The sequence below is a fragment of the Heterodontus francisci genome, chromosome 18 (assembly GCF_036365525.1).
Source record: "Heterodontus francisci isolate sHetFra1 chromosome 18, sHetFra1.hap1, whole genome shotgun sequence".
NCBI classification, from domain to species: Eukaryota; Metazoa; Chordata; class Chondrichthyes; order Heterodontiformes; family Heterodontidae; genus Heterodontus; species Heterodontus francisci.
In genome coordinates this window covers 48,161,638-48,449,995 of record NC_090388.1, presented here as the reverse complement: position 1 = coordinate 48,449,995, position 288,358 = coordinate 48,161,638, and the positions used below count along the sequence as shown (strand labels likewise).

Genomic DNA, 288,358 nt, shown 5'->3' with positions numbered 1-288,358 from the left:
AGATTATATGGAGTATTGGGCTCCACAATATAGGAAGGATGTTGATGCTTAAGAGAGGATACAACATAAATTGACTAGGATGCTGCCTCGAACGTCAAAAAGTGGTTGAGGCAGAAAACGCTTCACCATTTTGCCTGGGTAAATGGTTGAAGGGACATGGAAACAGATGGGTAAAAGCGTTTAGAACTATTTATTCACATGAAGGATAACTGGTTGGGCTCAATAGCCTGTTTATTTGTTTTAATCTCTGTGTTTTCCATTGTTTCGCCTAGGCCGAATTTGCATGTTTTTGGGAATGAGCCTGCATAAACTCTCAGTACTACAGGTACATCTTGGTCATATTATGAGGTGCATAAGGTGCTGAGCTGGCCCAGGCCTCAGTGTCCCATCCACAGGTAACTGGTGCCTGATGCACAGCTTGACACAGATGCCAAACATCTCAAAATTGATCTCGTTATTATAAAGATAATAGAAACAATGTGTTGATTAATTATCTAATTACAATGAAAGACAAAGATGATAGAATTTCAGTGAAAGAGCAAGAGAGTGAACCAGTATAAGTAGAGACACAGCAATGAGTTGCGCAGAATCACAGAATCACAAAATTGTTACAGCGCAGGAGGCCGTTTGGCCAATCGCGTCTACACCAGCTCTCCAGATCAGCATTTCACTTAGTGCCACTCCCCCACCTTCTACCCGTAATCCTGCACGTTCTTCCTTTTTTTTATAATAACAGTCTAATTCCCTTTAGAATGTTTCAATTGAACCTGCCTCCACCACACTCTCAGGCAGTGCATTCCCGACCTTAACCACTCACTGCGTTAAAAAGTTTTTCCTCATGTCGTTTTGCTTCTTTTACTAATTACTTTAAATCTGTGCCCTCTCCTTCTCTATCCTTTCATGAGTGGGAACAGTTTCTATCTACTCTGTTCAGACCCCTCATGATTTTGAAAACCTTTATCAAATCACCTCTTAGCTTTCTCTTCTCCAAGGAAAACAGTCCCAACTTCTCCAATCTATCTTCATAACTGCAGTTCCTAATCCCTGGAATCATTCTTGTGAAGCATTTCTGCACCCTAACGCCTTCACATCCTTCCTAAAGTGCGGCGCCCTGAATTGGACGCAATATTCCAGCTGAGGCTGAACTTTTTTCAGCTTTAGCTGTATAGAATCTGAAACAGCAGTTGTCTGTAATCCTTTACTCAGATCCTGAGACACTAGGACTGATTTTAACTTAACCTATCCAGCAGGAAACATAGGGAATGGAATTGGCTGTCTGGTTCACCCCTGTCCGATATTACATTTCATTGACGTTGGAAAAATCGGATGGATGTGAAAAATGGTGGTCAACCTAATCCCGTCAGTTTCCTACCAGGTGAGTTAGATGAAAATTACCCCAGAGTTTCACTTTCAAAATTAGTGTTTGGATTGGAATCTAACTCCTCTTTATTTGCGACTTCATGTATTGTTGCTTTCCAACTGTATGTTGGAATTATAAATTGATCTTTCTGTGTGTGGCCACCTTCCATGTAATTCAGTGAGGGAGATGGTAAAGAGACTGCAGCCTGCCACTGCATGACGCCTGTTACTAACAGCATGTTCTCACCTTATTTTTACAGTAATGAAACCATCTCTCCTGGAGGCAAATCCATTAACTCTGAGGCAGATGGTCCTGAGACGATCCCAGGAGAATATGAAATCAACATTTCTGGTGGAATCAGTTCTGATGGATCTAGCATGGACACCGCTTCTCACCTAGTGAAATGCTCATCGGCTGACACCAAGGAGGGAAAGCCATGCCGCATGATTCCTGTCTCCAGCACGATGGTGCAGAAAGCAAGTCTGCACCACACTGCCTCCCCAATGAGAATGCAGCGGAGCAAAGGGACAGCGACATGTTCACACTTACCAGCCTCTGATTACGAGTTGTCAATGGATCTCAAAAATAAGCAGGTATTGCAAACATCTGGCAGAGTATACCTGTAATGCAAAAACGTGAAGATGCATGGTGCCAGGATAAAAAGGTTTAAGCTGGGTGCAAAGCAAAAAAAAAAATGATTACAAAGTACCCTGTGACTACCTTGGGACTTTTCCCAGAAAAAACTTTATTAGGAAACTAAAAAAAGACAAGAAGCATTTAAAAGGGACACTGTTTTATAACAGTGCCTGGCAAAAGTATTTTCTTTTATTGCTAAACACTGTGGCATGTCAAAGTACCATAAAGTTTAGTAAAGACATCACTTTTCCACTTGCACATTATTATGACAAAAATGATGACAGCTGATGATGTCTTTTTAATTGATGCCCTTTATATTTTTTTGCTGAATCAGAGGACACCATTTAATTCTAATTCAACTAATAAGTTTCAAATAGAAATATTACCAATTAGTTTCCTTTTGTTTGCCAAATAAAACCACGTAGAGTGAACCTCCAAATCACACAGTCAGATCTTTCTAGTGCACTATACACTTCTCTGTAGTTTGTAAGGTTTCTGAGCAAAATGAAACAATTTGAATTGTCTCCTCCCATTTCCTGACAGGGGTGAGACAGTGAACAAAACAATGCAGAATTCAGCATAAATGAACATTAAACTGACAATCCTGTTCTGAAAACTGGATAGACCACCTGACATCAACACTAGACCACCTGACATTGATCTGGGCATTGGAAACGACAAAGGCTCACCCTGCCCAGTCGACCCTGTGTCCTCCTCACTAACATCTGGGGACTTGTGCCAAAACTGGGAGAGCTGTCACACAACTAGTCAAGCCACAGCTCCATCAGACTCCTCCATCACCATTCCTGAGTATGTCCTGTCCCACCAGCAGGACAGATCCACCAGAGGTGGCAGCACAGTAGTATACAGCCATGAGGGAGTGGCCCTAAGCGTCTTCAACATTGACTCCGGACCCCGTGAAGTCTCCTGGTATCGGGTCAAACATGGGCAAGGAAACCTCCTGCTAATTACCATCTATGGCCCTCCCTCAGTTGATGAATCAGTACTTTTCCATGTTGAACACCACTTGGAAGAAGCACTGACAGTAGAAAGGGCACAGAATGTACTCTGGCTGGAGGACTTCAAAGTCCATCACCAACAGTGGCTGAGTAGCACTACTACTGACTAGGCTGGACAAGTCCTGAAGGACACATCTGTAAAACTGGGCCTCTGGCAGGTGGTCACAAAACCAACAAGAGGGAAAAACCTATTTGACCTTGTCCTCACCAATGTACCTGTCGCAGATAGATCTGTCCATGACGGTATTGGTAGAAGTCATCTACCACACAAGTCCTTGTGGAGATGGGGTCCCAACTTTACACTGAGGATACTGTCCATCGTGTTGAGTGGCACTACCACCATGCTAAAGGGATGGATTCAGAACAGATTGCAACTCAGAACTGGGCATCCATGAGGCGCTGTGGACCATCAGAATTGTATTCAACCACAATTTGTAACCTCATGGCCCAGCATATCCCTCATTTTATCATAAACATCAAGCCAGGGGCCCAATGCTGGTTCAATGAGTAATGTAGGAGAGCATGCCAGGGGCAACACCAAGCATACATGAAAATGAGGTGCCAACCTGTGAAGTTACAACACAGGGCTACATGCATGCTAAACGGTGGAATCAACATGTTATAGATAGAACTAAGCAATCCCACAACCAATGCTCTGGGAACATGGGTTCAAATCCCACCACAGCAGATGGTGAAATTTGAATTCAACTAATAAATCTGGAATTAAAAGCTAGTCTAATGGCGATCATGAAACCATTGTCAATTGTTGTAAAAACACATCTGGTTCACTAATGTCTTTTAGGGAAGGAAATCTGCTGTCCTTACCTGGTCTGGCCTCCTGTGACTCCAGACCCACAGCAATGTGGTTGGCTCTTAAACACCCTCTGAAATGGCCTAGCAAGCCACTCAGTTCAAGGGCAATTAGGGATGGGCAATAAATACTGGCCTAGCCAGCGATGCTCGCATCCCACAAAATGGATTTTAAAAACTGATCAGATTAAAGCTCTGCTGTCCTGCCACATCCAGTCGTGAATGGTGGTGGACAATTAAACAACTAAACGGAAGAGGAGGCTGCACAAACATTCCCATCCTCAATGATGGGGTGCCCAGCATGTCAGTGCAAAAGAGAAGACTGAAGCATTTGCAATCATCTTCAGCCCGAAGTGCTGAGCTGGTGATCCATCTCAGCCTCCTCCTGAAGTTCCCAGCATCACAGATGCCAGTCTTCAGCCAATTCAATTCACTCCACATCACATCAAGAAGTGGCTGAAGACACTGGATACAGCAAAGGCTATGGACCCTGACAACATCCCAGCTTTAGCACTGAAGACTTTTGTTCCAGAATGAGCCACATCCATAACCAAACTGTTCCAGTACAGCTACAACACTGCCATCTACTCAGAAATGTGGAAAATTGCCCAGGTATGTCCTGTCCACAGAAAGCAGGACAAACCCAATCCAGCCAATTACTGCCCATCAGGTTACTCTCAATCAGCAGCAAAGTGGTGGAAAGTGTCATTGACAGTGCTATCAAGCAACACTTGCTCAACAACAACCTGCTCACTGATGCTCAGTTCAGGTTCAGTCAAGGGCCTCTCAGCTCCTGATCGCATTACAGCCTTGGTCCAAACATGGACAAAAGAGCTGAATTTCAGGGGTGAGGTGAGAGTGACTGTCTTCGACATCAAGGCAGCATTTGATCAAGTGTGTCATCAAGGACTTCTAGGAAAATTTAAATCAGGGATTTAAAATTGATAAAGAGGAAGTATAGATAGGCTGTCTGTACTTAAAGTGGATAAGACACCAGGACCAGATGAGATGCATTCAAGGATACTGAGAGAAGTGAGGGTGGAAATCACAGAGGCACTGGCCATAATTTTTCAGTCTTCCTTAGACTCGGGGGTGGTGCCAGAGGACTGGAGAATTGCAAATGTTACATCCTTGTTCAAAAAGGGTGTAAAGATAAATGCTAGTTAGGTCACAGCTGGAGTACTGTGTACAGTTCTGGTCACCACACTATAGGAAGGATGTGATTGCACTGGGGAGGGTGTAGGGAAAATTCACCAGGATGTTGCCTGTGCTGGAGCATTTCAGCTATGAAGAGAGACTGGATAGCCTAGGGTTGTTTTCATTAGAGCAGAGAAGGCTGAGGGGGGACCTGATTGAGGTATACAAAATTATGAGGGGCATTGCTAAGATAATAGGAAGAAACATTTTCCTTTAGCAGAGGGATCAATAACCAGGGGGCATAAATTTAAGGTAAAGGGCAGGAGGTTGAGAGGGGATTTGAGGAAAAAAAATTTCACCCAGAGGGTGGTTGGAATCTGGAACACACTACCTGAAGGGGTGAGGGGTGGTAGAGGCAGGAACCCTCACAATATTTTAGATGTGCACTTGAAACGCCATAGCAAACAAGGCTACGGGCCAAGTGCTAGAAAATGGGATTAGAATAGATAGGTGCTTGATGGCCGGCACTAACACGATGGGTCAAGGGGCCTGTTTCTGTGCTGTATAACTCTATGACTCTATAAACCCAGCAACTATAGGCCAGTTAGTTTCACTTCGGTAGTGGGAAAACTTCTAGAAAAAATAAATCGGGGCAAAAGCAATAGTCATATGGACAAATGCGAGTTAATTAAGGAAAGCCAGCATGGATTTCTTAAGAGAAAATCATGGTTAACTAACTTGCTGGAATTCTTTGAGGAGGTAACAGAGAGGGCTGATGAGGACAATGCTGTTGATGTGGTGTACATGGACTTTCAAAAAGCATTTGATATGGTGCCACACAACAGACCTGAGAACAAACTTGTAGCTCATGGAATAAAAGGGACGATAGCAACATGGATACGAAATTGGCTGAGTGGCAGGAAACAAAGAGTAGTGGTTAATGGATGTTTTTTGGGCTGGAGGAAGGTTTGTAGTGGAATTCCCCAGGGCTCAGTGTTGGGACCCTTGCTTTTCCTAATATATATTAATGACCTGGACCTTGGTGTACAGGGCACAATTTCAAAGTTTGAAGATGATACGAAACTTGGAAGCATTGTGAACTGTAGGGAGGATCGTGTAGAACTTTAAAAGGGCATAGACAAGTTGGTGGAATCGGCAGACAGGTGACAGATGAAGTTCAATGCAGAGAAATGTGAAGTCATTCATTTTGGTAGAAAGAACATGGAGAGACAATATAGAATAAAGGGTACAATTCTAAAGGGGGTGCAGGAGCAGAGGGACTTAGGTGTATATGTGCATAAGTCATTGAAGGTGGCAGGACAGGTTGAGAGAGTGGTTAATAAAGTTATTATTAGGGGCATAGAGTAGAAGAGCAAGGAAGTTATGTTGAACTTTGTAAGACACTAGCTCGGCCTCAGCTGCAGTATTGCGCCCAGTTCTGGGCGCTGCAATTGAGGAAAGATATGAGGGCATTGGAGAGAGTACAGAAAAGATTCACAAGAATGGTTCCAGGGTTGAGGAATTTCAGTTATGAAGATAGATTGGAGACGTTAGGACTGAGAGGTGATATGATAGAGGTATTCAAAATCATGAGGGGTCTGGACAGAGTAGATAAATAGAAACTGTTCCCACTCATGAAAGGATCGAAAACAAGAGGGCACAGATTTAAAGAAATTGGTAAGAGAAGCAAAAGTGACATGAGGAAAAACTTTTTCATGCAGCGAGTGGTTAAGGTCTAGAATGCACTACCTGCGAACGTGGTGGAGGCAGGTTCAATTGAAGCATTCAAAAGGGAATTAGACAGTTATATGAAAAGGAAGAATGTGCAAGGTTATGGGGAGAAGGCAGGGGAATGGAACTGAGGGAGTTGCTCTTTCAGAGAGCCAGTGCAGACACAATGGGCCGAATGACCTCCTTCTGCACTGTAATGATTCTGTGATTCTGTGACTTGCCTGGTGAGTGCAGCTCCAACAGCACTCAAGAAGCTCAACAACATCCAGGACAAGGCAGCCTGCTTGATCGGAACCCCATCCACCACATTAAACATTCACTCCCTCCACCACTGACGCACAGTGGCAGCAGTGTAAGTCATCTACAAGATGCACTGCAGCAACTCCCCAAGGTTCCTTCAGCAGCACCTTCCAAACCCACAACCTCTACCATGTAGAAGAACATGGTCAGCAGACACATAGGAATACCATCACCTGCAAGTTCCCCTCCAAGCTACATACTACTTGATTTGGGATTATACTGCCATTCCTTCATCGTGGCTGGGTCAAAATCCTGGAGCACCCTTCCTAACAGCATGTGGACTGCAGTGGTTCAAGAAGGTGACTCACCATCACCTTCACAAGGGCAATTAGGGATGGGTAATAAACGCTGGTCTTGCCAGTGATGCTTACATCCCATGAATGAATAAAAAAAAGAAAGGTCAGGATGGGGCACGTGGGATATAAAATATGTTACATTGGTGCCATTGGGTGCCCTTCTGAGGCTGGAGTTGAGTGACACCATTGGGGCAGAGCAGAGGGAGCTTTAATCTGCAATGAACCCATGCTACACCTGATCCTGTTGTTTGGTACTGACAGAATGGAAAAATGTGAAAAAAACATTGATCTTTCGATCATTGATGGCTCTTACCTTGAAAGGCACAAACTGCTCTGAAAAAAGTCATCAGTTCCTGGATATTCGCTTGGATAAGCACAAAAATATCTTTAAAAAATTGATTAAAGGTTGAATTCTTGATTTATCAATGTTCAAAATGGTGAACTCCTGGTAAATATCGTCTGAAAATTGCTCACTAGTAATCTTAGGAGATGATATCATTGGTAAACTGTGAAAATAACTATTTGCATTCAACCACTGATGTTTAATTCATAATTCAGATAAACTCAGGCTATACAACAGTGACATCTATTCAGTTGTTGAAAATGATTGAAAGTTATTCAGATCCTGTATATATTTTCTTTTTATAATGCATGGATGTAGAAATGTTCAATAATTAATGATTCTGTTTTTAAAACATAACTTTCATGTTTTTTTTGTGTTGTATGACACACAGCTTGAAAAATTTCAGGCCTGCCAGCTGTAATCATCTAATGTGAAATGATGGCATCACATTATTATCAGTCATTGACAGGGATTGTACTGTGACTGCACTTACATTGTCCATCTAGTACAAAAACAGCTATAAATTAAATGTCCCACTCAGTAAATTTTAGCCATATTTATATATTAGAAAAAAGAACCTCTAAATTTCTTGTCTGTACAAAAGCTGTACTTGATATATCCACAAGCTGTAGAAGATTTGACATACACAGGAAACTATGGGTACTGCGCTACAGTAAAGTTATACAATTACCTGAGTACCACGTTGTAGCAAGTCACACCCAGGCACTGTGATGCATAGTGATGTTAGGCTGCTATAGTGTCAGCGGTGTTATATGTTAGAGCTACACAGTTACTGTGCAGAGGAGTTTTTTCATGTTGCACTGCTGTATTGTTGTTACAAAGCTGTGCTATCAATGTTGTATGGTTGCAGCATTGTGGTGCTGAAAGGTACTGTGCTGCCGTGGGCTGCTGTTGAGTTACTGAGCGATGGTACTGAGGTGCTGATGTACAATTGGAAATCTTCTCCATATATCTATTAGTCTGTGGTTGGTGCGGTGGGGGGGGGGTATGAATTCCCAGCTTATAAATTTTGTACTTATGCCCTTTAAATTAGGACTGTAATAGCCTCCAGAGAACAGGTGATATGGGTTAAATTTCTATCTTCACTATCTAGACAGTAATCTCGTGGAGCGGATTGACCGCCCTTTATTGAACCTGCCCCAAGTTCCCAGACCATTCCCCATCAATCCGTCAGTCTATCCCATTCATGGATGTGACTCCATTTAGGACAAGGTCCATGGCCTTATTCATGGGTGAATGGGGTTCCACTTCACCACACTTGTGCTGGAAGGGTAGAACCCTTGAATTTTAGGCCCCCAAGTTTACAACATAGCATCTTAATAATCCTCAGAATGAAGCATCACAGTAATAGGTTTATACAGATAATTCTGAAGATTGAAAATGATTATCTTCCAACAAATATTTAGAAATAACAAATAGAACAAGATAAAAATGTTCACTGTTTTTGCAATACACCCTGGACGAGACGTTATTCTTCTTTATAATATAGAATCTACTCCGCCGATGCTACTAACAAGTCAGAGGATACTCTATTTTTATAATGCACAATGGCCCAAATATTCTGTGCGGGTCTCCCAATCTTCACCCAGAGAAACATAATAAAAAGCAATTTCCAGGCTTATGTATCAGAATATAATTGATGTACCATTTTTTACAAACAGGTAATCTTTGTTTTCTCTGAACCAATTTCCCTGTTTTTCAAACTACCTGTCCATAAATAGATTAGTGATTGAATTTATTCCCCTCCCTTAAACCATAGTAATAAATGACCGCAACAACAACACAATTATTAAAGTTAAAAACAAAGAGGTAGGGTTTATTTACACACTCTTAAACTCGGGAAGGGGTTTAACTTCGCTATTCATGCTTAGAAACATTCAGGGAACGGTTAAAGACATAAAAAGGCAAGGACATATACTAAGTAGAAAGTTAACTTAACTATTAGCTAACATGGTGTTTCAGTTAAAACTAGAGTCCTTTTTAAAATGTCAAAAAATAAGTTCAAAAATGGAGATCACTGACTGGAAATGCTGGGTAGGGGAAGGGGTCGCTAAGAATACCTCTTCTCTTACAAATTCTTCTTCTTCTGGTCCTCTCTGATATAAATGGAGGCAGCTAAATTGCTGCAGTCACCTTCTTTTGGATGGAAAAGAAATTGGTAGAAATCACACTTTCGTGCTGTTTTTGCAGCTTGTCTTGTTTTTTTTCTTGCTGGATTTCTCAAAGTATGGCTTCTTTTTAATTTTTCTTGGTGAAAAGGCCTTAGAGAGAAGTCAATGCCGCTTGAAGGCAGTTTTGCTTCTTGCAGGGAGGTCACAGGGATAAGTGTGCAGCCGCAGGCAGCTGAGCCAGATCTGCTCGGCAGCTGTATCTTCCGAACTGGATGTTCCCTCAACTTGTTGCAGTTTCAGTTCCAGGCAGGTTGGATAGGAGTTTCCTGGACAAACTGTACCACAGGATGTCTCTCTCTCCCCTCCATTTTAGCAAGTGGAACCCAGTTAAAACTTAAACATGATGTATAAAATGGCGGATGACATTAATACTCAAATGCACAAAACACAATTTACAAGGGGGTTCTTATCTATTCGTAGCTCATTGCAGTGTACACAGACAAAACATTATGGCCCCAAAAGCCTGATGATTTGTTGGGGCATTACCCCAGCAGATCTATGTGGATGGATCAGATCTATGATTCTATTTAGAGAGGGTGTGTTTTACATTCTGCAAGAATTGAGGGTGGGTGTAAGGTGTGCTTTCCCTAGGTATGTGCAGCCATGCATATGATGGGCTTAGGCCTGGATGACATTGTGAGTCCTAAATTCTGCCATTTCGACCCTATTATCTGTCATAGAGTCAAAGAGTTATGCAGCGCAGAAACAGGCCTTTCGGCCCATCATGTCTGTGCCGGCCATCAAGCACCTATCTATTCTAATCCCATTTTCCAGCACTTGGCCCGTAGCCTTGTATGCTATGGCATTTTAAGTGCACATCTAACTACTTCTTAAATGTTGTGAGGATTCCTGCCTCTACGACCCCTTCAGGCTGTGTGTTCCAGATTCCAAACACCCTCTGGGGGAATTTTCTTTTCCTCAAACCTTCTCTCAACCTCCTGCCCCTTACTTTAAATCTATGCCCCCTGGTTATTGATCCCTCTGCTAAGGGAAAAAGTTTATTCCCATCTATCTTATCAATGCCCCTCATAATTTTGTATACCTCAATCAGGTCCCCCCCTCAGCCTTCACTGCTCTGAGAAAAACAACCCTAGCCTATCCAGTCTCTCTTCATAGCTGAAATGCTCCAGCCCAGGCAACATCCTGCTGAATCTCCTCTGCACCCTCTACAGTGCAGTCACATCCTTCCTATAGTATGGTGACTAGAACTGTACACAGTATTCCAGCTGTGGCCAACTAGCGTTTTATACAGCTCCATCATAACCTCCCTGCTCTTATATTCTATGCCTCAGCTAATAAAGACAAGTTTCCCACATACCTTTTCTACCTGTGCTGCTGCCTTCAGTGATCTATGGACAAATACACCAAGGTCCCTCTGACCCTCTGTACTTCCTAGAATCCTACCTCCATTGTATATTCCCTCACCTTGTTAGTCCTCCCAAAATGCATCACCTCACACTTCTCAGGATTAAATTCCATTTGCCACTGTTCTGCCCATCTTTCCAGCCCATCTATATCGTCTTGTAATCTAAGGCTTTCCTCCTCACTATTTACGACACCACCAATTTATGTGTCATCTTCAAACTCACTGATCATACCTCCTGTATTCACGTCTAAATCATTAATGTACATTACAAACAGCAAGGGTCCCAGCACCGATCCCTGCGGCACACCACTGGTCACAGGCTTCCACTCGCAAAAACAACCCTCGACCATCACACTCTGCCTCCTGCCATTAAGCCAATCTTGGATCCAATTTGCTAAATTGCCCTGGATCCCATGGGCTCTACCTTCTTAACCGATCTCCCATTTGGGACCTTATCAAAAGCCTTACTGAAGTCCATGTAGACGACATCAACTGCCTTACCCTCATCTACAAATCTAGTCACCGCCTCAAAAAATTCAATCAGGTTTGTTAGACACGATCTCCCCCTGTCCATCTAACTATAAAACAGTAGCAACTTAAAGCAGCAGCTGAGAAAGATTCATGCTGGGATCTTAAAGGTCACTTTCGTGTTTCATTGTGCGGTTACATGGATACTTACAGCTTTATTTCAGAATGGTCTTTTGTGGAATTGTTTTTGCTGTTTGTTTTGGAGGCTTCTAGTTTCATTTGGAAGTCTGCCTTGACACTCCTTTTGTGTGGGAAATTACTTTATAATATGCTTTTTGGCTGCTGTATGCATTTTTCAACAGGGATCCCCTGTTTATGGTATTATATGTTGGGGAAGAAAGAGGAGGAGATAGTTCAGAAGGTCAAGCAGCACTGCAGGAGATCCAGATTCTCCCCTAGAAGCCCAACCACTGGGGGTGTATAGACGCAGAAGATCTTATTTGAATGTCTCACTGTATATATTCAGAAGGAAGCTTGTTTACCCCAGAAGCCTTGGAAGAGCTTTGCAGGTGTCCCTATTTAAAGCACTAAGGACTAATACAAAAAGATCTGCAAAACTCCTCAAGAAACAGGTCAATACTTACTGTGATCAGTAGATCACCATTGTACTGAGCCAGAATACACTTATCAGAATCATTAAAATCCAGTGTGTCATGAGAGCTCCAGGTCTACGAACATCTTTCTCAGTTGCAGTGCAACTTTATGGCCTGGATTTTGCAGTTGTAATGATGGGGAAACTGCCATCAACTTCTGAGGCAGGATTTTCCCTCCAGGGGCACGAAACAGAAGTCAGGACTGTTTCGGGGTCCTGAACCTGCCCCCTGGGGGAAAACAGTTACATATTGCGATTTTCATAGGGGCCGCCCTTTAATTGGCCTGGAGAAGGGCCTGTCATAAAATTCAGGACGGTGGGTGGCTTGCGAAGCTGGAGCGTCAATCAGAGACCTTATAGCTTGAAAGGAGCAGCAGACTGCAATGGAAGGTAAGTTAGTGGTCTTCATGGCCTTCATGATGGAAGCACCCTCGCTCCAACTTTTTTTAAGTAAACTAAAAAATGAATCCTGCAGCCAAGCCACGACTGTTGTGGGGAAGTGGGGGAGCCCCTCTACAGGACGGCCTGTGGCTGCTGCTGCACCCAGGCAGGTAGGGATGGTCTGTACGTCTGCCTGGAGTGCTGACCCGCATCTCCGGCCTGCTGTCAGGAGGCTGCCGTCAGGCACCTAAACTGGCCCCCTTCTGCCTTGGTTGAACCTGGAGGCAAACTGGAAAATCCCAGTCAGCCTCTTTTAATTGGCCTCAACAGGCTCTAATCGCCCATGTCGGCTATCCACTGCGTGCAGGCAGGTTGCCTTGCCTCCCCCCTTCTCCCCCCTCCCCATCCTGCCTCCGCAAAACTGGCCTACAGGTTGGATGGATACAGGGAAACAGCACGCTGGCTGGCGGGCTATTTCTAGCTCCCTTTTGTCTCTGATCCCACCCCCGGCAGGCCCTGCTGTCTGCAAGTGTACAGTTAACTGCAGGAAAATCTAAAGGTTTGCCGTCAGCCATTCCCTGCTCTTCCACAAGGTGCACTGTTGAAGTCCCCGCAGAAAGAAATCTTTCGAAATCACTGAAGTGACAAAAACATCCCCTCATACGCTCTAATATCGATGTAAAAAAAAATGTATGCTTTGTTAATGAGCTGTAACTGGGTTTTTGATGCTGTGATATCACATAATACTGTGGAACAACCTCTCCGGCCTTGCAAAACTAATTTTATATTTGTGCAATGTCAGACCTTTTCATTCTGATAAAAATTCCATAGTTTTTTAATAAAAATTGAAAGTTTGATTATGATAGTTCAGCTTCTAATGGGTATGTTCCAATTTTTTGCTCTGTAAATATTTATAAAAAGTGAAGGATAATCAGTGCATTTTACTTCCTGTTTTGCTGTCTGTAGGAATACTTCATGTGCACAACTGCTCTATATTTCTTTGCGCCTCTTGGGAACACATGTAGCCTTTCTCTGAGGGCCACTGAGTCCTGGGATATGCCCAGGACAGACAGTTTCTCTGGACTTGGAATCTCCATACCTTTGCCTGCTGACTTCCTTCTACCTGTGTAGGTATCAGAGGGGACTGAGCAGAGAATTCAGACAACTCTTTGGGCTGGATTTTACCGTAGGTGGACGGGACTTCGCCACTGACGTAAAAGTCGGTGGCGAGCCCGATTCCGCCTAGCCTACGGATCCGACCTGCATTTTACGGGCCCCCGGGCTTTAATTGTCCCGAGGTGGTACTTCCACCCGCTTGAGGGAGGAGGACCTGCCTCAGTGAACTGCCGACCAATCAGTGGGTCGGCAGCTCTTAGTCCCAGCAGCGCCACGAGGAGCGGTGGCCACTGCTGGGACTGCAGCCCAGCTAACGACATGGAGCCAGGACTTCAGGTAAGTTGAGCTTGCCTCGCCGGGGGATGGGGGGGTGGTGTTGGTGGGGGGGAAATGAACCGTTGTGGCGGTGAGGCAAGGGTAGTCGTTTGGGGGGGGGAGGAAGGGGGCGTCTTGGGTCCTGAGGGTGGGTTGGGAGGTGGGGCAACCCTCAATCAGGAACCCTGTGCCTGACTGCCATGGCACCACCCACACTCACCCCCCCACCTACCCCCGGCGCGTGGAAAGGCCGTCAGCTATCGCTGGGTGGCCTATCACGCCCCCAGCACGTCTTCTTGCCATGGGTAAAATACACGTGGAGGCGGGCGAATGCCCCCTGGTGCAGGCGGGCCGCCCCCCCCGCCCCCAACCCCGTCAACCGCTGTAAAGTTGGCCGGAGGCAGGAGCGAGGTGGGAAGACCTCCCAGAGCCTCCCACTCAATTTTATCATGCTCCCATCCGCCCCAATGACACCATCTGACCTGTTAGGGTGGTGTAAAATTCAGCCCTGTTGTCCTGAGTGAAACTCAATTTTCAATGCCTCTCCTGCTTTCCCACTAGAAATGGCATCAGGAGACTGATGGCCACTGATATGTGGGAAAAGCAACCTTACTGAATTACTAATATCCCATAACTACTGGGAGAGAGAGAGTTCCCAAATATCCGACAGACCTTCCAAAATGGTGTTAAGGAAATTTTGGAATCTGATAGATATTGCTCTTTTAATTCTCTCCATTCCCTTGCCCAAAGCTTGAATGTCCCCAACTAAAGCCTGCAATTAAGAAGTGATGACTTGCGTGGATTGTAAGCAGAGGTTTCCACAGCTGTTACTCACTCCAGGATGCTGTGTATTATTGAGAAACCTTCTCTGATGTTGTCATAAATAATGACATTGGCGTCTTCTGCCAGCCCTGCCATCTGCTGCACATTTGTGGAGACTCTTCGCTATGCCGTCATATGATTCTGATGCTTTGCTAATATCCTTCTTTCCATAGTAGGACCTCTGAGATTATCATCCGAGTGATCTTCAGCCAAAGGCTTACATTACTTCAGATTTTTGGCGCAGGAACATCCTTTTCCACTTTTGCAATCCCGCCACCTGTTTCATCTCTGATGTGCAGCACCTCGTTTTGACTCCTTGTCTGAATTATTTATCTCACCTGAGTTACGTTAGCTGGACCGGTAGTGATAGTGGGTTCGTGCATGCGTGGAGTAAGAGTGAGAGTGTGGATAATTTTCTGTTGCATGTCCATTCTATTAAGGGTGCTGCTTTTGGGTCAGTTTCTCTCTCTGCTTCTTCACTCTGTGTCCATCTCCTGTGGAGAGAAAAAGACAAGAGGACTGCGCTGAGTTTTGTGTTAGCCATCAATTCCTTGCTGTCCTTTCTGTTCATAGTATGAACATCAGAAAAAAAATTCTGCTTGGATCTTTGAGCAGCAGCAGTTGTTCTGCTTGAACTTGCTGTGAAGGCAGGTCCTATCACTTCAGCTGTGTAAGATCCTAGTATCTCAATTTCCCCTTCCTCCTAGTGAGTTAATGGACAAACATCGACTGCTTCTCCTCCAGTTGCTGCTTCTTCCCTTCAATTATGTGTAATTCTTTTGCTGTATAAACAGAATGGTTGTTAATTTCACTCACATACTGGTTTACTTGACAGCTGTAGGACATTTGTATCTTGTGCAGTTCCCATAGAGAAAATCAACCTTTGACAATGACACAAAACAGGTGATAATAAATCAGTCTGTTTACACCCTGCCCGATTTTTCTTTTCCACTGACTCCATGGGCTGAATTTCCGCCACAGAGGTGGGGAACAGGAGCTGGGTTTGTTTTCAGGTCAGAAACCAGCCTCCAGTGGGAAACTGATTAAAGTTAAGATTTTCGCAAGGAGAAGCCCTTAATTGAGATGGAGATGGGTTTCCTGTCCACTTAGAGCCAATGGGTGGCGGGAACGGAGGTGGTTCAAATGAAGCGTGGGATTCATTTAGACACCCTCAGCAGCCATCATTGAGGCTACTGGTTATCCTAAGGGAAAGATCTGCGGTTTGTGCCAAAGCTTTCCACATCACCAGAGGGAAGTGAGATGTCACAGGGGTGCCGGATACCTGGCACCTGGGCAGGGCTGCCCCTCGCTTCATCAATGCCAACCTGGATCTAATGTTGGAGGCCATGTGGAAGAGGAGGGAGGTCCTCTGCCCAGAGGGTGGTAGGAGGAGGCCACCTCGTCGTGCTGTCGGGGCATCTCTCTTTTCAGTGTCCTTTCCGTCTGCCTCCTGTTCCTCCTCCTCCTCTCTCACCAGTCCTGCTCTCTCCCCCCACCCTGATGATTATTGCCGGCACCGAAATCGACACCTTGAAATTGACACACCACTGGTATTTTCGGGCCCCCGCCTCCGTTCCCAACATCGTGTCTCTGAAAATTCAGCCCTACATGTTACACATATTTTTAATGCAGGAAATATTCTGACAAGCACATTTAATCATTTTCATTTAAATTTAATGAATTTTGTGTGTTATTATTATGGTATAATTTGATGGATTTAATCCATGTGGGGGAGGAGGCACAGGGGTTGAAAGCAAAGTAGTTAATTGGGAAATTAGGAGGGCATCAAACCTGGATTATTCATTAGAGTACTGCATACGGTTCTGGCCACCACATTACAGGAAGGACGTGATCGTACTAGAGAGGGTACAGAGGAGATTTAAAAGGACGTTGCCTGGACTGGAGAATTTTAGCCATGAGGGAAGATTGGATAGGCTGGGGCTGTTTTCTTTGGAACAGAGGTTGAGAGGAGATTTAATTGAGATATATAAAATTATGAGGGACCTGGATAGAATGGATAGGAAGGACCTTAGCAACGAGGTCAATAACCAGGGGGAATAGACTTAAAGTAATTGGTAGAAGGATTAATGGGGAGTTGAGAAATGTTTTTGACCCAGAAGGTGATGGGGATCTGGAACTCACTGTCTGAAAGGATGGCAGAGGCAGAAACACTCATCACATTTAAAAAAAAATACTTGGGTATGCACTTGAAATGCCGTAACCTACAGGGCTATGGACCAATAGCTGGGAAGTGGGATTAGGTTGGAGAGCTCTTTTTCGGTCAGCACAGACATGATGGGCTGAGTGGCCTCCTTCTGTGCTGTACAATTTCTACATTTCTATATTTCTATGTATCAGGCCTTATTTGTAGTTCTGAGTTTCTTAGTTGCTAAAGAATCCAAGGGGCCAACTGAAAATATTTTCAAAAAATATTTTGGACATTTTGGTTTGCTTTTTTTGTCCTTTTACTGACGGCTTTTGCTGACTCCTCATTTTAGATTTAGAGGGCTGAATTTTAACTTCCAGAAATGGGTGGGTTGTGATTATGTCAGAGGTTAAAATTCAAAAACATCTGAGACAAGAATCCAACCTGCCTTGAACTCGCCCACTTCCAGTTTTAATGGAGGTGAGACAAATGGCGGGTGACCATCCTGCCCATTTAAATATTATAGTGAGGCTTTCTGTCTTCATTTAACAATCATTCTGTTTTTAACTCATTTATTTTTAATTTGTTGGCTGGGTTTCCCAGGCCGCAGGAAACAAGGCAGGAGGTGAGAAGGACCAAAGCCATGAGGTAAATGCCTTTACAGCACTGCTTGTGGGGCAGGAGGAGCAGGAACGTTTCCTCCAGGCCCAACAGGCTAACCAGTAAATCATCCCCACTCCCATGATCTGTCTGGTCCCCCCTGAACACCATCTGCTCTTCTCCCCCAATAACATTTTAAGGAAATTCATTTTAGAAATCTTTCCAAGTGAACAGAATTTTCTTACAATGAAACATTTATTTTTGAAGCACACCCAAGAAGAGCACACATCTGGATGCTAAACGACCAGACAGATTCCCTGAGCAGGAAGAGGTACAAATACGAGAGAGAACAAGCAAGTAGTATTGGTGTCAAATGAATTCTTCTCATCAGTCTTCACAAATAAAGAATATATGGCTGATTGTACACCTGCCCGCCTGATGGAAACTGGGCAGGAGGACAGCTAAAATTGCCCATGGGTCTTGCCCACTCCAACCATCCCTTCAGGCCAAGGGCCATCCTGTCCCTACCCACTGGCTGGCTGCCACTTCCTGTCCTTTTTGGGTGCAAAACTGATGATGCCTATTCTTATAAGGCCAGGGAGTTAAAACCTGATGGGCTTCATGCTGCGAGGATGGATGGATTCCCATCCAGCTCGGTCCCTGCCCTTATATCCCATGCTCCAAGTTAAAATCGGACCTTATGGTCAAACTCCTGACCAAATCCATTTATAACATATGCCGACTGCAGCAAAGCATGTGCTAAGACAAAACGCAAAGAATTACATATCTACAGGATAGCTGCAGTAGATGACTTGCTTCATAGAACCTTTAAATAAATGAGAGAAAAAAGATGAGAATCTAGTTAATATTTTTCAGAGTTCCATCAGCTCGAAATTGAAGGATAGCAATTTCTATCTTTTATGGACAGGTGGAAAATGATAAGGATGGTTTTCCTATTTCACCTCTCAAATGACCAATGACGGTGTTTTTATTAGAATTGTGTTTTAATCCTTGGGCATTTTAATGTTTAATAAACAGAAAAATGATATGTTTTCTTGCAGGTTGAAAGGAAGATAAATGTTTATTAAACAATATCTGAAATTATTCACAACTTCACCCACTCTCTCTCTTTCTCACACACACATACATACACACACACACAAGAAAAGATCTTCTACTTCTTCTTCTTTGGCCTCCTTGTCTCGAGAGACAATGGGTTAGCGCCTGGAGGTGGTCAGTGGTTTGTGAAGCAGTGCCTGGAGTGGCTATAAAGGCCAATATTAGAGTGACAGACTCTTCCACAGGTGCTGCAGAAAAAATTGTTTGTAGGGGCTGTTACACAGTTGGCTCTCCCCTTGTGCTTCTGTCTTTTTTCCTGCCAACTGCTCAGTCTCTTCGACTCGCCACACTTTAGCCCTGCCTTTATGGCTGCCCGCCAGCTCTGGCGATCGCTGGCAACTGATTCCCATGACTTATGATCAATGTCACAGGACTACATGTCGCATTTGCAGATGTCTTTAAAACGGAGACATGGACGGCCGGTGGGTCTAATATCAGTGGCGAGCTCGCTGTACAATGTGCCTTTGGGGATCCTGCCATCTTCCATGTGGCTCACATGGCCAAGCCATCTCAAGCGCCGCTGACTCAGTAGTGTGTGTAAGCTGGGGATGTTGGCCGCCTCGAGGACTTCAGTGTTGGAGATACGGTCCTGCCACCTGATGCCAAGGATTCTCTGGAGGCAGCGAAGATGGAATGAATTGAGACGATGCTCTTGGCTGACGTATGTTGTCCAGGCCTCGCTGCCGTAGAGCAAGGTACTGAGGACACAGGCTTGATACACTTGGACTTTTGTGTTCCGTGTCAGTGCGCCATTTTCCCACACTCTCTTGGCCAGTCTGGACATAGCAGTGGAAGTCTTTCCCATGCGCTTGTTGATTTCTGCATCGAGAGACAGGTTACTGGTGATAGTTGAGCCTAGGTAGGTGAACTCTTGAACCACTTCCAGAGCGTGGTCGCCGATATTGATGGATGGAGCATTTCTGATGTCCTGTCCCATGATGTTCGTTTTCTTGAGGCTGATTGTTAGGCCAAATTCGTTGCAGGTAGCCGCAAACCTGTCGATGAGTCTCTGCAGACACTGTTCAGTGTGAGATGTTAAAGCAGCATCGTCAGCAAGGAGGAGTTCCCTGATGAGGACTTTCCGTACTTTGGTCTTCGCTCTTAGACGGGCAAGGTTGAACAACCTGCCCCCTGATCTTGTGTGGAGGAAAATTCCTTCTTCTGAAGACTTGAACGCATGTGAGAGCAGCAGGGAGAAGAAGATCCCAAACAGTGTGGGTGTGAGAACACAGCCCTGTTTCACGCCACTCATGATAGGAAAGGGGTCTGATGAGGTGCCGCTATGCTGAATTGTGCCTTTCATATTGTCATGGAATGAGGTGATGATACTTAGTAGCTTTGGTGGACATCGATCTTTTCTAGTAGTCTGAAGATACCACGTCTGCTGACGAGGTCAAAGGCTTTAGTGAGATCAATGAAAGCAATGTAGAGGGGCATCTGTTGTTCGCGGCATTTCTGCTGTATCTGACGAAGGGAGAACAGCATGTCAATAGTCGAGCTCTGTGCACGAAAGCCACACTGTGCCTCAGGGTAGACACACTCGGCCAGCTTCTGGAGCCTGTTTAAAGCGACTGGAGCAAAGACTTTCCCCACTATGCTGAGCAGGGAGATTCCACGGTAGTTGTTGCAGTCACCGCGGTCACCTTTGTTTTTATAGAGGGTGATGATATTGGCATCGCGCATGTCCTGAGGTACTGCTCCCTCGTCCCAGCACAGGCAAAACAGTTCATGGAGTGCTGAGAGTATAGCAGGCTTGGCACTCTTGATGATTTCAGGGGTAATACCGTCCTTCCCAGGGGCTTTTCCGCTGGCTAGAGAATCAATGGCATCACTGAGTTCCAATTTTGTTGGCTGTACGTCCAGCTCATCCATGACTGGTCGAGGCTGGGCTGCATTGAGGGCAGTAACATTCTCCCTGGAGTACAGTTCTAGGTAGTGCTCAACACAGCGGTCCATTTGCTTGCGTTGGTCAGTGATTGTGTCCCCTAATTTAGATTTGAGGGGGGCGATCTTCTTGATGGTTGGCCCAAAAGCTCTCTTAATGCCATCATACATTCCTCTGATGTTTCCGGTGTCTGAGGCCAGCTGAATACGACTGCATAGGTGTTGCCAGTAGTCATTTGCGCAGCGCCTGGCTGTTCTTTGTGCAGTGCTTCCGGCTGCTTTAAGTGCGACAGATGTGAACTCGCTGGGGGCTTTCTTGTAGTTCAACAGTGCAATGCGCTTAGTGGCTATAACTCTTCAAAATGAGATTGAAACAGTCTGCATTTCTCTTCACACGTTTGCCGTAGGTGGCCAAAGCTGACTCATAGATGGCATCTCTGATGTTGGCCCACTTGGTCTCAGCATCTCCTGTGGGAGTGTTTTGAAGGGCTTTTACAAGTGAATTTAGAAATTTTTGTAACAGCTGTGGCTAAGAAATTCTGCTCATGTTGATGCGCGGGTGGCTATTCTGCTTGAAGTGATGCTACTTCTTTGGTTTGAGTCTAACTTGCTGCACACCAGGGAGTGGTTGGTGTCGCAGTCCGCACTGTGGAAGCTGCGTGTGACTTGAACACTGTTTAAGGAGGCTCGCCTTGTGACGATGAGGTCCAGCTGGTGCCAACAACGTGATATTGGGTGCCTCCATGAAACCTGGTGACAGGGTTTAGTGTGAAAGAACGGGTTGGTGATGCAGAGGTTATGATAGGTACAAAACTCAAGCAGTCTCTGTCCATTCTCATTCATCCTTCCAACACCAGAGCGCCCAAGGCAGGAGGGCCATGAATCATGGTCGGCCCCAACCCTGGCATTAAAGTCCCCCAGCAGGAACAGGTGTTCGGTGTTGGGGATGCTACTAATGATATTATGGAGTTCCTCGGAGAACTGGTCTTTAGCTTCAGGTGGGGAGCAGAGTGTTGGAGCATTGAAGCTGAGTAGGTGTACTAGACCAGAGGCAGTGAGCAGTCGGATGGACAGTATGCATTCCGAGCCATTTGAGGGAGGCTCTATCATGCTGAGCAAGGAGTTTCTGATGGCGAAGCCCACTCCATGCTATCTTAGTTCTTCATTATCCCTACCTTGCCAGAAGAAGGTGTAGTTTTGCTCTGTTAGTGATCCACTTGCAGGGAGGCGTGTCTCCTGAAGTGCTGCAATGTCTACATTGAGTCTACTGAGCTCGTTGTTAATGATGGCGGTCTTCCGAGAATCGTTGATTTGTGTAAGGTCTTCCGACAGGCCAGGACACATAGTTCTAACGTTCCAGCTTGCAAAACGAAGGGCTGGTACCTTCTTTCCTTTTTTCGTGCTGTTTGGTGTGGTGTTGCAGTCCACTTTTCGGGCAATGACCCTGAGCTCCAAGCACCCATTGAAGCAGGTGGACTGTGGCAGGACAGAACCTTATTGACCAGGGGCTGCCTGGTCTGAGGCGGGCGGTAGCTGTCCAGTGAGGTGCAATGACATCTCCCACCAACAAAGGCAACCCGTGGCGCCCAATCTCTATGCCAATTGAGCTAGACTTATAACCCGTAACTGCTGCCTTCCGTGTTGTTTCGGTCGCTGTGAGGCGACTATGGAGTGACCTCTCCATGGTGCATGCCTGGGCGAATGTATGGAGGTTGAGAGTTGCCCAAGCGTCAAAACCCCCCTCTCGGCCTTTCTGGTGGGGTCCAAAGGAGTGCAGAGCACGACGTTTGGCACCGGTATGGCTGCAGGAACTGCCGGAAACTTGCCAAACATGACACATGACCGCCTACGGGGGTTCTGCTCTGGATTTTCTGTTAGGGTTTACTCCCTTAGCCTTGGCCTCTCCCGAGACGCCCACAAGGCAGTGGGGTTGTTAGGGCCCCTACACAGGGGTAGGAGGATGCCGGTGGGAGGAGGGGGTGCGAGGGGGAGGGGTGGAGGGAAGGGCGTGTGAGGGGAAGCTGGGAAGGGGGCTGTAAGGGGGAAGGGGGGGTGCAGGGGAAGAGGGTGCAAGGGGGGAGCTGGGAAGGGGTTGCGAAGGGGGGAGGGGTGGGGGAGGGGGCTGCGGGGGTGGGTGAGCTGGGAGAGTGGAGCTGGGAAGGGGATGGGGAAGGGGGGGAAAGGGGGTGCAGGTAATAAACCATTTCATCAGTTCCCACCATCGACGCCGGGAAAACTCATCCGCGTCCTTCGCGTCCTCCTCGCAAGAAAAGATAGAGATTAAAATATAGTATGCATTTAGATCTGATGGTTTTAAAAACAGTTTGCTGTGATTGTTTCACCGGGAGGAAAATTTAAAAACGACGCAGCCCTGTTTTCTTTTTTCTTGGTTCACTGACGTCAAACTTTGGAAACTTTCAAGGAGATGAATGCTTTGCTGCAGACTTCTTTGGTCAAATCTGTCACTGTTCAATTGCAAAAAATCCTGTTACAATTTCCCAGGTGGGGAGATTGAAGGGTACATTTTGGTCCCTGCCTCTTGGTACTCTAAAGATGGTATTCTGGCATGGTCCTTCTTGCTGGGATGGGTTTCTCTCTTCCTTCTGGCTTTCTGCTTTCTCATTGAAAAAATGTCTCTTATTAAACCCCCTTATCAAAGATTTGGTTTCTATCAGGTGATCAAAGTTTCTCTCCCATTGTGTTTCCATACATAATGTTTTACGGCATGGCCATTGTTAAACAATGGGTTTGGATGTTGTTCACCTCTCTGCCATTTTGATACAGTGGTGTTTTTTCACCATTTATCCTGAGTTTGAGTCTGGATTCTCCATGTCTGCCAAGTCATTGGTCGCCTAACTGGTTGAAGAGGGGTAGCCATGAGCAATGAATGGGCCATTTACATTTCTAATGCTTTCTTCAACACTTGACCCAACATGATGATTGGTTCAGGGTTCCAGCAGTTACCATGTGTATTCGCAGTATAGGAGAGGTCACCTGACCTCTTACACCATCTTGTGCATTGGTGAGACCACATCTGGAGTACTGTGTACAGTATTAGTCTCCTTATTTAAATAAAGATGTAAATGCATTGGAAGTAGTTCAGAGAAGGCTTACTGGACTAATACCTGGAATGGGCAGGTTGTCTTATGAGGAAAGGTTGGACAGGCTAGGTTTGTATCCACTGGAGTTTAGAAGAATAAGAGGCGACTTGATTGAAACATATAAGATATTGAGGGGTCTTAACAGGATGGATGTGGAAAGGACGTTTCTCCTTGTGGAAGAATATAGAACTAGGGGTTATTATTTTTAAAAAAGGAGTTATCCAGTTAAGACAGAGATGAGGAGAATTTTTTTTTCTCAGAGGGTTGTGAGTCTTTGGAACTCTATTCCACAAAAGGCAGTGCAGGCAGAGTCTTTAAATATTTTTAAGGCAGAGGTAGATAAATTCTTGATAAGCACAGGGGTGAAAGGTTATTGGGGGTAGGTGGGAATGTGGAGTTGAGGTTACAATCAGATCAGCCATGATTTTATTAAATGGCGGGAACAGGCTCGAGGGGCTGAGTGACCTACTCCTGCTCCTAATTCGTATGTTCGTATGTTAAAAGGTGTCCCTCTTCAGTTCAATTCTTCAGTTCATTTTATAGTTCATAATTTCTCCTTATGTGAGCGTAACACTTGGCTGAATTTTACGAGTCCCTTGACATCAGGGGTTGTGTCAGGGGGGCCATAAAATTCTGCCGAGAGAGGCCCACCTTGACCCCCGACGTCGAGAAGGTCCCACTGGATATTAGTAGTGGCGGTGAGGCCTTCATCTAAATATTGAAATGAGCATTAATGAAATGAAAATGAACTTACCTGCCGACGACAGCCGTCCCACGCCGATTTTATATCCAACCGGCTGTGACTCGCGTGCCTTTCGGAACTCCGCTGGAGTTCCGAGGTGAGACACAGATGGGGAGGGGGGAGGATTAAAATTATAAGGGCGAGAGGGGTGGGGGAAGCAGGGAAAACACTTATTACTGGTTGTGGAGATGGTGGAAAGAGGTTGAAGGGCATGAAGGGCAAATGTGAGAAGGTTGGGAAATGTTCAGGTCGGGAATAAAATAAGTTTTGTGAACGTAGGGCAATGAATAGACCATGTTGGGGGGGGGGAGCAGTGTTAGGAAATGGCCTCCAACTTCAAATTATTTATTAAAAACAAATAAAATCTAATATACCTTTAAAAATTTAAATTTTTGCTAAGTGCTTGAAGCCCTTTAAAAATGGTGCTGGTGCCTGCGCAGTGGCACGGGACACCTGCGGAGCGCGGCACGCTGATAAAATTCAGCCCACTATCTTCATAGTCAAAGTATAAATACAGAGGTTTGAGTGCAGCCTCAAACGGAGTGCATGTTGCAAGCTGAATGTGGAGATACGAGTTTGGTGAGTGGGAATTTTAAGTGTCGTTTCTTTCTAAATATCTGGTCTGCAGTTAGCATTTAACTGGGATTTGCCCTCTCGATAAAGTAGAGTTAAAAAAGTAAAGTAAGTTTCTTCCAGTCTTAATCAGGGATTAACAGATTCTCCTGCAGAGTAGCTGATTTGTGAAGTGGCTGACCAGTCCAATCTGGTTGCTGCAGTTTCAGCTTCAAAAAGTATAAATACAGAGGTCTATGTGCAGCCTGCAAACAGTGTGCAGATTGCAAGCTGAGTGTGGAGATACGAGTTTGCTGAGTGACGAGTTCGGTGAAGAGGGGAGGAGGTGCTACTTTTTTCTACTTTTTTAACCCTCCAGTATTTGGTTCTTGCTTTGGTGCATTGGGAGGAGCTGGTTGGTGAGTAACTGGTAAGTTATTCTACTTATAATAAATAGTCTGCAAAGGTAAGGTATGGCAGGACAGCTCAGCTGAGTGGAATGTACAGCCTGTGGCATGTGGAAAGTTATGGATGCACCATGTGTCCTAGACAAACACATCTATAGGAAGTGTCACCAGCTGCAGGAGCTTGAGCTCCGGGTTTCGGAACTTGAGTGGCAGCTGGAGTCACTGTGGTGCATCCGTGAGACAAAGAACTACATGGATAGTACATTTAGGGAGGTGGTCACACCACAGCTTAGGAGCATGCAGGCAGATAGGGAATGGTGGCCGCCAGGCAGTCTAAGAGAACCAGGAAGGTAGTGCAGGAGACGATCTTGCTTGCTAATTGGTTTTCCATTTTGGATACTGGTGAGGGTGATGGTTCCTCAGAGGAGTGCAGTCAGAGCCAAGTTTGTGGCAGCACAGGAGGGGAGGAAGAAGAGTGGAAGAGGAAAGTGATGGGGATTGGTTAGTTAGGGGAACGGACAGGCGTTGCTGCGGACGTAAACGTGACTCCAGGATGGTGTGTTGCCTCCCTTGTGCCAGGTACAAGGATATCATGGAACAGCTGCAGGACATTCTTCTGGGGGAGGGTGAACAGCCAGAGGTCATGGTCTACGTTGGCACCAACGACATAGGTATGAAGGGGGATAAGGTCTTGAAAGCAGATTTTAGGGAGCTAGGAAGGAGATTAAAAAACAGGACCTCAAAAGCAGTAATCTCAGGATTACTTCCAGTCCCACGTGCGAGTGAGTATAGGAATAGGAGAATTGAGTGATTGAACACGTGGCTGGAGAATTGGTGTAGGAGGGAGGGCATCAGATTTCTGAGGCATTGGGACCAGTTCTGGGGCAGGTGGTACTTGTACAAGATGGACAGGTTGCATTTTAGCAGGACTGGGACTAATATCCTTACAGGGAGATTTGCTAGTGCTGTTGGGGAGGGTTTAAACTAGATTGGCAGGGTGTGGGAACCTGAGAGGGAGCTCAGATCGGAGGGAAACAAAACTGGTAACTTGTCTGGGGTGTGGGAACCAAGAGCAAATATCAGAGTCGAATACCAAGGTGCACAGAATACTGGAGGAGATAGATAGCATAAGAGTAGGGAATGGCAAGTTATTAGGTGGGGTCTGAGTAAGGGTGAAAGTAATAAAGTCTAAATCAGGGTTAATGTGCATGTATGTGAATGCACGGAGTGTGATTATTAAGACTGGTGAGGTACAGGCGCAGATTACCATGTAGAAATATGATGATGTGGCTATAACAGAGACCTGGCTCAAAGAAGGGCAGGACTGGGTGTTAAATATTCCTGGATACAAGGTGTTCAGGAAAGACAGGAAAGGGAAAAAAGGGGGAGGGGGAGGCAGTATTGATTAAGGAGAACATTTCAGTGCTGGAGAAAAAGGATGTCCCAGACGGGTCAAGGACAGAATCAATTTGACTAGAGCAAAGGAACAAAAAAGGTGCTGTTACATTGCTTGGTGTTGTCTATAGGCCACCAGCTAGTGGGAAGGACATGGAGTAAAAAATTTGCAAAGAAATTAAGAGAGGTGCACAAATTATACGGTAGTTATAATGGGGGGCTTTAATTATCCAAACATAGACTGGGATGGTAGTAGTGTAAAGGGCAGTGAGGGGCAAGAGTTCCTAGAGCGTGTTCAGCAAAATTTTCCACAGCAGTATGTTTCTTGTCCAATGAGAAAGGAGGCACTGCTAGACCTGGTTCTTGGGAATGAAGTGGGAATTAACAGGGGTAAAGCCAACTTCAATGGGCTAAGAATGGAGCTGGGGTGAATAAATTGGAGTCAAAAGTTGGCAGGAAAATCGGTAGATGAACAATGGGCTACCTTCAAAGAAGAAATAGTTCGGGCACAGTCAAGGTATGTTCCCTTGAAAGGGAAAGGTAAGACAAACAAATCCAGAGCTCCCTGGATGACAAAAGAGGTAGACATTAAGATAAAGAAGAAAATGTGAGCTTATGACAGACGCCATTTAGAAAATACTATTGAGAACCAGGCTGAATATAGAAGGTCCAGAGGAGAAGTGAAAAAACAAATAAGAGAGGCAAAGAGAGAGCATGAAAGGAGACTGGTAGCTAGTATTAAAAGAAATCCCAAAGTTTTCTATAGATATATAAATAGTAAAAAGGTGGTAAAAGGAGGAGTGGGGTCTATTTGGGACCATAAAGGGGATTCATACATGGAGGCGGAGGGCATTGCTGAGGTATTAAATGAATACTTTGCACCTGCCTTTACCAAGGAAGGAGATGCAACCCAGGCAATGGTGAAAGAGGAGATAATTCAAATACTAGAGAGATTTAAAATTGATAAAGAGGATGTATTAAGATAGGCTGTCTGTACTTAAAGTGGGTAAAGCACCAGGACTGGATGAGATGCATCCAAGGATACTGAGAGAAGTGAGGGTGGAAATTGAGGAGGCACTGGCCATAATTTTTCAGTCTTCCTTAGACTCGGGGGTGGTGCCAGAGGGCTGGAGAATTGCAAATGTTACACCCTTATTCAAAAAAGGGTGTAAAGATAAGCCCAGCAACTACAGGCCAGTCAGTTTAACTTTGGTGGTGGGGAAACTTCTAGAAAAAATAATTCAGGACTAAATTAAAAGTCACATGGACAAATGTGGGTTAATTAAGGAAAGCCAGCATGGATTTCTTAAGGGAAAATCATGGAGCTTTTTGAGGAGGTAACAGAGAGGGCTGATGAGGGCAATGCTGTTGATGTGGTGTACATGGACTTGAAAAAAGCATTTGATATGGTGCCACACAACAGACTTGTGAACAAACTTGTAGCTCATGGAATAAAAGGGACGATAGCAACATGGATACAAAATTGGCTGAGTGGCAGGAAACAAAGAGTAGTGGTTAATGGATGTTTTTTGGGCTGGAGGAAGGTTTGTAGTGGAATTCCCCAGGGATCAGTGTTGGGACCCTTGCTTTTCCTGATATATGTTAATGACTTAGACCTTGGTGTACAGGACACAATGCCAAAGTTTACAGATGATACGAAACTTGGAAGCATTGTGAACTGTGAGTAGGATGGTGTAGAACTCCAAAAGGACATAGACAAGTTGGTGGAATGGGCAGACAGGTGGCAGGTGAGGTTCAATGCACAGAAATGTGAAGTGATTCATTTTGGTAAGAAAAACATGGAAAGACAATATAGAATAAAGGGCACAATTCTAAAGGGGATGAAGGAGCAGAGGGACCTAGGTGTATATGTCCATAAGTCATTGATAGTGGCAGGGCAGGTTGAGAGAGTGGTTAATAAACATACAGTATCCTGGGCTTTATTAATAGGGGCATAGAGTACAAGAGCAAGGAAGTTATGTTGAACTTGTACTACACTAGCTCGGTCTCAGCTGGAGTATAGCTTCCAGTTCATTGCATTGCACTTGAGGAAAGAGTGAGGGCTTTGGAGAGAGTACAGAAAAGATTCACAAGAATGGTTCCAGGGATGAGGAACTTCAGTTATGAAGATAGATTGGAGAAATTATGGCTGTTTTCCTTGAAGAAGAGAAGGCTGAGAGGTGATTTGATAGAGGTATTCAAAATCATGAGGGGTCTGGACAGAGTAGATAGAGAGAAACTGTTCCCACTTGTGAAAGGATTGAAAATGAGAAGGCACAGATTTAAAGTATTTGGTGAGAGATACAAAAGTGACATGAGGAAAAACTTTTTCACACAGCGAGTGGTTAAGGTCTGGAATGTGCTGCCTGAAAGCGTGGTGGAGCAGGTTCAACTGAAGCATTCAAAAGGGAATTAGATATGAAAAGGAAGAATGTGAAGGGTTATGGAGAGAAGGTGGGGGAATGGAACAGTGAATTGCTCTTTCAGAGACCCGGTGCGGACACGATGGGCCAAATGGTCTCCTTCTGCACTGTAATGACTCTGTGATTCTGTGAACAATAGAATGAGATCAGTCAACTATATGGCAAGGAGACAAATGTATTTTGGAAGGCACTTGAAGAAAGCATTTTATTTAGATTATATAAATATTTATCCAAAGGTTTCAAAAGCAAAAGATGGTGTTCACTAATCGACTGGAATTTTTAAGGAGTTGACTAAATTAGTAGAAGTTGTCAGACCAGCTTGGCTCTGGGGGAGATGGGATCTGTATTCCTTGCATTGAAACAGATACCCTTGAGCACTGCCAAACTCTTTTTTTATTTTCTAACTTTGTTTCCTCTGTCTTCCAGACTCATCCATTAACTAGAGGAAGTGAGGGACCTTGGAGTGAATGCTCACAGTTCCCTGAAGGTAGCAGGACAGGTCGATAAGGTGGTGAAGAATCCTTTCCTTTACTAGTTGAGGTATAGAAGACAAGAGTAGTGCGATTATGCTGGAACTATATAAATCACTGGTTAGGCCACAACTTGAGAACTATGTGCAGTTCTGGTCACCTCATTACAGAAAGGATGTAATTGCACTAGAGAGGGTACAGAGGAGATTTACGAAGATGTTGCCGGGACTGGAAAAATGCAGCTATGAGGAAAGATTGGATAGGCTGGGGTTGTTCACCTCGGAACAGAGAAGGCTGAGGAAAGATTTGATTGAAATGTACAAAATTGAGAGGGGCCTGGATAGAGTGGATGTGAAGGGTCTATTCGCCCTAGCAGAGAGGTCAGTGACTAGGGGGCATAGATTTAAAGTGATTGGTAGAAAGTTTAGAGGGGAGATGAGGAAAAGTCTTTTCACCCAGAGCATGGTGGGGGTCTGGAACTCACTGCTTGAAAGGGTAGAGGCAGAAACACTCAACTCATTTAAAAGGTGAAATAAAAACAAGAAATGCTGGAACCACTTAGCAGTACCAAGCATCCGCAGTATTTTGCTTTTATTTAAAAGGTGTCTGGATATGCACCTCAAGTGCCGTAACCTGCAGGGCTATGGACCAAAGGCTGGAAGGTGGGATTAGGCTGGGTGGCTCGTTTTTCGGCTGGCACAGACACGATAGGCCAAGTGGCCTCTTCCTGTGCCATAAACCTTCTATGATTCTAAGATTCTATGTAAATTATTTGGATTTTTCAAAGGTACTTGAACAAATTCCATACGTGAAGTTTATAAAGAACATTAATGTTCATGAAATGAATGCTCACGTAACCCATTGGTTTGAAAGCTGGCTTAAAATGATAATTAGCATGCATGATTAGGTGCCTGATGATTTCAGGAGGGTATACTGGGTGCCTAAAAATGTCCACAATTCAAAATAACAGAACAGGCATGTGAGATTAGGATCCGACTTTCAGTGTGTTGGCGACATTTTTATGAAGCTAAAACGGTGATTCCCAAGTTGAAAGTTTCCCCTACATTATATCATTACATTGCTGCTTGTTTTATTAAGTTGAATTTAGTATAGTGATCAGCTGAGGCCTGTGATTAAATAATTGCATCAAGTAGGAGGTCCTGATTCCTGAATGCTGCTTCTGTCTAAGGTGACCACACATGCATTAAGTATCTCTGGCTATTTGCCTTAGAAATTCTGAGTTTGAGGAGCAAGTGGATAACATTTCTTCATAATGGTTCCTGGAATGCATATTTCATGCCAGAACCTAGGCACAAGAGTGTCGGAAACCTCAGAAAAATGGCCTAACTGGCCATTTACACTGTTGCTCCAGGGTCTCCGTTGATCTTCCACTAAAATTAGGGTGATGATCCATGGAATCCATGCAGTAATTCCAGGGCCGGGATTTTACATGACCTGGTAGAGAGGGAAAGGTGGGAATGGAAGTGGGTGGCACTGGCGTTCCTGCTCCGATCCCCCTTCTTGGAGCAATCATGCACTGGCCAGCAGGCGGGGTGGCTGATCATTCACTGGCCAGAAGCAGGAAATGAGGTGATGGCCATGACGTAAAATGATGTGGTCGGATGTGCTGCCGCCCTGTTTAAAGGACCGCCAGCACTGGAAATCTGCCTCAGACTATCCTGCCCAGCAGACAGTGACCCACTGTGCGTCAGCATCAGACCATCCTGCCCAGCAGACAGTGACCCACTGTGCGTCAGCCTCAGACCATCCTGCCCAGCAGACAGTGACCCACTGTGCGTCAGCCTCAGACCATCCTGCCCAGCAGACAGTGACCCACTGTGCGTCAGCCTCAGACCATCCTGCCCAGCAGACAGTGACTACCTTTGTAGCAGCCTCAGACCATCCTGCCCAGCAGACAGTGAACCACTGTGCGTCAGCCTCAGGCCATCATGCCCAGCAGTGTGGACCTGCCATTGGGAGAGGGCGATGAGGTTACTGATGCAGTCTTGTGCCACTTCCCCATCCCGAGGTTGCCCCTGCAAATAGCCATGAGGTTGCTGCTGATCGGATTTGTGTGCCCGCACCTCCCTCCCGCTCAGATTCTTCTCCTTGCTGGGGGACCCACCTCCTGAATGGACAATGCCCATGACACTTGGCTATTGCTGGTCTGAAGGGCCACTGTGCCAGTTGCTTCCTCAACACAGCCCATCTCACCTCCCTCCCCACCCCCCCAGACCCATCGATTGACCCCACCCCCATGCCAGAAGCTTGCTGGTACGATGGAGGCATGGCCCCATATCCCTGGCTCCTCAACACTGCCCCCCCCCCACCCGCCATCCCCTCATGCTAAGCACTCTGGCTGCTCTGCACCAGCCTTCCCGTGAAGGCAAATATCCTAATTCCACCGCTGCCGAATGCAGCAATTACATCGGCTTCCGCCACAGTGCCACCCTTAAATATCTCCGGGTCTCCGACGCCCCCTGGCCCCTGCGCACTGCTCCTAACATTCGAACGGACAGGTACAATGCTGTTCAGTTAGGTGTTCAACGATCTTAGCAAGTTCTCAATTGCCAGTTTTGAGAGGGTGCGTGCCGTTCACACTCAGCTTGCCCTCCGCTGCTGGTAAAATGTGGACCCAGCGTGATGACGCTGGAGATCCGTTATGATGCCACCTCACACTATTTTACATTTCCTCCAACTCCCCACCTCCAATACCAATTGCTTCAGAGCTGTATAATCCCAGCCCAGGTGTTTGTTCCTTCACTGTGTTAAGAATATCACTATTTAGGGTAAACTTCTTTCACTACCTTTTTCTCCTAAAGTGTACTATTTCACATTTCTCTGCATAGGCCACCTATCTGCCCAATCGACTAGGCTGCCTATGCCTAATACAATTTCATGCATTTTTCTTCACAGTTTGCCATACACTATAATTGGATAACAACAGCAAACCTCAGTATTATTTCATTAGTGGTTATGTTCAAATCATTTATATCAATGAAAAACAGAAGAGGTCCCAGCATAGATCCCTGGGGAAGACCACTACCTACCTCCTACCATAAAACATCCATTTATCTTTAATCTTTATATCCTCCAGAGACCATGGAGGGGGTGGTGGGGTGCGGTGGGGGGGGGGGAATTTTATGCGGTGGGTTTGGAGGTGGGGACAGCTAAAATTGGGTGTGATGGTGGTGGCGTGGGGGACGTTGGTTTCACCTCCGCTAAAAGTTAGTCTGGGCAGGAAGGCCTGTGAATGGCCTTCCCATCCCTGCCAATTGTTTTTTATATTCATTCATGGGATGTGGGCGTCGCTGGCTAGGCCAGCATTTATTGTCCATCCCTAATTGCCCTTGAGAAGGTGGTGGTGAGCTGCCTTTTTGAACCGCTGCAGTTCATCAGGTAGGGACACCTACTGTGCTGTTAGGAAGGGAATTCCAGGATTTTGACAATTAACCACAATTTAGAGCCTCATCCAGCCGCTGTCGCAATTAGCTGTGCGGCGGGCGGCCCTGACATCGCACGGGAAGCACAGCATGAAAAACCATGCGGGCTGCTTCCTGGCTCCGGGGTGGGGTTCCTCGTTAAAAGGCACTTCGTGCCTGAACGAGGGACCCAGCATCAGGAAGGGGGAGGGGGGGGGATCCGCTGAGGGCCACCACCCCGCACTTGCTAGCGACCCCCCTATTCAACCCAAACCCCGTGGGAGCCCTCCTGCCATGACTCACCTGCGGCCTGAGTCCAGCGCCACTCCTGGGCCTCCAGTAGGTGCTCCTCCAGCAGCAGCCACCACATCTGCAGTGGCGCTGCTCAGTGAAAGAGTTACAGGCCTCTGATTGGCTGGCAGCTCTCCAAAGGCAGGACTTCCGGCAACGAGATCATTGATCTTGTGGAAGACCTGCCTCTGTCCACTTAAGTGCTTGATAAGCACTCGATTCAGAGGTTCTCGGCATCACTTTTTCCGGACGTTAAGACCCCTGTCGACTTCATGAAAGCCTGGCCCATCTGTCTATTCTGGTATCTATAATCTCTTTAAAACTATATGTGTTCATTTTTGTGACAAGTCTCTTATGAGGCACCTTATCATGATGCAAGTTTTTTTAAATATTGAGAAAAATGGATAATGTTGATGTAATCAGACTATTTAAGGTTGGACTGTGAATGTACAATCTGAGCCCCTGAGTATAAAATTAACAAATTTCAAGCAAAACTAATTCAAATTTATTTTAAGCTGTAAATTTTTACAGATACAAGAACAAATCAAAGAAAGAAAGATTTGCATTTATATAGCGCCTTTCACGATCACCGGGCATCTCAAAGCACTTTACAATCAATGAAGTGTAGTCACTATTGTAATGCAGGAAACACAGCATCCAATTAGACAAGAATATATTATGTAATTTTTACTGGTACATTAAACTGCTTTTGAGTTTGACATAATGAATCACTTTGAAAATCTCAGCCCTTTTCCAAAGTTCTTTACTTGAAGCTGTGGGCCACATTTAGACTCAAAGCAACATATGCCTTCAGGTCAGCACTGCAACATCAAACTAAATAGTTGACAATGGCAGTAGTGAAACATGGATATACTTATATCAAGCCTGAGCTGCCTCTGGATACAGAACTGTCAATCAAAGTCAGAACAATCACACAAGCGTAGGACATTATCACATGTCAGCTTGATTAGGTAGCCAGTTCACATCTTGTTCAGGTCTTACACAACCAATTAATGCTATGGTCTGCAAAATAAATCAATGTAAACGGAAAACTGTAGAGGGAATGCAGCCTCATGTGAAGCTCTGTGTCAAGCATACTAAAGACAAAGATTTACCTAATTGTTTTATGACCATTTAGAACTGGTTGGATGTTTGTCTTTCACCTTCAAATATAATGGGAAAAATTTTGAACCATTTGAATTTTGACCTGAGCTCACTCATATTTCTGGTTCAGGTTTTAACCATGCCTGGACGTCCCTCTAGAGCAAGGAATGCTCCTTAGAATAGGAATGCACCCAAAACTGGGGGAGACTTCAAACCTAAAACAACAGCCAAATGGTCTCCAGTCCAGGTGATGCTCTGTACTGGCCCTGAAATTGAAAAAAAATTCACCTGTTTGCAATTGAAAGGAGGTTGCTGATTTGGCCTTCTCAGATCCTCTACTTTGTGCTGAGTATAGTCATAAAGGTCCACCTTCACTTGGTCTTCTAACAATTTTGCCTTCACAGGCATCCCTCTTGGAAATGTATGTGAAGTGTAAAGTGGGAGCTGGAGGCCTACTTAATGGATCTTTATCCCCTTTTCCTCTCATCTGTGTAATATTACTTGTCCCTTTGATACGTGAACTATTGTGGTCCTGTGAATCTTCCAAGTAATATCCAAAGAATATGTGGGTTTTTATTATAGCTTAACTAGAACATATACATGCAGCAATTATTGCATGAGCACACCTACACACATTTTGCTCTTTTGGGCTATATCCATAACTAACTGGTCATCTGTGATGTGACATCACTTCCTCTGGTGATCTTCACTTTACAGCTCTTAAGGTGGTCCCTTCTTAAGGTTGTCACACAATAATCTGTGCCCAGGAAATAGACATTTTCAGGGGCAAAGCAGATGACAATTGGCACTAGCTAACTTAGAAGAAGATTTTGTGCTTATTTTAAGTCAAATTGCAGAGGACTTGGTAATATATTAAAGCGAATTAAGATTGGTGAGCTGGTGTATTATAAAAGAATTTGGGATAAGCAGTGTTTTGTTCCCCATTGTGGTGGAATGAAATGAGAGCCATATTCTTTATCCTAGGATTACATACAGACGTATTGCAGTGTTGTGAAGGCTGAATTGGTACAGGGACTGGGATCAATCAGAGGGTTTGGTTGGAAATATCAAGTGCAGTCACTGGCCTGTTGAAGCCCAATTTGCAGATAAATTGTTAAAAATTAGTTTTTGCTTTGCATAAGGTTTTTGTTGTAACAAAAGGAAAACAGTACCATATTGGGGGAAGGGGAGATGAGGTTTTTATATCTTGTTCTTTGGTGCATGGCTTGTTATCAAGTTAGTTGTTTCAACAGAATGTTGAAAAGCCTACGGCAAAACTTTGGGTGGTTACCATATGGCAACTCCAGTAGTGAAGGTAACTGCTCCTAATGTGTTTGGCCATGTGTATGTTTTGACCTAAATAAATTCATATCTGTTTAATTATGCCTTTTATTCCATCTGATCTTTGGAACCATTGAACACTAATGCTAAATGGTTAAATATCTATTGAACTCCCATTGCAGCTTCACAATATTTCCTAATCTGTCCTTCTTACTCAATATATCTAACCACAATCTTTTGAACTTTCACCATTTTCTTGACTTTGTTGACTAGATCACGTTATAAAATGAACATAGGAACAGGAGGAGGCTATTTAACCCTTCGAGCCTGTTCTGCCATTCAATGCGATCCTGGTTGATCTGCGACCTAACTCCACATATGAGCCTTTGCCCCATATCCCTGGATACCTTGGGTTAACAAAAATTTAACAATCTCAGATTTAAAATTAACAAGCATCAAATTCCATTTGTAGAAGAGTGTTGTAAACTTCTACCACCCTTTGTGTGTAGAAGTGTTTCCTAATTTCACTCCTGAAAGGTCTGTCTCTAAATTTTAGGCATGCCCCCTAGTCCTTGACTCCCAACCAGCAGAAAGAGTTGTTCCCTATCCTGTCTGTTCCCCGTAATATCTTGGAAACTTTGATCAAATCATGCTTTAACCTTCTAAATTCCACAAAATACATCCCTTGTTTGTGTAATCTCTCTTTGTACTTTAATCCTTGGAGAACAGGTAGCATTCTAGTATATCTACATTGCACTCCCTCCAAGGCCAATACATGCTGCCCAGGTCGTGATGCCAAGAACTGCTCACAGGTTCAAAAAACAGTATAGATTGCAAAAATTGAAGAAACCTACAATTAAACATTTTTCCAGGGTGCTTTTCCCACGCTCCAAACTAGCAGAGACCTCAAATCATTTTCCTGGATTGGGGAATCATTACAAACTCAGCGCGGTACACAATTGATGGAGGAAAAAGTAGCAGTTTGGTAGCCACTATAGCACCAGAAGAGGAGGGGCCCCAAGATTTTTTTTAAAATTTCAAATAGCTGTCCATGAACTGAGAGACCCCAGTGAAGCAGTAAGGGGCCTTAAGGAAGGGAGATGCGCCCACTATCGACCCTACCCTCTAAAAGGTGATTCACCCAGCTTAGTATAATGTCCCCAACCTCTCTCGGCAGTCCCTGGGATTGGTAGTGATAGGTCCAACTCCCGCCCTGCTCACCAGAGACCAATTTGTTCAACGGGTGCAACACATACCAATTTTTACCAGTGCCAGAGTTAACATTGAAATTGACATCAAATGTATGATGCCAGACATCAGCTGCTGTACATAAGAACATAAGATATAGGGCAGCAGTAGGCCACACAGCCTCTCAAGCATGCTCCACCGTTCAATAAGATCACAATGATTTTCTACTCCATTTTCCCACCCTATCCCCACATCGCTTGATAGCCTTGGTGCCAAAAAATCTATGGATTTCAATTTTGAATATACTCAATGACTGAGCATGCAAAGCTCTCTAGGGTAGAGAATACCCTCTGACTAAAGAAATTTCTCCTCATCTCAGTCTTAAATAATCGACCCCTTATCTTGAGACTATGGGCAGAATTTTTGCCCTCATATGTGGGCAAGTATGGAGGTAGGTGGGAACGAAAATGCATGCTGCCAGCTGGCGTGGCAGTTTGCTGGCAAATCCTGCCCTTGGGCCATTTTCCCAGAGGCAGGATCGGGGGCAGAAGGGCTACTTGGCCGCAAAAGTCAGGTAGCCAATTAAGGTAAGTAAATAGCCACTTAAGGCCAATTGTCAGAGGCTGTCTGCAGGGCCCCCATGGTGTCAGGAACAGGCCAGCTGCCTGGAGTCGGCCTCCTGGCAGCAGACTGAGGGGGAGGGGCAGAGATCAAGGCAGACTTTGAGGTCCCCCTGCTTTCTTGGTTTCAGCTGCAGCTGCAAGCAGCCCTGCGAAGGGTTTTCCCTCCATGATGGTGGCCCTGCAGTTGTGGTCATTATTTAATTTAAAAAACATTGCTGAGAGGGTGCCTGAAGATGGAGGCATCCACTCTCTCTCTCTCACCTGAAACGAAACTATCCCTGGGAAATGCTTCTAATAATTTGTCCACCGAGATAAGGCTGACTAGCCTGTAATTAGTCAATCTATCCCTTTCTCCCTTTTTAAACAACTGTACAACTTTAGCCATTCTCCAGTCCTGCAGCACCACAGCTGTACCCAGAGTGTCATTTAAAAAGAAAGTTGCCTGCAGTCCAGTTTCCAGGGATGGATTAGCTATTTGGCAGCCTCCCTTGTAAAATGAAGGTGCTAAAGACAAATCTCCTCCATAAAGAACCAATAAATACATATTTTTGGATGTGCATGGATATGTGTGAGGTGTTGTGCTGTTCTTGATCTCTCAAAAGCTGCTTTTCCTCCTCCAGATATAGGACTGCCATTGAAATCCCTGCAGGAATTCCCATCTTAACCAATTAGTGTGCTGGAAGTGAAATACTAGCTTGAAGCAAAAATTAATATAGTTAATGAAGCTGTAAATAAAGTTCTTGCAGTAGTAATTCCCTTAGGGGTTCTCCTGAACTCTCACCCTGACTTCAGGGGAAGATTAGCAGAAACACCAGAGAAGCAGCATTAATGGCCATTTATGCGGTTTCTCCGGAGTTTCCATTGATTTTCTGTTGAAGTTAAAGCAGGAGAGTGGGAAACTCCTGTGGAAATTCTATCCTTTGCAATGCAAAAACCTAGGACTAAACAGCAACAAGAAGTAATATACCAATCAAAATTCAGGTAAGTAACACTGAAAAAGTATACCTGATTTTAAGAAGCCAACTCCTACAGGCCAGGCCACCCAGCAGTACTGTGCCCATTTCATATGGGTGAGCAGAGCTAGACGGTGAGAAGCTGATACAGAAGTCAGTAAATACAATGTGAGTTGAATTTATATAGGATTTGGAGGTTTAATGAGGCTCATGTTGGGTAGCAATTCAGCCTCAAAAAAATTGAAATTTTGCTCCATGAAATGAGGTGTACTGAGAACCAGGTTTGATAATACGTGCGACAGTTATGCTACAATCTGCACTGCAGTTGGTGCTTTACAAAATGTACCCTGAAATCTGTGTACTTACGATGGTTCTCCACTGCACCACTGCTTTAGTTACTTCTCAATGTTTTAGGAAAATAGTCTGAGGAAAGCTTTGATGCAGAAAAGCACTTTTGCACAATTTGCAATGACTAGTCAAAATGGGATTAGCTATTGACTGCACTCCAGTTGAAAAGACATCATTAGATCAGCAAGCCCTGAGAGAAAGTGGATTTAGTGGTAAATCCTGTCTAAATGTCTATCCATCTCGCTATCTGAATACTTATCTATCTCTATGTTATTTTTCCATCTGACTATCCATCATTCACTGCATCTATCTGTCCAAATGTCTGTCAGTCTTACTGATTAAAAATATCTGTTTCTCTCTTCATAATTTCCCTTAACACAGAGCACACCTCAGAGGGAGGTCTGATTCTCTATTGAGTGCAGCTCCCCACTGGCAATATGGGGTCAGTGAATTTACCCTTATGCCTAAATGTCCCTTTCCAGTGATTGGCTATCCTTTTCTCTAGAGACCCACCTTCAGAATATCTACCAACCCCTTTGTGCCTCACAATTTATCCTTATCTCTCTGTTGAAATGTCTGTCCATTGTTCTTTGAATATCTGTCACTTCTCCATGAATGTCACTTCTTCTCAGTGCATACTAAACCGATGCAAATAAGCTGTCGCAGTAAAGGCTTAGATAAAATTTCCTTAAACTTTTCAAGCACATTCCCAGAAGATCAGTTGCATTCAGCGTGAGGCTGGATTTGGTCTGGTAAAGAACAAATGATAAGGGCACTGCCAATTAATTTTCATGAAAAATGCATTGTGAAATAAGTCAGAAATAGACTTGCAGTTCCCCAGTAAGGATTATCTGCAAGTTTCTTCAATTAAATGCTTCCATTCTGTTGAAGTTTCTGGTGCTTATCCAATTCCTTTTTGAAAGCCACGATTGAAATGCCTCCACCACACTCTCTCAGGCAGTGTATTCCAGATCCTAACCACTCGATGTGGAAAAATGTTTTTGCTCATGTCGATTCTTTTGCCAATCACCTTAAATTGGTATCTTCTGGTTCTCAACCCTTCTGTCAATGGGAACAGTTTCTCCTTATCTGTCCAGACACCTCATGATTTTGAACACCTCTATCAAATCTCCTCTCAACCTTCTCTAAGGAGAACTACCCACAGCTTCTCCAATCTATCCATATAACTGAAGTCCCTCATACCAAGAAACATTCTTGTAAATAATTTCTGCAACCTCTCTAAAGCCTTCACATCCTTCCCAAAGTGCGATGCCCAGAATTGGACTCAATACTCCAGTGGAGGCCGGACCAGAGTTTTCTAAAGATTCATCAAAGGAGGTGAAGGATGGAGGAAGAGGGAAGGGTGGAGGTGGGGGAGAGGGTTGAGGATGGGCACGGAGAAGAAAAGTCAGCAATGGTGTTGGGTGTATGGGTGCAGTATTATCTCAGTAAAGATTGGGAAGGGGGGTTAAAATGATTTCCTCTGTGCTTCCTGATTTTCTTCTCTGGCAAGGGAGGAGGACAGCTTTCCTCACCATTTGCGGGTCTGAAATTCGTTCATCTTGCCTGGGTTGGGGTAGGGGGAGGGGATTTGTGTTGATGTCCCCATGTCATCGGCAAGGCCAGATTTCCTTCTTAGTCCTGGGGAAGTATAAGCTTCTCATCTCACTTGCAAGGCCTGATTTCCATTTTGGCTGGAAAGAACAGGTTAGCTCCTCTTCCTGCTTGCAAGTCTGCTGTCAGGAGAATTGGTCAGAGCTTGCTGAGTGTTTTGGGCTAATATAGATGGAAGCCATTGATGAGTTTTGGGATGCTGGTCTCCCCAATGATGGGCAGAGGGAATCTACAGATTAATAAACTCTAAGATCAACATGGCAATTTAGAAACAGGGCACAGACCCTCAAGCTGGAAGGGGGAATTCAGAAGTTTCTAAGGTTGGAGGAAGGAAAGAAGTAAACTGGAAGTAGGCGCAGGTGAATAGTTTACAAAACCTTGATTCATGATCGCAATGTTTCATTTTGAGATAATGCTTGTGAGAATTGTTGGTATTAATGTGCTAGTGTGGAGCCATCTGGAGGCCAAAGTGCAGAAGCGCATGAAGACTTCCAACTACACAATGCAGTATCAACTTAAGCTATTCCATATAACATTATGTGACATATTTAACACGTGAATGACCTATCATAGCACCAACTATAGATATAACCATTACTGCTAATAGGTGCTGAATCTTTAAAAAAAAAATTCTCATTGACAGAGCCTGACAGTTGTTTCTCAATGCATTTTGAAATAGAATGTTGCAATCCACTCAAATAAATTAATTTTTTTCTATTTAATAAATTTCACATCTGTTTATTTTAACTTTGATTTCCTCTAATCATAAACCTCTACAATTTATAAAACTTATTTCTCAGTTAATTAATTCAATTCATTTGAATTGCTGAACAACTGTTAACCTTTTCTTCTCTCCCCCACCTTTTGCATTGTTTGTATGGTTATTGGAGGCCCAGGCAGATGTGTGCAAATGTCAGCAGCTGGTTTTGCGTGGGAACCCTCTGAGGAGTGGTTTTTACATGATGGTCCTGTGTCTCTCTATTTTCTGTCTCCCTCGGTCATTTTAAGTTCTGTCAAGACAGCCAATTGCAAGAACCAATTCCATCATGCTTTCCTGGATCCAATAGGTGAACTGCAAATGCAGTCAATTTTAAAACATTCTCCTGTTTCTGCCATCACAATACCCCTCCCTCAACCCTGCACCTCTACAACCCCTCATCCAAATCCACAATGCTAGTGACCACTTAACTTGCAGGTTGCTATCTGCTTGGGAATCAGATGCAGAGATTTAACTGGACAGATTGTCATTCAATTTTTCACTTGCAATCCCAGGCAATGACCTGCAACTTGGGTGACAATCCCCATCATGTACTTTACCAAAACTCTGAAGTCAACCCTACTGTAGTGCACAGGATCTGAGAGTGCTTAATACTAACACTGGGAGCCTGCAATTACAATGTATTCCTTTCCTAGCACTATCATCCCTCACATTGGATGATTGCTACAATTAACAAACAAGGAAAAAGCAAAAATGGACAGAACTCAGAGAAATAGACTTGGAAAACAGTAACAGAAACAGAAAATCAAGGCCTGGAGGCAAAATAAAGAAATTGTGCAAAGCAAAGCTGGAAAACCAGAATGATGGCACACGCAACTTAGAATTTTCAATATGTTATTGTTTTGGTGTGCTTTTAAAACATCAATAACTTTCTAAGGGTTGTTGATGGCTTTACAAAACGTGGGAGTGCACAAGAATAGTTTAATGAGTTACTTTGTCATCTTTATGCTGTGAAAGTGTTGCAGAAAATCTTTACATCTCCAGCATTGCTGCAATCTACCTGATTGTATACGCACTGTCTCAAGAGATAATAAATGAAACTGTAAGGATGAGGGCTTGCCCTGGTACCCATAAACGCCTCGGGAGTCAGATGTCTTGTACAAACGAGCGATCTTTTTTTTAACAAACATGCAAGGAGAAGTCCTACTCTCATAAATGTTTGTGGGGGTTCTGCTACTACATTGTTCCAGTAGTCGTTCTATACAGTTTATTTATTTATTTATTTAGAAATACAGCACTGAAACAGGCCCTTCGGCCCACCGAGTCTGTGCCGACCAACAACCACCCATTTATACTAACCCTACAGTAATCCCATATTCCTTATCACCTACCTATACTAGGGGCAATTTACAACGGCCAATTTACCTATCACCTGCAAGTCCTTTGGATGTGGGAGGAAACCGGAGCACCCGGGGAAAACCCATGCGGTCACAGGGAGAACTTGCAAACTCCACACAGGCAGTACCCAGAATCGAACCCGGGTCCCTGGAGCTGTGAGGCTGCGGTGCTAACCACTGCGAGTTTTACAGGAGGTTTACTTGATAAACTGTTTCCTAATTACATCATCTCCCATCTATTGCCTTCCCTGATCTCATCCTGCCTTGGTTATATTATTCACCTCGTGAGTACCATAGTCGTAGGATTCTTAGGCTATTCATATAATTCCGGTGTTCCCCCTCCTGAGCTCGTTACCTTCTACTTAGGTATTCATATAATTCGGGTATCTTGCAGGCAAACTTTCTCAAGTTACAGGGACCTAAGTTACAGCAAGTATCCCATAGTTCCCTATGCCAATCTTCCCTACAAAATTTAGAGGGAAAAATTGAATAGCCCCTGAAAATGGGCATGGGGATCACGATGTGCAATTAGCCCTGTGCCCGTTGCTTCCGTAGCAGGTAGCACACAAACTTCATGCTAACTGCTCATTTAACGATTGTAGTGTGCAGCCCAATGTTAAACACACTGTTGAGTGGCTGCATACCTCAACATGAGGCCCAGGTTCATGCAAGACTCGCACCACTTAAAGGGTGGGGTGGGAGGAGGGGCGGGGTGCATTCTGGTTGGAGCAGGTGCTGGAAGTGGCTGGGGAGGGGTGTCTGAGTTGCAGGAAGACTGATTTGGAGCAACAGGGGTGAGAGAGCATGCTTCAAAGGTTCTCAGACTCTACACTGGAGGCCATGGTGCAGAAGGTGGACAGGAAGAGAGAGCTTCCCTACCCACAGGGAGCCAGTAGGCTCTCTGTAGAGACAGGCCAGCAGTGTAGCCCTGAGGGTCTGGATGCAGTAACGCAAGAACAATGATCTCACACAAGTGGTCAAGGTCAGTGAATGCATCTTCAAATGCTATATCCCACCAACTGCACCACTAGGCTCAGACACTGCTCAATGCACCGCACCCCCATTACTTACCTACCAACAATCTCTATCAATGACGATTCATACTGAACATTCATAACTTGACCTCAACCTCACACACTTAGCACTGCTGCAAGCCTCATACCCACACCTCTCAGCTTGCACACACTACCAGCTATTCAACCATAAAAGCCACTTCACCCAAACACATTGCACCACACTAGCCGATGTACTTCCCACTTTCTTGCAGGGCAAGATGGTGCACAACCAAAGGCAACACCATCTAACTGGTGGGGGACAGGCACGGCTGCATGTGCTGCTACCCATGGAGGAGATGGTGCTCATCATTATAGGAGCAGCCATGATTGAGGCCGTGGCCAGTGGCTGGGCTGAAACCATCCAAGATGATGGTATACTCATCATGAATCCTTCTTTATACATCCCTTTTCCACCTTTATCCACAATCTTTTTTGATGTACAAGCTGCAGATGGTGTAAACATGCACCTCTTGTTTTCCCTCCCCCTTGCACTCATCACAATCCTACCCTTGTGCCTTTCTCCTTCAGATATCCATGAACTGCAACGTGGCCAGGCAGTGGTGGAACAGCAAGGGATGGAAGCACAGGAAGACAGTGATGAAGATGAAACACAGTCACTGGCTCTCACACTCGCAGCCAGCAACTCGCATACTGACACTGAGCGTACTTTAAAGGATAGCTTCAAGGCGGGATCTGCATGTGGTGACTCACCAGGCACATGTAGGCTGCAGTCAGGGCAAGGTGAAAGGGTCACACAGGTGCCAGCTTCCCGGAGGGTGATGTCACACATGTGTTCTGCTGCAGACAACTCAGGTGAGGACTTCATTGCGGTGGTCTACATAAGAAAGCCTGAAATGTTCTGTGCATTGGAAGGCCTGCCAGAAAGCCTGCGTACAATGTCTAGGAGTGTGGAGGAGTCCGGCACCAACTTGGCACCAGACTTTGTACAGAGCTTGTACCCCCTCCTCTTTCATGTGGAAATGGCGGTCAGTTCCATGAGAATACTTTGTCATGCAGACCCCACCTGCCAAAAATGAGGCATATTAATTTTGTCAGATGAACATGATTTTAAACTGTTGCTGGAGTGAAGAAATTACTTTGTCGAAGATCACCAGACACTGGGCTGGAGGGACATTTGCATACTAAGAGACGCTGCTTGTGGAGACAAAGGACTATTCCCTGCTCCAATTAACCCAAATGGATTTTGATCACCAGACATTGAAGATGTAAGGAAGCACATTCCAGGCCCTGCTAAGATGATACAATGCACAACGCCAGGACTGGTTAAACCAGCTGGTCACATGACCAACTGGCTGATCCAGGTTTTTTGAACTAGCCACAGGACAGTCTGAATTCAGAAGGCAGTGTGCAACTGAACGTGGAACAAGGAAGCCTCTCTCTCTCTCTCTCTCTCGCTTTCTCTCAAGACACCAGACTCATGGAAGACACGTAAACCTCAAGAGAGAAAAGACTCCTATATCGGAACAAGTTGAAGCGTGAACTGGGCCCCAACGAATTGCAAGACCTACTGGCAACCAAAGACTCCACATTGAACTTAAAAGGCTGTAACTATCAGATATTGCCTCAGACTTCTCCTCTTTATTCCTTCTACTTTCTCTGTCTCTATCTGTGTATGTGTTTATCGCATATGCATGCTAACGTGGTCGTGTCGCATATTCGTAGTCGTTAACCGGATTAGAGTTTAAGATTAATAAACTGCTACCTTTCTTGTTTAAATCTAAGGAAACCTGTTTGATTTCTTTGCCTTACAATTAGAGCAGTGAACAAGGATTCACTAAGGGGGAGCTAAAAACACGGTGTGTTAAAATTAAACCCTGTTATAGTTAAACCAGGCAAAGGCTGAGTGGAAACACCTAGACCCCCTTACCTAGTCGTAACAGAAATTTGGGGGCTGGTGTCCTGGATTTCACCCACAGACAAATGAGAGAAATTGGAACAAAAACAAGACATGCTGGAATCACTCAGCAGGTCTGGCAGCATCTGTGGAAAGAGAAGCAGAGTTAACGTTTCGGGTCAGTGACCCTTCTTCGGACCCAAAACGTTAACTCTGCTTCTCTTTCCACAGATGCTGCCAGACCTGCTGAGTGATTCCAGCATTTCTTGTTTTTGTTTCAGATTTCCAGCATCCGCAGTATTTTGCTTTTATTTGAGAGAAATTGGAAGTGGGAAGTCAAATTGATACCAAACAAAAACAGAAAAGATTTCAATACAGTTTTCTTGTGGTTGTGTGTGCTAGAATATTAACATGTCTGCGACGGAAGCTAGTAGCTCCCCAAGCAGGAAAAGTAACTTGGGATAAGTTAAAAGCACTGTCTATGGAGGAGTTGAGGAAAATGGCTGAGCAGTGTGGGATCACTGTACGTGGCAAGGCTAGGAAGTCTGAACTCCTGAGACTAGTGGCCAACCATTTTTCCCTTGAATCTGAAGAAGCAGAAGCAGTGTTAGAAGTAGACCCAGAGAGGATATTGCCAGCAAAGCTACAATTGGAACAGAGGAAACTTGAATTAGAAGACAAGGACAGAGAAAGAGAGAGAGAGAGAGATACAGGAGAAAGATGGAGAGAGACAAGAGAAAGAGAGACAGGAGAGAGAGAAAGAATGAGCCTTTCATAAGGAACATGAAGAAAAAGAGAGAGGAGAGATTAAAGCAAGAGAGGAGAGCAAAAGAGAAAGAACCTTCCAGAAAGAATGCAAAGAGAGAGAACTGAAGCAACTTGGGTTAACTAGGGGGTGACAGAGTAGCCCCAGTGAAAGGATAGCCAATATGGAGGAACGTAATTCAGGGTTGGGTACAGAATTAAATTCAGTGAGGGAGATGTGGAAGCGTTTTTTGTGTCTTTTGAAAAACTGGCAAGGCAATTAAAGTGGCCAGCTGAGGCTTGGACTCTGTTGTTACAGAGCAAATTATTAGGAAAAGCCCTTGAGGTTTATTCCATGTTGCCAGATGAGAGTTCATCAGATTATGAACTGATAAAAAATGCTATCCTTGGGGACTATGAATTAGTACCGGAAGCCTATTACCAAAAGTTTAGAACCCTCAAGAAGCAAGTTGATCAAATGTACTTGGAGTTTGAGAGAAATAAGCAGCTGATTTTGACCAGTGGCTGAGGGCTCTTAAAGTATAGCTCAGCTATGAGAATCTCAGTGAAGCAATTTTGTCAGAGGAATTTAAAAACTCTCTCCTGCTCTCCATAATGTGGCGAACATAAGGGTCTTAAAGCCCAGCAGGCAGAAGTCCTGGCCGATGAGTTTGCTCTCATTTATAAGTCAGTTTCCATGGGGAAAACCTTTCCTAATCACCCCCACAAATCTGAAAAGAACCGAGGGTGGGAAGGTGATAAAAGCTCAAGCAGTCCTGGGAGGGAAGGAAAAGCAGGAGACCCAGGGGGCCCTCCTCCAGCCAAAAAGGAAGGTGCTGTGAGTAGAAGTGAGATCCAGAGACCTGTGTGCTTTCATTGTAATAAAGCAGGGCATTTAAGAGCTGACTGCTGGAAACTAAAGGGAAAACCTGTAGGGTCAATCAGGGCACACCCGCTCAGTGAAAGAGAAGGGACCCTGATGGAAAGCACAGCAGAGAAAGCTGTGGCTTTAACTGCAGTAAGAGTGAGACCCCGGAAGCTTAATGCTGCAAGTACAGGAAAATTTAATAGGATTCCTGAAGGTTATCAGGGTTGTGCGTCTGAAGGGAGAGTAACCCCATGCCCCTCAAATGGGCAAGCAAGCCCATAGTAATTCTCAGGGACACAGGGGCCACTAGATCCCTTTTGCTGGGAAAAGGCATGACCTTTCCCCCAGAGAGTGCAGTGAACACCAAAATGGTGGTGAATGGTATTGGAGGACAGTGTATGCTGTACCTGTACACCAGGTGCACTTGCAGTGCGACCTAGTTTCGGGACCGCTGACCTTAGGGATTGTCCCTCATTTGCCTGTGGACGGGGTTGACCTGCTCTTAGGTAATGATCTGTCGGAATTAAGAAGCAGAACCTCAAAGGTAATAATCTCTGGATTATTACCTGAGCCACGTGCAAATTGGCATTGGGCAAATAAGACTAGAGAAATTAATGCGTGGCTCAAAGACTGGTGTAGTAGATGTGGGTTCCGGTTTGTGGGGCACTGGCACCAGTACTGGGAAAAGTAGTGGCTGTACCGTTGGGACGGTCTACACCTGAACCGTACTAAGGCCGGTGTTCTAGCAAGCTGCATATCTAGGGAAGTAGAGAGGGTTTTAAACAGATTAGTGGGGACAAGGGATCAAATTTGGGAAGATATGGTAAATCGAATAGAGACAAGGCAAGAGAGAAAGATATTAATATGGGAAATGATAAACAGACTGTGACAGGAAGGGACAGAGAGTACAAATCTAAGAGTAAGTCAACAGATAAGGCTAGAGGTTACAAAAATAATAAAAGGACAAAACTAAAGGCTCTGTATCTGAATGCAAGTAGCATTCGAAACAAAACAGGTGAACTGAGAGCGCAAATAGAAATAAATAAGTACGATCTGATAGCCATTACAGAGGGATGGCTGCAGGATGACATAGATTGGGACCTGAATATTGAAGGGTACATGGCATTTAGGAAGGATAGGAAGCTCGGAAAAGGTGGAGGGGTAGCTCTGTTAATTAATGATGGTATTCGCGCAATAGAGAGAGATGACCTAAGTTCAGGAACCAGGATGTAGAAGCAGTTTGGGTAGAGATGAGAAATCATAAAGGCAAGAAGTCACTTGTGGGAGTGGTGTACAGGCCACCTAACATTAACCACACTGCAGGACGGGGTCTTCTTCTTCTTTGGCCTCCTTGTCTCGAGAGACAATGGGTAAGCGCCTGGAGGTGGTCTGTGGTTTGTGAAGCAGCACCTAGAGTGGCTATAAAGGTCAATCTTGAGAGTGACAGACACTTCCACAGGTGCTGCAGATAAAATTGGTTGTCGGGGCTGTTACACAGTTGGCTCTTTCCTTGCGCTTCTGTCTTTTTTCCTGCCGACAGCTAAGTGTCTTCAACTCACCACTCTTTAGCCCCGCCTTTATGGCTGTCCGCCAGCTCTTGCAATCATTGGCAACTGACTCCCACGACTTGTGGTCAATGTCACAGGACTTCATGTCGCGTTTGCAGACGTCTTTAATGTGGAGACATAGACGGCCGGTGGGTCTGATACCAGTAACAAGCTCGCTGTACAATGTATCCTTGGGGATCCTGCCATCTTCCATGCAGCTCACATGGCCATAGGACGGGGTATAAAGGAAGAAATAATGGCAGCTTGTCAGAAAGGTACAGTGATAATTATGGGGGATTCTAACCTACATATAGACTGGAAAAATCAGATGGGCAGAGGTAGCCTAGATGAGGAGTACATAGAATGTTTTTGGGATAATTTCTTGGAACAATACGTTCTGGAGCCAACCAGAGAGCAGGTTATACTAGACCTTGTATTGTGCAATGAGATAGGATTAATTAATGACCTCATAGTTATGGCACCCCTAGGTAGCACCCATAATAATATGATTGAATTTTACATTCAGTTTGAGGAAGAGAAGAGTGGGTCCAAGATTAGTATTTTAAACTTAAATAATGGCAATTATGAGGGCATGAAAGCAGAGCTAGCTAAAGTGAACTGACAAATCAGGTTAAGGCATAGGTCAATAGAAATGCAGTGGCAGACATTTAAGGGGATATTTCAGAATAGATACATTTCAACGAGAAACAAAAATTCCAAGGGTGGGACCCGCCATCCGTGGTTAAAGATAGTATCAAACTTAAACAAAAAGCCATTAATTGTGCAAAGGAAGGAGGCAGGTCAGAAGATTGGACAGAATATAAAAAAACAGCAAAGAATGGCTAAAAGATTGATAAGGAAGGTAAAATTAGAGTACGAGAGAAAGCTACCTAGAAATATAAAGAGAGATACTAAGAGTTTCTATAGATATTTTAAAAAGAAAGGAGTTAACAAAGTGAGCATTGGTCCTATAGAAAGTGAATCTGGGGAATTAGTAATGGATAATAAGGAGATGGCAGATGAACTGAACCGATATTTTGCATCGGTCTTTTCTATTGAGGATACAAGTAACATCCCAATATTAGCTGTAAGTCAGGAAATGGAAAGGAGGGATGAACTTAAGAAAATTACAATGACCAGGGAAGTGGTACTGAACAAATTGTTGGAGCTGTGGGCTGACATGTCCTCGGGTCCTGATGGACTTCATACTGGGGTGTTAAAAGAAGTGGCTAGTGAGATAGTTGATGCATTAATTTGAATGTTCCAAAATTCCCTGGATTCGGGGAAAGTTCCGTTAGATTGGAAAATAGTGACTGTAACTCTTTCATTGAAAAAGGAAGGGAGACAGAAAGCAGGAAACTGCAGGCCAGTTGGCTTAACATCTGTCTTAGGGAAAATGTTAGAAGCTATTATTAAAGACGTTTAATAACAGGGCATTTAGAAAAATTCAAGATAATCAGACAGAGTCAACATGGTTTTGTGAAAGGAAAATCATGTTTAACCAATTTATGGGAGTTCTTTGAGGGAATTACATTTGCTGTGGATAAAGGGGAACTGGTGGATGTATTGTACTTAGATTTCCAGAAGGCATTTGATAAGGTGCCACATCAAAGGTTATTGTAGAAAATAAAAGCTCATGGTGTAGGGGGTAACAGATAGAAGATTGGCTGGCTAACAGGAAACAGAGAGTCGGCATAAATGGGTCATTTTCTGGTTGGCAACATGTAACGAGTCGTGTGCCACAAGGATCTGTGCTGGGGCCTCAACTTTTTACAATTAATATAAATGACTTAGATGAAGGGACCAAAGGTATGATTGCTAAATTTGCTGATGACACAAAGATAGGTAGGAAAGTAACTTGCGAAGAGGACATAAGGGGGCTACAAAGGGATATAGATAGGTTAAGTGAGTGGGCAAAGACCTGGCAAATGGAGTGTAATGTGGGAAAGTGGGAAATTGTCTACTTTGGCAGGAAGAATAAAGAAGAAGTATATTATCTAAATGGTGAGAGATTGCAGAGGTCTGAGATGCAGATGGATCTGGGTGTCCCAGTGGATGAATTGCAAAAGTACGCAAGTACAGCATGTAATTAGGAAAGCTAATAGAATGTTATCGTTTATCATGAGGGGAATTGAATACAAAAGTAGGGAGGTTATGCTTCAGCTACACAGGGCATTGGTGAGACCGCATCTGGAATACTGTGTACAGTACTGGTCTCCTTATTTAAGGAAGGATGCAAATGCTTTGGAGGTAGTACAGAGAAGGTTTACTAGACTAATACCTGGAATGGGCAGGCTGTCTTATGAGGAAATATTGGACAGGCTAGGCTTGTATCCACTGGAATTTAGAAGAGTAAGAGGAGACTTGATTGAAACATATAAGATCCTGAGGGGTCTTGACAGTGTGGATGTGGTAAGGATGTTTCCTCTTGTGGGAGAATCTAGAACTAGGGATCACTGTTTAAAAATAAGGGGTCGCCCATTTAAGACAGAGATGACGAGAAATTTCTCCTCTCAGAGGATCGTGAGTCTTTGGAATTTTCTTCCTCAAAAGGCAGTGGAAGCAGAGTCTTTGAATATTTTTAAGGCAGAGGTAGATATATTCTTGATAAGCAAGGGGATGAACGGTTATGAGTAGGTGGAAATGTGGCGTAATCAGTTCAACCATGAACTTATTGGATGGTGGAGTAGGCTCGAGGGGCCGAATGGCCTACTCCTGCTCCTAATTCGTATGTTCGTATACCTGGTGGCAAGGGCTGTGCCTTCATGATGGAAAGGTTATGCAGCGTCCAGCAGACCATGATGACTCTTGACATGCTTTGCTGAGTATCGCAGGGCTCCTCCAGAGTGGTCAGGCAGTAGAAGCATTGTTTAAGCACCTCAATGGACTTTCATTATATGCATGTTGCTCATATGTGCCTGAGTTGCACTCTGAAATCGTAAGCCAGGTGATCAGCAGATAGCCCTTGTTTCCCAGTAGCTACCGCCTGGTTTGTTGTGATGGCTCAAATGCAGTTGGCACAGTGCACAAAAGTTCATGGCCATGGTTACCATTACAGCCAGTGGCAATGCTGTCCCTAACATGCTCAGAGGCTGCAGCAAGTGGCAGCTGTCAGTGAGCAAATCCTTAGTGAAGCAGAGACATCTGAGACACTGTTCCTTGCTCTGGTTTAGGTAGGGAAATTACCTCTAGAAGACCTTAGGCAGATACGGCCTTCTTCTGATAGCCCTTCTCCCCCTCCTCTTCCTCCTCCCTCTTCCAGCAGCTTGACTTGTTTTTGACCCTCTGCTCAATCTCCCTGTTATGCTGTAGTTCAAAAGTGGTTGCACGCTACTGCACGCATGACTGGCAGCAAGTGGTTTGTGCAGTCCCTGAAGTCAGGATAAAGTCCTGCAGCACGTGCCATCCCACTCCCTGTAGACCTCAACAATTTTAAACAACTCTGGAAACCACCAAACACTTCTACAATTGCAACAAGAGCCAGTAGAAATCAATCAGCAACTAACCTTTCCAGCTCAGAAACATATTATTTGGCCCAACTGGTCTATTCTAGTGTTCATGCTCCACATGAGCCTCCTTCCACCCCTTTTCATCCAACCAAATCAGCCCCCTGTCTTTATCTAGCTTCCCCTTAAATGCATCTATTTAGTCATCTCAACTATTCCTGTGAGTATTAAAGTTATGAATGATTGTCTTATATTTATGACCCCTAGTCTTGGCATTTAAATCCCTCCATGGTTCATTCTGTGTCTGTATTTTGTTTTGAACCCATGATCTCTCCCATTGTTATAGATCACCCAATCTGAACTTGAATCCCACCTGTGGTTCAGTTACCAGTAACTGCTGCAGAGATTTAAGTAATTCTTCAAGTTATTTGGGAGCATTGGAAAAACTTCCATGCTAAATTTTGTTCATAATGTCAGGGGCAGAATTGAAATCCAGCCACCCCTTTGTTTCCTTCTTTGTTCCCATTCTCTCTCGTTGTCTCTAAAAGATGTCACACTGTCCAAAGCTTATAGTGGGCTAATTGTGTTAACATCAACCCGCCCGCTATAAACGATGGAAACTATATGGAAAAAATGGCAGTGCCTGAACATTGACCAATGAAGCAGAAAAAGAAAAGAAACAAAAAACAATCACCTGAAGGTGCTGCTTTATGTCTTACTGTTGAAATTTATTTTTGTAGCAGTCTTTGACACACATTTGATATATTACATTGCCAATTGAGGCCCTTAAGAGGCAATTAATACCCAATTAAGGGTCTCTTCCACCGCCGCTGGTATTAACCTACATGGTCCCTTAAGTGCCTTAATTCGACGGGCCTTTACGAAAGGAGGTGACATGGGGCACTCGCCAGCTCTCTTGCAGGTGGGCGTCTCCCCCGTCACCTACATTAAATACCGCCCTATATGTGCGAGGGAATGTTTGCAGTTGTGTGCATCTCTTATTTGTTGGTTTAACAGTTGATCACGGCCTTTCTCTAGCTTTGATTTTTTTCATCATTTGATTATATTCTGACCATCTACAGGTCTTAGAACGATCCAACAAAAATACATACATGAAAGTCACTGTTGTACAATCAGTGTTGCGAAAGTCACGATTACTATATATACCTGTACATATGGTTTCAATTTTACATTTGTCTTAACTTTGTTCGAAGTTAGAAAAAAATGAACATCAGTACCATTTTTTCTCAGTAAATTTTTATACTCAATAAAATGAGGAATATCAGTGATGGAGATTTCTGGGCCTGGATTTTTCTCCATTTTACAGGCTGTATCGTGGAAGAAAATACTGGAAAATCCTGCTCTGATCTAAATTTTCCTCCCCGTGACCCAGTAGGGAAGACCACTGGCCAACCCTTCACTGCTTGCCATATGTAAATAATAGCAAGAAGACGGAGACTAGAATCCCAGCTAATTTCCTTGTATTCTACTAATCATCCTGCTGACCCCCAGGAGAGGGTAGTCCCATGGGCAGTCCCTAGCGAAGGCCTGCTAGAACCCCTTTTGGAGGGAGGAGGGATAGTGGTGGGTACTCTTTCCTCTCCTTAGGTCACAACACCTAATTTTTTTTTTTGTCTTTAGCCCAGACTGAGAGCTTAAAACAAAAATCAACCTAAAAATCTTTCGGGCTTTCCTGCCTTGTTTAAACCAGTTCCCTCCAATCCGCTGGTGCCACAGCAGCATTCCCACTGCGGCATTGCCTGCATTCTCCACAGTGGCAGTGAGGGGTTCCCTTTTGGTGTGAGGACCCCACCTGGAACATTCCCTGCATAGGTAATGAGCCTGAACCAGGATGGTGGGTCAATATCATGGTGGGGTCAGGATGGCGAGCAGAAGTCCTACTCAGACCCTTCTCTTGCTTTAGGAAGGAAGTCCAGTCCATACACTTTAGTGTCATTATCAAGAACTCCCAGGCAGAGTATGTCCAGCGGCAGAGTAAAGCTCTGCTCCAACAATGAGGAAATAAATCTTTTGCCATGTGTAGTGATATTGTAAATATATTTGTGAATATTTCTTCTGTTCAGTATTTCTTTTAAGACATGTTTATGAGTTCACATTTAGAATTTACTTGGCAACTGGAAAATTATTACCCCATGTGCATTGACTCCAACCTTATCAAAGCATTGTGTACTGAGTCTGTGTGACATTTTCTGCATTTGCTGAGACCTAGGGTGAAACAGTACAAAACTAATTCCATATAGCCAGCAGGAAGAGAAAACATTCATCTCATCTGCTGGGCTGGGTTTGAATCAAAGTCACAGCGGCAAAAGGTCAGTGAACTATTGCATGACACCACCCTGCACCATTTAAAGGTTTGAGTTTCTTAACCTCGCCATATATAGTATAAATCAAGTCAACCACTCAGCAGTAGTTTTAGAAAAAAAATAAACTATTGGTCCCCTCTCAAGCTCAAGGATAATGCGGCAAAGTGGGCTAGAAATTCGGCTCTGTAGCACACTGAAGCTGGTGCTACGGAAGCGGGAGACCCTCGCAACAGCACTGACATGACCCGCAAAGTTTGTGGAAGTACTGTGGAGGGTTTTTGCAGGTGTTGTGGTGAGTTGCTGGATTTGGCAGGCAGTGTTGCTGCATCCTCACAGAGAGGGCAGAGGTTTGGGTGACCTGCCCACAGAAAGGCTACAATAGGTATGGGGACAGCAGTGACAGTGCTTCTGGGTCTGTAGCACTTCAGGGAGATGGAACAGTAGCTGCAGATAAGGGAAACTGTGTGGAGGGAGGAGGAGTAGGAGGCAGGGAGGAGGCATTTGGGACATCTTTGGGCTGCCCATGAGTGCTTACTCAGACTAAAGTTTCCACAGGATGGCATCCCTTCACCATCATTGCTCCACTATTCCCCACCTTCCTATTCATCTACAATGTTCCATCGTGGTATCCTCTTGGCCAAAATCCTGCAGTAAAAGACACCGACAAAAATTTCCGTAACAACTTTATCATCCAATTATACAAACAAAATGAACTATTCACCCTTGTGCATTCCCTTAGTGCCTGAATTACTGGTGCCTTTGACTGTCCTAGTGCTCCTATGCAGTGCTACCCTAGAGCCTGTAGCTGAGGCACCAGCCCAGGGGAGTGGGAATGTTTCTGACAAGCTCAAACCTACTGTCCTCTCTCAGGCTGACAGCATTCATCTTCCCACCATTGCCACTCCTCCAGTGCCCTGAGAAGGGACATAAGGCAGCAACGCAGGGTGTCGGCCATGGCTCAGTTGGTAAAACACTCACTTCTGAGTCAGAAGGTTCCGGGTTGAAGTCCAACTCCGGGACTTGAGCACAAAAATCAAGGTTGACACTCCATTGCAGTACTGATGGAGTGCTGCACTGTCGGAGGTGCCGTCTTTTGGATGACACATTAAACCAAGGCTCCATTTACCCTCTCAGGTGGATGTAAAAGATCCCATGACACTATTTCGTAGAAGAGCAGTGGAGTTATCCCCGGTGTCATGGCCAATATTTATCCCTCGATCAACATAATTAAAAATAGATTATCTGGTCATTATAACGTTGCTGCTTGTGGGAGCTTGCTGTGCACAAATTGACTGGTGTGTTTCCTACATTATAACAGTGACTACATTTAAAAAAATACTTCATTAGCTGTAAGATATTTTGGAACGTCCAGTGGTCGTGAAAAGCGCTATATAAAATTCTTTCATACCGTCATCCTGAATGCTCTTGGCGATGCCAGATGCTATAGGCTCTGTCGCAGCTGGCCCCATGATGTGCAGCACTACCTCATCCACGGGCCCAGGGAATGAAGACATGCCTGTCCCCACCAATTCAGCTTTGCTTCCTTCTCTTTCTTCAAGAGAGAAGGCAGAATGTCAGTGATTGTGTTGCACTGTGTTTGGCTGATATGCCTGCCACAGCTGAATAGCTGGAGGTTTGTGGAAGCAGTGTGAGGCATCATTGGAAGGTCTAACTCCAGTATGCGATATGAAGGCTTGAGTCCTGATTGCTAGGAATTGCTGAGAGGTGAGTGATGGGAATGTGATGCATTTAACAACATGAAAGGTTGGTGGTGCTGTGCCTAGATATCCAATGAAGATACGTTCACTGACCTTGGCCACTCACGTGAGCTCATTGAACATCTTGTGACTCTGCTGCCAGTTACACGGGGCCAGACTCTGGGCATTGACCGCCCTGGCCACTTACTCTCATTCCTTTCACAGGGGGATTTCCTCCTGTTGCCCTCCACCACTAAGACCTCCAGCACTGCATTTTGAACTTGGGAACCCTCTGTCTACCCTGGTGCTTGATTTGTGCAGTTCCTACTTGCAGCCAGTCAGTGCAGGTAGCCAGCAGCAGCTTCCTTCCAATAAGTGTAGCTACCCTTTAAGAGGGGCAGACTAGCTACACAATGTGCCATCAACACTTGCTGCTGAGTGCTCAGGCAGCTAGCAATGTGGGTCATAGTCAGTCCGATGCTACAATCATTTAAGTGAGGGGCCAACATGAAGTTTGCATTCTGTCTACCACAACAGGAATGGGTGCAGGCAGACCACAAATTGAAACCCCCATGCCCAAAAAAGGGCCTTAATGAATTTTTAGGTGATTGTCCCTCAAACTGCTGTCTGGATTTAATTTCTCCATGGGCACATTGTACAAAGTGAATGATTCTTTGTACATCTACAATAAAATGCTGCATTATGACACTAGAGTTGTGAGCTTATTGAGCTGCTCCGATAACATCGTCATATCTTATCAGTTGGGCTGTGAAGAAGAACAGGTACATTGTGTTTACATAGTGAATTGAATGGCAGTATGAATGAGGAGGGAGAGGAAACATAATTCAGGTCTTCAAAATGTTGAGAGGAATAGAATAATGCATACGCATGCATGACTTCTAACTTGAAATGTGAGCACAAAACCACAAGACAGAATTATAAGGTTAGTACGCCTCAAACAACATCAGTAATGTAATTAGAGGTTCATATGAAGCTGATAAACCATTCAAGCTTCAGTCTCCCAGCTGGAGGTCATCCAAATCTGTTAATGAAAATATTGCCTCAATAACAACAACTTGCAGTGTTACAGCCTCTCGAGCATAACAAAACTCCCAAAGGTGCTTCACAGTTTGTGACCAGACCAGAATAGGAGGGAGATGGCCAAAGATTTCATTGAAGAAGTGTTTTTTTAAGGAGGATGTTGAGAGTGGTGAGAGATGTAGATGGTGAAGATGTTTAAAAAGATGCTCTGTTGTTTCTTTCATGGTGCAATTTGCATCTTCTTTCTCCTCGGGATTTTATACAGTTTAGCAATCATTCTGATTGAGGAATGTCATGGGAAGTGCTGTCATTTTTAACCATCAGGGTTTGGATATGTTTTTCATGTTCTGGAATGATGATGAATGATTGGCAATGAATATTATTAAGCAGGAGTAGAAAGAATGTACAGAGCTTTTTTTTTGGCTAAAAACTTAAGTCACTTTTAAACGTCAAATTCTCAAATAACCCTGCTGTTAAATCCTTCAGCCATAATTCAGTTAGGCTGTGCTGCTTTTGATTCACCCACCATGTTCACTGTTGTGTATTCTAATTCATTCTATCACATATCTTTGTGTAATTTTACAATTGGAGGATTGGGGAATACGATATTCTAACTTATGGCGTTCATTGCCAATATCACTGTTGCAGAAAATTCCAGTCCACTGTTGCACTGTGAAGGACATGAAAATGTTCTTCTGGCACTTGTGCAAAATGCCCTACTTTAAATGACTGAAACCGAAAACAAAGTTTATTTTTGGTCATCTTCTCCCCTCCCCTGAAGACACTTCCTCTATCATCCAATTTCATGAGTGCCAGCTGCCTTCCTGGCATATAAATCATATGCAAACCTAGCACTTAAATAATAACTGGCTATTTTGACTATGGGTAGCATCACAGCTGAGCCTATTCTTCATCTGTTGTCCACACACAGATATCTTCCAGCAGGGATCACTGAGTAGTGGCTGGTTTTATTCTCCTGTACCTGGGCCACAAGATGCGCATGATAGGCTGCTCCTGCCATATCAACTGAAATCACTAATTCACCACAATCCATATGGCTCAGTTACATGGGTCCTAAAAATGTGTAGGCCTTTCAATTCACGACTGCTACAAGTTGCACAGAAGTGGAGTTGAAAGCTCACAAATCAGGCTGGAATCTGGATGTACCCAGTGCTAGTCTCCGCTGCTAATTTCTAATTCTTGTTTGTAGTTGAAACTCCTCCAGCTCTAAACATGATACCCTGCATCAGAGAGGGTGAGGTTAGGGAGGTGGCTTCCTAGCTGGGAGTTTCCATGGCTCTGGCCAGGGTTCTGACTGTTAACTATTATGGGGAAATGGTCCCCTGTAAAATTGTAGGTCTGCAGTACCTACACAAACGGTTGGCTAGCCCCACTCCTGTTGCCTTTCCCTGCTCAGGCAGGTGCCCGAGATGAACCAAGATTGGCAAAAGTGCTCAACAAGGATATTGAAGTGAGGAAGTCTCCCCTGCCCCTGACCCTGACTATTCTGGCAGCATCAGTGGCAGAGCACATGCCAGGATCAAGGACTGCAGATTTTCAGGCTTTAGTCCACCAAACGAGCCATTGGGAAATATTAGCTTCAGTAGATTTGTCACATATGTAAGTCCACTTGTTCTGAACTCTGTGATTTTGTGTAGGAATCCAGCCTGCAAATGCAGTTCTTCACCATTATTTGGGGATGGGAAGGAACGTGAGAGTGCCTTTGCTGTATCTTCCAGAAAAGATAACATCAGTGAGAGTTTATGCTCTGCCTCTGCATTGAAAATATTTTCAGGGACTTTCTGTAATTGGTACTGGTTTAATATAGAACTATACAGTAGAGAAAGAGGCCATTTGGTCCATCTGCCTGCACTGGCTCTCTGAAAGAGATACCAATTAATCCCACAGTGCTACATGTTTTTCCTTTTTAATTATTTATCCAATTCCATTTTGAAAGCAACTATTGATTCTGCTTCCACTAACCTTCCAGGCAATGTATACCAGACCATTTACTCACTGAGTAAAACAAATTCTCATATCCCTGCCATTTTGTTTTACTGAGTTTAGAGAACCAGTGCATCTTAGAGCTTTCACAGCAGCCAACAAAAATCCCAGATATGATTTGTGAATGGTACAATTAAGGGAAGAAGCAGGGTTAAAAGCAGAACTGTTGTGATTGCATGAGTTATTGATGATAGTCTGTAGCATTGGAAAGAAAGAACTTGCATTTATATTTTTTCTTTCATGTTCAGGCTGTCCCAAAATGTTTTAAAGGAAATGAATACATTTTGAAGTTCAGTCATTGTTGTTATGCAGGCAAATGTGGCAGCCAATTAATACACAACAAGGCCTCCAAAATAGCAGTGAGATGAATGATCAGTAAATGTAATCCTTGCTCTTTTTCAAATAGAGTCATAGAATCATTTATGGCAGAAAAGGAGGCCATTTGGCCCATTGAGTCCATGCCAGCTCTCTGCGGAGCAATCCAGTCAGTCCCACTCTCCTGATCAATCTCTGTAACCCTGCAAGTTTATTTCCTTCAAGTGCCCATCCAATTTCCTTTTGAAATCATTGTCTCTGCTTCCACCACCCTTGTGGGCAACAAGTTCAAGGCCATTACCACTCGTTGCGTAAAAAAGCTCTTTCTCACATTCCCCCTGCGTCTCTTACTCAAAACCTTCAATCTGTGTCCCCTAGTCCTTGTACCATCAGTTAATGGGAACAGTTTTTCCTTGTCTGACTTATCTAAGCAGGACCCTCACATCCTTCCTAAATTATGGTGACCAGAATTGGACACAATACTCTATCTGGGGCCTAACCAGAACTTTATAAAGGTTCAGCATAACCTACCTGCTTTTGTACTTTATGCCTCTATTTATGAAGCCCAAGATCACATATGTTTTGCTAGCCACTCTCTCAATATGTCCTGCCACCTTCAAAGATTGATGCACATGAACCCCCAAGTCCCTCTGTTCCTACACACTCTTCAGAGCTGTGCCATTAAGCCTATATTGCCTCATCCTATCCCTTCTGCCAAAATGCATCACTTCACACTTGTCTGTGTTAAATTCCATCTGCCACTTGTCTGCCCATTCTGCTAACCAATTCATATTCTGTTGCAGGTGGTTTGTATCACCCACACTGTTAGTCGGTCCTCCAAGTTTGTTATCATTGGAAAATTTTGAAATTCTACTCTGTATTCCAGAGATCCAAATCATTTATTTATAGCAAAAAAAGCAGTGATCCTAGCGCTGACCCTTGGGGAACACCGCTGTCTATCATTCTCCAGTCTGAAAAACAATCATTTGCCATGACTTTGTTTTCTGTCCTTAAGCCAATTTTTATCCAATTGAACACTGACCCTCCTATTCCATGAGCCTCACTTTTGTTAACCAGCCTTTTACATGGTACAATATCTAACACATTTTAAAAATCCATATAGACAACATCCACCACATTCCCTTCATCATCCTTCTCTGTTACTTCATCAAAAAATTCAATTTGATTAGTCAAGCATGATCTGCCTTTTACAAATCCATGCTGGCTCTCCTTAATTAACTCAAACCTCTCCAAGTGCCTGTTGATATTTTTCCCTGATTATTGTTTCTAAAACCTTACCCACCACTGGTGCCTTAAGATCTTTTACAACTAGCTGAACAGGGAGATGAAGCTTTAGTTTAACATCTCACCCAAAAGTCTGTAACTGCCAATGAGTAGCACTCCCTCATACTACACTGTAGTATTATTCCAGATTTGTACTGAGTTCCTGGAATGGGTCTGAGCCCAGGACCTTTCTGACAAAGGACATAATGCTACCATTAAGCCAAGCTGACATTCTGACTGTATTGTAATTTTTAACACATTATGTTCTTCTCTCCTTTTTCATCCTCTTTCCTGATTATAATTTTTCCCTTCAATTTTTCTTTTTCACTTCACTGGTCTCTCTCATTAGCTGTTGAAACAAAGCAAGAGAAATGCTGGGAAATACTGGCAGTCTGTCGCTGCGATTCCTGCGTGCAGGAAATTGCAATCCTAAATCAGGCTGGAGATCACAATGCCCCACGTAGGAGAGTTAATAGGCTTGACAGCTGTGAAGAGTCCTAGTATGGTATAGTGTGCTGTCGCGTTACATTACAAATATGAGAAGTAACAGGTCAGCTGTATAGTGTTCCAGCAATACAGTGGTATAACAGCATAGTTCAGTTATAGGGTTTTATAGGGAAGCCAGTTTTCTCTGTGAAGAGGTAACCTGGAGGGTTCTTCTCCCCCTTCCCAGGTAAGATGAAAGTGTGTCAAACTTTGAACTCTGAGGTGGGAATTCTGAGGCATTACCCATTCATACAGTATATTGATATTAATAAAATGAGCAGTATCCTCCTTATTTAACTTTTTCTATGTAGATAGCTACAGTCAGAATGGCATTTGATGTCCCATATCTCTCCTGTTTCAGATTGAAATGCTGGAACACAAATATGGAGGCCATTTGGTGTCTCGCCGGGCTGCTTGCACCATCCAGACAGCCTTCCGTCAGTACCAACTCAGCAAAAACTTTGAAAAGATTCGGAATTCCTTGCTGGAAAGCCGCATGCCCAGGCGCATTTCTCTGCGGAAGGTCAGGTTACAGAATGCCGAGAGCTTAATGGAAGGGTATAACTTTGCAGGAATCCCCCTGGTGCGGTCGCCATCCTTACCTGCTAGTATCAGTGGGGCTCTAACTGAGCTTGAGGACTCCTTCACAGAGCAGGTTAAGTCACTGGCTAAGTCAATTGATGATGCTCTCAGCTCCTGGAGCTTGAAGACAATGTGTTCACTGCAAGATGGCAGTAGTTATCAATTCACAGAGACTTTCAGCAGTGCATCAATGCAAGAGAGAGCAGGAGGCGAGATGGAGAAAACAGGACAAGAAAGCAGTGATGACAAACTGGAAGATGGCCTTGCAAGAAGTGGCAGTACACTTATGATGGCTTTCAGGGATGTCACCTTTCACATTGAAAACAAAAACATGTCAGTTTCTTCACTGCTGGAATCTGCATCAGTTGCCATGGCAAACTGTGAGAATGCTCCGTCAGAATCTGAACAGAGTGCTATTGCAAAAGACGATCAGTGTCCAATGGAAGAGGAAAACAAAGACTCCCAAAATGCTTCTTCAGAACAGGAACAGATGATCATTCAAAACAATCACCCTTTCACAGAACTGAATGTCAACATCAACTCAAATGGATTAGGAGGAGGGTTGGTGGGGCAGAGTCAGATCACCATGCAGAAGATTCAAATAGATCATAACAATGGGATCATGCAGGACAATCAGTTGGAATCCAATGCAGAACAACTCAGCAGCAGCAGTACAACTTCCATCTCCGCTAGGTCTCCATCAGAGGTCTCTTCAAAAGAGGCTCTGCATGCCATGATATTGAGCATGCCCAGATACCACTGCGACAACCCAAGCAGCTGCAAGTCACCAACACTCTCTACTGATACCATCCGCAAACGTCTCTACCGTATCGGCCTCAATCTTTTCAATGTGTAAGTAAACAGCAACAGCAGACTGTGAGGTTTTGTCTAGAGAAGTCATGAGTCATAACATTGTCCAGGCCTGGGGTACTCCTGCAGGGGGAAGATACCTACAACCTCTTTTTTACAAAACTGAAAAGCTATCTATAGAAGTGAGCTTTTTGGGTTATGATTTGTACTTAGTTACAAACTCTGATGCTGTTGCTTTTCTTTTAATTTATGGCCCTGAAATCTGCTTGGGCTTTCTGGCACACATCTTCTGTAAGTCAGACAGGAGTGCGATGGAAGGCCTGAGAATAAGGCTGAGACCTGGCGTAGCCCCGCAATAGGCCCCAATCAAAAGGCTGGAGGACCTGGGGCTTTGCTGACTGACTGTCGGACTCTGCTACTGTTTCCTTCCCTCTGCTATTACAGGTGCCTGAGATGCATCTGTAGAGGCATGAGCATTCAGCAAGATTGGGGTAGCTCCCATTGATCTTGTATATCCAGGTGGGGTTTAGGACAATGCTCCTAGTGATGTCACCCCGAGGATTGTCAGCCTCCTGGTCTTTCTCTGTTTTGTTTGTTTTTTTTCTTTTCAACCTTTTTCATATTTCCATTCTTTTTATGCAGTTGCTAAGCATTAAGCGAATTATTATCTTTAAAAGAGTTTATATTGAATACAAGTTCTGATCCCACTGGGCATTTTCTTATTTTCTTATGTGCTTTCTGCTAGTTTTATTGCTATAAAACTGTCTTGTCTTGTTTTTCCTCTTTTAATTTAGTGTAATTTTGTGACAACCCCCAAGAGCTACAGATTTAAAATGAAAGAATATTCCACTGAATTTCCCTTTAATTGAAAATGTTTAAACGGCAGCTAATTATATTAGATCTTTTCAGTTGTCTCTTTTTACTGTCGTTATAGTTTACAGCTGTTAAAAAATGCAAGTATACATTATTCAAGTACTCCCCTGATGTGATACCATGGTAACAAGGGCTGAAAGACACCAGTAACACCCTTTATAACATCGAAGCATTCTAGGCAATCTGGTAGACTGCATTCCTGCTTCAAATAAGTATTCTACAAGAGAACCCCAATTATATGAACCCCTATTAGATGAACTATATGCATCTCTCTGGTAGAGTAGTGGGACAGTGATTGCAGGTAAATTATTCTTGTAAGATTTGAAAATAAAACTAGATAGGCCAAAATTCTCACACTGTTCTGCTAGAAATTCCAAGCACAATATGGCAAAAAATGACTAGAAGCTTCAATATAAATTACTCAAATTTGACCAATCTTAAGTTGTGCGTTATCATAACATCATAGAAGTTTGCATGTTGTAACATGTAACCATTTCAAATTACCTGACCTGCTGAGTTTTTCCAGCAAGTTTTACATATGATTTTGGAGAAGTTATTGTAAACTAATGCCCAATTTAATAAAATGGCCATAAAATACAATAAGATTCTTTTTCTGCACAAAGAGTTGATTGAAGATGCTACTCTGTACACTAAAGCTCTGAATATAAGCTTTATTATGTCTGTATTAGGATGTCAACATATAAGCTGGCAAATCAGATTTTACCCTGTTCTAAGGAAGGCCACATGGAACTTTGTGGTAACTTCTTTCTGAGATAAAGCACGATAATTTTAAACAGACACACAAATTAGAAAATTGCAACCACATTTCTCACAATTTTCCATCCACTGAAGTCAATGAGAAATATGTGGGCATTGCACTGACAATTTTGGCAGCTGTAAGTCCCTGCTATTGGCACATACATGGAAGATGGCTCCAATCTGGTTTTATCTTGTGTCATACTAAGCCTCCATTATCCACTGATAATAGACTGTCACCATCTATTTGGATCTTGTTTCAATTCACCTTTTAAAACTCCCGTACCACATGCTCAACATGCAAATGGGTTACCAGCATACAGTGCAAGTAAAAAGATTCATTTGGCAAACAAGTGCATAGTGTTAATAATATAAGCAGAGTCCTGGCACAGAAGTACTGTTCAAATAGAAAGCAACTTAATAAAAGAAAATAAGCAACAAATAGACCTGTCTAATGCAATCAGTTTGACAAAGCATTACTTAGTACATGTATGGCACAATCATTATTGAGCTGCTCCAGTATTGATGGCTTATTTTGATAAATGGACTCTACAAATATAACTTTATTTCTAACGTCACGATATTTGATTGTTTTCTTTTTCTTCCTTTTTTATAAATGGAAATAGCAGAGAAACCTCCTCTACATATCAATGCTATTCTACTCAAAACTCAGTCTGCTGCAATCTCTGTGAATTGGTCCAAGAACCTATTCTTAATGTTGCTAGTTGCTTTGTAGCTGTTCTAAGTTTCACTCACCCAATAAAGCAACTTGAACTTTAATTGCAAGAAATTAATCCCGATGGACTATTTTCACAAAATTCAAAGCCACCTTCTTTTGGAATGTATTTACAATTTCGTTGAGAAAAACAGGCCAGAGAAATTCATTTATCACCTCATCACATATATCAGCCAATATGATTTTTCCCCTTTATTCCCCTCATTGTTTGGGCCAGATGTGGAATAGTCAGTGGAGCAACAGGCTGCAGTCAGATACAGTAAGGAAACAAAGATGACCGGTGTCAGTTTTTCTCTATAATAAGCCATCTGAATCTCTCATTCAGATTAAAATCTTGGACTCAACCTTAGGGAAACATTATTGCTTATAGAAACCATCTAGTCCCCTCAATTAGATTATCTGCTTGTTGTTACTCTCAGCAATTTGTTGTACTGTACATTACTTTATACAAGAAATAATTTTGCAATTTACTATAAAAAGTACCACAGTCATACAAATGTCTTGTGGTTAATGTACCACCAGGCTTTGCATCTGGAACCAAGTTTTGCAGTGGGTCAGAACGTTGTCTTTCACCTCTGGGAACTGGAATGCTTGAATGCATATTTGACTAATGACATGAATGACTTTCTTCTCTGTCAAAGGCAAGGTGAATTGGGTTTTTACTCAGAGTGCGCACAAGGATGTTTATTTTGGAAAATAGAAAATTTATAGTACCAACTCTATTCTGCATCTAATCCATGCTATTTCTGGCCTGGAAGTACTTGATAGAGCACTACAAAAGGGCTTTATTCTGTATCTAACTGGCACATATCGGCTGAATTTTATGGGCCTCTTTGGAGACAGATTCAGAGGCAGGGGACCCATAGAATTGTGACAGGAGGCGGGGGGAGGGCACTTGCCTTCCGGTTGCACCAGAATATATTTGGGGGCAGGATATGCCGACGATGGTCTTCCCACCCAGAGGCCAATTGAGACCCTGAAGTGGCCTATTACCTGCTACTTAAGGACCTATTCCTGCTGTCGATGGGATTTAACCAGCAATGGGAGGGGCCTCTGCCACACAGGGAGGTCGACCAGTAAAACAAGACGACCTCCCTGTGGGCTTGGTAGGAAGGGCCCTACTCTGTTAACAATCTGTGGCCCATAAAGGACCCCCATTGGGAAACACTCCACCTACATTTATCCCCCTTCCACTGCAGTAAATGCCCACCAGCACGCCCCGCCCCCCCACCGCCTCTCGCCAGGGCCTGCCCATCTGGCCTCAGGGACCCTGCCTCACTCAGCTTGGGTCTCAGCTCTGGTGCTGGGCCTGGGTCCAAGGCCTCTTGCAGAACCAGCAGTAGCCACCGCTCCTGGTGGCACTGCCAATACTACTGAGCTGCTGGCCCTCTGATTGGCTGGCAGCTCTTGGAGGCACAATCCCTGTCTTTAAAGGGATGGGGATCCCAGCACTGGGCACTTAAGTGCCTGAGCACTGTTAGAGCTCACCATTGGGGCTCTGAAAGGCCCAGGTGGGGTTCCCTTGCCTGTTCGGCTCTGCACCGAGAGCCCCTCCGGCACAACAAAATCCAGCTCAACTAAGTTGTGTAAAGAACCAGTTTGACAGGTGATTGGTCTTTTCTTGTTTTACATTTCATATATTCTTTCAGATTACACAATACAAATTAAACAAGCTAAGTTTCTATGGAAGGTAAACTATGCACTCAATGTTAAAGTCTTGTGAAATGATTTTCATTAACTACATACTAATAATGTAGGTAGCACAAACCTGCTTTTGGGTCATGTAACAAGGGGCCTAGGGTACAATGCACATAATCCTGTCTAGTTTTCCTATTATTCTCAGATGTGTGATTCTCACTCTCTCAGGTTAATTGTGGCTGATGGCCTGACCTAGCTCCTTTCTGAGTCCTGTAAGCCCCTTTCCCCACAGTCTTATCAGTATATGGTGGTTATTGTCAAATGGAAAGAAATAAAAAAAAAATCTGGGTTTGAAATTATATTTAGTCACGTTTGGATTTCTTCCAAAAGGCTGATTTGTAACTTGTCATTTAGATAACATCATGACAATTTCTTGGATAATCTTCAAGATTTCTTCTGCCAAAATCCAGAATTGCCTTGGCAAGAAGGTGCAATGAGAAACTCGTCTACAATTCTCAGCTATCACAAAGTTTCCAGCAAAAGATCTCCAACTATTTTTTAGTTCCTACTGTGTTTTGTCTGTGCATCCTGCTTAATGGTCTGTTTAATAATTCATTTCTTGCCATCTCTCCAGCAGTAAATGGACTTATTAACACCTTATTTCAGAGATTGAGTTTGAAGTGGATTTCTGCCAATTGAAATGTCCCGTTTCTTTGTCTTCACCCTTCACTAGCTTCTTAAAAGAAATTCTAGCGATATTTTTTATTTCTAACTCCAGCACTGTGACACTGAAACGGGTACTAATATTACAGAAACAAAGCTACTTAGGTGCCATCTGTAGCTTCTTAATATAATAGATTCTCTGTACAATTAAAATTATAACCAAAACATTATAAATAAAAATGAAAAATTCTACTATCCCATTTTTCCTTTGTTATCTTCCATCAATTATATTTCCTTTTACTTAACTCCTCACTAATGTAACCCACTCTAACTAATTTCCACCTTCCTTTTTATTTTAACATTTTTTCTTACCTTGTTTTCTCAACCCCTTGGAATCCCAGGCCTGGATCAGGTGTTATTGTAGCAGAAATAGCAAGCAAAATCAAGTTGTAGGAACTATAGAACCTCCGCACTCTAATCTTGCTTTTCCTACCCCTCCCCTGCTAGGAATGCTGCCCACTGTCTCTTCCACACTCATCCCAGAAAATGCTAGTGAGGAGGCAAGGCTTACTTTGCTCCTCTCTGCCTCCTCACCTCTGCTCCCTGGGACCACCAGGAGATGCCTAGCAGTATTTCCTAGAGTCAAGGTGGGAAGACACATAAAATCGAGCCATCTTGTTCTTCTCATCAGATGCTGCAGCAGCACCACCTAGGTTTTCTTGGGGGCCATTATCTGATGTCTGCTTGCTGGTGTTGGATCTGTTAGGTATCTGCCATGCATATATAATGACTTGTGATCCAGGGATGAGGTCATGGTGGGATTGGGCAGTAGGTAAAAATATGGCCCTGATCCAATAGGCCAGGAAAAGGAAAATGTAGCTCCTATTGTCCATTTTGGCCCATGCAGCAAGTATTAGGAGTATGGGCATGGGAGTTGATATTAGAGGCAGGTCGAGAAACAAGCATAGGACTAGTGAGCTGGGGAATAGAGCATGTTGGATAGGAGATTGGACAGCAGTATGATTGTATTGTGTGCTTATCTGGAATTATTCTCCCGATATGATGGGTCTCTACTAATCACATGACTGATAATGCCACATGATTGCCATGGACCAATCACCAATGCTGCAGGCGCTCTACAATCATACATTCTTTACAACCATGCTGACATAAAATGTTTAATAGTATAGATGCAAGTGACATCTAGTAGCAGAACTTCAATACTGCATCATTCTTTATATTTTTATTATATTGACAGGCTGATTAATTTGGACATTGATCCTTTCTCCTTGAGCACATGTGGATCTAAACATTGACCTAAAATTGCTTTGTAATTATTCTAGCATTGTATTCAAGGAATGTGGCCATTCAAATTTAGACCAAACCTGATGAGAACCTGGTCTTGAAGCAATATCTTGTTATATCAGGACTCTGCTGTTGAGTAAGGCCACTTTAAATGAGTAAAACTTTTAAGCAATAATAGTTGTGTGGGAGTTATAATTAAGGACAAGCCATTTAACAGAAGGATAACACCTTATGTCAAATTTTTCAATTAAAAGCTCTGCCTAATTATCACTTACTGTACGGACACAAAGCAGTATTAAGATTCAATTTATTTTCTCTTTTTTTAAAAGGAAAGAATATTCAATTTATAGCTTTTGGAAAAATTAGGTGTTGGAGAATGCTTGCATATATCTGAGACAGCTGAGTGGGCTGGAAGTAGTTTGGTGGGATTAGAGGAGGTTAATGGGTAGCAGGTAGCTTGGAGAGTTCCATGGGGTGGGAGGCAGGTCTGTGGGATGGGAGACATTTCAACAGGAAGCAAGTCATTGGGAAGGGAAATAGCTGAATAAAATGACAGCTAATCAGTGAAATCCATAGGCATTTGAATGGGCTAAAGAGGCAGGGTCATTCAATATGGTTGAAGCCAACTCAATATGATTGAGGACAAACCAACAAGTTGTGGGGCAGCTTGGTACTGCAGTTCATAGGGTGGGAAGCATCTGCATATAATTGGGACAGCTTTGGATGCTTCGGAACAGCAAATTGAGGCAAGGACTAGCTGAGCATATTTGTTGTCAGCATTGTGCAAGGGCCTCTGAATACCAGTTTGCAACAACTGGCACTAACAAAGCAGCATAAACATAGGAATTTATACCTAAATGAATCTACATTTGCCTTTACAATAGATTAGACACCACTATGTATGTAGTTGCATTTCCTGTTGTGGTATGAAAACACTACAGTCCAGGTTACAAAATTGGGCCATAAAGTAAATTAACTGATAATTTCAATTAATATGTGTGATGAGTTTCACTGCCACACAGCTGTGTATCTTGTAAAGGCAATCTGCAACAGAACTGGGTATTCCAGTGGCATAGATAACTGCTGAGTTACCTTGGAACTTGGATGTGTATGCAGCCCAGACTGAGAAGGTGAAAGTCATCTCTCTTCATTCAGTATTAATGAGTTTAACTTTGGGCAGCTTCAGTCCGGTTCCCAAAGAATGTTAGTCTACAGGATTGAATGTTCTACAAATTTAGCCCAAGTGTGTTATTAATTTGCATAAACTGTGTTTTGATGGGTTGTCTCTTATTTTCTTCCCTTCTCTTCATTTGAATGTACCCATGTCCCAAGAAAAGAGGATGTACTTACGATCTACTCCCAATACTTTTCCAGCAGCTGTCCACCAGAAGGATTATGAGATGGGATTCAAGATGATTCACTGTCTGGGTAGATAATGCAATGCTAGGTGCCCACTTTTGTATATTGAGTGGCAGCTCCACATGCTATTGGATGTGGAAGCCTGGTGCCTACACTGTGCCTAGTGCATCTGATGTGCCCCAATGCAACTGCCATGATTTTGGCACAGTGACAACCAAGGCGGGAGGAGTGCACTGTTTATTCTAGTTCCACTTCTCCATGGGTCACAACATATATTTAATTTTTTTCCCTGTTATTGATGTGGTCAATCATAGACTCTATTTTATCCCAGAATAAAACACACCAACCAGGTTTCTTTAATAAACAACAAAATTATCACTTTATTATAAAACAAGTCTTAACCAGTAATGAAGTAAAACATAAACACACAGATTGAAATATTAATGTTCCCTTTTTACCTTAGCCCCTCACACTCATACACACACACATATAGACCGGTTAACTGGGGATAAAAAAAAGGAATTTTTGTTTTTAGAGCTCTAATACAGACAAAAAAACACTTGGGCTGAATACATGAACATTCTTGAAGAAACAGCAGATGAGATATGTTGTGTTCCAAAACTGGCATACAATCTGTCCTCCGAGTACACGTAGATAGGTCACTGGGATCTTTTAGAACAGTTCTTTTCAGGCAACGTTGAGAATTAATTTAGCAGGCTTTTCTTCAAAGACAGGCGATGAGATGAGTTGACACAGTGGACTTCTCAGGGCCTTTTAGAGAGATGCTGGAAAGCTGAGCTGGTTTGCGGTCTTCTATCCTTCCTTGGGAATTCTTTTCTCTCCTTGAAAGTTCTCTCCCTTTTTATACAGTTTAACCCCTACTCAGAACAATTCAAAAGCAAAATTGACAACAGGAGGTCAAACTTTTGAGCTCCATCAATCTTGACCTGTTACCTCTTCATAAACCTCTTCACCAGGTGTCCAAATTTCTCTGTTGTTTATTGAGCTAGAAGTCAGGTGGTTTCCTGGAAAGGCTATTACTGTTGCATTACTGGTTAAGGAGAATATCACAGCTGTACTGCGGGAGGACACCTTAGAGGGGTCATGCAGCGAGGCAATATGGGTGGAGCTCAGGAATAGGAAGGGTGCAGTCACGATGTTGGGGGTTTACTACAGGCCTCCCAACAGCCAGTGGGAGGTGGAGGAGCAGATATGTAGACAGATTTTGGAAAGATGTAAAGGTAACAGGGTTGTAGTGGTGGGTGATTTTAACTTCCCCTATATTGACTGGGACTCACTTAGTGCTAGGGGCTTGGATGGGGCAGAATTTGTAAGGCGCATCCAGGAGGGCTCCTTGAAACAATATGTAGATAGTCCAACTAGGGATGGGGCCGTACTGGACAATAGCCCGGCCAGGTGGTCGAAGTTTCAGTAGGAGAGCATTTCGGGAACAGTGACCATAATTCCATAAGTTTTAAGGTACTTGTGGATAAGGATAAGAGTAGTCCTCGGGTGAAGGTGCTAAATTGGGGGAAAGCTAATTATAACAATATTAGGCAGGAACTGAAGAATTTAGATTGGGGGTGGCTGTTTGAGGGTAAATCAACATCTGACATGTGGGAGTCTTTCAAACGTCAGTTGATTAGAATCCAGGACCAGCATATTCCTGTGAGGAAGAAGGATAAGTTTGGCAAGTTTCGGGAACCTTGGATAACGAGGGATATTGTGAGCCTCGTCAAAAAGAAAAAGGAAGCATTCATAAGGGCTGGAAGGCCAGGAACAGACAAATCCCTTGAGGAATATAAAGACAGTCGGAAGGAATTTAAGCAAGGAGTCAGGAGGGCTAAAAGGGGTTATGAGAAGTCATTGGCAAACAGGATTAAGGAAAATCCCAAGGCTTTTTATACGTATAAAAGAGCAAGAGGGTAACCAGGGAAAGGGTTGGTCCACTCAAGGACAGAGAAGGGAATCTATGTGTGGAGCCAGAGGAAATGGGCGAGGTACTAAATGAGTGCTTTGCATCAGTATTCACCAAGGAGAAGGACTTGGTGGATGATGAGCCTAGGGAAGGGAGTGTAGATAGTCTCAGTCATCTCATTATCAAAAAGGAGGAGGTGTTGGGTGTCTTGCAAAGCATTAAGGGAGATAAGTCCCCAGGGCCTGATGGGATCTACCCCAGAATACTGAGGGAGGCAAGGGAAGAAATTGCTGGGGCCTTGACAGAAATCTTTGCATCCTCATTGGCTACAGGTGAGGTCCCAGAGGACTGGAGAATAGCCAATGTTGTTCCTTTGTTTAAGAAGGGTAGCAAGGATAATCCAGGAAATTATAGGCCGGTGAGCTTTACGTCAGTGGTAGGGAAATTATTAGAGAGGATTCTTCGGGACAGGATTTACTCCCATTTGGAAACAAATGGACTTATTAGCGAGAGGCAGCATGGTTTTGTGAAGGGGAGGTCGTGTCTCACTAATTTGATTGAGTTTTTTGAGGAAGTGACAAAGACGATTGATGAAGGAAAGGCAGTGGATGTTATCTATATGGACTTCAGTAAAGCCTTTGACAAGGTCCCTCATGGCAGACTGATACAAAAGGTGAAGTCACATGGGATCAGAGGGGAGCTGGCAAGATGGATACAGAACTGTCTCGGTCATAGAAGACAGAGGGTAGCAGTGGAAGGGTGCTTTTCTGAATGGAGGGATGTGACTAGTGGTGTTCCGCAGGGATCAGTGCTGGGACCTTTGCCCTTTGTAGTATATATAAATGATTTGGAGGAAAATGTAACTGGTCTGATTAGTAAGTTTGCGGACGACACAAAGGTTGGTGATGTTGCAGAAAGTGATGAGGACTGTCAGAGGATACAGCAGGATATAGATCAGTTGGAGACTTGGGCGGAGAAATGGCAGATGGAGTCTAATTCGGACAAATGTGAGATAATGCATTTTGGAAGGTCTAATGCAGGTGGGAAGTATACAGTAAATGACAGAACCCTTAGGAGTATTGACAGGCAGAGAGATCTGGGCGTACAGGTCCACAGGTCACTGAAAGTGGCAACGCAGGTGGATAAGGTAGTCAAGAAGGCATACGGCATGCTTGCCTTCATCGGTCAGGGCATAGAGTATAAAAATAGGCAAGTCATGCTGCAGCTGTACAGAACTTTAGTTAGGCCACACTTAGAATATTGCGTGCAATTCTGGTCGCCACACTACCAGAAGGACGTGGAGGCTTTGGAGAGGGTACAGAAGAAGTTTACCAGGATGTTGCCTGGTCTGGAGGGCATTAGCTATGGGGAGAGGTTGGATAAACTCGGATTGTTTTCACTGGAACGACGGAGGTGGAGGGGCGACATGATAGAGGTTTACGAAGTTATAAGCGGCATGGACAGAGTGGATAGTCAGAAGCTTTTTCCCAGGGTGTAAGAGTCAGTTACTAGGGGACATAGGATTAAGGTGAGAGGGGCAAAATTTAGAGGGGATGTACAAGGCAAGTTCTTTACACAGAGGGTGGTGAGTGCCTGGAACTTGTTGCCGGGGGAGGTGGTGGAAGCAGGTACCATAGAGATGTTTAAGAGGCATCTTGACAAATACATGAATAGGATGGGAATAGAGGGATACGGACCCCGGAAGTGCAGAAGGTTTTAGTTTAGGCAGGCATCAAGATCGGCGCAGGCTTGGAGGGCCAAATGGCCTGTTCCTGTGCTGTACTGTTCTTTGTTCTTTGCTTGTTGTTGTTGCTGGAGGTCAGGTGGTTTCCCGGAAAGGCTTGTTTCCCTCATAGACCTCTCAGTGCCCCTTTTTTTATTTATTCATGGGATGTGGGCATCGCTGGCTAGGCCAGCAGTTATTGCTCATCCTTAATTGCCCTTGAGTAGGTGGTGGTGAGCTGCCTTCTTGAACTGCTGCAGTCCATGTACGGTAGGTACAGACACAGTGCTGTGAGGAAGGGAGTTCCAGGATTTTGACCCAGCGACAGTGAAGGAACGGCGATATAGTTCCAAGACAGAATGGTGTGTGGCTTGGAGGGGAATTTGTAGGTGGTGATGTTTCCATGCATTTGCTGCCCTTGCCCTTCTAGGTGGTAGTGATGGTGGGTTTGGAAGGTGCAGTCAAAGGAGCCTTGATGCATTGCTGCAGTGCATCTTGTGGATGGTACACACTGCTGCCACTGTGTGTCGGTGATGGAGTGAGTGAATGTTTGTGGGTAGGTGCCAATCAAAGATGCTGCTTTGTCATGGATGGTGTCGAGCTTCTTGAGTGTTGTTGGAGCTGCACCCTTCCAGGCAAGTGGAGAGTATTCCATCACACTCCTGACTTGTGCCTTGTAGATGGTGGACAGAATGGGGAGTCAGGAAATGAGTTACTCACCACAGGATTCCTAGCCTCTGACCTGCTCTTATAGCCATGGTATTTATATGGCTACTCCAGTTCAGTTTCTGGTCAATGGTAACCCCCAGGATGTTAATAGTGGGGATTCAGTGATCGTAATGCCATTGAATGTCAAGGGGAGATGGTTAGATTCTCTCTTATTGGAGATGGTCATTGCCTGGCACTTGTGTGGTGAGAATGTTGCTTGCCTCTTATCAGCCCAAGCCTGGATATAGTCCAGATCTTGCAGCATTTCTACACAGACTGCTTCAGTGTCTGAGGGGTCGTGAATGGTGCTGAACATTGTGCAATCATCAACGAACATCCCCACTTCTGACTTTATGATTGAAGGAAGGTCATTGATGAAGCAGCTGAAGATGGTTGGGCCTAGGATACTACCTTGAGGAACTCCTGCAGTGATGTCCTGGAGCTGAGATGATTGACCTCCAACAACCAGAACCATCTTCCTTTGGGATAGGTATGGCTCCAACCAGTGGAGAGTTTTTCACCTGATTCCCATTGACTCCAGTTTTGCTAGTGCTCCTTGATGCCATACTCAGTCAAATGCTGCTTTGATGTCAAGGGCAGTCACTCTCACCTCACCTCTTGAGTTCAGCTCTTTTGTCCATGTTTGAACCAAGGCTGTAATGAGTTCAGGAGCTGAGTGGCCCTGGCGGAACCCAAACTGAGCGTCACTGAGCAGGTTATTGCTAATCAAGTGCTGCTTGATAGCACTGTTGACAACGCCTTCCATCATTTTACTGATGATGGAGAGTAGACTGATGGGGTGGTAATTGGCCGGGTTGGACTTGTCTTGCCTTTTGTGTACAGGACATAATTGGGAAAATTTCCACATTGCCGGGTAGATGCCAGTGTTGTAGCTGTACTGGAACAGTTTGGCTAGGGGCACGGCAGGTTCTGGAGCACAGGTCTTCTGTACTATTGCCGGAATACTGTCAGGGCCCATAGCCTTTGCAGTATCCAGTGCCTTCAGTCGTTTCTTGATATCACGCGGAGTGAATCGAATTGGCTGAAGTCTGGCATCTGTGATGCTTGGGACTTCAGGAGGAGGCCGAGATGGATCATCAACTCGGCACTTCTGGCTGAAGATTGTTGCAAATGCTTCAGCCTTATCTTTCACACTGATGTGCTGGGCTCCTCCATCATTGAGGATGGGGATATTTGTGGAGCCACGTCCTCCAGTTAGTTGTTTAATTGTTCACCACCATTCTCAACTGGATGTGGCAGGACTGCAGAGCTTAGATCTGATCCGTTGGTTATGGGATCACTTAGCTCTGTTTATCGCATGCTGCTTATGCAGTTTGGCACGCAAGTAGTCCTTGGTTGTAGTTTCACCTGGTTGACACCTCATTTTGAGGCATGCCTGTGCTGCTCCTGGCATGCCCTCCTGCAGTCTTCATTGACCCAGGGTTGGTCTCCCAGCTTGATGGTAATGGTGAAGTGGGGGAATATGCCAGGCCATGAGGTTACAGATTGTAGTTGAGTACAATTCTGTTGCTGCTGATGGCCCACAGTGCATCATGGATGCCCAGTTTTGCTTTGCTAGATCTGTTCAAAATCTATCCCATTTAGCACAGTGGTAGTGCCATACACACGATGGAGGGTATCCTCAATGTGAAGGCGGGACTTTGTCTCTACAAGGATTGTGCGGTGGTCACTCCTACCAATACTGTCATGGACAGATGCATCTGCGGCAGGCAGATTGGTGAGGACAAGTATGTTTTTCCCTCTTGTTGTGTCCCTCACCACCTGTCGCATACCCAGTCTAGCAGCTATGTCCTTTAGTACTCGGCCAGTTTGGTCAGTAGTGGTGCTCCCGAGCCACTCTTGAAGTCCCCCACCCAGAGTACATTCTGCGCCCTTGTCACCCTCAGTGCTTCCTCCATATTCTGTTCAACATGGAGGAGTACTGATTCATCAGCTGAGGGGGAGGTGGGGGCGGTAGGTGGTAATCAGCAGGAGGTTTCCTTGCCCATATTTGACCTGATGCGTTGAGACTTCATGAGGTTTGGAGTTGATGTTGTGGACTTAAAGGGCAACCCTCTCGACTGTATACCACTGTGCCGCCACCTCTGCTGGGTCTGTCCTGCCGGTGGGACAGGACATACCCAGGGATGGTGATGATGGTGTCTGGGACATTGTCTGTCAGGTATGATTCCGTGAGTATGACTATGTCAGGCTGTTGCTTGACTAGTCTGTGGGACAGCACTCCCAATTTTGGCACAAGCTTCCAGATGTTAGTAAGGAGCACTTTGCAGGGTAGACAGGGCTGGGTTTGCCTTTGTCGTTTCTGGTGCCGAGGTTGATGCTGGGTGGTCCATCCCGTTTCATTCCTTATTGACTTCGTAGCGGTTAGATACAACTGAGTGGCTTGCAGGGCCATTTCAGAGGGTGTGAAGAGTCAACCACTTTGCTGTGGGTCTGGTGTCACATGTAGGCCAGACCAGGTAAGGACTGCAGATTTCCGTCCCTAAAGGACATTAATGAACCAGATGGGTTTTTACAACAATCATTAATGGTTTCATGGCTGTCATTAGACTAGGTATTATTTCCAGATTTATTCATTGAATTCAAATTCCACCTTCTGTCATGGTGGGATTCGAACCCATGTCCCTAGAGCAATACCCTGCGTCTCTGGGTTATAAGTCCAGTGACAATACCACTACGACACTCCCCATAGAAACGCCAAATTTCCAGGGACTGTTTTTCAAAGTCAAATGGCCTTTACATGACTCCCTTTGAAAACTCCAAAGTTTAACATTTCTTCAATCTTTCAAAAATGAATCCTCAAAAAAATATGTTTAACTAAACACAGAAGCACTTTCATAACAGCACTCAACGGCTGCATACAATATTCATTAAGGGCCTGAACTTGTTTGAATGAGGTCCAAGCACTTTAAAGTATCCTGTGCAGTCCTTCAGCTGTTCTGCACCGATAATAAATGTAGAATATTGGATCTTAAGGACTGATTTTGGTTGGACAATGACTTCCTTTACTTCTCCTCCTGAAAGAATTCTTCCAAGATTTCAGAACCAGCAAATGTTGACATACTGATTGTACAGGAAATCTTATTTCCTGGCCTGTGTCACTTTGTAGAAGTGAGCTGCCCTTGCATATGGAATCAGGTCAGCCTATTTGGATTACCTAATAAGTCGCTCTGTATTTCCTTATGGAGAACCAATGTTTTCTGCTATCGGCTATGGATAATGATAGCCACAAATATGCAGATTGTGTAAAATCACTTCTAATTTGGCAACATTGCTCTTTGAGTTGGTAAACCATGATTAAGAAATTGGACTGAAATGGTAAATTGCAAGTGCAATAGGAAGTAAAAGAGAAATATTTCCAATTATATGCATTTCCTTAAATAGAAATTCTGGATGGGCCATTGCACCAATGGAAGTGCAGTGGTGTTGAACTTTCACCTGCTGCCTGTTGCCTGCTGTGACCTTGTCCCAAACCTTGGTGATAGAGTCATTAAAATATCAAAGGGAGGTGTATGTACGTTGGCTGCAGTGATAATGTAAATGTCAGGATTTTTTGGGAATCCCTGACTTGCTTCCAAATAGACATCTGGGTGAAAGAGGGTGGACAGAACAAACAGCTACCCATCCTTAGTTGGAATGTCATGTGCTTCTAATTAGAAATGGCTCCCCTAAATTCAGCCCTTAATGCCTGCCACAAGTCTGCAGAGCTGGCAGATCATGAGAACAATCAATGTGCGATGCTGATTTGATTTCAGTACTGCCACTTTGGAGCTCAAGGCTCTAGATGATGCCTTCTCTTAACCTTACACAGTCGAATACAACTTTCAGGGCCATGCAGATAACTGGAAAATATTTCTCTTTAACTTCCTATTGCACTTGCAATTTATCATTTCAGTCCAATTTCTTAATCATGGTTTACCAACTCAAAGAAGGGTCCTCCACCAGCTCTATTTAAAGGGAACATTAACGATTTACAGTTTAGTTTATTTCTTCTGACTGTGACTGCAACACTGCATGTTTTTGGTGATTTCCATAGTTGTTTCAAACATCTACAGGGAGTGATGTGGCAGGTCCTGAAGGACTTCTTGCTGACTTCAACCCAGTTGTGCCCAGATGTGGGCGCACTAGTAGGCCTTCCTCTTGGAATCAAGCATGACTGAGAAAATGAGCTGATGCCACACAATGAACTTTTATGCGTCTGGCTCCTTCAAGGCTGTTGCTGGAGATATTACCAACCTCTCACAGTTTGAAGCACACTATCGTGTAATGGAGGTCACTGAGACTCTTTTGCAAAGGGAGATAACATAATTACATTCCCTCTTGCTGGAGAGAAGCAGGTGGAGCAAGCACAAGGATTTGCAAGGATTGTACATTTCCTAAGGTGCAAGGTGCCATTAAATTCATGCTGTTATGATCAGGTGAGGAGGGGTCGCAAGGCTTGCCTCTTGTCTTTCTCCTTGTTTGACCACAACAGGGTTTATTCCTTTTTAAACAGAGGATGTGCTTGCCACTTCAGTGTGTGCTTAACCTTTTACCTTTGTTGTGATCATAAAAGAACTAATCGAATAGGTTTTCTTGAGTTTAGACAAGGAAGAGGTGAGTTAATTGTATTTAACCAAAACCTGATCTAGATAAAATAATAAACTACGCTACACTTTCACTCACACGTACGCAGACGAGAATCACACACACAAATAGATTACAGAGTAGAGAGGAATAGTTTGGGTTGGATTAGAATACAGAACAAATAAAAATGATATATAGTCTGTGGTGTCTGTTAATTCAGTTGTCTTTCGGCTGAATCTGGAGTCCTGACGTTCTTGGTTGGTAAATGTTCTTGGAGACAGTGGAGCAGGTGGTCTTCTTCCCGGGGGCTTTGTCTTGGATCTTTTCTAGCCAGCAGGCAAGCTTCAAATTCCCAAGGTCACCTGGAAAGAGAAAGAGGAAGAGAGAGACACCCCCTATGGGCTCTGCACACATCAAAGTCTCAGGAGCTTGTCCTTTTGCAAAAGACTGCTAGTTTTTCACAGATGGGGAGGCAGTCATATGATTGCCCAGTGTCCTTGTTTGCAATTTAATTAGATTCAAGTCTAGGAATTCTCAATCTCTCTCAAGTCTCATTGTTTCAAAGTTTATCCCATGGACGTACATCTCTACTCATGAATACTTCAAGAGGGCTTTGAATGTCCCGCTAACGGGGTTGATACTGGATGATCTACTTGGCTATTCAAGCCATTGTCCTGGATGGGAGCCTTATTAGACATGTGTCTCCAAATCGATGTCTTGGAATGTGAGGTATTTCAGTGCAAATTGTGGTGGCATTCTTGGCTGCCAGTTTTTTAAAAGTTAAATGTAGAATCCGAGTTCTCCTTTTTAAAAGTTTAATGTAGGTTTCCAACCAATGAATTAAAATGTTTTCTTGACAACGCACATTGCTTTGCGGTGCCTCTGTCACATGCCTGAACTGGAAGATATTCCACTCCCTCTGGTTGTAGCTGGTGTGTGATCATAAGCAGTACATCATGCAGATCAGTACCTTGGAGTAGTCATGGTGCCTTCATTCTGTGACTAGTCCACTGTGCCAGCTGTATGTCAGCCACCACAACAAACTATAGGATGGCTACTAGGTGAGAAAGGCTATCCGCTGATGACAAGGCTCATGACTCTTGTTTGCAACCCACCCCACACATGTGCAGCATGTATACAATGAGATCTATGCTGGCATTGCATGCCCATTGACACCCTGAAGCAATAGTTGCACTGCCTGGACCAATCTGGAGGAGCCCTGCAGTATTCGACTGAGTGCATCTCCAGATTTGTGGTGATATGCTGCATGCTGCAGAACCTTGCCATCATGAGGGAACAGCCCTTGCAACCACCTGTCAGGCAAGAAGCTGAGGAGGAGGAGGAAGAGGAAGAGGAAAGGAGGCTGCAACCTAGTTAGCTTTTTCTAACCAATAACCCCAATCACAATTGCCCATTCACCAACAGTCTCATGCTCCTTACCTTCCCTTCGTTACTGACCATCACCTTGTCCTCATGTCCACAATGCCTAAACAAAAGCCAACACAACATACACATTCCAATACAAATTTATAAATTAAATCATGCCATACAGCACACAAAATTAAACTAATCACCTTTGTGCATTCCCTTAGTGCCTGTCTTCCGTGTGCCTTTTCTTGTCCTAGTGCTCCTATGCAGTGCTACCCAAGTGGCTGCAGCATGGCTGATGGAAGGCTGCTGACTTTCATAGAGGTGACTACAGATGGACTGGGGGATGATCTCAAGCAGCTTTGGGCCAAGATGCCCAACTACAGACTGCAGCAACTTGGCATGGGTGGCAGCGGTCTGGCCTGACTGACCAGCAACAGCAAGGGCAATGGCAGAATGGCAGGCAGGGAAGACAAATGCTGTCATCCTGAAAGGGGACAGCAGGTTCATGCTCCACAATGCCACTGCCACTCTCACTGGTGGTGTCCGAGCAATCCTAGCAATGTGTTGGAAGACAGATAGCTGGACTGCTGTGACACCCCGGTATCCAAAGCCATGATGGCAGCAGTCTGAGCTTCCACTGCAGCACACAGACATTGGGTGGTTGCTGCTTTTGCTATAATAGAAGATGAGACATTGGTCATCAGATATTACATCATGATTGGGTCCATAATTCTTCTCATGGAGTTGGCCACCACTTCCATACTGGAGAGGATGAGCTTCAAGCTCTGTGCTACATTGGTGCCTGACTCATCCATGCTTCTTGTCATTGAACACATGGGGTGGAATTTTAGGCTGGCGCTGGGAGTCTCGACGTCATGGAAAAACAACACCGAGATTCCCGCTTCACCTCTTGTATAGAAGGCCGCCGAATTTAGTGCCAATCAGGCACTTAACTTGAAAGCCTTTCACAGGATTTAGGACCCCGTCGCCAGATGTCCCGACCTTGCAGAGTTGCTGGCCAATCAGAGGCCGACAGCTGCAACGCTACCGCGGAGGTGGTGGCTGCTGCTATAGCTGCAGCGAGCAGACACCGAGGAGCAGCGCTGGAACCCGGCTTAGGATAGGTCAGGGCAGGAGGAGTCTCGTGGGGTGGAACGCGAGGGAGGAGGTTCGACAGCAAGGGCTGGGGGAGGGTGGGTGGCCCTCAGCGGGCCCCCCACCTTCCTGATGTCGGGTCCCTCGTTCAGGCACTAAGTGCCTTTGAACGAGGGACCCGTCTCCCCCTCCCTCCCACCAAAGCCGGGATGTAGCCCACACGGTTTCTCATGCTGTGCCTCCTGTGTGGCTGACAGGGCTGCCCGCCGCATGGATAATTGTGGCTGCAGTGGGAAGAGGACCTTAATTGGGGATTAATTACCCAGTTAAGGGCCTCAATTGGTGGCGGGGCGGGAAGGCCATTCATAGGCCTTCCTGCCCCAGACTAAATTTCAGTGGAGGCAGGCTTGTAGCAGTGTTTCCCCCACTCCACCCCCGCCAACACCACCCACCCCCCCAATCCCACCATCATCCCACCCAATTTTCTGCTTTTCTTGCCTCCAAACCCACTGCGGGGAAGAGCATGAAATTCCACCCATAGTTTCTGACTGGCTTCCCAATGCACCAAGCATTTCGGTGTGTACACCCATCAGGCTTTTTCTGTAGGCTGTCCCATCGAAGTCCTTATCTGCGTTGCCTGCAGCAGAACTCATGTGTGAACTGGCATCTGCATTATTCTTGCTCCCTGCCCTGGCTACAGTGCTGTTGTGCCTTGTGTCTCACTATGTGCAGATCCTGCCTATACACTATCCTCTAAATTACATGCAATATCAGTATCTGAGCTGGTGACTGTGACTGTGAAATTGAGTGATGGTGTTTCTGCATCATCTGTGTCTTCTGGGTCTTTCTCTACTGTCTGTACAGGTTGTAGTTCTGGAGTATCTGAAAGGAAAAGGGACAAGTGTTGTCGTGAGGAAAATGGGGAAAGTAAGAGCTGCATGCTTATGCCATCTGCAGCTTCTCTGTCAGAAGAGATTGTAGAATGAGGGGGAAGTGGGATATGAGTAGGAGCATTATGTAGGAGGATACCATCATCTTCAATGGATTTGCCCCACCGATGGTCACAGCCTCAGCAAGGGCCCATCCCATAATGGCCAGCACTGTCTCTTCCATCGGGCTCAGGGTATGCAGGCCTGTCTGTCCCTCTCCAGTTAGCTCCTGTTGCCTCTGTTGTGCAAGAGAAAAGGAAGTGTGTCAGCGAGTGTGGCGAGTTTGGGTGATGTGGCTGTCATGGGTAAATAGCTGTGTGCAAGCTGAGAGATGTGGGTGTGTGGTTGTAGCAGTACTAAGTGTGTGAGGATGTGGTGAATCATATGAAATATTTGGTATGAGTCCCGCTTGATAGAGATTGTTGCTAGTTGATAGTTTTTTTTTATTTGTTGTGGTGAGCCACCTTCTTAAACAGCTGCAGCCCAAGTGGTGTAGATACACCCACAGTGCTGTTAAGAAGGAAGTTCCAGGATTTTGATCCAGTGACGATGAGGGAACAGCAAATCAGGATGGTGTGTGACTTGGAGGGGAACTTGCAGATGGTGGTGTTCCCATGTGCCTGCTGCCCTTATGCTTCTAGGTGGTAAAGGTCACAGATTTGGAATGTGCTGTCAAATTCAGCAGTGTCTGAGGCTAGTGGTACAGTTGGTAGGATATGGCATTTATGGCATCTGACAATGCACTCACTGACCCTGACCACTCGTGTGAGATCATTAAGCTTTTTCCAGGTCGGACTCCTGTCATTGACTTCTGTGGCTATCTGCTCCCAATGCCTTCTCATCATGTGGCTGGAGGACGTCCTGCCCACCCCCCCCCCCCCACCTTAGGATGTAGGGCATCTCTGTTTCTTTCCATCTCCTCCAGCAAGACCTCCAGTGCAGTGTCTGTAAACCTGGGTGCCTGTTCCCTCCCGTGGTCAGCCATTCTTTATGCTTTTCCAGGTCAGATTCAAAGAACAAAGAACAAAGAACAAAGAAAATTACAGCACAGGAACAGGCCCTTCGGCCCTCCAAGCCTACGCCGATCCAAATCCTCTATCTAAACCTGTCGCCTATTTTCTAAGGGTCTGTATCTCTTTACTTCCTGCCCATTCATGTATCTGTCTAGATACATCTTAAAAGACGCTATCGTGCCCGCGTCTACCACCTCCGCTGGTAATGCATTCCATGCACCCACCACCCTCTGCGTAAAGAACTTTCCACGCATATCCCCCCTAAACTTTTCCCCTTTCACTTTGAACTCGTGTCCCCTTGTAATTGAATCCCCCACTCTGGGAAAAAGCTTCTTGCTATCCAGCCTGTCTATACCTCTCATGATTTTGTACACCTCAATCAGGTCCCCCCTCAACCTCCGTCTTTCTAATGAAAATAATCCTAATCTACTCAACCTCTCTTCATAGCTAGCGCCCTCCATACCAGGCAACATCCTGGTGAACCTCTTCTGCACCCTCTCCAAAGCATCCACATCCTTTTGGTAATGTGGCGACCAGAACTGCACGCAGTATTCCAAATGTGGCCGAACCAAAGTCCTATACAACTGTAACATGACCTGCCAACTCTTGTACTCAATACCCCGTCCGATGAAGGAAAGCATGCCGTATGCCTTCTTGACCACTCTATTGACCTGCGTTGCCACCTTCAGGGAACAATGGACCTGAACACCCAAATCTCTCTGTACATCAATTTTCCCCAGGACTTTTCCATTTACTGTATAGTTCACTCTTGAATTGGATCTTCCAAAATGCATCACCTCGCATTTTCCCTGATTGAACTCCATCTGCCATTTCTCTGCCCAACTCTCCAGTCTATCTATATTCTGCTGTATTCTCTGACAGTCCCCTTCACTATCTGCGACTCCACCAATCTTAGTGTCGTCTGCAAACTTGCTAATCAGACCACCTATACTTTCCTCCAAATCATTTATGTATATCACAAACAACAGTGGTCCCAGCACGGATCCCTGTGGAACACCACTGGTCACACGTCTCCATTTTGAGAAATTCCCTTCCACTGCTACTCTCTGTCTCCTGTTGCCCAGCCAGTTCTTTATCCATCTAGCTAGTACACCTTGGACCCCATGCGCCTTCACTTTCTCCATCAGCCTACCATGGGGAACCTTATCAAACGCCTTACTGAAGTCCATGTATATGACATCTACAGCCCTTCCCTCATCAATCAACTTTGTCACTTCCTCAAAGAATTCTATTAAATTGGTAAGACATGACCTTCCCTGCACAAAACCATGTTGCCTATCACTGATAAGCCCATTTTCTTCCAGATGGGAATAGATCCTATCCCTCAGTATCTTCTCCAGCAGCTTCCCTACCACTGACGTCAGGCTCACCGGTCTATAATTACCTGGATTTTCCCTGCTACCCTTCTTAAGCAAGGGGACAACATTAGCAATTCAATTGCAGAATGACTCCCAGCACCTGCACCAGCCACAATGTACCTCTCCTTTAAGAGGTGCAAGTTAGCTTTAAGTAGTGTAATTTACTAATGATATTGAGCTCCCTACTGTTGTGTGCAGTGAATGAGCAGCACAGTTCGAGCCGGCTGCATGCAGAAATCATTCAAATGAGCAAGCAGCATGAAGTTAGCATGCTGCCTGCATTACACAGAATGTATGCATCGAGATCTCCGCCCCCATTTTTGGAGACTATCCAATTTAGTTAGTAGGCAAAAAGTTACTTATGGTGTAGTTGAATGGAGTACATATTTGGCACAGATTACTCACTGAATACTGTATAGAATTCCTCTTTATTTTATAGGATGAAGTTGCAATATTGGTTTTTGCATTTATCTTTATTTGGTAGGATAGAGGTTAAATTTAATTTAAAATCCCAGGTTTACATCTGATGAGCTCAATATTATTCGAGGAATAAACACTCTGTTTCCTTGATATCTATCTGTTATAATTTCAGCATCTATCGTCGAAGAAAACAGCTTCCTGACTGCCAATCATGTTCCATGACAAAGTCTTTGTTTAGGATTCAAGTTTCATAGCTACTGCTCCTTCCTTGAGTCTAAGTTTGTGTGGTGTATTGCCCATTGGAGTCAGTCTATGCAGAGACTCTGGAGGGTACAGATGGTTATCATCTTCTTCGTCTATAGAATCAATGCTAATGTATTCTTCTAATTCACCAGACAGCTTTTCTAAAACCTTTTCATTCAAATCTAGTCAATCTTCATTTTTAGCACAAAGAATAGCTTTTGAATAGTAACTTGTATCAAATAATTGTCCTTGCCATTTTGCCACATTAACCAATTCCACTGCTGCCATGCCATACCCTCTCTCCTATGCCATCCCCATCCCATGCCATTCCATCCTTCCCATGCCATCCCCATCCTATTCCTTCCACTGTTTCCAGCCACCCCTATCCCGTTCTTGCCATCCCCATCCCTCACATCAATTCCATCCCATCCCTCATGGAAACAATCTCTCCAGCCAGGGTAGCTTTGTTGTTGGGCTCCCCTTACCTTCCATTGCTTTTGTTCTCCACCAACTTCCACCACATCCAACAACCCCCCTCCCCATCCCACCAGTGGTGTCGTCACCAACCATTGGCAGCCACACATGCGTCCTGCATTCCAGCCCTCCACGCACCCCACATACCTTCACATGCGCCAGACACCGCCCACCAAATAAACCCAGCAACAGATCCGCCCTTAAACTGACCAATAAAAACAGTCCGGACGGACGAAAACTGAATATTGTTATTATAGATACAGAGGCATGACATACAAATGACACAGAGCATATTATAAATATATCTCAAAGCAACATAGCGTGGTTCTTAGTGACACTCAATTCTTCTGTTAGCTCACTGCTATAAGCTTAATTCAGTGTTGTATTTTGTAAAACACCAATTTGTTACATAACATAGTGAGCATTATTGCATCTCCAGTAACTAGTCTTTCATGTAAAGAATCTTAACAGATGGAGTCACTGCTTTCAGAAATGTTTCAGTGAAAAGAAGGGAACAACTGGAAATCACCCCTCCTGAAAAGTCCAAGCTATGTCTAAAACTGATGGCCATTCTTTTAGCTTGAGTATATTGCTATTTTTACTGTCACACTTTGATGTCATGTCAGCCCTTCAGGTGTTGCAGCAAAACCATTGCTTAATTCTCTGTGCAGCACCATCCCCAATGCACATTATTTTATAAGGCTAGTTTCACATGTTTGCAATTCTCGGGGTCTTTAGGTATGCGGGCATCACTGGTAATGTGGGCCAGCATTTATTGTCCATCCCTAATTGCCCTTAACTGAGACGCCTAGTAGACAATTTCAAAGGGCAGTTAAGAGCTGTCGTTCTAGTGTCACATTTTGGCTGGACCAGTTAAGGACAGAAGATTTCCTTCCCTAAAGGACATTAGTGAACCAGATGGGTTTTTATGACAATCCAGTAGTTATGTGATCACCATTACTAGCTTTGTAATTCCAGATTTATTTCATTAACTGAATTAAGATTCCCCACCTCCCTTGGTGCAATTTGAACTCAGGTCTCCAGATCTTTGGTTCAGATGTCTGGATTACTAGTCCAGTAACATAACCACTATGTTATTGTTTCCCAGCTACTCGGGTTCAATCTCCCACTCCGTTGCCCATATCTGAAATCGCATGCAAGCTGCCCACAACTTTTCAAGCGTTCACTTCAATGGATGGAAAATTATATCCTAACTCACAGCAAATCCATGGCCTCTGTGCTACCAGGCCTACATTGGCTCCCAGTCTGGCAATGCCTTAATTTGAAAATTCTCATCTTTTTCTCAAATCCCTCCATGGCCTCTCCGCTATGTAATCCCTTCCAGCCCTACAACTGTCCAAGATCTCTGTGCTCCTCCAATTCTGGCCTCTTGTGTATCCCTGATTTGCATCATTCCACTACTGGTGGCTGTGCCTTCAGCTGCTGAGGCCCAAGATCCGGAATTCCCTCCCGAAACCTCTCCACCTTTCTTCCTCTCTCTTTCTTCCTTTGCGATGCTCCTTAATACCTACCTCTTTGACTAAGCTTTTAGTCAGCTGTGCTAATATCTCTTCATGTGGTTAGGAGTCAAATTTTGTCTGATAGTGCACCTGTGAAGCTCCTCAGGGCATTTCACTCTGTTAAAGGTGAAATATGAATGCTTGTTGTTGTTGTAGTAGTGTGCCTATGATTTTCTGCTCTGTGTGGCCAGTAGACATGGCTCCCTAGCTGTAGTGAGCATTCAGAAAATCAATGTTTGATTTAACATTGGTACACCTCATAATTCTTGTACATTGATTTCTCTTAGTTGCCTTCAGCACTATTTTCATTTTCAATTTTTCTTTATTTTTTAGAAATCCTGACAAAGGAATTCAGTTCCTGATTGCTCGTGGATTCATCCCTGACACAGCGATTGGAGTTGCCCACTTTCTGCTGCAGCGGAAAGGACTGAGCCGTCAGATGATTGGGGAGTTTCTTGGCAACAGCAAGAAACAATTCAACAGAGATGTTTTGGAGTGAGTAATGACAATATGTTGCTCCCCCACACCTTCCCCACCCCCATTTTAACAGGTCAGAGACCAAGGGGCCATTAATACAATTCAACTCTCAAAGATCCTGTAGAAAATTACACACGTAACCCTTTGGTGAAAAAGTTCAGTCCCATGACCCAACAAAACATTGCAATCTTCATAAATAGTTAAAATTGCTTTTAGAATGACTGGTGGCTGTATAAGTACGTTGATGGGTTTTATGCTGCTGCTGCATCTATCTAAAGTGTAGTGCGGCAGATGATCTGTTCCTGGGGAGAGACACGAGGGGCTTGTAAAAAAAGAATTTCAAAGCATAAAAATTGCTGCTGGAAGAAAAGCAAAACACTATCACAGCACTTTCACAGAGTGCTGGAATGTGGGGATGGGGACTTCTTAAAAACCTGCATTGGAGCAATATATAAAACAGCTCCACTTAAACACTGCATTTAAAGAGAGTGGGTCTTGTTTAAAGTGGCTATCCATCATAGGGAAGATCTTCCTCTGTTCAGGAAGCAGAGTTAATGCAGAATGCACTGTAAGTGTACTCTGCTGGGGCCAGGAGCTGGGCAACTGTTCTTCCTCTTGAGCTTAATGTAATTGAAGAAGTGCACATGGCTGTGCTTTTGGCCACTGCCAAAAAATAGAAGAGGACTTATTGGTGTATCCTGAACTTCAAAGGTACCAGCACCATTTAACGGGCAGGTGCAGTTAGTGTCCCATGGTAGAGCCAGAAGGATTGTATTTTGTAGGTAATTGGAAAGGCTTATTATCTGGAGACTTTCTGTTAATGCGCGTCAAATTTTAGAATTAATATAGGTGTGCCAGAAGCTGCAAATGAAATGTTGCTGGTCTTTCTGTTTATTCAAAAGTTCAGCTCCTGTGAATGAGTTTGTGTTGTTCTGCCATGGCTGAGATGGCGGCAGCATCCCCAGCAGCAATCTGGACAGTACACCCTTGTCAGAGTCTTTGTCTCTGGATTTATTAGAGGAAATGATACTCACAGACAACACACAAGGTGATACGAAGGCTTTGGGAGACTTCATGTTATACTTGCTGAGATAAATGGCAGGATGGTTCTGGGGGAGGTGGGACTATTACAAATTGGACGGTCTACACCTGGTCCGGACTGGAACCAATGTCCTTGGCGGTGCTTTTGCTAACGCTGTTGGGGAGGGTTTAAACTAATGTGGCAGGGGTTGGGAACCAAATGAGGAGGTCAGTGGACAGTAAGGAGGTAGTAACTAAAGCCTGTAAGGAACTAGATAATGAAGTCAGCGTGACTAAGGGAAAGAGTAGGCAGGGAGCAGATGATGAAAGCAAAGGGACTGGTGGTCTGAGGTGCATTTGTTTTAATGCAAGAAGTGTAGTAGGTAAGGCAGATGAACTTAGGGCTTGGATTAGTACCTGGGAGTATGATGTTATTGCTATTACTGAGACTTGGTTAAGGGAAGGGCATGATTGGCAACTAAATATCCCAGGATATCGATGCTTCAGGCAGGATAGAGAGGGAGGTAAAAGGAGTGGAGGAGTTGCATTACTGGTCAAAGAGGATATCACAGCTAGTTTAGATTTAGTTTAGAGATACAGCACTGAAACAGGCCCTTCAGCCCACCGAGTCTGTGCTGACCATCAACCACCCATTTATACTAATCCTACGCTAATCCCATATTCCTACCACATCCCCACCTGTGCCTATATTTCCCTACCACCTACCTGCACTAGGGGCAATTGCTAATGGCCAATTTACCTATCAACCTGCAAGTCTTTGGCATATGGGAGGAAACCGGAGCACCCGGAGGAAACCCACGCAGACACAAGAAGAACTTGCAAACTCCACACAGGCAGTACCCAGAATTGAACCCGGGTCGCTGGAGCTGTGAGGCTGCGGTGCTAACCACTGCGCCACTGTGCCACCCCTGTGCTGAAGGAAGCTGTGCTGAAGGAAGGCACTATGGAGGACTCGAGCTGTGAGGCAATATGGGCAGAACTCAGAAATAGGAAGGGTGCAGTAACAACGTTGGGGCTGTACTACAGGCCTCCCAACAACGAGCGTGAGATAGAGGTACAAATATGTAAACAGATTATGGAAAGATGTAGGAGCAACAGGGTGGTGGTGATAGGAGATTTTAATTTTCCCAACATTGACTGGGATTCACTTAGTGTTAGAGGTCTAGATGGAGCAGAATTTGTAAGGAGCATCCAGGAGGGTTTTCTAGAGCAGTATGTAAATAGTCCAACTCGGGAAGGGGCCATACTGGACCTGGCGTTGGGGAATGAGCCCGGCCAGCTGGTTGAAGATTCAGTAGGGGACTACTTTGGGAATAGTGATCACAATTCCGTAAGTTTTAGAATACTCATGGACAAAGACGAGAGTCTTCCTAAAGGAAGAGTGCTAAATTGGGGGAAGGCCAACTATACCAAAATTCGGCAGGAGCTGGGGAATGTAGATTGGTAGCAGCTGTTTGAAGGTAAATCCACATTTGATATGTGGGAGGCTTTTAAAGAGAGGTTGATTAGCGTGCAGGAGAGACATGTTCCTGTGAAAATGAGGGATAGAAATGGCAAGATTAGGGAACCATGGATGACAGGTGAAATTGTGAGACTAGCTAAGAGGAAAAAGGAAGCATACATAAGGTCTAGGCGGCTGAAGAAAGACGAAGCTTTGAAAGAATATCGGGAATGTAGGACCAATCTGAAACGAGGAATTAAGAGGGCTAAAAGGGGTCATGAAATATCTTTAGCAAACAGGGTTAAGGAAAATCCCAAAGCCTTTTATTCATATATAAGGAGCAAGAGGGTAACTAGAGAAAGGATTGACCCACTCAAGGACAAAGGAGGAAAGTTATGCGTGGAGTCAGAGAAAATGGGTGAGATTCTAAATGAGTACTTTGCATCGGTATTCACCGAGGAGAGGGACATGACGGATGTTGAGGTTAGGGACAGATGTTTGATTACTCTAGGTCAAGTCAGCATAAGGAGGGAGGAAGTGTTGGGTATTCTAAAAGGCATTAAGGTGGACAAGTCCCCAGGTCCGGATGGGATCTATCCCAGGTTACTGAGGGAAGCGAGAGAGGAAATAGCTGGGGCCTTAACAGATATCTTTGCAGCATCCTTAAACACGGGTGAGGTCCCGGAGGACTGGAGAATTGCTAATGTTGTCCCCTTGTTTAAGAAGGGTAGCAGGGATAATCCAGGTAATTATAGACCGGTGAGCCTGACGTCAGTGGTAGGGAAGCTGCTGGAGAAGATACTGAGGGATAGGATCTATTCCCATTTGGAAGAAAATGGGCTTATCAGTGATAGGCAACATGGTTTTGTGCAGGGAAGGTCATGTCTTACCAACTTAATAGAATTCTTTGAGGAAGTGACAAAGTTGATTGATGATGAAAGGGCTGTAGATGTCACATACATGGACTTCAGTAAGGCATTTGATAAGGTTCCCCATGGTAGGCTGATGGAGAAAGTGAAGTCGCATGAGATCCAGGGTGTACTAGCTAGATGGATAAAGAACTGGCTGGGCAACAGGAGACAGAGAGTAGTAGTGGAAGGGAGTTTCTCAAAATGGAGACGTGTGACCAGTGGTGTTCCACAGGGATCCGTGCTGGGACCACTGTTGTTTGTGATATACATAAATGATTTGGAGGAAAGTATAGGAGGTCTGATCAGCAAGTTTGCAGACGACACTAAGATTGGTGGAGTAGCAGATCGTGAAGGGGACTGTCAGAGAATACAGCAGAATATAGATAGATTGGAGAGTTGGGCAGAGAAATGGCAGATGGAGTTCAATCAGGGTAAATGCGAGGTGATGCATTTTGGAAGATCCAATTCAAGAGTGAACTATACAGTAAATGGAAAAGTCCTGGGGAAAATTGATGTACAGAGAGATTTGGGTGTTCAGGTCCATTGTTCCCTGAAGGTGGCAACGCAGGTAAATAGAGTGGTCAAGAAGGCATACGGCATGCTTTCCTTCATTGGACGGGGTATTGAGTACAAGAGTTGGCAGGTCATGTTACAGTTGTATAAGACTTTGGTTCGGCCACATTTGGAATACTGCGTGCAGTTCTGGTCGCCACATTACCAAAAGGATGTGGATGCTTTGGAGAGGGTGCAGAGGAGGTTCACCAGGATGTTGCCTGGTATGGAGGGCGCTAGCTATGAAGAGAGGTTGAGTAGATTAGGATTATTTTCATTAGAAAGACGGAGGTTGAGGGGGGACCTGATTGAGGTGTACAAAATCATGAGAGGTATAGACAGGCTGGATAGCAAGAAGCTTTTTCCCAGAGTGGGGAATTCAAATACTCGGGGTCACGAGTTCAAAGTGAGAGGGGAAAAGTTTAGGGGGGGTATGCGTGGAAAGTTCTTTACGCAGAGGGTGGTGGGTGCCTGGAACGCGTTGCCAGCGGAGGTGGTAGATGCGAACACGATAGCGTCTTTTAAGATGTATCTAGACAGATACATGAATGGGCAGGAAGCAAAGAGATACAGACCCTTAGAAAATAGGCGACAGGTTTAGGTAGAGGATCTGGATTGGCGCAGACTTGGAGGGCCGAAGGGCCTGTTCCTGTGCTGTAATTTTCTTTGTTCTTTGTTCTTTGTATGACCAACCTATGATCTACCTGACTTTGCATTATTAGTCTCATTTCTATCCCTCAAATAAAAAGCCATTACATTATACCTCTCCCATGACTTTTACTCTTGGTTTATATTCGGTACTATTAGCTCAGCATTACGAAAACCAATTGTCTTGTGGTAGTGGGGGAGGGGTGGTGTGTGGGGAGGCCTTGACCAAGGCATTAGGATATAATATAAGCTATTTTGGCCTCTTAAATGTGCAGAAAGGTAAACTTACAGCTGTCAAATAAATAGATTGATGTATTTATTAGGTCAGAACTACACAAAAAAATTAGAATCTATCTTATGTGATGACAGTCAGTAGCAGCCTTGCAAGGGGCCTTGGAAAATTTTCTGTCTTCTTGATGTTATTCAGATAAAGCCAGTTTCAGCAAATTCTGCAAAAACTGACTTTTAATCACAAAATGGAGTTCTCAATACAAAATGGAATCTGAATACAACTTCACAGAGCAAAGCTTCCCCAACACTAACTGCAACAAGTAGACAAGCAGCAAATCAATTTCTTATTCAGAAGGCTAAAATATCATCCTGTCTCTTCAGGCAGATCATGTCTAAACAGCCGCTTTAGAATAAGTTTTTTGCACTGTGGCAGGTGCCGTCATTTTTGGATGAGATGTTAAACTGGTTTTGCCTGCCCTCTATGGCTATGTAGTGTCAGAAATATGTTAATGCCATTACTGGGCTGACCAATGTGCCCATGCCAATGCTGAAATATTACTGAAAACATCACTTACCTCAACACCACCCAGGTGTACATAGCATAAAAGAAGAAATCAATGAGCAATTTATAAGCACAAGGTACACTTACTAAACCCCGACAGGTACACTTCCTCTCCTACCATTAACATCACCTGCGGCAAAAGCAAAATACTGCAGATGCTGGAAATGTGAAATAAAAGCAGAAAATGCTGGAAATACTCAACAGAAATCAGTTCTGAAGAAAGGTCACAGACCACTGTTGTTTGTGATATACATAAATGATTTGGAGGAAAGTATAGGTGGTCTGATTAGCAAGTTTGCAGACGACACCAAGATTGGTGGAGTAGCAGATAGTGAAGGGGTCTGTCAGAGAATACAGCAGAATATAGATAGATTGGAGAGTTGGGCAGAGAAATGGCAGATGGAGTTCAATCCGGGCAAATGCGAGGTGATGCATTTTGGAAGATCCAATTCAAGAGTGAACTATACAATAAATGGAAAAGTCCTGGGGAAAATTGATGTACAAAGAGATTTGGGTGTTCAGGTCCAGTGTTCCCTGAAGGTGGCAACGCAGGTCAATAGAGTGGTCAAGAAGGCATACGGAATGCTTTCCTTCATCGGACGGGGTATTGAGTACAAGGGTTGGCAGGTCATGTTACAGTTGTATAAGACTTTGGTTCGGCCACATTTGGAATACTGCGTGCAGTTCTGGTCGCCACATTACCAAAAGGATGTAGATGCTTTGGAGACGGTTCAGAGGAGGTTCACCAGGATGTTGCCTGGTATGGAGGGCGCTAGCTATGAAGAGAGGTTGAGTAGATTAGGATTATTTTCATTAGAAAGACGGAGGTTGAGGGGGGACCTGATTGAGGTGTACAAAATCATGAGAGGTATAGACAGGCTGGATAGCAAGAAGCTTTTTCCCAGAGTGGGGGATTCAAATACTAGGGGTCACGAGTTCAAAGTGAGAGGGGAAAAGTTTAGGGGGGATATGCGTGGAAAGTTCTTTACGCAGAGGGTGGTGGGTGCCTGGAACGCGTTGCCTGTGGAGGTGGTAGACGCGGGCACGATAGCGTCTTTTAAGATGTATCTAGACAGATACATGAATGGGCAGGAAGCAAAGAGATACAGACCCTTAGAAAATAGGCGACAGGTTTAGATAGAGGATCTGGATTGGCGCAGGCTTGGAGGGCCGAAGGGCCTGTTCCTGTGCTGTAATTTTCTTTGTTCTTTGTTCTTTGTTCTTGAACGTTGACTCTGTTTCGCTCTCCACAGAGACTGCCAGATCTGCTGAGTATTTCCAGTATTTCCTGCTTTTATTTCACATTTCCTGCCATGTTTGAGTGAGAATTAGAAGTCTGCTGCATTGCCTGCAACTTCACAAAAGAATGGCAGCAGGCACCTCGATGAAGTTACATTCCTTGGTGCTCCTGCTCTGCAATCATAACTACACCAGAATAGCAGGGAAACCCCTTTTATGCATCTAAATGGGTTTTCTGCTATACATCTTGCAAAGTCACAGTGGTGGCTCAGGAAAAGCTCCAGTGAATTCCTTACTATTGTGAATTATTTGGTAGGCGGTCCAAGTCTTTGTGTTCTCTGCAAAAGAGATGCAAGGAGTATATCTACATAACGACTGATTGACAAGGATCCTTTGCTGGTCATCCAAGGTGTTGGCAGTGAGCCTGCTGCAGGAGCTGGTGCAAGCAAGGTAGGCGAGCATCTGGCTGTCTGAATGCAGAGGCAATTCAGGCCCTGTGTTATACTGGCAAAGTTACTTGGTCTTTGTTTTTAGAGGTAATGATGTTTTTGGAGCTGACTTACAGCTTCTTATCACTCTGACAGCTATCTGTCATTCTCTATGTATCCCACCTGATCCTCCAGTGCACAGTGACACAACGAGAATCTTGTTCTATGTATTACTTATTCAACTCAATAAAAAGAGTAAAATGTGCCAAACATGCTGTGATGCTGAGCAGCTGCAGCAAATTTAATTTAAGGAAATTTAAAAATAATGATATTGAAAAAATTATAGAAACAATCAAGGAACAACAGTAAAACAGAAGGACCCAGAAGTCCATGGGAGTTCTCCAAGTCTCTCACCGAAGTTACAGCAGAAGACCGGCACAACCGTCACAGAATGTCAAGGCCAAGAGCAATTTAAACAAATTAATCAACCATTGTGAGTTTGACCAACTTTTGAAGCACAATGTAGGCCAAGAGGACTGTTTATCATTGTCATCTGGGCAGTTTGGGGCCTAACCAAGTCCTTAATGATCTGTTCACCACAGTTAATACTGATTAATGAGCAAGCTGAACAAATGTCATCTCTGATTTAGTAAACACTCTCTCAGTTTGGAGGTTGTTAAAACTCACCAAAGCACAATAATATGCTCTGTATTAACAGTTGTTGTTCGAAGGTGCAGTTGCCTCCAGGAGACTCTGAGTTAGTTTCAAACAGAACTGCCAGTTTGCATTATCGAAGACAGAAGCAGAAACTTCTATTTTTACCACAGCAATATCTCTTTTATTCCTCTTTGATTTCATTTTGTTTGTCTCCATCTTGTGCGATAATTCCCTGCTTCTGCCACTCAATTACCAATAAAGGTGTAGGTGGATCCACCCTCTAATTTTTCCTTATCTTCTCAGATGAACATGGGTAAGGTCAGAACTCACCACATGGGGACTCATGAAACTTCATATGAAGATTTATAAAGAATTTACTATTGGATCTCTGCCATTTCCACTGTTAACTATTAAAAGATTGAACTGTGATCCAAACTTGCTGTAACCAAGCTTTCTCCCAGCCTTGCCCACAGAAGTGACTGTTACATTTAAATTCACACAATGGAGATATTGTTGAATGAATGGGTTAGCAGACTTTCCAAGTGCCTTTGCAATCAAGATTTGAATATATCTCAAGCTGGTAGGACGAGGCTCTCCCTGCTGGTTATCCGGGGTTAAGATGAAAGGAACTTTTTGCAACCTCTGTATGGATATTTACGGAATACACAGATTAGAGTTGACATTGGGCCTAATTTTCCTTGGTGGTTTTGCCATCTCCTGCCATAATGTCATAATGAGTTTGAGACAGTGATAGCAACAACAACACTAACTTGTATTTATATAACTTCTTTAACATAGTAAAACATCCCAAGGTGCTTCACAGGAGTGTTATCAAACAAAATTTGAAACTAAGTCACATAGGGAGATATTGGCCAAATAACCAAATTCTTGGTATAAGAGATAGATTTTAAGGAGCTTCTTAAAAGAGGAAAGAGAGGAGAAGAGGTTTAGGGAGGCAATTCCAGAGCTTAGAGCCTAGGCAGCTGAAGGCACGGCCGCCAGTGGTGGAGCGATTAAAATCAGGGATGCTGAAGAGGCCAGAATTAGAGGAGCATAGAATCTTGGAGCATGTGGGGCTGGAAGAGGTTATAGAGATAGGGAGGGTTGAGGCCATGGAGGGATTTGAAACTAAGGATGAGAATTTTAAAATTGAAGTGTTGCTTAATCAGGAACCAATATAGGTCAGTGAGCACAGAATTACCGGGTGAACACGACTTAGCGTAAGGTCACAGGTAGCAGAGATTTGGTGAAGCTCAAGTTTACAGAAGGTAGAATGTGGAAGGCCAGCCAGGAGTGCATTGGAATAGTCAAGTATAGAGGTAGCAAAGGCATGGGGGATGGTTTCAGCAGTGGATGAGCTGAGGCAGGGGTGGAAATAGGCAGACTTAGTGATGGGGCAGTCAGGAGCATATCTCGGGGTCAAATATGACAATAAAGTTGCGAACAGTTTGGTTCAGCCTCAGACAGTTGCCAGGGAGAGGAATGGAGTCAGTAGCTAAGAACAGAATTTGTAATGGGGTCCAAAGACAAGGCTTCAGTCTTCCCAGTATTTAGTTGGAGGGAATTTAGTTGGGTGGCGCAGTAGTTAGCACTGCGTCCTCACAGCTCCAGCGACCCGGGTTCTGTTCTGGGTACTGTCTGTGCGGAGTTTTCTAAGTTCTCCCTGTGACCGCATGGGTTTCCGCCCGGTGCTCCGGTTTCCTCCCACAGCCAAAGACTTGCAGGTTGATAGGTAAATTGGCCATTGTAAATTGCCCCTAGTGTAGGTAGGTGGTAGGAGAATTGAGGGAAGGTGGGGATGTGGTAGGGAATACGGGATTAATGTAGGATTAGTACAAATGGGTGGTTGATGGTCAGCACAGATTCGGTGGGCCGAAGGGCCTGTTGCAGTGCTGTATCTCTCTAAAAAAAAAGAAATTTATTGTTCAATATTGGATATCGGACAAACAGTCTGACAATTTAGAGACAGTAGAGAGGTTGAAAGAGGTGGTGGTGAGATAGAGCTGGGTGTTGTCAGCATACATGTGGAAACCAATGCTGTGCTTTCAGATGATGCTGCCAAGGGGCAGCGTAGATGAGAAATAGGGGACCAAGGATAGATCCTTGGGGGATACCAGGGGTAATAGTGCAGGAGTGGGAAGGGAAGCCATTGTGAGTAATTCTCTGGCTACCAGTGAATAGGTAAGAATAAAACCAGGGGAGTGTAGTCCCTGTTGGATGACAGTGGAGAGGCATTGGAGGAGGATGGTGTGTTCAACCATGTCAAAGGCTGCAGAAAAACGGAGAAAGATGAGAAGGGATAGTTTATCTTTGTTACCATCGCATAGTGTGTCATTTGTGACTTCGATAAGAGCTGTTTTGGTTTGTGGCGGGGTGGAAATTTGATTGGAGGGATTCAGACATGGAGTTTGGGAAAAATGAGCTGGGATTTGCGAGGCAATGACATGTTCAAGGATTAAATGTATTGGAGTTAAAAAAAATTAATGGAATTTACAAATTATTTGTTCACTCAACAAATGTCAATTTTCTATAGTTAATTTTCAAGGATGGGCAGTATGAGAATTGGAAAGTGTAGCAAGGAAACCCTGTCCTGAGGTCAGAATTAGAGCACATAGTTTAGTTAGTAAGAGGAAAGTTGAATATTAATATGCATCTAGCCAAGTTATAGCTAACATTTCTTTTAAAGGGGTCATTTTCCAACTTTGCACAATACAATGGGGAACATTATGCACTGTGATGCATATTAAAAATTCGAATATCTGTTCTGCATAATTCTCTGATCATTAGTATAAGCAATCGGAAAATCATGTGCAGATTTTCCCAAATTTCCAATTTGTGTTATTGTTGCACAAAGCTGCCAGTCAGAAGAGTAATGTCGGGAAATTATTTCTCAGATGATCAAAGTGATTCACTCTCTCGTGATAATATTGTTTACGTACTAAACACTAATTTCAGTCCACAAAAAGTATTGTGCTAATTAATAATACCTAATGTTTTGGTTCTCATTGCATTTTCTCCCCCTTTGTGCTGCCATTTGTTAATGAGCTTTCATTTCTGCAGGAAAGATTCGATTTAAGAGCTCTGAATTTTCTTGGGCTTACTGCAGCTGCACCAGTGTAACTTGACCTCACGTGCAACAAAAACACTGGGCGCAATCTTACCACCTTATTTTTTAAATGCGGACCTGGACCATTTCCGGGTCCTGACCTGAATGGTTTATGAGGTCCACCCGCCTGCACATTCTTCCTGCAGGTGGCTTGTTAATTGGACATAGGACCTCAAAACAGTAAGCTTTTGCATCAGCATTACAGGCAGGTTTTAGTAGGAAGCCATCAGTATGTGCCATTTAAATAACAAGACTAGAGCTTAATAAATGCTGAAATAAAATCCAGCTTGGGTCTATAATTCTGCCTAAATAGTGAAGACGCAGCTACAATTAATAATTTTTATGAACATACTTTTGAATGTGCCTTTTGCCCTTTAATTGCCTGCCACTCTTGTCTTTGCCAGCTGTTGGTGATTTTCAGCCCATTGCCTTTTTTCATTTATTACATTTTTTATGAGTTGGAGTCAGCAGCTCATTACAGCGAGCTTTTTGCTCTAAGCCGAGACCTCAGTGCACCAGAGCAATTCCGCAGATGGAGGAAAGCGGGTCATAGAGATTGGATTAAGCTAAAGTGATCTGAAGGATAACATTTGATTTTTTTTATTTGGAGCTGCTAGAACTGCAGGTTTATCTTTCTGACTGAGCTCTGCTCTTCAGTGATGCGGATGTAAGTATTTCATCCTAGACAGTGCAACTAAGCAGAATATTCCATATGGTAGTTTGATATAGGGTGAAAGGGAAACAACTGACCTCCCATTCACTTGGTCAAGCCCAACTCCCTCAACACCTCCCAAATATTAGTTTCAGGAATTACCGTTCCAGGAAAATGTGCAATTTTTAACTTCGAAAGACTCAGTGGAGAGTAAAGTTGGGCCGGGTATAATGACAGTGGCCGGATTTTTATGTCAGAGTGCAGACCTCGCCCACCAGCCAAAAAGTCAGGTGCAGGCCCTCCTCTGCTGGGCCTGGAAGCCACGCCGTGACTTTACGTTGCCCAGGCCCTTAATTGGCCTCGGACGGGACTTCTGCCCTTCTGAGGCAGGAGGTCCCGCCTCCAAGAGCTGCCGGCCAATCAGCGGGCCAGCAGCTCTCCAATCCCAGTAACACCACCGCAAGCGGTGGCCACTACTGGGACTGCACCCAGCGAGAGGAGCAGCGATGGAGGAAGCCCTGGAATTGAGGTAAGTTTGTGAGGCCTCGCTGGGGACAATTGGCTTGGCCTCAGCAAAGCGAGGGTGGGGGAGGCTTCGGTCGAGAGGGCAGGGGGAGCAGTTCCAGCGGGGGCGGCTTGTGCCACTGGGGGTGCCCTCCATGGGGCATAGGGTGCCCAATCAGGAGGTTCCTCTATCCCCTCGGACCCGCAAGGAGGGCACTTGGTATTACCGGGTGGCCTCTTCAGCAGCAGCGGGAGGAGTAATTGGCCACTTAAGGGCTTTAATTAGCCTGGGGTGGGTGGGGGGGTGGGGTGCATCCCTCGCCTCCCACCCAACTTTATGCTCTACCTGCCTCCAGCCCGCTCCAATGGGGGCCATAAAATTTCGGCCAGTGTTTCTCCTGATCTTGTCAGCTTCCCAATGGGTGGTTTAGGTTCAAATTTCATCTCAAATGTCAGTATCAAACACTCTGACTTCATGTGGGCAGGATAATAATTAACATGGTATAACGGTCAGTACCATGCTTCCAAACCTATCCTTGCCAAATCTTTTCATAGATTCATCGTCAAAAAGGGCCAAAATCACCTCCTTAAAATATGACTATGTCCAGTCCACCCTCTTTCCCATACAAGGGAATTGCAAAGCAACATGCATGTAGTTTATGATGGCAATACTTATTTAAGCTGAACTTTGAGCTGCTTTGAGAAAGGTTTTCGTATGCATCACCAGAATTGCATCTTACAGCTTTTGTGCAAAACAGACAAAGATTATCTCCAAGCTTTGCATGATATCTTACTGAGGATGCAACAAATTAATATTTAGATTTTCTTTTCATGCCTTCTATGACTACATAGTAATCGTATATACAGAGATGGGTACACTGATCTTGTCATTTCTCCTTAATAATTGATCATTTTCAACATTGAGCTGGATTTATATTTATATATATATTCGTGCTGCAGTAGCCATGGATAATGGCCTTTCATGCTTTTAAATAGATAGTGGGATTGGTTCACTGTCCTCTCATGAAAGTCCTGAGCAGTGCCATAGTAAATAGGTGAACAAACATGTAACAGTCCAGTAAATGGAAGTCAAGCCCTAACCTTTATCTGCTATCTAGTTGGAGTTGAATTTTAACTGACAGAATAGTGACACTGTGTTAGATGTAAAGACTGTAGCTAGTGCTGTGGTTGGCTGGTTGGTGCAAACACAGGGCAGACACTCCTTGCTTTTCAGTGGGAACAAAGGGGGAGGATTACTTTAATGCTGTTCTCCAGTCCTGACCACTTTTTGCCTATTTGCTGCTATGCTTTCACTCTGTTTTCCCCTTCTTGCTTGGTCTATTGCACAGTAGCTCCATCAAGAAGATTCCCTCTGCCACACTTTCATTTATTCTCCTCCTTCATCATGAACTCTGAAATTTTATTTAGTAAAAGGGAACATTTTCATGACACCTCTGGGTATCTTCTATATCAAACACTTAGGCTCTACTGAAATCTATGGAGCACTGATTTAAGTTCAGCAGCCCGCTACATCTGCTGAACTTCAAATTCCTGACTCATCAAGGGTATTCACACTCCTTGCATATGGAAAACCAGGATAAGGATAAGGGCATTTAGGACAGAGATGAGGAGAAATATTTTCACTCAGCAGGCTGTGAATGCTCAGGTGGGTGAGTATATTCAAGACAGAGATCAATAGATTTTTGCACCAAGGGAATCAAGGGGTATGGGAAGAGGGCGGGAAGGTGCTGTTGATGCAGAAGGTCAGCCATGATCTTATTGAATGGCGGAGCAGACTCAAGGGGCCGAATGGTCTACTCCTGCTCCTATTTCTTATGTTCTTATGTGATGAGGTTGCTCACCTGTCATGAGCATGTTTTGGAAAACGGCAGGGATGCTCGGCAGTAGGTTAGGTATCTCGCTGCCAGGACAGACTCAGACATCATGGACCTATGTATCAAGGTAATTATGCTATAAATAAACTATACATGCTCAAAGCCTATGTGAGAAAACTGAAAGTATTGTGAGCACAGAGAGGCCTCTGAGGATGAAATCATTTAAGACTAAACAGAACATCTTGCTATCAAGTGATGTTTTAAAAGAAGAAAGCAAGTACATTTGTGTGGTTTTTCTTCTTGCTTCCTCTTTCCTTCCATATGGAAGGTACCATCCCACATGGGCTTCAGAGGTAAACAGGGAAAAGTGCAGTACAAGTACGTTCTGTGTATCATTTGAACCCTGAGATTGGATTATTGTTTACCTTACTGAGAGGCATTTCATACTATTTACAGCACAAAGCTGTCAGCAAAACTTTCACATGAAATTAGCTTTCTGTTTGTTTTCCTTAGATGATAGCAGCTTTCTTTGACACCTCTTATCCTTCTCCTTTGAAGACAAAGTTATAGTTTCCTAGTAGCTCAGTTACTCATTGACCTAACCAGTTGAGCTACACAGGTGCCATGCCTGATTCCTGGTTTGTGCCAGTTAGCTTATCCCAGCCAGGACAGAGGTTGGGATACTACAATGGGCTCCAACACTCCTGAGATACAAGGGGAAAAAACAATGATGTTTCTGCTCATATCCAATAACTGTCCTGGAAGTGTATATGTTTGCATGTTGTGTGAGAACAGGATCAGTCTTCACTGTGAACAGTAAAATAGCCTGTCTAAACTCACTGCTTAGAGTCCCGCTGCAAGAATTGCCACTTAGGTGAGGTACCCAAGGACACCCAGTGCCCGTGCAAATATTCACCAGCAAAGGGTCTGAATTATCTCTTCCATCACATCAGAATATCAGATGGGGAGGCAGTTAGTCTGTTCTCTGCCACTCAATGTCATTTTAGCGCTTTCCCTCTTGAAGTAACATCAAGTGTACAATAATTCTGTTCAAATATGGATGACTACACCATAATGAGACAGAAAATACAAGAAATGTTATGTGGTATATTTGCTGTCATTTGCACCTGAGCAATACTGTTTGCTAGGAACGCCACATTTTCCTGACATCTGTCAAAATGAATCTGATTTAAAGGTTGCAATAAAATATGGTTTTATTAATTGCAATGGAATGAAAATTGGATGGCTCCTAATGGTTAGATGACTATTGTCCATGCGATGAAAATGACAATTTACTCCAAAAAATTTAAGATGTGACTGATGAGGTACAAGTTACTCGACTGTGCTGTCCAAAACCCAAGGCCTATTTTAAACACACAATAGAGAATTCACACCCCAAATGGAGGAATCAACTGACTATATTTCTTCTGTTTTGTTCCAGTTGTGTTGTTGATGAGATGGATTTTTCTAACATGGAATTGGATGAAGCTCTGCGGAAGTTCCAGGCTCATATTCGAGTGCAGGGAGAGGCACAGAAGGTTGAGCGACTCATTGAAGCATTCAGGTAATAAGAATGATTCTTTTCCAAAGACTAATTGCAGGTAAAATCAAGAGTGGGCTTTTGAAGTGACTTGGAACCTTTTACAATAGCTTTAAAAGTATACTCAGTTTTCATTTTCATCATTTGTAAATATGTTGGATTGGTCTGCCCACTCATTAGCTTTCACCTCTTGTTTTTCAACCAGATGATAGTGATTTAGAATTTGAAGTCTACCTGTCAACTAACTCACTTTGCTTGTTTGAGTCTGATTTCTTCACCAGTTGATATACACACAAAATGTGTAACTGGTGCATCTTTTCAAATCACAATAATCATTTAAACACATTAAACTTTAATTGCATTAAAACTCACTTCTATGTTTAAAGGTTGAATACTAGAAAAAGAAAAGTAAATTTATGGATCCCACACATTAAGAAGAAGATATTTCACATAAATCTTCATCAAAATTTCTCCATCATAGAATACTGACATCTGGCATTTCATTAAGACATATTTCAATATTGAGGAGATAAACCCTGCTGATGCACAGCTGATCTACATAGACATTGGGCTAGAAATTTGTGTGTGTTCATTTAGGCACTTGGGGAGGAGGGTAAGTACCCTGTGCCAGAATGGTGAGATCCAAACTCCCGAGACATTTGACCTCAGACCTCATTATAACAGAGGTGGTATGGCCCAACAGCAAACAAATGTAAAGGAAGCTCTGGCTACTGTTAATATTGCAGAGATCCTCAGGTAAGTGGGTGTGGGGGTCCACATTGCGGACCTGGCATCTGCGGTGTTAGGCGGCCTGGAGCTCACAATTGTGGATCAATGCCAGGGGTCTACAATCGGGTCAAGGCCAGGGGAAGGATGTTTAGTGGTCACATCCAAGTGGGGAAAGGATCGGGGCTGGGAATTGGCGGCGATGGGTGGGTATAGAGGCAGTCAAGACCAGCAGGAAGAGTTCTGTGACTGGTGGCCACTGCTGGATGTTAAATATTTTGTGTTCAGAAATTCCTAAGTATTAATTAAATTTCTTTTACTGATGACCATTTTAGTTTGAACAAGCTGTCCTGTACTTATGAGTGGTCTCTTCAGACGGTGGCTGCATGAAGTTGTTCCATTAGCTTGTAATAAAGAGGATACCAGGAAGTGTACAGTGCTAACTGGCCTACAGTTCGGCAGGGAAATTTTACACTTATAAAAAATAAAACAATCAAAGACATATAGTCAATATAGCTACATCTACAGATTACAACAATCCTAACAGTGGAAAAAAAGTGACAAAATAATTAAAATGGTAACACTGGAGTCCAAAAAGACAGTTTCCTTTTCCTACAGATACAAGTACCACCGCGTTCAAAGAAAGGGATGGTATATCCAAATGGGTTGAATTCAATATTTGGTAATATAAAATCAAAATACTGAAGATTCTAGAAATAAAACAGAACATGCTGAGTATTTCCAGCATTTTCTATTTTTATTTCAGGACTGAGTAACTTGAATTATCTGCTCCAATTCAAATTTGGAAGTCAGTTTGAGCCCACATAATAATTACAGTAACAGGACACTATAGAACAGTTTAAATAAGGTAGAATAATATTGACACTGGCAACTGCATCAAGCCCCTTAACCAGGCTAATTTCAATTAATAATTAAACAGTATTGTGTAGGCCAGTTGAGAGAAAAGATATTGATCTGTTTAAACTCGCATCCTGATTAGGAATTGCAAAAATTAGTGACATACACAGAATTTTTTTTTACTATTACTATATCTACTTTACAGAAAATGATTCCTGGAATATGAATTAGCCAAAATCTAGACATAAAATATTATCCTTTTTAAGTCGACTTCAGGGATTAATGCGGTTATTGCAGCAAGTATGGAAACCAATCTCAAGGCATAATTCAGTATCAGTTTTACTTTGATAGGGCTGCATTTTACAGCCCCTCCGATGTCAGGGGCTGTGGCAGGGGGGTGCCAGAAAATGTCTGCGGGAGAGGCCCGCCACTAGCTTCGACGCCAGGAAGTGCCCAGCCTGATATTTCCAGTGGCGGCCCCCCCCACACTGCCGCTCGGCGACAGGAGGCCAATATAAATATGTAAATTTATTAAAATAAATTAATTAAATACTTACCCGCTCCCGCCGACCGGCCCGCTACGATATTGTAGCCGGTGCCCGGCACCTTTCGATCCAATGCAGGACACTGGTGGGGAGGGGGGAGCAGGTAAGTATTTCATTGCAGGAGGGGGAGAGCGAGGTCAAACTAATATGATTGGTGCAGGGGATGGTGGGAAGGGTTAAAGATAAAAGTTTGTGAACTTTGTTGGGAGGAAGATCAGGTACACAAGGTAAGTACTTTTGGGGGGATAGGGCATGGAATGAAGTGTATAGTTATTGTGGGGGGTTGGAGAGAGGGGGTAGAAACATTTATTTAATTTAAAAAGTTTAATTTACAATGCCTTTGTCTTTAAATTGTAAACGAGTGGAAGGGCTTGAGGCCCTTTAAAAATGGCATTGGCGCCTGCGCAATGGTGCCTGACACCGTTGCCAGGGACGGACCGCCCGGCCTTTTCCATGTCATTGAGGGGGGAACGGTCCACCCCGGCCATGACAATGAGCCATTGCATTTAATATTGCGGCTGTTGCGCCGAGTACTGCCTGCATGTGCGGGTCGCCAATTTTAACGGCATAAAATTCAGCCCATAATTTCTGGCCAGCTGAATAGATTTTGGCAGAAAATTACTGTGTTGTCCTGTCCTCTGTGTGCTGCCAGGCCCCACATTCACCCCTCGGGCCTGTTCCACCATTCAGTAAGGTGATGGCTGAACTTCTACACCAACTCCACATTCCCCTCCTATCCCCATATCCTTGATTCACTTAGTGCCCAAGAATCTATTGAACTCAGTCTTGAATATACACAATGACGGAACATCCACAGCCCTCAGGGGTAGAGAATTCCAAAGCATAGGAAGCATTCTGAGCATTGGAGTTACAGGCCACAGCCTGCATACTTTCACTGTGCTTGACATAATAGAGTCAATTTCCGTGGGTTCAACACCTGAAAAATGAGTGGGATGCAGGGCATAAATGGGAGCTAATGCTTGTCTCCGTTTTGCAGCTAAATTGCACTGCAGCTTTGCTATATGGCTTTTCAGGTGGTTGCGCCTCACTGTACCTGGAGAGGCTGCAGCAATACAAAGTACATGTCAATGAGTTTCAGAAAACAGTACACTCAGATGCTCGAACATTGGATTCAGTTAAAGACAAACTGTTCTCACAAAAAACAGCTGCCACTGATTCCAGAGATGCTGTTTAGATGCTAACTATTTTAAAGGGGCAGTCTGTTCTTGGCTCTTGTAAAAAAAGAGTTTTATTTTTGGCATTTGTGTAACAAATGTTTTATTAGCTTCGGAAATTATTGCAGAATGCTGTAACACTTATTCACTCTCTGATTAGGGTTGCCAATCCTCCAGGGTTGTCCTGGAGTCCTCAGGGATTAAAGATTAATCTCCAATGGACTTCTGTGAGCAACTCAGGACAAAACTCTGAGGGGAATTTAAAATAATTGTCTTTTGCTTTTCATTTTGTTTGAATACCTTTGTTTACTTATTCTAAAAATATAGCAGATGGGAAAAAGGCTGTTTATCTGACAGTCACGAATCATCCAATTGGGTAATGAAGAGTCTGTTTACTCTCCAATAAATATGGTTAGTTGGTGTCCATGAGAATGAACATGTTGGGCGACCAATGGTGGGGGCAGGAGGTTACATGATGAAGCCTCCAAGAGTACAAACCAATGTTGTCAATCTTATGGAGGCTGTGTTTGTTAAATTGGTACCCACCCCCCTCTTTGTCAAGATGGATTATTTGAAGGTCGAGATGGAGCAGAAGCCACAGCTTCTGACAGCTGATGAAGATATTTCCTGGATCCTCTCCAGAGCCCTCATCTGGTTCACCAGCAAAGGGCAGGAATCCTCTTCCACTTATTGATGCAATATTTCCATCCTCAAGACAAAGAGAGTCCTCCCATGGTAAGGTAGTTTAGTGGTTATGATACCAGATTAGCAAACCAGAGATTTTGGGGGCAATTTTATCCTGGTGATGGGGGTCTCGACATCCGGAGAAACCGATGCCGGGATCCCCGTGTTGCCTCATATACGAAAGGCCCTCTGAATTTAGTACCAATCAGGCACTTAACTGAACAGCAGTGGCCTTCCAAGAGATCAAGGAACCTGACGCCAGAAGTCCACCTTGCAGAGCTGCCAGCCAATCAGAAGCGGTGGCAGCTGCTGCAAAAGCGCCTGCCTTAGGCCCAGGAGCGTCGCTGGACCCAGACCTCAGGTAGGTCAGGGTGGGAGGGGTCTCGCAGAGGAGGGTGGGTCGGCAGCAAGGGCAGGGGGCTGGCCCTCAGTGGGCCACCCCTTTCCAATGCTGGGTCCCTCATTCAGGCACTAAGTGCCTTTTAACAAAGGATGTCCTCCCTGGAGCTGGGAAGCAGCCCGCATGGTTTTCCATGCCATGCTTCCCGTGCGGCGATAGAGCCACCCACTGCACGACTAATTGTAGCTGCAGCAGGAAGAGGCCCTTAATTATGGTGTTAATTGCCCAGTTAAGAACCTGAATTGGCAGCGGGGTGGGAAGGCCGTTCACAGGCTTTCCCACCCCGGACTAAATTTTGGCGGAGGCTGGATAGTAGTGGAAACACCCACCTTGCCACTCTTCCACCCGATTTTATACTCTCCCACCTCTAAAGCCCCCATGGGGGAGAACATAAAATTCCACCCTGTAAGTTCAAAATCTTACCAAGGAGAGTTAGGGAATCAAATTTTTAAAAATCGGACAATTTGTAGTCCAACACCGGAAAATTGACCATGAAAGCTACTGGCTTGTTGTAAAAACCCAATTGATTCAGTAGTGTCCTTTCTGTGTTTAGCTGTTCATGACTGTAGTTCTACAATATATGGTTTCCCTCAGGGCACTTAGGAATGAGCAATAAATATTACATTGTCCAACACAACCGACTGAGTCGGCCACCACCATCTGTTCAGGAAGCACAGGAATATGAAAGAAATACGCAGGTCGAGAAGCAGTTCCACAAAGGACCAACCTCCACCCCACTAAGCCGATGGCCAGCCCCTTTGTGATGATCAGAATTCAGAATACAGCACCCCCAGCCATGAGTAGAAATCATGCACATCCCCCACACCACCTAACTAAGCATAGATCATGACACCTTAATCACCCCCTCACTTGGCAGAGATTCTGTTCTCATCCCCAACCAAACTCATCAATCACACCAACCCTTCACCCACTCAGGAGCAAATAGCCAGCAACTAAAATGCCCCACTAAGCTTAAGTATAACCCTTAACACTTCACTGAGCAGAAAACAGGCCACCCTACGGTTAGTTATCAGAACGCAAATGTCTCCCTACTGAAAAATCCAATGCTACCAGCTGAGCAGAAATGCAGTTACTAACTCACTCTCCTCACTTAGCATTTGAAATTCTACCCCCTCCCAACAATGAGGTGAAACTGTACTTAGCCCTCCCCTACACACTGGGGACAAACTGTCTTTACCCCTTCCCTCCCACCAGAGGACAAACTGTACTTACATTCCCTGAACTGAGGGCAAACTGTACTTACACTCCCTGAACTGAGGGCAAAATGTACTTACACTCCCTGAACTGAGGGAAAACTGTACTTACACTCCCTGAACTTAGGGCAAACTGTACTTATACTCCTTGAACTGAGGGCAAACTGTATTTATACTCCCTGAACTGAGGGCAAACTGTACTTATACTCCCTGAACTGAGGGCAAACTGTACTTATACTCCTTGAACTCAGGGCAAACTGTACTTACACTCCCTGAACTTAGGGCAAACTGTACTTATACTCCTTGAACTGAGGGCAAAACGTATTTATACTCCCTGAACTGAGGGCAAACTGTATTTATACTCCCTGAACTGAGGGCAAACTGTACTTAAACTCCCTGAACTGAGGGCAAAACGTATTTATACTCCCTGAACTGAGGGCAAACTGTACTTACACTCCCTGAACTGAGGGCAAACTGTATTTACACTCCCTGAACTGAGGGCAAACTGTATTTACACTCCCTGAACTGAGCGCAAACTGTATTTACACTCCCTGAACTGAGCGCAAACTGTACTTACCCTCCCTGAACTGAGGGCAAATTGTATTTATACTCCCTGAACTGAGGGCAAATTGTATTTATACTCCCTGAACTGAGGGCAAACTGTATTTATTCTCCCTGAACTGAGGGCAAACTGTACTTACACTCCCTGAACTGAGGGCAAACTGTATTTACGCTCCCTGAACTGAGGGCAAACTGTATTTATTCTCCCTGAACTGAGGGCAATCTGTACTTACACTCCCTGAACTGAGGGCAAACTGTATTTATGCTCCCTGAACTGAGGGCAAACTGTTCTTACACTCCCTGAACTGAGGGCAAACTGTATTTACACTCCCTGAACTGAGGGCAAACTGTATTTACACTCCCTGAACTGAGGGCAAACTGTATTTATACTCCCTGAACTGAGGGAAAACTGTACTTACACTCCCTGAACTGAGGACAAACTGTATTTATAGTCCCTGAACTGAGGGCAAACTGTATTTATACTCCCTGAACTGAGGGCAAACTGTACTTACACTCCCTGAACTGAGGGCAAACTGGACTTACACTCCCTGAACTGAGGGCAAACTGGACTTACACTCCCTGAACTGAGGGCAAACTGGACTTACACTCCCTGAACTGAGGGCAAACTGTATTTATACTCCCTGAACTGAGCGCAAACTGTATTTATACTCCCTGAACTGAGGGCAAACTGTATTTATACTCCCTGAACTGAGCGCAAATTGTATTTATACTCCCTGAACTGAGCGCAAACTGTATTTACACTCCCTGAACGGAGTGCAAACTGTATTTATACTCCCTGAACTGAGTGCAAACTGTATTTACACTCCCTGAACTGAGCGCAAACTGTATTTACACTCCCTGAACTGAGGGCAAACTGTATTTACACTCCCTGAACTGAGTGCAAACTGTATTTACACTCCCTGAACTGAGGGCAAACTGTATTTACACTCCCTGAACTGAGCGCAAACTGTATTTATACTCCCTGAACTGAGGGCAAACTGCACTTACACTCCCTGAACTGAGTGCAAACTGTATTTACACTCCCTGAACTGAGGGCAAACTGTACTTACACTCCCTGAACTGAAAGCAACTGTACTTACACTCCCTGAACTGAGGGCAAACTGTATTTACACACCCTGAACTGAGGGCAAACTGTACTTACACTCCCTGAACTGAGGGCAAACTGCACTTACACTCCCTGAACTGAGGGCAATATGCACTTACACTCCCTGAACTGAGGGCAAACTGTATTTATACTCCCTGAACTGAGGGCAAACTGGATTTACACTCCCTGAACTGAGGGCAATATGCACTTACACTCCCTGAACTGAGGGCAAACTGCATTTATACTCCCTGAACTGAGGGCAAACTGTATTTACACTCCCTGAACTGAGGGCAAACTGTACTTACACTCCCTGAACTGAGGGCAAACTGTATTTACACTCCCTGAACTGAGGGCAAACTGTATTTATACTCCCTGAACTGAGGGCAAACTGTACTTATACTCCCTAAACTGAGGGCAAACTGTTCTTACACTCCCTGAACTGAGGGCAAACTGTATTTACACTCCCTGAACTGAGGGCAAACTGTATTTACACTCCCTGAACTGAGGGCAAACTGTATTTATACTCCCTGAACTGAGGGCAATCTGCACTTGCACTCCCTGAACTGAGGGCAAACTGTATTTATACTCCCTGAACTGAGGGCAAACTGTATTTACACTCCCTGACCTGAGGGCAAACTGTATTTATACTCCCTGAACTGAGGGCAAACTGTCTTTATACTCCCTGAACTGAGGGCAAACTGTATTTATACTCCCTGAACTGAGGGCAAACTGTATTCATACTCCCTGAACTGAGGGCAAACTGTATTTACACTCCCTGAACTGAGGGCAAACTGCACTTACACTCCCTGAACTGAGGGCAAACTGCACTTACACTCCCTGAACTGAGGGCAAACTGTATTTATACTCCCTGAACTGAGCGCAAATTGTATTTATACTCCCTGAACTGAGCGCCAACTGTATTTACACTCCCTGAACTGAGTGCAAACTGTATTTACACTCCCTGAACTGAGGGCAAACTGTATTTACACTCCCTGAACTGAGTGCAAACTGTATTTACACTCCCTGAACTGAGTGCAAACTGTATTTACACTCCCTGAACTGAGCGCAAACTGTATTTACACTCCCTGAACTGAGTGCAAACTGTATTTACACTCCCTGAACTGAGCGCAAACTGTATTTACACTCCCTGAACTGAGGGCAAACTGTATTTACACTCCCTGAACTGAGTGCAAACTGTATTTACACTCCCTGAACTGAGGGCAAACTGTATTTACACTCCCTGAACTGAGCGCAAACTGTATTTACACTCCCTGAACTGAGCGCTAACTGTATTTATACTCCCTGAACTGAGGGCAAAGTGCACTTACACTCCCTGAACTGAGTGCAAACTGTATTTACACTCCCTGAACTGAGGGCAAACTGTACTTACACTCCCTGAACTGAAAGCAAACTGTACTTACACTCCCTGAACTGAGGGCAAACTGTATTTACACACCCTGAACTGAGGGCAAACTGTACTTACACTCCCTGAACTGAGGGCAAACTGCACTTACACTCCCTGAACTGAGGGCAATATGCACTTACACTCCCTGAACTGAGGGCAAACTGTATTTATACTCCCTGAACTGAGGGCAAACTGGATTTACACTCCCTGAACTGAGGGCAAACTGTATTTACACTCCCTGAACTGAGGGCAAACTGCATTTATACTCCCTGAACTGAGGGCAAACTGTATTTACACTCCCTGAACTGAGGGCAAACTGTATTTACACTCCCTGAACTGAGGGCAAACTGTACTTACACTCCCTGAACTGAGGGCAAACTGTATTTATACTCCCTGAACTGAGGGCAAACTGTATTTATACTCCCTGAACTGAGGGCAAACTGTACTTATACTCCCTAAACTGAGGGCAAACTGTTCTTACACTCCCTGAACTGAGGGCAAACTGTATTTACACTCCCTGAACTGAGGGCAAACTGTATTTACACTCCCTGAACTGAGGGCAAACTGTATTTATACTCCCTGAACTGAGGGCAATCTGCACTTGCACTCCCTGAACTGAGGGCAAACTGTATTTATACTCCCTGAACTGAGGGCAAACTGTATTTACACTCCCTGACCTGAGGGCAAACTGTATTTATACTCCCTGAACTGAGGGCAAACTGTATTTATACTCCCTGAACTGAGGGCAAACTGTATTTATACTCCCTGAACTGAGGGCAAACTGTATTTATACTCCCTGAACTGAGGGGAAACTGTATTTATACTCCCTGAACTGAGGGCAAACTGTATTTATACTCCCTGAACTGAGGGCAAACTGTATTCATACTCCCTGAACTGAGGGCAAACTGTATTTACACTCCCTGAACTGAGGGCAAACTGCACTTACACTCCCTGAACTGAGGGCAAACTGCACTTACACTCCCTGAACTGAGGGCAAACTGTATTTATACTCCCTGAACTGAGGGCAAACTGTATTTATACTCCCTGAACTGAGGGCAAACTGTATTTATACTCCCTGAACTGAGGGCAAACTGTATTCATACTCCCTGAACTGAGGGCAAACTGTATTTACACTCCCTGAACTGAGGGCAAACTGCACTTACACTCCCTGAACTGAGGGCAAACTGCACTTACACTCCCTGAACTGAGGGCAAACTGTACTTATACTCCTTGAACTCAGGGCAAACTGTACTTACACTCCCTGAACTTAGGGCAAACTGTACTTATACTCCTTGAACTGAGGGCAAAACGTATTTATACTCCCTGAACTGAGGGCAAACTGTATTTATACTCCCTGAACTGAGGGCAAACTGTACTTAAACTCCCTGAACTGAGGGCAAAACGTATTTATACTCCCTGAACTGAGGGCAAACTGTACTTACACTCCCTGAACTGAGGGCAAACTGTATTTACACTCCCTGAACTGAGGGCAAACTGTATTTACACTCCCTGAACTGAGCGCAAACTGTATTTACACTCCCTGAACTGAGCGCAAACTGTACTTACCCTCCCTGAACTGAGGGCAAATTGTATTTATACTCCCTGAACTGAGGGCAAATTGTATTTATACTCCCTGAACTGAGGGCAAACTGTATTTATTCTCCCTGAACTGAGGGCAAACTGTACTTACACTCCCTGAACTGAGGGCAAACTGTATTTACGCTCCCTGAACTGAGGGCAAACTGTATTTATTCTCCCTGAACTGAGGGCAATCTGTACTTACACTCCCTGAACTGAGGGCAAACTGTATTTATGCTCCCTGAACTGAGGGCAAACTGTTCTTACACTCCCTGAACTGAGGGCAAACTGTATTTACACTCCCTGAACTGAGGGCAAACTGTATTTACACTCCCTGAACTGAGGGCAAACTGTATTTATACTCCCTGAACTGAGGGAAAACTGTACTTACACTCCCTGAACTGAGGACAAACTGCATTTATAGTCCCTGAACTGAGGGCAAACTGTATTTATACTCCCTGAACTGAGGGCAAACTGTACTTACACTCCCTGAACTGAGGGCAAACTGGACTTACACTCCCTGAACTGAGGGCAAACTGGACTTACACTCCCTGAACTGAGGGCAAACTGGACTTACACTCCCTGAACTGAGGGCAAACTGTATTTATACTCCCTGAACTGAGCGCAAACTGTATTTATACTCCCTGAACTGAGGGCAAACTGTATTTATACTCCCTGAACTGAGCGCAAATTGTATTTATACTCCCTGAACTGAGCGCAAACTGTATTTACACTCCCTGAACTGAGTGCAAACTGTATTTATACTCCCTGAACTGAGTGCAAACTGTATTTACACTCCCTGAACTGAGCGCAACTGTATTTACACTCCCTGAACTGAGGGCAAACTGTATTTACACTCCCTGAACTGAGTGCAAACTGTATTTACACTCCCTGAACTGAGGGCAAACTGTATTTACACTCCCTGAACTGAGCGCAAACTGTATTTATACTCCCTGAACTGAGGGCAAACTGCACTTACACTCCCTGAACTGAGTGCAAACTGTATTTACACTCCCTGAACTGAGGGCAAACTGTACTTACACTCCCTGAACTGAAAGCAACTGTACTTACACTCCCTGAACTGAGGGCAAACTGTATTTACACACCCTGAACTGAGGGCAAACTGTACTTACACTCCCTGAACTGAGGGCAAACTGCACTTACACTCCCTGAACTGAGGGCAATATGCACTTACACTCCCTGAACTGAGGGCAAACTGTATTTATACTCCCTGAACTGAGGGCAAACTGGATTTACACTCCCTGAACTGAGGGCAATATGCACTTACACTCCCTGAACTGAGGGCAAACTGCATTTATACTCCCTGAACTGAGGGCAAACTGTATTTACACTCCCTGAACTGAGGGCAAACTGTATTTACACTCCCTGAACTGAGGGCAAACTGTACTTACACTCCCTGAACTGAGGGCAAACTGTATTTATACTCCCTGAACTGAGGGCAAACTGTATTTATACTCCCTGAACTGAGGGCAAACTGTACTTATACTCCCTAAACTGAGGGCAAACTGTTCTTACACTCCCTGAACTGAGGGCAAACTGTATTTACACTCCCTGAACTGAGGGCAAACTGTATTTACACTCCCTGAACTGAGGGCAAACTGTATTTATACTCCCTGAACTGAGGGCAATCTGCACTTGCACTCCCTGAACTGAGGGCAAACTGTATTTATACTCCCTGAACTGAGGGCAAACTGTATTTACACTCCCTGACCTGAGGGCAAACTGTATTTATACTCCCTGAACTGAGGGCAAACTGTCTTTATACTCCCTGAACTGAGGGCAAACTGTATTTATACTCCCTGAACTGAGGGCAAACTGTATTTATACTCCCTGAACTGAGGGGAAACTGTATTTATACTCCCTGAACTGAGGGCAAACTGTATTTATACTCCCTGAACTGAGGGCAAACTGTATTCATACTCCCTGAACTGAGGGCAAACTGTATTTACACTCCCTGAACTGAGGGCAAACTGCACTTACACTCCCTGAACTGAGGGCAAACTGCACTTACACTCCCTGAACTGAGGGCAAACTGTATTTATACTCCCTGAACTGAGCGCAAATTGTATTTATACTCCCTGAACTGAGCGCAAACTGTATTTACACTCCCTGAACTGAGTGCAAACTGTATTTACACTCCCTGAACTGAGGGCAAACTGTATTTACACTCCCTGAACTGAGTGCAAACTGTATTTACACTCCCTGAACTGAGTGCAAACTGTATTTACACTCCCTGAACTGAGCGCAAACTGTATTTACACTCCCTGAACTGAGTGCAAACTGTATTTACACTCCCTGAACTGAGCGCAAACTGTATTTACACTCCCTGAACTGAGGGCAAACTGTATTTACACTCCCTGAACTGAGTGCAAACTGTATTTACACTCCCTGAACTGAGGGCAAACTGTATTTACACTCCCTGAACTGAGCGCAAACTGTATTTACACTCCCTGAACTGAGCGCAAACTGTATTTATACTCCCTGAACTGAGGGCAAAGTGCACTTACACTCCCTGAACTGAGTGCAAACTGTATTTACACTCCCTGAACTGAGGGCAAACTGTACTTACACTCCCTGAACTGAAAGCAAACTGTACTTACACTCCCTGAACTGAGGGCAAACTGTATTTACACACCCTGAACTGAGGGCAAACTGTACTTACACTCCCTGAACTGAGGGCAATATGCACTTACACTCCCTGAACTGAGGGCAAACTGTATTTATACTCCCTGAACTGAGGGCAAACTGGATTTACACTCCCTGAACTGAGGGCAAACTGTATTTACACTCCCTGAACTGAGGGCAAACTGCATTTATACTCCCTGAACTGAGGGCAAACTGTATTTACACTCCCTGAACTGAGGGCAAACTGTATTTACACTCCCTGAACTGAGGGCAAACTGTACTTACACTCCCTGAACTGAGGGCAAACTGTATTTATACTCCCTGAACTGAGGGCAAACTGTATTTATACTCCCTGAACTGAGGGCAAACTGTACTTATACTCCCTAAACTGAGGGCAAACTGTTCTTACACTCCCTGAACTGAGGGCAAACTGTATTTACACTCCCTGAACTGAGGGCAAACTGTATTTACACTCCCTGAACTGAGGGCAAACTGTATTTATACTCCCTGAACTGAGGGCAATCTGCACTTGCACTCCCTGAACTGAGGGCAAACTGTATTTATACTCCCTGAACTGAGGGCAAACTGTATTTACACTCCCTGACCTGAGGGCAAACTGTATTTATACTCCCTGAACTGAGGGCAAACTGTATTTATACTCCCTGAACTGAGGGCAAACTGTATTTATACTCCCTGAACTGAGGGCAAACTGTATTTATACTCCCTGAACTGAGGGGAAACTGTATTTATACTCCCTGAACTGAGGGCAAACTGTATTTATACTCCCTGAACTGAGGGCAAACTGTATTCATACTCCCTGAACTGAGGGCAAACTGTATTTACACTCCCTGAACTGAGGGCAAACTGCACTTACACTCCCTGAACTGAGGGCAAACTGCACTTACACTCCCTGAACTGAGGGCAAACTGTATTTATACTCCCTGAACTGAGGGCAAACTGTATTTATACTCCCTGAACTGAGGGCAAACTGTATTTATACTCCCTGAACTGAGGGCAAACTGTATTTACACTCCCTGAACTGAGGGCAAACTGTATTTATACTCCCTGAACTGAGGGCAAACTGTATTTACGCTCCCTGAACTGAGGGCAACCTGCACTTACACTCCCTGAACTGAGGGCAAACTGTATTTATACTCCCTGAACTGAGGGCAAACTGTATTTACACTCCCTGAACTGAGGGCAAACTGTATTTATACTCCCTGAACTCAGGGCAAACTGCACTTACACTCCCTGAACTGAGCGCAAACTGTATTTATACTCCCTGAACTGAGGGCAAACTGTATTTATACTCCCTGAGCTGAGGGCAAACTGTATTTATACTCCCTGAACTGAGGGCAAACTGTATTTACACTCCCTGAACTGAGGGCAAACTGTATTTACACTCCCTGAACTGAGGGCAAACTGTATTTATACTCCCTGAACTGAGGGCAAACTGTATTTACACTCCCTGAACTGAGGGCAAACTGTATTTATACTCCCTGAACTGAGGGCAAACTGCACTTACACTCCCTGAACTGAGGGCAAACTGTACTTACACTCCTTGAACTGAGGGCAAACTGTATTTACACTCCCTGAACTGAGGGCAAACTGCATTTATACTCCCTGAACTGAGGGCAAACTGTATTTACACTCCCTGAACTGAGGGCAAACTGTATTTATACTCCCTGAACTGAGGGAAAACTGTATTTATACTCCCTGAGCTGAGGGAAAACTGTATTTACACTCCCTGAACTGAGCGCAAACTGTACTGACACTCCCTGAACTGAGGGCAAACTGTATTTATACTCCCTGAACTGAGGGAAAACTGTATTTATACTCCCTGAGCTGAGGGAAAACTGTATTTACACTCCCTGAACTGAGGGCAAACTGTACTTACACTCCCTGAACTGAGGGCAAACTGTAATTATACTCCCTGAACTGAGGGCAAACTGTACTTACACTCCCTGAACTGAGGGCAAGCTGTATTTACACTCCCTGAACTGAGGGCAAACTGTATTTATACTCCCAGAACTGAGGGCAAACTGTATTTACACTCCCTGAACTGAGGGCAAACTGTATTTATACTCCCTGAACTGAGGGCAAACTGTACTTACACTCCCTGAACTGAGGGCAAACTGTATTTACACTCCCTGAACTGAGGGCAAACTGCATTTATACTCCCTGAGCTGAGGGCAAACTGTATTTACACTCCCTGAACTGAGGGCAAACTGTACTTACACTCCCTGAACTGAGGGCAAACTGTACTTACACTCCCTGAACTGAGGGCAAACTGTACTTACACTCCGTGAACTGAGGGCAAACTGTACTTACACTCCCTGAACTGAGGGCAAACTGTATTTATACTCCCTGAACTGAGGGCAAACTGTATTTATACTCCCTGAACTGAGGGCAAACTGTATTTACACTCCGTGAACTGAGGGCAAACTGTACTTGCACTCCCTGAAATGAGGGCAAACTGTATTTACGCTCCCTGAACTGAGGGCAAACTGTATTTACACTCCCTGAACTGAGGGCAAACTGTACTTACACTCCGTGAACTGAGGGCAAACTGTACTTACACTCCCTGAAATGAGGGCAAACTGTATTTACGCTCCCTGAACTGAGGGCAAACTGCACTTACACTCCCTGAACTGAGGGCAAACTGTATTTACACTCCCTGAACTGAGGGCAAACTGTACTTGCACTCCCTGAAATGAGGGCAAACTGTATTTACGCTCCCTGAAATGAGGGCAAACTGTATTTACGCTCCTTGAACTGAGGGCAAACTGTATTTATACTCCCTGAACTGAGGGCAAACTGTACTTCTACTCCCTGAACTGAGGGCAAACTGTACTTATCCTCCTTGTACTGAGGGCAAACTGTACTTACCTCCTGCCCCTCCCTCCACCACTAAGGACAAACTATGTCTCCTCTTTCCCACAGAAAATTCCTTCCAGCAGGTACTTAAAACAATTGTGCCTCTCAAAAGTACAATAGTAGCTTCCACCCTGAGCCATAAACCTGTCTTTTGTAGGGCTTACTGCTCAATAGGAAAAAAATGTTCTCCACCCCACAGAGGTGGAGTTGAGACCCAGTCTAGTGTAGCCCTCCCTCTCCCCTTCTTCCTCACACTGTGAGGAAAATTAGCCCTCGCCCAGTACCATCCAACCCTTCACCATTCCTAACCATAATGCCCTTTTTACTCCACCTACTGTCTCTCTCGTCTTCCATCTTTAATCCTGTCCACCTTTTCTCTTCTTCATCTCCCCTCCCCCAATATGAAGAAATTAGCCTTAGCCCAGGGTCGCCCTCCCCTTCATTGTCCTCTGTTGCTCCACCTCTACCTCCTGCTATTCCCCATTCAGCTTGCACCATCTCCCTCTCCATTTCTCCTTGTCTCTACCTCTCTTCCCTCCCCTCTCTCATCACTCCTGTCCTCTATCCCTCCCCTCTCCATTCCCATCTCAATAATGCTTATTGCTGACAAGTGTATTTTTCCATGAGACATCTATTTGTAGCAGCACTAATCTGTTCAACTTGCTCAGTGCAATAAAGAGCACAAGAGCATTTATATTAGAATAATAATAGTGTAATTGCTAGAAGGGTTTCTTCGACGAATGTCAACAAGATCATTGATGTATCTCATGTCTCCTTATGATGTGTACAACAGGAGCTTCATTGACCCATGGACAAATTATTAAGTTCTTAATTAAACCAAGTACAAAAAAAAATCAACACATTACTGAAATGTAATTAATCCCTCTGGTGGATTGTATCCTATAGTGGAGGATTGCCTTATCCAATGCTGCCAATTTTACTATGAAGTATGTATTGAATTTATAGGCTTCTGGTCCATAGTCAGCAAAACTAAAGACTGAGTCAGTAAATCACTTATCAGTGTGTGATTCTGATCATTATTAACTATTCTGTCTGTTTCTTTCAGTCAACGTTATTGCATGTGCAACCCAGACGTGGTTCAGCAATTCCACAATCCGGACACCATCTTCATCTTAGCCTTTGCTATCATTTTGCTTAACACAGACATGTACAGCCCCAACATCAAGCCCGATCGAAAAATGATGCTGGAAGACTTCATCCGTAACCTACGAGGTTAGTGTAGCTATCTAACATTAACCAAGATAATAATGGGAGTATTACACTGACACTAAAGGAATTGTTTTACAGTGTTCTACTTCATTCTGTGCATTGGAGTGTAAAAATGAAACCTCATTAAGTAGAAAAAGATAATTATCAGAAACATGTTGTATCTGTGAATAAGTTACATTTTTAGAGAACATGTGAACAGACAAGAAAATATTATTTGCCGATGATGCAGGGAGTTAATAAAACACCCTTTCTCTTCTAGTATTAGGCTTTAAATATTTACACAACCCCAGTTCTGATGATGAGCCACTCCACAAAAGCAGACTGCTCCTTATTTGACACTGAGGGGAATATATGTTCTATGCCCTTGTGCTGGTTGCACAGATGTGGCAGGGATCAGGAAGCAAACTGGGGGGCAGAGACCTTGCTCTATCTGGGTCTGTTTCAGGCGGAGCAGCACTGGGGGAGTAGGGATCTGCTCCAGGGTGCATGCCTAATGCAGCCTCTGATTTTATGGATTTTGCCCATACTTGGTATGTACATGTGTGCCAGGGCCCACAGAATCAGATTGCAGATGCGCAAGCAGAGACAAGTTACTTTCTTGTTCTGTTAAAGCTGTGCTGCTTGACTTTTCCCTTCAGTGTTTGCAAGAGATTTTCCTCACTAAACCTGCCCAAGAGCAGGTCATGTTGCAGCAGTAATTGAAGGAAAATATGTAGAATGTCTGAATAGTCCTTAAATCCCTCAGCTATGGTATTTATAAAGATGTCTTGGAAGAATTCTATGGAAGCAGTTATATGGTCAAAGTGTCACATGAGAGCCAGCAGCCTGCTACCAGAGCAGGAAGAACATAGCTGATAGCCTATAAATCAAGTCACTTTACACCTACTTGTTCTCTGCCACACTCTCTCTCTCAAAGTCTCTCACTTTCCAAAACTTCCGTTAAGTACTTTATGAGAACTCTACAGTTTCCCTTCCATCGTCCTACTGCCAAAGTTGAAAACATTCACATAGATGAACTCAGAGCCTGATGTTTTGGAATGCGCATAATGAGGTTTTGGGGGCTCTGTGAAAGTGTATTGTTCAAAAGGTCTAATGAAGCACTGTTAGCTGCCATTCCAGAAGCCACCAAAAAAGGAGAAAAAAAGATATAACGAGCCATAAGATATTTATATGAATATTGAATTAAAAGAAGGGATCCATCACTCTAATAGGGGTATACTATAGATCACCAAATAGTGAATTGGAGGACGAAATATGCAGGCAAATCTACAAGGTGAATAGCCAAGATAGAATAATAATGGGAGATTCAACTACCCCCAAATAACCTGACAGGAGGAAATAGTAAAAGGAGAGAAGGAAATCCAATTTTTACAGTATATACAGGACTCCTTTCTCACTGAGTATGCAAGAAGTCTATCATGAAAAAAATTGCTGTGGATCTTGTAATGGGCAACAAACCAGAACAGATAAGAGAAGTAAGACTAGAAGAGCATCTTAGTGGTACAGATCATAATAAGGTTCAATGTTTGGATTAAGAGCGACATAAGTCAGACAATGAATAAGGTAATAGATTGAAAAAGAGAAAATTATGAAGAAATGAGGGTGGGGTAAAGAAAATAAACTGGAAGAAAATCATGAGAAAACAAAGAGACAGAAAAACATTGGGAAATTTTTAAAGAGTAATCAATGGAGTTCAAGAGAAATATATTCCATTAAAAACCAAAACAAGCAAGCTAATTGTAGGCTACCATGGATGAAAAAAGAACAAAAGAGAAAAATTGAATCTAAAAAATAGACTTATTGGAAGTGCTTAGATACTAAAGTAGAGAAGCACGAAAGGGAACTTAGGAGAGAAGTTAAAAAAGAAACTTCAGAAAGGAAAAGAGAAATTACACAATCAAATTAACTAGAATATAAAAAGAAATAAAAACTTCCATAGTGAAATAAATAACAAAAGGAAAATTAAATTAGGGGTAAGGCCACTAAAGGATGAGCAAGATAAACTCACAGGTAATGATAGAGAAATGGTGGAAGTATTGAATAAATACTTCGCCTCAGTTTTTACTAAAGAAGATAATGAAATAGACACTTCACTAGATGATATGCTTAAAAATAATGTTAATACAATTGGGATAGAAAGAGAGATAATAATCGACATACTAGTAAAGCTGAAAGAGGATAAAACATCAGATCTGGATGTTATGTACTGATGGACACTCAAGGAGGGAGGAGATAGCAGAGGCACAGATGGACAGCTAAAGTTGTTCTTATATCCAAAAAGGGAGATGGAACCCAACTTGTGGACTATAGACCAAGAGGCTTTACATCAGTGATCAAAAAGATACTGGAATCTATGCTAAAAGAACTAATAGAAGAGCATCTAGAGATAGAAAATATAATAAAAAGTGAGCATTGATTCCTAAGGGCTATGTCATGCTTAACTAACTGAATAAAATTCATTAAAGAAGTAGTGGAAAAAGGAGACAAGGGTAATGTAGTAGATGTCATATACTTAGATTTTCAAAAGGCCTTCACGAGGGTACCGCACAACAAGGCTCATGAGAAAGGTTAGGGCAAGTGGAATCAGAGGATAAATAGCTGAATGCATAGCAAATTGGCTGCAAAATAGAAAGCAGAGAGGAGGGCGAAAGATTAGTTATTCAGATTGTTCCACAAAGATCCCTGCTGGGACAACTGTTATTCATAATTTATATTAAGATGTAGGATTAGCAGATGATATCAAACTGGGGTGTCATAGCTCACACAGAGGGAGAATGCAACATAATATAAGAAGATATTAGAAAATTTTCAGACTGAACAGTTAAGTGACAAATGAATTTTAACATAGATAAATGTGAGATGACACTCTTTACTAGGAAAAGTAAAAAACTACACCTTAGAAAATAAAAATCTGAATGAGGTAGAAGAGCAAGAGGATCAAGGGATGCAGGTGAACAAATCATTAAAAGCAGCATCACAGGTTAGCAAAGCAATTAAAAATGCTAACAAAGCATTGGGATTTATTTGTAGGGGAATAGAACTCAAAAGCAGTGAAATTATGGTCAACTTGTATAGAACACTGCTGAGGCTGAATAGAGTACTGTGCACAGTTCTGGGGCTGGATTTTCAAAGGCTGCTGGGGGTGGGAATGGCTGCGAGTGCGATTTGAATACAGGGTCCCGCTGCCTCTGGAACATGATACTATTTTCAATGGACTGCTGTGAGGGAGGGAACAGGTTAGGCGCACACCTCCAATTAAGTGCCGGTTGACCTCAGGCTTGTCAGCAGCAGTGCACAATTTTTAAAGGCTGGGAATGTGGAAGACGCCATGTGGGGAACACGACAGGCTTGTGAAGATGTGAACAGAGTGGAGGGCCATGAGGGCTATGGGGAAGGGCTGATTAAACTAAAGCAGAGGCAGCAAATAAAGCTCAGCTGCTTCAGATGTGCCTCAGTGTAGCTATTGCTGCAGCTGGAAGAGTTGCATTTCTCAGTGGAGAGTGGCAGGAAACCGGAGAGGGAAGTGAGCCTGCTGGCATCACTGGGATAGCTGGGGTTGGCAGGGGAAGGCTGGTGAATGCACAAAGCCCAGCTGAGGGATGAAAGATGGGAACAGGCTACTCTGATGTCGATTAGAGAAGCCAGGATGAGCTTCAGCAGATACAACCTCTTTACAGCAGGTGGCCAGAGGAGCATAGCGGGGGGCTGCAAGGGAAAGAAGGCAGTATCCAAGGCATAGGGTCTACTGCCCAAGAGTCAGCTACCTGCAAATGTCAGAGCACCAATGCCATAGGAGATTGTGCCTATCCAGACAGATGGTCTCGGACCTTTGTGCTTTGATTCAAAATGACCTGAAGCCTCATGACCCCCAGGAGAGCCCCTTACCTGCATCCGTAAAGGTCACCGTCACTCTGAACTTCTATGCAACTGGCTCGTTCCAGGGATCAACTGCAGACCTAGGTGGCATCTCACAAGCAGCAGCTCATCAGGCCATCAGGCAGGTCAATGATGCCATTTTCAGGAGGGCAGGGGACTACACCCACTTTGACACTGATGGACCTGCGCAAGCACAGAGGGCATTGGGTTCAGCCTCCATTGCTGGATTCTCCCAGGTGCAGGGCATCATCACTTGTTCCCATGTGACCATCAAGGCATCCAGTGACTGGCCAGTGAGATCAATCAACAGGAAGGGCTTCCACTCCCTCAACGTCCAACTGGTCTACAAACACAAGAAGAGCTTCCTGTATGTGTACACTCACTTTCCTGGTAGCTGCCACGACTCCTTCATCCTCCATCAGTCCGGGCTGCCTCGGCACTTCACTCCATCCTCCAAAGTGCATGGCTGGATCCAAGGGGACAGGGAAATCCCTTGAAGAGATAGCTAGTGACCTCTCTACAGGAGCCCAGACAGAGGCACTGAGGTGAAACAACCCATTCCACCTGCTCAGCAGGTCAACCATTCAGCAGGCCATCGGATTTCTGAAGAAGCGATTTTAGTGCCTGGATTGGTTGGGTGTCACCCTCTGATACCCTCCTGCAAAGGCCTTAGTCATTGTTGTGATTTCTGCATTCTCCATAACATGGCCCTCCAGAGAGGTGTGGACCTTGAAGACAGTGAGGCCCTGGAAGGTGACAGCTCATTAGGGGAGGAGCAGGAGGTGAGAGAGGAGGAGGAAGAGGGGTGAGCACTGAACAGAGAGGTGCCGCTGCTGCACAACGAAGTGGCCTCCTCCTGCCACCCTCCAGGAAGAGGACCTCCCTGCTCTCCCTCACAGCCTCCAGCATTATATCAGATGGGCATTGAAGCAACAGCCTCCAGCTCCCCTGTGACCTCTCACTTCCCTCTCGTGCTGTGGAAGGCAGATCTCTCCCACAGGACAACCAGCAGCCTCAGTGATGGCTGCTGGGGAAGTCTACATGAGCCCCACACCTGATCTGACCCACTGCCATTTTCAATCCCAGTAGCGCTCAGAGAACAGGAAACCTGTCTCCATATGAATGGGTAGATGTGAAGAGAATGTTTGCACTTGTGGGAGAATCCAAAAATAGTGGGTATAAATACGAGATTGTTACTAATAAATCCAATTGGGAAGTAAAGAGAAATTTCTTTACTCAGAGAGTGGTTAGAATGTTACAGGAGGAGTTGAGGAAAATAGCTTAAATGTTTTCAAAAGGAAACTAGATGAGTACAGGTAAGAAAAGATATGCTGAAAGGTTGAGATGTTGTAGATGGAATGGGAGGAGACTCGTGGAGTAAAAACACCAGCACAGACAAGTTAGGCCTGTTTCCATGCTGGATATTCTATGCAATTGTATGTAATTCTATGTAAGAGATTGATGCTTCTGAATCATTGTTCTTTTCAAGAGTGAACCCCTGAGATCTAGGTCTCTAGGTTCTTCAGTCAACATAGGAACAGTCGGCCAGTTAGCCCTACCTCCCCCATTCCATCATTCAGTGAGATCATAGCTGATATGTCACCTAACTCCACACACCCACCTTTGCCTCATATCTTTTAATATGTTTGATTAACAAAAATCTCAGTTTTAAAGTGAACAATTGATCCAGCATCAATTGCCATTTGTGAAAGAGAGTTCCAAACCTCTGCCGCCCTTTGTAGAAGTGTTTCCTAATTTCACTCCTGAAACATCTGGCTGTAAGTTTTAGATTATGCCCCTAGTCCTAGAATCCCCACCCAGCGGAAACAGTTTCTTTCTATCTACCCTGTTTCTTTTAATATTTTGAAAAGTTCTATCAAATCACCCCTGAACCTTCTAAATTCTAGGGAATACAACCCTAGTTTATCTCTCCTCATAATTAAACCCTTGGATTCCATGTATCATTCTGTTAAATTCAAACTGCACTCCCTCTAAGGCAATATGTCCTTTCTAAGCTACCCAGCTGTGGTCTGACCAGGGCTTTGTATAGCTGCAGCATAACTTCAAACCCCTTTTATTCTAGTCCTTTAGATATAAAGGCCGGCATTCCATTAGCCTTTTTGATTATTCTGTGTACCTAAGGGCAGTCATTTTTCTCCTCTCTCTGGACGAATATTCTCCCTCTCTTCTTGTTTGTTCATTACTATGGCTGGCTCCTCTTCCAAGGCAACTCCTATTATGTGAAAGAGCTTGTTTGGCTGTGCAAACAGTGGCATTTTCCCTTGAAGAAATAGTGGGTGATTGTAAAAGCATTGCAATACTTTAAGAAAGCTGAAGAAGCTCAAATCTCACATGATGAGCCTTGTCCAACCTTTACCAACATTCTCTTGCCAGTTTGCCTTCAACTTCACCCTCTCCTCCAGGCTTACCTTTTCATCTATCTACTATATCTAACACCTCCTCTTGTGGTCCTGGGGTTTTCAGTGATGGCGATCCTCCCCCAGTTACCCTTCTTTGGCATTAGTTTATACACCATTATTCTTCCCTTGGAACAAGAGAAGGCAACGTTACAGGCCTGAGAATGTCATGGAGCATTCCTAATTATGAGGGCATGATTGCCATGATGATCAAAACTGAAGGTAGCTCTTTATCTGAAGTGATCTTGAGCACTAGTAGAAGCCCTTGTTGTAGGCAAAGTGAGTTGAGAGTCATCTTGAATAAAGTCTTGGGAAAAGTATAAATTAGGAAGTTAGAGATACATGTAACAAAGGTAATACTCTGATCATGGGAGACTTTAATCATCATATAGACTGACCAAACCAAATTTGCGGTAATAGCATGGAGGGTGAGTTGATGGAATGCATTCAAGATAATTTTCTAGATCAATATTTTGAGGAGCCACCAAGGGAACAGGTTATTTTAAATCTAGTGTTGTGCAATAAGACAGGGTTCATGACCTTGTATTAAAGGAGCCTCTGGGGATGAGTGATCATAATATGATGAATTTTATATTGAGTTTGAGAGTGATTTAGTTACGTCAGAAACGAGAGTCTTAAACCTGAACAAAGCGATCTACTTAGATTTGAAGGGCAAGTTGGCCAAGTTAGATTAGGAAACTAGATTAAAAGATATGGTAGTGGATAAGCAATAGCAACCATTTAAACAAATAGTTCATAATTCACAACAGATATACATTCCCTTAAAAAGCATACTACATCTACTGGTTCCTCTTTATCTACCCTACTAGTTACATCCTCAAAAAAACTCTAACAAATTTGTCAAACACAATTTCTCTTTCATAAAGCCGTGTTGACTTTGTCTGATCATACTAAGATTTTCTAAGTGTATTGTTAAGACTTCCTTAATAATTGATTCCAGAATTTTCCCGAAGGCTGATGTCAGGCTAAACAACCTATAGTTCCCTGTTTTCTCTCTCCCTCTTTTCTTGAATAGCAGAGTTACATTTGCTAATTTCCAATCTGCTGGAACCATTCTAGAGTCCAGGGAATTTTGGAAAATCATAACCAGTCATCATGACCAGCTATCTGGTCCTGGGGATTTGTCGGCCTTTAGTCCCTTATGTTTCTCGAATAGGTTGTAACTAGCAGGGTAGTTAAGGGGGAACCAGTAGCAGTCGTGTATTTAGACTTTCAAAACACACAAGAGATCATTACACAAAATTAGGGATTATAGGATAATATATTAGCTTGGATTGAGGATTTTATTTGATTCGCACATGAGATGTAGGCATCGCTGGCTAGGCCAGCATTTATTGCCCATCGCCAGTTGCACTTGAGAAGGTGGTGGTGAACTGCCTTCTAGAACTGCTGCAGTCCATGTAGGGTAGGTTAATGGACAGAAAACAGAGTAGGAATAAATGGGTCATTTTCAGGTTGGCAGGCTGTTACTAGTTGGGTACCGTTAGGATCAGTGCTTGGGCCTCAGATATTGATAATCTTTATCAATGTCTTAGATGAGAAGACTGAGTGTGATGTATCCAGGTTTCCTGACGACACAAAGCTAGGTCAGAAAGTAAGATCTGAGGAGGGTGCCAAGAGGCTGCAAAGAGATAGTCAGGTTAATTGAGTGGGCAAGAATATGGCAGATGGAATATAATGTGGAGAAGTGTGAAGTTCTCCACTTTGATAGAAAAAAACAGAAAAGCAGCATTTTAAATGATGTGAGTAAATGTTGGTATTCAGAGGGACCCAGGTATCCCTGTACACAAATCATAGAAAGTTAGCGTGCAGGTACAGCAAGTTATTAGGAAACAAGGCCACAAATAGTCTGCACAGGGATATAGATAGGTTAAGTGACTGGGCAAAAATTTGGTAGATGGAGTATAATGTGGGAAAATGTGAGGTTCTTTGCACTTTGGCAGGAAGAATAGAAGAGCAGAATATTTAAATGGAGAGACTGCAGAATGCTGCAGTACAGAGGGATCTGGCGTCCTTGTACATGAATCACAAAAAGTTAGCATGCAGATTCAGCAAGTAATTAGGAAGGCAATGGAATGTTGGCCTTTATTACAAGGGAATGGAGTAGAAAAGCAGTGAAGTCTTGCTACAACTGTACAAGGCATTGGTAAGACTGCACCTAGAATACTGTGCACAGTTTTGGTCTTCTTACTTAAGGAGGGATACACTTGCATTGGAAGCAGTTCAGAGAATGTTCACTAGGCTGATTCCTAGTCAAACAGTCATAGCCCATCGTGTCTGTGCCGGCCATACAGCACCGAACTATTCTAATCCAATTTTCCAGCACTTGGCCTGTAGCCTTGTATGTTATGGCATTTCAAGTGCTCATCTAAATACTTCTTAAATGTTGTGAGGGTTCCTGCCTCTACCACCTCTTCAGGCAGTGTGTTCCAGATTCCAACCACCCTCTGGGTGAAATTTTTTTTCCTCAAATCCCCTCTAAACCTCCTGTACCTTCTTAAATCTATGCCCCCTGGTTATTGACCCCTCCACTAAGGGAAAAAGTTTCTTCCTATGTAACCTATCAATACCCCTCAATTTTGTATACCTCAATCATATCTCCCCTCAGCCTTCTCTGCTCTAAGGAAAACAACCCTAGCCTTTTCAGTCTCTCTTCATAGCTGAAATGCTCCAGCCCAAGCAACATCCTGGTGAATTTCCTCTGCACCCTCTCTAGTACAATCACATCCTTCCTTTAGTGTGGTGCCCAGAACTGTACACAGTACTCCAGCGGTGGCCTAACTAGCGTTTTATACAGCTCCATCATGACCTCCCTGCTCTTTTATTCTATGCCTTGACTAATAAAAGCAAGTATCCCATATGCTTTCCTAACCACCTTAACTACCTGTACTGCTGCCTTCAGTGATCTATGGACAAGTACACCAAGATCCCTCTGACCCTCTGTATTTCCTAGGGTCCTACCATTCATTGTATATTCCCTTGCCTTGTTAGTCCTCCCAAAATGCATTACCTCACACTTCTCAGGATTAAGGATTCTTGGGATGAAGGGGTTGTCTTATGAGGAAAGATTGTTCAGGTTGGGCCTATACTCATTGGAGTTTAGAAGAATGAGAGGTGATCTTATTGAAACATATAAGATTCTGAGGGGGCTTGACAGGGTAGATGCTGAGAGGATGTTTCCCCATGTGGGAAATTTAGAACTGGAGGTGCACAGTTTCAAAATAAGGGGTCTCCCATTTAAGCTGGAGATGAGGAGGAATTTCTTCTCTCAGAGGGTCATTAATCTTTGGAATCCTCTTCCCCAGACAACAGCAGAGGCTGGGTCATTGAAAATATTCAAGGCTGACTTAGACAGCTTTTTGATCTACAAGGGAATTGAGGGTTATGGAGGGCAGGCAGGAAAGTGGAGTTAAGGCAACAATCAGATCAGCCATGATCTTATTGAATGGAGGAACAGGCTTGAGGGATGGAATACTTTATTCCTCCTCCGCTTTCGTATGATCTTATGATAAGAGTAAACAGCTGAAAAGCTGAGCTCGAAGTGCTGCTGATGTCAGCGCTGCGGCAGCCAGAAGTCTGAAAATGGCTGTCGATCTGCTTCTGGTCACTTCTGATGGGCCAGCTTGGAAGGGCACGAGCATGGGTGAGCCATGCGTGTGCCAGAACCATGCGGATTGGCAGATCACGATGTTACTCAGCGTTTAACGCTGATTTGGTGCCTGACCTGCCATTTTGGACCTGTTAACCCCCTCTCTTAAACACTCCCATCTGAACATGCATTCACCTGCACAAGAGACCACTAGCACTAGTTAAAGCACCAGCATGGGATTTTCAAATGAGATGCTTGTGACTTTCTTTTGCTGCTGCAGTTAGTGGAAGTACTGTGTACTGTGTTGGAGGAGCTCACACTAGCTGTTGGAGTCAGAATGGAGTAGTGCTGCATTTTACCATGTCTTGAGTGGATTTTGAAGCTCTCTGAATATAAAGTTTGCTCTCACTCATGGGGGCCAAAGTTGCAGTCCCTCTTGGGTTGCAGCATGTCAGGGAGATAAGACACAAGCAGCAGAGAAGGGAACCTTCATGCAGAGGGAAGAGGACGATGAGGTAGAGCAGGATGAAGGTGAAGGGAAGAGGCATCCGGGACATCATCACTCCAAATGGGCTGTCCATGAGCAGCTCATCAGACTCTGTTTGCCCTGAAAACATCCCTACATCACCACTGCTCCACAGTTCCCTAGCTTTCCATCTATCTGCTACTGAACCTCACAGTGTCCTCTTGGCCAAAATCCTGAAGTAAAATGCACCACATAAAAACCATGCCATGACAGCTTTATCCAACAAACTTTTCAATAATACAAACACTACTGAACTATTCACCGTTGTGCTTTCCCTTAGTGCCTGTCTTATAGGCACCTGTGCCTGCCCTAGTGCTCCTATGTAGTGCTATTCCAGTGGCTGCAGCAGGTCTGGTGGAAGGGTGCTAACTCTCAGTGGCTGTGACTGCAGATGGCCTTAGAGGATGCTTTTTGAGCAGTTCTGGGCCTTGAGGGCCAAGCGTCTGACTGCACCACCTTGGCATGGGCAGCAGCAGTCTGGGCTGGCTGAAATGCAACAGCAGGGGCACCGGTGGTGTGACAGTGGTGGGAGCACCATGAATGCTGCCCTCCTGAGAAGCTCGAAACTCTGTGCGAAGCTTTGTGCCAGTTGGAGCAGGACTCCATGCTCCTTGACAGTGACGACAGCCTCTGTGGCAGGCCTGCCAATGCACCAAGCATTTCTGTACACATACTCATCAGTGTTCTCCTGTACACCGCCCCATCAAAGTCCTCTGCAGCTGAATCTGGCTGAGATCTAGCCATCCAGTGAGCAGGCACATGTACCATCCTTTCCCCCAGCCTTCCTGCAGCCCACTTGTGCCCAGTGACTCATCACTGGCAGATCTCCTCTCTGTACTACCCTCTAAAGTCTGTGCAGTACCAGTATCTGAGCTGGTGCCTGGGAGTCAGATCAAATGACTGTGTCTCTTCCTCAGACGTCAGCATTTGGTCAGGCCCTTCATGGTGAGCCTGGACTGGCTGGCCAAGTGGCAGTTCTGGGGTATCTAAAAGCATAAATGCAGAAGGGGAGGGTTGGGGTGCGGGAAGGGGGATGGGTGGAAAACAAGAGGGCCATGGTCACATCATCTGCAGCTTGTAGTTCATGCCAGATAGCGGTATAAGGTTGAAGTGAGATTTGAGAAGGTACATAAGTCAGGAATATACTGTCAGCCTGGATGTTCTTGGTGACTGGTTGCAATGACTGCAGTCAATGCAGCATTAATAATTCACAGCACTGTCTCCTTCAGGGGGCTCAGGAAATGCATGTGTGCCTGTGCCCACTGTTCACTGCTGCTCCCTCCTATTAATGGGCCACCTTGTCCTGGAAGAAAGGGAAGAGGGTCAGTGAAGGTGCTGCAATGTGTTTAGGTTATGAGCCTGCCATAGCTGAATATCTGGAATAATGTGGAAGCTGTGAAATGAAGCTGCAGCATTGATAAGTGTGGCCGAATGAGACGGTGCATATGAATGTTAGACATGAGTCCTGATTGTTAGCGATTGCTGATGGGTGGGTGATGGGGGTGTGCTGTATTGAGCAGCGTGAGAGGTGGGTGTTGTGGTGGGTAGGAGATATCATTGGAAGCGACACACACTGGCCTTGACCACTTGTGAGATCATTGAGCTTTTTGTGGCACTGCGGCCAGGTCCTTAGGGCCAGACTCCTTGCTCTGACCTCCCTGGTCACCTATTTCCATTGCGTTTGCAGAGTTTTTGAGGACCTCCTGGCCCCCTGCGGAAACAGCAACTTTCTATCTTTCTTTCTACCTGCTGGCCTAAGGCCACCAGCGCACCATCCAAAAGCCTGGGAGCCCTCTCTCTGGCCTGCTGCCTTCTATCTTCCCTGAAACTCTATTGGAGACAGTTCCACCAGTTTCTGCAGCCTGAATGCACCTTCCCTTTAAGAGGTGCGGACTGCCTTTAGGAAGTGCAGGCTAGCTGTAGCTTGTGGCAGCCACACTTGCATCTGGGCTCCCTGCTGAGTGTGCAGCCAGTTAGCAGCACTAAGCTGCACGCTGCAATCATAGTGATGAGCAGGCAGCATGAAGTTTGCGTGTTACTTTCATCATCTCGACAGGGCATGGGATAATTGTGCATTGTGATCCCCAGAACTGAAATCTGGCACAATTAAATTTTTAGCCCAAGAAATCTTACTGCAATTATATAGGGCTTTTGTGAGACCACACCTGTACAGTTTTGGTCTCCTTAATTAAGGAAAGATGTAATTAACTTGGAGGTGCAAAGCAGGTTCACTGTACTGATTCCTGGAATGGGTGATTGTCCTATGAGGAGGGATTCAGTGGCCTCGGCCTATATTCCCTACAGTTTAGAATATTGAGAAGTGATCCCATTTAAAATTATAAAATTCTTAAGGGGCTTGATATGCTGAGAGGCTGTTTGCCCTGGCTGAGGAATCTAGAACACGGGATCACAGTCTCAGTGTCAAGAAAAACGATATGCCAAATAAGGAATAATAATGCATCGATTGCAAACTTAGATTAAACTTTTAATGGGAAAAATCCTGCAGGTAACTTTTTTAAAATTCTAGCAGCCAAGATGGCCACCACAATTTGAATCTGAAACACTTTTTCACTTTCCAAGACTCCAACCGAAGCCAAAGGTCTGAGGAGAATGGACCCAGAAAAATGGCTTGCTGTAAGTGATTGAATTACCTAAGATTGCTTCATTAGCATGACATTCACCTATCTGCGACAGTGGACCCTCCAAGCCTACAGATTGCTGCAGAGAGAGACCAAGGGAAGAGAGCCACCTCACCTACAAGACTGTCTCCAAGTGAGCCAGCTATCAAGTGCATTTTGACCAGCCAAAGACTTAAAGAATACAACTTCATCCAGAAGACCACTGAATCATCCAACCTCACAGACTGTATTTAATTTCCTTTTATTCTGGACTCAACCACAAAGTCTACTTTTCACGCTGTAATCTATTTATGTGTGTGTGTGATTCTCATGTGTATGCGTGCGTGAATGTGTAGCATATTTTTATTATATTTTTAGATCAGGTTTAGATTGTTAAGTATAATAAACTCACCCCTTGTTTAAACTCAAGAAAATCTGTCCAATTGGTTCTTTCACAATCACATTAAAGGTAAAAGGTAAAAGACACACTGAGCTGGTAAGCACAACCACTGTTTAAAAAGGAATAAACCCTGTTGCAGTCAAATAAGAGGAAGAACAAGAGGAGAGCTTGTGACCCCCTCCTCACCTGGCCGTAACACTCAGAATAAGGGGTCAGCTATCTAGGACTGAGATGAGAAGAAATTTCTTCACTCAGAGGGTTGTGAATATTTGGAATTTTCTACCCCAGAGAGCTGTGCATGCTCAGTCATTGAGTACATTCAAAACTGAGATTGATAAGTTTTTGGCTGTTAAGAGAATCAAAGATTATGGGGATTGGGTGGGAATTGAGGTAGAAGATCAGCCATGATGTCATTGAAAAGCGGAACAGGCTCAAAGAACCGAATGGCCTATTCCTGCTCCTATTTCTTATGTTCTTATGTGAAGAAATGACTTGAGGAATTGGAGCGATGGCTTAGACTGAAGGAGTATGGTAGAGAATGGATATTAACACCAGTGCCTTGACTTATCTTGGTCAATGAAGTTCTTTGTGCATTGCGTAACAGTTTTTGGAGTGGTGAAGATTGCACTGACTGTCTCTGGCTCCAAGTGGTCTGGACCACGCCCACGGGGCTTGGTGTCCAACAGACAGTTCCCCTTGTCTTCATGCTACTGGAAACAACAACAACTTGCACTTTTAGGGATGAATTTAATGAGTCCTGGCAGCAGGCCCGGAAAACGGTGGTGTTCCCATGCATTACATGTGCAGTTTTGCCGCCGCGATTAAGCAGCGGTCGGCCATTTAACATAATGGAGACTCAGGTCACCCCCAATCACGTGGCGAGGGTGAGAGGCGAGATGTGATTGCAGCGTCAGCTAACAGCAGATCAGGTGCCGGCGCCATCTTTAAAAGCCTGCCAACACTGCATTCACTCCTGCCATGGAGCCTATAGCAGGTCAGTTTACTGTTAGGCATAGAAAGTCACAGCACTGTTTCCTTCAACATTCAATGCTCTCAGGAATAGTGGAGAGGATGGCAGAAGTTAGACCAAGGGTTGCCCCACACTTTAGTGATGCCTCCCTGAAGATTTTCCTCCAGGCTGCAAGGGAAAGGCAGTAGGTTCTGTTCCCCAGTGCTGGCAAAAAGAGATCCACCCACCTGACCAAGCAAGCCTGGGTGGAGATAGCTGAGAAGGCCAGCAGCCATGGGGTCACCCAGCGTGACGAGTCCAGTGTAGGAAGACAGTGAGTGCTGCATTCCAATGACTTTTTTCTGGGGTTTGGATGTCACCGCAGAGTGTGTGCTATGGTGAGGGTGACACTACCGGCATGATGACAGAGAGGTTATAACCTCATCAGGACAGATGCATCGCTACATCTGTGCCATACGCCACCCTTGTTCATAGCTCAGCCCCAGTAAATCCCATGACAATGTGTGTCAGAATCAGATATATCACATCCCCCAGTTGGGGACGAGGGGCCCATTATAGAACAGTTTATAATTTCTCCTCTGGAGATCTCCTCTGGAGATCTTCCCTCTACAGCTTCCAACCTCATAGTCCCGCAACCCCGGACAGCCCGCTTCTACCTCCTTCCCAAAATCCACAAACAGGACTGTCCCTGCAGACCCATTGTTTCAGCCTGTTCCTACCCCACTGAACTTATTTCTTCCTATCTTGACTCTATCTTTTCTCCCCGGTCCAGTCTCTTTCCACCTACGTCCATGACTCTTCTGACACTTTACATCATTTTGACAATTTCCAGTTTCCTGGCCCCAACTGCCTCCTCTTCACTATGGACGTCCAATCTCTCTACACCTCCATCCCCCACCAGGATGGTTTGAGAGCTTTCTGCTTCTTCCTTGAACAGAGGCCCAACCAATCCACATCCACCACCACCCTCCTCTGCCTGGCTGAACTTCTTCTCACGTTGAACAACTTCTCCTTCATCGCCACTCACTTCCTTTACGTAAAAGGTGTTGCTATGGGTACCCGCAAGGTTCCTTATTATGCCTCCGCGACACCCAGGTCCACTCCTCCATTACCCCCACCATCTCGTCCCCTTCCCACAGCACCTTCCCCTGCAATCGCAGGAGGTGTAATACCTACCCATTTACCTCCTCTCTCCTCACTATCCAAGGCCCCAAACGCTCCTTTCAGGTAAAGCGGCGATTTACTTGCACTTCTTTCAATTTAGTATACTGTATTCGCTGCTCACAATGTGGTATCCTCTACATTGGGAAGACTAAATGCAGACTGGGTGACCGCTTTGCGGAACACCTCCACTCAGTCCAAAAGCATGACCCTAAGCTTCCGGTTCCTGGCCATTTCAACACTCCCCTCTGCTCTCATGCCCACATCTCTGTCCTGGGATTGCTGCAGTGTTCCAGTGAACATCAAGGCAACCTCGAGGAACAACTCATTTACTGATTAGGCACACTACAGCCTGCCGGACTGAACACTGAGTTCAATAATTCAAGTGCATGACGGGCCTCCCTTTTTATTTTTATTTTTAGTTATTTTTTCTTTTTTACTTTTTTATGTGTTTATTTTATTTTAGTTTGTTTAGTTTGTTTCCACTGTGTCTACCCACTGTTTTTTTCATGTTTGTGCTTGGGGCCAGACTGTTCAGTTTTCTGTCAATTTACACCCTGTCTGTACTAACACTATGTCTTTCAGCACACCATTAACATTACCATTTGCCTTTGCCCCATGACCTTCTGGTCAGTTATTCTCTGTGACCTTGTCGTATCAACACCGCTTTTGTTATCTCTTGCCCCACCCTCGCTTCACTTGCTTAAAACCTATTACATTTCTGGCTCTGCCAGTTCTGATGAAGGGTCACTGACCTGAAACTTAACTCTGCTTCTCTCTCCACAGATGCTGCCGGAACCTGCTGAGCCTTTCCTGCATTTTTTGTTTTTATTTCAGATTTCAATCATCTGCAGTATTTTGCTTTTATTATAATTTCTCCATTCTTCCTGTTGCAAGAGAAGAGGGCCCATAAGAGAAGGGAGGTGGCCAAGACTGGTGGAGGGGTTCATGACATACATTTTCTCAGCAAGGCCTAGAAAGAGGCCTTAGAACTAGCAGGGAGCGAAGGCAGACGCGCTATACCTGATGGAGAGACCAGGGTCCCTGCGCAATTATTGCCATTCATTGAAAAATTCATGAATGGTGGAGAGCCACCGCAGGCATGTTTCCCAGAATGGGATATGTGCAGCCTAACCCACGCATGTTTTTGTTGAATCTTGCAGGTTGGCATTCATAGGAACATAGAAGCAGGAGTAGGCCATTCAGCCCATCGAACCTGCTCCGCCATTCATGGCTGATCATCCAATTCAATGCCTTTTTCCCACACTATCCTCATATCCCCTAATGTCATTAGTATTTAGAAATCTGTTAATCTCTGCTTTAAACATACTCAATGACTGGAGTAGAGAATTCCAAAGATTCACAACCCTCTGAGTAAAGAAATTTCTCCTCATCTCGGTCCTAAGTGGCTTCCCCCTTATTTTGAAATTGTGTCCACTGGTCCTAGACTCCCCAACCAGGGGAAATATCTTAGCTGCATCTACCCTGTCTGTCCCTTTAAGTATTTTGCAGGTTTCAGTGAGATCACCTCTCATTCTTCGAAACTCTAGTGAATACAGGCCCAGTTTCCCCAATCTCTCTTCATAGGACAGTCCTGCCATCCCAGGAACAATTCTGGTGAACCTTTGTTGCACTCCCTCTGTGGCAATAATATCCTTCCGAAGGTAAGGGGACCAAAACTGCATACAGTACTCCAGGTGCAGTCTAATCAAGGTTCTATACAATTGAAGCAAGACTTCACTACTCCTGTACTCAAATCCTCTTGCAATAAAGGCTATTATACCATTTGCCTTCTTAATTGCTTGCTGCAGCTGCATCTTAGCTTTCAGCGACTTATTGACAAGGACACCCAGGTCCCTTTGTACATCTACACTTTCTAATCTCTTACCATTGAAGAAATACTCTGCACATCTATTCCTCCTACCAAAGTGGATAACCTCACATTTTTCCACATTATATTCTATCTGCCACATTCTTGCCCACTCACTAAGTCTTTCCAAATCCCCTTGAAGCCGCTTTGCATCTTCCTCACAACACACATTCCACCTAGTTTTGTGTCATCCGCGAACTTGGAAATACTACATTTGGTCCCCACATTCAAATCATTGATATATATTGTGAACAGCTGGGGCCCAAGTACTGATCCTTGTGGTACCCCACTAGTCACGGCCTGCCAATGCGAGAATGACCCATTTATTCCTACTCTCTGTTTTCTGCCTGTTAACCAATCCTTAATCCATGCCACTATATTACCTCCTATCCCATGTGCTTCAATTTTGCTACCCAACCTCCTGTGGGGGACTTTATCAAAGGCCTTTTGAAAATCCAAGTATACCACATCCACTGACTCCCCTTTATCAATTCTGTTAGTGACATCCTCAAAAAACTCCAACAGGTTCATCAAACATGATTTCCCATTCATAAATCCATGTTGACTATGCCCAATCAGATGATTATCATCCAAGTGTACATTTATCACATACTTTAGAATAGATTCCAGCATGTATTAGCAAGACTTAGTTGATCTTTTAAATTATAATAGTCTTCTAAAGTTTTAAATTTAAAGAGTTTAGTCATGGCAGGAGAGCCGTGGTTTGCTCCTCTTGCTGCATGTGGGAATTCGGGAACATTTCCAGTCCCTGGGACCAGCATGTGTGCAGGAAGTGTGTCCAGCTGCAGCTCCTGGAAGCTCAGGTTTCAGAGCTGGAACAGCGGCTGGAAACTCTGTGGAGCATCCGCAAGTCTGAGAGCATCGTGGATAGCATGTTTAGAGAGGTGGTCACACCGCAGCTGCAGGGACTTGAGGAAGGAAGGGAATGGGTGACCACCAGGCAGTCCAAGAGAAACAGGCAGATAGTTCAGGGTCCCCTGGGGTTCCGCTTGCAAATCGGTATTCCATTTTGGAGGCTGATGAGGCTGGTTCCTCCAGGGAGTGCGGACAGAGCCAAGCTTCTGGCACCACAAGCAGCCTGTCTGCACAGGAAGGGGGAAAGAGAGGAAGAGCAATAGTAATAGGGGATTCTATAGTCAGGGGAACAGATAGGCGCTACTGTGGCCATCAACGTGACTCCAGGATGGTGTGTTGCCTCCCTGGTGCCAGGGTCCGGGATGTCACTGAATGGCTGCAAGGCATCTTGAAGAGGGAGGGTGATAAGGCAGAGGTCATGGTACATGTTGGTACCAATGACAGAGGTAGAAAGAGGGATGAGGTCTTGCATCAAGAATTCAGGGAGTTAGGCAGTAGACTAAAAAGCAGGACTTCTCGGGTTGTAATCTCTGGATTACTCCCAGTGCCACGTGCTCGCGAGTATAGATTTAAGAGAATAGCACAGATGAATGCGTGGCTTAAGAGTTGGTGCAGCAAGGAGGGTTTTAGATTCCCAGACCACTGGGACCGTTTATGGGGAAGGTGGGACCTGTACAAGCGGGACGGTCTACATCTGAACCAGAGGGGAACTAACATCCTTGCTGGCGGGTTTGCTCGTGCTGTTGGGAGGAGTTTAAACTAATTTGGCAGGAGGAGGGGACACAGACTCGTAGCAAAATAGGGACACAGCTAAACACAGGAAAGCAAACAAGTCAGAGGGAATACAGCGGAAGTAAGTTTCAAGGGAATAAGACCAGGATGGATGGCTTCTACTTTAATGCCAGGAGTATTACAGGTAAAACGGATGGGTTAAGGGCAAGGATTGACACGTGGAATTGTGATATAGTAGCCATCACGGAGACATGGTTGAGGGAGGGGCAGGATTGGCAGCTCAATATCCCGGGATATAGAATCTTCAGGCGAGACAGAGGAGGGGGTAAAAGAGGAGGGGGCATTGCAATATTAGTTAAGGAGTCAGTTATTGCAGTAAGGAGAGATGATATCTTGGAGGGGGCATCAAATGAAGCTTTATGGGTAGAGTTTAGGAATAAAAAAGGGACAGCCACATTGCTAGGTGTTTATTATAGACCCCCAGATAGTCAGCGGGAAATTGAGGAGCAAATATGTACGCAATTCGCAGAGGTGTGTAAAAATAATAATAATATTAGGTGATTTCAACTTTCCCAACATTAATTGGGATTATCATTGTGTTAAGGGCTTAGATGGAGTGGAGTTCTTAAAATGTATACAGGATAACTTTTTAGCTCAATATGTAGAGTATCCAACAAGCGAGGGTGCAGTGCTGGACCTAATTCTGGGGAATGAAGCCGGACAGGTGGTTGATGTGTTGGTGGGGGTGCATTTTGGTGATAGTGACCACAACATGGTACAATTTAAGCTTGTTATGGAGAAAGAAATAGACAAATTGCAAAAAAATGTTTTGGATTGGGGGAGAGTGAATTTTAGTAAAATAAGGCAGGATCTGGCCAAGGTAGACTGGAAAGAGTTACTTGTCGGGAAATCTACAGAAGAGCAGTGGGGGGCATTCAAAAAGGAAATGGGGAGGGTACAGGCCCAACATGTTCCCTCTAGGGTAATAGGTAGGAGCAACAAGCCCAGAGAACCATGGATGACCAGAAACATTCAGGGTACGATGAGAAGGAAAAGAGAAGCTTTTAGTAAATACAAGGAGAGCAAATCAATGGAAGCATTAGTGGAGTGCAGGATGGAGCTTAAGAAAGCAATTAGGAGAGCAAAGAGGGGATATGAGAAAGCTCTGTCTGGTAAAAGTAGGGAAAATCCCAAGATATTCTATAAGTATATCAATGGGAAGAGGATAACCAGGGAAACAGTAGGACCCATTAGGGACCAAGGGGGAAATCTGTGGATGGAGCCAGAGGACATTGGTAGGGTGTTGAACGAATACTTCACATCTGTCTTCACCCAAGAGAAAGAGGATGTAGATATGGAACTCAGAGAGAGGGACTGCGAGGTTCTTGAGCAAATTGTCATCGGGAGTGACAAGGTATTGGAGGTTTTGGCAAGCTTAAAAGTGGACAAATCTCCAGGTCCGGATGATTTGTGTCCCAGGATGCTGTGGGAGGCGAGGGTGGAGATTGCAGGGGCTCTGACCCTAATTTTTAATTCCTCTCTGGCCACGGGGGAGGTGACAGAGGACTGGAGAACAGCGAATGTGGTCCCACTATTTAAGAAAGGTTGTTGAGATAAGCCAGGGAACTACAGACCAGTGAGTCTCAGTGGTAGGGAAACTATTGGAGAAAATTGTGAAGGAGAGAATCTATCTCCACTTGGAGAGGCAAAATTTGATTAGGAATAGTCAGCATGGCTTTGTCAGAGGGAGGTCATGCCTAACAAATTTGATTGAATTTTTTGAGCATGTGACCAGGTGTGTCGATGAGGGTAGTGCAGTTGATGTAGTTTACATTGATTTCAGCAAAGCCTTTGACAAGGTCCCACATGGGAGACTTATCAAGAAAGCAAATGCACATGGAATACAGGGTAACTTGATAAGGTGGATTCAAAATTGGCTTAGCTGTAGGAGACAGAGAGTGATGACAGATGGCTGTTTTAGTGACTGGAAGCCAGTGTCCAGTGGCATACCACAGGGATCTGTGCTGGGTCCCCTATTGTTTGTCATTTATATAAACGACATAGATGAGTATGTGGGGCGTAGGATCAGTAAGTTCGCAGACGACACCAAGATTGGCCGAGTGGTTAACAGTGATGTTGAGTGTCTTGGGTTACAGGAAGATATAGAGGGGATGGTCAAATGGGCAGAAAAGTGGCAGATGGAATTTAACGCTGAAAAGTGTGATGTGATACACTTTGGAAGGAGTAATGTGACGCGGAAGTATTCAATGAATGGCCTGACACTGGGAAGTTCCGAGGAACAAAGGGACCTTGGTGTGTTTGTCCATAGATCTCTGAAGGCAGAAGGGCAGGTTAATAGGGTGGTGAAAAAGGCATATGGGACACTTGCCTTTATCAATCGAGGCATAGATTACAAAAGCAGGGAGGTCATGTTGGAGTTGTATAGAACTTTGGTAAGGCCACAGCTGGAGTACTGTGTGCAATTCTGGTCGCCACATTATGGGAAGGATGTGATTGCACTGGAAGGGGTGCAGAGGCGATTCACCAGGATGTTGCCTGGGATGGAACATTTAAGCTATGAAGAGAGGGTGGATAGGCTTGGGTTGTTTTCGCTGGAGCAGAGAGGACTGAGGGGTGACCTAATCAAGGTGTACAAGATTATGAGGGGCATGGACAGGGTGGATGGGGAGCAGCTGTTCCCCTTAGTTGAAGGGTCAGTTACGAGGGGACACAAGTTTAAGGTGAGGGGCAGGAGGTTTAAGGGGGATTTGAGGAAGAACTTTTTTACCCAGAGGGTGGTGACTCTCTGGATGCCCTGCCTGGGAGGGTGGTAGAGGCGGGTTGCCTCACATCCTGTAAAAAAGTACCTGGACCAGCACTTGGCACGTCATAACATTCAAAGCTATGGGCCAAGTGCTGGCAAATGGGATTAGGTAGATAGGTCAGGTGTCTTTAATGCATCGGTGCAGACTCGATGGGCCGAAGGGCCTCTTCTGCACTGTATTATTCTGTGATTCTGTGATTTTCCCAATGACTGATATAAGGCTAACAAAGTCTGTAATTCCCTGTTTTCTCTATCCCTCCCTTCTTAAATAGTGGGGTGACATTTGCGACTTTCCATTCTGCAGGAACTGCTCCAGAATCTATGGAAGTTTGGAAGATTATCACCAATGCCTCCATTATCTCCATAGCTATCTCTTTCAACACACTGGGATGTAGAATATCAGGTTCAACCTTCAGCCCCATTAATCTTTCCTATACAACCTTCTTACTAATACTAATTTCCTTCAATTCCTCATTCCCCCAATCCCTTGGATCTCTAATTCTGGGAGATTTCTTGTATCTTGCTCAGTGAAGACAGACATAAAGTAATCATTTCGCTTCTCTGTCATTTCTCTATTCCCTGTTATAAATTCTCCTAACTCTGCCGGTAATGAACCCACACTTGTCTTTGCCAAATGTTTCCTTTTTACGTACCTGTAGAAGCTTTTACAGTCCATTTTTATATTTTTTGTTAGCTTACATTCATATTCTATTCTCCCTTTCTTTATCAGTTTCTTCATCCTTTGCTCTTTTTTAAAATCTCCCCAATCCTCAGGTTTACTACTATTTCTGGCAACTTTATAGGCCTTTTCTTTTAATCTTATATGATCCTTAACTTCCTTTGTTATCCACGGTTGACTGCCTTTACTTTTGGAGTTTTTGTGCCTTGAAGGAATGTATAGTTGCTGTAAACTATGTAATATTTCTTTAAAGACTATCCATTGCCTCTGTAAATCACACCTTTTAATGTATTTTCCCAATTCACCTCAGTCAATTTGCCCCTCATACCTTCATAATTTCCTTTGTTCAAATTTAACACCCTGGCTACAGATTGAACTACCTCACTTTCAAACATAATGTAAAATTCTATCATATTATGGTTACTCATCCTAAAGTTTCTTTTGCAACAAGATTATTAATTAGCCCTTTCTCATTAAATAATACTAAATCTAAAATAGCCTGTTCTCTAGTCAGTTCCTCAGCATACTACTCTAGAAACCCATCCCTAACACACTCCAGAAACTTGTCCTCCACAGAATTAGTGCTCATTAGGTTTACCCAGTCTAGATGCAGTATGAAGTCACCCATGATTACTGTATTACCCATGCTAGATGCTTCTCTAATCTGCTGATTAATACCATGCTCCACACTGCCACTACTGTTTGGTGGCCTATAAACAACTCCTACCAATGTTTGCTGCCCCTTGCTATTTCTTAGTTCCACCCAAACAGATTCCACATTTTGTTCTTCTGATCTGAGATCCTCCCTTACTAATGTACTGATCCAATCCCTTATTATCAGCGCAACGCCACCTCCTTTTCCTTTTTGCCTGTCCTTCCTAAATGTCGAATATCCTTGAATATTCAGTCCCCAGTCTTGGTCACCCTGTAGCCACGTTTCTGAAATGGCAATTAGATCATACTCATTTACTTCTATTTGGGCCTTTAAGTCATCTACCCTGTTGAGAATGCTGCGTGCATTCAGGTAGAGTGCCCTTAACCTTGTCTTCTTGACATTCTGCATTCTAAGCCTAGTTGATGCTGGCCTTTGTTTCACCTGCCTTCTAATGTCACTTGCTACTTTTCTACCTCCTGTTACTAGTTTTACTTCCTTCCAATTTGAACAACCCCTCAGGTTCCCATCCCCCTGACAAACATGTTTAAACCTTTCCCAACAGCACTCACAAATCTCCCTGCGAGGATGCCAGTTTGCAGGTGATTGCAGCCCCATGGGGACACCCATCCTCCTCTGAGGAGGAGGAACACACAGAGGATGCACAAACCCACAACTCTTCTGCACCTTCCACCAGAGCAGATACTTTCACCTCAATGGAAATCCGCTTGGCTTTACAATCAGAGTCACAAGCTGGTGACAGCACTGCACACACACCCAAGCAGCTGACTGAGGCTGAGACAGCCAAGACCTTTGACAGTTGGAGGCCCATGCCGAACTCCAGGTTGATGATGAACTTTCTCGACAGCACGGGGTATGTTGAAGGTGCAGGGATAGGTAAGGCAACATCTGGCAGAGATGACAGATCTCTGTGACCACGTGGGTTTCCGCCGGGTTATCCGGTTTCCTCCCACAGCAAAAGACCTGCAGGTTGATAGGTAAATTGGCCATTGTAAATTGCCCCTAGTGTAGGTAGGTGGTAGGAGAATTGAGGGAAGGTGGGGATGTGGTAGGGGATATGGAATTAATGTAGGATTAGTATAAATGGGTGGTTGATGGTTAGCACAGACTCGATGGGCCAAAGGGCCTGTTTCAGTGCTGTATTTCTCTATGACTCTATGACTCTCTAGGCCATGCACAGCCATGAGTGGACTATGGAGGAGTCCATCCATGCCATGACTGCTGCCATGTCCCAGGCATTCGAGTGCAAGGCTTCCTCCATTGAGAGGTTGGTGACCCTCATGGAGAGTCAAATTCCAGAGATGTGTGCAGACCTGCACACCATCGCCTTGGCCATGAGCTTGACACAGCAGTGGCAAGGCAAGAGAAGGACCAGGAGCCTGGAGACTTCCCCTATCCCTCATCCTCCTCTGGTGAGCAGGGAGACTCCGGCGAGTCTTGAAAGGGAGGAGGAGAGGGTGCGCCACATCTGGGGGCTCCTCTCAGGGTGCCCCGAGTGTGGACAGCTGCTCCTCAGCCCCTCCACCAGTGAGCTCAGCTTCAGCAGCTGCAATGCCTGAAGAGAGTCCTGAAGTCATCTCAGACCAAGGGGCAGCCTGATCAGCAGCCTGCCTTCAGCACAGCTACTACTGCAGATGTCACACGTGCAGGAGCACCCGCAAGGGTATTAAGAAAAACACCTAGCCACAAGTGGGTATGCATGGGTGATGCAAATATGTTAATTGGAATTTAATTAAACGCTCCTTTGTGCCAATCATTAACCAACATTGTGTGAATACCATGTTCTAACATGCCTTAATTGTGAGCTTCTGAATTCCATCCTTCCCCTTAGTGCAGTGCTAATGTGACCACGGCCTTATTATCATGGCTATGTGACTGCAGATCTCATTAACATATGTTCTCCCATGGGCACAAGCACACACTGCAACTAGTCAGCATTCAGGGAACATAGTTGGAAAGGAGGCAGAAGACTACATGCATTAAGGTGCGTTTTTATTGCATTCTCATTGAATGGACCTCAGGGTGGCTGAAAGTGGGTCATTATGAGGTTGTCTCCTGCCTCCTTTGCGCGTTGCACAACATGACTGGCCTCCATCGCTGTGTTATCATTATCCATTGCTGCTTGCCCCTATCTCTCCTCTGTGTCCTCCTCATCGGAGGATGATAGTCACTCAGATATATCTTCCTCATGTAAGGCCTCCCCCCCTCTGTAGTGTTAGATTGTGCAGAGCACAGCAGACCACCACGATATGCAAATCCCTCACTGGAGCATATTGCAGGGCTCCACCAGATCGATCGAGGCAGTGGAGCCTCATCTTCAGCAGCCCAATGGCCTGCTCGATGGTTGCTCAGGTAGAGCTGTGGCAAATGTTGTACCTCTCCTCCACTGCATTACGAGGGTTCCTCACAGGCGTCAGAAGCCATGTCTTCAATGGGTAGTCCTTGTCCCTGAGAATCCACCCCTGAAAGCGAGTAGAGTCGCCTGAAAAGCTGAGGCACCTGGCGCTGTCGAAGTATGTAGACATCGTGGCTGCTTCCTGGGAAGCGGGCACACACCTGCAGGAAACGCTTTCAGTGGCCGCAGACCAGTTGAATGTTGATTTGAATGGAATTCCTTCCTGTTGAAGGCTGCTGGCTGGTCCATTGGAGCCTTGATGGCCACATGTGTGCAATCTATTATGCCTTGCACCTGTGGGAATCCAGCTATGGCCCTGAAACCGATGACCCTCTTGGCTTGACTGTCAGGGTCAGTCTGATAGCGCACGTAATTGCTGGCCCTCTTGAATGGGCCATTGGTCACCACCTGTCTCCTCATTGCCGCCAGCTTTTGACGGTCCCAAAGCTGAAGGAACACCAATTTAAATTAGGTTCCTGTCACATCAGGGGACCAATACCGCCATGGTACGTACCCGCCTCTGACGAAACTGGGAAACTATGGAATTAAATGGATTTCAGGGCGGCCAACTCCACAGCAATTCTCTGTCCCTCCATGCCACCGAACCCGCTTTAAACAGCTGCACAGAATTCAGCCCATATACTGTCTTTGACATAGTGAAACATCCCAAGACCCTTTACAGGAGTATTATCAAACAACATTTGTGACTGAGCCACATAAGTAGATATTAGATCAGATGACCAAAAGCTTGGTCAAAGACGTAGGCAATAGAGTGTCATAAAGGAGGAAAGAGAAGGGGAGAAGTTTAGGGAGGGAATTCCAAAGCTTAGGGCCTTGTCATCTAATGACAGAACTGTCAGTAGTGGAGTATTGAAAATATGATTACAGTCATTTCAAAAATGTAGTTAAAATACTTTGTGCAATAGCGTCTCCACTGATTCATTGGAAATTCTGAGAGCTCTGCTAGCTGCTGACATCCTCAAGGCTTCTGTTCCTTCTGCCTTCCTTCTGAGAAATGCTGTTGCCCTTTAAGTAGCTCCTGGACTTTAAATACAGCACCGGAACTGTAGTTTCCATGTCCTTTACTGATGAAAAGCCAATGAAGGGTGGTTTTCTGACCTCCAAACTGCTCTGCAGGCTGATGAGGGATCTGGAAGGAAAATACAGTAAGTTGGAGGCAGTTTAACATTGGTGAGTGAAAGGACAACAGGAGGAGAATTCAGGCTGACAGATTTGGATATAACATACTTGTAACAGTGCTATTTTAATTGGATTTTAAAAAATGAATTATTTTTCACTTTAGGTTTAGCTTCACTTTCAGCTGGTGCAAAAAAATTGAAGGGAAAATAGGATCGGAGAACTACCCTGTCAATTATCTGGAATTGGATCACCACCATTAGATTGTTTGGAATCCTACATACCCTGCTCTCGCCCACACCACCACTAACCCTTCCCCCCACCCAACCTCCAGTGGATGAAGTGACCAGCAAGTACAATTAATATTTAAATATAAAAATTTGTCCTCTCAATCATTGCCTGAATGCCATCTGTCATTAGGATGAGGAACCTTCTAGGAGGATCAGTAAAACAAGTTATTTTACATGTCTACGTGGCCAGCAGTTCTATGAAAATTCAAGTCAACTCGACATGTTTAAATGCAACAAATTCAAATATTAGTAAATGAACTCAAACTGAGACCGTCTTCCTTGATTTTCCATTATACTATTTATCTGTTGTTTCTGTCCTCTCATCCCTTCCCATTCTCCAACTAGGTGTGGATGATGGAGTGGACATTCCTCGTGAGATGGTTGTTGGTATTTATGAACGAATTCAACAGAAAGAATTAAAGTCCAATGAAGATCACGTGACATATGTAACGAAGGTAGAAAAATCAATCGTGGGGATGAAAGCAGTAAGTTCACTGAGTTTTGTTGACTATTTGCATCTCAGTTATAACTAGAGAAATAATAGCCATGCAATGCAAGCTTAATCGTCCCAGATTTTTTTCACTTTAATTCCTTTAATAGGTATCTTGCTATAGCGACAATGATCTGGTTAATGGTTTTTCTCAAAATCCCTGCTGTGTGGCTGGTTGAGAGTTTTCCCCTTCAACCCTTAAGATGAAATGCTTGACTCCTGTGTGCCAATCCTTCCAGCAGTCTGGGTGAGAGCTGAAGAAACCCATCCAACTGAAGCAAAAGAGTTTGGGTGATTCTGCCTTTGTGTGATAGTGTAAGATAGGTGAGGGTGAATTGGCAGCCCGTGTTACATCTCTCCTTATGTTTATTTCCATTGAAACCAATTTGCCATCACCCACTTTACACTATCATCAGAGTTGAAATCTACTGCTTTGAGTGATAGTTTGCACTGGGACGTAAACTCACTGGCTACTAAATACGGCTACTTCTTAGCACCCGGTTTATCAGTGCAATAAGTATCTCATTGGCTCCAAAATGATGCACGTATGCAAACTTCTGATGTGAGCCATGCAGACGACATTTTGAGGATGGTGTTAGCGCTTACTCAGGGTGTATCAGCTGGAAATATGCAGAGTAGACAGATTGTGTCGTCAATCAGCATGTACTGCTGACTTGATGCCAGTGCTGCCATATAGGAGCTAAGGTAATGGTCTTTTGAACATGGTCAGCTGAACCTGAGTTCAGCAGCAGGAAGGAACCACTGTCTGTTTAAAGGGACCATTAACTGCTCACAGCTTAGTTCTAATTGATTTCTACTGGCTGTTGCTGTGATTGTAGAAGTATTTAGTGTTTTTTAGAATTATTTAAAGTTGCTGAAGTGGTGTGGCACATGCTGAAGGACTTTGGCCTAACTTCAAGGATTCTTCAAAAAAACACTTACTTCGAGACATGGGTGTAGCACTATGCATTCTGCTTGGAGTACAACATGCCAGGGAGAATGAGCAGGGGCAACTTAGAGCAGGACAAGGTGCTGGAAGTGGGAGGTGGAAGAGTGGGGGAAAGACTCTCGGCAGGAGATCAAATTGCCCAGAATGTTCAGAGAACAATTCCCCTACCTGAATCTCCGTGAGGAACAATCTACTTCAGTAAGGATGTCCTCACTGAAATCTGCTACCTACTGCAGCCACAACTACAACCTCAGAGCATGGCGAGGACTGCATTGCCAGTGGTTGTGAAGGTGACTGTTGCCATACACTTTTATGTATTGGACTCCTTCCAGCTTGGGGCAGGTGATATTGATAAGATCCACCTATTAGTCGCCCACTGTTGCATCAGGGACTGGGTGTTGGGTGGAGAAGCGATGGTGACTGAGGCTGTATATTCCAAGAGAGCTGAATACATTTCATTCCATCTTGGGAGAGAGAGAAACAGGGCGGAGCAAGCACTAGCTTTGCAAGGATTGTAGTCTTCCTATGCTGCAGGGTGCCATTGACTGACGCATGCTGTTTTGTAGATGGAACATGTCAACTCTAAGATGTACCACAACTGAAAGGGATTCCACTCGCTGAACGTCCAGCTGGTGTGCAACCATATGCAACATACAATGCAGGTTAATGCCTGATATCCTGGCAACAGTAATAATGCCTTCATTCTGCAGCAATCCACTGTGCCATCTGCATTTGAACCACCATGACAGACCAGAAGCTTAGCCAACAGGGCTATCCTTTGATAACATGGCTCATGACTCTAGTGCGGAACTCACACACACAAGGGCAGCATGCATACAATGAAAGCCAATCTGCCGCACAAAATGTGACAGAGCAGACCATTTGTGTACTGAAATGTTTCCACTGCCTGGACCACTGTGGATGGGCCCTGCAGTACTTGGCAAAGTGGGTGTCAAGATTCGTCGTGGTCTGCTGCAGGCTACACAATATCACCTAAATGGGGGCACGCCCCTTGCCACCAGCTATATGACAATAAACTGAGGAGCAGGAGGAGGAAGAGAAAGGAAGAAGGCAACCAACAAAGCCCCTTTCGGTCCCAGCTCTCTGTTAATGACATACCGGGGAGATGTCACTGACTAGTAATCCAAAGATCCAGGCTAATATCCTGGGGACACGGGTTCAAATCCTACCATGGCAGCTGGTGGAATTTAAATTCAATTAATTAATTTTTAAAAATCTGGAATTGAAAGCTAGTGTCAGTAATAAGAACATTGGACGTAAGAACAAGAGTAGGCCATTTGGCCCTTCGAGCCTCCTCTGCTATTAAATAGTGAGTGCTAGTGAGTATAGAAATAGGAGGATAGAGCAGATGAATGCGTGGCTGAAGAGATGGTGCAGGAGGGAGGGCTTTAGTTTCCTGGATCATTGGGTCTGTTTCTGGTGAAGGTGGGACCTGTACAAGTCGGACGGGTTGCACCTGAACCGGAACGGGACCAACATCCTTGCTGGGAGGTTTGCTAATGCTATTGGGGGGGGGAGTTAAACTAATTTGGCAGGGTGATGGGATACAGAGTGGAGGTACAGTAGGGGCTGATGCACAGCCAAATATAGAAGAGAAACTAAGTCAGTCTGGAAGGCAGAGCAAATATGGACCTGTTAAGGCGCAAGTGAATAGTGCAAGGCTGGATTGTATCTATTTTAATGCAAGGAGTCTTACAAGTAAGGCAGATGAATTGAGGGCATTGATTAACACATGGGAATATGATATTATTGCTATCACAGAGACATGGTTGAGGGAAGGGCTGGACTGGCAGCTCAATATTCCAGGGTATAGAATCTTCAGGCATGACAGTTTGGGGGTGGGGTGTAAAAGAGGAGGTGGCATTGCACGATTGATCAAGGAGTCAATTACTGCAGTAAGGAGGGATGATATCTTAGAAGGTTCCTCAAATGAGACCATATAGGTAGAACTTAAAAGCAAAAAGGCGGCAATCACTTGGCTGGGAGTGTACTACAGGCCTCCAAACAGTCAGGGAGAGATAGAGGAGCAATTATTTAGGCAAATCTCAGAGAGATGTAAAATTAATAGGGTAATAATAGTAGGTGATTTCAACTTCCCCAATATTAACTGGGATAGTCTGAGTGCAAAAGGCTTAAAGGGGGCAGAATTCTTAAAGTGCATCCAGGAGAGCTTTTTAAGCCAGCACGTAGAAAGTCCTACAAGAGAAGGGGTGGTACTAGATCTAATCTTAGGGAATGAAGCCAGACAAGTGGTAGAAGTGTCAGTGGGGGAGCATTTTGGGGATAGTGACCATAACTCCATAGATTTAATGTAGTTATGGAAAAGGACAAAGATGGACCAGAAATAAAGGTACAGAATAGGGGGAAGGCCAATTTTAATATCATAAAACATGATCTGGCCAAAGTGAACTGGGAGCAGATACTTGTAGGAAAGTCTACATCAGACAAGTGGGAGTCATTCAAAAAGTAAATAGTGAGAGCTCAGAGCCAACATGTTCCCATCAAGGTGAAGAGCAGGACCAACAAGTCCAGGGAACCCTGGATGTCAAGGGATATGGAGGATTGGATAAGGAAATAAAAGTAGGCTTATGGCAGATTCAGAGCGCTGAAAACAGCGGAGGTGCTAGAGGAGTATAGAAAGTGTAGGGCAGTACTTAAAAAAGTAATTAGGAGAGCAAAGAGGGGGCAAGATAAAGGAAAATCCCAAGGCATTTTATAAGTTTATTAAGAGCAAGTGGATAACTAGGGAAAGAATAGGGCACATTAGGGACCAAAGTAACAATCTGTGTGTGGAGCCGGAGGATGTAGGTGAGGTTTTAACTGAATACTTTTCATCTGCGTTCACTATGGAGAAGAACGATTTAGGTGAAGAGATCAGGGAGGGGGATTGTGATGGCATTGAAAGGGAGGAAATATTAACGATTTTAGCGGGCTTAAAAGTGGATAAATCCCCAGGCCCAGATGAAATGTATCCCAGGCTGTTATGTGAGGCAAGAGAGGAGATAGCAAGTGCTCTGACACAAATTTTCAAATCCTCTCTGGCCACTGGAGAGGTGCCAAAGGACTAGAGGACAGCGAATGTGGTACCATAATTCAAGAAGGGTAGCAGGGATAAACCAGGTAATTACAGGCCAGTGAATCTAACATCAGTGGCAGGGAAACTGTTGGAAAAAATTCTGAGCGGCAGGATTAATCTCCACTTGGAGAGGCAGGGATTAATCAAGAATAGTCAGCATGGCTTTGTCAGGGGGAGATCATGTCTAACAAATTTGATTGAATTTTTTGAGGAGGTGACTAGCTGTGTGGAAGAGGTTAAAGTAGTTGATGTCGTCTACGTGGACTTCAGTAAGGCTTTTGATAAGGTCCCGCATGGGAGATTGGTGAAGAAGGTAAGAGCCCATGGGATCCAGGGCAATTTGGCAAATTGGATCCAAAATTGGCTTAGTGGCAGGAGGCAGAGGGTGATAGTCGAGGGTTGTTTTTGCAATTGGAAGCCTGTGACCAGTGGTGTACCACAGGGATCGGTGCTGGGACCCTTGCTGTTTGTAGTGTACATTAATGATTTAGACGTGAATACAGGAGGTATGATCAGTGAGTTTGCAGATGACACGTAAATTGGTAGTGTCGTAAATAGTGAGGAGGAAAGCCTTAGATTACAGGACGATATAGATGGGCTGGTAAGATGGGCAGAGCAGTGGCAAATGGAATTTAATCCTAAGAAGTGTGAGGTAATGCAGTTTGGGAGGACTAACAAGGCAAGGGAATATACAATGGATGGTAGGATCCTAGGAAGTACAGAGGGTCAGAGGGACCTTGGTGTACTTGTCCATAGATCACTGAAGGCAGTAGCACAGGTAGGTAAGCTGGTTAGGAAGGCATATGAAATATTTGCCTTTATTAGCTGAGACATAGAATACAAGAGCAGGGAGGTTATGATGGAACTGTATAAAATACTAGTTAGGCCACAGCTGGAGTATTGTGTACAGTTCTGGGCGCCACACTATAGGAAGGATGGGTGCAAAGGAGATTCACCAGGATGTTGCCTGGGCTGGAGCATTTCAGCTATGAAGAGAGACTGGATAGGCTAGGGTTGTTTTCCTTAGAGCAGAGAAGGCTGAGGGGGGACCTGATTGAGGTATACAAAATTATGAGGGGGATAGATAGGGTAGATAGGAAGAAATTTTTTCCCTTAGTGGAGGTGTCAATAACCAGGGGGCATAGATTTAAGGTAAGGGGCAGGAGGTTTAGAGGGGATTTGAGATAAAAAATATTTCACCCAGAGGGTAGTTGGAATCTAGAACACACTGCGTGAAGGATTGGTAGAGGCAGGAACCCTCAGAACATTTAAGAAGTATTTGGATGAGCACTTGAAACGCCATAGCATACAAGGCTACAGGCCAAGTGCTGGAAAATGGGATTAGAATAGATAGGTGCTTAATGGCCGGCACGGACATGATGGGCCGAAGGGCCTGTTTCTGTGCTGTATAACTCTATGATGCTATGACTCAATAAGAAGTATGGCTGGTACCATGAAACTATCATCGATTGTTGTAAAAACCCATCTGGTTCACTAATGTCATTTAGGGAAGGATATTTGCTGTCCTTAGTTGGTCTGGTCTACATGTGACTCCAGACTCACAGCAATGTGGTTCTTAACTGCTCTCTGAAATGGCCTAGCAAGCCACCTTGGTCACAGACCTGAAACGTCAACTCTGTTTCTTTCTCCACAGATGCTGCCAGACTGGCTGTGTATTTCCAGCACTTTCTGTTTTTATTTATGGTAACTTAAAGGGCCCGAATTGGGCACAGCCTATGTGGGAACTTTTGGATCGCTGTGAGGTGGTGGCATAGTGGTAATGTCACTGGACTAGTAATCCAGAGGCCTAGGCTAATGCTCCAGGGACATGGGTTCAAATTCCACCACGACAGATGGTGAAATTTGAATTCAATCAATAAATCTGGAATTAAAAAACTAGTCCAATGGTGACCATGAAACCATTGTCGATTGTTGTAAAAACCCATCTGGTTCACTAATGTCCTTTAGGGAAGGAAATCTGCCATCCTTACCTGATCTGGCCTACATGTGACTCCAGACCCACAGCAATGTGGTTGACTCACAAATGCCCTCTGAAATGGCCTAGCAAGCCACTCAGTTGTATCAAACTGCTACAAAGTCTAAAGAAAGGAAGGAAACTGGACGGCCCACCCAGCATCGACCTAGGCACTGCAAACGACAATGGCAAACCCAGCCCTGTTGATTGCCGTTCCTTCAGTGTCGCTGAGTCAAAATCCTGGAACTCTCTTCCTACCAGCACTGTGGGTGTACCTACACCCCAAGGACTGCAGTGGTACAGGGAGGCAGCTCACCACCACCTTCGGTCTTCACGATTGAGGATACAAGTAACATCCCAGTATTAGCTGTAAGTCAGGAAATGGAAGGGAGGGAGGAACGCAAGAAAATTACCATCACCAGAGAAGTGGTACTGAACAAATTTTTGGAGCTTGGGGCTGACAAGTCCTCTGGTCCTAATGGACTTCATCCTAGGATGGTTAAAAGAAGTGGCTAGTGAGATAGTTGATGCATTAGTTTTAATTTTCCAAAATTCCCTGGATTCGGGAAGGTTCCACTAGACTAGAAAATAGCGAATGTAACTCCTTTATTCAAAAAGGGAGGGAGACAAAAAGCAGGAAACTACAGGCCAGTTAGCTTAACATCTATCTTAGGGAAAATGTTAGAAGCTATTATTAAAGATGTTACAGCAGGGCACTTAGAAAAATTCAAGGTAATCAGGCAGAGTCAACATGGTTTTGTGAAAGAGGAATCATGTTTAACCAATTTATTGGAGTTCTTTGAGGGAGTTACATGTGGTGTGCACGAGTGGATGTATTGTACTTCGATTTCCAGAAGGCATTTGATAAGGTGCCATATCAAAGGTTATTGCGAAAAATAAAAGCTCATGGTGTAGGGGGTAACATATTGGCATGGATAGAAGATTGGCTAGCTAATAGGAAACAGAGAGTAGGCATAAATGGGTCATTTTCTGGTTGGCAAGATATAATGAGTGGTGTGCCACAGGGATCTGTGCTGGGGTCTCAGCTTTTTACAATTTGTATAAATGACTTAGATGAAGGGACTGAAGGTATGGTTGCTAAATTTGCTGATGACACAAAGATAGGTAGGAAATTAGGTTGTGAAGAGGATATAAGGAGGCTACAAAGGGATTATAGATAGGTTAAGTGAGTGGGCAAAAATCTGGCAGATGGAGTATAATGTCGGAAAATTCGAAGTTGTCCATTTTGGCCGGAAGAATAACAAAGAAGCATATTATCTAAATGATGAGAGATTGCAGAGCTCTGAGATGCAGAGGGATCTGAGTGTCCTAGTGCATGAATTGCAAAAGGTTAGTATGCAGGTACAGCACTTAATTAGGAAAGCTAATTGAATACAAAAGTAGGAAGGTTATGCTTCAGTTATACAGGGCATTGGTGAGGCCACATCTGGAGTACTGTGTACACTATTGGGCTCCTTATTTAAGGAAGGATGTAAATGCGTTGGAAGCAGTACAGAGAAGGTTTATTAGACTGATACCTGGAATGGGTGGGCTATCCTATGAGGAAAGATTGGACAGGCTAGGCTTGTATCCACTGGAATTTGGAAGAGTAAGAGGTGACTTGATTAAAACACATCCTGAGGTGGATGACAGGGTGGCTGTGGAAAGAATGTTTCCCCTTGTGGGAAAATCTTGAACCAGGAGTCACTGTTTAAAAATAAGGGGTCTCCCATTTAAGACAGAGATGAGGAGAAATTTTCTCTCTCAGAGGGTCGTGAGTCTTTGGAACTCTCATCCTCAAAAGACGGTGAAAGCAGTCTTTGAACATGTTTAAGGCAGAGGTAGATAGATTCTTGATAAGCAAGGGGGTGAAAGGTTATCGGGGGTAGGTGGTAATGTGGAGTAATTTATTCAGCCATGAACTTATTAGATGGCGGAGCAGGCTTGAGGGGCCGAATGGCCTACTCCTGCCCCTAATTTGTATGTTCATATGTATGTTCGTATGTTTTCAAGGGCAATTAGGGATAGGCAATAAATGCTAGCCTAACCAGCGATGCCCACATCCCATGAACAAATAATAAAAAAAGGCCATGTGGCCACGCAGGTTAGAGGGAACATTGCACCTTCCCTCTGTTACTGACTGTCACAGCAGCTTGGCCAAAATGCAAAAAGGCAACACAGATTTATAAAGGAGTCATGCCAATTTTTATACAAACATCAACTAATTACCCTTGTGAACACCCTTAGTGCCTATCTGGCGGGCGCCTTTGCCAGTCTTAGTACTCCTACGCAGTGCTGCCTCAATGGCTGGTGGAAGGCTGCTGACTTTCATTAGAGGAGACTGCAGATTGCCTTGGAGTTTAAATTATCTTTTGAGTAATATTGCAGATTGCACTCTGAAATTCAAATAAACTGTATTACAAGAGAATGTGCCTTGCCTCAACAGATGTCATTTTGTGATCCTTCATAAAACAGTTTCTTGCTGTGGTATAATCCACATTGCTCATGGTTATAGTGAATTTCTCCATTAAGTTTACTTTATCCCACAGAATGGTTATTGAATAACTTGTCAGCACATTTCCCACATCTCCAGTCAGCAGGGAATTTGCTGCAAAGCTCAGACATGACATCCAGTGACCATTTTGAGACTGGTGGATAAGACAGACTTTATCCAGAATACCCATTAGAAATGCAATCTAAAAGCAGCACACCTTAAAAAAAGACAACTTTCATTTGTAGAGCACCTTCAACATTATAAGGTGCTTCACAGGAGCAAACAAAATTTGACACTGAGCCAAATAAAGAAATATTAGGACAGATGACCAAAAGCTTGGTCAAAGAGGTGGGTTTTAAGGGTGATTAGAATCGAGGATGCACAAGAGGCCAGAAGAGGAGGAGTGCAGATATCTCAGAGGGTTGTAAAGCTGGAGGAGATTACCATGATAGGAAGGGGCGAGGCCATGGAAGGATTTGAAAACAAGGATGAGAACTTTGTTGCATAAGTAGGTGCCAGTGTAGTTTAGCGAGCACAGGGGTGATGGGTGAATGGGACGTGGTGCAAATTAAGACACAGGATGTAGAGTTTTGGATGACCTTTACGGAGGGTGGAAGATGGCAGGCCAGCCAGCAGTGTGTTGGAATAGTCAAGTCTAGAGGTAACAAAGGCATGTTGACGGTTTCAGCAGCAGATGAGCTGATGCAGGGGTAGAGTGAGGAAATTTACAGAGGTAGAAAGAGGCAGCCTTAGTACAGATGTGTGGTCAGAAGCTCATCTCGAGGTGAAATGCAACACCAAGGTTGCAAACAGTTTGGTTCAGCCTCAGACAATTGCCAGGAAGAGAGATGGAGTTTGTGGCGGGGATCAAAGACAATGGCTTCAGTCTTCTCAATATTTAGTTGGAGGAAATTTCTGTTCAACCAGTACTGGATATCAGTCAAGCATTCTGACAATTTGGAGACAGGGGAGGGGCCCAGAGAGATAATAACGAGGTAGAGCTGGGTGTCATTAGCGTACATATGGAAAATGACACTTTGTTTTTGGATGATGTTGCAAAGGGGCAGCATGTAGATGAGAAGTAGGATGGGTCTAACAATAGGTCCTTGGGGACAGCAGAGGAAACGGTACAGGAGCAGGAAGAGAAGCCATTGCAAGCGGTTCTCTGATTACGACTGGAGTAGAAAGGAACCAGGCGAATGCCGTCCCACCCAGCTGAACGACAGTCAAGAGGCATTGGAGAATGATGGTATGGTCCACTGTGTCAAAGGCTGCAGAAATATTTAACTCTGGCTCAGATTGATGGAATGTGTATCTTCCCTTTCCTAAAATTGAACTGGTAGATGCAGTTTATTGCAGGAAAATGTTGGGTACACAATCGATCATAAATATTCCGTTAATTTGTAAGATTTTTAATAGAGAGGAGCAACTGAGTGCTCTAATGATTGACATATAGCCTGAAATTCCATGAGTGGTTTACTAATTTTCTGCTGTACCTCTAATTGAAGACCAATGGAAGCCCCCAGGAAAACAGCATTTCTCTCAGGTCCACAGAGTTACAACAGGAGTTCAGCTCTTTTGTCCATGTTTGAACCAAGGCTGTAATGAGATCAGGAGCTGAGTGGCCCTGGCGGAACCCAAACTGAACGTCACTGAGCAGGTTATTGCGAAGCAAATGCCACTTGATAGCACTGTCGACGACACTTTCCATCACTCTACTGATGATTGAGAGTTGACTGATGGGGCGGTAATTGGCTGGGTTGGATTTGTCCTGCTTTTTGTGTACAGGACATACCTGGGCAATTTTCCACATTGCTGGGTAGATGCCTGTATTGTAGCTGTATTGGAACACCTTGACTAGGGATGTGGAAAGTTCTGGAGCACAGGTCTTCAGTACTATTGCTGGAATGTTGTCAGGGCCCATAGCCTTTACAGTATCTAGTGCCTTCAGTCATTTCTTGATATCACGTGGAGTGAATCAAATTGGCTGAAGACTGGCATCTGTGATACTGGGGACTTCAGGAGGAGGCCGAGATGGATCATCAACTGGGGACTTCTGGCTGAAGATTGTTGCAAATGCTTCAGCCTTATATTTGCTCATGGTTCTGCTAATCTCCCCCTGAAGTTATGGCAGAAGATTGAGAAAATCCCCATGGAATTTCAGGGTGAGGATCTTTACCATTGGAAGAGAGAAAGTCAAGCAGGGATCTCAGGTAGGTTTATCAAGGGGAGGTGGATCGTGAAAAATTCTTTCTAATAGTTAGTAAACTGCTAACAGAGATGATCAGCACTAGAAGAAAAAAAGAGAGTTAGGAGGAATATTTTTACATTGAGGTCTATTAGACCATGCGATCCTTTACTACAAATGGCTAATGAGGCAGAAACTACAATATAAAAGGGAATTAGATAATCATGGAATCATACAGAAGGAGGCCATTTGGCTCATCATGCCTGTGCCAGCTCTCTGAAAGGACGATCCATTTAGTCCCACACGTCCTGCTCTTTCCCCATAGCCCTGCACATTTTTCCATTTTAAATAGTGATCCAATTCCTTTTTAGAAGTTACTATTGAATCTACTTCCACCACCCTTTCAGGAAGTGCATTCCAGATTATCATAACTGAATGAGTAAAAACATTTCTCCTTTTCTTCACCCTGGCTTTTTTGCCCATTATTTTAAATCTGTGTCCTGTGATTGTCAACTCTCCTGTCAATGGAAACAGTTTCACCCCTTCTACTCTATCAAAACCCCTCATAATTTTGAACACATATTAAATCTCCCCTTAACTTTCTAAGGAGAATAATCCCAGTTTTTCTAGTCTTTTCACATAACTGAAATCCCTAATCTCTGGCACCATCCTAATAAATCTCCTCTGCACCCTCTCCAGGTCCTTTTCCCTTCTCTGCTGCAATTTCTCTGATCATTTCTATGATTCCCTAATGGCTATAGGGATTCTGAATAAAATGCATTTTCAGTAGTCTCAACCCATATTCTTGGCCATGTAGTTCACAGCTTCAAACGAACTATCCTTCAGTTAATCAACGTTAATAAGACCCGAGAGGGCTGTAAGGATTTGAGTATCTAAATACTACACATGCATAAGTGCTCCTTGGAAGTTAGAATAGATGGAGTTGTATTCTGTATTCACCCAGCTGTCTGGACTGTCTGATCCTGACACTGGGGGCTGAATATATCAGGCTCCACTGCCAATGTGGAATCTCAGTAGATTGTAATTGTATCTCTTACCTGCTCTCACATCTGGAGGGGCTCTCTGTTGGTGCCAGGGCTTCACTACCTTTACCCTAAGGAGTCCATAAAATGAAAACAAAAACACATTTGTCGAAATTGGAAGATAATGTCTTTTGTTGAAGATTAAAGTGCAGAATGGAAAATGTTTTCAGTACACAAAGGGATTTATGCGATTTGAAAGAAATAAATATCGAAATGCCACAAACCTTAACACAATTTCAACTAGTAGTTTTGGCTATTCCAATCCTGTCACAAGATTTACAAACTTCCTATTCTGACGCTAAACATAACAGCAGAGATCATTACTCTTCTAACAGTCATGAATCAAATCATGCCTATGGGATTTGATTCCAACCATTGCAGTCCAGTGCCGGTTTAGGCTAAAAATCCAAAAGGATCAACCAGTCAAAACATTTCATGACCCATGTTTAACACATCTAACACATTCTACTTGCCTACCAGCCAATAAATCAGTCCTTCCTCAACTTTTATGGACTTCAGTTTGGCTGTACAACAGACAGAAAACAAAATTTAGAAAATAAGAAAAAAATACCTGCACTTATAAAGCAACTTACCACATTGACAAAACATTGAAAATGCTTTGTATAATGAATTACTTTTTTGGAGCGTAGCTTTTCCATTTGGTGACAGGCTGGGAGGTAGGAGGGCTGACAAAATAGCGGGGAAAGGTGTCAGGAGGGGAGCCCAGCGGTTTCCCGCTACCTTGCCATATTGTCAGTGGCGGGAACGTTGGCGGCTTGGCTAACTACCGGATGGCCAATTGAGTAACCTAAATAGCCAATTAAGAGCCACTTCCCACTTCCACAGGCCTTTTGCCTGCATCGGGAGTGCCTGCCACTGCGTGGGGAAACTGGCCAGTGAAACTGGCAGCCTACCAGTAGACTGCAGCGTGGGGGGTGGGGGTTCTCCTTTATGGGCACTCCATGACCCTTGGAGGGGCCTCGGCGGCGGCAATGACTACCCTTACGGCAACAGCACTGCCCGTGCTTTATGACACTCTCCCCATCACCCCATTTGGCCAGGCCCCAGCTTCCCGCAACATACCTGAACTCTCTTCGAGGGTGTCCCACCATTGAAGCGCTCTCTCTCTGGAGCTGCAACCCCAGCAATGGCCATTACTAGCGGTCACCCTGCTGAGGCTCCTGAGCTGCCAGCCCTCGATTGGACCAGCAGCTCTTGGGGGGCGGGCCGTTGTCCTTAATTGGACGGCAGCCCCAGCAGCAACCTGTTAATTGGCTCCTGCCAGCAACATGTCACCTGGGTCCCGCCGCCCGTCGACGTGCGTTCACTTCCCATTTTCGGCCCCGCTGGTGGGACTTGCATCACTAATCAGCAAAATTCAGCCTGTGGTTTTTGTTGTGTTGGCAAACAGCAGATATTGGCGGTAAAGCTGCTGAATATTCAGTATTGTCTATGATGCTAACAGGCACAGTTGCACCAGTATTGAATTGTCCACTCAACAGCATTTGGAATTGTGCAAGGAGTGAGATGTTTAAATTAAAAGATATATTCACATTTGAATGCAAGTAAGTGGCTCATATTTTGTGGCTGAATCAGGATTATATTTGGATTAAGATTTCTATAAACTGCAGTTGGAAATAACTAGTTTGGTAACCGATATGAAAGAAAGGACTTGCATTTATATAGCACTTTTCATATCCACAGTATGTTCCAAATTACTCTATGGCCAATGAAGTACCTTTTAAATGTAGTCATTGTTGTCGGGAAATGTGATAGCCAATTTGCACACGGAAAGGACCAACAACACAGTAATGCGATCATTTTGGATGGTGCTGCTTGTGGGATAAATATTGCCAGAACAATGAGATAACTTCCTTCTCTTCTTTGAATAATGCCATGTGATATTTTACTTCCACCTCCGAGGACACTAATGTCTCAGTCAAAAGATGGAACTGCCAACAGTGCAGCACCCTCTCAGTATTGCGCTGAAGTATCAGATTATGTGCTCGTCTATGAAGTCGGGCACGAAAACACAGCCATCTGACTGAGAGGCAGGGGTGCAACTACTGAGCCAAGGCTCGCACCTTGATCAGTTGTTCAACAGCTCAACACAAATGTTAAAGCACAAACAGTTGCTTAATGAATATTGCACATTTTGCACAGCTTGAGACACTAAAGTTTAATGCAACCGGAGTGAATGTCACATAATTTATCCTACTGAAATCCTTTATAATGTAGAACATGGGAAATGGTTTGATTCATTGGAACTCAATATAGTGAAAAACAAATGGAAATTATATTCTACTACCTGAATTCTTGTCAGCTTTGAAAACAGTAAGTGATTTTGTTAATTTCCATTCTCCAAAACCTGTGTAATGGGGGAATAGGATTAATTCAGTCCACTGAAGATGAAATGTGATGGGGCTGGATTTTAACAAGCCCTCGATGTTGGGCTCCATGGTGGGGAAGGCCGAGAGATGGTTCTGGCAGCGGTCTGCAACAGAGGCCAATGCCCGGTGGCAGCGAGGCTCCATGACGGCCCCCCACGACTGGGCGAGGGGACATGGACTTAAATATTTAATTTAATGGCATGCATAAATTTAAATCAACTTACCTTGAATCTTTTGGGCCCGCCCTGATCTTCAGCACGGTGGCCGGCACTCCCGCACCTTCAATTTCCTGTCTGGGGAAAGCCGGCGTGACATTGGTGGGGAAGGGTGAGGAGTTAAGATTTTCAGTGCAGGGGGTGGGGGGGGAGGGGCGTGAAACAGGGTCAAATAAACATAATGGGTGTAGGGAATGGTGGGAAGGGGTGAACTTTAAACTTTGTGCAGTCTGGGGGGGGGGGGGGGGCGTGGGGAAGGTCAAATTTAAAGGGTAGGTATTTTGCGGGGAACGGCAAATAATTCATATAATTGTTATTGGGGGATGGGAAAGGGGCGTTAGAAATTTGTTTGATAAATTTTGGGAAGGGTGTAACTTTAAAAATGTAAATATGGCGGCAGAGCTGGCAGCCCTTTAAAAATGGCGCTAGCGCCTGTGCACTGGCAGCTGACACCATTGCCAGTGACAGACAGCCCATCCCCGCCATGTGATTGAGAGGGGCAGCCCACCCCGGCAATTTAAATGAGCCACCATGCGGGAGATTGCAGCAGCTCTTTGGTGTGCTGGCCGCCAGTTTTTGAGCTCGCCACTCAGATTGCCGGCGGGTTCTTAAAATCCAGCCCATGGGGTGGGATTCATTGGAATGCTATCCACAAAAGTAAATGAGAAATTGTAAAATGTAATTTGGTCTTTTAGAATTCCATATTTGAATCTGAATCCTGCATGGATTGTATTGGTTAATGGAAATCAACTCAACATGAAAGTATCACCTACAAGATCTATAAGCCAAAAATTTATGATATGGACTGAATATCAAGGAGAAAGAGGGTCTACGCTTAACCCTTTTTAATTTGGAATACTTTCAATTTTGGAACAAATTTCAAAGGACTTCATCACACAGTTCTTTTTATACAGAAATTCAAGGTTTCAATAATTATGTATTTAGATTTATTTGATTTAGATATACAGCACTGAAACAGGCCCTTCGGCCCACCGAGTCTGTGCCGACCATTAACCACCCATTTATACTAATCCTACACTAATCCCATATTCCTACCACATCCTCACCTGTCCCTATATTCCCCTACCACCTACCTAAACTAGGGGCAATTTATAATGGCCAATTTACCTTTCAACCTGCAAGTCTTTTGGCTGTGGGTGGAAACCGGAGCACCCGGAGGAAACCCACGCAGACACAGGGAAAACTTGCAAACTCCACACAGGCAGTACCCAGAATTGAACCCGGGTCGCTGGAGCTGTGAGGCTGCGGTGCTAACCACTGCTCCACTGTGCCGCCCATAATATTAGGGGTTAAAGGTGACTAAAAAATGGAACTTGAGGAACAGAAACACTTTTTCTGATTGCCTGAACAAGAGCCAGTCAGCTGCTAATTTCTGAATAAATGTGAGATAATGTCATTCCAGCCTCCAGAATTAACTCTTTGGTGGTTTTCTTAGGCTCTTTCTGTCCCACACCGGCGGTTGGTTTGTTGCAGCCGGCTCTTTGAGGTCATGGACATCAACAAAGCACAGAAACAGGCAGCTCATCAGCGAGAAGTCTTTCTGTTTAATGACCTTGTTGTGGTAAGAAGCTCTCTATCCTACAAACCTGAATAAACAAACTCTGCAGAGATGAAAATACTTCAGCTATTCATTACAGTTTGACAATGTGTTGTTGCAGTAAACAGTGGTTAAAAACTGAAAGGATTGCTGTAACCATAGCATGAAACTATCTGATTTTATTCCCTCCTCTCCTCTTATTGTTGGGTGCATTTCTGTGCCTGCCAAGATCCTTTGGTACCTTGCCCAAATGGCTGTACTTTATATGTGAGATCCAGGAGCCACCGTATAGCACTCAAGAATGAGAAACTAGACCTTATTTTTTATGCCTCAGGTTTATTTCAGGTTGAAGCAGGTGTCATTTGCAACATTAATCAATCTGACAAGCATTCCTGAATTAAGTAGGTAATGGATGCACTGGGCATCATCAACTTCACACGTCTAGCCTCCAACACAAGACTCAAAATATACATGAACAAGAAGCGCTTCCACTCATTGGACATGCAACTGGTGCATGATGACATGCAGGGCATCATGCAGGTCTGTGCCAGGCATCCTGAAAATTGCCATAAAATAAAAGCAAAATACTGCGGATGCTGGAAATCTGAAATAAAAACAAGAAATGCTGGAACCACTCAGCAGGTCTGGCAGCATCTGTGAAAAGAGAAGCAGAGTTAACGTTTCGGGTCAGTGACCCTTCTTCGGAACTGACAAATATTAGAAAAGTCACAGGTTATAAGCAAGTGAGGTGGGGGTGGGGCAAGAGATAACAAAGGAGGTCTAGATTGGACCAGGCCACATATTGCCATGATGCTTTCATTCTGCGCCAGTATTTATTAGTCCTCTCTTTCACCCAGGACGTCGGGTCAGAGACTGACTTCCTAGGAACAAGGGCTATTTCCTGCAAACATGGCTCATGATACTGATGCTGAAATGCGGTACAGTCAAAGCCTTGACTCCTGATAGAGCACACCATTGACAGCCTGAAGCTATCTTGTGGAGATGTTGGAACCTGGATCCTGAATGGTAGCAGTGTGAGCTTCCATTGAAGTTGTGAGAGCTGTCAGCAAAGGCTCCATATCTGAGAACAACACTGCAACTCCATAGAGCTTACCAGACGCTTAATTGGTTGACTGCATTGTTGTGATATCATGCACTATGATCCCACACAAGTTGGAAGTGGACACCTCCACATTGTCCAACATGATGTGGAAGCTCTCAGGCAGGCAGTGCAAGACACCAAGCAATTGCTGGTCCACACTTAATCCATCTGATTTTAAAGGCTGGTCTCTGGATGTGCCCTCTTTCACAGAGTTAGGATGTGAGGCTCACCCTCTGGAGAGTTGTGTGCTGTGCTGTTTTTTCCCCCTGTTCTTGCTCCTGATCTCCTGTGTTTGGTGAATCATCCAGTGAAGACCCTATAACTCACTCATTACAGTATGTGGGATGCCAATATCCTCCCCCTTAATATGTATCCTTCCACAATTCAATTTAAAATGCTTATTTAATTTTGTAATCTATTACTTACAGATACTTAAATTGTGTGCAAAAAAGAAAAGTTCCGCTACATACACTTTCTACAAGTCTGTTGGTCTTCTGGGAATGCAGATTCATCTGTTTGATACTGAGTGTAAGTGTTTCTGAATTCTTCATGTGTTGCTTGTTGTTGGGTTCAAGCATAGATCGCAGTTCCTAGTCTCTTGGGATGTAATACGTGGATTAAGGTAGTAGTAACAGACAATCTTGTTTGTTACCCTTCCCTCAGTTTTAAAGTTATTGAGGATAATTTTAACTTTGGCTGATAATGTTAAACAGATGATATCAGATCAGCTGCCATTGTATACCCCTCCTGATTGTAAAGAAAACAACAACACCTTGTATTTATATAGCACTTTTACTGTAATGAAACATTCCACGCTGCTTCACAGGAGCATTACAAAATAAATTTGGGAGAGAAGTATGATGGCCAATCCAAGAGCACCTGTTTTACACTGTTACCAAAAGTCACGGTTACCCCCATTTTCTCTCGCCTTCTGTCTTTCAGTCTGTCTCTGTTGAGGACACACTCTTTCTCAAAACAATTCAATTGCACCTATGAACTCAGCATGTTGAAAATCATGACCACAAAGCTTAACTCTTGTTGACCAATACAATCATTACCTAATTCTGAGGTTTAACTATAAAATCAAATGAGAATTCACATCAACAATGATGTTGAAAAATATTTTTTTTTCGTGGGATGTGGGCATCACTGGCAAGGCCAGCATTTGTTGTCCTTAATTGACCTCGAGAAAGTGGTGGTGAGCTGCCTTCTTGAACTGGTGCAGTCCATCTGGTGTGTGTACATCCATAGTGATCCTTGACCTCAACTGTACTTTCCCACTTGATCCCCATATCCCGTGATTCCCTTAAAGTTCAAAAATCTATCAATCTCCACCTTGAATATGCTCAACGAATAAGCTTCCACAGTCTCTGACACCGAGAATTCCAAAGTTCACAACCCTTTGAGTGAAGGAATTTCTCATCATCTCAGTCTGAAATGGCCAAAAATTTATCCTGAGATTGTGCCTCGGAATTCAAGACTCTGCAGTCAGGGGAAACGGTAGCACCCTCACCGCTAAGTCAGAAGGTTATGGGTTCAAGTCCCACTCCAGGACTGCAACACAAAGGGAATGCTGCACTGTTGGAGATATTGTTTTTTGAATGAGCTGTTAAATTGAGGCATCATCTGCCCTCTCAGGTGGGCATAAAAGATCCTATGGCACTATTTGGAAGAAGAGAAGAGGAGTTATCCCCAGTGTCCTGGCCAATATTTATCCCTCAGTCAACATCACAACAAAAACAGATTATCGGGTCACTATCACTTGTATGCTGTCCACAAATTGGCTGCTGCATTTCCTACATTATAACAGTGACTGCAGCTCAAAAGTACTTTGTTGGCTGTAAAGCACTTTGAGACACTAGGTGGTCATGAAAGATGTTATATAAATGCATGCTTTTTTGTTTCCTGTCCTATTCTCTTTTTGTTTTGAAGAAAGGAGTTATATTTGCCACATACGCAGTCCTGTTTTAAGCGTCAGCCATGGCTCACTGTTAGCACATTCGCTCAAGTCAAGGTGCAAGTCTTTCTTTTCTTTTTCCTTAGCATCTACCACATTGCAAACAATTCAGAATTTCCCCTGGTGCTGTTGTGCCTTTTATTGTCATTGTAACTCAGTCACCACAGAAGGACTTTAATATTTCCCTTAGTGATTCCCTATTTCTTTTATTGTGAGCAGGAAGACAAGGGGATCAAGAAGAGCTATACACAAGCCCTTCACTCACAGCATGAAGGGAAGCAGTGAAAATCTCACATGATATGTATTTATTCAGTTCCTTTCCTTATTATTACTCCCATTAACGAGTGTTCTCTCACACCAGAAGACGGCGAGCAGAGGGGCCTCCACCGTCTTTACTATCTTCTTGAAGATAAAGTAATAAACAACCAAGGACGCAAAACTGACACAAGTAGTGAGACTCCAATCCCCAGCCTTTCATCTCCCACAAGGAAAAGACTTGTACTGTTGGGCATGCATATGGGGCAAGGACTTATACCTGGGAAAATCTGCACTCTAAAAATTGCCGGCATTCTCACATTGATGTCCTCGATTTAAAGGAAGGATGAACTGTGCTGCTCACACAGTTATTTGCTTGATGCAGTGGTGAACAGTGCAGCAAAGCACAGCACATCACAACCACTGCCAGATGCTGCCTGAAAATAGCCAGTGGTATATTCTGCCACTGAGAATCTGGTGAATCTGATTCAACAACAACAACTTGTATTTATATATCACATTTAACACAGTAATACAACCCAAAGCACTTCATAGGGGCATTATTAAACAAAATATGACACCAAGCCACATAAGGAGAAATTAGGGCAGATGACCAAAAGCTTGGTTAGAGGTAGGGTTTAAGGAGTGTCTTAAAAGAGGAAAATGAGGTTTAAAAGAAAGAAAAGAAAGACTTGTATTTATATAGTGCCTTTCACAACCATTGAACATCTCAAAGCACTTTACAGCCAATGAAGTACTTTTTCAAGTGTAGTCACTGTCGTAATGCAGGAACTCCAGAGGGAATTCCAGAGCTTTGGGCCAAGGCAGCTAAAGGCATGGCCACCCATGGCGGAGTGATTAAAATTGGGGATGAACAAGAGGCTGTAATTAGAGTAGTGCAGATATCTCAGAAGGTTGCGGGCTGGAGGAGAGTATAGAGATAGGGAGAGATGAGGCCATGGAGGATTTGAAAACAATAGCGAGAATTTTAAAATTGAGGCATTGCTTATTCGAGAGCCAGGGTAGATCAGTGAGAATGAGGTGATGGTTGAACGGCATTTGGTGCGAGTTGGAATGCAGGCAAAAGAGTTTTGGATGACCTCAAGTTCACGGAAGGTAGAATGTGGGAGGCTTGCCAGGATTAGAATAGTCAAGTCTGGAGGTAATAAAGGCATGGATGAGAATTTCAGCAGAAGAACTAAGCCAGGGACGGAGACGGGTGATGTTAGGGAGGTGGAAGTAGATAGTCTTAGCGATGGCACAGATATGTGCTTGACAGCTCATCTCGAGGTCAAATATGGCACCAAAGTTGCGAACAGTCTGGTTAAGCCTCAGACTGTTCCAGGGAGAGAGGTGGAATCGATTGCAAGAGAACAGAGTTTGGAGCAGGAACCTAAGACAATGGCTTCAGTCTTTCCAGTATTTAATTGGAAGATAATGGGATATCCAGATCCGGGGCAGGCAGGTGGCACAATTCTGTGATTGCCACATGAAGGAAGCACAGCCTTCTCAAGCATTGCCAAGTGGTGAGGTACAGAGATGGCCACCTTGGTCTATATTCGTGGTATTCTGAGTGCCGGTGTGTGGGTGTCACTGATTTCTCTTGGAACATTTAGAGGGGAAGGAAGCAGGTGTGAAGGGTTTTGTGATACGTCGACAATTCAGGCAATTAGTAGACCTGTTTGATACAGGGGGCAAAGCAGTGTGAAATGCACTTATGACACTGCATAGTTCAAGGTGTGACTGCTTCCTTTTACCTTGACTAACTTGATAAGGTCATTGGACATTTTTCTGCATTTGAGTTGGCATACAAGGGTAGCTAGGGGTGGTAGTCACAGTCAATGCCACCCCCTCAGCTCATAGGATTGGGGGTAACGTATTGGCTTGGACTGAGGATTAGTAACCGGAGAAAAAAAATCAGAGAGTAGTAATATATGAATCATTTTTGGGCTGGCAGGCTGTAATGAGTGGGGTCTGCAAAGATCAGTACTTGGACCTTAGCTATATACAATATATAGCAGTGACTTAGATGAGGGGACTAGGTGTAATGTTTGTCAACAATGCAATGCTAAGTGGGAAAGTAAGCTGTAAACAGGACATGAAGAGGCTATAAAGAGACACAGACAGATAAGTGTGTGGGCAAGAAGATGATGGATAGAATATAATGTGGGGAAATGTGAAATTTATCCACTTTGGTGGGAAGAATAGAAAAACAGAATATTTATTAGAAGGTGAGCGACCTGGAGTCCTGTGTACAGTCTTGATCTCCTTACCTGAGGAAGAATGGACTTACCTAAGAAGGCGTGCAAAGAATGTTCATTAAATCATCTACCTTGTTGTGAATTCTGCGTGCATTCAGGTACAGTGCCCTTAACCTTCTCTTCTTGACATTCTAAGCCTAGTTGATGTTCGCCTTTGTTTTGCCTGCCTTCTAATGTCACTTGCTACTTTTCAAACTTCTGTTACCAGCTTTCAACTTCCTTCCAATTTGAGCTATCCCTCAGGTTTTCATCCCCCTGACAAGCTAGTTCAAACCCTTCCCAACAGCACTAGCAAATCTTCCTGTGAGGATGCTAGTTCCGGTCCTGTTGAGCTGTAGCCCATCCATCTTGTACAGGTCCCACTTGTCCCAGAACCAATCCCAATGCCTCAGAAATCTGATGCCCTCCCTCCTACACCAATTCTCCAGCCATGTGTTCAGTCGATCAATCTCCTATTCCTATGCTCACCAGCACATGGGACTGGGAATAATCCTGACATTACTGCTTTGGAGGTCCTGCTTTTTAATTTCCTTCCTAACTTCCTAAAATCTGCTTTCAGGACCTCATCCCTTTTCCTACCTATGTCTCTGATACCAATGTGGACCATGACCTCTGGCTGTTCACCCTTCCCCAGAAGGATGTCCTGCAGATGCTCCGTGACATCCTTGGCCCTGGCACCAGGGAGGCAACACCCCATCCTGGAGTCACGTTTACTGCCACAGAAACACCTGTGTGATCCCCTGACTACCAAATCCCCTATCACTATTGCTCTTCCACTAACAGAATTGATAAAGGGGAGTCGGTGGACGGGGGATACCTGGATTTTCAGAAGGCCTTTGATAAAGTCGCCCACAGGAGGTTGGTTAGCAAAATTAGAGCACATGGGATAGGAGGTAATATACTGGCATGGATTAAGGATTGGTTAACAGGCAGAAAGCAGAGAATAGGAACAAATGGGTCATTCTCGCATTGGCAGGCTGTGAGTAGTGGGGTACCACAGAAATCAGGTACATGGGCTCCAGCTGTTCACAATATATATCAATGATTTGGATGTGGGGACCAAATGTAATATTTCCAAGTTCGCGGATGACACAAAACTAGACGGGAATGTGTGTTGTGAGGAAGATGCGGCTTCAAGGGGATTGAGACAGACTTAGTAAGTGGGCAAGAACATGGCAGATGGAATATAATGTGGAAAAACGTGAGATTATCCACTTTGGTAGGAGGAATATATGTGCAGAGTATTTCTTAAATGGTAAAAGATTAGAAAGTGTAGATGTACAAAGGGACCTGGGTGTTCATGTCAATAAGTCGCTGAAAGCTAAGATGCAGGTGCAGCAAGCAATTAAGAAGGCAAATGGTATGTTAGCCTTTATCGCGAGGATTTGAGTACAGGAGTAGTGAAATCTTGCTTCAATTGTATAGAACCTTGGTTTGACTGCACCTGGAGTACTGTGTGCAGTTTTGGTCCCCTTATCTTAGGAAGGATATTATTTCCATAGAGGGAGTGCAACGAAGGTTCATCAGACTTGTTCCCGGGATGGCTGCAATGTCCTATGAAGAGCGATTGGGGAAACTGGGCCTGTATTCTCTCGAGGTTCGAAGAATGAGAGGTAATCTCATTGAAACCAACAAAATACTTAAAGGGACAGACAGGGTAGATGCAGCTACGATGTTTCCCCTGGTTGGGGAGTGTAGGACCAGGGGACACAATTTCATAATGAGGGGGAGCCACTTAGGACAGAGATGAGGAGAAATTTCTTTACTCAGTGGGTTGTGAACTTTGGAATGCTCTACCCCAGAAGGCTGTGGAACGTTGAGTATGTTTAAAGCAGAGACGATAGATTTCTAAATACCAATGACATAAGGGGATATGGGGATAGTGTGGATGATCAGCCATGATTATATTGAATGGTGGGGCAGGCTCGATGGGCTGAATGGCCTACTCCTGTTCCTATGTTCCTATTAGATGTATTCCTAGGGATAGATTTTGTTCCCAGCCCAATGTCTAGTTCTGTGGCAGGGGGTGGGCGTGGTGCTGGAGATTCGGAGCGGCCGTGGTCACCACGGAACAGGCGCCGGGATTGCCAGGCCCGATCTTCCTGGGGCAGGATAGGCCGTCATTGGATAGACCTGGCCAGAGGCCAATTCAGGCCCTTAAATAGCCTATTGATGGCCCCCTGGACTGAACATCCACCCTCCACCTCATCCCCTTTGCTGGGGCCTTCCAGACTGGCCCTGGTGACCCCACCTCACCTACACTCTCTGTAGTACCGGCAGTGGCCACAGCTCCCAGTTGCGCTGCCGATACTGTTGAGCTGCCAGCTCCGTGATTGGTCGGCAGCTGCCGGGGGCAGGGTCCTCATCCCTATTAAGTGTTTAAAGGAACAGGGATCCTGCCTCTTTAAACTTTGACCCCAAAAGACTAGAGCATCTCTCTGGGGTCAGAAAAAGTGCAGAGGCAGGGATCCTTCTGTCTTTTCAGCCCAGCGCCTGAAGCCCCGCCTCCTGCATAAAATCCACCCTTAGTGTGAGATGGTTGGCCTATGAGAAGAAATTGAGTAGAATGGGCCTATATTCTCTGGAGTTTGTAAGAATGAGAGGTGATATCATTGGAATATATAAAATTCTTAGAGGGCTTGATCAGGTAGATGCTGAGATGCTGTTTTCTCTGGCTGGAGAGTCTAGAACTAGGAGTCATTGTCTCGGGATAAGGGTCAACCATTTTGGACTGAGATGAGGAGAAATATCTTCACTCAGAGGTTTGTCACTCTTTGGAATTCTCTGCCCCGGAGATCTGTGGATGCTCAGTAGTTGGGAACGCTCAAGAGATTGATAGATTTTTGGATACTAAGGAAATCAGGGATATGGGGATAGCATGGGAAGATGGATTTGAAGTAGAAGATCAACCAAGATCCTATTGAATGGTGGAGCAGGCTCGAGGGGCTATATGGCCTTCTCCTGCTCCTATGTATATGTTCTTTGGTTGGCATTTTTCCCTTTATACCAAAGATTATTAACCTCCTTTGACTTACTTTAGTTAAGTAAATCTGAATCCAGGAGTCATCCCCTTAATCTGCTTCAGCCACATCCGTGCTACAGCACTAAAAACCGAAAATGTTGGAAACACTCAGCAGGTCTGGCAGCACCAGTGGAAAGAGAAACAGAGTTAAACGTTTCAGCTCGATGACCTTTCATCAGAATTGAAAAGATGTTGGAATGTAGCAGGTTTTAAGTGAGTACAAAGGCTGGAAAAGAGGGAGAGGGGAAGGAACAAAGGGAAGTTCTGTGATAGGGTGGAAGGCTAGAGAGATTAAATGATAAGAGGAATGATGGTACAATACAAAAGGAGATGGTAATGGGACAAGTAAAGGAACAAAAGGTGGGTTTAGAGAATGTGTAAATGGAATTTAGCAGAATCATCACCAACAGCTGCTGTCCAACAAAAAAAAAGGACCAGAGGTTATGATCTGAAATTGTTAAACTCTATATTGAGTCCGGATTACTGTAAAGTTCCTAATCGACAGATGAGTTACTGTTCCCTGAGCTTACATTAACCTTCATTGGAACAGTTTTGTAGGCCAAGGACAGAGTGATCAGAGCAGGAGTGGGGCTAGGAGAATTAAAATACCAGGCAGCTGGAAGCTCCGGGTCATGCCTGTAAACTAAACTCCACAATGCTGCAGTAGCGTTGGAATTCCTTAACTCCCAGAGGTAAGCTGCCGATACAGGTTACAAATAGCATTGGAAGCCCACCCACAATATTAAGATTAATTTGATACAAGAAAATGGGGTGAGAGATGACCACCACTGCCGTTGGAAGTGCAATTCCAGCTGTAAACCCACCATGGAGAATATCCAGCCTAATGTCTAAATATTTTAGAGTTTGGGTACAATTTTGACAGGTTAATATCTCAGATTGTTCGGCCCCTATGCCTTGCTTTTGCCACTGTCACAATTGGGAGCATATGTAAATATAAGGCCTCCAGCCTGCTAGGGTCCATTCCGCAGCATTGGACTGTCTAGAATATACCTGATGCCAGGCCGCCAGGTGTGCATATGGCTTCGAAGCTGATACCAAATCGGTATGTTTTTAAAAAGTGTTTCACTGAATGCAGAGCTGACGTAGGAGTATGCCTTCCTTCCGATCACTTCCCAGCTCTCCCAATCGCTTTTCCTGCTTTCTTGGTCAGCTTTCTGCGACCTTATCACTATTCTCATGCCTCCACTGCCTGATCTTTTCCCCTCCTTTCCCTGATTGCCCTCACCATCCTGATTGCTCCCCCCACCTCTGCCCCAGGACTGATCTGCCATGACGTAGTGTCCTAAAATTGAAATCCTCTTCACCGGCAACATGGCTGGGGATGATCAGCAGGCACCTGCAGCTCTTAGCCTCACATAAATGAGGCCCGAGGTCCAATACTGGGTGTACCTCAGGCCTACCTGCTCCTGCACAGGGATTGTTCCCTGCGCCCAGTTCGGCATGAACCAACTTAATTGCCAGAATGTATACATTTAAAATGGCGACTGAATTATCTCACCGGGCCCTGCCGCATTTACCCCCTACACTGTAATCACACATCACCTGAAGATTAGACTTCATCTTCATCTCACTAATTATAAAAATACTTCCCGGGACTTTCTCTTTAGTGTTGTTAATTTTACATCTAGTTTCTTGTTGTGCAAGTCAAGATTAATTGTTTCTGATGCAATTATCTGTCCTCCTACTTAGAAGATGCACAGAACAAATTTGCAAAAAGAATATGATAGGGTTTTACTGTGCTAATAGCTGTATGTTTTATCTGTTAGTTTATCCTCACGGGCTCACCCTAGTATCATCTGCTTCTGGCTCTGAGAAAAAGCAGGCACTCAGTTTCTGTGCACAGAGTTCAGAGGAACTTCAGAAGTTTGTGGAGGAGCTGAAGGAGTCAATAGCTGAGGTGACAGAGATGGAGCAAATTCGAATTGATTGTGAGTAGCTGCCTTTCTGTGTGATTGTTGCTGCTGCAAATACACTGACCTGTCAGCTGTGTGTAATTGTTAAAACAGAGTGTCCTTGTTCTGCAAGTATATAGTGATTTTAGTTATTGATTTTAGTGATTCTCAACTCCATTGCTCCTGCAGTTCTACAATACAGGAGGGAACTGAGAGATTGCATTCACCAAAGGAAAGTCCAATACCTTCAGATATTAATATATTGTTGTGATCATTTTTTTTTACTGTGCATTGAATAATGGATTTTGTTTTTAAATCGCAATGTTTGTAAGGGCTTTTTGGCTATTCTCAAAGTGTCCACAAAATTACCATAGATTCATGTGATTGACCACAAACAGCATGGCAGCTTGGATATTAGGCTGCTGACATCTTTTAGGCATTTAATAGTATCCCATGGCCTTGGTAAATCTTGCTGCCGTGATTAAGGGTTGTCATTTTTATTACCCATCTGCTGCTGTTATTTTCACAGTTGGTCGTCAGGGCAGTTGAGGGGAGAGGGCGTAGTATGGTGGGAGCAGCAGTGGGGAGGAGGGGATGTCTGGGAGGATTGTTAACAGCTGGAAAATAAAAATGATAATAAGAACACTGAACATACCAGAGCTCGCCTCACAAAACACAGTGCCACTGTATGTATTGACATTACAGAGTTAATACCATCAGAACAGACCCTCTGAAAAGCCTTATCACTATTGAGCTCTTCATTCACAAAGCATGTTCCACAAATACAGTTGTTTGATAATATTGCACTGTTATATCTTTTAAAGCATATTGGAATCTATAACAGATGGACTATTTTCAATTGATGTATGTAAATAGAATATTCTATCGGTATTTCAAAACATAGTACTATTTACTTGCTTTGCATCTATATCATCCAGAGGTTATGAGTTTCACCCTTGGTAAAACTAAACCGAAAGTAAGCTGCCTGCAGTGTGATACGTACATCCTCTATACATCTCATAAGAACACAAGAACAGGAGTAGGTCATTCAGCCTGTTATGAAAGTGCTTGTATATGTATATATTTTGAGGACTAATATTTAAATTGTGAAGATGGGTTCATTGGAAGGCTGAAGATGTCATAGAAGCTAGACTTTGTTTTGTTGTTAACAGTTTATTGAAAGGACACTGAGATGGTATTTATTTTATTTATTTTTTATTTATTTAGAAATACAACACTGAAACAGGCCCTTCGGCCCACCGAGTCTGTGCCGACCATCAACCACCCATTTATACTAATCCTACACTAATCCCATATTCCTACCACATCCCCACCTGTCCCTATATTTCCCTACCACCTACCTATACTAGGGGCAATTTATAATGGCCAATTTACCTACCAACCTGCAAGTCTTTTGGCTTGTGGGAGGAAACCGGAGCACCCGGAGAAAACCCACGCAGACACAGGGAGAACTTGCAAACTCCACACAGGCAGTACCCGGAATTGAACCCGGGTCCCTGGAGCTGTGAGGCTGCGGTGCTAACCACTGCGACACTGTGCCGCCCCAAGAAGGCATGTGCCGCCTTAAAGAAGGCATGTGCTTTAAGCAATAAACAACAGAAACCTTGGTGACATGGGGAATATGTTTACAGAGAAGTGACAGGTCAAGTTTTATAGGGGTCAGGAGGATTGACTCTTAAGATGTTGTTTTGGTTTCGCTGTGTGTTTGGGTGTGAACTGTTTTGAAGATAGTTGGAGAAAACCAGCCAAGAGAGCAGCCACCATCAGCTCTTCCATCTCTTTGAGAATTTCCTGAGAATCACGTGAAAGAAATAGAGAAACTGATGTTGCCTGCCAGAAACTCCTGATGCTGCATTTCTCCTGGAAAGCCTGCCAAACTGATCCTGAACATTGCCTGAAAAGAACTGCTCTAGAAAGATCCCAGTGACAGCCGTCTACACGTATTTGGGATGCCAGACCAAAAAAAGGACAACTGACATCTTTCCATATCTCTTTTTTCTTCAAAATTAGCAAGTCTTTGGCCAAAGTCTTCTTTTTTGTCTTTTTTTTGTAACAGACCACTGCAGAGAGAATTTCTGTATTTTTTTCAGAGTGTCTGTGGGGAATTTAAAAAGGGTAACTTTCATATTTCAATGTGTATGGTAATTCTTTGCTTCATTACTGGTTAAGTCTTGTTTCATAATAAACTGATAACGTTATTGTTTATTAAAGAAACTTGGTTGGTGTATTTTATTCTGGGATAAAAAATAGAGCATATGATTGGCTGTATCGGTTACAGGGTAAACACATAAAAATATGTTATGACCTGTGGAGAAGTGGAAATAGAAAAGACAGTGCATTCCTCCTGCCTCGCTCATAACAGGCCCCTCAAGCCTGTTCCACCATTCAACTAGATTATGTCTGATCTGTATCTTAAATGTATCTAACTGCATTGGTTCTGAAACCTTTAATATCTGTGCCGAACAAAAGTCTATCAAACTCAGCTATTAATTTTTAATTGACCTGCAGCCTCATCAGCTGTTTGGGAGAGAGTTCCAGGTTTCCACTACCCTTTGTGTGAAGAAATGCTTCCTGACATCACCCCTGAACACCTAGCTCTAATTTTAAGGTTAAGTCACCTTGTTCTGGACTTCCCCACCATACAGAATAGTTTCTCATTATGTACCCCTCCTTTATCTACAGCTCCTTTAATCACCTGAATTAGATCAGAATTTAATTTTGATTACTCAAGGGAATACAAGCCTAGACTATGTACCCTGAACTGATAATTTAACCCTTTTAGCCCTAATATCATTCTAGTGCATCTGCACTGCACCTCCTCCAAGGCTAATATATCCTTTCTGAGGTGCAGTACCCAGAACTGAATGCCGAATTTTAAATGTGGTCCAATTACAGCTTTATGTAACTGTTGCTTAACTTCCTCCCCTTTCTATTCCAGACCCCTCGAGGTAACGAACAACCTTCTACTAGTCTTTTTTTTTATATACCTGTCCACTAGCTTTTAGTGTTTTCTGTATTTGGAAACTGAAATCTCACTGCTCCTTCAAAGCTCCTAGCTTCTCACTATTTAGAAAATACTCCAATCTATCTTTCTTAAAAGTGGATAACCTCACATTGAACTCCATCTGCCATAGTTCTGCCCACTCATTTAAACTTTTACTGTCCCTTTGCAACTTTCTGCTGTCATCTACTCTTTTTACCATGCCACCAAACTTGATGTCATCTGTTCTCTATTCCTACATCTATGTCATTTATAAATATAGTGAAAGGTTGAGGCCCCAGGATAGAGCCCTGGGGGATACCACTATTCACATGCTGCCAATTTAAGTACATGCCTATTAGCTCCACTCTCTGTCCTCTACCTCTTAACTCATTCTCTATCCTTGTCACGAGGATGCCTCCAATTCTATGTGATCTCATTTTCATTAAAAGTCTCTGATGTGGAACCTTATCAAATGCCTTCTGAAAGTCCATATCTGTAACATCCTTAGACACTCTCTTATCTACCATATTCAAAATAATATCCAGTTTCCAACAACTTAAAACATCTGTGTTCTCTTGTACAGAGTAATGGTGGTAACACTGATGTCTTAGCAGCATTGAGATAAAGGATACAATTCTAATTGGGGTGCAGGAGCAGAGGCACCTGGGTATGAATGCACAAATTGTTGAAGATGGCAGGACAAGTTGAGAAAGCGGTTAATAAGGTATATGGGATCCGGGCTTTATAAATTTTGTATTATTCATTCTTGGGATGTGGAAGTGACTGGCAAGGCCAGCATTTGTTGCCCATCCTGAATTGCCCTTGAGAAGGTGGTGCTGAGTCACCTTCTTGAACCATTGCAGTCCATATGGTGTAGGTACACCCGCAGTGCTGTTAGGAAGGGAGGACCAGTGACAGTAAAGGAATGGTGATATAGTTCCAAGTCAGGATGGTGTGTGGCTTGGAGGGCAACTTGCAGGTGGTGGTGTTCCCATGCAACTGCTGCCCTACTCCTTCTAGGTGGTAGAGGTCATGGGTTTGGAAGATGCTGTCGAAGAGGCCTTGACGAGCTGCTGCACAGGTACATACTGCTGCCACCATGCGCCGGTGGTGGAGGGATTGAATGTTTAAGGTTGTGGATGGGGTGCCAATCATGCAGGTTGTTTTTTCCTGGATGATGTCAAGCTTCTTGAGCATTGTTGAAGCTGCACCCATCCAAGCAAGTGGAGAGTATTCCCACTCCTGACTTTTGCCTTGTAGATTATGGACAGGCTTTGGGGAATTAGGAGATGAGTTACTTGCTGCAGAATTCCCAGCCTCTGACCTGCTCTTGTAGCCATGGTACTTATACGGCTGGTCCAGTTCAATTTCTGGTCAATGCTAACCCCCAGGATGTTGATAGTGGGGGAATTCTGTGATGGTAATGCCATTGAATGTCAACGGGAGATGGTTTGATTCTCTCTTGTTGGAGATAGTCATTGCGTGGCACTTGTGTGGCTTCTATCAGCCCAAGCCTGGATATTGTCCAGGTCTTGCTGCATATGGACACGGACTGCTTCAGTATCTGAGGAGTCGCGAATGGTGCTGAACATTGTGCAATCATCAGTGAACATCCCCACTTCTGACCTTATGATGGAGGGAAGGTCATTGATGAAGCAGCTGAAAATGGTTGGGCCGAGGACACTACCCTGAGGAACTCCTGCAGTGATGTCCTGGGGCTGAGATGATTGGCCTCCAACAAGCACAACCATCTTCCTTTGTGCTAGATATGACTCCAACCAGTTGAGAGTTTTCCCCCTGATTCCCATTGACTCCAGTTTTGCTAGGGCTCCATGATGCACACTCAGTAAAATGCTGCCTTGATGTCAAGGGCATTCACTCTCACCTCACCTCTTGAGTTCAGCTCCTTTGTCCATTTTTGGACCAAGGCTGTAATGAGGTCAGGAGCTGAGTGGCCCTGGCGTAACCCAAATTGAGCATCAGCGAGCAGGTTATTGGTGAGTGAGTGCTGTTTGATAGCACTGTCAAAAAAACTTTCCATCACTTTGCTGATGATTGAGAGTAGGACACAGGCTGCTTCAGTATCTGAGGAGTCATGAATGGTACTGAGCACTGTACAATCATCAGCGAACATCCTCACTTCTGACCTTATGATGGAGGGAAGATCATTGATGAAGCAGAATAGAGGCTTGGTGTACAAAATCAAGGAAGTTACAGTGAACCTCTATAAAATACTGGTTCTGCCTCAACAGGAGTATTGTGTCCAATTCTGGGCACCATAGTTTAGGAAGGATGTGAAGGCCTAGGAGAGGGTGCAGAAAAGATTTACGAGAATGGTTCTGGGGATGATGGACTTCAGTTACGTGGACAGAGTGGCGAAACTGGGACTGTTCTCCTTAGAAAAGGTTAGGAGGAGATTTGATAGAGGCGTTCAAGATCTTGAGGGGTCTAGATAGGGAGAACCCTGTTTCCATTGGAGGAAGGGTTGAGAACTGGAGGGCACTGATTTAATGTGTTTGACAAAAGAACCAGAAGCAACATGAGGAAAACCCTTTTTATGCAGCGAGTGGTTAGTATCTGCAAAGCACTGTCTGAGAGTGTGTGCAGGCAGATTCAATTGTGGCTTTCAAAGGGAGTTGGACAATTATCTGAAGAGAAAAGATTTGCAGGGCTACGGGGAAAAGTTAGGGGAGTGGGACTGACCTAATTGCTCTCGCAGTACCAGCGTTGACATGATTTGCCGCATGGCCTCCATCTGTACTGCAATGATTCTATGATTCGACAATGTGGGGTTATCCACTTTGGATCTGAGAAAGACAAATCTGAATGTTTTCTTAATGGTAAGAGGCTAGGAACTGTGGAGGAGCAAAGAGACTTAAGTGCGTTTGTGCGGGGATCACTGAAAGCTCGTGCACAAGTACAACAAATAATCAAAAAAGCTAAATGAAGGTTGAACTTTATTTCAAGGCAGTTGGGAATACCAAAGTGGAATGCTTAAGGTGTACAGACCTTTGGTCAGACTCTACTTGGTGCACTGTGTTCAGCTTTGGGCAACAAACCTCATGAAAGATAGATTTGCATTGCAGGGGATACAATGCAGATTCATCAGCATGTTACTAGGACTTAAAGTTAAATTATGATGACAGGTTGCATAAACTTGTATTCCTTAAGTTTAGATGGTTGAGGAATGATCTAATCGAGCTCTATAAAATGATAAGGTAGATGGAGAGAAGCTATTTCCTCTGGTGGGGAATTTAGAAGAAGTGGACACAATCTTAATATTAGAGCTAAGCCAAGTCACTAAGTCAAATGAGGGAGTGTTTTTGCACACAAACATAATGGAAATATGGAACTCTCAAATGTTTGTGGATGCTGAGTCAACTGATATTTTCAAGAGTGAGATTGCTAAAGTTTTGTTTATGTATTATGTAAATGGAGTTGAGGTACAGCTCAACCACGATCAAATAGAATGACAGAACAGACTTGAGAGGTTGAATGATCTAATCCTGTTCCTATGAGATGGAGCCATTACATTTTTACAGCAATATGAGGGAACCTTATTCAAAATGATTGAGGCTTAACAGATCTGCTTGTACAAGCATTGTATCAGAAGTTTCCCCAAAAATAAAAATAAAATTACCTAATTTCTCTTTTACTTACTCTCTAATGAGGATTATTCCAAATTGCAGAAGTAACTTTAATTCTCCTCACTTGTTCCTGAGAGGTTATTTTTACTTCCCTCTGGAAGATAGTGACCGCATGTTGAACATTTACAAGATCATCTTGATGTGAGTCCTGTTTCTTACCACTGTCTTGTAGTAATGTTGTAATGTTTAAAAAGTATATTTGAAATCTAATATTTACAGTACCAATGAATCATAGACTTAGCTGTTGAAATTGGGCAGACTTTCAGCAGTGACTCAGCGATGTACTCAAGATGTCACCTCATGTCAAAAACAAAGAAGTGATTAAAAACAGCAAGCTGTATCTGTCACATGATCACAGTGAAACTTGTCCCTAGAATTGTTTCTGCAAGTGTGTGAAAGAGGTGTAAGTGTGATATTTCAAGTGATTTTCTGACATAAAACTGGCCAATCTTGTGACAATATATCCCTGAATTTCAATCTCATTTTCTGTATGTGAAAAGTGCCTGAAGGAGCTAATATGATATATTTCTGTGAGGAAAATCTTAGCAAAAATGAAAATCAAGGTGTCACTGAACTTGCTGATCTCTGTTTTTCTTTATATTCAAACTGAAAAGCCACCAAAGGTCTGGGTCACACAGAAGAAAATTAAAGAGTGACAAAAGAGAGCACCTAGCATTTATTAGAAGACACTAGCTGCAAAATTTGGCTCCATAGCATGGCTGGTGCAACATAACAGTGAATAAAATAACAGTGAAACTGTGTCCAGCCTGCATGGCATGACATGATTGTAAGGTACTAGTACAGACATGTTGTGCAGGTGCCAGAAGCGTGCAGAGTGGACAGATCATGATATCAAACAGGGTCTAAAGCCAATTTGGTGCACAACTTGCCATTTTGGACCTCACAGGTCCTATCAATACTGTCTCTTAAACACTCCCAGCTGAACATGCGGTCTGCTGCATGAAGGAGACCCTCCCCCACTTCTCCACCCATTAGCGCTATTTATAGGGATCATATAGAGTAGAATCATAGGAGTATAGAAATTTATAGCACAGAAGGATGTCATTTGGCCCATTGTGTCTATACCAGTAGAAAAAGAACAATTCAGCCTAATCCCACTTTCCAGCTCTTGGTTCATCGCCCTATAGGTTACAGCACTTCAAGTACATATCCAAGTATTTTTTAAATGTGATGAGGATTCCTGCCTCTACCACCCTTTCAGACAGTGAGTTCCAGACCCCCACCACCTTCTGGGTGAAATAATTCTCCTTAAATCCCCTCTAAGTATTCTGCCAATTACTTTAAATTATTGACCTCTCTGTGAATTGAAATAGGTCCTTCCTATACACTCTATTTCATAATTCTATACACCTCAATTAAATCTCAGCCTCCTCTGTTTCAAAGAAAACAACCCCAGCCTATCCAATCTTTCCTCATAGCTAAAATTCTCCATTTCTGGCAACATCCTTGTAAATCTCCTCTGTACCCTTTCTAGTGCAATCACATCCTTCCTGTAATGCAGTGATCAGAATAGCACACAGTACAGCTGGGGCCTTAACTAGCATTTTACACAGTTCTAGCATAATCTGCCTGATCCTATGTTCTGTGCCTTGACTAATGAAGGAAAGTATCATGTATGCCTTCTTGACCACCTAATCTATCAGTCCTGCTATTTTCAGGGATCTGTGGACATGCACTTCAAGGTCCCTTTATTCCTCTACACTTCTCAGTATCATTTATTGGGTATTTCCTTGCCTGTTTGCCCTCCCCAAATGAATCATCTCACACTTTCCAGATTGAATTCTATTTGCCACTTTTTTGCCCACCTGACCACCTGGCCAGTCCATTAATATCTTCCTGCAGTCTACAGCTTTCTTTCTTACTATCAAGTATATAGTTTTTGTATCATCACTACGGGACCTTCAGGTGAGGTGCTTTTGACTTTTTTTTTTGCTGCTGAGTGGAGAAACTGTGTTCAGTGTTGTTAGAGGAGTTTGGAAAGATTTTGCATTCAGGAGGGTATTTTGCCAATGAGGTCAGAGGAGTCCGAAGGCCTGACAGCAGAAAGCCTGCTTTCACTAATGGAGGGCTGCTGTTGCAGTTCCTCTTAGGCTGCAGCACAACAGGGACACAGGCAGCAGAGAGGAGAAGCTGTGCACAGAGGGAGGAGGAGGAGAGCTATTAGAAGGCCATACCCACCAATGGTATTCAGGGAGCACTTCTACCTCCCACCACCCACTCCACCACAATAAATATTCACTCCCTCCACCATAGGCAGACAGCTGCAGTGTTCATCATTTACAAAATTTTACAAGATGCACTGCAGCAACTCTCCAAGGCTCCTCAGACAGCACCTTACAAACCCATGACCTCTTTTAACTAAAAGAAGAGGGGCAGCAGATGCTTGGGAACACCACCACCTGCAGGTTCCCCCAAGTCACACACCATCCTGACTTGGAGCTATATCACTGTTCCTTCACTGTCACTGGGTCAAAATCCTGGAACTCCTTCCCTAACAGCACAGTGGGTGTACCCGCACCAGATGGACTGCAGCAGTTCAAGATGGCATCTTCCCACCATCTTCTCAAGGGCAATTAGGATGGGCAATAAATGCTGGCTTTGTCAGCGGCGCTCATATCCCATGAATGAATTTTAAAAAACAAAGCCAGGAGCTGTGTCTGAGATGCAACAATTCACCCAGGAGGTGGTCACTGAACTGTGCCACCTCCTACAACTAGAATTACAGCCACACAGCAGGGGGAGGACAGCACTGCCAGTTGCCGTGAGGATCACTGTGACCCTCAATTTCTATTCCAATAGATCCTTCCAGGTAGAAGTCGGTGACATTGCCAACATTTCACAGTTCGCTGTGCATCACTGCATCAGGGTGGTGACTGTGATCCTGTACTTCGGGTGAGGCGACTTCATAGTCTCTCTCATCAGAGTGAAGTAGGAGGAGTGGGCATATTGCTTTGTCAGGCTAGCGGGATTCCAAATGATGCAGGAAGCCATCGACTGCACGTCTGTGGCTCTGCAGGCACCACATATTAACGGGGAGACGGAGAGCAACCACAAAGGGTTCCACTTGACTAACGTGGTGTAAGATCATGCGCAGATCATCCTAGCAGCAGGCATAACACTTCCATCTTGTAGTAGTCAGCCCTATTGCCATATTTGAGCTACCATGATGAATCAGAGGCTGGCTGCTTGGTGACACCGTTCAACACCTAGCTCATGACTCCCCTCTGCCACCTGACCACTCATGGACACTGTACCTACAACAAGAGCCATGCTGCCACCAGGAATATTGTGCAGCAGACCATCGACATTGTAAACAATGCTTCTGCTGCCGGCAATGCTCACAGCAGCATGTCTCCAAATTTGTGGTGGTCTGCTACGTCTCTAATAATATCTCCAAATTTGCAGATGATACAAAACTGGGTGGGAGGGTGAGTTGTAAGGAGGATGCAGAGAGGCTTCAGGGTGATTTGGACAAGTTGAGTGAGTGGGATAATGCATGGCAGATGCAGTATAATGTGGATAAATGTGAGGTTATCCACTTTGGTAGCAAAAACAGGGAGGCAGATTATTATCTGAACGGCTATAAACTGAGAGAGGGGAATATGCAGCGAGACCTGGGTGTTCTCGTACACCAGTCACTGAAGGTAAGCATGCAGGTGCAACAGGCGGTAAAAAGGGAAAATGGTATGTTGACCTTCATAGTGAGAGGATTCGAGTACAGGAGCAGGGATGTCTTGCTGCAATTATACAGGGCCTTGGTGAGGCCACACCTGGAATATTGTGTGCAGTTTTGGTCTCCTTATCTGAGGAAGGATGTTCTTGCAATAGAGGGAGTGCAGCGAAGGTTTACCAGACTGATTCCTGGGATGGCGGGACTGATGTATGGGGAGAGATTGAGTCGGTTAGGATTATATTCGCTGGAGTTCAGAAGAGTGAGGGAGGTTCTCATAGAAACCTATAAAATTCTAACAGGACTTGACAGGGTAGATGCAGGAAGGATGTTTCCGATGGCGGGGGAGTCCAGAACCAGAGGTCATAGTCTAAGGATACGGGGTAAACCTTTCAGGACTGAGATGAGGAGAAATTTCTTCACCCAGAGAGTGGTGAGCCTGTGGAATTCGCTACCACAGAAAGCAGTTGAGGCCAAAACATTGTATGTTTTCAAGAAGAAGTTAGATATAGCTCTTGGGGTGAAAGGGATCAAAGGGTATAGGGGGAAAGCAGGAACAAGTTACTGAGTTGGATGATCAGCCATGATCACAATGAATGGCGGAGCAGGCTCGAAGGGCTGAATGCCCTACTCCTGCTCCTATTTTCTATGTTTCTATGTTTCTAACTTTGCTCTCAAGACAAACCTGATTAAATTTATTGATGAGGTGACTAAAGTACTGGACAGAGGAATGTCTTCAAATGTTATTTCTCTGGACTTCCAGAAGGCATTTGATAAAGTCCCTTATAAGAGACATTGTGGTTGACTCTTAATTACCCTCAGAAATGGCCTCGCAAACCACTAGGGCAATTAGTGATGGGCAACAAATACTGGCCTGCAAGTGATGCCCACATCCCACGAAAGAATATAAAAAAAAGTGACTGTTAGCTAAAGTTGAAGCTGATGGAATTGAAGCAAATTATTAATCTGGTTAGGAAATTGGCTGAGCAGGAGACAAAGAGTAGAGATAGGGGTGGATCCTCTAATTGGCAGGGTGACACTAGTGGTGTCCTACAAGGATCTGTGTTGGTGCCTCAACTATTCACTGTATTTATTAATGGCTGAGACGATGAGATAGAGTGCCATATATTAAAATTTTCCGATGATACAAAGATAGGCAGCATTGTAAACAATGTAGATGGAAGTTTAAAATTACAGAGAAATATTGATAGATTAAGTGAATGGACAAAATAGTGACAAATGGATTTCAATGTAGGCAAATGTGAGGTCATCCACTTTGAATGGAAAAAGGATAGACAGGGTACTTCCTAAATGGTGAAAAGCTAGGGGTCCAAGAAGATAGATCATTAAAATGTCATGAACAAGTATAGAAAATAATCAAAAAGGCTAATGGAATGTTAGCCTTTATTTCTAGAAGTCTAGAATACAAGGGGGTAGAAGTCATGCTTCAGCTATACAAATCCCACATAATGGGTTACTGTGAGCAGTTCTGGGCACCACACCTTAAGGAAGGTTATAGTGGCCTTGGAGAAGTGCAGCACAAATTTACTAGAATGATAACTGGATTATTATGTGGACAGATTACACAAACAAGGGTTGTTTTTCCTGGGAATTTAGAAGGTTAAGGGGTGATTTAATTGAAGTTTTCAAGATCTTAAGAACTGACATGTCATCTTTAACTGCAACTTTTTCTTGTTCAGCTTCAGATTCAACTGGTGAGCACTCTCTAGCAATCTCACTAGATTTCGATCATAGTCTCTGATGGTGTCTTCTGTCATATCTCCACATCCATAGACTAGAAGATCATCCACAATCGCTTCTACTCCTGATAGACTGTTGACTATCTGCATTGGTACTCTTCCGGAGCACTCAAAATGCCAAACTGCATGCACAACCATGTGTACCTCCCAAGTGGCATCCAGAAAGTAGTCAGAAAGCTGCTGCTTTCATCCAACTTCACTTGCCAGTATCCATCCTTAGCATCTAAGGTAGTAAAGAACTTTGCCTTGGCAAGTTTAGGCAGAATCTGTTCAATGTTTGGTATAGGGTAGTGGAATCTCTTCAAAGCTTTCTTAAGGTCCTCTGGATCTAAATACACTCTCAGCTTTCCAGCTTTTTTCACTGCTTCCATGCTGCTAATCGAGTCTGCAGGAGTTGTCACTTTCTTGATTATTTCCATCTTTTCGAGCTTCTCTATCTTGTCTTTAAGGCTGGCCTTGAGGGCAGCTGGAACTCTCCTCAGAAGATGTTGAGTTGGCCTCACACTCTCATCTACTTTGAGATGATATTCACCAGGAAGCCATCCACGTCCTGTGAAAACATTTTTGTAATCTGTCAGGATGTATTCATCAGTCAATGGCTTGGTGTCATGCGAAACACTGCAAATCTCTTCTGGTACAGGGGGGGTTACCAGTCTAAGCTTTTGACTTGTTTCAGCCAGGATGAGGGGAGGTTGCTTAGTGCCCACTATCTGGAACTGAAGTTCTTCTTTCTTCCTACTGCATTGGACTCTCAGCTTAGTTTGTCCTCTTGGGGTGAGCATCATTCCATCATAGAGCTTCAACTTTATCTTCGATGGCTTTGTATTCAGGTCACCATCTTGTGCAATTTCACACAAGTCTGCGAAGCTCATGATGTTGCACGTAGAACCAGTAACTGTCTGACACCTCACATCAGCTTGATGCTCTTTTGCAGTCATCATTCCAGCAGTCACAAACCACTTTTTACCTCGAGACTTGATGGCACCAACATGTTCTGGAGTGTAGAGTGATTCATCTCATCGTCAGACATCTCTCCATCAATGATCTTTACAGGCTTACTTTTCTTCTTTTTCGAAAAACATTCATATGCAAAGTGGTTCAACTTCCTGCAGTTAAAGCACTGCTTTCCCCACACTGGACAGGCTTCCTTTTCCTTCTTGTGGTGCAGTGTCCTCCACAGTATTTACCTCCAGTACTCTGGCCTTGATCTTTCTGCTAACCCTTCTGAAAATTGTCCTTCCTTTTCATCAATGACTTGTGCTTGGAAAACTTGAACTGCCTCTCAGAATAGTGCACTGGTTCTCCCATCAATACTCTTCAGATGTTGATTGGCCACCTCAGAGTTTCTGCATGTCAATAGCTTTCTTGAGAGTGAGCTTCTCTTCTCTCAGCAGACGTGCTCTCATAGCGGGATCTGTTGTTCCTAAGACAATCCTATCTTTGATGACATCATTCTTCAGTTGCCCAAACTCACAAGACTCAGCTAGATGTCTCAGTACAGTCACATACTGATCAATATTCTCCCTCTTTTCCTGAGCTCTAGTGTTAAACACATAGTGTTCATAAATGACATTAGAAGAGGATTCTAAGTGGGTCTCAAAGCCTACAAAATCTCACAAGTCTTCCTTTCCTTCCCTCAGTGTGATCTAGGGTACAATACAACTTGTGACACTTCTTCCCCATCACTGATAACAGAGTTGCTACTCTTATCTGTTCGGGTTTCTTGTCCAACTCTGTGGCAATCCCATAATTCTGCAATTGAGGAGCTGGAAGACTTGCCAATTTTCTCTTAAATCTCCCTTCATGTCTATAGGAGCAGGGACTGGAAAATTCAAAGCCATAATGACTTACCCAGCTGTCGGTGTCCTGTGCAAAGTTGCAGACAGGAATTGTTTTAAATTCTGATGTTTTGCACCATTTGCTGTTTGTCCTACAGCTATCAAAATCCTCTCAAGTCTCACCTACTCACTTATGACACCATGTTCCATGTGGTGCATAAAATGGCCACAGTCCAAAGCCTTTATTTACATATCATGACATCAGAGGTTATGTGTATGGTAGGCCAAAGTGTACAAAGGTATTTATCCGAACAATATGAATGAAGTGTCTCATTGCAATGTATTTCATTGCCTAGTTTGTTTAGTAATTTGGGACAATGGCCAAACATGTTTTTTCCTTTAAAATCAAAATGTGTAGGTGCAGCACAGCTTTTCATTACCAGCAACGAATGGATCCCTTATTAATGTCAAGTATCGCAAAACCCAAATTTCTTCTGCCAAACAACTTTCCTGTGGATCATGTTACAAGTTGAAGAGGTTATGCACATCCCTGATTAAGATTCTGGTTAAGATGTAGATTAAGATTAAATTCATGATAAAATCTGTTAGAGAAAAACAGTAGAATAAATTTGTAAGATGACTCACATTGGGTAATTTTGCTATGCAAACTCATGAGTGAACCTTGACCCATTTCTATCTCTGAGTCGGAAGATTCTGACAGACCTGGGAAGTAGAGACGAGAACTCCAGCATCTGAATACTGGGTTGACATCCAGTTTGGTATTTGTGCCCAATGGAATTGGAGTGGAGTAGGGACCATCTCCACCCCTCCCACCTCCCCCTCATTCCACCCATTGCATATAGCTGGTTCTTGTCTAGAATTGGGAGTCAGGCAAATGACCTGTCCACATAAAAGGGATTTTATTCACGAAACAAACCAGCGTACAATTTGAATCTGTCCGAAGGCAGCCAAATTTTCCTCTTATTAATAAATTTTTGAGAATATTTCACACTAAACTGAAACTGGTATTGGCATTGCTCCTGAATAAGCCTTTCTAGAATGTCTTTAATGTAATAAAACATCCCCAGGTGCTTCACAGGAGCATTATCAAACAAACTTTGACACCAAAACACATAAGAGATATTCAGATAGGTAACCAAAAGTTTGGTTAACTAGGTAGGTTTTAAGGACTGCCTTAAAGGAGGAGAGAAAGGTTGAGAGGCAGGAAAGTTTAGGGAGGGTATTCCACAGATTAAGAATTAGGCAACTGAGGGCATGGCAGCCAATAGTGGAGCAATTAAAATCAGGTTTGTGCAGGAAGCCAGAATTGGAAGGGTATAGAGTTCACGGAGGCATTTAACAAAATGTCATGATTTTTGTATCTAATTGCTTTTGTCTCACAGGTCTAACAGCAGTCCTTGTGAATACACTTTGTTCCCTACAATTAAAAAGCTGTAACTTTTGTTCAAATAGAAGTACATGTCTAAATGTACTTTTACCATTTACTGCAGTAGACAGTTTTTTTCAAAATGCTGGTTGTTTTTATTAACAGACCCATACCAGAAGTGGACAGGCTAAAGGGACTAAAATGTCAAAGTATTGTATGAACATTATCGAGGTACCTTTCTGACACTTTGCCTCATCCACTGGGAGCACATATCACACTGCACATGATTTTCCAACCATTATTCTAAATGTTTGGAAAAGCATGAACTGTGTGTGGCTAAATTCCCAATATGCACATTTGGCAGGTGAGGCTCACTCGCTAGCAGTGGAATGTCAGAAAATGGTCCTTCACCATAAACATACAAACATTTAAAAGTCCACCATGAATCAATTATCTTGACGGATACTTTATGTATTTGCCAAGAATCATACCTTTAAGTACTTGAAGTAGATGTACTCAAACACACTCAGTGATACAAATAAACAAAAACAAATGCCAGTAATGCTGTGGTCCACACTTTGGAACATATAAGCATGTCTGCATGGATCATACAAAATTGCACTGCAAAATAAAACCAGATTTTTCATATTGGAGAAACAATGCTCTTATTAAATCAAAGAAATGAACTGCTCGGATTGTTTAATAAAAACCACAATTGAAACTTCACAAACCTTCATTTATTTATTTGTACAAATGTAATATACTGGTGTCAATTATATTGAAATACATTGAGCTACTTGCATGTGAAATGATTATAATTGATAAGATAAAAACAAGAAATGCTGGAACCACTCAGCAGGTCTGGCAGCATCTGTGGAAAGAGAAGCAGAGTTTTTATTAAGACTGTTCCCCTTTTAATACTTTTTCAGTGAAGAGTTGAAAATAAAATGATTGCCAGGTAGCAGCAGCGCAGCAGAATCAAAGTTGACATTCATTCAATTTTCCATTTTTGAAAAGCCATCCTGATTATTTTGTTCACTCTGCTTCCATGTAATCTCCCACATAACGGCTGTTCTGTCCCCATTGGGTCAGGACGTCAGCCTTGTTTAAATGCCAGTGGGCAATAGTTCGAAGGACAGCTGAGGATTCTAACAGATTGCATTTATTGCAACCAGGCCTTTATTTACTGCTTGTCTGTGTTCTCATTTCCCCTGGTATAAGTTTAGAATCAAAAGCCTTCGTTCATGGTTATTTATGTATTTTCATCTGCTGCACAACATCTAGTAGAGGGAAATAAATTGCAAAGAAGTATGACAGGCTGGTTTAACCTCTGTTTTTGATCAAGAGGACAATCCTCTTCTTGAAAACATATCAGAGAGGAAAAGGTTATCAGGGATGATTTCTTTTCCAGTGACGTTGGACATCAAGGAAAATATAGAAATAATCAAAAAAGTAACATGATAGCATTTTTTGAAAATTATAAGTAAAATTATTTTATTTAAATTAATATCAAATTTATGGTTTATTTTAAATTCCTACTACAGGGGAACTGGAAAAACAACAGGGAACAAAAACCCCTTCCACAAAGACTAATGGAGCTCAGCTTGACATCCGAACCAAACCAGAATCTCCATCAGGTCAGGCTGCTTTGTTTTATACTGAAATGACACAAAGTCAACTACAATGATCAACTCATTGGTTAGCTCATTGAAGAAGTATGGCTAGTTTGTATTAAAGCTGCAGGGTGGTGGTCTGCGAATACCTCTTTTATAATAATTGCAGCTGTCTGAAGTTGCAATGAGATATATGGGCAGGAATTTCATGTTGTTGCCTTGTCTCCCAGTGAGAGTGGAAGCTGCTTTTTCATAGGTTTTAAAGAGTCGTTACTGAAATGTAAACCTTGCCCAAATTCTGTTGACTAGCTCTTGTAATTGGCTAAAAGAAAATGTTGCATATTTGTCTCAGATCCAAGCAAGTTATGTAAAAAAGGACGCGTCCGTCTATTACACATTCTTTCATTCACTTTTCCCTTATTTTCATTCTCTTTCTATCTATTTCTTCACATTCATGAAGGGGTGGCACAGTGGCACAGTGGTTAGCACCGCAGCCTCACAGCTCCAGCGACCCAGGTTCAATTCTGGGTACTGCCTGTGCGGAGTTTGCAAGTTCTCCCTGTTTTGCGTAGGTTTCCTCTGGGTGCTCTGGTTTCCTCCCACATGCCAAAGACTTGCAGGTTGATAGGTAAATTGGCCATTAGTACAGGTGGTAGGGAAATATAGGGACAGGTGGGAATGTGGTAGGAATATGGGATTAGTGTAGGATTAGTATAAATGGGTGGTTGATGGTCAGCACAGACTCAGTGGGCCAAAGGGCCTGTTTCAGTGCTGTATCTCTAAACTAAACTAAACTTCTTCTCATTCCTCTGCATTTTTCTTGATTTGCATGTCTCTGTATCTCACTCTGATTATTGAACTTGCTCTTTTTGTCAGCATTTTTCTTTATTTTGTTCAGTGTTTCACTCCCTCTATGTTCTGTACTTCTCTTTCTGTTCAAATTTGTATTCGCGCACATGCACACACACTCATACACATGCATAGATACAATCGTTCTTTACTCCAAGGCTGTGGCACAATGAAGTGTTCACACAAATCCTTAAACCAAGTGATCAAATGTCATACGAATCTCAAGATGTGCCAAAGACTCAGTGGAAGGCCTCCAGGACATGTGATTTTCCACCACTTCCCACCGACTTCCTGCTTGGAATGGATGGGATGTCAGCTGGCAGAATTTAATGAGGCTCAACCGTTAGAACTGACTGTGTGTCATTAGGTCACAGGTGGGAAAACACCTCATCAGCACAGTCTCTTGCCAGAAATTTGCTCGCAGTTAATATCCAGGCCTTTGACAGTGTTTGCATTCTATTGATAGAGTTAGATTCTTACGGATTTATACGAGTAGAATATACACGGCATAGGATCATTTTTCATCTTCAGCGACTTGGACATGAAGGGCAGAATTTTCCCAGACCATTGGAGGCAGGCTCAGGGGCGAGCTAGGTGGGAAAGTCCCGGAAAAGGCCCTCAGGTCAGGATCCCAAACACGATCCTGCATTCTTGCGGCTTTCCCCGGGGCAGTTTGAGACTCCAGCAGGGTCTGCTGGGAGGCCAATTGTGGTAGTTTAAAAAGCAATAAAAAGCCTTTTTAAACATGGAATCCCTCTTTTCTAACAGAGCATGAGTTACACGCTGTGTCTCCAACTCGCCAGGTTAGAGAAGGTGAGTGGATAGCAGGCAGTAATTGTAGAGTGAAACTGACCTGATATGAACAGCATAAAGGGTGAAACTGGCAAGCCTGTGGTCAGCCACAGTGAAAGGCTTGGGCTGATGGGAGCATTTCCTTCTGCTTAAACTCACTGATGTCACTGGGAACAACTTTGTGCAACTTATTGCAAGTGGCTTAGACAATTCTGAGGGTCCTCTCACATTATTGCCTATAAGACTTCCCTGTAACATGGGGTTTACATATTCTGCAGTCGCTTGGACCTCTGAGGAGGAGGTGCAGTGTGCTGCAGCTCAGCAGCCACCGTGACAGGGACAGCAACTCCAGCAACAGCCACATGCAGCTGCACAGAACACAGGGGATGGACGTAGGGCACCTTGAAGGAGGAAATACCCTCAACACAGTGTTTATAGCTAAGAGTAAGTTTTCTTGACCTATATGAACAGCAATGCCTCTGAAGGTTCAGGCTCTCAAGGCAGGTAGTTGCTGACATTTGCAGTCTTTTGGAAGAAGACCTCTGCCCAAGAGGAGCAGGTGGCCACCTGTTGCCTGTGGCTGTCAAGATGACCACAGCCGTCAACTATTTTTGCGTTCAGGTCCTTCCAGGGATCTGCTGCTGACATACGTAGGATTTTGCAATCTGCAGCCCACAACTGCACCAGCCAGGTCACTGATCCCTGGTTTGTGAGGGCTTCCAACTACATTAACTTTGAGATGGAAGACGCCAGTCAAACCCAGAAAGCTGTCGTCTTTGCTTCTCTCACAGCATTTCCACAGGTCCAAGGAGTCACAGACTGCACTCATGTGGCAATGAAGGAACCATCAGAACAGCCAGGCGTTTTTGCTAATTGGAAGGGATTCCACTCCCTTAATGTGCAACTGATATGTGACCATCACAAGAGGATAATGCAGTGTGCACCACATAACCAGGGAACTGCCATGACTGTTTCATACTTCAGCAGTTTCAAGGTCTTTTCTCCATAGCTCTTTTCTCCACCAGACACCTTCAGCAGTTGGGGGACAAGGGACACTCAAGATCTGGCTGATGACCGCATTGAGGAACAGGAGGTACAGGAGAGGTACAACAGGAGCCATGTCATCAGCAAGGTGACAATACAACAAGCCATTGGCTTGCAGAAAATGGGATTCCACTGCCTTGACAGGTCCAGAGACGCCCTTCAATATGCCCCAGCAAGGGTCTCCAGGATTGTTGGGGTTTGCTGTGTCCTTCACAACATGGCACTGCAGAGTGGACTGGAAATGGTGCCAGAGGAAGATGGAGAGTGCCTGCATCCTCAGAGGAGGATGAGCACATGATGTGCCCTTGGTGCCTGCCACAGAAGCCTGTGAGGGCCTCATCCAGCACGTTTCACGAGAAATGTACTTACAGCATTGAAATCATCCCATCACGACCCCTGTGCAACTCTCCCCATCACATTGCCCAACCTCTCACCACCAGCAAACCCCCTGCCTACAGACGCTGGTCCAACCATCACATTCACAGCCTTTCCTTCTCATCAAGGTGGCTCATTCCATTCTTCGGACCCTTTCTATTACTTCTACGTGGTCCTACCCCTGTGATTTCTGCAGGGCTAGAGGCAGGCTGCTCGTTCTCCTGCTGTGACACATGAGATGCAGTGGAAGATATCCTCTGGGTTTTGGAATCTGTGACAACCCCTCCGAAGACTGCCCCATCTGCTCCTGTGCAGGGGCAGACTTGGTCATTGAGTCAGAATGCAGCATCTGTGGCTGTGTTGGTGGGGGGGTGGGGGGGGGGGGGGGGATGGGGCAAGGTCCAAGCAGTGGGGGTGCCTTGAGAAGAGCCCCCACTGCCATGAACCTTTTCTGCATCTTTCCTCTCAGGGCCCACCTGCACTTTCCTGCTAACCAAGAGTTGGAAGGCACTTGGCTGCATGTCATTGTGGCATTCAGTTACCAAAGCAAGGCTTTGATCGATGTTGTATAAACTGACAGCCATACTGTGTGTGCAGACCATTGGTGTGGGCCAGCAAGCACTCAGTGGCCTGCCGCATCTGACTCTCCATGAAGTTGACCACCCTTTCAATGGAGGTGGTCATTGGTGTAAATGTCTGAGACATCATGGCACTCATGGATGGATGGATTCTTCTATTTTCTGTTAAAGGATGTCTCTGGAAATTCTGACAGAAGCACACACATTTCCCTCTGCTGCTTCACAAGTACCTGTTTAGCGATTGACCCCCCGCAGCTCAGCATCTGTGTCTAGCTGAGCAGAGTTTGAAGTATCCTGCACCCTCTGACAGAGACTCTCCATTGCTGTCCCTGTCACCAGCATACGCTGTTGCTCACATGTGATGTGCTCTTCATCATGTGCCACACTAACTAACTGGGAGGCTGGACCCACCGAGATCTGGAGGCTGCGCAGGATTCATGTAATGGTGCATCTTCAGAGTGCTGGTTGTCCTCTGAAGACTCTTTGGCCTCATTCATCATCTCCTCCACCAGCTACAGCAATGAACCTGCGGGTGTTGAAAGGCATGAATTAGTGCTGAAGCTAGGTGACATTGGGTTCTAAGTTAGCATAGTGCAGATCATGACATTTAATGTCTTGGTGACATCAATTCAACGTGAGTTACATTTAAATGCCAAGTAGCAGTGCCTCATCTAATGCCGTCACCAGGTCTCTGGCTCACCCTCATCTCTTCATTGCCAACTGCCTGTACTGCTGCCATCCTGCCAATCTCCAGGACTTCCTCCTCCATCGCAGTCAGGGTGACCAAAGAACCATAGAAAAATTATGGCACAGAAGGAGGCCATTCAGCCTGTCGTGTCCGTGCCAGCCGAAAAAACTAGCCACCCAACCTAATCCCACCTTCTAGCACCTGGTCTGTAGCCTTGCGGGTTACAGCACTTCAGGTGCATGTACAGATACCTTTTAAATGAGTTGAGGGTTTCTGCCTCCACCACCGATCTGGGCAGTGAATTCCAGACACCCACCACCCTCTGGGTGAAAACATTTTTCCTCATGTCCCCTCTAATCATTCTACCAATCACCTTAAATCTGTTACCCCTGGTAATTGACCTCTCCACTAGGGGAAAACAGGTCCTTCCTATCTACTCTATCTAGGCCCCTCATAATTTTGTACACCTCAATTAAGTCACCCCTCAGCCTCCTCTGTTCGAAGGAAAACAATCCTAGCTTATCCAATCTTTCCCCATAGCTGGAACTTTCAAACCCTGGCAACATTCTTGTAAATCTCTTCTGTACTCTCTCCAGAGCAATTATACGCTTCCTGTAATGTGGTGACCAGAACTGTACACAATACTCCAGCTGTGGCCTAACCAGCGTTTTATACAGTTCCAGCATTCCATCCCTGCTTTTACATTCTGTACCTCAGCCAATAAAGGGAAGCATTCCATATGCCTTCTTCACCACTCTGTCTATCTGTCCTGTCACCTTCAGGGACCTGTGGACATGCACTCCAAGATCTCTCACTTCTTCCACTCCTCTCAATATCCTCCTGTTTATTGTGTATTCCCTCACTTTATTTGACCTCCCCAAATGCATTACCTCACACTTCTCTGGATTGAATTCCATTTGCCACTTTTCCGCCCACTCAACCAAACCATTGAAATCATCCTGGAGTCTACAGCTATCCTCTTCACTATCAATTACACGGCCAATTTTTGTGTCATTTGCAAATTTCCCAATCATGCCTTCCACATTTAAGTCCAAATCATTAATATATATCACAAGCAGCAAGGGACCCAACACTGAGCCCTGTGGAATGCCACTGGAAACAGCTTTCCATTCACAAAAACATCCGTTGACTACTACACTTTGTTTCCTGTCACTGAGCCAATTTTGGATCCAACCTGCCACATTCCCCTGGATCCCATGGGCTTTCATTTTACTGACCAGTCTGCCATGTGAGACCTTGTCAAATGCCTTACTAAAATCCATGTAGACCACATCCACTGCACTACCCTCATCAATCCTTCTTGTTACTTCCTCAAAAAATTCAATTGAGTTGGCAAGACATGACCTTCCCTTAACAAATCCATGCTGACTATCTGATTAATCCGTGCCTTTCTAAGTGACAGTTTATCCTATCCCTCAGAACTGATTCTAACAATTTACCCACCACCAAGGTCAGACCGACTGGCCTATAATTATTTGGCCTATTTCTCACACTCTTTTTAAACAATGGTACAATATTTGGCGACCTCCAATTGTCTGGCACCTCTCCTGTATCTAATGAGGATTTGAAGATGATCCTCAGTGCATCCGGTATTTCCTCCCTGGCTTCCTTTAACAACCTGGGATGCAATCCAACCAGCCCTAGCGATTTATCCACTTTCAAGGATATCAGACCCTCTAGTGTTTCCTCTCTCATTATGTTTATTGTATCTAATATTTCACACTTCTCTTTTACGACAATGTCTGCATCACCCCTCTTCTTTGTGAAGACAGAGACAAAAAATAATTAAGAAACCTACCCACATCTTCTCTATCTATGCACAAGTTCCCTTGTACATCTCTGATAGGCCTTAATCTTTCCTTAGTTATCCTCTTGCTCTTAATGTAGTGATAAAACATCTTTGGGTTGTCCTTGGCCATGGTTGCAGCTCCACTCCCAATCCTTTGACTTTCCCTGGAGTTGTGGGCTGTCTTCTCCTGCAATGAGGAAAGACAGAGGGTTAGGAGTGTGAGGAGTTCACCGATTGCTACGGATGGCGAGTAGACATTTGAGGAGGGTTACTGTGAGGAATGGGAGCGAGAGGGCAATATGTTGAGGGTGAATGCGAGTAATGTCTGTTGAGATGGAAATTTGAAGAGGAGGCTGGAGAGAAAGGAATGCATGTGATAGTAAGGTGTGTCATTCAAAGGAATGTTGTGTAGGAGACTGCTAGAGAGCTGAGAGAATGATGACTGTCTGCTGAGAGTTGCAGGACACTCACCTTGCCAGACCTCATGAGGTAATTGAACCTTTTCTGGAACTGGTCCTGGACACCACACTCCAGCTGCTCACCACTTCAACAGCTTGAAGCCATGATGCTTGGTGATGCTGGTTGGCCTCCTCCTGCCATCCTCAGGGAAGAGGACTTCTCTCCATTCCCTCACTGCTTGAATCATGGCCTCCAGGCACGAGTCTGTGAACCAGGTGGCAACCTTTCCACATCTGACATCCATTCAGCAGCTCTTCCCTCGCTCACAAAGACTTTTCCTTCCAAACACTGCTGCCATTTTGAGTCCTACCAGGGTCATTTTAAATAGAAACCCTTCATTATAGTGCTTGGAATGCATCATCCCGCCTGCCCTCCCTGATTGGCCAGCAAACCCAGGAGGATGGCTGCTAATTGGCTTGCTCTGGGAAAGATACGCAAATCAGATTCAGGTCCCCAGTCCAAAAACGGTCCCGCCATTGCTGCAGAGACTAAGCTGGTAAGATTCCAGAATCACAGAAACACAGAATAATACAGCGCAGAAGAGGCCCTTCGGCCCATCGAGTCTGCACCGATGCATTAAAACACCTGACCTGTCTACCTAATCCCATTTGCCAGCACTTGGCCCATAGTCTTGAATGTTATGATGTGCCAAGTGCTCATCCAGGTACTTTTTAAAGGGTGTGAGGCAACCAGCCTCTAACACCCTCCCAGGCAGGGCATTCCAGACCGTCACCACCCTCTGGGTAAAAAAGTTCTTCCTCAAATCCCCCTTAAACCTCCTGCCCCTCACCTTAAACTTGTGACCCCTCGTAACTGACCCTTCAACTAAGGGGAACAGCTGCTCCCTATCCACCCTGTCCATGCCCCTCATAATCTTGTACACCTCGATCAGGTCACCCCTCAGTCTTCTCTGCTCCAGTGAAAACAACCCAAGACTATCCAACCTCTCTTCATAGCTTAAATGTTCCATCCCAGGCAACATCCTGGTGAATCGCCTCTGCACCCCCTCCAATGCAATCACATCCTTCCCATAATGTGGCGACCAGAACTGCACACAGTACTCCAGCTGTGGCCTTATCAAAGTTCTATACAACTCCAACATGACCTCCCTGCTTTTGTAATCTATGCCTTGATTGATAAAGGCAAGTGTCCCATATGCCTTTTTCACCACCCTATTAACCTGCCCTTCTGCCTTCAGAGATCTATGCACAAACATGCCAAGGTCCCTTTGTTCCTCAGAACTTCCCAGTGTCAGGCCATTCATTGAATACTTCCGTGCAACATTACTCCTTCCAAAGTGTATCACATCACACTTTTCAGCGTTAAATTCCATCTACCACTTTTCTGCCCATCTGACCATCCCGTCTATATCTTCCTGTAACCTAAGACACTCCACCTCACTGTTAACCACTCGGCCAATCTTTGTGTTATCCGCGAACTTACTGATCCTACCCCCCACATAGTCATCTATGTTGTTTATACAAATGACAAACAATAGGGGACCCAGCACAGATCTCTGTGGTGCGCCACTGGACACTGGCTTCCAGTCACTAAAACAGCCATCTGTCATCACTCTCTGTCTCCTACAGCTAAGCCAATTTTGAATCCACTTTATCAAGTTATCTTGTATCCCATGTGCATTTGCTTTCTTGATAATTATCCCATGTGGGACCTTGTCAAAGGTTTTGCTGAAATCCATGTAAACTACATCAACTGCACTACCCTCATCGACACACCTGGTCACATGCTCACAAAATTCAATCAAATTTGTTCGGCATGACCTCTCTCTGACAAAGCTATGCTGACTATTCCTAATCAAATTTTGCCTCTCCAAGTGGAGATAGATTCTCTCCTTCAGAATTTTCTCCAATAGTTTCCCTACCACTGACATGAGACTCACTGGTCTGTAGTTCCCTGGCTTATCTCTACAACCTTTCTTAAATAGTGGGACCACATTCGCTGTTCTCCAGTCCTCTGGCACCTCCCCCGTGGTCAGAGAGGAACTAAATATTAGGGTCAGAGCCCCTGCAATCTCCACCCTCGCCTCCCACAGCATGCTGGGACACAAATCGTCCGGACCTGGAGATTTGTCCACTTTTAAGCCTTCCAAAACCTCCAATACCTTGTCACTCCCGATGACAATTTGCTCAAGAACCTCGCAGTCCCTCTCTCTGAGTTCCATATCTACATCCTCTTTCTCTTGGGTGAAGAGAAATGTGAAGTATTCGTTCAACACCCTACCAATGTCCTCTGGCTCCACCCACAATTTCCCCCTTTGGTCCCTAATGGGTCCTACTCTTTCCCTGGTTATCCTCTTCCCATTGATATACTTAGAATATCTTGGGATTTTCCCTACTTTTACCAGCCAAAGCTTTCTCATATCCCCTCTTTGCTCTCCTAATTGCTTTCTTAAGCTCCATCCTGCACTTTCTGTACTCCACTAATGCTTCCATTGATTTGCTCTCCTTGTATTTACTAAAAGCTTCTCTTTTCCTTCTCATCGTACCCTGAATGTTTCTGGTCATCCATGGTTCTCTGGGCTTGTTGCTCCTACCTATTACCCTAGAGGGAACATGTTGGGCCTGTACCCTCCCCATTTCCTTTTTGAATGCCCCCCACTGCTCTTCTGTAGATTTCCCGACAAGTAACTCTTTCCAGTCTACCTTGGCCAGATCCTGCCTTATTTTACTAAAATTCGCTCTCCCCCAATCCAAAACCTTTTTTTGCAACTTGTCTATTTCTTTCTCCATAACAAGCTTAAATTGTACCATGTTGTGGTCGCTATCACCAAAATGCTCCCCCACCAACACATCAACCACCTGTCCAGCTTCATTCCCCAGAATTAGGTCCAGCACTGCACCCTCCCTTGTTGGATCCTCTACATATTGAGCTAAAATGTTCTCCTGTATACATTTTAAGAACTCCACTCCATCTAAGACCTTAACACGATGACTATCCCAATTAATGTTGGGAAAGTTGAAATCACCTAATATAATTACCCAATTATTTTTACACACCTCTGCAAATTGCGCACATATTTGCTCCTCAATTTCCCGCTGACTATCTGGGGATCTATAATAAACACCTAGCAATGTGGCTTTTTCATTCCTAAACTCTACCCATAAAGCTTCATTTGATGCCCCCTCCAAGATATCATCTCTCCTTACCTAATATTGCAACGCCCCCTCCTCTTTTACCCCCTCCTCTGTCTCGCCTGAAGATTCTATATCCTGGGATATTGAACTGCCAATCCTGCCCCTCCCTCAACCATGTCTCCTTGATGGCTACTATATCACAATTCCACGTGTCAATCATTGCCCTTAACCCATCCGTTTTACCTGTAATACTCCTGGCATTAAAGTAGAGGCCATCCATCCTGGTCTTACTCCCTTGAAACTTACTTCCGCTGTATTCCCTCTGACTTGTTCGTTTTCCTGTGTTTAGCTGTGTCCCTATTTTGCTACGAGTCTGTGTCCCCTCCCCCTGCCAAATTAGTTTAAACTCCTCCCAACAGCACGAGCAAACCCGCCAGCAAGGATGTTAGTTCCCCTCTGGTTCAGATGTAGACCGTCCCGCTTGTACAGGTCCCACCTTCCCCATAAACGGTCCCAGTGGTCTGGGAATCTAAAACCCTCCTTGCTGCACCAACTCTTAAGCCACGCATTCATCTGTGCTATTCTCCTAAATCTATACTCGCTAGCACGTGGCACTGGGAGTAATCCAGAGATTACAACCCGAGAAGTCCTGCTTTTTAGTCCACTGCCTAACTCCCTGAATTCTTGATGCAAGACCTCATCCCTCTTTCTACCTATGTCATTGGTACCAACATGTACCATGACCTCTGCCTTATCACCCTCCCCCTTCAGGATGCCATTCAGTGACATCCCGGACCCTGGCACCAGGGAGGCAACACACCATCCTGGAGTCACGCTGACGGCCACAGTAGCGCCTATCTGTTCCCCTGACTATAGAATCCCCTATTACTATTGCTCTTCCTCTCTTTCCCCCTTCCTGTGCAGACAGGCTGCTTATGGTGCCAGAAGCTTGGCTCTGTCCACACTCCCTGGAGGAACCAGCCTCATCAGCCTCCAAAATGGAATACCGATTTGCAAGCGGGACCCCAGGGGACTCCTGAACTACCTGCCTGTTTCTCTTGGGCTGCCTGGTGGTCACCCATTCCCTTCCTTCCCCAAGTCCCTTCAGCTGCAGTGTGACCACCTCTCTAAACGTGCTATCCACAATGCTCTCAGACTCGCGGATGCTCCACAATGTTTCCAGCCGCCGTTCCAGCTCTGAAACCCAAGCTTCCAGGAGCTGCAGCTGGACACATTTCCTGCACACATGCTGGTCCCGGGGACTGGAAATGTTCCCAGATTCCCACATGCAGCAAGAGGAGCAAACCATGGCTTCAAGCTCTTCTGCCATGACTAAACCCTTTAAATTTAATACTTTAGAAGATTATAATTTAAAAAAACAACTAAGTCTTGCTAAAACAATGACTTACAATTCAATCCACTTTGAAAAATACCCACCAGGACTTACTCACCAGTCAGCTGTGCTCTTTGGAAACTCTCGGCTCCCCTCATTTTGAGGACAGGTTGGAAATGAAAGGAGCTCCTCGTTCCCTCCTCACCAAACTTCCTCAGTCACCAAACTTCCACTTTAACATTCTAATGCAACCCAAGTCAGCACTCCAATACAAACAAGGTCAGCGCTGTAAGATGACCCACTTTTATACTGACTGACTCCAGCCCCTGAAAACTGGTTTGAGCCAATTCTCTAATTAACAAGGTGCAGCTGCAAGCAGAGCCTGAGTGAACTCTGTTTAAAGCTGGTCTAAAACTCACCTTCTCCAACCCAAACAGCAACTGTTAATTTAATCTGCTAAATAAAAGACAGACTAGACTTAAGATAAAATTAACCCTTAATTATCCTCAGTCACCAAACTTCCACTTTAACGCTCTAATGCAACCCAAGTCAGCACTCCAGTGCAAAAGTATTGCCTGGGTGCAGCAGAGGGAGGAAAATTTGGCAAGGAGGAGCTCAGATCAGTATTGGACTTTTGTTGTAACTTGCAGCAATTGGAATCTTCTCACCTTATTCCCTGCTGGAACGGCAGGACCATTTTTGCATTTGGAACCCAACTCTGCACAGCACGCCCAGCAGTTGTTGTTTACCGGAACAAACCAGTGACAGGCACCTTCTCGGCCATTGGCAATGCATGCCTACGTGCCCCACTGGGAAGGAGGTCTTGTTCCAGGAGTTTGCAGAAGTCAGCAATGAAGTGTTATGAGACCCTGAGCCTCCTGAGGCACTGATGCTCAGACATGTCGAGAGAGCTGATCTTCTGCCTGTAGACCCTGTGTTGGGGATTCTCATCTCCTCCCAGCTGGCTATTGGTGTCCATCTCATCTGCAATGTGGAGGGGCATGTGGCTGAGAAGGCAGCTGGTGCTGCTGCTGGTATTGTTCCTGCTGTTGCTCGAGCTGTTGGCAGTGGTGTGGCCTCCGCTCTTGGCCCTCAACAGAGGGGAAAGGTGGAGCTGCATAAGCTGCTCCCATGCCGTGCTGAAGACTGGCAGCAGGGAAGTGCAGCTGAAGGTGACTGAAGTGCCAGACAGGTGAAGTGCCTTCCAAGAAGTTAGCAATCACCTGTCAAGCAGTGAAAGCACTCTGAGAGAAGAAGTGTTTTGAACAGCAGTGTCTCAATGGCCATGGCTGGAGTTCTTCAGTGTAACTGATCAAAGCCTTCCCAATTTGTCAGTTTAACTGAAGAAGCTCTTTCAACTGTGCACTCACCTCGATGACCCTGGTGAGTTTCTGGCATGTCAGGAAACTGGTACCCTAGCTAGGAATTCCAGCATTCAGGGCTAAAGCACCTCATAACTGGCTGCTTATCAGCCTCGACAAGTGCTTAATTACTTACCCGACAGATCTAAGGAGGTTCCCCAATTGCCTTCAATGCCACCCCGGGAAAAATACGAAGAGGGCGGGATCACGCCAGGACTTTTCCACCTTGCTCGCCCAGGAATTTACCTCTAACAGCTTGGGAAAATTCTGCCCCTTATTTCTATGTAGCTGATGGAACATTCAGTGAGGTGCTGGGAGATATCAGTGATAATTTTAACCGAATCCACCTGGCAAGGACTGGGCGGATTCTGGTTGGATGACTTTCCTGGTATAAATGGCTTAGTTGCTTGCTGAGCTAACTGAGCTTTCAGTGAAGTTTAAAACGTTTAATAATCATAAGGGATTTATTAGCTATCAGAACTTGTGAATTGTGCTTTCAGCACCAGGAATTATTTTGAAAACTGGTTTCGAAAGTTTCTATTGAATGAATAATCTCTCTGCCATATTTCCAAACATAAACTTAATAGCATTTCACTTTAAACAAATATGCACTGATATTCAGTTTGACTGCATGAACAAATCTGCAGCACACAACCAGAATTACAAACATCTAATAGGAATGGATGCCACTGCTTCTTAAGTCAAGGGAGCAAGTGGGTAAGGATTTACTTCAGCTCAGGAGTTTGATATGAATATAAAAAAAAAACAAGGTGAAAGAAAATTGGTTGAAGCATAAATAATCATTTATAGGAACATAGAAACATAGGCTTGGATACAAACAAGGGAGGGTTACCTAGGCAGGGGGTCAGTTTCAGACATGAATCATGCAAGTCTGAGTTTTCTCCTATGTTGTGGAGTTTTACCCCCACAGAATGCATCTTTTGGCCCTAACATTTTCCCCACTCAGAGATCAACTTGATTGACAGGCTTGGCTTTCAGCCAGGCAAAGCTGGTTAAAGCAGAGGCTGCTAGGCTCATTAACATATCTAAAATGCTATCCTGCCTCCTGGGAGCAGGTTGGCTGCTTGCCCCTTGCTCGCCTCTGTCAAACCTGAAGTCAGCAAATTGGAGTCAGCTTCCCAATGAGTTCAGGATTTTCTCAATTTAACCCCCCACCAGCACCCAATCCCATGTGCTCATCCATGTTAATACTACCCTCATAGGAACAGGAGTAGGCATTCAGCCCCTGGAGCCTGTTCCACCGTTCAATAAAATCTCTGCTGATCTATACCTCAACTCCACCTGCCTACACTATCCTCACACCCCTTGATTTCCCTAGAATCCCAAAATCTATCAATCTCAGTTTTGAATATACTCAATGACTGAGCAAAAATTCACAACCCTCAGAGAGAAGAAATTTCTCCTTATATCAGTCCTAAGGTGAGGTCAATTAGCTCAGTTGGTTAGCCAGTCCCTGTATTGGCTGTAGTAGCTCATGGAGGCTTGTAGAGTGGTGACTCTCAAGCCATACATTACCAACTGTCTCTCTCTAATGGGGAATGATGCCTATGGTCCTTTGAGACTATGGCCGGAATTTTACGCTAACCCAGCGGGTCAGATGGTGGCGTGGGGGCAACGTAAAATTGAGCGGCAGGCTCCGGGAGGCCTAACCGCCCCGATTCCGCCTCAAACCAAGTTTACGGAGGTCCGGCGGGGTGGCGGAGGGGGTGAGAAGCGGCCCCCACCCTGCCCGAGGCCAATCAAGACCCTTAAGTGGCCACTTAACGGCCACTTAAGGGCCCTCGCCCGCCTCCACGGGTATCTTACCCGTGGCAAGCGGGTGTGCCGGGGACGTGAAAGGCCACCCAGCTATCGCTGCCAGCCTTTCCGCACCCCGGGGGGGCTGGCAATCGGGCACAGGGTGCCCGATTGAGGGTCACCCCCGCCTCCCAACCCAACCCCGGGATCCAAGATGCCCCCTCCCCCCCAAACGACCACCCTAGCCTCACCAGGGCATGACCGATTCCCCTGGTGAGGCTGCCTGAACTTACCTTCTGTCCCAGTTCCATTGCGTCCTCCTCGGTCGGCTGGGCTGCAGTCTCAGCAGTGGCCACTGCTCCCGGTGGCGCTGCTGAGACTAAGAGCTGCCGTCCCGCTGATCGGCCGGCAGCTCAGTGAGGCGGGACTCAAGCGGGTGGAAATCTCACCTTTGGCCAATTAAAGCCTGGGGATCCGTAAAATACGGGACGGATCCCCAGACTGGGCGGGAGCGGGATCGGCACCGACATTTATGTCAGAGTCCGGCTCCCATCCACCCAGCGTAAAATTCCAGCCTATATCTAGAACAACAACTGATCAGGGATCCACAAATTGAATATGAAGATGAAGAGACATTTTTCCTCCGAGGGTTATGAGTCTTTGGAACTCTATTCCCCAAAGAGCAATGGAGGCAGGTCCTTGAATATTTTTAAGGTATAGGCAGATCAACTATTGGCTAACAAGGGAGTCAAAGTTTCGAGGATAGGCAGGAAAGTGGAGTTGAGGCCACAATCAGATCAACCATGATATTATTAAATAGCAGAGCAGGCTCAAAGGGCCGAATGACCTACTGCTCCTAATTTGTATGTTCATAAATGGCTGACTCCTTACTCTAAGACTGTGACCCCTGGTTCTAGACTCCCCAGCCAGGGGAAGCATCCTTCCAGCATCTACCCTGTCAAGCCCCTGAAGGATTTTATATATATCAATGAGATCACAACTTATAAAAATCTATTGATTTCAGTCTTGAAAATTTCAACTGAGTCAGCATCTATAGTCTTTTGGGGAGTTCCAGATTCCCACTACCCTTTGTGTGAAGAACTGCTTCCTGATTTCACTCTCAAATGGCTGCACTCTAACTTTGAGATTATGTTCTCTTGTTTCGGATTTCCCCAAGAGGAAATAGTTTCTCCATATCTACTCCAAAAAATTTAGCCTGGGTATCATGCTGGTGGCTCGGTGCTGTATCCACTTCAAGGCCAATATATCTTTCCTGAGGTGCAGTGTTCCAAATTAATTGCAGTATTCCAGATGGGATCTGACGAAGGATCTGTACAACTGAAGTATCACTTCTGCAGTTTTGCATTCCAAACCCCTCAAGATAAAGGCCAACATTCCATTTGCTTTTTTGATTACATTTTGTACCTGAGTATTAACTTTCAATGATTTGTGTACAAGGACACCAAAATTCCTTTGTTCCTCCAGAATTCTCTCACCATTAAGAAAATATATCATTTTGTCTTTCTCAGGTCTAAAGTGGTTGACCTCATAATTATCGAAGTCCATGTGCCATAGTTTTGCCCACACACTTGTCCATGTCCAATTCCCATGTAACATCCCGCTTCCATCTACGCAAAGTACTGCAATTCCTAACAGTATCATCTGCAAAGGATATACAAATCTCTATTCCTTCATTCAAATCATTAATAAATTTCAAGGAGGGGGAGAGTTACCAGGACGCTGTGTTTCAAGAGACACAATCACACCCCTTAGATTAGCTACCTTAAATTCGGCCAGTGGTCAGAGACAGGAGGGTGTGGCTATAAGTGAGGCAGGTAGAGGGATCCAGGAGGTACTGTTGCAGGAGCCTCAGCCCTTGTCCTTGTCCAACAGGTTCAAGAGTCTTGCTCCCTGTGTCGACGAGAGCAGGGACTGTAGGGAGGATGAACAAACTGATCATAGCACCTTGGTACAAGGAGCCATTCAAGTGGGGGGAGAAAAGAGAAATGTAGTCGTAATTGGGGATAGTATAGTTAGGGGCATAGACACTGTTCTCTGTGGTCAGGATTGAGAGTTCTGATTGTGTTGCCTACCTGGTGCCAGGGTTCAGGATATCTCATCTGGGCTGCAGAGGAACTTGGAGTGGGAGGGGAAAGATCCAGTTGTCGTGGTCCACGTAGGTACCAGCAATATAGGTAGAATGAGGATAGAGGTTCTGCTGAGGGAATATGAGCAGCTAGGGGCTAAATTAAAAAGCAGAACTAAAAAGGTAATAATCTCTGGATTATTACCTGAGCCACGAGCAAATTGGCACAGGGTCAATAAGATTAAAGAGGTAAATACATGGCTCAAAGATTGGTGTGGGAGAAATGGGTTCAAATTCCCCAGTACTGGGGAAGGAGGGAGCTGTTCCGATGGGACGGACTCCACCTAAATCATGCTGGGACCAGAGTCCTGGCGAATCGCACAACTAGGGTTGTAGATAGGGTTTTAAACTGAATAGTTGGGGGCAGGGTTCAGTTGCATGGAAAATTAGGAAGTCAAAGTTAAAGGAGAAGGTAGGAGTGTAGGTTAATGATGAGGCTGATTGTTATCAGAAAATAAAAGGAAGGGACAGAACGTGTGAACGTCATATTGCACCAAGAAACTGTACAAGAGTAGGGAAATTTGATAATAGAACAAACTTAAAAGATTTGTATCTGAATGCAGGAAGCATTCGGAATAAAATAAATGAGTTAACAGCGCAAATAGAGACAAATGGGTATGATTTAGTGGCGATTACTGAGACGTGGTTGCACAGAAACCAGGTTTGGGAACTGAATACCCAAGGGTACTCAGTATTTCGGGAGGTTAGGCAGGAAGGAAAAGGAGGTGGTGTAGCTTTGTTAGTAAAGGAAGAGATCAGTGCTGTAGTGAGAAATGATATAGGCACCGGAGATCAAGACGTAGAATCAGTCTGGGTAGTATTAAGAAATAGCAAGGGAAAGAAGACCCTGGTGGGAGTAATATATAGGTCCCCAAACAGTAGTTCCACAGTGGGGCACAGTATAAACCAGGAAATACTGGAGGCTTGTAAGAAAGGTACGTCAATAATCATGGATGATTTTTATATGCATATAGACTGGATTAATCAAATTGGCAAGGGTAGCCTCGAGGGATAGTTCATTGAATGTATTAAAGATTGTTTTTTGGAGCAATATGTTGTGGAACCAACCAGGGAGCAGGCTATTCTAGATTTGGTATTGTGTAATGAGGTGGGATTAATTAATGATCTCATAGTTAAGGATCCTCTAGGGAAGAGTGATCATAGCAAGCTAGAATTTCAAATTCAGTTTGAGGGCAAGAAACTGGAGTCCCAAACTAGCATTCTGGAGTTAAACAAAAGTAATTACATAGGCATGAGGACAGATTTGGTCCTAGTGGACTGGACAGGAAGACTAAAAGGTAGGATAGTTGATGAGCAGTGGAAGATGTTTAAGGAGATATTCAATTCCTCCCAACTAAAATATATTCCAGAGAGGAAGAAAGATTCTAAGAGGGGAAAAACATCCAAGGCTAAACAAGGAAATTAAGGATAACAAAGACAAAAACTACAGCATACCATATTGCAAAGGCCAGTGGCAGGCTGGAAGATTGGGAAACTTCCATTTGTCACATCCCACTGATCAAAGCACACTCCCTTATCCTGATTCTCTGACTCCTAGTTCCCAATTAATTATCCACCTAATCATAGGATTGTCTCCAATTCCAAGCACTTTTCATATCTGATAATAATGTTCTGCGTGGAGCCTTATTAAATGCCTTCTATAAGGCCTTATCCACAACAACCATAGACATTCCCCTATCCACTATGCTGATGACCTTCTGAAAGATAACTCAACTAGATTAGTCAGAGACAACCTACCACTCATAAACCTATGCTGAATATGATTTTTGTCAACCAATACCAGAAAAGCAATTAGCTTTTATCAGATCCTAAAGGGGTAGTACTACATCAGTGCAGTTGATTGCTATTAATTAAACAACCTTTTGTACTGTTAGAAGCAATAACCTGTGAACTCTGCTCAGACGGTTCATGGAATGGTCACTGGTGCATGCTTGGGGAACAGAGTTACAGAGTATTGCTAGTAAGGTTTACAAGACAACAAGAAATAGGAGCAGGAGCAGACCAGATGGCCCATCGAGCCTGCTCCACCATTCAATACGATCATGGCTGATCTTGGGCTTCAATTCCACTTTCCCTCCTGCTCCCCTTATCCCTTGATTCCCTGCAAGACCAAAAATCTGTCAATCCCAGCCTTAAATGTATTCAATGATGGAACATCCAGAACGCTCTGGGAAAGAGAATTCCAAAGATTCACAATCCTTTGAGTATAGTAAGTTTTCCTCATCTCAGTCCTAAATGATCGGCCTCTTATTCTGAGACTGTGTCCCCATGTTCTAGATTCCCTGACCAGTGGGAACAATCTCTCAGCTTCTACCCTATCAAGCCATTTTGGAATCTTGTATGTCTCAATTAGATCACCTCTCATTCTTCTAAACTCCAGAGAATATAGGCCCAATTTACTCAGCCTCTCGTCATAGAACAACCCCCTCATACCAGGGACCAATTTAGTAAATCTTTGCTGCACTGCCTCCAGTGCAAGTATCTCCTTTCTTAAATGTGGAGACCAAAACTGCACACAGTTTTCCAAGTGCTGTCTCATCAAAGCCCCGTACAATTTTAGTAAGACTTCTTTATTCCTGTACTCAAATCCCCTTGCAATAAAGACGAACATGTCATTTACTGGTTATAGAATTTGGTTAGAGATTGAAGTCATTAATTTTTGCTGCTTTGTAGCTGATTGAAAATGCTTTTATGCTGGTGTTACTCCACTCTGTTGGTGAGATGCATTGGCTTATACAGCTAATGGTCTGTAGAAGTCATTTCCTAATTATTTGGGTAATATTCAAGAGCTGAAGGATAATAATATTTTTTTCTATACATTCATGGGATGTGAGCATCACTGGAAAGGCCAGCATTCGTTCTCTGTTCCTAATTGCCCTTGAGAAGGTGATGGTGAGCCACCTTCTTGCATCGCTGCAGTCCATGTGGTGTAGATACTGTAAAGGAGACCGTGGTGCTAAAGGCCTGCAAATGAGACTCAACCCGAGTCCGACAGAACCCTATCCGACCCCGAGCCCAACCCGGCCCAAGTCCTTCCATTTTTTCCTGCGCCCGACCTGACCATCAGTTAACCTACCTTCCATTTTTACTTAGTTCCTTAACTGCACAAGCTTAAAATAACTGTAGCAAAACCACCTTTAAAGTCCAAAAAGTAAATTAATATTAAAGTCACTTACCTGAGATGGTGATAGAGCATGTCCAATCCAGCCCGGCCCGACCAGAGCCTAAATGCCGGACCCGGAAATGCGACCTGGCCCGACCCAAACCCGACACATGTTGTCGGGTCCGGGTCAGGTAGCAGGCCTTTACGTGGTGTGAGACAAGTAGAGGAGCATGTACTGACTGTTTTTTGAACAGATGACTAGTTGAATTCTGTTAAGTGCACTGACTCTGGTTTCAAAGCTTTTTTTTTGAGCCAGACCCTGACTTTAAAATGAAAGTAAAATTTTCAGCCTTCTGAAGAAACAGTACAGGTTGGAACCCAGACAAAACACCCACATGATCATTTGACCAGAGGCATGTGACTAGAGTTGTTCAAGCTCAGGTTTTGACAGACTTCAGAGCTGAAGCGGCTGCAAGCATTTTAGCAGAGAAGCTGCAGAGAGAGAAAACTGATTCTGGGAGCTGGCCATCAGCAGATACGAGTTGTTGCAGGAGTTTTTGTTTACATAAGGCGACACCTGTGAAGCTCGTCTTCAAGGCTGTTGTGAGCAGAACTACAGAAATTCCTGAGAGGTGCGCAGTTTTGATGGAGCCGATATCAGTGAAGTTAGGGGAACTGCTACAGAATGAAAATCAGTGTTTGCATCTTGGAGGACAGGAGTTGAAAAGCTATCTGAAGAAGTTCATAGTTTTGAGGAACTTCACAACTGTGCGCTACCATCTTTGCTGAGAGGACTGCCCAGTAAATCTGTGATATCTAGCGTTTTTGCATATGATAATTGATGTGCAATCAGTAAACTATACAGACTGTGATTTAACCCTATAATTAATGTTTAATCTATGTTGATTTTGGTTCATTGTTAAAGTCAATTTTTCAAAAGTGAGATCTTGTCTGTATGGTTTATCTATTGGGGCCGTTCAGTAAATTTGATTCTTTTGTTTTGTTGATCTCCATGGAGATCATAGTACATTCACAGTGCTGTTGGGAAGGCACTTCCAGGATTGTGACCCAGTGACGGTGAAGGAATGTTGATATGGTTCCAAGGCAGGATGGTGTGTGACTCGGAAGGGAACTTGCAGGTGGTGGTGTTACCATGCCTCTGCTGCCCTTGTCAGTCTAGGTGGTAGAGGTCACAGGTTTAGAAGGTGCTGTCGAAGGAGACTTGGAGAGTTGCTCAACTGCATTTGTAGATAGTACACACTGCTGTCACTGTGCGCCAGTGGTGGAGGGAGTGAATATTTAAGCCGGTAGATGGGGTGTGAACACCATCTTGGATGGTATCGAGCCTCCTGAGTGATGTTCGAGCTGCACTCATTCAGGCAAGTGGACAGTATTCCATCACACTGCGGACTTGTGCCTTGTAGATGGTGGACAGGCTTTGGGGAGTCAGTATGTGAGATACTCACGGCAGAATTCAGACGAACATAGGAACACGAGTAGGCCATTCAGCCCATCGAGTCTGCACACCATTCAATATGATCATGACTGATCATCCACTTCAATGCCTTTTACCCACACTATTCCCATATGCCTTTATGCCATTGCTATTTAGAAATCTGTCAATCTCTGCTTTAAACATGCTCAATGACTGAGCTTCCACTGCCCTCTGGGGTAGAGAATTCCAAAGATTCACAACCCTCTGAGTAAAGAAATTTCTCCTCATCTCGGTTCTAAGTGGCTTCCCCCTTATTATGAAAATGTGTCCCCGGTTCTAAACTCCCCAACCAGGGGAAACGTCTTACCTGCATCTACCCTGTCTATCCCTTTAAGTATTTTGTAGGTTTCAATGAGATCACCTCTCATTCCTCGAAACTCTAGAGAATACAGGCCCAGTTTCCCCAATTTCTCTTCATAGGACAGTCCCACCATCACGGGAACAAGTCTGGTGAACCTTCGTTGCACTCCCTCTATGGTAATAATATCCTTCCTAAGGTAAGGGGACCAAAACTGGACACGGTACTCCAGGTTCGGGTCTAACCAAGGTTTTATACGATTGAAGCAAGACTTCACTACTCCTGTACTCAAATCCTCTTGCAATAAAGGTTAACATACTATTAGCCTTCTTAATTGCTTGCTGTACCTGCATGTTAGCTTTCAGCGACTTATTGACGAGGACACCTAGGTCCCCTTTGTACACTTTCTAATATCTTGCCATTTAAGAAATACTGTGCACATCTATTCCTCCTACCAAAGTGGATAATCTCACATTTTTCCACATGATATTCCATCTACCATGTTCTTGCCCACTCACTAAGTCTGTACAAATCTGCTTGAAGCTGCTTTGCATCTTCCTCACAACACAAATTTCCACTCCTAGTTTTGTGTCATCTGCAAACATGGAAATACTACATTTGGTCCCCACATCCAAATCATTGATATATATTGTGAACAGCTGGGGCCCAAGTACTGATCCTTGTGGTACCCCACTAGTCACAACCTGCCAATGTGAGAATGACCTTTTTATTCCTATTCTCTGTTTTCTGCCTGTTAACTAATCTATAATTCATACCACTATATTACTTCCTATCCCATGTGTTTTAATTTTGCTAACCAACTTCCTGTGGGGGACTTTATCAAAAGCCTTCTGAAAATCCAAGTATACTACATCCACCGACTCCCCTTTATTAATTCTGTTAGTAGTCGAGGTAGCTGGGAGAGTCGGTGGGCGTATAATGGATATTAGTAGACAAGGGGAACCCTGTCGCAGTTCTGGGAGGGAGGGGAAGGGGTGAGGGTAGAGGTGTGGAAAATGGGCTGGACATGGTTGAGGGCCCTTTCAACCACAGTGGGAGGTAATCTTTGGTTGAGGAAAAAGGAAGACATATCAGAAGCGCTGTCATGAAAGGTAGCATCACCAGAGCAGATGCGTCAGAGGCGGAGAAACTGGGAGAATGGAATGGAGTTCCTACAGGAGGCAGGGTGTGAAGAAGTGTAGTCGAGGTAGCTGTGGGAGTCGGTGGGCTTAAAATGGATATTAATAGATAGCCTATCCCCGGAGATGGAGACAGAGAAGTCGAGGAAGGGAAGGGAAGTGTCGGAGATGGACCATGTAAAGGTGAGAGAAGGGTGGAAATTAGAAGCAAAGTTGATAACGTTTTCCAGTTCAGGGCAGGAGCAGGAAACGGCACCGATACAGTCATCAATGTACCGGAAAAAGAGTTGGGGGAGGGGGCCTGAGTAGGACTGGAACAAGGAATGTTCGACATATCTCACAAAAAGACAGGCATAACTAGGACCCATGCGGATACCCATAGCAACACCTTTTACTTGAAGGAAGTGAGTGGAGTTGAAGGAGAAGTTGTTCAATGCAAAAACAAGTTCAGCCAGGCGGAGGAAGGTGGTGGTGGATGGGGACTGGTTGGGCCTCTGTTCAAGGAAGATGTGGAGAGCCCTCAAACCGTCTTGGTGGGGGATGGAGGTGTAGAGCGATTGGACGTCCATAATGAAGAGGAGGCGGTTGGGACCAGGAAACTGGAAATTGTCAAAATGACGTAGGGCGTCAGAAGGGTCATGGATGTAGGTGGGAAGAGACTGGACCAGCGGAGAAAAGATAGAGTCAAGATAGGAAGAAATAAGTTCAGTGGGGCAGGAGCAGGCTGACACAATGGGTCTGCCGGGACAGTCCTGTTTGTGGATTTTGGGAAGGAGGTAGAAGTGAGCTGTCCGGGGTTGCGGGACTATGAGGTTGGAAGTTGTAGAGGGAAGATCTCCAGAGGAGATGAGGTCAGTGACAGTCCTGTGGACTGTAGCTTGATGTTCGGTGGTGGGGTCATGGTCCAGAGGGAGGTAGGAAGAAGTGTCTGAGAGTTGGCGCTGAGCCTCTGCAAGGTGGAGGTTGGTACGCCAGACAACAACAGCACCACCCTTGTCTGCAGGTTTGATGACCATGTCGGGGTTAGACCTGAGAGAACGGAGTGCCTCAAGTTCAGACGGGGACAGGTTAAAGTGAGTGAGGGGGGCAGAGAAATTGAGATGACCAATGTCTCGCTGACAGTTTTCATTGAAAAGATCAAGAACGGGTAAGAGGCCAGGAAGAGGGGTCCAGGTAGAGGGAGAATGCTGGAGGCAGATGAATGGGTCTACTGATCGGGGGGAGGACTCCTGGTCAAAGAAGTGAGCCCGGAGGTGGAGGCGACGGAAGAAGAGCTCAACGTTAGGCCGAGCGCGAAATTCATTGAGGTGGGGGCATAAGGGGATAAAACTGAGACCTTTGCTGAGTACAGAACATTCAGCGTCAGAGAGGGGGAGGTCAGAGGGTATAGTGAATACACGGCAAGGGGTCAGATCAGAAGGGGTGGGGTCAGAGGGAAGTGAAGGGGAAGAAGGGTCTGGAGAGGCATTAATCCCCATTAGCTGCTGGAGCTTGTGTTCCTTGACACCTGAAAGGAAGAGAAAAAGTTTTTTGTTCATGCATCAGATGTGACGAAGGACGAAGGGGCGGCACAGTGGCACACGGTTAGCACCGCAGCCTCACAGCTCCAGCGACCCGGGTTTGGTTCTGGGTACTGCCTGTGCAGAGTTTGCAAGTTCTCCCTGTGACCGTGTGGGTTTTCGCCGGGTGCTCCGGTTTCCTCCCACAGCCAAAGACTTGCAGGTGATAGGTAAATTGGCCATTGTAAATTGTCCCTAGTGTAAGTAGGTGGTAGGAGAATATGGGATTACTGTAGGGTTAGTATAAATGGGTGGTTGTTGGTCGGCACAGACTCGGTGGGCCGAAGGGCCTGTTTCAGTGCTGTATCTCTAAATAAAAAAAAAATAAATGAAACTGCGGAGTAGAACAGCTTTGAGATAAGGTGAGATGGTGCTGCTGGAGAGAGAGGTTCAGTGTGTGCATGTGGCGGCGCATAACACTGAGTGTGGATCTCAGGATGCGGCAAGAATAGCAGTCCGAGGAACGTTGTATTTCTTGGAGATACCTGTAATCCTGGGTGGATTCAAAACATGATGGGTGAAACTGCAATTGGAATCCACGTGGAATAAGTTGAAGCCGGAGACAGTCACTGAGGAAGGAGATGTGGCTGTGAAAATGAGTTTTGGTAGACACTTTATTAAACTGCAGGAGGAAAATAGAAAGCAATGAAGGTGAACAAGGTAAAAGAGACAAACGAAAATCCCGTCGGAGAGAAGAGCAGAACTTCTTCAAGGAAGGCATTCCTGGAAGAGAAGTGGCAGTGAATTAAACACTAAAATAAAGCAAAATACTGCAGATGCTGGAAATCTGAAATAAAAACAAGAAATGCTGGAAATACTTAGCAGGTCTGGCAGCATCTGTGGACAGAGAAGCAGAGTTAACGTTTCAGGTCAGTGACCTTCTTCAGAACTGGCAAATATTACAAATGCAAAAGGTTATAAGCAAGTAAAGCGGGGGTGGGGCAAGAGATAACAAAGGAGGTGTAGATAGGACAAGGTCATAGAATAGCTGACCAGAAGGTCATGGAGCAAAGGCAAACAATATGGTAATGGTGTGTTGAAAGACAAAGCATTAGTACAGATAGGGTGTTAACGGACTGAAAATTGAACAGCCGCAAGTACAAACATGAAAAAAAACAGTGGGTAAGCAAACTGAACAAACTAAGATGAAATAAAATAAAACAAACACAAAAGAATATAAAAAAGAAAAAATAACTAAAAATAAAAGTAAAATGGGGAGCCTGTCATGCTCTGAAATAGTTGAACTCAATGTTCAGTCTGGCAGGCTGTAGTGTGCCTAATCGGTAAATGAGATGCTGTTTACTCGAGCTTGTGTTGATGTTCACTGGAATACTGCAGCAATCCCAGGACCGAGATGCGAGCATGAGAGCAGGGGGGAGTGTTGAAATGGCAAGCAACCGGAAGCTCGGGGTGATGTTTTCGGACTGAGCAGAGGTGTTCTGCAAAGTGGTCACCCAGTCTGCGTTTGGTCTCCCCAATGTAGAGGGGATCACATTGTGATCAGCGAATACAGTATACTACATTGAAAGAAGTGCAAGTAAATCGCTGCTTCACCTGAAAGGAGTGTTCGAGGCCTGGGATAGTGAGGAGAGACGAGGTAAATGGGCAGGTATTACACCTCCTACGATTGCAGGGGAAGGTGCCGTGGGAAGGGGGCGAGGTGGTGGGGGTAATGGAGGAGTGGACCAGGGTGTCGCGGAGGGAACATTCCCTTCGGAATGCCTTAGCCAAATGTTTCCTGTTTACATACCTATAGAAGTTTTTACAGTCTGTTTTTATGTTTTTTGCTAGTTTACATTCATATTTTATTCTCCCTTTCTTTATTCCCAGCCTCTGACCTGCTCTTGTAGCCACAGTATTTATATGGCTAGTCCAGTTAAGTTTCTCATCAATGGTAACCCCTGGGATGTTGATGGTGGGGGATTCAGCGATGCTAATGTCATTAAACGTCAAGGGGAGCTGGTTAGATTCTCTCATGTTGGAGATGGTCATTGCCTGGCATGGACTGCTTCATTATCTGAGGAGTTGCAAATGGTGCTGAACACTGTACAATCATTAGCGAACTTCTGACTTCTGACCTTATGATGGAGGGAAGGCCATTGAAGAAGCAGCTGAAGATGGTTGGGCCTAGGACACTACCCTGAGGAACTCCTGCATCGATGTCCTGAGGCTGAGATGATTGCCTTCAACAATCACAACCATCTTCGTTTGTGCTAGGTATGACTCCAACCAGTGAAGAGTGTTCCCCCTGATTCCCATTGATTTCAATCTTCCTAGGGCTCTTTGATGTCACACTCAGTCAAATGCTGCCTTCATGGGCAGTCCCTCTCACATCACTTGGAATTCAGCACTTCTTTCCATGTTTAGACCAAGGCTATAATGAGATCTGGAGCCGAGTGGTCCTGGCGGAACCCAAGCTGAGCATCAGTGAGCAGATTATTGCTGTGTAAGTGTTGCTTGATAGCACTGTCAACGACACGTTCCATCACTTTGCTGATGATTGAGAGTAGACTGATGGGGCAGAAATTGGCCAGATTGGATTTCTCCTGCTTCTTGTGGACAGGAGGTACGTGGGCAATCTTCCACATTGTCGGATAAATGCCAGTATTGTATCTGCACTGGAACAGCTTGGCTAGGGGCATGGCTAATTCTGGAGCACAGGTCTTCAGTACTACAGCCAGGATGTTATCAGGCCCCATAGCATTTGCTGCATTTAGTATGTTGATCGGGCCTGTTTCAGTGCTGTATCTCTAAACTAAATTAAAAACATATTGAGCTTTTCAGTTTTGATTAGGTTAATTAATTGCTGTTTCAATTTTGCTGGTATATAGCTGCAAGTCTGGGTGCTGCAGAGAGGAGGTACTCCTGCGGGGTTCAATAGTTTCTCACTATTGGCTCGAGTCAGACCATTTAATTAATATTGGCAAGATTGATTACTGCATATGGGTAAGGATGCCTAGAAGCATTCCTAATTCAGTGCTAGTACAGTTAAGTTACTGCAGGTTGATAAGGAGCCCTGCGGACAGGAGTAACACAGTAAAATTAATTCACTGAAGTTTGCTAAGGAGCCTGGGTGCAGCAATTTCTCAGTTTTGCTCGTAATGTATGCAAATTGTTAAAGAAGCTTCAAAACAGAAGCTGTCTATAATACGGGGAAGTATTTATCTATAGTCTTTTAACAATGCCTAGAGACAAAGAGTCTCTTAGTTTAATGGTAAGGTTAAAATATTGCATGGTACTCAGAGGGCCTGGAAATGGAACCTCTCCATAGTACTTACATGACTGATTGCTGCAATCTGACAAGAGTGGCTGGAGGCAGGAGTCTGTCATTGTGCAAGGGTCCCTGAAAATCCAAACCCATTTGTGTGTTGAATGCATTAATTCTTCAATACGGTTTCAGAATAATTAATACAGTTCCATTTAGATCAGGGTTAATGGTATTAATTCTGTTTAATAGAACTGTGCAAGATGAACTCTACCAAGAATAAACCACATTGTCCAATGTTCTTTTTCACACTAACACCTTACTACTGCACACCCATTTAATGCAGAGGCGGAGGAAAGTTCAATTAAGCTTGATGGAAATGACGTCATTCTTCCCATGAATGGGATTCATTCTGTATTGTATTCTACAGTTCCTCACTGACTCCCGTAATAATACAATACTCAAATAATTAACCATATTGGGCTTTTTAAAATTTTGATGGAAATTACTAAATGCGTGAAAGATTTCTTTAATACTCATGTATTATTCAATACATGTGAAATGCCTCTTAGCTCTGTTTAGATATGAGTGACTGTCATCTGGAAAATGTCCTCAACAGAAATGGTTTAGCATGGGAAATATTTCAGATTTGGGGCATGCAGCTGGAATAGGTTTTAATCTTATGACTTGAGAAAAAGATTTTTTTTTAAACAACCAATCCTTTTTAAAATCCCACTTTGGAGGCAGTAGGTGGTGAAATGAATGGATTTTTTTCCTTTAACAACTGAGGCCTTGGTTGAATTGGGATGAAATTCTTTCAGCTGGCTGCAAGGGTTCTTTGTTGAATTGGCTTGATGTAGGGTCTCAACTCAGTTCTTTTTTAGTGTGGAATCAAGCTCCAAATAGCCTATAATGCTGCACCAACTGGAACCAAATTGTCGGACTCACTCACAAAGGCCACAAAGTTGTCTCATTTGGGAAATGGAAATTTTGTGCTGATACAGTAGGGAATGGATAATCTTGAGGTTGATGTTAAAGGCACATGGAGGATGAAATTCCTCTTTTACAGAAGAAATGGAAGAATTTTTTGTGTTAGTGGAGAATAGAAGTAGCTTTACTTGGGAGTGCTTGATGCTAACCCTGGATCACAGTGAGGGAAAGTATTCTAATCCATGCACAGACATCCTTCACCTGGAAAGCAAAGACAAATAGGAAAAATATCAGAATTTTCCCATCACTTTCATTTTACATATAAAAAATGTGCAGAATAAAATCACAAACAGGACTATTTCTCTTCAGCTGCACAACTGCACTATTGGGTGTTTTCTGCTTGCAATTATATAAGGTAGCAGAGCTCAATATTCGTAAGAGCTCCCTGACTCGTTGAGGAAAGAAATAATGCTAAGACAAGACAATCAAGGGAGCCCTATCAATTCAGTACTTCAATGGCTTTCAGCTTATTTTTTTTCAAAGGTTGGCAGTCAGTCATCTCTAGATATCCAAGACAGCTAACAATTGTTAATACACTCTCTATGTTTGGAATAATGCCTATTTCAACTACCTAAAATCCATTTCTGAAACTTGTTCCAAATTTTTTTTTAAATGATGCACTCATAGCTGCTCTGTGAGTAAATGCACCAATTGGTGTAATACTGCATCAGCACACCAGGGAGTCCACTGGTTCAATCTCTAGCTTTAGCTAAGGTAGCAGATCTCAGCCGGAGCAGCGGTGAGCATTAATATTCCTGCTCCAGCGAGAGAACCTGATTGTTATTCATGCACCATGCCCAAAAGTGCTTCTGTGCGAATGCTGGTTCAGGTTCAGTTGCGTTATTGCCCACAGCAGAGTAGCCTGCCAATACTAATATTCTAGGCTCAGACAGGAACAATAGCCACTTGAGGGCAGCTGCAGGCATTCAAGGAACTGTACCCTAATATCAATCAGCGCTTCCAGAAAGTAGGAAAACTTGAGAAGGAAAAAAGAATCTGCAGAGGAAAACAAAAACTTGCTTTTTTACAGCTTCTTCAGGGCATTCCCTAGCACACAATAGCCAAGAATTGCTTTTTAAAGTGTGGTCACTGTTATATGGACAAATGTAGCTGCTTATTTTCACGCAGCTAGGTCCTGCAAGCAGTAATGAGATAAATAACCAGTTAACCAGTTTTGGTGGTGGTGGGTTAAAGGATAAATATTGACCAGAATATATAAAGTAAAACAAAAGAATCAGCTATCTTACTTGATCTTTCTCAATGGTAGGTGGAAGTGGTTCCTTCAATATTGCCCATTGTGTAACCGCAATCTGACAGTTAGAAAGATTTATTACCTGGTTGGCAGGTCCTTTTGATTTTTAGAATTGATCAACTATACAAGTTGGGAGTTCACTTTCACACAACAACAGCAATTTTAACTGAAATGATTGATCACTTTTTTTCTCAAATGAACTCCGAACAATTTAATTAGTCAGGAAATTGAGTGGAACCCAGTTACAAAATCAAAGTATATTGAGGCGGGGGGGGGGGGGGGTATGTTGTACAAAAATAACTTATTGACAGTTTTGAAATATAGCTAGCACAAGTAAACAACAGGGATCACACTGCAGCTAAAGGAGCATTAACACAGTAATAAAGCAAGACACCTTTCAATGTTGCTATGAAGGTGTGTTGATGTGATTGTGTCTTGCACTATACATGCCTTACTTTAATTAAAAAATAAGATAAACATATAAAAACTGTATGCAAACATATTGCATTACAGCAAGAATAAATTGGGGAATGATGACAATTTCCAGCCGGGATTTGTTTTCCCTTTTCCAGAATTCTGGCATGTCTTGGTTTGGGCTGTAGTTCTTCCCATTCCTTGATCCCACCCAGGCCCCAGACAATCTATTGGGGGTCAGACTGTTTACCATACATTAGGTAGGTACTCCATTCTATAGCAGGGAGCCTACCTGGGAGCTGGCAGGGTATGGCTGTGACACGCCTCATGTAGTGTAGTCTCACAGACGTTAATAATGAACTATTAAAATACTTTATCAAAGTGTGACAAGGAGGTCATTGCAGGTGGCAGATACTGATGAATGATTTTCTTGGCTCTCCTTGACTCAGCTGACTTTGTACAGTCTTTAAACTTCTCCAGGCGCTGCCTGACAAAGTACAGGTGGTAGAGTTGGACATCCACTGCCCTGGAAATCTCCTGCATTGACACTAGACAGCTTTCCTTTGGGATTTGCAGTGGTGAGTGCAAAAGGGCACTGTTCTTTGGTACCTTTCTTTCTTTAGCAGTATTTCCATTACCCCAACTGCCATCCTGCAAACCTGCAATTCTGCAATCTCAGACCTTCATTGAACAAATCAGTAACATCCATTGTAAACCAAAGCAATACTTTAAAATCCTCCAGCAAATGCTATTTTCCACCTGTAAATGGGTGAACTCGCAATGAGAAGTATATGCAGCTAACACAATATGTTGTGATGAGCTTGGAAATTGCAATGAAATCAGGGCTGGTCATACTAGGCAGGTGTAAATTGTGCTCTACTCTTCTTCCAGTTTCAGATCAAAGCTCTGCAGTCCTGTCACATCCAGTCGTGAATGGTGGTAGACAGTTAAACTACTAACTGGAGGAGAAGGCTTCATGAACATCCCCATTCTCAATTATGGTAAAGCCCATCACATGAATGAAAAAGACAAGGCTGAAGCATTTGCAATCATCTTCAGCCAGAATTGCCAAGTGAATGATCCATCTCAGTCTCTTCCTGAGGTTCCCACCATCACAGATGCCAGTCTTCAGCCAATTTGATTCACTCCAGATGATATCAAGAAACGGCTGAACGCACTGGATACAGCAAAGGCTATGGGCCCTGACAACATCCTGGCTGCAGTGCTGAAGAATTGTACTCCAGAACTAGCCATGGCTCTAGCCAAGTTGTTTCAGTTCAGTTACAACACTGATATCTACCCAACAAAGTGAAAAAGTGCCCAGGTATATTTTGTCCACAAAAACCAGGACAAACCAATCTGGCAAATTACTGCCCCATCAGGCTACTTACATGCAACAAAGTGCTGGAGGACTAGGACCCCTCAGCTCCAGGCCCTGGTCCAATTGTGGACAAACAGCTGAATTCTAGTGGACAGGTGAGAGTGGCTGCCCTTGACATCAAGGTGGCATTTGACGAAGTGTGACACCAGGTAATCCTAGTAAAACTGAAGTCAATGGGGATCAGGGGGAAATCTCTCCACTGGCTGGGGCAATACCTAGCACAAAGGAAGATGGTTGTGGTTGTTGAGGCCAATCATCTCAGCCGCAGGACATCATTACTGGAGTTCCTCAGGCAACGTCCGAGGCGCAACCATCTTCTACTGCTTCATCAATGATCTTCCCCCTAAGGTCAGAAGCGGGGATGTTCTCTGATGATTGCTATGTTCAGTCTCATTTGTAACACCTCAGATACTGAAGTAGTCCATGCCCGCATGTAGCAAGACCTGGACAACATCCAGGCTTGGGCTGATAAGTGGCAAGTGACAGTTGTGCAACACAAATGCTAGGCAATGATCATCTTCAATAAGAGATAATCTAATCACCTCACCTAGTCATTCCATGCATTTCCAGCATCAAATCTCCCACTGTCAACATCCTGGGGGTCATCATTGACCAAAAACCTAAGTGGGCAAGCCATATAAATATTGTAACTATAAGAACAGGTCAGAGATTATGTACTCTGCAGCGAGTGACTTACCTACTGACTCCCCAAAGCCTGTGCACCACCTATGGGGCACAAGTCAGGAGTGTGATGGACTACTCTCCACTCGCCTGGATGAGTACAGCTCCAACAACACTCAAAAAGCTTGACACCATCCAGGACAAAGCAGCTCACTTGATTGGCACCCCATTCACAATCTTAAACACTCACTCCCTCCACCACTGGCAAAACGTGTCTGCAGTGTGTATCATTTACAAGATACACTGGAGCAACACACCAAGGCAGCTTCGACAGAACCTCCAAAACTTGTGACCTGTATTACCTAGAAGGACAAGGGCAGCAGTTGCATGAAAGTACCTCTTCAATCCACACACAATCCTGCCTTGGACATGTATCACTGTTCTTTCATCATTGCTGAGTCAAAAACCTGGAACACTCTCTCTAACAGCACTGTGGGTGTACCTACACCATGTGGACTGCAGCAGTTCAAGAAAGTGGCTCACCACCACTTTCTCAAGGGCAACTAGGATGGGCAACAGACTCTGGCCTTACCAGCAGCCCCCATATCATGAGAATAAAAAAATAAAAAATTAAAAAAGAAATCGTCTGCCTTTGGAAAATCCAGGTTCAGTCAACATTATTCAGTATAAAGGCGCATTTTCTTGGCTCAGGAATTATTTGACTTGCATGATGAGGAATAACAGTCAAATAGTAATCAATCCATTGCAAGTCTGTTGCATGATATTTAATCATTGCATGTTTGAACAATCTCAATAGGACAGTGCAGAAGGGCCATAAATATTAAATGTCGCTGATAAATCCAATAAGGAATTCAGGAGAAACGTTGTTACACAACAACAACAACTTGTATTTATATAGCACCTTTAACATAACAAAACATCTCAAGGTCGCTTCACAGGAGCATTACAAAGCAAAATTGACACCGAGCCACATAAGGAGATATTAGGGTGAGGTTTTAAAGAGTGTCATAAAGGAGGAAAGAAAGGCAGGGAGGTGAGAAGTCTAGGGAGGGAATTCCAGAGCTTAAGGTCTAATGGGCTTGAATAACTTTTGTACCACACAAGTGCCAGCTGAAACCATGGCCGCCAATGTTGGAGCAATTAAAATCGGGGATGCTCAAGAGGCCGGAATTAGCGAGTGCAGGTATCTCAGAGGGTTGTGAGGATACAGCGATAGGGAGGGGCAAGGCCATGGAAGACTTTGAAAACAAGGATGAGAATTTTAAAATTGAGGTGTTGCTTCACCGGGAGCCATGTCGATCAGTGAGCACAGGGGTGATAGGTGAACAGTACTTGGTGCGAGTATGGGCACGGGTGAGCTCATGTTTACGGACAGTAGAATGTGTGAGACCAGCCAGAACTGTGTATATGGATCATTAATGTGCCACAAACAGGTACAGAAGATAATTAAAAGGGCTAATGGAATGCTGGCTTTTATACTAGAGGACTAAAATACAAAGGGGTAGAAGACGTGTTTCAGCTATACAAAGGCTGGTTAGACCTCACCAGGAGTACTGTGTGAGAAGTTCTGGGCACCAGTCATAGAGTGATACAGCACTGAAATAGGCCCTTTGGCCCACCGAGTGTGTGCTGACCAACAACCACCCATTTATACTGATCCTACATTAATCCCATATTCCCTACCACATCCTCACCATTCTCCTATCTACACTTGGGGCAATTTACAATGGCAAATTTACCTATCAACCTGCAAGTCTTTGGCTGTGGGAGGAAATTAGAGCACCCAGCAGAAACTCACACAGTCACAGGGAGAACTTGCAAACTCCACACAAGCAGTACCCAGAACTGAACCCGGGTCACTGGAGCTGTGAGGTTGTGGTGTTAACCACTGTGCCACCCTTTAGCAGCCGATATTGGCCTTGGATGGAGTACAACTTAGGTTAACCAGAATTATAGCTGGACTCCAAGGGTTAAATTCTGAGGAGAGATTACCAAAACTACAGTTGTAGTCCTTGGAATTTAGACTGTTAAGGGGTGATTTAATTAAAATTTTCAGGCTATTAGGGGGAACTGATAGGGTAGATCAAGAAACATTACTTCAGCTGGTTGCCGATACTAGGTCTGGGGGCATAGTCTAAAAATTAGAGCCAGAATTTTCAGAGGTGAAACTAAGAAACCCTTCTACACTCAAAAAGGGCTGAATTTTGTGCTGGAGGCGGGGCTCCCAGCACTGGGTCGTAAAGGTGGGGGGATGGGGATCCACCTCCAAGAGTTGCTGGCCAATCACAGGGCTAGCAGCTTAGCAGGGAGTGGCGGCCACTGCTGGTGCTGCAGAGGCCTTGGACCCAGGTCCAGCGCTGGAACCCCAGAACAGAGGTAGATGAGGCGGGGTCGCTGGGGCCAGTCCAGAAGGCCCCAGTGAGGGAGCCGTGGGGCTGGTTGTTCAGTCCAGGGGGAGGGGGGGTCCGGGGGGTAAAGTTGTTCCCGGTGGGTGTCCTCCATGGGCCACAAATTGCCCATGAAAGAGGGAACTATCCCCAAACCCACAGGGAGGGCATCTCGTTTCATAGGCCACTTAAAGGCCTCAATTGGTCTCTGGGTGGGAAGGCTGTCGTCGGTCTATCCCGCTCCCAGAAAGATTGCTGGGCAATGGGAGGCCACGGGCTCACCGTCCCTCACCCCCCCCCCCATCATGATAATCCATGCAGCGCCCGACCCTACCTCCGACCCCGCCTCTGGGGGGCCCGGAATTTTATGGCCAAAGGGCTGGATTTTATGGGCCCCCTTGAGGCGGGTTCGGAGGCGGGGGGTCGGGGGGTGCATAGAATTGTGACAGGAGGTGGGGGGTGGAGGGTGACAATGACAGAAGACAAATTTCCTCCAATTAAGTATTGGGAATACAATGACTTTGGTCTTCCCAATACTTAATTGGAGGAGATTTTTGCTCATCCAATACTGGCTGCCTGATAATTTTGAGGCAGTGGAGGAGTCAAGAGAGATAGTGATGAGTTAGAGCTGGGTATTGTCAGCGTACTTGTGAAAAGTGGCACAGTCTCTTTAATAAAAGAATGGAAAGAGTGTGGCATTCGTAGAATCATAAAAATTTATAGCACAAAAGGACACCATTCAGCCCATCATGTCTGTGCTGGCCGAAAAAGAAGTATCCAATCTACTTCCACTTTCCAGCTCTCGATATGTAGCTTGCAGGTTATAGCACTTCAAATGTATATCCAAGTACTTTTTGAATGTGATGAGGGTTCCTGCCTCTACCACCCTTTCAGGCAGTGAGTTCCAGATCCCTGCCATCCTCTGGATGAAAAGACTTTTCCTCAACTCCCCTTTAATTCTTCTACCAATTACTTTAAATCTCTGCCCCCTGGTTATTGACCCCTCTGTTAAGGGAAATTGGTCCTTTCTATCCACTCAATCTAACCCCCTCATAATTTTATACACCTCAATTAAATCTCCCCTCAGCCTCCTCTGTTTCAAAGAAACTAACCCCAAACTGTTATAGCTTAAATTCTCCATTCCTGCCTCCACCTCATAAATCTCTTCCCTAACCTCTCTAGTGTGATCACATCCTTACTGTAATGCGGTGACCAGAACTGTATGCAGTCTTCTAGCTGAGACTAACTCGTATTTTATACAGTTCTAGCATAACCTCCCTACTGTTATATTCTATGCCGCAGCTAATGAGGTAAACTATTGCACATGCTATCATAAGGAGTGGTTGAGACAAATAGCATGGATGCATTTAAGGGGAGTGCATGAGGGAGAAAGGAATAAACGGATATGTCAATCAGAAAGATGAAGTAAGTCGGGAGGAGGCTCATATGAAGCATAAACAGTGCCATAGACTGAATGGCCTGTTTCATTGCTATATAAAATTCCACGTATTTGGAAAAACATTTTATTTTAGAATCTGTCATTTCCATACCCAAAATAAAATAATAAAATCTTGGTGGATATATCTGCTTCCATCTTCTTCCCAACTTTTACACCTCCTCTCCTGAAGGTGATTTATGCTAAGCTCACATTCAAAAGCTTCAGCTGCCCTCTCTTACCTCATATCAATGGTCATTCCTCTCATGTGAGCTGAGTAAACCAGTATTAATGGGCTACTTGATTTTGGTAGACATCAGAGCAAACTGGATCCTATTCTTGTTTTCCATCAACAGACACTGATTTTCTAATAAGGGTTGCTGGATAGTAATCAATGTGGGCTATGGTCATTTCACCATCTCCATAGCTTGGGACATGGGGGTCACTTCTAATATCCCATTTCTACACAGAACTTGAGGTTAAACCAGGGGCAGTTCTGCTCTGTATGACTTAGTATCTCACCACAACAATTGAGCTGTCAATGCTGCATCCATTTCCATTTTTAATCCACCCTCCCCCACCCCCCATCCCATTCATAAGCAAAGCAGAAATTCTTGGTGATGATCTATGTTCCTTTTAGACCCTAACAGAAAGAAGAGATGTGAGGGCAGAATCATAGATGGTTTAAGGCACAGAAAGAGGCCACTTGGCCCATCGTGTCTGTGCCGGCCAAAAAACAATCCACCTATTCTAATCCCACCTTCCAACATTTGGTCCATAGCCCTGCAGATTACGGCACTTGAGGTGCATATCCAGACTCCTTTTGAATGAGTTGAGGGTTTCTGCCTCAACTGTCCTTTCAGGCAGTGAGTTCTAGATACCCACCACCCTCTGGGTGAAAAAGGTTTTCCTCATCTCCCCTCTAATTTTTCTACCAATCACTTTAAATCTACAGCCCCTAGTCACTGACCTCTCTGTTAAGATGAATAGACCCTTCACCTCCACTCTATCCAGGCCCCTCAAAATTTTGTACATTTCAATCAGATCTCCCCTCAGCCTTCTCTGTTCCAAGGAGAACAACCCCAGCCTGTCCAATCTTTCCTTATAGCTGCATTTTTCCAGTCCTGGCAACATCCTCGTAAATCTTCACTGTACCCTCTCTAGTGCAATTACATCCTTTCTGTAATGAGGTGACCAGAACTGCAAACAGTACTCAAGTTGTGGCCTAACCAATGAGTTATACAGTTTCAGCATAACCTCCCTGCACTTATATTCTATAACGCGACTAATAAAGGAAAGAATTCTATCTGCCTTCTTAACCACCTTCTCGACTTGTCCTGCTACCTTCAGGGATCTGTGGACATTCGCTCCAAGGTCCCTCACTTGCTCTACACTTCTCAGTATTTTTCCATTAATCATGTATTCCTTTGGCTTGTATCACCTCCCTAAATGCATCACCTCACACTTCTCCAGGTTGAATTCCATTTGCCACTTTTCTGCCCATCTGTCCAGACCATCAATATCCTCCTACAGCTATCCTCCTCGCTATCAACGCACAGCCAATCTTTGTGTTGTCTGCAAAATTATTGATCATGCCCCCAACATTTACATCTAATTCGTTAGTATATACCACAAAAAGCAGAGGACCCAGTACTGAGCCCTCGGAACATCACTGGAAACAGCCCTCCAGCCACTAAAACACCCGTCAACAATTACCCTTTGTTTCCTGCCACTGAGCCAATTTTGTATCCACCTTGCTGTATTTCCCTGGATCCCATGGAATTTTATTTTTTTTAATCAGTCTGCCATGTGGGATCTTGTCAAAAGCCTTCTAAAATCCATGTAGACCACATCAACTGCACTACCGTCATCTTTCTTCCTTGTTACTTCTTCAAAAAATTCGATCAAGTGATCAAACAGGATCTTCCCTTAACAAATCCACGCTGACTATCCTTGATTAACCTGTGCCTTTCTAAGTGACAGTTTATCCTGTCTCTCAGAATGGATTTCAATAATTTGCCCACTTCTGAGGTTAGACTGACTGGCCTGTAATTATTCAGTCTATCCTTCGCTCCCTTTTTAAACAGAGGTGCAATGTTAGCAGTTCTCCAATCCTCTGGCACCACACCTGTATCCAGTGAGGACTGGAAAATGATGGTCAGACCTTCTGCTATTTCCTTTCTTGCTTCTTTTAACAGCCTAGGCTGCATTTCATCTGGCCCTGGTGATTTATCATCTTTCAAGGATGCTAATCCCATTAATACGTCCTCTCTCCCTATGTATATAACATCCAATACTTCACACTCCTCCTCCTTAACTACAATATCTGCATCGTCCCCCTCTTTTGTGAAGACAGATGCAAAGTATTCATTAAGAACCATACCAACATCTTCTGCCCCTTCACGTAGATGACCTTTTTGGTCTTTTATGAGCCCTACTCTCTCCTTAGTTATCCTCTTAATGTTTGGGTTCACCTTGATTTTGCATGCCAATATTCTTTCATGGCCTCTCTTTGCTTTCCTAATTTCCTTTTTGATTTCACCCCTCCACTTTCTATACTCCTCTCGGCTTTCTGTAATATTGAGTTCTCACTGTTGGACATGAGTTTTCCTTTTCTGCCTTATCTTACCCTGTAGGCTCCTTGACATCCATGGGCTCTAGATTTGGCTGTCTCACCCTTTTTCTTTGTGGGAATATGGTACTGCAGAAAGATCAGCTTGACTATGATTCAGAGTAATAGCTCAATCTGTAATAAAATCATCCCATGTATTAGTATTAATGGAAAGAAAATTGTGGGAAGTGCATGCTCGAATTACCATTATGCATTCCCGGTGAGTGTAGCTCCATTCTGCGAGTGCAAGTTATGAAATTATCCTTTTAGAATCTTTTGATAGACTTAGCAGAGGGCAGGTAGTAGAAACTGGTGAAATGATACACATTGTGCTGCCATGTGGAATGGTTTGAACTCTGCGGTAAAAAGGTACAGGGAATTAAATGAATAAATACAATACAGAAACGACATCAGATGAATGTTAAACTAATCGTGTTTTATCTGTTGGAAAGAAAAATGTTCTGTTGGTGGTTTTGTGATCGCATAAACTTTTTTACACTTATATTTTTAAATTGTCTGTTAAACTGAGGCCTCATCTGTCCTCTCAGGTGGACGTAGCTGATTCCATGCCACTGTTTCAAAGAAGAGCAGGGGAGTTCATCCTGATGTCCTGGTCAATATTTATCCCTCAGCCAAAACCTAAAATAGATTAACTGGCCATCATCACATTTGTTGTTCGTAGGACTTTTCTGTATATAAATTGACTGCTGTGTTTTCTACACTACAACAGTGACTCCATTTCAAAATGTATTTCATTGGCTTTAAAATGCTATGGGACGTCCTGAGGTTGTGAAAGAATCATAGAATCATACAATGGTTACAGCACAGAAGGAGGCCATTCTGCCCATCCATACCAGCTCTCTGCAAGAGCAATTTAACTAGTCCCACTCCTCTGCCCTTTGCCTGTAGCCCTGCAATGTTTTTCTTTTCAGCTGCTTATCCAATTCCCCTTTGAAAGCCATGATTGAGTCTGCCTCCACCACCCTCTTTGGCAGTGCATTCCAGATCCTAACCACTCACTGGGTAACAAAGGGTTTCCTCAAGTCTCTGTGGTTCTTTTGCTAATCACCCTACATCTGTGTTCTCTGGTTCGTGACCCTTCTGTCGATGGGAACAATTTCTCTCTATCTACTCTGTCTAGACCCCTCATGATTTTGAACACCTTGATCAAATCTCCTCTGAGCCTTCTTTTCTCTAAGGAGAACAACTCCAGATTCTCCAATCTGTCCATGTAACTGAAGTCCACCACACTGGAACCATTCTCGTAAATTTTTGCTGTACCCTCTACAAAGCCTTCACATCTTTCCTAAAGTGTGCTGCCCAGAACTAGACATGATGGCTGGAATTTTACTCTGCCCCAGCAGGTCGGATGGTGGCGTGGGGGTGACGTAAAATTGAGCGGCAGGCTCCAGGAAGCCTACCCGCCCCGATTCCGCCTCTGGACAATTTTACGGCGGTCAGGCGGTGGGAGGGGGGGGTGGGAAACGGCCCACCCGAGGCCAATCAAGACCCTTTTGTGGCCACTTAACGGCAGCTAATGGCAGTCAGTCACAGGGTGCCCGATTGAGGGCCGCCCCCGCCTCCCAATCCACCACCTGGGCCCAAGACACCCCGCTCCCCCCAAACGACCACCCTAGCCTCACCAGGGAAGGACCGATACCCCGAGTGAGGCATGCTCCTACTTACCTTCCCTCCTCGATCCATGGTGTCGGCTGGGCTGCAGTCCCAGCAGTGGCCACCACTCCTGTTGGTGCTGCAGGAACTAAGAGCTGCCGGCGTGCTGATTGGCCGACAGCTCACTGAGGCGGGACCTCTTCCCTCAAGTGGAAGTCCTGCCTCGGGACAATTAAAGCCAGGGGACCTGTAAAATACGGGACGGATCACCAGGCTAGGCGGAAGCGGGTTGGCCACCGACTTTTACGTCGGAGTCCAGCTCCCATTCATCCACCATAAAATTCCGGCCGATATTCCAGTTGGGGCTGAACCAGTGTTTTGTAAAGGTTCATCATAACTTCCTTGCTTTTGTACTTAATGCCTGTATTTATAAAGTTCGATCCCATATCTCTTTTTAACCACTTTCTCCACCTGCCCTGCCACCTTCAATGATTTATGCACCTGTGCCCCAGGTCGCTCTGTTCCTGCACCCTGTTTAGAATTGTACCCTTTAGTTTATATTACCTCTCCTCATTCTTCCTACCAAAATGTATCACTTCACACTTCTCTGCATTAAATGTCATTGCCACATGACCCCTCATTCCACTAGCCTGTATGTCCTCTTGAAGTCGATCACTATCCTCCTCACTATATAAATGCAATCTCCTTTCCTTTTTTTATAAGTATAAAAGAAAATTGGTAAATGTCTGCCAGAGAATACATATAATGCTGCAGGACACAGCTCTTGATGCCATTTACCTTAAGGTCAATCCGATCTATCATCCTTTTGCTTGTGTTTTATTAATTCAATTTTATGACACTGTTCCTGTACACCCTCTGGTGAGCAAACTAACCAATTAAAATAAACTTTATGTAGAAAATAATAAATTCAAATGAGAACTACATTGTGAAGTTTAGTTGATATTCACAAACCATTTATGTGTTGTCTGAAGTTACCAGCTGGATTGTAGCCTTGTAATTCTATTTGTATTTTGCCCATTCTGATAATTGTTTCTCCAGTCCTGCAGTAATTCTCTACCTCTGACATTGTAGATCCAAAATAGTTTTTGTTCTGCCTGGTGATTTGTGTTTATTGCAAGTTGCCAGCTCTTAGTCCATATCCTGCTTATTGATTGAAACCATCAGCACTTGCTAGAAAAATACTTCAGGAACATGTTTCCAAGATCCTGAAGTTGATTTTAGTTCTTCATAAATGATTTTAAAAAGGAGCACTGATAGTGACATTTTTTCTTAGCAATATGAAGAGATATGAAAATGTGTTTGTTATTTAAAATCACAAATACATTTCCTTCACTGAAATTAACAAAATTCCTGCTGTTGGTAATTGCAGAGGAAGGGAGCATGACCTTGGTGATATATGAATACAGCAATCCTCATCTTTGGGATGACCAACAGCTAATAGGAGGAACCCACAAATTGTGCTCACCTCAGGTTGTTCATTCCAGAATGTGATAAAATCTAGCAAGAGACCGACTAAAAACGAACATAGCACCCAAGTAAAAAGCCCATTATAAGCATCAATGGAAAGTAGGAGACCTAAAACAATGCACACATGAAGAGTTGGCGTAATTGGCTCATTCAGCATGAGGCACTGTTGAGTATTCAGTCAGAAGGAACAGAGGAGTCAGAGTTCATTAAGCCTAATCATTAACAGATGTTGGTGCACTTATGCCATTGTACTGTTTGGTCGAGATTTTTCTCATTATGGAGAATAGGTATGAGAGCCACTTTAGTGCACAGTTTGGGCCCAGAATATTTAGATAGCCTGATGTTATTGGCTATGTAGATACCCAAAAACCCACATTTCAGGATCTGTCAAGGCTTAAGTTAATAGGCCTAAGCGTAGCACAAAATGACTTTTGCAAATAGAGGAAGGGTTCCTGAGCATTAGCTTTTTTCCTGCCTAGTACCTTTTTTTAACTTGCGTATACATCTGAAGTTTAAGGGAGAGAGAGGAGTTGGAGCTGAAAACATCCTCCATCTTACTGTTACTTGGTTCGACTTGCTAATGGGTCAGGAGGAATTTACTTTCCAATTATGAATGAAAAATGTTTTCTATCTTGTAAAATCAGTGTTCTCATTTCACCCTCTCCAATCTTCATTTCTTCTCTTTGTTTGTGGTCTTCCTATATTTTTTACATTCCCGCACATTACGGATTATTGTACTTTGAACAGTCCTTGGCTGCATGTGCTAATTTCAAAACTTCTTCACCGTTTATGATTTTCTTTCAGCGTGTAGTACTGTCTCATTTTCCCTTCTTTATGTTCTTAAGTGGCAAATCCATCCTAGACAGAGAATAGATGCCTATCTCCTTCCAAGATCCCATCCAGTGTTGAATTGTTGGTGGCTACCAGGAGTTGTACCGGCGCAGGTTTTGTGAGGATGGTGGGTAGGAGGCAGGAAGACGTGTCCTCTGAGCTTTCCTTTCTTGTTGTGGGGGAGTGTCCACTCTGAGATGTCTTTTAATGGCCAGAATTTTACATTGGGTAGGAGGACCTGTCCACCAGCCAAAAAGTCTGAGACGAGCCCGCCTCTTCCAGGCCTCAGGAGCCATGCCAGGATTTTACATTGTCCAAGCCCTTAATTGGACTTAGGTGGAACTTCCACATTCTTGAGGCAAGAAGTCCGGCCTCCAAGAGCTGCTGGTCAATCAGCGGGCCGGCAGCTCCTGGTCCCAGCAGCACTATCAGCAGTGGTGGCTGCTACTGGGACTGCACCCAGCATTGGCAGCAAGCGGGACGACAGCCCCAGAAGAAAGGTAAGTTTTGGGGCCTCGCAGGGCACAATTGGCCAGGTCCCAGAGAGGCAAGGAGGGTTTGAGAGGGGGGTCTTTATTTTAGTGGGCACATTTGGGGCTTCGGGTGGATGCTCCATGGGGCACAGGGTGCCTAATCAGGAGGGCCCCTGCCCCAGACCGCAAGGAGGCTGCCAGGTTTCACCTGGAGGCGTTCTGGGGGCCTGATGCACCCACTGGCCGCTGATAAAGTACCATAGGTACCAGGAGGACTCCCTTAAGTGGCAGTTAATTGGCCACTTAAGGGCCATAATTGGCCTGGGGCAGGTGGGTTGTATCTCACTGCCGCCGCCCCGGGTAAAATTGCAGTGGGGGCAGGAAGGTGTCGGGAATGGCTCCCCCCACCATCACCCATCCCCTCCCGCCTCCCACTCAATTTTACGCACCCCGCCCCTCAACCCCGCCACCAGCCCAGTCCGTAAAATTCCACCCAATGTCTCAATTAAAATTGGCAACTTTCTCTGTAGAGCGTCTGAGATGAGAAACATTCCACAAAATCAAGGCAAAAAATACACTTCAATCCAGCCACAAATTGCAGCCCCCTTCTCTCAAGTAATTTGTGCATGAAGCATGAAGACAAAATACTCCTGTACAAACTCATGCTGTTCATAGTAAAATAATGATGCCATGATGGTCAAAGATAAAGAAATGTTAATAGTATTATGAACAAAGTTGTCCTATTTACCCTCAGAGGCCTAGGAATGTGTAGAGACTATCTTGCAAATCCAGTCATTATGATCTCATATGATGCAATCATAGTTTAAGAATAAGAGCTATCCAGTGGTCTAGATCTGCAAAAATGTAGGTAAACAGTGTCCAGTGGCAACTGTATTTTGACAAAACTGTGCGATAATCAAGATAAATCTGTCAATGCTTTCCGTGTCCGGGCTGGGTGAAGTTTTCCATGTATGTACCCACTTGATTGGCACCCCATCCACAAACATTCACTCCCTCCACGACTGAGTCAATGGGAATCAGGGGGAAAACTCGCCGCTGGTTGGATCATACCTAGCGCAAAGGAGGATGGTTGTGATTGTTGGAGGTCAATCATCTCAGCTCCAGGACATCACTGCAGGAGTTCCTCAGGGTAGTGTCCTCGGCCCAACCATCTTCAGCTGCTTCATCAATAACCTTCCTTCAATCATAACGTCAGAAGTGAGGATGTTCGCTGATGATTGCACAATGTCCTGCACCATTCGCAACTCCTCAGATACTGAAGCAGTCCATGTAGAAATGCTGCAAGGCCTGGATAATATCCAGGCTTGGGCTGATAAGTGGCAAGTAACATTCATGCCACACAAGTGACAGCCAATGACCATCTCCAACAAGAGTGAATCTAACCATCTCCCCTTGACATTCAATGGCATTACGATAGCAGAATTCCCCCACTATCAACATCCTGGGGGTTACCATTGACCAGAACCTGAACTGGTGCAGCCATATAAATACCATAGCTACCAGAGCAGGTCAGAGGCTAGGAATCCTGCAGCAAGTAACTCACCTCCTGACTCCCCAAAGCCTGTCCACCACCTACAAGGCACAGGTGTTTTGGAATATTCTCCACTTGCCTGGATGGGTGCAGCTCCAACAACACTCAAGAAACTCTACACTATCCAGGACAAAGCAACCCGCTTGATTGGCACCCCATCCACAAACATTCATTTGCTCCACCACCGACGCACAGTGGCAGCAGTGTGTACCATCTATAAGATGCACTGCAGCAATGCACCAAGGCTTCTTAAACAGCACCTTGCAAACCAGCGACCTCTACCCCCGGAAGTACAAGAGCAGCAGAGGCATGGGAACACCACCACCTGCAAGTTCCCCTCCAAGCTACACACCATCCTGACTTGGAACTATATCGCCGTTCCATCAATGCCGCTGGGTCAAAATCCTGTAACTCCCTTCCTAACAGCAATGTAGGTGTACTTACCCCACATGGACTGCAGCGGTTCAAGAAGGCAGCTCACGACTACCTTCTCATGGGCAATTAGGGATGGGCAATACTGCTGGCCTAGCCAGTGACGCCCTCAGCCCAAGAAAGAATAAAAAAAATAAACAAATTACTGGACTTGCACTGTCATCCCATTATTTAGTAGGCCATGGTTCATACTCCATTCCAGATATTTGAGCACATAATCCAGGCTGATATTTCAGTGCCACACTGAATGGTGGACTGTATTTCAGTTGAGCGGTTAAACTGAGGCCCAACTGCTCTCTCAGGTCGATGCACAAGACCACTGTTTGAAGAGTGGGAATTCTCCCAGGGTCCTTGCCAACATTTATCACTTACCCAGCATTCTCTGACAGATTATCACATCATTTATCTCATTGCTTTGTGCAAATTAGCTGCTATTTCCCTACCTTACAAAAGTGACTACACTTCAAAAGTACTTCATTGAAACCTGCTAAATCCAACTTGTTTCTTTCATTTATGACATGACAAATGCTTACTGACTTTAATTTGTGAGTTGTTCCATCACTCAGAAATTGCACAACTTTAGTTCCTAAAACTTAGCATTAGAGGAATAATGGGTAGATAGGTCAATGTGATTCAGCACGGATTTGTTTTAGTTCGTTAACTATAAACTATACCCATGGGAATTTTTTTTAGCTCTGTTCTTTCTCCAGTACTTTTTGGCACTTTTTTTTTTAGGTATTTAGGTCATTTCCACTTTATATATCTAATCACTTCGGCATATAGTGGAATTATAGGAATAATCTCAACTTTGCCAGCACTGCCTCTGTCAACAAACAACTCTGAACTGCGACTGGACATACTAGCACATGGTTTTGCCACTTAATTCAGCATTGGAGCCTTTCTGTTTTTTGTCTCCTATGAAGCCTTTTACAAATACAAGCCATTGCTTAACTTGCAAAACCACACCAGCAATGTTAAGTGGGTGTTTGTAACATTGAGTCACTTACAAACTCTACATCTTTTAGTTTCTAATATTGTTGACTGAGTTTCAGTGTTTAAAATGCACAGTTTGAAATAGCGTAAGGACTGTTAATGTTGGTGCAGGAAAGGTTATTTTACTGAACTGGCCATGCTCCCTAAATATTGATAGGTGGTGTGTGCAGACTGAGTGTTTCTATCAATTATTCCTTTTTATTCTTTCCAATTGTTGCTTAGGGGTAGCCTGGAAGAAGACATCTTGTGTAGAACCTCTGTGATCTGATGCCATGAAGTGCCACATCAGTAACATCATGAATCGGAATACACAGACCTGACACTGCCCTTTAACTCCATCATTGGCAAATACCTGAATATAGTTCTGTACAATTTGTAAACCTGCGATCATTAAAGCAGGAAGTGTCATCACACACAGAATTTGCTGGCATCCTTTGTTCATTTCCATAGACAAAGTTCTCATTCATGATGTCACTGAAATTAAACTATAAAATACCAGGACAATGTGAATGAAAGGTACAAGTAAGTTCAAATGCTATTCCCCTCAAAAACACGAAAGAATCATGAGGCAGTTCAATGGAACGCAACTCCTTTTATATTTAGTGGTACAGATTGACAAAGATTGGAATACCACAGCTCAGCCAGAATTCAGCACTACAAACAGCTACATCCCAACTCACGTCAAAAAATGTATTCTTTGTTTTAAAGGCAAAAAAGAGTCTGGAGAAAACAAGACCACAAACAACGCTATGGAGGTAAGAAGCTCCTGCTTTGGAACAGGCCTGTGTTTTTGCTTCATAGTTGCCTACAGTTTAATATAAAATACACAGACCTGACACTGCCCTTTAACTCCATCATTGGCAAATACCTGAATGTAGTTCTGTACAATTTGTAAACCTGCGATCATTAAAGCAGGAAGTGTCATCACACACAGAATTTGCAGTGATACTGGCATCCTTTGTTCATTTCCGTCCTTCTGTTGATATTATTGACCAATACGTGCTGATAATCAATTGGGAGAGATGGTCTGACAAAAAAACTGAGCCTCATACACTGAGGGAGTTTGGTGTTTCTTGTTCTCAGCTTCTTTCCTTTCTGCTTTCAAATTCAATACCTCCCCAATACTGTGTTTCATTCCTAACTTGTTTCTCTTCTAAGTGACTCCACTTCCCATCTCCTTTCTGTCGTCTCCAAAAATTGCTAAATATTTCCACCTATGTCTCCAATCTCCGCTTCAATTTATTTTTCTTTCCAACGCTTTGCCCTCTAAGTGGTATGTTTCCTTGCCAGCATTCTACCATTTCTCTCCAAACCACTATCTTTTCTCCCTAATATTTTTATCTCCTTCCATACAAGTATTTCCTCAGCTGTCTTATCTTTACTTCAATTCTTTTATATCTCTCCTCATTTCCTTGCCTCCCCCATCCTTTTATACCTCACTTTAATTTGTGTTGTTTCTCAAAGCTGACAACAGCGTTGTGGGTGAACCTACACCACATGGACTGCAGCAGTTCACGAAGGTGGCTCAGCACCACTTTCTCAAAGGCAAGTAGGGATGGGCAATAAACGCTGGCCTAGCCAGCAATGCTCATATTCCATGAATGAATTTTTAAAAATCTTTCCTAGCTTGTTTGTCTCATACACAATATTATTCTCTCTTTCTATTGGCTTGCTTCTTTTTTCTTAATACTCTTTATCTTTCCCAGCTGGCCACCACATTACAGAAAGGACATAATTGCTCTGGAGAGAGTACAGAGGAGATTTACAAGAATGTTGCCAGGGCTTGAAAGTTGCAGCTATGAGGAAAGATTGGATAGGCTAGGGTTGTTTTCCTTAGCACTAAGGAGGCTGAGGGGTGACTTAATTGAGGTGTACAAAATTATGAGGGGCCTAGATAGAGTAAACATGAAGGACCTGTTTCCCCAAGTGGAGAGGTCAACTACCAGGGGGCACAGATTTAAGGTGATTGGAGGGGACATGAGGAAAAACTTTTTCACCCAGAGTGTGGTGGGTGTCTGAAATTGACTATCAGGAATGGTGGTGGAGGTAGAAACCCTTAATTAATTTCAAAGGTACCTGGACATGCACCTGAGGTGTTGTAACCTGCGATGCTATGGACCAGGTGCTGGAAGGTGGGATTAGATGGGGCGGCTGTTTTTGGTTGGCACAGACACAATGGGTTGTATGGCCTCCTTCTGTGCCGTCATTTCTCTATGGTTCTATGGTTTGCCTCTCATCCAATATCCCATCCTTCCATCTCTTCCAGGTTGATTCTATTTTCCCCGTTCACTTCATCTGCTCCAATTCAATTCTCTTATAATTAGTCTCAACTTGTTTCTATACTTCTCAAGACTCTCCTAGTTTGCTTATCTCTCACTCAGTGTTTTCCTGACTCTATCCTAAAATATGTTATCTCCACCCTAGTGCATTGTATTTGTCTCAGATTCTTTCTCTGTGCTTCAGTATTCTTTTTTGAAATATATGTCTCTCTTCCACACTAGTTTTTCCCCAATACTCTCTTCCCTCCAAATACATGGCTTGCTCTCCTCCTGAGTTGTTTGCACTTCAATCACCTTGTTATTCTGCAAATTCCCCTCCAAGCCACACACCATCCTGACTTGGAACTATATCACTATTCCTTCACTGTCGCTGGGTCAAAATCCTGGAGCTCCCTTCCTAACAGCACTGTGGGTGTACCTACCCCACATGGACAGCAGTGGTTCAAGAAGGCAGCTCATCACCATCTTCTCAAGGGCAATTAGGGATGGGCAATAAATGTTGGCCTAGCCAGCGATGCCCACATCCCAATAACGAATATAAAAAACAATTCTCCCAAGCAGTAATGCTGTACTCTCTATTACCATGCTCTTCACATCCTCAACAGTCTCTTCTGTGCTAAAGCTTGTTCTTATTCCCCTTCTAATGTCTAATTATCATTCCTTTTCTTCTGCCCTCTCCCCCATTTGAACATTACTTATCTCCCTCAGTTTAATTCTTTCTTCCCCATTATCCTCTGAATATCTCTCATTTTGGTTTATACCTTACCAACATCTGTGATTTGTTCTTCATTTTCACCCCAATTTATTTCTCTCGTCCTCACAAGTGCGTGAGTGTATGCTTGTTTTCCTCTCTCAACTTGTTCTTGCTCTCCCATGTTCAACATTTCCCATCACTTTGGTTTGCTCTCTGTAATGCTGTTAATCTTTCATAACTTGTTTCTTCCCTTCTCAAAGTTATCAGTTTCACCTTCAACTTGTTTCTCTGAGAAGTTGCATCAAAGCTCTACTCTCTTGTTTTTCTCTCCTGGAATCTTTTTCTATGCCAGCTTAAATGTGTTCTTCCCTGAATTATCATGTCTCTGAACATGTTTCTGTCTTCACAATATTTTTCATCTCTCTCAGTTTGGTATATCTTCAATGACATTGCCCAATCCCTTTCCAAACTTACTTAATTCTTCTCAAGTATCTTGTTCCTTTTTCCACATTGTCACTTCAAATTAAGCAAGAGAGGAGAATATAAATTTAAATTAATGATTAAAATGAAATTAGAAGTAAAGTGGATATTGGGGAATAATTTATTTATTCAGTGAGTGAACAATGTTTGGAATAATTGGCAAAGCCGAGTATTAGAGACAAAAGCAACAGAAACAGTGAAATTGCAGTTGAATTCTAAGATTGGACATTACTACACTAGGGTGGGGTAGCAGGGGATGATGGTGAGGGTGGGGATCAGCTTCATTGCCTTTTCATGTCCTTGCTTTTCTTATGTTTCTAAATGTACTCCATCTTCCCTAACCTTATTCTCTTATCTACTGTATTCTTCAGTTTCTGCCTCACCTCATTTCTCCATCTGTCCTGATATTTCAACTTCTTTCTCTCTTTCTCTTGGTACTATTGACCATTTATTTAACTCCTTTGCTCTTCCAATCACAATCTTTTCATCAATAATTTTCAAGCATCTTCCACCTTTCATCTTTCTTCTATAACTTGCTCTTATATGTTTCCCATCTATTTTCTCTTCTCCTCAGTCCTCCCCATCTCACATTATTTTTCCTTTCCTCGTCTATAATTTTCACTTATCTGTGAACCATTTGCTCTCCTTTCTAATTTGTTCCTATATCGTTCACAGCTTCTTACTATCCATTCACAATTGGTCACCTTATTTTCATGTTGTTTCTGTATCTCAACATTATGTCTCCTTCAGCCTATTTTTATTCCTAACCTACCAGCTCATATCTTTCTGCCACAATGCTTTTCTATCTCTCCTCTCACAGTTTATCGCCTTTCCACTATTTGGTCATTCAACTTGTAGCTTTTCTTTTCATCACTGTAATATCCTTCTACTTGCTTAGTTCTCTATGTTTGGATGCTTTCCTATCTCTATATGTCTGCCTTCTCCTTGTTAATTCTTGCCATTCTTCTGCATGCTTATTTGTGTCTTCCCCAATGTTCTCATGACGCTAGCGTCATCATTTTTACTGATCAATAATCTTCTGTGACTCTCGATTTGTCTTTTCTTTACCCAATGCGTTCAGCCATGCTCTCATCTTGTTCTCCTCTTCTCAAAGGTACAGTAATTTGACTCACTGACAACTTCTAGAATATCAATAGTCTCTTTTTTTTGCCCTAGTTTTTTTTCTCACCACCCCAAACTTGTCAGCCTCATTCTCTCACCTTTTTCTCCACCTCAACACTCCTATCTTTCTCCAAGTGTGATTATTCTTATCTTGAATTTAGGACAATAGTGCAGCATTACCTCTTTAAATGTTTATAGGTATTTTTTGCCCAATTTGGAAGTCGTGCTTGTGTTATAAGTGCCTTTTTCTAAACTGGATCTGATGAGTAGAGAGATGCAAGAAATTTTATTTGAGAAAGCAAGGAAAAATACAATTTAATCAATTATTTTTAAAGCTGAAATGTCCTGCTGAATTTTATGCTGAGTCACCCATATGGCACTTTTTCATCTAATGGTTTACAACCTTTATGAATACAGTGTGTGTGCTTGTTTGGATGAAGGTGGGTCACATGTAAGTCTTTGAATAACTACACATCTATAATATGGACTTGCCTTGATATGGATCATATAAATACTTTCTTCTTTTAAATAACCTTGATCTAGTTCATATCAAATATGACATTAGTAAAGCTAGAACCTACTCTCACTGTTGGAACATAAGAACATAAAAACTAGGAGTAGAAATAGGCCATATGGCCACTTGAGCCTCCTCTGTCATTCAATAAGATCATGACTGATCTTTTACCTTAACTCCACTTTCTACCCTATCCCCATATCCCGTGATTCCCTTGGTGTCCAAAAATCTACTGATCACAATCTTGAATATACTCTGCAACTGAGCATCCACAGCTCTCTGGAGTAGAGGATTCTGCCATATTAGCACTAGTCTGGCATTTTAGTACATGAACGTCCGCAGACCTCTGTGTTTACTGGAACTGGAATAAAATCCCCTAAGAATCATGTGGATGGGATTTACCCCACTTTGTCATACACTTCATTGCTTTCTTAAAAAAGGAAAAATATACAATGATGCAATTATTGATGCAATTATGTCATTACTTGATTATTGGTGCCCACTCAACAGATGAAGCACTAATAGCATTGTAAGCTCACTGTGCGATCCACTGCAATGATAATTTGGCCAGTTTTTGAATCAGGTATTCAGGGAGTCCTACTCCTGGTTACCCCAGGAACTCAGCCTGGCTGAAAACTCCGCCCAAACTCCCAGTCAGCTAATGCTATCTTCAATCTACAAATCCACAAGAGAATAACAAATGTGCACTGGATAAACATTATAGGAGAACAAGATAAATGCAGATGAGAAGGGCCATTTAACCCAACCACATCCATCCAGAAACTATACAGTGCCCCCATCACTGCATCCAACTGTTTAAATTATTCCAGGATTTTGTATTCACTGCATACCTGGATCTGTTCAACGCATTGATCACTCCTGGTCTGAAGAACTTCCTGACGTCACTCCTAAATTTACCTTTCACTGGCATCAACCCTACTGCCAATGTTTGATTTGAAAGAAATTCCGAGATTTACCTTTTCTATACCAATGTATTTCTGCAGAACAAAGTGAGCTTCACCATCAGATTCCCTTTTATTATTCACCATTTGTCTTTTTTGCTGCAACAGTGAATACTGTTGAGACCAATTTGGAGAAGAAGATCTAGCTGAGAATGTTATTGATAAAGAATGTTTTGAGAAAGTTATGCTCAATATCAGCAGAGATACAACTATTACTCAGGATGCTTCAGTGAGCAGACCATTTCCATTGTGTCTATGCTGGTTGAACTCTCTTTACTGCTTGATGTAGTAACTCCTGCAAAATACTTTCCCCAATGATTTCAGCAAAATTAAAAATAGAAAAGATACACAAAACAAAAGATAAACTTAATTCATTGTCACTTTGAAACACATAGACTGGCTATCAGCTCAAATTCTTGCCTATCAGTAATTGTTGTTGACTGTACTTCTTTCAACATAAAATATTGCACATTTAACTGAGTCAGTGGTCTGAGATGGAGATGCAGACTGATTGACCACAGAGAATGGGACTCCAGTTTCATCAGCGAAACAATAGGACTGTATGCAAAGTGGATTGTAATAGCAAGAGATTTTAACAAATTGATCACCCAACTAAATACTAAGAGTCAATATTTAAAATGATATCAGATAATCTTCAAAGGACAACATTTCTGGGCAATTATTGAGATGGCTTGGCCATGTGAGCCGCGTGGAAGATGGCAGGATCCCCAAAGACACATTGTACAGCGAGCTCGCCACTGGTATCAGACCCACCGGCCGTCCATGTCTCCGCTTTAAAGACGTCTGCAAACGCGACATGAAATCCTGTGACATTGATCACAAGTCGTGGGAGTCAGTTGTCAGCGTTCGCCAGAGCTGGCGGGCAGCCATAAAGACGGGGTTAAAGTGTGGCGAGTCGAAGAGACTTACTAATTGGCAGGAAAAAAGACAGAGGCGCAAGGGGAGAGCCAACTGTGCAAACAGCCCCGACAAACAAATTTCTCTGCAGCACCTGTGGAAGAGCCTGTCACTCTAGAATTGGCCTTTATAGCCACTCCAGGTGCTGCTTCACAAACCACTGACCACCTCCAGGCGCTTATCCATTGTCTCTCAAGATAAGGAGGCCAAAGAAGAATAGCCTTACAAACCGAAATATGCACAAATCCTGAAAGTTTAATTTCAATCATATTGTTAAAATTTAGGTTCTCAGTGAATTTTACTTCTGATGTTCCTGTATATTTCAAATAGTTCACATACTAATTGCCACGTTCACATCCATCAACTGTTGTTGGAGGTAAAATGATGAAAATACAAGCAACATTTAACAAAAAGTATGAGTTCCTTTTGAAAATTATCATACGATTACAAGAAGCAATTTGAAGTGTGATATCTGCAGTATTGATTCTCTGCCAATGAATGGCAAAAGCATGTTCCATTTGTATGGCCAAAAATGCAACATTACCTAACAGGAGTAGAATATTCATCCCGCAACTCACAGAGACAAACATGCTCCATTTTTGTTTAAATTGTTTAATAACATTTTAACTGGGTTAAAAGCAAAAGAAAATGGGAAACTCAACCCTACCTGTCTCCAATGTGTCCAATTTCTGTTTTAACAGAAACAAGAAATGCTGGAATCACTCAGCAGGTCTGGCAGCATCTGTGGAAAGAGAAAGTTGAGTTGGGGGGCGGACGACTAAACTGCTCTCTGGAGTTGGGCCGGTCATTAACATACTTCAATAAGGCTACGTGCCTAAGATTTTATTTCTGTTCCAGATTTAACGCTGGCTGGCTGGGTTTCCCATTCCTCGGGAAACCTGGCAGCTGAAGGAAGGCGAGAACGGCTGGATGGAACTGGTAAGTGCCTTTCCAGCCCTGCTTGTGGGTCAAGAGGAGCAGGAGTGCTTCCCACCGGCCCCTCAAGCTTACCTGCTTCCATCCCACGATCAGCCCCACATGATTGAGCTCACTCCAGTGTCTGCCTCACCCTCAATGTCCAACTCCATGCTGTTGTTCGACTCCCTCCCAGACCCTGCAACATCCCTCTCCCCTCAGATGTCTATCTCCCCCATTGATGTCCGACTGCTCCCCTCTCAATGTCTGACTCCCCCCGCAACCCACCAATGCCCAACTCCTCCCCTGATGTCCGACTAACCCAGATGGCCAAAACACCCCCAATTCCAACTCCCCCACTTGACTGTCTCCCCCCACCCCCGATGTACATCTCCCTCCCAATGTCCAAATCCTTGATGTCCAACTCCCCAATGTCCGCCTTTCCCTGCCACCGTGCCCAACTCTCTAATATACAACACCCCCACCCCCGATGTCTAATTCCCCCCACGATATTCAACTCCCCCCAATTTCATCTCCCCGCAATGTTCAACTTCCCCCAGTGTCCGACTCCCCCGATGTCTGACTCCCCAACCCCCCCCCATGTCCATCTCCCCCCAATGTCCGACTCTCCCGATGTCTGACCTCCCCATCCCCCACCTATGTCTGTCTCTTCCCAATGTCCGACTCCACCTCAACAGGTATCTGACTCCCACCCTCAATGTGCAACTCCCTTCACAATTCCATCTCCATCCTAATGTCTATCTCCCACCCAGATGTCTGTCTCTTCCTTTGATGTACGTCTGCCCCCTGCCATGTCTGTCTCCCCTCATTGATGTCCGTCTCCCTCCCAAATATCCGTTTCCCCCCCCCAGGTGTCCAACTACCCCTCCCCCAGCCGAATCCCCACCCAGTGTCTGATTCCCCCATGGTGTCTGACGCTCCATCACATACGACCTCCCCTCCCCATGTCCGACTGAGAAGAAGAGTTGGGCCAGAACAGGCTAAAATAGATAGGTTTTTTAATTTTCTTTGTGGGCTCGGGAGGAGCCCATAAGAAAGTTTTGACCTCCCCAGGCTTTCCATCTACCTATTGTGAACCAACCCCCTTCTCGACTTACTGAGAGCTGGGAACCAGAGAGATGGTGGTCTCTTACTACCCAACATTCTACTCCTGTCCACTGACCAGCTGCCACTTCACAACTAGCCTCTTGGGTGGAAAACCAACCAGGGGCATACGGACAAGGTCCAGGAGTTAAATTCCTAGGTATTATCCTGCCGAGTTCAGCCCTCCTCAGCCCCTGCCCATCTGATTCTCTGCTTGAGTTAAAGTTGGGGATATTGTTGTTGATCCATCCTGTAGCTTTTCCAAATGTAATAATATCCTTCTCATCACTTGATGACCAGAACTGCATACAACACGTCAAATAGATTCTGTCGCCGTTAACAGTTTTTGGTTTGGGACAAGAGAAAAGTTTTAAGAGATGTGAACAATTTTCATCACAAGGGTATAAGTGATGTGATTATAGGGATAATTTTGCAATCTCAGACCCTCAGTCAGGAAGACACACTTAAAGCAAGTGCAGATCAAGTCAGGGCGACAACATGTTGTCGCCCTGACTTGATCTGCACTTGCTTTAAGTGTGTCTTCCTGACTGAGGGTCTGAGATTCTCCAAACTGACCTCCATTTGAGTGTAGCTCACCACTAGGTGGTCAAGATCACTCAAATATCCCAAATATGTTGCAATGTTTTTTGAGTTGTTGTGTTATGTGTTTGTAAAAATAAATGACCCTACAGCTATCCTATTATCATATTGGAGCAGCGGAAAGACGGCACACAGTAGATGCTATTAAATAGAATTTCCACAGGGATTTCCTAATCTCTTGGCAAACGTCAGTGGCAGATGGTTAGAAATCCTAGAGCAACAGCAGAAATGGCAGTTTACACCATTTTTCTGGGCTTTCTGCTGAAGTTATGGCAGGAGATCGGAAGAATCAACTATACCTGTTTCTCCCAGACTTTCTATATAGTTTTCATATTTTTAGTCTTTTGTTCTTGTTAATAAATGAATAATAAATCTGTATTTCTGACTGCGGCAGAAAGGCAGTAGTAAGGCACTACTCCTTTAAATCAGAAAAAGAGAGTGAAAATCACAAGGGCTCACAAATTACTGTGCCAGGCCAATGAACAGTGCCTGCTGTTAGTTCGACTTGCCCATGCCTGTTTAATTTCCATGAGATTTTACCCTGCAAGTTGCTGGTCTTCTGGTACCCATGTTAGTCAATATTGTTAACAGTTCTCTCTCTTCAAGTATTGTCCCTCTCTCCCTTAAATCTGTCATCATCACTCCTCTCCTCAAAAAACCAACCCTTGACCCCACCGTCCTTGCAAGCTACAATCCCAACTCCAACTTCCCTTTCCTCTCCAAACTCTTTGAATGTGTTGTCACCTCCCAAATCCATTCCCATCTTTCCCGAAACTCCATGTTTGAATCCCTCCAATCAGGTTTCTGCCCCTGCCACAGTACCGAAACAGCTCTTATCAAAATCAAAAATGGTATCCTATGTGACTGTGACAAAGGTCCCTCCTCGTCCTTCTCAACTTGTCTGCAGCTTTTGTCATGGTTGACCACACCATCCTCCTCCAACACCTCTCCACTGCGGTTCAGCTAGGTGGGGCTGCTGTCACCTGGTTCCATTCTTATCTGTCTAATCGTAGCCAGAGTATCACCTGCAATGACTTCTCTTCCTGCTCCCACAGTTACGTCTCGTGCCCCTCCCCCTCAAGGATTTATCCTTAGCCACTCCTACTTCGTATCTAAATGTTGCCGCTCAACAACATCATCTGAAAGCACAGCATTAGTTTTCACATGTATGCTGACGACATCCAGCTCTATCTCACCACCATTTCTCTTGACTTCTCAACTGCGTCTAAATATTAGGCTGCTTATCCCTCATCCAGTGCTAGATGCACAGAAATTTCCTCCAATTAAATATTGGGAAGGCTGAAGTCATTGTTTTCGGTATCTGCTCCAAACTGCATTCCCTAGTTACAGACTCCATCCCTCTCCCTGGCAACACTCTGAGGATAAACCAGTCTGTTCACATCCTTGGTGTCACATTTGACCCCAAGATGAGCTTTCAACTTCATATTTGCGCCATCACTAAGACCACCTCTGTAACATTGCTCGACTTCTCCCCTGTCTCAGCTCATCTGCTGCTGAAACACTCATTCATGCCCTAGTCACCTCTAGACCTGACTGTTCCAATGCTACACTCTTGGCTGGTCTCCCACATTCTATCCTCTGCAAATTTGCAGTCAATCAAACCACTGCTGCTCGTGCCACCACTGTGCTCACTGACCTACATTATAGCGCCATCCATAGTTAAGCAACATCTTGATTTTAAAATTCTCATCCTTGTTTTTCAAATCCCTCCATGGTCTCCCCCCTCCCTATTTCTTTAATCTCCAGCCCCAGAACCCGCTGAGATATCTACGCTGCTCTAATTCTGGCCTCTTGAGAGCCCCGATTTTAATCAGTCCAACATTGGTGGCCATGCCTTCAATTGCCTTGGCCCTAATCTCCGGAATACTCTCCCTAAACCTTCTTTAAGACTCTCCTTAAAAGCTACCTGTTTGACCAAGCTTTTGGTCATCTGACCTAATATCTCCTTATGTGGCTCAGTGTCATACTTTGTTTTACAATGCTCCTGTGAAGCACGCTGGGACGTTTTATTACAATAAAGGCGCTATATAAATATAAGTTGTTGTTGTGAGATGAAAATGGTGCAGCGCCATCCACAGAGCATCTGGGATCTGAGAGAACAAGGCAAGCAATAGTGTATCTCTTTAACTAATCAGATTGAAATGTCTGAACGAGGACGTATAAGTTAGAATAGTGAATTCAATGTCAAATCAGGTACAGAAAGAGAAATAAAGCCAGGAACCGAAAGATGGGATTAAGGGAGAGAAAAAAAAGAGACAGAAAGATAAAAGGTTGGATTTCAAAAGCCCACCACCGATCTCAGCGGCGAGCTCAAAATATGGTGAGGGCCGCACGCCAAAGTGCCGCCATGATCTCACGTGCAGCAGCTCATTTAAATAGCCAGGAAGGCCCCCCCCAAATCTTGTGGAGGGGATGGGCTGTCCTTCCCTGACAATGGCGTCAGCTGCCTGTGTGCAGGCACTGGCGCCTTTTTTAAAGGGCAGCTAGCCCTGCCAGTCAATTTGAATTTTTAAAGATACACTCCCCAAAATGTATTACATTTCTAACACCCCTTTACCACCCCCCAATGACAATTATCTTAACTATTTGCCCTTCCCCCCCCAAACACTTACTTTTTAAATCTGACCTTCCCCTCCCCAGACTGCACAAAGTTTAAAGTTCACCCTTTGCCACCATCCCCTACATCCATTACGTTTATTTGACCCCGTCCCCCCCCTCCCCACCACTGTCATGCCAGCTTTCCCCAAATGGGAAATTGAAGGTGCCGGAGTGCCGGCCCAGAAAATTGAAGGTAAGTTCATTTAAATTTATGCATGTTATTAATTTAAATATTGAAATCCAGGTCCCGTCGCCCAGCGGCGGGGGGTGCTGCCATGAAGCCTCGCCGCCACCGGGAGGATCGGGCCGGGCCTCCTAGTGTTGGCCTCCGTGGTGGACCTCTGCTGGCCCCATCTTTTGCCCCCCTTCCCCCACCACAGAGCCCGACATCGAGGGCTTGGTAAAATCCAGCCCAGAGTGTTTTTTTTAAAATCTCCAACAATAACTAAAACCTGAAGGATTGAGACTCCACACTTGTAATAGTTAGGTTTCAGTGTCAGTAAGGTTGACTGGCAGTAATTAATACTTAGCATGTTGTTAAAGGGTACTTAAACTTGAAATGATGACTTAACTTTCAGTGGCAAGTTTAGTCCATATTTACCATGCAAATACAGCAACTTCATGCCAAACAATGCATTTGAATGGGGAGACAGACAGCGAGATGCCATTTTGGGGAAGATAACAGTGGAGTGACATCCCTTCGACTACAACTTCTCAATTTTCTGCATTTAATCACATATCTGCCTTCATTTGAATTTGCAGTGACATTTGTACTTGAATGCCGGTGAGCACCATTAGCCTCGCCCTTATTTTGATAGCAATTTTTGGGCCATTTGTTATAGTATGCCAAAATTGTGACCAGTTCTGCCATCTGAGCAAGACTGCGAATGAGATTGTATAAGTCTGTGATACAAAGTGACCTGTGACATTAACTGATGATATTGACTACACTGAGCAGATGTGAAGAATAGTTTATGTGTTATAAATGACAAGTGCTGCTCCTGGACCTGATGAGAGACGAATACTGAAGCTAGCCATGATTCACTTAGACCTGATTTACACAGCTATAAATACACAGCATAGCTTCTCTGTTACAAATGTTCATTCTAGTGCTTTGCACTCAGTATTTGCAGGTTCCAAATGGTTACTTTATCTCTACCTTTTTATATTCCAGGATTATGGTGGCAATGTGCCATTTTAAGTAAAGTGGGAAAGAGGGGATTGAACAAATTTCATTTTGGCAAATAGAAGCAATTTGTAAAATTGCTAAGAATTAGAAAACAGTGACATCTGCATTTTGAGCATGTCATTCTCGGACATCCTCTGTGCACTGACTCTTTATGCACTCATGGTATGAGAGATACGGGGGCGATTTTCAGTGGCCCTGCTGGGTGGAAACAAAACTGCTGACCCCGAACTTTGTCGGGAAAATCTTACTGCTCTATTCCAGTCAACACCATCCTAAAAGAACCCCACCACTGTTTAAAGTCATTTTCAGTAATTTAAAATTGGGTTACTCAAAGTTGATGGATTGAGTCCATGATTAAAAAAGCTTATTTTTTTGTGATAAACCCATTTTCAGCTGTATTAATCAAACTTTACCAGGTTACCACTCTTAGATATGTCAAAGAATATTCTGTAAAGCCATTTTTTTGTAAAAAATTAATTTCTAAAACACTGCCTGGCTGTGCTGGTTCATGGCAGATTTTGTGTTCAGACATACATGAGTTAGTTCAAGTGGAAACTCAGAGAAATGACTTACCAAAACAAGTGCTATTTTGGGCACAATTTGCACCAGAATCACTGATTGCACACAAAGTGGAAACTTTACTCCAAATACTCCAATTTTTCAGAAAATAAACACAAAGTTGTGAATGTTCATGAGTTAGAATGAGTGAATTCATGAAGTCAGATTATCTCTTCTGAAACAATTGCCAAGCACAGTGCAAAAATAAATCTCTTGAATTATTTAGTACCCTCAGTCTCCTGACCACTAGTCACGAAGAACAAGAGCAACTTGTTCACTGAATTATGTATGTTAACATACAAAGTAACAATGTGTTGACTGTTTCTAACCTAGGTGTCAATTCACAACAGGCTTCAAGCCTACCAGCACAGTTCAGTGGGGAACCAGGAGTGCGCAGTCCAGCAAAGCACCCTCCTTAACATCAAGCAAGAAAACTCAGCAGTAACAGGAGCCGTGGATCATCTCCCTGAAACACTACTCCAGTGCCAACAGATTGTGAACGTCATAGTGCTCCCTGTGAAACCAGATAAGATGGACACCCCTCAGAATGAGACTCCTATTCACCAAACAGGAATAGACACCAACTCCACTAGCTCCACACCTCGCAAATCAAAGGAAGACAGGCTTCAAGGAACACCTGTGAAAACCATTCATCAGCCCCCTCTGCCACCTCCACCCCCACCCTACAACCACCCTCACCAGTATTGTCCTCCTAACCCTTTTGTACGCAGACGTAGATATTCCAGTGGATCACGAAGCTTGGTGTAGTCAGTCTTACGCAAAACAATCTTAAAGCCAGATTAAGTCTGTTTTTGTTTCACAAACCCTTATCTAGTATAATTCGCTAATGAAAGATCCATCTATCTTTTCCCTATGACTGCATCATCCTAGTAGTAGCTTTGCCCTGTTCTTGGCACAGTGACTCAGATCTCTGGTGGGCTGTCAAGTTGTAAATATTATGTAAATAATGTTCTATTTTTTCAATGTTCTCCATCCCAAGTTATCTCTCCCCTAACCTCCAATTCCCATGCCCAAAATTCTATGTTAGGTGCATCAATCAAGAAGGTGGGACAATCTGTGTCCATGGTCGATTCTGTGGATAACTTCAATGGTTGATCCATCTGAAGATGCATTTGATTGTGAGTGGAGTGTTCCCTCACTTCTCTCCCTCTGTTCACCAGATGATTTTCCTGAGACTGGGAAACTTGCTGAAGTCTGAGTCAGTCCGGTCTGGACCAATAACTGCCTTTCCCTGAGAGTCCAATGCTGTGGACTTGTTATTCTTCATTACTATTTCATACTTCATCGAATATTCAGCAATCTGTTTATGTTTGATTAATTAATGACCCTAGGTACTTTAAACCTATTCCATTACCAGTCTGTGCATGAGATATGCTGTCACTATATAAAACATTTAGGGCTAAGATCCCAGGATACATCAGCCATTCTTCAGCAGAGTAACCGCGTACCCATGAAATCAAAAATAGACTTGTTCTGGCTTGAAGACAGAAACAGACAAAAATATGACTTCCCAAGTACTGACTACTAATTTTCTAGTGCAACTAGTGATTTGGTGCATATTTGATTGATGAAAATTGTGTATCTTTGGGCAACAAGTGCACAGCTTTAATAACTTAATTTATGGATTGTAAAACTCACCAAATGTAAAGGCTGCTTGATAGAAGCATTCCCATTTTACTGTAGATAGTCCAGATTCACAGATTGCATTGACCATCATTCACATCGCTGTTAATAAGCTTTTGGTAGGTTAAAGAAAGCAGAATACGTTTTTATATTGAGTTTTCATGCACAGCTGTTTTTAAATATATCTGAATTTATAGATCACTTCAATTTTGAATAGGTCTTTAGAAATTTTATATTTTCTTTTGTCATATACCACCATTTTGATCAGTTAAAGTATCTCCCTCATCACTTCAGCAATATAGGTAATACAAGAGTAGAGCAACAGCTGATGGAAAGGGGTTCAATGACTAAAGGTTTGCACTGTGTTTCAATGAACAGTGGGGTAAAGCAAGGGAATGGGAATTGACCTGCTGCAGTGGAGGCCAGGAATTTGGTAATGCATATGATTTTCATAGGGGTATGCCGGTACATTGAGAAAACTAATACTCTATCATGATGAAGCATCATGATGTTCCTTATCGTTTCTTGTTGCTTCAGTATTCTTTCGGAGTGTATCTTTCTTAAACTAGCAATGGTCAGATTTGGCTTTCCAAATCGTTCGGTAGTGTAGTAAAAAAAAGCACTTGGATGAAAGTTTTCCAAGATCTCTGTTAAGTGGATTTCACGTAGATAGCTTTGACAGAAGTATCATATTTGGTCTAGTAATGCACACTTTTTATTGAATAACAATTCAGTGTCTCACCAAATGGCAACTAAACCATTTCAATATATAATCAAAATACGATATTTTGCAGTATTTTTCATTTCATGGTTCGGTGTGTGATAGGATAGGCTGTATGCTCGAGAATCACCTTCAGTGCATCTGACCTACATTTAAGACACTTGTAATGTGTGTAATATATATATAAGAACAGGAAGATCAGAAATTTTCAATTATTTTTGTGAGATATTATATAATTCTGAACATTTCACATTGTTCCCTCTCTATTCCATGTTTGCTGCCAGGTTTTATGTATCCTAATAGTTGATATGTAACCAAGCCAGTATAACTCGAGTTTTCTCTGTGTTCATTCATGTGCGTGTTTTGGCTGCTGCACCAGACCCAAGGCCATCACTCCTATTTCCACTTTATTTTCTATCCCTTTTGTACTTCTTTTCTATTTACCCCTCCTAGACCCCACCTGTCATCATCCCTCCTTTCATTTCTCCTCCTACAAATACTGTATTCTCCCAAATATCTACCCCTACAACCCCACAACATTGCTCGACCTTCCTACTCTCCTACTGCTGTCCCAGGCTTGACTCCTTCTTAGATAAGCTTACAACTTCCCTCTGTGCCTCTCTTAGCATCCTCCGAAGAGCCCATCAAGGCATTCCTTATGAGCAGCAACTCCAATTGCCCCATCTTACTCTCACACCAACCTTCCCACCCAGCGTGCCCACTGGGGGATAATCTTGCCAATTTTCTCCCCATTCAACTCACCCTTCCTACTGCCTGCCGTCCTTGTGGACTCTGCCAATGGATCAGCTTTCACTACCCCTCTCCACATCTCCCTCCAGAATATCCGTGCAGTTGTGAACAAGGTCCTTGCCATCCATGAGTTTATTGTGGATGATTGCATTGACATCATGGCCTTAATGGAAACCTGGCTGAGGGATGATGACACTTTTCCCCTAAATGAAGCCTCCCCACCTTAGCTATACCTTCCACCATTTGCCCTACCCAGATGTCATGGTGGCAGTGTGGCTTTTATCACTAAACCACATCTTGGTCTCTGTCCCTACTCTTCTGGCACCTGGTCCTGCCTTGAACATCTCACATTATTCCACCTTCTCTCATTTAAAATTCTTTTTCCTCCCAAGTATCATGACAATTTTCTCACTGAGAAAGCTTCACTGTTTTCCTCCCTCAGCCTCAGCACCAAGCGACTTCTTGTCATCAGTGATTTAAACCTCCATCTCGACTTATCATGGTCTCTCTCTCCTCTGAGTTCACTGAACTCCTTCCTCAATTTCTCCCTCCATATAAACTTCGCAACCCATATTCACAGCTACCCCTTTGACCTTGCCATCTCACGTGGCCTTGCTGCTCCCATTGCGACAATCACAGACAAGGCCATCTCTGATCTTTTCCTTGTATCATTCTCCACCCGCAACCCCTTACCCATCACAACCCTACTTCTTTCTGTCACTGCCCCTGGAGGAAACTCTCCCTCAATTCACTTAAAGCTACACTTTCAAAATCCCAACTGTCTAGCCTTGGCCCTCCATTTGCCATGACACTTCTGCAGCTACTAATCTGCTTAACCACACCCTCACCTCCAACTTGATGTCCTAGTCCTCATTAAAGCTGTTATTTTCAGTCTCTCACCCTGGCCATTACCCCAGTACAGCCCTCATCTCTGCTCCCTTAAATCCAAGGGACTCAAACTTGAACAGATGTGATGGCAACTGGTTTAACCATTCACTGCCAGATCTGGCTGGGCCATATAAAGTACTATCGATTCTTGCTCTCATCTGCAAAAACAGCTCACTTCTCCAGGGTAATCCTGGAATGCAAAGATATTCTCCAGCTTCATTTCACCAGTGCAAAGAATCTTCTTAAACCCCTCTCTCCTGTCTCCTCTACCGTTACCTCCAACAACAAGCGCAAGAGCTCATGGGCTTCTTTTTCACTAAGATTGCACCCAAGTGTCTCTGCCACTTCCCCTAGCCCACTGGGACTAATATTTTCCCTGGCCTGCCCCGTCCAAGCCCTAAACTTCTCTAGTTTCTCTCTTATTTCTCCTCACGCACCCCCCTCCCCAAGTTCATCTTGTCCATGAGACCCGCCTCCTGCTCCCTTGACCCCATTTCCACTAAACTGCTGATCACCCAACTTCCCTTCCTGTCTCCATGTTAACCGATATTGTTAACAATTCTATTCCTCAGATACTGTCCCCCTCGCCTTCGGAAATACTGTCATCACCCCTCTCTTCAAAAAGCCAACCTTTAACCCCTCTATCCTGCAAGCTAACCCCCATCTCCAATCTTCCTTTCCACTCCAAAGTCCATGACCATGCTGGCCCCTCCCAAATCAGTGTCCATATTCTCAGAATTTGATATTTGAATGCCGCTAATCAGATTTCTGCTCCTACCACAGTACCAAAATGGCTCTTACCAAAGTTATATTTCTGTGACAGAGGTCAACTATCCCTTCTTTGTCTTTCTTGACCTCTCTGCAGCCTTTTACATGGTTGACCACACCATCCTTTCCAACATCCCTCCATTATCATCCAGCTGGGTGGAACTGCACTCACCTGGTTCCATTCTTATCTATCTGATCATAACCAGAGTATCACTTGCAAAGGCTTCTCTTCCTGCTTTTGCACCTTTACCTGTGGTGTCCCTCAAGGATCCATCCTTGGGCCCCTCCTATTTTTCATCAACATATTGCCCCCAGTGGCATCATCCAAAACAGCATCAGTTTCCACATGCATGCTGACAATGCCCCTCCACGTCTCTAAATTATCAGACTACTTATCCGACATCCGGCACTGGGTGAGCAGAAATTTCCTCTAATTAAATATTGGGAAAACCGAAGCCATCGTCATTCTAAATCATTATTCAGAAATGCATGGATTAATTAAGGACAATCAGCATGGATTTGTTAAGGGAAGGTTTTTTCTGACTAACTTGATTGAATTTTCTGTGGAGGTGACAAGGAGGGTTGATGAGGGTAATGCATTTGATGTAGTCTATAAGGATTTAGTAAGGTTTCTGACAAGGTCTCACATGACAGACTGGCCAGAAAAGTAAAAGCCTCTGGGATCCAAGTGAAAGTGACAAGTTTGGATCCAAAATTGGCTCAGTGCAAGAAGCAAAGTCTAATGGTCAATGGGTGTTTTAGTGACTAGAAGGCTGTTTTCATTGGGGTTAAATATAAATGTAGGGGGTATGATTAAGAAGTTTGCAGATTATACAAAAATTGACCGTGTAGTTGGTAGTGAGGAAGAAAACTGTAGACTGGAGGAAGATATCAATGGACTAGTCAGGTGGGCAGAAAAGTGACAAATGGAAATTAATCCAGAGAAGTTTGAGGTAATGCATCTGAGGAGAGCAAACAAGGCAAAAGAATACACAATAAATCGTAGGATACTGAGAAGAGTGAAGGAGCAGAGGTACCTTGGAGTACATGTCCATGGATCCCTGAAGGTAGTAGGACAGGCAGAAAAAGTGGTTAAGAATGCATATGGGATAGTTTCCTTTATTAGCCAAGGCATAGAATATAAGAGCAGGGAGGTTAGGGTAGAACTGTATAAAACACTAGTTAGGCTACAGCTAGAGTATTGCATATAGTTCTGGTGAAAGGATGTGATTGCACAGCAGAGGAAACAGAGAAGATTTACAGGATGTTGCCAGGACTGGAAAATTTTAACTGTGAGGAAAGATTGGATATGGTGGTGTAGCTTTCTTTGAAAAAGAAGTGTCTGAGGGGAGATATAATTGAGGTCTATAAAGTTATGAGGGGCGTAGATAGAGTAGATGGGAAGGACCTACTTCCCTTAACAAAGAGGTCCATAATCAGAGGTCATAGATTTAGAGTAATTGGTAGAAGGATTAGAGGGGAGTTGAGGAGAATTTTTTTCACCCAGAGGGTGATGGGTGTCTGGAACTCACAGCCTGAAAAGCTGATAGAGGCAGGAACCCTCATCACATTTAAAAAGGACTTGGACATTCACTTGAAGTGCCATAGCCTACAAGGCTACGGAACAACAGCTGGAAAGTGGGATTAGATTCCTTAGCTTTAATTCAACCAGCACAGACAAGATGGGCCAAATGGCCTCCTGTGCTGTAATTTTCTATGAATCTATGATTCATTATCACCACAAACTCCGTTCCCTAGCCACCAACTCCATCCCTTTCCCTGGCAACTGTCTGAAACTGAAACAGACTGTTCGCAACCTTAGTGTCAAATTTGACCCCGATATGAGTTTCTGACCACACATCCATGGCATTACTAAGACTTCCCACTTCCACCTCCATAACATTACCCAACTCCACCCCTGCCTTTGCTCATCTGCTGGTGAAACCCTCATTTATGCCTTTGTTACTTCTGGACTTGACCACTCCGACACAATCCTGGCCAGTCTTCCACATTCGAACCTTCGTAAGCTTGAGGTCATGCAAAACTCTATTGCTCGTATCCTAACTCACACCAAGTCCCATTCACCCATCCTGTGCTTGCTGACCTACATTGGCTCAAAATTAAGCAACAGATCAGTTTTATAATTCTAATCTTGTTTTCAAATTCCTCCATGGCCTTGCCCCTATCTATCTCTGTAATCTCCTCCATCCCCACAACCCTCTTGAGATATCAACACTCCTCTAATTCTGGCATCTTGAGCATCCCTAATTTGAATCATTCCACCATTGGCAGCTGTTCCTTCAGATGCCAAGACCCTAAGTTCATCAATTTCCTCCCTACACCTCTCTCCCTCTCTCCCTTCCTTTAGGATGCTCCTTAAAACCTACCTCTGACCAAGATTTTTGTCATCTGCCCTAATATCACCTTATGTTAATCGGTGTCAATTTGATGACGCTCCTGGGAAGCGTCTTAGGATGTTTTACTATGCTAAAGATGCAATATAAATACAAGTTGTTGTGGTGTTGTTATTGCACTTTCACAGGTTTTCCTGTAACTAGTTTAAAAACCAGTGCTTGAGTGCTGTGTCATTTCTGTTAAATCCTTCATCGTAATTTGGGCTTTATAGCCAATCCCCTTCAAATATTGATTACTTCCATTCAGAAGGGGCTGACTTGGGGGAATATCTGTTTGATAATGAAATTGAAGGATTTAGGAATGATCAAATACTCTGTGGAACATTATGGTTTTGGTTGTGTTGATACTACAGGTAAACAAACCATCAAGGATAAATAATGCAGTTTGGCATCCTGGTGTTTTTGCTTGATTATCTTCAGATGTTAGGGAGGGGGAAAAAAACCTTTTTCCCTCACAGGGTAGTGAACATGTGGAACTGACTTCCAGTGAAGCTAGTTGATTTAAGATCCATCACACATTTAAAAGGGAGCTGGCTTGACACCTGTCGAAGGAAGTTTGAGGGTTTTAGAGATAATAATGCACTGCTTTTTTTCAGAGAAGGAAAGGAAATTAACTTAGTGTTCCTGAAAGTAAAGGATAAACAGATGGTGCCGGGGTTGCCCATCATAGAAATAGCCTTTGGATGGAATAGGCTCATTGGACTAAATTGACTTTTCTATTGACTTCAAATTGTAGACTTCATGGTGTCAGTGGCTCTTCTCTGTCTTTTGTTCGTACTCCTTTTCCATCACAGACTTTGGATTCCACTAATTACTTTTCAGGGAGGTAGAGCTCTGTGGACCCTTCCACTGGAATTTGATTTATGCTTTGATGCACAAGGATGCATTAATGCATGAAAGAGAAAAAAGTCAATCCAGCTTGCCACATCATCCAAGCCCTATTTCTGGAATTGATCTCAGAGCTTTTCGTGTTTACTTCTTCCAAATCAATATCCAGCCACTCTTCTCCATAAATTAGATACTCTTTCATTCCCTCCTTCGTGCTGAGGCAACATCCATTACATACGTTGGCCATCTAGCTCACTAGTTAACAGCCCACATTTTCTGAATATGTGTCAGTGGGAAGGAACGCTGACAACTTATATTGTGGACAATTGCAGGTGCACTGTTTGTGATTTTCCTGATATGCACTTGCGTGTAAATGAGCTTCCTGCCACCAGCGCGTGGAAATTACCTCCAATGACCTAAGATTCCTTAAGTATTTGGTGTGCATGATTTTCATCAAAATTGCCAAAGTCAAAAGTTACAAATTAATCAGCATAATATATGTAATAAGATAGTAGGTGTGAGCTAGGATTCTAATTTCTGGAGAGGTCCTCACAATATCATTGTGTAGCAAATTCTACATAAAGTAGCCTGCCCCAGCATGTCTCAGATCAACAATTTCAAGGCATTAAGAAATGGTAGCAAGGCAGGACAAAGATAACTTCCGTATTTAGTTTTCTGCTTCCCTTTGTAACATTTGGAGATTTAGTGACAATTTTGATGAACATACTGTCTGTTTGAGGGTCTGCAGCGAGACTGCAGAGAATTTGTATACATTTCCACCAATCAACCAAGACTATGGAGAGGATGTTTCCTCTTGTGAGTGAGTCCAGAACTCGGGCGCACTGTTTTAAAATTAGGGGCTGCCCTTTTAGGATAGAGATGAGGAGAATTTTTTTCTCTCTGAGGGTTGTGCGACTTTGGAACTCTCTGCCTCAGAAAGTGGTGGAGGCGGGGTAATTGGATGTTTTTAAGGCAGAGGTAGATAGATTCTTGTTAGGCAAGGGAATCAAAGGTTATCGGTGGTAGATGGGAGTGTGGAATTCGAGACACAAACAGATCAGCCATGATCTTATTGAATGGTGGAGCAGGCTCGAGGGGCCGATTGGCCTACTTCTGCTCCTAATTCATATGTTCATATGTATGTATGTTCTAAGGCAGCAGACCCCATTAATATTAATTACTGACGAAATCATGAAAATGAAATCCAGCTTAAGTATGTTATAGATTTACCATAAGTTTTCAAGTACCCTCTTAAGGATCCTCTTAAGTCAATCTTGCAATTGACAGCACTTTTATTGGAAAGTTTTTGAGTGCATTGTTTACGGGAATTGTATAAAGTGAAGATGTAAAATAGAATGATTGTATTCATAATAGAGAATTTACTGCTTTAGTAATTAGCGAATATTTTCAAATTAGGTTTTGTCTTCCTAAAAGAAAAAAAGCACAGAATCGTCACTCAGCTTCTATAAAGTTTGCAGCTGTTCTTATATTTTTAAAGAAAATGTGTGTGTTTAAAAAAAAGAAAAAATTCTTCTGAGGAATGTCTGGATTGCAGGAGGTGGCTGGGATACAACACGAAAAAGAAAATGGGGAATGCAGCCAAAGACTTAATGGTTACCACAGGTTCCTCTCAACATTAGTCACAAGCAACCAAAGCAGTCAACAAATTGTTTTTACAGCAGAGAGCATAAGTCTGAGTTTATACCTGAAGAGGGATACACCATGTTTAGTGAGTTGGGGATGGGAAATTGGAGAAAGTCCAGGATCTGGTGCTGGGGGAAGAGGGCATATAATCTTTGCCAAATAATTTGAGGCAGCACATCCCCTCTTATCTTTTCCCCCATCCTCGCCCCAAAGCAATGATCCAGTGGCTGTCCCTATGCACCTTGGCTGTTTTGCCCTGGGCAGTGTGACTTGTTTGTTTAAACATTTAAAATTACTGCCAGTAAGTGTGAAACCATGCTTCCCATCATTGAAAGTCAATGTACTTATTCAATCCAGGGTGGAGAATTTAGGCCAAAGGCCAAAGGGTTCCTGCTAATCACGGAATTAGAAGCCCAGAGATGAAGGACAGAGAGCATTGTAAAAGTATCAAGTGTCAAAGCGATCATTCCTGAAAACTGCCTCGGGTGCAAAATCTTGAATAACTTTACTGCGGAGCCTGGATGGTCCAGCACCAGCATTGTTCTTTCATCTCTAGGTCCTGGATTTTGAAATCACCGACACTGATGGGATGAACGTCTATTTCTGCTAGTTTTTAGGATCCAAATAAAATGAATGCTGCAGTCTGAACTTTATGGTTATTTGTAACACATTAAAATGTTACATTATGCTTCACATCACAAACATTGTTTAGACAGTATTATCCTAGGAGCATCTGTACAAAAGTAGAGAGAAAACACATTTGGATTCATGTAAAATACAGTTCATCCTTTGTCTTGATGAAACCCACCAATAGAGAAGGCCAGCAGGACACAGATTGTTCTGCTGCTGTCAGTCCACCCCTCCATCCGAGTGACTCCATTTCTTGCTAATTGAAGCTGTTCAGAAATTTGAAGCCAAGTTGGGTTTTACTGAAGACCAAAGTCACATGTGTCTAATGGATGATTATGGTTCACTTTATACTGCTCGTGACTAGAAGCAATGGGATCTATGTCCTGTGAATTGAGCCAAGGGCCATGGGAGACCCAAATTGCTGTGTATCTCTGGCTGCTCTCAAGATTGAAGGTGGGACACTTCTGAGTTAGCACACACTGCTTAAATAGAGCACTGCATCAGAGATGCTTTTGGATTATTGCTCCACATTTACCCACCATAGGCACAAATAAACCTGTTAAGGCAAAATGAGAGGATGTTTTTCTAATCACTCTAGGATTTAATTGTAGCATATACAATCACACAAAAATGGTGTGGCATGTTGACTTGGTAGTGATATTTGAAGAATATCTACTTGGCACATGGTTCTTTCCTACACAGATACATCACAGTAACTATGGGTCTTGAGATTTGACATTGTTTGGAATATTGTTAAATAGTAAACCACTGCTCCTCTCATTGTGTTCCCCCTAAATATAAAAACTAATGGTTTGTGAAGGCTTTTCCTTTTACTGCTTTTATTCAATTTGTTAGACATTTGCTTTATTCAAGTGAAATATTTATGTTTCAATAAAATATAAACTTAAAAGGGACATTTTAATATCTGTGTTTGATTATACATGGTGAATGTTAATTATCACCCAACATAAGTCATTAGCTGTACAAATCAGAGTAAAATTAAAGCACACCTTAATATTAAAATTAACGTAGAAACTGTGGAGAAATGCACAGCTGGACAGCAGTGCTTCCAGTTTCACAATGTTCCACAGGGGCTGAAAATCTGTAACCATATCGGTGGAGTCCTGTCGTAACTGGTGGAAGCCAGACAGAATGGCCACAAATCTGGCTGGGTCTTGGATACAATAGATCCCAGCTTTACACCAATGTTCCCTGAATGGTTTTCTGGGTTGCATCCTCTGATCTACTGGGCCATCAACCAGGACCAGACTGTGATGGGTACTCCCTACATTGGAAGTTCCTGACCCTCATTTGCTACCAGGAATAGAGTTGGCACAGATAACAGCAGGTGTGTAATGAGAAACTGCCACCAGGTAATGAGTTCCTTTTGTCTGATGCAACATAAATGAGATGCGTGGAGTCCAGTTGGTTGAAGATCTCAAACAAGTTTATTACAGCTAACTATTATACAGTACAGAGCTAACTATTTACAGAACCTTTCTCTAGATGTGACAGTCACAGAGTGAATCTGGCAAGTAGTCACATGCCTACCTCTGGGTGCTTAGCTCATTAGCATACTAAGATCTTAAAGGGACATCACTCTTAAAGGCAATCATACAACATCCCCTTTCTTTCAAAAAATATGTCTCATACGCTAAAAGTAGGAAACACTCAAAATTAGATAGCATCAAAATTATTTACACATGGATAGAGATTGTGAACTTTACAAATGCAGAGCCTTAAGAGTACATATATCATTTCAGTAGTTTGAGATCTGGTTATGGTATAACCTTCTGGGGATGTGGATTTCACCCTTGGCTGTCCTGGGCTTGCAGGCATGTTGTCAATACGTCAGCTGCCGTCCTGTTTTTGTGTCACACCCCCAATGTCAGAGCGTGCTCCCTCGAGTCCGCCATACGTAATTGGTATGCTGCACACCTGTCTCAGTGTGCTTCGGTTCCCTCTCAACACCACTCCGCTAGATGTTATAATCTTGTAGGACCTAGGCTCACTGGACACTCTAGACACCTCTGCAGGCAACCATGTTTTCATTGTGAGGTGTAAGACCCTGACCTTTTGTCCTACATGTAGCCGAGGCAGCTCCACTCATGTGTGTCAGCCATGCACCATCTTCATTCTCCCCAGTTTTCCAGCAGTTCTCCAGCATCTCAGAGAATTTGGACAGATGATGGCTTGGCAGAGTCATCTGCACCTGTCTGCCAAATGTGATCTCTGCTGGTGACAGTAAGCCAATGTCCGGAGGTGTAGCTCTGAGGTGGAGCATGGCAACACGAAAATCTTATTTCAGTGTCCTGCACTTTCGGATAAGTGCTTTAACTGTGTGAACCATTCGCTCAGCGAACCCGTTAGATCTAGGGTGATGTGATGAGAACGTCACATGGTTTATGCTTCATTTAGCGCACATGTCCCTGAAAGGTTTGCCCGTATACTGTGGCCCATTGTCAGAAATGATTTCTTCAGCTGCACTGAATAGACAGAATATGGCGCTCAATGTGTCTGCGATGACTGTGCTTGAAGTGTCTTTTACCTGTCTGACAATTGGAAATTTGGAGAAATAGTCAATGACTAAGATAAAGTCTTTTCCATTAACAGAAAGTAGGTCAGTGGTGATTTTGGACCAACGAACTGACAGAATCTCGTGAGGGTGTAGAGGTTCTTTACGTTGTTGTGGCTGGTGGCTCTGGCATGCCTCGCACATCCTCACTGTCCAAGGTGACCATTTTGGTACCGGTTTGTAGCAGACGTCAAAGTCGTACCCCTGTACTTCCAATAAATGTTGCTGTAGTCGAGATGGCGTGCTCGTCAATGGTTTGTGACAGATCATCTCCAGTGGTTTGTGATCGGTTTCCACCGTGAACTGCTTACCAAACAGGTAGGTGTGAAACCTTATGATCCCAAACACCAGAGCAAGTGTTTCACGCTCTATATTTGAGTAATTGGACTGCGCTGAGGATAAACATTTGGTCCCGATTGCAATTGGTTTGCCTGAGAGACTCAAGCATATGCTGATGGTCCTCCTGCCATACAAAAAAAGAGCTCTATCAGCGATGATGCTTTGTCAGAAAAATTTGGAATGTATGGTGCCAAGAAGTTGTAAAATTCAAGACATCGCTGGAGGTCTTCCTTGTCTTGTGGGGTAGACATATGCCTTACATCTTCAACCTTGCCTCGGTCAGGATGGATTCCGCAACCAGAGTATATAGAGCCAAAGAAACTGACCTGACCTGGCACTTCTTGCTGTTGAAAACGAGCCCTGCCCGACGAGCTACTGCCATCAGTGAATGAAGATTTGGATCATGTCCTTCTTTGGTTTTGCCTATTTCCGCAATGTCATAATCCAGGCACGTTTTCTTTAATTCGGTCCATACGTTGCTGAAACAGATCTTGACTGACAGATAAACCGAAGGGTAGTCTCTGGAAGCAGTATCTTCCAAATGGTGTCCTGAAGGTAGTGTCTTGTTGAGATTCCTTAGCGAGGTGTACCGACCAATCTCCATGGTTAGCATCCAACGTAGAGAATAATTTGGCTCCTGTGAACTTGGGATTCAATTCTCTAATGTCAGAAACTTGTGGGGACATCGTTTTAGGGACAGGTTTTGATACCTCAAATCTAGGCATTCCCTGATTGCTCAATCCTTCTTCAGTATGCATGTGATTGAGCTGCACCAGTCTGTGTGATGATGCATATGACAGATGACGCCATTGTGTTCCATGTCATCTAGCTCATGCTTAAGCTTGTCTTGTATGTGCACGTTGCACTTTCTGAGAGGATCGATTGATGGAATTGCATCCTCTCTGTTTCGCCGTGGACTTCGTACATCAGCTTGCGTTTACACCAGTCTCTGAAGCTCTCCTTGCTGCTGTTACCCTGTTTCTGCACCAGCCATCTGTTTGTCTGCACCCTACTGTGACTTCTGGCTGCATCTTTGGAGCCAGGTTTCTTGCATAGGTGGGCCCCATGTCTTTTTGGACCGCACGCTTTTCACAGGTCTTGAAAAACAGGACAACTTGGGTGGGACCAACCACACTTAACACTCAGCTTGCTTGCTCTTTTCGACCTGGTTATCATGCCGATACTGATGGCTGAACCTATTGCTTGCAAGTGCTGTTGTCTAGCTTTATATTTCCTGCCATCTTCCAGCAGCACATCAATGCTGTGCCCTTTCTTTTTTCCCCAAGAGGTCCTTCTGAAATGCTTCAATAGCTGTTGATACAATCACTAGCTCCATTATTCATTCTGACAGCTCAGCTTCTGAAAAATCATATTCGTTGCCCTTACTACGGCATCTACTGACAAACTGGTCGATTGATTTCTGTTGCTATTGCCTGTAGGACATCAACTCCAGGTGGTGAATTCAAAAATTCACTCTTAATCTGAGCTGATCTTTTCCAGCACTTTCCATATCTTTGTGGTCCTCTTCAGATAAGCCTGAGGTATTGGTTCTGTGTAATCCCTCATTCCCAACTGCTATTAGTATTTTTACAGCTAGTTTCTCTGGTTTTACAATTACTTGATCTGTAAAGCATAACTGCATTCTTTGTTTGAAAAGTTTGAATTCAGATAGGCTATCCATGGCCTTCCAGTGCATGCTGGGAAATTTGGTATCCATCTTCCTGCTGTTCTTTTGCTTAAAAACTTGTTTTAAGACTTGTTCTATGACTTTGTACTGCTTTCGCTTTAAAAACAAAACTCTCTTGGTTGCTTTGATGACAGGAACAAGTGTTTAGCAGTGTGTTTCTGTTTATCCAGCTTTCAGCACTCTACTCTCTTTTTACACAGCTGTGTAATTGGTATTTCAAGTGTTCTTTCTCTGCTAGACTTTGTTTATACAGCCATTCAATAGGCAATTCTTCCGCTTGAGTGGTTTTATGAGTTTCTTTTAAACTTTGGCTGGGTGAATGAAAGCTCTTCGTGCTTGAGTGATTTAATGGGTTTTTAATAGCTTCAGCTGTGAGCTGTAGGAATGGAGGATTCCAGCATTTTTTGCTGTTGGATGCTTCCCTGTAATGGTGCTGACTTCAATCAGCCTGGGAGGGGAGCCTTTGTAAACAATTGATTGGCCTGATATAAGGAGCGGGTTTCCCTGTTCTTTTTCTTTTACTGAGCCTTTTAAAAATATCAACTTTACTAGTACCTCAAAGCTTTTTTTTTTATGGAGATTCCTAGACCATTGGGACAATTACTCACTCAAATGCAGTAATTGATTTGCAGCCTGTCATTCAGCGCTCTGTCTTCTACAGCTTGACGTAAGTGTTTTCTTCTTTCCCTGTTTGGGCCAGTTTTTTAACTTTCTTTTAGCTGTAAGAAGGTAGTTTTTATAGCTGTTTTTTCTGTAGTCTTCAATCTTAGATTTGTCTTCTCACCACAGCTGCCACCATATAATGGGTTCTTTTTATGTTGCTTGATGGAACATAAATTAGATGCATGGCATCCAGTTGGTTGAAGATCTCAAACAGGTTTATTACAGCTAAACTATTATACAGTACAGAGCTAACTAATTACAGAACCTTACTCTGGGCGTTACAGTAGCAGAGTGAATCTGGCAATTAGTCGCATGACTATATTTTGGTGCTTAGTTCATTAGCGCACTAATCTTAAAGGGACATCACTCTTAAAGGCAATCATACAACAGGTGTACCTTGCCAACTGAGGTGAAAGTGGGATCCACTTGGGATCCCTGAAGATGCAGTGCAGCAGGACCTTTGTTTTTGCTAACCAACCCCCTGGCACAGGGAGCCACTAGGGTACCAAGGATTTCTTTCCAGGGAGTGGAGCTGGCAGACATTGCAGAATAAAACTGCATAGAAGGAGGCCATTCAGCCCATTGTGCCCATGCCAGCTCTTTGAAAGAGCTATCCAATTATTCCTAAAGCTCTGCTATTTCTGCATAGCCCTGCAAATTTTTCCTTTTCAATTATATATCCAATTCCCTTTTGAAAGTTATTATTGAATCTGCTTCCACCACCCTTTCAGGCAGTGCATTCCAGATCATAACAACAAACTGCATAAAAATATTTCTCCTCCTCTTCCCCAGTTCTTTTGCCAATTATCTTAAATCTGTATCCTCCAGTTAATGACCCTTCTGCCACTGGATATAATTTCTCCTTACTTACTCTACCTTCATAATTGTGAAATATCTCTACTAATTTTCCCCTTAATCTTAACTTTTACCATGATTTCTGGCCATTTTGGAGTTGGGGCACCTCTGATGCATCCCATTCTGCCAAATACCCTCTATTCATAGACCTCTGACCTTACAAAATTGTGCATAGTCAGCGGCAGAGATCACTGGCACATCTTGGCATTTACATTCAATTACTGCCCCTTCCCCCTCTCTCCCCACACACACATTGTTAGGGTTTGAGCTTGGATTTACTCGCTGCCATTTACTTTTTATTTGGAAATACTTGTATGATGACACATAATCTTATTGTGTGCTAAATTAATCTCACACTTTTAAATATGGCAATTTTATCTTCTCAAAACAGTTAAGGATCTGAAGAGCAGTGAGTATGACATTCAATATAATGACAGATCCCCCAAGCTCAATCTTTAACTTGTGCTGAACTCAGCCAGGGCAACAATGAAAGTTTCTACAATTGGTAAGCTTACATCCTGATGACATCATTGTAAACCCAAATAAAGACTGCACAGTCTCAAACCCCCTGAATCCAGGCCATAGGAGGCCCAAATAAGTTTAATTAAAAAACAAATTTTAAAGGTTCCTTGTGGGCCAGGAGGAGAACGAGAGGATACCTTGGCCCTGCCCTGCCTTGTGCTACCCACCACCCTGCCCCATCCCCACCCAATCACAGACATTCCTGCTCCTCTTCCCATTCCTTACACATATTGCTCGGGACCATTTCCATGAGCCCCTAGCGCAGCCTAACAGCACCCCCACCCAGCTTTTGACATCTGCCTGCCGGTGGTGATGTCATTCCCGCTGACTTCAGGCAGGAGTCAGTGTCGGGAAATGTTAATGAGGCTCAGGAGTTCAAATGTCCCGAACCTTAACCTCTGGGGGACCAGGTGGTTCACAGTCAATTCCTGCCAATTGATGATCAGGTAAAGAGAGGGAGTTCGTTGCTTTGCATGTCACAGTATTAAAGCAACTGGCTGAATGTTATCAGTTTGGTGCAAGCTTAACAATATGCTGAGAAATAGACTGGCACCAGCCTGAAAAGCAAAGCCATTCAAATGGGGCTTTACAAGAAAACATTTGAGTTTGTAAATGGTGGCACAGGATTCACACCAACAGAATGTAAAAGTAAGCAAGATAATAAAGATTCTTCGAGGAAACTTCGGAAATCTGTTCTTTATGAGTAGGCTAAAAACAGTGAGAAAGACTGTGGCCGAAATGCAGTGAGTTGCGCTGGATTTCAACCAATAAGTCTGCAGTTGCTCCAGCCCAGCTGGATCAGCTAGAATTCCCTGCATCAGCTTGCTTGCAGATCATGAGGAGGACCTCTGGCAGAAATGTGCTGTGATGTTCTGTGATGTTACAGGATTGAAGATTCCCCTCTTTTTTGAAGGTGGGGGAAAACAATTCCTGTCCAGCTCCCAAAGTGTGGGGTCTGAGAGATTTTGGCTGGAGTTTAATGGTGAGGGGTGACTCCACCCACTGGCTGGAAATCCAGGGTGAGCTCGCCTCCACTGGGCCTGAAAGCCATGCTGCTATTTTACATGGCTCAGGCCCTTAATTGGCTGCAGTTGACACTTCTGCCTCTCTGAGGCAGGAAGTCCCGCCTTCAAGAGCTGCCAGCCAATCAAAGGGGCAGCAGCACTTCAGTCCCAGCAGTGCCACCTTCTTGCACCCAGCAAGAAGAGCACAATGGAGGAGGCCCTGGAAAAGGTAAGTAGGAGTTGGGCCTTACTGGGGTCAATCGGATAGGCTCCGGCAAGGTCGGGATTGCTGGAGTCTAAGGTGACGAGATTGTTTTGGGGGGGACTGCCCATGCTGCTGGGGAGGCCCTCCATGGGGCACAGAGTCCCTGATCAGGAGGACCACCCCCTCAGCCTGCAAGGAGGCCTCCATGTCTTCGTAGCTGGCTTCCTCAGGTGCTGAAGTACCCGTCCACCACTGATAAAATGTCAGCGGTGGAGGGTGAAGAGGCCCTTAATTGGTAAGTAATTGGTCGCTCAAGAGCCTCAGTTGACCTAAGGATGGGTGGGCCGTATGCCACCTCCCCTGCCGCTAGTAAAATAGCAGTGAAGGTGGGTAGGCGATGGTCACAGCACCCCCATGCCCCCCATTCTATTTTATACATGCCCATCCGCCCCTGTCTCCTAGCCCGCTCCTTGTGGGGGTGGGGCGGGGGGTGGGGGGGGGGGAGGGTTGGTGGTGGGTGCGGGAGGCGTTAAATTCCAGCCTTTAACACCTAGGCCTCATTTTCCTGGCCGAAGCCGGCAGGCATGATGTCAGCATTGCCAGGTGGGAGTGGTAATTGGCTGGAGGTCAGGTTGTCACTGGTGACCCATGGATAAGGCAAGGTAAGTGAGGAAGTGGCAAATTGGTAAAGTTTGCATTGTGCATACGTTTCACCAGGCTTTCAAAGGCATAAAGGAAGCAGATTTAAACACACACATTCTAGATTATGTAATGTTTTAAGTCCTTTAATTAATACAAAGTGATATAAGTTTTCCTGTAGATCTTTGAACCTTTTGTTATTCAGGAACATAGGAACAGGATTAGGTGATTTACCCATGGACGTACTTCATCATTCTGTTAATTAGGGCCACATTATCTGTTTAATACCAATTCCCTTCCTTTTCTCCATATCCACTAACACCAGTAATTCTGAGCAATCTATCTCCCAATTATGCATCTTTGGTGTCAGTGACAATGCTTTAAACCTTCTTAAAATCTTTTTATGCAAAGACATGTTTGCAGGATTGAATTCTATGATTCCGTCCCTCGTGTTCCAGATTTCCCTACTAGAAGGAAAACATTTCCCCCTCTACTAATATGATTTCTTACTACAGTGCTTAATGTATAAGACAGTGCACAGATTATGTTGCATTGATGAGAGGGTATACTTTTGCCAATTTGAAGTATCCAAATCTAAAATGAAAACACAAAATAATTTTTTGATACATTTTCTTGTACATTAATTACATAAACCTACAGATTATTCTAATTGTTCACCTCATCTATTTTACTGATCAAACAGTAGATAAGTAAAGATAAGAAACACAAACACAATAAATGTGTTCGAATATTTTAAAGTGGTTTAAATAGTCACACATCTAGCCAAGCTGTGCATTAACATTTTAACCAGAGAGCAATGTGGATGAGGTGGGGTGGAGATTGAATCTTGTTCTTGGCGATGTGAACAAAGTAAGCTTAAAGACAGAGAATCCTGAAGTTTCCATTCGCTGTAACTCGCAGATCAAGAGGTGGCCCTTACCTCGATTCGAAAGTTGGTTGCTAGGACCCCCGTACCCAATAGGGAAATGGCTCTCACTTATAGCATTTTCCAGCCATAAAATAGCTAGTACTTTGATAACATAGTCTTGTACATTCCTGAGAGGTACAGACTGTCTCTCCAGCCAAGATAAGAGAATGAGGCCACCACCATTCCATAGTCAGATAAAGCAGAGCTAGAATGACGGGATAATTTATGACTAGAAGATAAGAATGAAAGACTAAGGCAGCTGATTGGATACAGGTGGAGCAGTCCCCCTTTGAAAGTTAGAATTTTCGGGAGGTGCAGATGTTACAGCTGCAGAGGCAGCCTCGAGAGCCCGAACTGATCACTCTGGACATAGGAAAGAGATTGTCTTACTTGCTGGTCATTTAACGTAATCTGAAGATCAGTTATACAATAAAATTGTGGAGTTAATTACACAGAATTATATAGAATATACAGAACAGGAACGAGCCATTCAGTCCAACCAGTCCATGCCACTGTTTATGCTCCACTCAAACCTCCTCTCATCTTTCTTCATCTAACTATCAGCATAACCCCCAATTCCCTTCTCCCTAACATGCTTATCTAGCCTCCCCATAAATGAATCTATTCTATTTGTCTCAACTACCCTCTGTGGTCATGAGGACCATGTTGTCACCATTCTCTGATTAAAGAAGTTTCTTCTAAATTCCCTATTTGATTTCTTGCAGACTATCTTATATTGATGATCTCTAGTTTTGCTCTTGCCTCAAGTGGAAACACTTTCTTTGTGTCTGCTCTATCAAAACCTTTCATAATGTTAAAGACCTCCATTAGGTCACCCCTCAGCCTTCTCCATTCAAATAAAAGACGCCCAGCCTCTGCATCCTTTCCTGATAAGTATAACTGCAGTTCTGGTATCATCCCTGTAAATCTTTTTTGCACCCTCTCCAGGACCTCTATAATCTCTTTAATAATATGGTGACCAGAACTACACACAGTACTTCTGATCCAAGTTTAGCATAACTTCTCTACTTTTCAATGCTATCCCTCTAAAAATAAACCCTAGTGATTGGTTTGCTTTTATGGCTTTGAGGTGCATCACAACTTTTCATGATTTGTATGTTTAATTCTCAGATCCCTTTGCTCCTCAATATATATATATTAAAACTTGTTTTTGAATCAACCACTTGTTTGACTCATGCAGTAGTTATTGCTGAAGGACTAACACCCCTTTGTTGCGACAGTAACCACAGTCCATGTCTCTGCTATAAAGACGTCTGCAAACGCGACATGAAATCCTGTGACATTGATCACAAGTCGTGGGAGTCAGTTGCCAGCATTCGCCAGAGCTGGCGGGCAGCCATAAAGACGGGGCTAAAATGTGGCGAGTCGAAGAGACTTAGTAGTTGGCAGGAAAAAAGACAGAGGTGCAAGGGGAGAGCCAACTGTGCAACAGCCCCGACAAACAAATTTCTCTGCAGCACCTGTGGAAGAGCCTGTCACTCTAGAATTGGCCTTTATAGCCACTCCAGGCGCTGCTTCACAAACCACTGACCACCTCCAGGCGCTTATCCATTGTCTCTCGAGATAAGGAGGCCCAAAAGAAAGAAAACCACAGTGTAATTATTGACTTTCACAATGGTCAAGTTGTTGCCAAGTGACTGCAACACTGATTGCTAAAGGTGTGCTCATTATTCTGGTTAGAAAGTGTATGGTTGCCATCTAGTGTTAGAAATATTGTACTTCCACTGGCAGGCAAGAATGCTCTCCACACATTTACTGTACGTAATCAAATACATTTTAGTCCCATTATTATTTTCTAGCATTGGAATCATGCTGCAATTCTCACATCCATGACTTCCAGACTAGGCCAGGTCATAAGCTGCTTCATCAACACACTGCAAATCAGGATGCCAAAAGTAATGATGAGATAATTAATCACCCATGGGTCAACCCATGGTGCTTTATTCAGAAGGAGGGTTACTCACTCTACCACTTCTATGAAGTGTTCCGATATGTCAAGGACCCAGACGCAGTTTTAATCAGGGCCTGAGCGAGGAGGCCCGTAAATCCAAACCAGTTGTAACTGGTCCACTTGAACCACTTGATCATGGAAAATAGGACAACTGGACCAGTTGTACTGGTTCTAGTTGACCATTTGTACTTGTTCCAGTTGAAAATTATATTGGCTCCAGTGAACCTGGTTCCAGTTGAAAATTATGACCAGTTAGACTAGTTTCTGGCTCAAGTCTTTCCGTAAACCACAGTATTAACTTGCAAAAAGTGTTCATATAAGTACCACTAACAAGTGAAAATTACCTATGTGGTGTGTACTGTGGTTATGCAGTGAAGCTAAAAACACTCTTGACTGCGCTGTTCATTTCAAATTTTATTGTAATGCAGAAAAACACAAAACACTTAAATAGCAAAAAACAAATTAAACACAGTACAGAAATCAAGAAATAAGTGAACACAGCAGTTAAAGAGCAAAAACATTAAATTACAGCTGTAATCAAATTACAAACTTAAATATTAATTACATTTGGAAGTTTGATGGTTCACCAGATTTTGGTCTTATTTATTTTTATTTAGAGATACAACACTGAAACAGGCCCTTTGGCTCACCCTTTGCCTGTGCTGACCATCAACCACCCATTTATACTAATCCTACATTCCTACCACATCCCCACCTATACTAGGGGTAATTTATAATGGCCAATTTACCTATCAACCTGCAAGTCTTTGGCTGTGAGAGGAAACCAGAGCACCTGGCGAAAACCCACACGGTCACAGGGAGAACTTGCAAACTCCATACAGGCAGTACCCAGAATTGAACCCACTGCATCGCTAACCACTGCGCCACTACTGAGATGTTGTATTTTCTCGGAGATGTAATTGTTCATCTACTGAGCTCTTTCTTGACAGATTCCTCACTCAGCCTTTGGGTTTGGAGGTGATGTGTGAAGCGTGCTGTAAATAAGAGAAAACGATAGTCACAGACTTCCCAGACAAGTGATAGAGGCCCCTCTGCTGAGCTCCTGTTGAGAGATTTGTGATGTTCTGAACTATAATTAACTGATTACTGACTTTTCATGAGGACAGATTATTCAATGGTTCAGTCTTGCTGAATGACTTGTTATTATGGAGGCAAGTTTAGCACTGTGTCAAATGTAATAATGATCCATCACCTTCTGCTGAAACCAATAATGATTATCTAATCTTTTGAAAAGTAATTATAAGAATCATTACTTTGCCATCAATTGCAGTATACAACTGCTCGCTCCATGCCATCTTCATGCTCCAGAAGAATTGGGGCTCACTGACTCTGCCTGGTTGGTGCTGAGGGTGCAGACATATCGACACTGTCTGCTTGCATGGTGCTGGGGGTGGACCAGCACGCCTATGCATGTCCAATTCTCTTGCTGCAACATGAGGACAAATAATTGGCATCATTCATGTATCAGAGTTGGGAGGCCATTTGCATAACTCCAATTTACTCCATCATCTGTTTCCATTCAGGTTCTTGGATAAAAAGGGCAACAGACAATGGTTTCAGTGCAAAAAGTCAACAGAATAACCATCAAACAAAAAACTTAACAATAAGCAATAATAGACAAGCCACTTTTGATCGTTGCTCCTCAAAGCTGCCTGGACACAGGTGATGTTGTCTTCGGTCCTCCTCTGATGTCTTCTTCCAATCTGGTTTCTACTTCTGTGTGAGTTTTCTTCTGTGGTTCTTCCTGTGTCTCTGTCTCTGTGGCCAGGATTTTACGGGCCCCCTGAGGCGGGATTGGAGACGGGGGGGACCGGATAATCATGGTGGGTAGCAGGGGAGCTAGCGAGATGGAGGGCCTGTTGCATCCCCATCACCCAGCGATGTTCCCAGGAGCCCCCTCCCCTTGGACCGCAAGTTCACCTGCCCCCCATAGCCCCTTGCCAGGGCCTTCCAGACTGGCCCCAGCGACCCCGTCTCACCTACCTCTTCTCCGCGGTTCCAGCACTGGGCCTGGGTCCAAGGCCTCTGCACTACCGGGAGTAGCAACCGCATCCTCTGGCATTGCCGTTACTACTGAGCTGATGGGCCTATAATTGGCCTGCAGCTCTTAGAGGTGGGATCATGGTCCCTTTAAAGTTTTAAAGGGATGGGGATCTTGCTTCCTAAAACTTTGACACAAAAAGACCAGAGGATCTGTCTGGGTGAAGGGGGAAATGACAGAGGTGGGAGTCCCCCCCCCTCCTTTTCGCCCAGGGCCGGGAGTCTCACCTCCAAAACAAAATCCAGCCACCAACTGATGCTTCAGAACTTTCATAAAACATCTTTACAAACTACTAATACAACAATCCTTTCAATAAAAACTTTCTCATTAATGACTTTAAACACATTTTACAGTCTTTCCAATCAAAACATGAATTTAAATATATTTACACCTTATTTATAATCAGAACAGGAATTTAAACATATTTTACAGCTTCTCAGAGTGTATTAGAGAGAGAGGTGCAGCAAAGCAAAATAGAGTCCAATTCATGGATATCACGTACACAGCTCTGAAAAAAAGATACAAAAGCAGGGTCCTAAGAACCACAGAACACACAGACAGAGAAAGAGACACAGAGGCATTTTTTTTCAAGCTACAGACAATCTAATTGGTTTGATTAAGTCAAGCCAGTTGGATTCAACTGGATTGACTATCAGTAAGATTTTCCAGTTCAAAGATTCTGTCTGCTAACTGGTTACAATTGAAGCAGCTATATGTTACCTGGCTCCACTTAATTCCAATTGGTTCCATTTTGTCTGCCAACTGGTACCAGATGAGCCCAAATGGTTCCAGTTAAAGTTGACTAGGAAAATGGGAAAACCAAATTGTTACTAGTGAAGACTGCCAGTTATCCCAGCTGTATCCAGGCAACACCAATTGAGACCACTTACTTACAGTTGAGATCAGAAAAGACCAGTTAAGACCAATTGATATTTCCATGTAGTTTCAACTCGTTTGGAAATACGGGGGCTACTAAAGACTTTTGGCTAGGCAGAAACCAATTCAATTCACTCCATGTAATATCATAAAACAGCTGAGTGCACTGGATACATCAAAGGCTATGGGCTCCGAAAACATCTCGGCTGTAATGGTGAAGAATTGTGCTCCAGAACTAACCACACCTCTAGCCAAGCTGTTCCAGTACAGCTACAACATTGGCATCTACCTGACAAAGTGGAAAATTGCCCAGGTATGTCCTGTCAACAAAAAGCAGGACAAATTGAATCCGGCCAATTACTGCCGCATCAGTCTACTCACAATCATCAGCAAATTAATGGAAGTGGTTGTTGACAATGTTATCAACCAGCACTTACACAGCAACAACCTGCTCACCAAGGCTCAGTTTGCGTTCTGCCAGGATCACTCAGTTCCAGGCAACGTTACAGCCTTGGTCCAAACATCAATTCCAGAGGTGGGGTGAGAGTGACTCCCTCTGTTGAACAGGAAGACAGCATTTGACCAAGTGTGACATCAAGGAGCCCTAGCAAAATTGAAATCAATGGGAATCAGAGGGAAAACTCTCCATTGGCTAGAGTGATGCCTAGCACAAAGGAAGATGGTTATGGTTGTTCAGAGCCAATCATCTCAGCCCCAGGAGATTAGTGCGGGAGTTCCTTAAGTCAGTGTCCTATGCCCAAACATCTTCAGCTGCTTCGTCAATGATATTCCCTCCATCATGAGGTCATTTGCAACTCGTCAGATACTGAGGAAGTCCATGCCCGCATGCAACATGACCCGGACAACATTCAGGCTTGGGCTAATAACATTCGCGCCACACAAGTGCTAGGCAATGATCACCTCCAAGAAGAGAGAATCTAACTAGCTCCCCTTGATGATCAATGGGATTACCATTGGCGAATTCCCCAACATCAACATCCTAATTACCATTGACTAGAAACTTAACTGGATCAGGCACATAAATACTGTAGCTACCAGAGCAGGTCAGAGGCTGGTAATTTTGTGACATGTGAGCCTTGACTTTCTAGCAGCTGTTCTGCACTCTCTTCACAACAATTCCAGGTGCAATGTGAACGATCAGCATTTAAAGAAAAGCAGGTAGTTAAAATCGCCATAGCCTCCTGCTGCCTCTGCCCTCTGAAATGGGGTACAGATGAAAGCTTGCCCTCAGAACAAGATTTTGATTGTGATCTCTCCCCAAGCTACGCTTTGGGATCTAGTTAACTATTTTCAAGCCTAGTGCACAATGTGAACAGAATCCCACAAGAAAGACCTAGATTTTTTTGGTCAATCTGGGGCTAGGATCAGAGTTGATAAAAATAGCACCACTGGCCTGTGTGCTGGTTCCCTGGCTCCATCCAGCCCCTGGGCCATTTTCCCAGAGACAGGATTGGGGAAGGGAGTAGCAGCAGGGCTACCTGCTCACACACGGCAGGTAGCCGACATGTTTCATTAAGGGTCCATTAAAGGCAATTAAAGGAGGCCGACTAAGATTTTCCAATTGGCCTCCAGGTCCCCATAGGTGAAGGGGGCCAGCTCAGCTGCTTGGACACAGTCTCCTGACGACAACCAGGGGTGAACCAGTGCTTCGAGACAGGTCTAGAAGCCCTCCCTGCCTGCCAGCAGCAGCCACAGGCCACCCTGTCAAGGGGCTTCCCCCATCCCCTACAGTGGTGGCCTGGCTACAAAAGCCATTTTTAAATAAAAGTTTGAAAAAGTTGGAGAGAGGGTGCCTCCATTTTGAAGCACCTTCTCCCTTAATTACCTTCCTTTACAGCCTGCTGTTCCTTTCAAGCTGGAAGGCCTCTGATTGGCCCTCCTGGGAGCCCATTCTTTGGCCATTAATTATCTGCCCTGGAAAAAATCACAATGAATGACTGTTTCCCACACAGTGCTGGCTTCTGACCCACCTTTCAGCCTGATAGCAGCATTCAGAAACCCACAGAAAAAATCCTGCCCAAAGCGTTTGTTCAGCACAGAAACTATTAAAAAGCACACCATGAAATGAAGACAAGTAATACTTAACATGGATATTAGTGCAGTTTTGATTTGGTGGTCACTCTCATGTTTCCATCTTATTATTCATTCTCATGAAAGTGTGTTGCAGATTCCTCCTGTAGTACCCCCAGTGATCTAGCAGATGTACGGGGGAATAACTCCAAGTTCCCCTTCAAGCCTAGTGCACAATGTGAACAGAATCCCACAAGAAAGGCCTAGATTTTTTTGGTCAATCTGGGGCTAGGATCAGAGCTGATAAAAATAGCACCACTGGCCTGTGTGCTGGTTCCCTGGCTCCATCCAGTCCCTGGGCCATTTTCCCGGACATACCATCCTGACTTGAAACTACATTGTAGTTCCTTCACTGTCGCTGGGTCAAAATCCTGGAACACCCGTCCTAACAGTACAGTGGTTGTACCTATAGCCCAGGAACTGCAGCGGTTCAAGAAGGCAGCTTACTGGCACCTTCTCAAGGGCAATTAGGGATGGGTAATAAATGCTGGTCTTGCCAGCGATGTCCATGTTCCATGAATGAATTAAAAAAGGGTAAAGGCACTGCTCTGAATCCAACAGAACAGAAGCTCTTATTTTTGATTCCTGGTCTAAATTAGGTTAGTCCAGCAGAGCAGCAGTTTGGATGCCACAGTTGAGATGGGAAGAGGTATCAGAAGGGTTCCCAATCTGATTACTCGCCAGTAATACTTTCAGCAAAATGCATGCATGAATCTTCGGTGAAGGCAAAATCAGCTGTCCTACTCTCCATGATTGAATAAGCTAGCAACATCCAGTTTGGGTAAAATTTGTAAAATAGTTCTTTGTGTGAGGCACAGGAAGGCTGGTCGGAGCCTTAAGAATTAGAAGAGGAAGGCAGAAAAGTGCTCCAGGATAAGACTTCCTTTAAAATTCCCCAGCCCATTAGGTTAACTACAGTTATACAGAGGACACCCCCAGAGACCAGCTGTCCACATAAATTGTGATCACTTGGAAAACAGAGTTTATGAGAGTGAAATTTCTCTTGTTAGATTTATTACACATACAAATTGAGCAGTAATGCAGATATTTTTCGAGGTTGTGCTGCCAAAGTGTCTTAGTTCTAGACATTTCTGAATATTCCTCCCATCCAGAGTTTTGAATAGTAATAAAACTTCCATGCATAAATCAGGTTGTCAAATTTGGACAGCTGGTGCCTCATTAAAGGCCAATTAAAGAGACCTTATGCAAAATACTGCAACCATTGACTTCCTGCTATAAAGGTGCATAATGCACTAACTGGTGTTAGAGCAAGTGGAAGGAGCAGGAAGATTAGAAAGGTGAATCAAAACAGTCAGAAGTAACATGTAAGCGGGCTGACAAATGTAAAGAGTGGCACAGAGAGCAAATAAAAGCGAAGTGCCAAGCATGCTCCAAACATTATGCAGGTACTTAGGACATGTGCTGCAACTTATGTCAAATCCACCAGTTATGTAGTGCTGCATGCCAAATGTATTCTACTTGCTGACATTCAATACTGATTAAATAAAACAATTGTACTTTTCACAAAATATAGACATTCAGATTCATGGTATGAAATGGATTGCAATCTCATAGCCCAGGTTATGTGAAACCAACAAAAATGGGGCTGTACTTGCCCCTGGCACTGGTTTCCTTGAATTGGTGCTGCAGAATGCTGGCCACACTAGCTGTTTGTGAAACAAAGTCCCCTCCTTCATTTGAAGAATCTCTCTCTGCATAGAATCATACAGAATGATACAGCACATAGGAGGCCATTCCATGCATCGTCCCTCTGCCTACTCTTTGAAAAAGCTATCCAATTAATCCCACTCCCTTGCTCTTTCCCCATAGCCCTGTAATTATTTTTCTGTTCGAGTATTTATCCAATTTTCTTTCGAATGTTACTATTGAATCTGTATCCACCACCCATTTTGGGGTATATATCACCTCTGGTTATTTGGCAATCACTTTAAATCTGTTCCTCTGGAAACAGTTTCTCTTTACTTACTTTATCAAAACCATTCATGATTTTAAACATCTCTATCAGAGAACTCTGAAAAGAATAATTCCAGCTTCTCTAGTCCCTCCACATAACTGAGTCCTAGCACCATTCTAGTAAATCTTTTCTGCAGCCTGTTCAAGTCTGTGACATCCTTCCTAAAGTGTGGTGTCCTCTACTGAGCACAATACTCTAGCTGAAGTTTAATCAGTGTTTTGTAAAGGTTTAGCACAACCTCCTTACTTTGGTGCCTCATTCCTCTATTAATAAAACAATGAACCCCAAATGCTTTTTTAACAGCCTTATAAACCTATCCTGCCACCTTCAAAGATTTGTGTACATAAACCTCCAGATCGTACACCCCCTTTGAAATTGTACCATTTATTTTACATTGTCTCTTCGCATTCTTCTGATTAAAATGCCTCACTTAACACTTCTCTGCCTTAAATTGTCCCTCCCATGTGTTTGCCCATTTCACCAGTCTATGTCTGCTGGAAGTCTGTTACCATCCTTCACATTGTTTATTACATCTCTGAGTTTCATGTCATCTGCGAACTTTGAAATTATGTCCTGTATACCTAAGCTCAGGTCATTTATATGTATATCAGAAAGAGTAGTTGTCCTAATACTGATCTCTGGGGGAATACCACTGTATACTTTCCTCCAATCTAAAAAGCAACCATTCACCACTATTCTCTGCTTTCTGCCTCTCAACCAATTTTGTATCCATGCTGCCACTGTCTCTTTAATTCCACGAGCTTCAATTTTACGTACATGTCTATTTTATCAAACCGCTTTTGAAAGTCCATATACACAACGTCAACCACAATGCCCTCATCAACCCTTTCTATTACTTCATCCAAGAACTCAATGTAGTTAGATAACCCTCTGTTTTCTGGACACTTCTGCCACTAGAATAAGTGTCTTTAACATATCCATGCTGACATTCATTTATTTGTCCATACTTTTTCAAGTGTCAATTAATTTTGTCCTGTATTATTGTCTCTAAACGTTCCACCACTAATATTAGGCTGAGTGACCCGTCGTTGCCAGATTTATCCCTCTCCCTTTTTTAAAACAGGGGTGTAACATTTGCAATCCTCCAATCTTCTGGCCATTCCCTTATCTAAACAAGGTTGGAAGATTATGGCCACAGCTTCCGCAATTTTATAAAAGCAAAATACTGCGGATGCTGGAAATCTGAAATAAAAACAAGAAATGCTGGAACCACTCAGCAGGTCTGGCAGCATCTGTGAAAAGAGAAGCAGAGTTAACGTTTCGGGTCAGTGACCCTAAGTTCCGAAGAAGGGTCACTGACCCGAAACGTTAACTCTGCTTCTCTTTTCACAGATGCTGCCAGACCTGCTGAGTGGTTCCAGCATTTTTTGTTTTTATTTCCACAATTTTATCCCTTACTTCCCTCAATTACCTAGGATGCTCTCCATCTGGACTGGGTAACCTTTTTTACTTTGACTACTGCCAAACTTTTAAGCAGCTCCTCTTTTCATATCCTATTTTTTCCTATCCAATTTCACTACTGCCTGCTCTTTTACTGTTACATTGGTAGCATCCTCTTTAGGTGCAACTACTTATTTAGTATCTCATCCATGTCCTCTGCCTGCATAAGAAGATCTCCTTTTTAATCAGCCACGCCCCCTTCCTTTGACTACCCTTTCACTATTTGTGTGTTTATAAAAGGCTGTTGGATTCTCTTTTATGTTAGCTAATCTATTCTCATACTCTATCTTTGCCCCTCATTCCTTTTTTTCAATCTCCTCTGTACTTTCAATATTTAGCTTAGTTCTGTTTTTCGAATCAATCTTTGATTCCAATCGACCTGGGCCAGATCCCGTTTTATCCCATTGAAATTAGTCATCCTTCAGTTAAATATTTTCATGCTTGGTTATTCCTTGTCTTTTTACATAATTATTCCAAAGATGACATTATGATCACTCTTCCCCAAATGCACCCCTACTGAAACATGCTCCATTTGCTTCACCTCATTTCCCAGAACTGGATGCAGCACCACTTCCTTCCTCATTGGGCTGGAAACACACAAGTAAAGAAAGTTCTCTTGTGCTCATTTCAGGAATTCCAAATCCTCCCCTTCTTTGAGACAAGTTTCTGTTCTTGCCACTATATCATACTTCCATGTACCACCCTAAACACATGCACTCCAAACCCATCTTAGACTGCCTCACAATTGCCTTACAATTGCCAGGTGTCTGATCCCACCTATTCCTAAAATATTTTTTACTAGGGCTATTTGTCTCTCCACCTTGTCTGTGCACCTTGTTTCTCTTTCCTAATGTTTCATCCTGGTGCCCATTCCTCTGTCAAATGAATTTAAACCCTTCCCAACAGTGCTAGTTAATCTCCCCATGAGGACATTGGCCCTACCTCTGTTAAGGTGCAACCTGTCCATCTTGAACAAATTCCTCCTACCCCAGAACTGGTCCCTCCTGCCCCAGGAATCTAAATCTCTTTCTCCTGCACCATTTTTCCAGCCACGCATTATGCTGTTTTACTTAGCTAGCCCTATACTCAGCAGCATATACTCTGGATCTCATGATCCAGAGATCATGCCATTGAGGTCCCGTTTTACAACTTCATCCCTAGTTCCTGAAACTCTGACTGCAAGACATAAACCATTTTCCTTCCTACGTCATTGGTTCCCACATGGACCCACCCCCACCCTCAAAATGTTGTGCACCCTTTCAGTGATGTTCTTTACCTTGATGCCAGGGAGGCCACAAACCATTATAATAAAAACAAAATACTGCGGATACTGGAAATCTGAAATAAAAACAGAAAGTGCTGGAAATGCTCAGCAGGTCTGGCAGCGTCCGTGGAGCGAGAAACAGAGTGAACATTTCAGGTCTGTGACCTTTCATCAGAACCAGAGTTGACCCTTCCCCCATCTATAAACAAACTGCAGAGTTGACCCCTTCCCCCAATCTATAAACAAAATGCAGAGTTGACCCCTTCACCACCACCCCCCACCCCCGCCAATCTATAAACAAAATGCAGAGGTGACCCCTTCCCCACCTCGGTGGCTCCAGCTTCTTATGGACGGGAAAGTGAAGGCATGTGAGTGCTGCACATTGAGTTCAAGATCGGGAACGGATGGGAAGATTGCGGCAGATGACATTGAAGTTTATGCAGAGAGGTATTTTAAATATTTAAACCAGGGGGTCCCAACGCACAGCGGTGGAGGTACCACCACAGAGTTTCCCCGCCCCCGGGAAGATTGGGCCTGGCAATCCCGGTGTTGGGTTCTGTGGCAGCTGCTGCCGCTCTGATTCTCCGGCCCCGCCCACCACAGAACCCCACAATTATTATGTGTGATTAATGGTTCATTTGTAGAGATATGGCATGTGAAGATGCATTTACTCACCTTGATCACTTGTGTGAGTCATTGAACTTTTTGCAGCACTGCATCCAAGTCCATGGAGCTAGACTGCTGGCAGCGACTGTAATGACTGTCCGTTCCAGTGTCTTCATAATGTCTGTCTGGAGTGCCTCCCGGCCTCCTGAGTGAAGAGGGCCTCCCTCCTCCTGTCCATCTCCTGCACCAAGCCCTCCAGTGCTGCATCAGAGAACACATGGACATCCTCTCTGGCCTTTTGTAGTGTTTCCATTCCTCATTCTACTCATAAACTTTTCTTGAACCAGTCTGTCTGTCTTTTTTCCTGCCATCTGCTAAATCTCTTCGCCTCGCCGCTCTTTAACTCCGCCTTTATGGCTGTCCGCCAGCTCTGGCGATCACGGGCAACTGACACCCACGACGTGTGATCAATGACAGGACTTCATGTTGCTTTTGCAGACGTCTTTAAAGCGGAGACATGGACAGCCGGTGGGCGTGATACCAGTGACGAGCTCGCTGTACAATGCTAAAGAGTGGTGAGGCGAAGAACCTTAGCAGTTGGCAGGAAAAAAGACAGAAGTGCAAGGAGAGAGCCAACTGTGTAACAGCCCCGACAACCAATTTTATCTGCAGCGCCTGTGGAAGAGTCTGTCACTCTAGAATTGGCCTTTATAGCCACTCCAGGTGCTGCTCCACAAACCACTGTCCACCTCTAGGTGCTTACCCATTGTCTCTCGAGACAAGGAGGCCAAAGAAGAAGAATATTGCTGTAAAAAAGAACACAGCATTTAAAAAAAATTCCATTCCAGGGAACTATAGACCAGTTAGCTTAATATTGGCATGAAACAGGGCTGTGTTCCCGCACCTACACTGTTTGAGATCTTCTTCTCACTGCTGCTCTCACATGCGCTCAAGTCTTCAGAAGTAGGGATTTTCCTCCACACAAGATCATATGGCAGGTTGTTCAACCTTGCCCGCCTTAGAGCGAAGATCAAAGTATGGAAGGTCCTCATCAAGGAACTCCTCTTTGCTGACGATGCTGCATTAACATCCCGCACAGAAGAGTGTCTGCAGAGACTCATCGACAAGATTGCGGCTGCCTGCAACGAATTTGGCCTAACCATCAGCCTCAAGAAAACGAACATCATGGGACAGGACGTCAGAAATGCTCCATCCATCAATATCGGCAACCACGCTCTGGAAGTGGTACAAGAGTTCACCTACCTAGGTTCAACTATCACCAGTAACCTGTCTCGCGATGCAGAAATTAACAAGCGCATGGGAAAGGCATCCGCTGCTATGTCCAGACTGGCCAAGAGGGTGTGGGAAAATGGCGCACTGACACGGAACATAAAAGTCCGAGTGTATCAAGCCTGTGTCCTCAGTACCTTGCTCTACGGCAGCAAGGCCTGGACAACGTCAGCCAAAAGCGACGTCTCAACTCATTCCATCTTCACTGCCTCCGGAGAATCCTTGGCATCAGGTGGCAGGACCGTATCTCTAACGCAGAAGTCCTCGAGGCGACCAACATCCCCAGCATATACACCCTACTGAGCCAGCAGTGCTTGAGATGGCTTGACCATGTGAGCTGCATGGAAGATGGCAGAATCCCCAAGGTCACATTGTACAGCGAGCTCGTCACTGGTCACTGGTATCATTGTATTGTATTATGGGAAATTATGCATATGTACCATTTTACACTTACTGTATAAGTTATTTTTTAAATGGGGAGGAGTGTGGTATATTGTAATATCTTTTGTATACTGCCTCTCTGCTGCTGTCTCTGTTGGGAGGTGTCAATAAAGTTTCCAACATGGCTGCTGCCAGTTAAGACTTGATGTTAGTTTTACTCTGCATACACAACACTTATGATGAAGGGAAGGTCATTGATGAAGCAACTGAAGATTGTTGGTCCTAGGACACTATCCTGAGAAATTCCTGCAGCAATGTCCTGGGGCTTAGATGTTTGGCCTCCAACAGCCATAACCATCTTCCTTTGTGGTAGGTAGGACTCCAACCAGTGGAAAGTTTCCCCCGATTCCCATTAAGTTCCATTCTGCTAGCATTCCTTGATGCCACACGCGATCAAATGTTGCCTGGATGTCAAGGGCAGTAACTCTCACTTCACCTCTGGAATTCAGCTCTTTTGTCCATGTTTGGATGAAGTCTTTAATGGGGTTTGGAGCCAAGTGGCTCTGCTGGAACCAAAGCTGAGCACCTGAGCAAAATGATGGATTGATACCGATGTACAATTTAGCAAGTTCCTACTTTGTTAAATGTTCTTTTTGTGTCTTCCGATTTAGGTACTTATATGTACGTAAAATGTAATGATGCTCTGCTAAGAGAAAGGGTACACAATTTTACTATGCACAATTCGGGAAAAGAATCAGATGAATTGACATAAAGAGAATATGGGAAAATGATAATATATTGTGTAAGTAATTAAAGGGACCGTTTAAAGGAATGCATAGGCAGAAAGTGGTTGTTAGAACAGAACAACAAACACTATTAAGAACTGATCACAAAGGTGTTATTTATCAAGGGTTTTTCTACTTAAATCAGTTCCAAAATGGTGTTAAATGATAGAGAAAATAATTGGATACCAAATTTTACATTAGGCAAACAAATAAGAATCCGGAAATTAGATGGAAATATGAATTGGTGTAAAGTGTGAAGATTTGGATTGGTGTATTATGACAGGAAGCCTGCAAACAGAGTGATATTATTTTGGACTGATTCGTGTGATACCTTTGTTATCTGTCAGTTTAAGACCAATAAAAGTATTTAAAGTGAATTTAACAGATTAGTTGGAAGATGAGATGCAAAAGGCACTTAGAAACTATCCAAGGATACTAGTTACAGGGGTTATGGAGTCTGCAATACCGCAGATGCCCATTGTTGTTCCAAGAAAAATTGACCGGGATTTTGTTGAGCTCCCGATGTCGGGCTCCATGGCAGGGTGGGCGGAAGATCACAGTGGCAGCGGCCCGCTATGGAGCCCAACACTGGGATTGCCTGGCCCGACCTTCCCAGCAGCAGCGAGGCTCTGTGGCAGTCCCCCCCACCACTCTGCGACGGGACCCAACTTTAATATTTAAATAAAGGAAATGAATACATATAAATGCCATTCACTGCAATCTTACCAGCTGCCCAGGATCTTCCGTGTGATGGGCGGCACTCACGCGCCTTCACTTTCCTGCCCAGGTAAAGCTGGCACCACCAAGGCGGGGAAGGAGTACTTCAGATTTTCAGTGAAGCGGATGGGGGCGGGGGGTGGAACCGGGATCAACTTTGCATTTCTAGGACTGAATTTTTCCAGCTCGCCAACGATCTCGGCGGCTAGCTTCAAAAATGGCGCAGTGCACGCACGTCATGTGCGCCGTGGAGCCGCTGCGATATTTAGCGCGGGGGCTCATTTACATGCCAGGGCTGTCCGACCGCCCCCAATGACGTAGAGGGGGTAGTGAGCTCCATCCCCGGCAATGGTGTCCAGCCCCACTGTGCAGCCGCTGGCGCCATTTTTAAAGGACTTCCAGCCCTTCATTTAAATTTGAAAGTTTAAAGTAACAGGACCTGAAAGATTAAAAGAAAAAATTTATTCAAAGTTTCAATCCCCTCTTCCAATCCCCCAATGACTAGTCAATTTATTAATTGCCCTGTCCCCCCCAAAAAAAACAATCTCGCGAACCCAACCTTTGCCCTCCCAAAGTTTAGAACCTTTAACCCCTTCCAACCATCCCCTCCACCAATTGCAGTGGTTTTCCCTGCTGCCCCACCGCACCCCCCCCACCCCCCCAGTCCTGAAATCTTCCCTCCTCCCAACCAATGTTCCACCTCAGATCTCCGAATGGTGATCCGAAGACGCGGAAGTTCTAGCAACCGGCCGGAATATCGCAGTGGGGACAGCCATCGCAACGAGGTGAGTATTTATTCAATAATTTAAATAGATTTAAGTATTTTAATGAATTTCCCATCGCTGAGCGGCGGGAATGCCGCCACCGATAAAATGGGGCAGGGCCTTCCCGGCATCGAAGCCCATGGCGGGCTTCTCCCGGAGGTATTTTCCGGGCCCTCTGCCATGACCCCCGATGTCGGGGGGCCAGTAAAATCCAGCCCCTAGTGTTGGGGGGGAAGGGGTGACCTCTGCACTTTGTGCAGTTGGTGGGGAGAGAGGCTAAAACTTCAATGTAAGTGTTTTGGGGGAAGGGGGAACGGGGCAGCCATTTATTTTCATTGTATTGCGGGGGAAACGGGTCAGAAATTTATTTACAGAGTAATGGGGGGTGGGTGGTGTGGGGTTCAACTCTTTAGTTTCTGTGGAGGTCTGACAGCCCTTTAAAAATGGCACCAGTACCTGCGCTAAGGCAGCTGACGCGTTCACAGCGTCGCTGAGGCCGCCCCCTTCAGTTGAAGGTCCACCCCAGGTATTTAAATGAGCCGTTGCATGCTAGGTTGAGGCGGCGTGGCGACACACAGCCCGTGCATACGGGTCGCTATTTTTTTCACCCGCCGCCGCTCCCGGCAGCAGGAGAATAAAATTCAGCCCATTGTGTCTGGCTAGATGGCTGTGATGTGCTTATCATCAGCATGAGGCTTCACCATGGATGAAGAATCCCCTAGCTTCACTGCACAGTTGAATGATAGAACTCAAGGATAACTAATGTTCGGAGAGAGAAAGATATTGCATTACACAACATGGGCTGAAGTCACGACCCTGATGTTAGGGTAAGAAGTGGGTCCTGAGCCTGCACTTGGTTTGGTGAACAACACTTTGCCTCAAGCCAATCAAAATTAAATTTGGCAATAAAATAATGGTGCCCGATGGGGCCCACAATATAACAGAAATTGAAGTTACCCTCCAGATGGAATTCTAAGCAGCAGTTGTAAATTTTGGCTATCCTATTCTGCCCCTTGATTTTTAAATCTATATTGCAATTTAAAAAAAATTTTGTCATGGGATGTGGGCATCACTGGCAAGGCCAGCATTTGTTACCCATCCCTAATTGCCCTTGACAATGGAATGGCTTCTGGGCCATTTCAGAGGGCTGTTAAGAGTCAACCACATTGCTGTGGGCCTGGAGTCACATGTAGGCCAAACCAGGTAAGGCCAGCAGATTTCCACTAACACCACTGACAATATTTTTCCAATAATAAATGAATTATCAGACATATTACTATCTCTATCTTTATGAATCTATTTAAAGGGTAAAGGACTTATCCAACCATTTATTAACCCATTGCAGGCAAAAAGGTGTAACATGACAAACACTTAGTGTAAAAATAGAAAATACTGGAAATACTCAGCAGGTCTGATAGCATCTGTGGAGTCCTTGAATTGGACTCTGTTTCTCTCTCCACAGATGCTGCCAGACCTGTTGAATGTTTCTAACATTTTCTGTTTTATTTCAGATTTCCAGCATCTGCGATATTTTGCTTTTGTAAACACTTTGTATACCCTGCATAACATATTGTTGAAGAATGATCCCATTTATTAATATGGTATTCAGTGGGTTCTTTATTGGGTATAGGGATTTGAGCCATGTAACAGTAAGGTGTTTATCCAGTTCTGATGAAAGGTCACTGACCTGAA

General features: G+C 44.0%; 1 protein-coding gene across 1 annotated transcript; it reads left to right on the top strand.

Moving 5' to 3' along the window:
• The first annotated feature begins 61,749 nt into the window (after positions 1-61,749).
• On the top strand, positions 61,750-251,555 carry LOC137379862 (IQ motif and SEC7 domain-containing protein 3-like). The gene is made up of 11 exons (XM_068051254.1): positions 61,750-62,822; positions 87,824-87,985; positions 103,216-103,338; positions 120,155-120,321; positions 147,718-147,857; positions 163,670-163,795; positions 165,302-165,401; positions 174,156-174,317; positions 191,093-191,185; positions 237,473-237,519; positions 251,052-251,555. Exons 1-11 carry the CDS (start codon positions 61,756-61,758, stop codon positions 251,484-251,486), a joined length of 2,622 nt encoding a protein of 873 aa, XP_067907355.1. The 5' UTR covers positions 61,750-61,755; the 3' UTR covers positions 251,487-251,555.
• Positions 251,556-288,358: the final 36,803 nt, after the last annotated feature.

Bases quoted from the DNA above. Each gene is read 5' to 3' on its own strand.
- LOC137379862 (XM_068051254.1), top strand. From the start codon at position 61,756: ATGCTGGAACACAAATATGGAGGCCATTTGGTGTCTCGCCGGGCTGCT. The intron at 87,986-103,215 runs GTGAGTAATGAC...GTTTTGTTCCAG, and splicing joins TTCAACAGAGATGTTTTGGA to TTGTGTTGTTGATGAGATGG. The intron at 103,339-120,154 runs GTAATAAGAATG...TGTTTCTTTCAG, and splicing joins CGACTCATTGAAGCATTCAG to TCAACGTTATTGCATGTGCA.